We start from the raw sequence: 288,358 nt of genomic DNA on the forward strand, positions 1-288,358 counted from the left end.
AAAGAGGAAAAAAGAGAATGGCAAAGGGCATAGGAAGAGTTCCAGACGAGTTTAGGAAGGACACATCAAAACCCTTCAGCTGAATGGGGGCTTCATGAGAACTTTGCGTCCAGTAGAACTTCACAGAAGGCCAAGCACTGGCCAGATGGAGGGGGCAGGGAGCCTCTCAGACCTAGGGCTCAGGGGTGGGAGCATGGGGAGGCAGAGGTGGACTAGGGAGTGGGGTTTTTTGGCCAGCAGGCCTGCCTTCTTTTTCTACTGTGATGCTTAATACTTCAAACTAGGCAACTGATAAAGAACAGGATTTAATTAGCTCAAAGGTCGGCCAGGAAATGCAATGCCAAGGTCCTGGCACCTGGTACAGGCCTCTTGCTGTACAACACAGTGACAAGACAGAGCTGGTCTGTCAGCACTTACCTCCTTCATTATGGGGACCCCATCTTCCTGATCCATAAAATCCAAATGACCTCTAAAGACTAAGTGTCATTAATGTGACTTTGGGAATTAAGAGTTCAATCTGTGAGTACCTAGGGAGCCGCTCAACACAGTAGGGGTGATAAACCAACCTACCCTCCCTCTCCAACCTATAAAATAATTCACATGTAACTCCCAGCTAGGCTAAATTATGGTGAAACTATCTTTTAAAGATCTATATGTGGATTTCTGCTTTTCTATTTGTTGTGATTAAATCCCTGACCAGAAACAACTGGAAGGAGCATTTTTTTGGCTTAAGGCTCAAAGAGACAAAGTCCATTGGGGCAGGTAGAACAGCAGCAAGGTGTGAGCCAGACTGCAGCCATCATGAGGGTGGGAACAGAGGACAAGAGTTAGGGCCAGGTTATTCAGACTCAAGGCTTGCCCCAGTAACCCACTTCAACCTCCTAATGATTCCAAAACCTCTCAAAACAGGACCTATTGAGGGAGAACTTTGTAATATGAGGGCCTGCTCTTGGGGTTTCTGTCCCGCCCCGTCCCCCAGCCCTTTAGTCCCAGAGAAAATCACACAGAGATCTCCATAAGTTATAAAACTGATTGGCCCATTAACTCAGTCTTCTTATTAGCTCTTATAACTTATATTAACCCATTATTCTTATCTATGTTAGCCACATGGCTCGCGGTACCTTTCAGCTTGGCAGGTACATCTTGCTTCTCTGTGGTCTGGGCTGGAATTGAAGGGAGCTTTCTGCTTCCCAGAATACTCCTGTTCTCTTTTCTCCACCTCTACTTCCTGTCTGGTTTTGCTGCCTATACTTCCTGCCTGGCCAATCAGCGTTTATTCAAAACATAATTGGCAGAATACAGACAATTCTCTCACACCATTTTTTTGTTAAAAAAAAAAAAGAGGGGAAGTGGTGCGGGAGAATTATCTGTATTGTCAATCATGTTTTAAATAAATGCTGATTGGCCAGGCAGGAAGTATAGGTGGGTCAACCAGACAGGAAGAAGAGGCGGGGAGATGAGAACAGGAGAATGCCTGAAAGGAGGAAGTTTATTCCTCCCATTCCTGCCCAGACCACTGAGAAGCAAGATGTAACCTGCCCGGCTGAAAGGTACTAAGCCATGTGGCTAACATAAATAAGAATAATGGGTTAATATAAGCTACAAGAGCTAATAAGAAGACTGAACTAATGGGCTAATAAGTTTATAATTAAATAAAAGAATTGTCTGTATTCTGTCTATCATGTTTTAAATAAATGCTGATTGGCCAGGTGGGAAGTATAGGCGGGTCAACCAGACAGGAAGTAGAGGCGGGGCAATGAAGCAGAATTCTAGGAAGGAGGAAGCCCATTCCTCCCAGTCCAGCCCAGACCACTGAAGAGGCAACATGTGACCTGCCCTGCTGAGAAAGGTACTGAGCCACATGGCCAACATAGATAAGAATAATGGGTTAATATAAGCTACAAGAGCTAATAAGAAGACTGAGCTAATGGGCCAATCAGTTTATAATTAATGCAGACTCTCTGTGTGATTTTGGGGCTTGCCAGCTGTGGGGTACCGGGCAGGACGGAAACCCCAACAAGCTGGTCCTCATGTTACAGAACTTTTACCTTCAAATGATTACATTCTACCCATGGCTCCGATATGATCATGGTCATTTTATGGCACAACATGCATTCATTTCAAAGTCTCCTTGTCCTTTTATAGTTTATGAGATTTTATTTGTTTTTATTTTATGTGTAGGAGCATTTTGCCTGCGTTTGTCTGTTACCATGTGCATGTAGTGCCCATGAAGGCCAGAAGAGGCCTCAGATCTGGAACTGGAGTCAACAGATGGTTGTCAGTCACTATGTGGGTGCTGGGAACTAAACCCAGGTCCTCTAGAAAAGCAGCCTGTGCTCTTAACCACTGAACCATCTCTCCTCCAGCCTCCTGTTAGCTTTAATAGTCCAAACATTGAGCAAAAGTCCAAGTCTTAGACTAAGGAAGTAGCCTCTCTTCTAAAGCTGCTTTTTTGTGGGGAGGGGGTGTTATTTAATCATAATGATGAAAAACTTAAAATACACTCAGATATAATTTCTCTAGACTAGTTCCACTTACTCTCAACATGTTTCAGATTTGTTGATAACTCAATATTTAGAGCATAATATTATAAAAACAAAGTCTGTTGTTGTCAAAATGATTGATCCTAAGGCATTAGTTATTTTATCTGTAACTTTGCATAGATATGTTCATAGATAGACTCCCTTAGTAAGAGTGAAAAGAAAACTCAGTTCTTACATTTACTTTATGATACTAAATTATTTTGTTTTATTATTTTGTTTAATTATACAAATGTTTTATTGGTAGAATGCTGAAGACCCTTCTGCTCCTATATTTGTTATTGTACCATCTGCTCTTTTGAAACATCCTAAGGACACAGGCATAACATTACAGTTTGTATTTTTGTTATTTAGTTGGTAAATAGTTACAGACTTATTCATTTTCCATGTACTTCCAAAACCTTTAGTGGAGTTTCTGAGTTTAGTGCAATCTTTCAATATGTCTATTTTATGGTAAAACAATTTAACAGTAAATGACCTTATTTATTTTGTATAAATTATTTTCAATAGAAACACTCCCCCTTAATAAATTACTATAATTGATAAGTCTGGAAAATTCCATTTCCCTCGGCTGTACTGTCTATCTAAACACAACTTTAGCACAGTGTCGTCTAAGGCATTTCATGCTGTTTTGGTCACCAACTGCAAGCAAGCCAAAGCTTTGGCTAGTCATGTCCAAGTTACTAGCTGGCCAAGGGTCCAGTGTTCAAGGCCATGGTGCTATGTTTAGGACACGAGGGCTTTATAGCCTGTTGCGCTTTAAATTGCAGGATATCACAAATCTCTGATAAATAGTCCCAAGGCTTCAAATAGAAATGTTTCAATAGACAGGGTGAGGTGGGGTGGGGGGGTAGGGGAACAGGAATGGAGATGGGGTGATGGGGGTGGGGGGGATGTGATTGGGAGTGGGGCAGAAATGCTAAGCTAGAAAGGAGATAATGGACCTAAAATTAGAGAAAGACTGACAGTAAGATGAATGCATAGACAAGATGATAAATCAAGCCGCTTTTATTGTTATTGGTACCATGGTAAAATGGCTTTTAATTTATCCCTGCCTGTCATCGACTTATCATCCCACTGTCACAAGCAGAGTGCAGATTAGTCATCCTGTCAGAGTGGAAGTCGAGGCGTACGGTTCCAGTACACACGACGCCACCATGATTCACGCAGAGAAGGAAGGACAGGGACTGAGCAGGAAAGCGGTTGAGGGGTCTGCTCTGGGGCATCCTGGGTGGAGCAGCACCTGCAGGTTGCAGAGTCTGTGTGTGAGTCAAGATGCACATGACTTTGAGTGGCAGCACACGCGGGCTGGCAAGGGCCTGTCGGAGTAATTCTGGCAGCTTGTTCTCTAAGACCTGTGGGGTTCTATGGAAGACGGACAAGAACCGACTCAGTAGGTGTAAGAAGGAGAGGAAGGTAGAGTACAGACAAATCTGTAAGGGAGATGTTCAAGTGCATCCAGGAAGTCAGCATGAGCTTTCCCTTGTGTGTGTGTGTGTGTGTGTGTGTGTGTGTGTGTGTGTGTGAGAGAGAGAGAGAGAGAGAGAGAGAGAGGCTTTCCCCCTAGATGGCTTGACTCTCAAACCTTGTACTTGTTGCTCGTGATCATGCTATTTACTGAGCTAAATCCCCAACCACAAAGTTTTTGCTGTTTTCTGTCCGAGACAAAGTCTTACATATCCTAGATTAGTCTTAAACCGCTATATAGCAGAGGTTGGCCTTGATCCTCCTGTCTGTGCCTCCCAAGAACTGGGATCACAGGCTAAGACTGACCCACCTGGTGTCTGTGGTGCTGAGGACTGGGGGTTCTTGCTTTCTAAGGAAGCTCACTGTCAATTGAGCCAAAAACCCAGCCCCAGGAAACCACTCTTGAAAAGAAAGGATTCTATCAGCTCCTATGTATGGGAATTGATAGCTTGGGGTGTAGAAGGATCATGCTCTTATGTAGTAGAGGCAGTCCCAAATCAGACAGTGATCTTGGAGTTGCTAGCTCTGCTTGCAAATTTGCATTATAACCTGGAGTAAGACACCCTGTCTTGAAAAACTAAAAAACCAAAAACATGTATGAGTTATTTGGACATGGTAGTTTGAATGAGAAATGGGCCCAAGTTCAGGGATTTGGACACTTGGTCCCCAGTTGGTGGCACTGTTTTGAGGGACGTTTAGGAGGCGTGATCTTGCTGGCAGAAGTTTGTTACTAGAGGTAGGCTTTGGGAGTTTAAAAGGCTGCACACGTCCCAGTTCACAGTTTCACACCTGCAGTTAAGGTGTGCACTCTCAGCTGCCTGTTCCTGCTGCCATGCCTGCCACCTGATGCCATGCCTAATCACGATGATGGATTCGTCTTCCTCTGGAACCATAAGCCAGAATAAACTCTTCCCTAAGTTGCTGTGGTAGTTGAAATGTCATTGCCTCCATAAGTGTAACACCCAATTTTTGTGTTACACCCTCGGTACAGTTTGCGCACCACTGTACGGTACGCGAGTCAGGCAAGGGCCTGGAGATTGAAAGAACACACAAAGAGACCTGGGTCATTCGTAAGGAGATCAGCTGAATGCCATTTATTCAACCTTGGGGAAATCCTTATATACCTAGCTGCCACACAAGGATTTCTGCCCAGGCAGGTGGGAAATTACCATGCCAAACATGGAGTCAATGCCCTACAGCTAATCACCAGGCAGGGCAGGGGGAGCACAGGAACAAACAGAATGCTTTACTTAGCTGACCAGAAACTGTCCTCAAGATGAACCCCAGGAACAAGGGTAGACCCGGGCCCTACACATAAGCTCATAGGAAGTGGCACTATTGGGAGGTATGTCTTTGTTGGAGTAGGTATGGTCTTGTTGGAGGAAGTATGTCACCGTGGAGGTAGGCTTTGAGGTCTCATATTTGCTCAAGCCACACCCAGTATCTCAGCTCAATTCCTGTTGCCTGTGGGATTAATATGTAGCTCCTTCTCCAGCACCAGGTCGGCCTGCATGCCACCATGTCCCGTCATGATGATAATGGACTGAACCTCTGAACTGTAAGCCTCCTGAGTAAATGTTTTCCTTTATAAGAGTTGCCATGGTCATGGTGTCTCTTTACAGCAAAGGAAACCCTTAAGGCAGTTGCTTTTGGTCGTTGGTGTTTTATCATAGCAACAGAAAAAACAAAAATGAAAACCTGGCTCTAACAGGCATGGTGTGTATCTCCTAGGCTGTTTATCTAGCTGCAGCTACTGGCTGTGGTCAGGAATGTTAGTTTTGTGTTCCCTCCGAGCACCTCTCTTTCCCTGATTGATCTGCCACACCTGGAGCTGCTTCTCTGTAAAATCTGACAGATTACTTTCAGGACAGTGGTTTTTGTTGTTGTTTTTAGCACCCTGCTCTTCATTCCATGCTTACAGCAGTTTCTCTCTTTGGATTCTGTGGTTAGATTTTTTTCAATCCTCTCTGACTGGTTTCCTGGGTGCCAGAGGTCATTTCTGTCTTTGATGACTTTAGGGAGCAGACCTCAGTACATAAAGTGTCTTCTGTCCTCCGGCCTGTTCATCTGGAAACCTCACAAAAGACCCGACTGGGACTTGCCTGGTAGACCTTTTCCCATTAGATAAGGCTCTTCAAAACAAGATCTTGATCCTATTTGTCATGCTACTCGGTAGGAGGTTTATTAAACACTCGATAAGCATATCTTATATAAATGAATGCCTAACAAGCAGACAGGTAGTTCTTTAATCACAGGTCAGGTAACTGCTTTTCCTCCCTTCTCCAGACTACCTAGGGCCCAGTAATTACTGGCACTTTGCCAATTGGACATCTCATTAACCATATTTATTCTGGTAATGGTACTCGTGGTGACCATCTCCAGGCTGTGAAACATCTTTAGTTTCTAGCTCAGTCATTTAAACATGATCATGTTAGAATATTTACTTCATTTTAACAGATCATCATGAACTACAGCTTTTTTTTGAGAATTAAAATACAATTAAAATCACCATAGCAACACACTGACCTTAATTAGTTCATTCAGCAAATGATTAGCACCTAATTGCTGTGTGCCTACCTTAGCTAATTTGGATGTATCTGAAAAGCTTTGATCATCAGCAGATAAAGGTTTGCTGTAATTAATACGCAGTGGGATAGTTGGTCATCTCAGCAGACATTCATTTAATTCCTAGCACCCACATGGTAGTTCACTCCCACCTGGATGCCCAGTTCCAGGGAATCTGATGACCTCGGGGCACCATGGGCACCAGGTGCACACTTGGTACACAGTCGTGCATACAGGCAAAATACTTATAAACAAAATAAAAACAGTAATACAATAAAACAGTGATGTACTGGATAGCTTTTTATCACGTAGGCTAGAGTCATCTGGGAGGCGGGAACCTCAGTAGAGAAAATGTCTCCCTCAGACTGGTCTTTTGGTGTAGGAGGTCCTTCTGTCTATGTGTTGCTTTTATTGGTTAATGAATAAAGAAACTGGCTTGGCCTGATAGGGCAGAACTTAGGTGGGTGGGGCAAACTAAGTTGAATGCCAGACAGAGATGGTAAAGATCCTTTAGTGTGTTGGCTACCCACTCTACTGTGGGGACACAGACAGATGTGAGCCTGTTCCACCTGGTCTTGTAGTGGTAGGAGCAGCGGGCTATGTCCCCAGCACCCGGCTGCCCCCACGGCTAGCTTTACCCGAAATAATTACACGGACACTGTAGTCTTTTAAACACTGCTTGGCCCATTTCTATCTAGCCTCTTCTAGGCTAATTCTCACATATTAATTTAGCCCATTTCTAATCATCTGTGTTGCACCCCAAGGTGCGCTTACCAGGAAGATTCTAGCCTACGTCCATCCTGGGTCGGAGCTGAATCGCGTCTGTCTGGGAGAGTGGAGCATGGCGTCTCTGTCTGAGGCGTCTTACCTCACTTCCTCTTCCTCCCAGCATTTTTGTTCTGTTTACTCCACCCACCTATGTTCCAAGCTATGAGCCCAAGCAGTTTGTTTATTACTTAACCAATGAAATCAACAGATTGATATATGACACTCCCACATCATGGTCTGAAGGTCAGAGAGTTTGAGCTAATTTTTGCTCTTTCAAAGTTGTTGACAACAAGTCCAAGTACAAGATATCCTGACCTAGGGTGTGGTTACTTGGTGTTTTGGACATTAAGATGGCTGATAGAGGTGGATCTGCTCCATCCTGACCAAAGGTCAGAGAATTCAAGCATACTCCTGTGCTCCTTCATTTAAAACAGGAAGTTTGACATAGGGAGTGACTGCCCACAGGGTACTTGGTCTAGGGTATATTCACTGCATATCCTGTCCCAAGCATCAAATACCTTTACTCAGGATATGGTTGATGTCTCAAGTATTCAAGCAAGTAATTGTTCTGATTGTCCTTTGTGTCATGTTAAAACAGTCTTTTGCCTTCTTCTCCAGGCTTTTGTATTGGGGTATAAAAGTGTATGGAAAATAAACGCAGGTGAATCCAGCATTTAGCATTCACTAATCTGTCCTCCTGGTACTATCCTATGTCTCCGCATTTCTTTCATATCTCTGTTCCTTCTACCTAATGTTTCTAATCTTCACACCCCTACCCTGGAATATATAAACTCACTGTGGCTAGGACTGTGGCAGAAGTCACCCCGGAAGGTGATTTAGGAGGCTCTACCAGCACCTTTGGGCTCTCTTTGTCACCAAAACCCACAAAAAAAGTAAAAAAAAAAAAAAAAAAAAGAATACATAGGAATACATGTGATATTTATATCAGCATTATTCATAGTTGAATAATAGTCCCCATAGAGAAATAATTCAATCAATTTTTATCACACAGTATCTTCAGCCATTAAAAAAAATTAATCACAATCAAACCAGTTAGTCAGGAATTCTTTTTTTTTTTTTTTTTTTTTTTTTTCGAGACAGGGTTTCTCTGTGGTTTTGGAGCCTGTCCTGGAACTAGCTCTTGTAGACTAGTCAGGAATTCTTTGGAGCATTATTGCCATGTGGGTGCTGGGAATTGAACCAGGGTCCTCTGGAAGAGCAGTCAGTGCCCTTGACCATTGAGCTACTTTTCTAGCCCTAATAAAGATTAAGACTGGAGAAACGGCTCGGCCATTTTTTTTTTAGCATACTGTAAGAAGAAAGAGAAGTTGGCAGAAAAGAAGGAAGGAGATAGGGGATAGAGACAGAGAGAAAGGAGGTGCTGTATCTGAACCTTGTTCCAGATGAATTATTCCCTAGCAGGTGGTACCCTGTTGGGAGGCTATGGGACCCAGCTGGTAGAGTGTCTCGAGGACGGGACCTCTGAAGGTTGTACTGAGTCCCATTGGCTCCGACTCCACTCGCTGTTCAGTTTGCTCGCCTGTTGTCATGGGCACAGTCTTCACCATGTCCTCCTGCCATCGTGTTCTTTCTCAGACCTGCAGTTCTGATAAAGTGATACGGGTCTGATACAGCGACTGTCTTACTAGGTATTACTATTGCTGTGGTGAAGCGCCGTGGCCAAAATAACTTGGGGAGAAAAGGGTTTATTTGGCTTACATATCCCAAGTCACAGTCTGTTGAGGGAAATCAGGACGGGCATGGCAAGAACCTGGAGGCAGGTGCTGACGTAGAGGTCATGGAGGGTACAGGAGCTGATCTAGAGGTTAGGGAGGGGAGCCGCTTACCCGCCTGCTTCCTATGGTTTGTTCACTGTTTTCCTACAGAACCCAGGACCACCAGGACCGCCAGCCCAGGGGTGGTCCCACCACAGTGGGTTGGGCCCTCCCCCATTGGTCACTAATTAAGAAAATTCCCTCCATGTTTGTCTGCTTCAGCCTGGTCTCACGGAGGCATTTTCTCAGTTGAGGTTCCCTCCTTCTCTCCTCTCAGATGACTATAGCAGATGTCATGTTGATGCAAAACTAGCCAGCACAGTTACAGACACACACGCACACGCACGCACGCACGCACACTCCTCAGAAGCCATAAGGTAGAGTAAATCCTTCCTGTCCTGAGTCCTCTGTCAGGTAGGTATTCTGAAAGTAACTAATTCAGAAGTGAAGGAGACAAACAGATGCTGTCCAATAGTTTTCTCCAGATTGAAATATTCCATCCTGCAGGGAACTCCTTAATCAGGATGGTAAACAACTCAAAATAGCTTCAGGAAGTCCCTGAAACTGACCAGATTCACCAGGCCCCTCCCCTCCAGAGTAAGCCGTAAAGGATGAGTATCCATCCAAGACTAGTGAAACACAACAGCCTAAAAGACTCTCAGAGAAGCCGAGCCACATAGAAGACACAGACACACAAAGCTGCAAAAAGAAAAAAGTATTCTTAGAACAGATCAACTTCCTGGAAGAAGCAGAGACCAGCAGAGCAGCTCGAAAGAGGTTTAGACCAACTGAGGCACCCAGAAAGGACACTGTCCAACCTGTTGTGTGCCTGCAGGCCGTGCAGTGTGCTCCAGGTTCCCAGCTTTTGTGAATCACCACCAATGCAGGCGTGGACCTTGGTGATGCAGCTGTCTTTGGGTCATTTCTGCTCCTGTAAGTAACCCCGCACCCATATTGCTGTAAGGAACCCCAGGAAAACTCACTGGTTCACCAAGTTGGACTTTGGTGATATCCGTACTTTGGTCTGTCATGGGTTCCCTGTCTGGGGTGAGTGGATCTGTGTTGTGTCTCCCCAGGAAGTCTTGTCACACAATAGCAGGGAAGGAGAGAGAGAGAGAGAGAGAGAGAGAGATAGAGAGAGAGAGAGGAGGGAGGGAGAGAGAGAGGGGAGGGAGGGAGAGAGAGAGAGAAACAAATTCTTGAAAGTCAGCACATGCGGTGTGGTCTTCATTTGCATTCTCTTCTTGGAATAGAAGAAGCAGAATAAAACCTCGCTGGCCAAGGCAAGCTTCCCTTCCTTTGCCTTCCTTGGCCTTTCCTTCCTCATGGTTCTGGTAGCTGTTACCTGTCAGCAATTATTTTCCACCCGGCATGCTATGCTGGGAGAGTCTGTTCGTCTGTCCGTCCTTCCTTCCCTTTCTTTTCCATTTTCCCACCCTATTAAACAAACATCGGCGCTCTGAATTTCTTTATGGCTCGTTTGTCAGGCTTCACTCTTGCCCCAGAAAGAGAAAATTATGTGATCATTTTACTGAGCTTGGCACTTTAATGCACCAGCCAACTTTTTTTTTTAACTACCTCCATATTTTAAAATATTCTAATTCCATGAAAAAAAAAAAGTGATCTTTGGTAGCCACAATTCTCTAAACTCTTTGAGGCTTGACACACTGGGAGGAGAAGCAGTACTCAATGACATGCGAAAGAGTGGGACCAAGTCTTCAAAACTCTGCTGAGTCCTGTTCCCGTGGGGGCGAAAGGGTGCCTGTGGTGGAGCCGGCCTTCTGCAAGCTGCTTCAATCAGTTTTCTAGCTACCCTCCATCCTCAGCCTTGTCTCCTGTGAGGCCATTTCCTCCCCACAAAGGGCCACTATTGGAGAGATGGTTCAGTGACTAAGCACTTTATTGCTCTTGCAGAGGGACCTGGCTTGGTTCCTAGCACACCCTACTGCCTGGAACTCTAGTTCCAGGGGATCTGATGCCCCCTTCTGCTCTCTGTGGGACCCTGCATGCATGCAGCACACATATACTCAAGCAAACACTCATATACATAAAATAAAAATAATAAATCTTTGTATTTCTTCGAGACAGGGTTTCTCTGTGTAGCCTTGGCTGACCTAGAACTCGCCCTGTAGACTAGGCTGGTTTCGAACTCACAGAGATCTGCCTGCCTCTGTCTCCTGAGTGCTGGGATTGAAGGCGTGTGCAACCACCGCCTGGCAAAATAATAAATCTTTTTTTTTTTTAAGTCTTAGGAACTTTGAAAACCCACCTAATTTTTTTTATTGGTACATCACTTCTTATCTTTGTTGATGATTTATCTTTATTGGCAAGTGCACATTTTACATTAACTAACACTTAAGGTAAGTGCCCCCTTTAAATGACTCCTTTCAAAGCTAAATGTGCCAGATGGGTCTTAGAGATCACTGCATTTGCTTCCAGGGAGAATGCTTGAGAACTAATCTTTTATAATTTGTCCTTAAAAAGAAAACGCACGCATGCGTGCGTACACACACACACACACACACACACACACACACACACACACACAGGCTTTTGTGAGGGTCCTGCCTGTTTAGAAACTGTACTTAGCATGCTGCCAAGAACAGCTCTGCTCCTACAGAGGTAGGTGATTATGGGAAAGTAATTTTTAGAATGGCCACATTAAACAACAGCGAGAAAAGACTCCCTGGTGAAATTTGTCACTTCGTGTGACCTTCCTTAATCTAAATTTCAGAGGTGTTAATGTACCAATCAGAACAGCTCTGGAGGCCTAATTTGCATAATGACGCCTGAGCGCTTTGGAGATAACTGGATTGTGAGGTCAGTTGTGTCCCAGGGATTCAGCAGGCAGCTTCTGTGCCCTTGGATGCTCACTCTTGAAGAAGACTCTACCTTCACGTAGGGTTCTTATTTTTGAACATGCGCAGTCCTGCAAACATCCGCTCTAGTTGAAAATGATTGCTGTTTATCATTATGTATGACCTTCCTGCGGTGCTGCCGACCAAGCCCTGCCTTCTAAGGGGTTTGCTCGTGACTGAGGGAAGCACCGTGGGAGGGTTGGAGGAGGCGGTGCTCTCCGGAACCCAGAAGCCCTACCTATGCGGGGAGGCCCCTTTATCGTTCATCTTTCTTTTCTATACCGCCTTCTCCCTAACTCTCTAGTCTGTGGCCCTGCCCTGAGGTGACGTGGAAACCGGTTCTGGAATGTGGACTCACACTGCCTCTCTCTGGAGGGAAGCATTCCCTGATGGTTGCTGTGAGGAACACAGACCCTATTAGGTGGGGTGTGGGGGTGCTCGATGCCTCCTGGTCCTCTGGCAGCCATTGCCGGGCTCCCTCTTTCCCTGCGTTCATCTCCGAGCTGTTCTTACCTCTGCTCTGTCCACCCTCGCTGCTTCCAGAAACAACTTCCAGCTGTCCTGACGTGGAAGTCGTTCTGCATGTTACCGTGACAGCGTCATTCTGCCTGGTCCATGTTGTACCTCTCAAGGTGTCCCGGTACCCCAGTTCTAGTCAGTTGGAGAGGAAAATGGGTTTCCGCAATTCCTCTTCCTTAATTAAGGTAGGAGCCTTAAGAGGAAGACCGCATGCAGAGAGGCCAACTCCAAGCCCAGGCAGAACCCGAGGAGCAAAAGGAGGTTGGACTCATTGTGCTTTACCCGGCACTTCTTGGTACAGCCTTGCCAGTGGCCACAGTCTCTGACCATCTGTAACAGTGAAGTGTAAAACACTTACAACGCACCCAGTGTTTTAAAAACGCACAAACACACACATGCATACTCACACAGTGTACAGACATTCGCCCAAGCATACACATCCACATCAAATAAACATTAAAAAAGGTTAAAACTGCACATGATGTTGAGGTAACAACTTGCACATGATGTTGAGGTAACAACTTGCACCCACTAACGCGGGCACCCCTCCAAAAGTGACGATGATATATGTTGCCGTTGATGAGGGCAACGAGAAACCAGAATCCTCAGGCTTAGCTGGCAGGAGCCTAAAAGAGCACCGTGACTTTGGAAATTAGCTGGGCGATTGGTTAAAAGCACCAAGCACGAATGAATTGCCTGACTTTGCAAGTCCACGGCTGAGAACCTTACCAGAAATTCAGTTCCACCAGGGCAACTCTTGTGTTTTTCTACCAGATTCTAATGTTAAATGCAAGTTAGCAGCCTGGCCTGAAGGGGGAGCATTAAATAACAGCTATTGAGTTTTGACACCATCATGCCCTTGGGTCTGGCTGATTTGAAATCATCGTGCCCTTGGGTCTGGCTGCTCATAGTCTTTGTCACCAAGAGGCCAGAGCCCTGCATGGAGGGCTCTGAAGGGGTCACAGGATGAGACCCATTCTGGGCTGATGGCTCCTCTTTCTCCAGCCAGGCGATGTGTGCCCCACCCTTCCTAACTCATCCTGAGACTGCGGGAGCCGGCACTGGGTACAGCTGTGCAGGATTGTGGCACATTTTTAAGATGGTGAGAGTCACAGCTCATACAAACCAGAAGTCCTTTGCTGCGTCTCTGCTTTCCACTGACGTGACCAGAGCTCGCCCCCCTCTTCTCTTTATCCTGTACTAAATTGTTTCTAACAATTCCATGTATTGTTTTCATGTTGTGCTGAGCCCTGTACATCAGCATAGTCTTGTCACTTTCTGCCTGGCGGCCTCCCACCGCCGCACCCTTAATGGCCACCTTTGAACTTGTGCTTGGGGTTTTTTTTTGTTACAAAGAAGCAAGAAGTGGCAGGAGACCCAGAAATACTGAATTCTCAGTTGCCTCTCCATCAGTCTCCCCCACTAGGAGTTGAGAAGTACCCAGGAGCAATTGGGAACCCAATAGCGATGCCATTGGCAGCTGTTCCAATGAGGGCTGTAGAAAAAGTCAGGGGTCCCACTCCGAGTCCCAATCTTAAGACTAGCCACGCCCAGACTTGCCACCGTGTGGAGCTTGGAGGGGGAGGGGCGGTGTCCTCCAGAATCCACTTGCTTGCAGGCTGAGGTACTTAATGATCAATTTTCTCTCAGCTGCCCACACCCCTACCGCTTCCTAAAACCTGAATTCATCAGGGAGCTGCAGTCTGCAGTGTCTCTTTATGGAGATTATGTGCACATTATACTTAGTGTTCTGTGCTGTAGGAGACTCGGGCTCCTGTCTCAGAAAGAAAACTCCGAGACGTTTACTCGGGATGGTCGCCATGGCCCCTCTGGAGAGCAGCTTGCCGTCTCCACGAGGCAGCAGAACAAAGATTCAATTGCCGGGGTTTCTGTCCTGGATGCGTAATTTTAGGAGAGGTTTTTCGGTGCCTCAATTTATTCTTTAAAACGCAATAAGAGTAGGATTGGATTAATGCATAAATTATGTGTATGCCTAAACTATACAGATGTGGAGATAGTGGGTTTAGTACGTCTGCCGTGGGCGTATACAGGCAATTGTGGTCAGTTTTCCTTCACGGGGCCAAAACTTTCAGCCCCAGGGGCGCTTCCTACTTGCAGTGCCCACAAAGTCACCTTGAACAACCTATTTTTCACTCCTTGCCTAACGACTCTGGAATGTGGGAACTGGAGACACTGTTTGTTTAATACTCCCAAATCCTAGAACCGGAATTACGGCGTGTTCTTCTGCCTTCCCTGGGAAAGCAAGGCCCCCCACCCCTTCCTAGTGAGTTCCACAGCACAGAAGCCCTGTCCAGTGAGTCGCTGTGTGTCCATGTCCCCTGCTGGGTGTCTGCTTTGCCTCAAGCTGAGCACAGAACCGTAACTAGTTTGCCAGGTGGACAGGAACGGAGCCCTGTAGACCTTGGGGAAAATCAGAACAGTTTCTCAGCCTACGGAGTCTTCGCGCCCTGCAGCTGACACCTGCGTGCCTTTGAGAGGCTCCAGAGCGGGTTGGATGTTTCTATTCCTTCAGCCAGTAGCTGGGTATAAACACCACAGGGTTTATCCCAGAACTCCTCAGAACTGACAGAAAGCTGGGAATTTGCCACTTCCAAGTTGCTGTGGGATTGAGTGTCCTGCTGGCTTGGAAATAGGCTTGCCCTTGGTCTAACTCTGGTCACAACTGGACAGAGTTCGGTTCCACAAGCCTGAGACAAAGCAGACTCACAGAGTGTTCAGCACCCTAGGCCTTCCCAGAGCAAAGAGGCACGGGAGAGGAGTGACCTTGATCTGAAGGAGAAATACCTGGGAGGTTAGGGGAACTTGCTTTCTGGGTGTGGTTCTGGCTTCTGGGTGTGGTTCTGGCTTCTGGGCGTGTTTTGGAGGCTCTAGCCCTAATGAACGATTTAACTCAGTGATGGACTCGGCGATTGGATGGACTATTGAGTATTGAGCATCAGTGGAACTGTGGAAGGTGGGTTCTGGCTGAAGTTGGGGAGTGCCCTTTGAGTTGAGTTAACCCTGACCTCCTTCGGTTACATCTCCACTCCACCCAGAGGTGAGTGGCTCAGTCACCCCAGTCTGGGCATGACAGACTGAAAACTTTTGAGCCCAAAATAAAAAAAAAAATAAAAAACCCTCCTCCCCACAGGTTATTTCTGGCAGCTCCTTAATAGGGATGATAAAATTAACACACGAAGATGGGTCAGGTGGGACTGGGCTTCCAGGAAGTGCTCTTCTGATGTCAAGGCAGACACTCTCCTGTCCTGGAGTATTCTGGAAAAGGACAGCTTCCAGGCCTCCACGGAAGGAGGAGTTCCGGGGTGTGCAGGGTAGGACCACAGAAACGGTCCTGCCCATCCCAGATAGCATTGAAGACAAGGTCGTGTTCCCTTTCAGGCTGAGGCCTTTTTATGCTTGGCCTGTGATTTCAGGTTTCTCTTCCACGTGAAAATAGCACGTAGTTACCTGCAGATGCCAGAAACCCAAGTCACAGGAGACAAAGCCTCTGATTTCCTGCGAAGGGAAAAAAGGCTTAATTATGCAAATGAGTAGTGGAGCAGCTCATTCATATTAAAATGTCATCAGTCAGCTTCCCAGCTCGACAGCTCGACCGTTGATTGACACTGACTGGGGTGGGGAAAGCATTCTAGATCAGAGGGACTGGTGGCTGGGAAGAGGGAACCTCAGAAGAACAGCCTCCACCGGACTGACCACGGTCATGTTGGTGGGGCATTTTCTTGATTGCTGATTGATATAGAGAGGGCCCAGCTCATTGTGGGAGGCCCTGTCCCTTGGCTGTCTGAGCACGCCAGAAGGAGCCAGCCAGTAAACGGAGTCCCTCTGTTCTCTGCTTCCCGCTCCTGCCTTGAGTTCCTGCCTTGGCTTACCTGGATGACGGGCTGTAAACTGTGAGGTGAATTAAACCCTTTTTTCTGAAGTAGCTTTTGATCACACTGTCCATCACGGCAACAGAGAGCCTCCAGAGACACTCCAGAGAAACCTGTCTGACCTCGCTGAAAACCCGGGATCCCATTAGTGGGCTGGCAGGCAAGCCACGCCCATGTGCACCACCCACTTCCCAGGGCCCTTGGAGGGGCTGCTGCTTTAATCACGCCTGTGGGAAACAATGCGGTGCTGTTTCCTGTGAGATAAACCAGATTTGGGGAAATGAGTCAACGCTGGCCTATTGTGTGATTATCTATGTCAGGTGAGCCACACCCCTCTGATAAATAGGTGAAACTCAGTCTTCTCCAGAACTGGTGAACACGAGGCCTCTTATTCTGAAGACAGGGTGTACTTGGGCCTGAGATCCACATGGGCTTGGGTTCCCCTGGGCTCCTTCCCTCCAACTGCTGATAACCACTCCTACCCTGAGGTCAGTGGTAAGACAGGGCAGGCTGTGAGCAGCACCCTAGGTCAGGTTTGGGGCCTCTGAGCAAATGTGAGTTCTATCCCACATGGTGTGTTTGTCTTCTCCCAGCATGTTGAGCCTTGTCACCATGTTACTGTCTTCCTTCCCCCTTAATCCAGCCGGGCTAGCCAGTTACCTGGAACAAAGCCGCTATGCCTTAAGCCTTACTCAAGTGATGGGAGGAATAATTATCCCTTCGCAGAGATAATATACTCTTCCTTCCCAGGAAGCTTGGCCTCAGTGGACTGCTTATAGAACCGCTATGTTTCTGTTATGCCTCAGCTTGTGTGAGTACTCACTCAGAAAAATGTAATCTCTCTCTCTATATATATATATACTGGGCAAACCTTGACACTTGCATTCCTCACTCTTTCTCCAAGGCTCCTTCCCTTGCCTGTGGCTTTTGCTGATCACCAGCTCTCAGTGGTGGCCTGCTCTCTCATGCCTTGCATAGGTCAAAAGGTGTGGTTTTCTTTTTCCTCAGCCTCTTTTAGGCTATGCTGAGATTTACAGCTTGATTGGGGTGTTTTTTGTTGTAATTCTAATTAAATTGTTCTTGAGCTTCCTTCTGAGTCCTTTTTAAAGCTCTTTTATAAATAAGACTAAGAACCCAAGAGGAGACCCCCATTTTCCTGGTCACTTGTGTTATCTCAGGTGGAACATCCCAATGTTTCAGGTAAGAGAAGGAAACATCGAAGCTGATCAGTGGGAAATGTGTGTTTGAACCCCCAGAGCGGCTGCAGAGTTCTGAGAGGTTTAACTTTTGAATTAAAAACAGTCAGGGCTTGTTCTTTGGTCATTAGACAGAATAATTTCCTGTTAAGGTCTGGGGGAGGCGCCTGCTGACAGCTTCATGACTTAGCTTGCTTTCTGATTGGCTGGAGGACAAGGACAGTTTTCAGGAGCAGCCATTTTCCTGAACTGCTGTATGTCTTTTGTTTTGCCCCACAGGGATGGGCACTCAGCACATTGATTAAATGCCAGCTCTCATTCATGTAATCTTAGCAATTTTAGAGCAACAAAGGATGAGTGCTGAGGTAACAGGCATGCTGAATAGGTCTTTACCACACCCCCTCCTGCCTGTCCTGTCTGTAACTGGAACTTTCCACTGCCTGTTTCTTTCCTCAGTTTTTATCTCATTAATTACTTTTATGGCTTCTTGGTCACTTCCTCATTAGACAAAGTGCTGGTTAGATTTTATTTTTGTTTCATTATAGTTTTTACTTTTTGTCAACTTGCCACAAGCTAGGGTCATCTGCGGGAGGGAACTCAATTGAGAATCTGCCTCCATCAGGCTGGCCTGTAGGCAAGTCTGTGGGGACATTTTCTTGATCAGTGATTGATGTGGGTTTGCTCATGTTATGATTTTCATCTCTTCAAGAGACAAGCCACACCCTCCCTCCCCCATCCGCTGAGGCAGGCTGATCTTCAGCTTCCGGCCTGAGCTCGCTCTCTTTCCTTCTTTCTCTCGGAGAGGCAGCTTCGCTTCTGCCTCTCTCCCCATTTCTCCCCGCCCCCTTCTCTCTCTCCTCTTTCTGCTCAGGACCCACAGGAAAAATCCTAACAGCTCAGTCCACTGTGGGTGGTGTCACTCCCCGAGTTGGTGGTCCTGGGTACTATAAAAAAGCAGGATGAGCAAGCCATGAAAAGCAGTGAGCAGTGTTTTCTTCTCCATGACCTCTGCTTCAGTTCCTGCCTAGATTCTTGCCCTGACTTCCCCTGATGATGGGCTACCATGTGGGTCTTTGAGCCAGATGAACCCTCTCTTTCCCAAGTTGTTGGTCGTGGTGTTTATCACAGTAGTGAAATTAAGTAATATAGGCAGTACATTTTTATAAGGTGTTTGGTGGGTCACATGCTTTGCATGGATAGTTCCCAGTGGATGGACTAACTCAAGGCTCCTGTTTGTTTACAGCAAGTTTCCCCATATTTGAAAATTTTAGAAACAACCACAGTTGGCTTTTTGGAATAGCAGCTAATTCTCTTTTCTTTGCACTACTGGGTTGTGTTGAAGTTGTCAAAACTCAAAAGGGGAGGAAGTTAGGAGAGCCAGGCTGCTGGCGTGGACTTTAAATGTGTAACAGGCACTTGTGATACTGAGGGAGCCTGCGGCTGATTTGGGCTTTGATACGCTCATAGGCAGCACAGGGAGCCATATGTTCCCTCTGCTCTTTGAATCTGAGGGGCGGTGACACTCTCCGTCAGAGTTTTCATTTTATGACACTTGTCGTCATTATTCGTGGTCACATACCTGATTCCTTTGGACCAACAGATGACTCACGCATCAGAACATTCTTTACACAGTGTGTGTGTGTGTGTGTGTGTGTGTGTGTGTTAGGGGTCCTTGGAGTTTGGATCAGATAGAGTTAGAGTCATTGACACATAACTAAATGTCTTATGTTTCATACAGTAGAAGGGATTTTTAAGACCTTGGGTAAAAGCACTTGAGACCCACATGGTAGAAGGAGAGAAGTGACTTGTGCAAATTAGCTTCTGACCTCCACAAGGGGTATATGTGTACGAGCATGCGTAGTAGTGAAGAAGCATACATATACACATACACACTCTCTTTCTCTCTCACTTTAAGTAAATAAATACAGGTGATTTTTAAAAAGAAGCAGATAAATAAGTGTATGTGATGGGGGATATCAGGAAAGGTCGTGGAAGGGTTGTCTGAACAGGACCTTAAGGAGTACATGGGAATGAGTGACCGTCAAGGTGCACAGGCCAACTTGAAGTCACAGAGACATGAAGGAACCATGTGGTCATGACTACAGCACTAAGTGCATGGGCAGGGAAGGAATCATTGGCACTCTGCACATGAGCCAAATGACATCTCTCCAGCCTTGCATGCTGGTCATGCTCCTGAATTTCGGACCTGTGCAGGGACAGAACCAATAAGGTGTGTGTTTCTGATATATTTCTATATGACTAAAGTAATTACATTTCATTGTCAAATTATTATGCAGGTAATATTAGCAATCAGACATTATGTAAGTATAAATTTTGGGCTTATATTATGATATGAATTCCAGGCACCATGGAGGCTGAAAAGATCCCACAATTCGTGATATGCAGGCTGGAGACATGGGTTGCCGGTGTTGGGACTCAGCCCAAGTCGGAAGTGTTGATGAAGGCTGCAACATACCTGTAACTTGAAGATAAAGGCTGTCTAGTGTTATGCCCAAATCCGTGAAGTTCCCCCAAAAGCCAACAAGGAGACCGAGTCCCGTATGTAAAAGCAAAGAGCCTTTATTTTAAGCAAGTTTGCAAACTCGGTCTCTCCACATGGAATAAATGGAGAGCCCCAAGCTCAATTAGAATAGGGTTTTATAGTAGTAAATGTGGGGGTAAGGGGTTCCTGAGGTTTTAGGACCCCTGATTGGCTGACATTTGTCTAGGGGTGGCCTGGTGAGTGTGTTCTGGCAGGTGGCCGTATCTATAGCAGTTAGAATGTTAGGCATTTCCTTTGAATGGTCTGTTCTTGGGTGGAGGTCAGGTAATCTCAGCTTGTAGTTCAGGCCTCCACTTAAATTTATCGATGGCCAGAGTCCTACGATGGTTGGAAGTAAAGAACTTCCTTTGGGTGACCTGCCCACACTTAGCTGATCATGGCTTTCTCCCACAGTTTTTTTTTTTGTTTTAGGTTTCAGAGAATTAAATGTGTTCTATTGATGTGGGAGTGTCATATATCAATCTGTTGATTTCATTGGTTAAGTAATAAACTGCTTGGGCTCATAGCTTAGAACATAGGTGGGTGGAGTAAACAGAACAGAATGCTGGGAGGAAGAGGAAGTGAGGTAAGATGCCTCAGACAGAGACAGACAGCTCTGCTCTCTGTAGCAGAGACGCCATGCTCCCGGCTCCTGGGCAGACACAGGCGATGAAGCTCCGACTCAGGATGGACGTAGGCTAGAATCTTCCCGGTAAGCGCACCTAGCTGTGCTACATAAAATATTAGAAATGGGCTAGTCCAGGTGCGAGAGTTAGCCTAGAAGAGGCTAGATAGAAATGGGCCAAGCAGTGATTAAAAGAATACAGTGTCCGTGTAATTATTTCGGGTAAAGCTAGCCATGCGGGCGGCGGGGTGCTGGGGACGCAGCCCCTCCGCTCCTATTACAATATTCTATTTAGTGCTGTTCTCCCCTGCCTCATTTTTGTGCTTTTTTGGTGGTAATATCAGTGACCAAAATATCTAAAGTGCTGTCCGGTGTTGCTATGTGCAAGGTTATAATGTGCCTTACACAGAAAGTTACACATCTGGGCTGGAGAGATGGCTCAGCAGTTAAGAGCATTGCCTGCTCTTCCAAAGGTCCTGAGTTCAATTCCCAGCAACCACATGGTGGCTCACAACTATCTATAATGAGGTCTGGTGCCCTCTTCTGGCCTTCAGGCATACACACAGAAAGAATATTGTATACATAATAAATAAATAAATAAATAAATAAATATTTTTTAAAAAAGAAAGTTACAAATCTCTACAGACTAAGGTCCCGGTGTTGCTGGCCACAAGTTCAGTATTAATAAAGCAGCACCATAACACGACAATAGAAGAGGAGGTTCGCTAACTCGTGAAGCAAGGCTGCTCCAGAATCAACAGGAAGAGGTGGAAAAGCAGCCAGATTTGTGGGTTCAGGAGATGACAGTGTATCAAGCTGAAGAAATGTCATAAGGGAAGTCTCGGGGTATGTACCTGTATCTACAGAGTTTAGGAGGTTGGGCAGGAGGATCAAGAGTTCAAGGCCAGACTGGGCTGCTATTGAGTCTGTCCTAAAAACAGCAAGACAAATCACAACAAAGCAGCCACCCAACTAAACTGTCTTAGTCAGCGTTCTGTTGCTGAGAAGAGTCACCATAACCATGGCAACTCTTATAAAGGAAAACATTTAATTGGGGATGGCTTACAGTTTCAGAGGTTTATATGGGTCAAGTATTCAAACACAGTCTATGTGGATCAAACCTATTGAAATCACCACGTAAATACAAAAGGTGCGGGAAGAAGAGCATTGTTTCTGGACCTGGGGCTGGTGGTGAGGGCAGGAGCGGAGGACTTTCCCAGCATGGTGCAGCACTGGGTTTGTTCCACTTGGGGGTTCCCATGCCATGAATTTTACAGTCCCATTAGATCATTGGTCAGGGCCAGTTTTTCTTGACTTGCTTTATAATAAAGAAATATTGCAGATAAAGTTAGTATACAGAGTGTTGGGAGCAGTGAGACCCCAGATCCTGAATTTCTTGTAATCCCCTGATCTGAGTGCCTACAGCTGCCCTGAGCATGAGACCTTCAGGAGTTCCTGATGGCAAGAGAGTGGTTTCTGGTGGGTTTGGCTGGGGTGTGGCTATCTCTATATAATCTGCCCCTGAACACAATAAAGGGGGCATTCTTGGGGAATTCAAGGATGACCCGTGTTGCTGTCTCTCTGTCTGTGTGTGTCTGTGTATTTTAACCTCCACCGCCCTTGCCCAAAGCTCTCGAACTGGGTGCCAGTGCACAGAGCGCAGACACGGGGGCGTGGTGCTTGGCAACAGAGGAAAGATTAATGTCTTTATCAGAAACACAGTCAAATAAGGTTAGCTATTGGGGGATTGGCAAATGTGACCAGAGGCTCTGAGGAACTCAGTCCCATGTCCCCTTCAGGGCAGCGAGTCAGTTACTCAGTAATGCAAGGTTTGCAGAACATTTACAAACAAAATCTCAAATAATAATGAGCACCGATGGTGCAGTCCCATCTCTATGCCATGTCTGCCTGTAAGTGTCCTGGCATGGGAAGCGTGGTGTCTTTGAGTTTGGTAGAGGCCTTTGCCCTTGACTCAGATGGGCATTAAGTCGAGAATTAGGGACCGGGTGCTTGCGTTCACAAAACTTTCTTTGAGTCAGTGGCCTTTGGGTTCTTGTCTTGCTAATGTGAAGAATAGAATTCACAGGCCACAGTTGGCGAGTTTCAGAAAGACGGTTATGATAGATCAATAGATGGGAACCAAAGGGAGAAAGAGCAGGCGGGCAGAGAGCAAGCAGGGCTACAGGGATGCAGGGGTGAGGTTCCATTGAGAGTGGGCAGAGAGCAGGGCCGCAGGGGTGAGGTTCCATTGAGAGTGGGCAGAGAGCAGAACCACAGGGGTGAGGTTCCATTGGGACTTATGGCAGAAACTGGGGAGGAGGACAAGCCAGGCAGTCCAGTTGGCCCAGCCAGGTACCTCCTCTAAGTAGGTCACCTCTTACACATGGATTCCAGGCAAGGGTAAGAGACCACAGGAAACCAGAGGACCAGAACTCTGTTCTGGGAAAGCTTTGGAATGGTCGCTTTGGGGTGCCTGCCCTACTTGGCTGGTTTTTATCTCCAGTTGTAGATGGCTCCATTCCCATTCAGTGCTGATGAGCAGAGGCTGATGGGGGAAGAGATAGCTCCTTGCAGTAAATAGAATGGAATCACTGGCCTGGTAGGGGCCTGGCATTCTGGGTAGGCGGGTCAGTCACCTGGCTAAGCCCCTCCCCTCCAAGCAGGACCACCTTAAATTAAGCCTTGCTGAACCCATAGGAGGGGTCATATTGCCGCTGAATGACATACTGTATTTTTCTTACCAAGAATTCTCAGCCCCTAGCACAGTCCTTCCAGAGCCACCATAGGGTACTCTTGGGTCTGCTCCTCTCTCAGAAAACTGTAACTTTCTCTTCTCTTACTCTTCCTAGATATGCCTTCTCTGGTACATTTTTTTTTTCTTTTTCTCTAAAAAGAAAATGTGGCTGCTTGTCTGCCAAGTGGCTGACTTCCAAGCCAGCTTTAGAAAACCATGGCTCTTTCTCTTTTTTTCCCCTCCATCTTCTCACCTTCAACCTTCACCTCCCGGGTGGGGGGCAGCTGCTGAGATTTATAGCTGCCTTCTTGGGGTTTTTCTAAAGTGTCCTCAAGTGACTACTTGAATTAATTCTTAAATTCTTTTATTATGAAGACCAAGGATCCTGGGGGGACCCAGATTTCTTCAGTCAGTGTGGTGACTCTCTTTGGAGACTACCTCGCTTTTACAGTACTGGGAAGGGAAGCATCAGCTGAGTACAGGAGCGTGGGAGCCAGAGCTGCTGAACGGCCTGGTGCCTGGGATTCTCTGATGGCAGCTGTACAGATCTGTGGGCTTTCCACCAGCACCGTGGTGACTCAATAGTAGGTTTTATTCTTCTTGGCTGCACAGCTTTTTTTTTTTTTTTTTTTTTTTTTGTGACACTCCACTTGGTCTGGGGATGGGGGGGCGGTGTTGTGCCTGTTTTCATCCTTCATGTTCCATCCCCGAGAACTCATGGCTGACAGTGATTTTTCTTTGTTTGTTTCTTTTGTGACCAAATATCAAAAGACAGTTTGATGCCTCAGGAGTTCGTGTTTAGAAAGAGGTTAGAACTCACATCGTGATCTGTGTTCCCCAGTGACTGTTTTGTACCCTAGTGGTTGTGAGAGGGAGAAGCAGTCTGTGCTGTCATTCTCCACTCTGAAGATGAAAACGGACTTTAAATTCTTCCTTTCCTGATGGAGGTAAAACCTCTAAGTAATGCATATATCTGGGGGCGGATGGCAGGGGTGGCATCCTATGTTTTTATGGGCTCTATGTCATTACACTGCTGTGACTTTTAAAAACCTGGAGTAGAGGGGTTAGAGAGATGGCCCCGTTGTTAAGAGTGCTTCCTGCTCTTGCAGTTCACTTTCCAGGCTCACAGCTCTCTGTAACTCCAGTTCTAGGGGTCCCAACGCACACAGCCCCCCACCCAGGAATTTGCACATAAATTCATGAAGGCATGCACATATGTATTAATTTAAAAATAAATATAAAGAAATCTGTAAATCAGGCTGAAGTGCATGCTTGCTTAGCTAAGAGTAATTTATTTCTTTATTGAAGGACTAGCTAGGTATAAAGTTCAGAGTCATTTGTGACTATGCATGTTTCATTTCCTGTCCACTTAACAAATGTAAAACATAACCAATAAGTTTAGTATTTGATTAAGATAAAACATTTGTTTTATAACCTTCAGATTAAGCTGGGTGGTGGTATTGCACGCTTTTAATCTCAGCACTTATAAGGCAGAGGCAGGCAGGTTCTTTGAGTTCAAGGCCAGTCTGGTCTAGGTCCAGGACAGTCAGAGCTATGCAGGGAAGCCCTATCACAAAAACAAACAGACTCTAGATTAAAGAACATTGAAATATATGTTACTTTGATGCCTTGGAACCAAGATACCTAGTCTCCAAAAAAGATTTATATTATTATTTTACTAATTTTTACATTTTTTTCATGTAATATATTTTGATATTTTCATTATACTCATTCTCCTTCCCCAGCTTTTCCCAGATCATCTCCTTTTTTAATGTGTTTGTGTCTGTCTGCGTTTATGTGCCTCTGGAAGCCAGAAGTGGGCATTGGGTCACCTGGAGGTCCAGGCAGTTGAGAGCCACCATGTGGGTGCTGGGAACTGATCCCAAGTCCTCTGGAAGAGCAGCCAGTGCTCTAACCACAGAGCCAATCTCTCCAGCCCTGACATTCAACATCTAGCCTATCAGTGAATGTCTGTTGACATCCTTGTATTTGGAGCCAAAGGAGTCAACCGCATGGAAAACCCTTCTAGAGAAGTATTCCTCGTGAAGCATGCTTTCTGCTGACAGAATGAATCATGAAAATCCACATGTAATTTATAGAAAATAGGAAATATTTAATGTATATAAATTTATCTGCCTTGGCAATTATTTACAACTGATGATTGATACCAACAATTGAGGTAAAAATATACATGAGGTATAAATATACTATTTAAATGCAAATATTTTATTTCCATCGGCAAGATAACAGTGAATAAAATACTGTGGTACTTGACAAACAAGCTCGATGCATCATTTTTCTCCCCTCCCTTTTCCTTTATTTTAAAGAGGCGCTTTGTGGTTAGCAGAGGTGATGTGATTAGCATGTGCATAAAATTCAAAAGTCAGGTTAGCTGGAAGAGAGAGGGGGTGAGAAATACAATCATATCATTTTATTCAGTTTTAAGCATTCCCTGGGTCCTTGTTTCTCAAAGTGTGTCGTTGAGACAGCAGCCTGCATCCCACGGGCTCATTAGGAATACAGAATGTCAGGCCCACCCAGACTGCCTGGATCCCAGCATTTTAACAAGGTCTTGGGTAGTTCCCAGTGCTTGCTAAGTAAGGATGTTCCCTGGGAAACAATGCCATTCATCCCGGGGTGCCCATTCTGCTTTCAAATGCATAGTACCCATCGCTGGAGCAGAAACAGTGTTGAGCTGGAGTAAGTCCCACTGACAATCTTGCCAATACATAAAAAGCCATCCAGCATGGCATGCATGATGTAATGGCAGAAGTGAATTTGTCCAATCCACAGAACATTGCCCAGACAGTGGGTGACCCTTGGTCTGGCCGACCCTTTTCCAGGTAGACATGAGAATGCAAAATCCCTGCCCTGCTTTTCCTTGTGCCACACCACATACAGAAAACATCTTTATTCCTCCCAGTCAAACAATTGCACACCACTGATAACAGAAAACACCGCATCACTGTATGTCATACAACAACCCAGAAAGCACAGATTTGTTTTTGCTTTTCTTCCAACACCAGCTGCTGAATTAGGATATCAATCTCTGCCCAGACAGCTTAAGAAAATTTCTCCTGGACGGCAGACATAATAAGTTATCTCTCTATAGATGCTGCATTACAATAAAAATAGCAAAGCCATTCTCACATGGTTCAGGAACACCGATTTGCTCAGTCTGTACAATAATAAATAAGGTTGGGGTAAAACGCACAGGCGCCGGTGCGGGATAATGGAAAAACATGGGCTTGATACATCTGCTTGTAATTTGTACAAATGACGAACGACACAGTTTTGGTCTTCTGTTAGTTTAAAACCCTGTCTTTTAGATTGCAAGATTTTTAATAGATTAGATTTTTTTAAGAGCATCATATATAGGACACTATGAATTCCCTGAAGCTGTGTTGACCCTGGACACTTGGAGCATCGTCTCTCTTTGTCTGGTGTCCAGAGTCAAGGTCAGTGCAAGAACATGTTGAATAACTGTGGCCATGTAGGCCACTGGTCAAATAGGTCACTAAACAGCATTATGAGAATTATCTGAGTCTCCAGAGGACATGGGGCTCCCTTTGGCTTTGTGGACAGGCTCTGCTGTTCGCCCCTATGGAGGGGGTGGTGGTACCAGTTCTGTTTCAGTCCCTGGTGCCAACTCTTAACGGTCACCTGACATCCCACTCAAACTTCATAGAGTGGGCCCAGAGGGCAATGAAAAAATCTAGCTTTGGATTTAGCGACAAACTCTTACCTGCTGCTTTGTGTTAAAGAGAAGCAAATATTATTTCGTTCAATTTATCTCAACACCCCCTCCAGTTTTTAAACATCAGAAATAAGAGGCCAGCGCGTGGAAGAAGCTTATAATGCTATTATTCTTTGGCTAGCTAATCTTTGGGTAAGCATGGGCAGACCGACAGAGGACACATTTCACGCTTTGGTTATTGGCAGCAGGTTCTGCTCAGCTGGCAGGACAGTAGGGACACAGGGTCTCCAGCAACCTGGGAAGTGCCATGTGAGGAGACTCACAGAGTCAGACACTTAACTACATATAAAACCAGTATTTTACATATATACAGCAAAGGGAGATATACACACACATATACAAATGCTACAGTACATTTATTTACAGCTAAAACAACGCTTCTTAGAAGCCTTTAAATAGCAAATTAGGCAATATGTAAGGAATAACCCCATTTAATTTTAAGCAACAGATAAATGTCCAAGACATTATATTAGTAAGGATTAGCCATCTCCAGGCAGGTTAGGAATATGGTCCGTGGCCACCAGTTCCCATGGGACAGTGCACTCCACACACGGTGAGCGTTCGTTCATTCCTCTTCGTGTTCCCTGAGTTTGACACCACGCTGGGGAGAGCTCAGATTTTTGTCTCTGGACCCTCAGCAATGAGGGGCTGGAAGGAGTTTCTAATTCTGGCGACTTCAGCAGCGCAGAGGTGTCCGAAGCCTTTGCTGTACCATTCTGGGGAGTGACCCCTGTGGGAAGAGAGCAGAAGGAAGTGGGAAACTTGCCAGGGGATAGACCTGCCCTCAGGCTTGGGTCATCAGTACCCTGGGAACAGCTCTGTGGCCTCAGGGGTCTGAGGATCTCAGTCCACCCCTCAGTATTCTGTCACCAAGCACTGTCTTTATAGTTCTTCAGAATGGTACCAACTTCTCAAAGGGAACCGGAAGACTCAGTTTTAATGTAGAATTCACCAAAAACCAACAAGCGGGCAGTGGCAGCGCACACCTTTAATCCCAGAACTCAATCAAGGCAGAGACAGGTGGATCCCTGTGAGTTTGAGTCCAGCCTGGTCTACAGAGTGAGTTCCAGGACAGCCAGAGCTACACAGTGAAAGTCAGTCTCAAAAAAAAAAAAAATCAACCACAAAACCCTACTGATTTCATATCTACCTCAGCACAGAATTCAGTGTTAAATGCCTTGAAGTGTTCAGCTCAAACTAGGAACAGTGGAGGGTACAGGCATAAAAGAAACACGAGAAGTCTCAGCCAATCAAGGCTCCTCAGTTGTCACCCTCAGCACTTATGAAAAAGGCAGAATTTAGAAGAAACAGTTTCTTGAGGCTCAGTGGTCAGCCAGTCTAGCCAATTAGTGAGCATCAGGTTCAGTGAGAGCATCAGGTTCACCTCCACTCCAGGTGCCCAGAGGGAGCAACTGAGGAAGACACTTAGAATTGACCTTTGCTTGACCATGTGTGTCCACATAGGCACATGTGCATATGAACATGTACACATGAATAAAAATAAACTAAAAAAAAACAGTAAAGAGTAGAATTCATATTTACTGAGCCTGAGGTACTGGCGTGTTCTGTATGTGCCCTCAAAGTCGAAAATAAGGACGCTACCAGGCGATCTAATGACCCTGCTCCTGGGTACATATCCAGAGAAAATGCAGTCAGCATCTCCACATGCGTGCTCATTGCAGAATTACTCATAAGGGCTGGGATGTGGAATTAACCAAAGGGTGCAGCGCCAAGTGGGTAGATAAAGCAAACGTGGCATATACATGTATACATATGTCCATCTGTCTGTCCATCTACCCACCTATCATCTGTCCGTCTGCCTGTCTGTCCATCCATCTATCTGTCTATCTGATGATTTTTAGTCTTGAAAAGGGAGATGCTGTCTTTGGCCATAGTGACAAAGCTGACGAACATCGCTATGTTCAATATAATAGGCTAAGCGTAGACGGCTCAGAAGCGCATGCTCTCACTTCTACATGGAGTCTAAAAAGATGGAACTCACTGAATCAGAGGGAAGGATGGTGCTGACTGGAGACTACGAGACTATAAGGCTTGGGGTTGGGGAGGTAAATGTTGATTCTATGCTGCAACATTTCAGCTGGACGGGAGGTTCTAAGCAACTGATGGCTATGGTTACTTTTCTCATCAAGCATTTAAAGATCTGTGTGCCCATGTGCTGCAATCAGTGCACGGTAGGGGTGTCTCCAGTTCTTGCACCACTAAGTTGGTTCGCTGGCACTTGTGTGCCCCTCCTGTAATTCTAAAACGCATTGGAGGCAGCTTGAACGAATAGTTGAGTCACTGTGCCAGCGAAGAAGCAGACGTGTTTTTCACTCTAACACTTGATTCCCTGACACTAATGACCGTCATTCCATCCCATTCCACACAGGTGACTCTAGGGGGAACAGCATGTTCTTGATCATTGCTGGATATTTTCATAGCTTGACTTGCTGGTTCTGCCGTATGGACATATGTCAAAACATCCTTGTGTATGCCACAAACACCACGCCATTACATGTTTGTGGAAAGGCATGAATGAATTAGAAAAAAATGAAAAGAAAGAGGAGCAAATTCTAAAGGCCAAACGTCAGCATTTTAGGAAAGGGGATGGCGAGACTAGGGCGTGTGATCCTCTGGAAGCTGGTTCATGGTGGTGAGGAAACAGACTAGCGGAGGAAGGCATCAGAATGACAAGCATGGTTTGGGTGCACATACCCTGTGAGCTGCGGCTCATGGGAACCTCCAACACCCAGTGTGGCCACTTACTTCAGGTCTATCCTGCAGATGTGGGTCAGCCTGGACTTGCCAGAACCACATGGTTCTATCAGGTACTGAGAGTCCATCACCACCGCCCGCACGCCGCCCATCAGCTGGGCTTCTTCATGCTCCACAGACAGGGATACCAGGGTGCACATTCCTTTGGGCAAGTCAGTCTTCCAGGTCCTGGAACCAAACAAGCCATGCTTCAGAGTGGTAGGAAGAGAGATGGGAGACCCCCAAGCCCACAGCTAAACTCACACTTAAGCCTCCTGCCCTAAACCTGGGCTCTATAGCTCCAGTGTGAGGATTAAGCTAATGGTTTCTGTGAGTTTGTATGAAGTTTACAAAGTGAGGTTCAAAGCACAGATCTCAGCCTCCTACTTAGAGGATGGAAGCTCCCAGATCTGGGTTTGGAACCCCAAACTGAGGCTCCATCCCCTACCCATCATCAAAAGGCTACCATTTAGAATCAGCACTCACTCAATCGTTCTATGTGCTGGGCCTGAGAAGCCATGAGGACATGAAGATGCTTACAGCCCAGGGGGAGAGACAAGCAAGTCTAAGAAGAACCCTGCAGACAGTGAAGGAAGTGCAGTGTGCTTTCATGGAGAGCTGGGGCCAGGGGATGGGGCAGAAGAGATAAGTAAGTTTGACCCAGGAGAGTAAAAAAAGGCTCTGAGGGGAGAACTGGGTTGGCAAAGGAGCATAAGCGTAAGGAACTGAGTTCAATCCCCAGCACTGACATAAAAAGTCAGGCATGATGGTGCACACTTGGAGTCTCATCACTGGGGAGGTGGAGGCAAGATGTTCCCTGGACCTGTCCGGCCAGTCAGCTTACCTACTAGCCTCGGGTCCCAAAGAGAGACCCTGTCTCAAAGATAATGAAGTAGATGCTCCCAAGGAACAATACCCAAGATTGACCTCTGGCCTAGGCACACATGTGCAGGCATGAGCACACACACATGCACACACACACACACACACACACACACACACACACGCGCACGCACACACCCTCTCTCACGCACACTCAAGCACATACTCTTGTACATATACACACACTTTCACACACACACACACACACACTTACACACACACACACACACTCAGAAGTCTAAACTCTCAGAGGAGACCATGATTGGTCAGCCGGCTGCTGCCCGCTACAGGCACCCTCAGAGGCAGAAGCTGTGACTGGCATACGGGATTTTGGGATGATCTACAGGAAGTAACAGGCTGGTGGAGTCACTGGAGATGGAAGGAGGAACGTTCTGTGCAGGGACTCCCCATCTGCACAACTCCAGTCCTGGACAGCTCGCTTTCTGCTTGTGAGTTGCAGGGTCCCATTTTAATGCCACAAGATGAGGGATGCCCTAATAACTGGCAGAGGCCACCGCAGCTAATGGTCTACGTTCTCCATCAGGACAAGGTTGCTGGGATACACACAGATGGTTAGGAGAAACGCACACTTCAAAATTAAGGTCCCAAGGATCCAAACCAAATGCACAAAGGGCCCATGACCAGTCAGCTTTGGTTTGCCCCCAGAGGTCACTTCAGAAGGCAACTATTTCAAACATGCATTTGGGGATTTCACTAGAGAATCCTCTTATACAGCTGATCCCCAAAGAAGAAATTGTTTACTCGTGTTTTTTAATAAAAAGGATATATTGCTCTAATTACATTTTGTTCGTGGTCTTAAGTCTTCCCCAGCCCCTGTTCTCGCTGGTGAAACAGTGCGTGTCTGCTGTGCAAACTTCTGGGATTGGATGAGCATCCCACTCCAAGGCAAAAGGGCAGGGTTCTGGGACTAACCCCTAAACCCACCAGAAACAATATTTCCACGGCAGACACGGCTCAGGAGGCTTGGCCAGGACTGAATTTTAATAGAAAGCCCAGTGTCTCCACACACTGGGGACTTCTGGAGCTGAGCAGGAACTGCCATACATGGCAATTAATTGTGAACGTGTGAGGTCACACACACTCCCATCTTCAAATTCTCCAAAATGAGAACCTGTTTTCCCCAAGGAGAAAGACAAAACCAGGAGAAAGGCCAATTGACTTTGATTTGCATAACTTGGCAGATAAGCCCTACGAACAGCATCTATTCTGGGGCCTCTGCTCTGAGGATGTGATAGTCATGGCCTAATAAACTGTATGTACCACAGGAGAAAGGCCATCAGAGAGCCTGGGCAGAGCTGTAAATTAGGTGAAGATTCCGGAAGTCAGAGAGGAGCTTAGAGCCCCAGAGCAGGCTGGGAGGACTGGGGGAAGTGCTTCTGTCGGCAGCTCTCATCTTGCCTTGGGAGCAGGACCTCATACACCATGGAGTCAGGCTTACCTGAGAACCACGAAGTCTCTGGAGGGATGCGGGGCCATGCTGTTCAGCACGTACTGGTAGATTTCGGTTTGTCTGTCCAAAGTTTCCACAACTTTCCACTGCACGAAGTCCTCATCCCACAGGTGGCGTTCCCTCAGCACACGATTCAACACCACAGACGGTGGTGCCTCCACCTCCACAGACGCCTTCCACAGCTTCAGCGGGTTCCCGTCCCCCACCTTGGCAAAGACATGGGCAAGGGCTGAAGAGATCACTAGGGGCCACCCAGACCTACCCTTATCCTGCTGTGCGGGCCTTCTAAACCATCGCTGGTTATATAAAGTGAGCCGGTCATGCTGCACCCGGACTTAAAATGCAAATACTTCAGTCCTCAGGCCAGACATGTTCTAATCCACTTAACTTCCATGTTTGCAGTTCTTCTGTGGCAGGCACTCTTAGAATGCTCCTCTTTGCAAGTGAAAAATGCTCGACATTGATTTTTCCCAGCATCACAGAAAAGGGGCCGAGACTGACTGGGATCCAGCAGCCCTCTGTACAGGCTGGGCTCCGATGAGAGTGCTGTTGGCGGCCTTCGAATAGAGCGGCACCTGGACCTTCGCGGTTCGCGCAGGCGCTAAGTCCCACGGTGCCACCCACATTCTGCAGCGGAAGCGAATCTTACCTTTTTGAAAGCCAGGTCTGTGTTGTCGGGGCTGGAGCATGCGACCCACCCTTTGAATTTCTCCTTAGCTTCTTTCTGGAGGCCTTGGACTAGATGCTCCAGGTACGTGTGGAAAGTTGCCCCGCTCTCTGCCACCTGCGTTCCCAAGTCTTCCAGGCTGGGTGCATGGATCTCAGCCTCCAAGTAGGAGCTCCGAGACTGGACCACCATCTCATGTGGGACCTGAGCCAGGGAATGGAGGAAGAGCAAAGCAGTGAGCTAAAGAGATTCTGAGGCTGACTGAGGAGACAGAGTCATGCCTCTCCAGTCAAGGGCGAGCATGGGCTAGGCCATCTTAGACCAGGGTCTAAGAAAGTCAGGAAACCCAAATAGGATTTGTGAGCTGATGTTTATTATCCCAAACACTGGGAAGCCTTCCTGATCACATGTTCCACTTTGCTTTTTATTCCTTTTGGCAAGCGTGGGCTCAGCCAGCGTCATTCCTCCACACACACTGATACATGGAGGGAAAGCACAGTATGACTCAGACATGCCTTCACTACTCGCCGTACAGCTCTCCCGCCGACAAAGGCCAGTGTTGCCATAGAGAGCGTGCCAGGTGTCCCCCCACTTGCCTCTTGAATGCATGGTCGGCTCCGGCTACAATCATAGGCTGTCAATTATCCTAGTGACAAGGAGTACTCAATCATACTCAAGCGCACGTGCATACGCATACACAGAGAAAGAGAGACAGGCAGACAGAGAGACAGAGGAGGACCCTAATCACGTCTTGAAGCAAAAATAAAAGGTCACGTAGCTGACCAACTGGCCTTAAGCCTGACCAAGGAAGGCAGTTCAACTGTCTGCATGAAAAATTGTCGTGATGAGCCCCAACTGCCAGTGGCTGTCAAAGCCTGGACTATACAGCTAGCTCTTCATAACTCCTGGGGGCGGAGACCAGAGCTGCAGTGCACATGGCTGTCGTCGGAAAATGGAGAGCAATCATCCCTCTCCTCGTTCCCAACCTGCTGCTAGTTCCACAGCCTCACCTCAAAGAGTCGGTTGCACTCTGTGATCATGTGGGCGAGCCCCTGGGCTGCGGCTAGATTTTCATTGAGGTCCTTCTGATCTGGCTTCCCGGTGGCGTATTTCTTTTGGATGACCCTGTAATCGAATATGAGTGTGCTAAGCAGATCCCCAGTCGGAGTATGTTGGGATACCCGGGCCGTCCCATCTGTTTGCTGTTTATCCCCAGATGCTGCCAAGATCCCAGGCTTTCTCCTTTCCAAATAAAAACCAGTGACCGCACATTTTTAGATGCTCCGAGGCAGGCTGGCAGGCTGACAACTCACAGCCAAAAGCCATGGAAAAGTACAAAGACAGGAAGAGCTGTAGGTGGAAAAATTATGTTTCTTTCTCCCTTTGAAACTGCTCCACTGCAGGTTCCTGTGCCTTGCTTTTTAAATATAGCCTTTTAAAACCAATGATTGTAAATTTCTTTTTATGTATGTTCCTTCTCCTTCCCACTCAAATAAAATAAAGCAAAACTTGGACTTTCTGGATTGCTACTGACGTCATTCAGGGCTACCTCAGTAGTGCTACGCACCTCAGCCCAGGAATGAGGGTGCCTCACCCCCCCGAAAGCCTTCTGTCTGAACTGTCCTACAACAACACTTTTGTTTAATTTTACTTCTTAAGAAAATGGGCCTTGGTGGGAGACCTGGTTTGGGAACGGCTGACAGTGATGAGGAGAACTCACCTTGGCGAGCTGTCTTTCTTCAGTAAGTTAAGGTGAAAGAGGGAGGGGGCCAGGCACACGGCCAGGTTCATGGGCGTCATCTGATTCTCTTCCACTAAGTTCACGACGTCATGGAGGAAGCACAGGAGCGTCTGCAGGGCCTCCCGGTTTTCATCCGCCAGCAGCAGGATGGCTGCCTGCACAGCCTGCAGCTGCTGTTCTTTGGGGACATCTGAAGAGAAGTGGGTGTCAGGTTGTTAGAGGAACAGAGCAGAGCCGGTGGGGGAGAAATGCATGCACTCCTCTTCCAGACAGAAGACATGCAGAGACATCATCTGTAGTTAATCTGAGAAGTCACAGTGAGGGGCAGAGCTGGAGTTCGAAGCTCATCCGGGCAAACTCCAGAACCCGTCTGAGTGTGCCAGAGGTACTTAGAGCAAAGCCACCACCCTGTGTCTCACACTCTGAGCACCAGGCTCGTCTCTCTTCATATTGCTATGTTAGTGGAAGCTGGTGATGGATTGGGGCTCTGTTAGCCTGGCTGCTCTCTTGCTCACCCTCTTTGCCAGGCAGCGCTAGGGACAGCCAAGGTTGGGTGGGACTCACTTGTGAAAGCCACTGGGTGAAAAGACAAAGACCTGGTCCTTCCCCACCACAGTAGAGCCCTAGGCCGTGTTGCTGGTGTGCTTTGGTGAACCTTGAGCAATCAATGGCTGAGCTGTTTGCCCTGGGCCACTCCTGGGGAGCCAGTGCCTCATGGATGAGTGGATCCTTCCTGTCCCTACAAGTCACCAGACCTCAACTTGAAGAAGGCACTGATCTGACTGACTTTGAATGGTCACCAAGTGTCACCTGTTTGATGAGGAACAGGAACCAGGTTCCCTACAGCTCTGGGGAGTAAATAGCATCTCTCCCTTCCTCTGAAGGGCACTCTTGTGGAGGTGGTGGGCACTGATCATATAGGCTTAAAAAGTAAATGGCTCAAAAACACAACGTGGAAAAACAAAAATCACAACAAATTGGGAACGAGGGTCTGTATTTTACTGTCCTCTTGACTGTGATTGGTTCATGATCATTTAGGTTTGATTCAGAGACACAGGCAGGAGCTCGCTGATGAATATGACTGATCTAAAAGAGCCACGCCCGGGAGCGGAAGTCTTCATAGTAAGGTGCTTGTACTCCTGAGGTACGGGGCAGTGTGCTCATGACAGTCCCTTGAGCTTTCAATTGTGCTTTATGATGTACACACTATCTCACTGTATGTCACTGTGCCTTTAATGTAACAAAGAAGCACACACTCAGATATCAATTACTGGTAGAGGTGCCCGATAGAAAAGAATCGGCCCTGGCTGCTCTAGACACGCAGTGTCTGGGATCCCTAGGCTGGAGAAGATATGTGCTTCTGTGAGTGTCTGTGCTGGGCTCCCCTGGCCCTCTCTAGCATTCTGCAGGTCAGCAAATCCAGATGTCTTGGAAAGAGTAACCACGTGTTAGGGTTCACCCTGTCGATTGCATATTGGCCAAAGGTGTGACTGGGTTTTCTGGAGAACAGCACTTGTGTCTGAGTGACAGTGAAATGGTTTTTTTTCTTCCCGGGCCTATGCGGAAACCAGTATAACTGATGATGTAAGATCACTCATAGCCATGAACTGCTTGTAAATGCGGCCAGGGAAGGTGTCCCCTGTGTGGGCGTGTTATCTAACCTCAGCCTGTCAAACTTTCCTTCCGCTCCAGCTTTTGCTCCCACGCTGTTCTTCTCGAAGTTACTGGCGATGTGCATATGCCGTCTCTGTGTCTTTTCTTTTCCTGTGCTCCTTTGTCTATCTGAAAATATGCATATTCCGGATTCTACTGGCTTTGCTCATTATACCACACTTACTGTTACTCGTGGCATTGTTGTGGTCCCTGTCTCTTTCTTGGTTCTTGGGAAATGGTTCTAGATCTGTCCGTGTTAAGTACCATAGAATCTATGACCACGTGGGTGGCGACCTGTCTCTCACACTCAGCTTTCTCTCCTGACTGCTTTGTCTCTGCTCTTGGTCCTTTCTCCTTTCCCTTTCTATGTCTCCCCTCCATGTCCCCCCCAAACTAGGCCACCAAGTCTGAAAGTCTTAGGGTGTCTCAGGTCCCTCACCGTCCTCTCTTATAGACTGGTAGGATTAAGATCTTCTCATGACCCACCCAACACTGCGCTCAAGTTAAGCCTCTGATGGCATCAAGTGAGAAGACAGAGATACTTTTTTTCTTTCTTTCTTCCTTTCTTTCTTTTCTTTTTCTTTCTTTCTTTTTTTTTTTTTTTGGTTTTTTGAGACAACATTTCTCTGTGACTTTGGAGCCTGTCCTGGAAAGAGCTCTTGTAGACCTGGCTGGCCTCAAACTCACAGAGATCTGCCAGCTTCTGCCTCCTGAGTGCTGGGATTAAAGGTGTGCGCCACCACCACCCAGCCAGACAGAGATACTTTGGAGACCAGGGAGGCAGCCGAACCTGAGTATCAGCTTGGATACCTGTTGCTAAGCCATGGAATCTATCTGTTGGAACCCCAGGAGTGTGCCAGCTCCCTAAGCTTCCATTCATGTCTACCTGGTTCCTCTTACTCACCAGGTCCTGAGTCACAGATCCAGAATCAGTTCTGATGAATTTTCACCCTTGTGACCCACTTTCCTTCCCTTCTCCACCAACAAAACACACACTCCTTTTGGTTATGGGCTGTTGGGAGGGTTGGGCCCTCCCACGGATCCAGGGATGAACCATATCAGCTCATACCAAAGGTGGTCCGTCACTCAATTCCTCTTTCCATGGACTGGGTTAGGGTCATTGTAAACCAGTTTAGGCTGATGGGACCAGTGATGACGTTAGGAGTTTCTGTGAGGTTCATGTTCTCCATGAGAAGAGACACATGTCCAAGGAGATGCTTGGCTTTCTCTTGGTGCCTCGCAGTGTGACTTTACGGAGATGTGGCAATTCTGTGAATTCTGTAGGTTCTGGCAACTGTGCTGAGACTGAACCACTCCGTAAGCACACTTCGTTGTAGTCTGACTTTGAGAGCGGCAAAGACCCTGCTGTCCTAGCAGCACTGGACTGTAGGTTTACCCAACACTGGCATGGTTTAATTTCACTTTTCTTCATGCCATGTGTACTAATAAAACATTCTACTTGTTAAATAACTATTTGTGTGTGGGAGATCGGTTCTGCTTCGGGCGTTGTAACTAAGTCTTCCAATATCTGCTGGCTCTCCAGGTTGTACCAGATCAAGTATAAACCTCTTGCCCTAGTCATTAATGCCACTTTCGTGTGACCCTGGCCTCCTAGATTCTCGGTGTCCCCTGGTGCAGTGCTGTGTATTTTGCATTCACTCAGGACTGATGGAGGAGGGAAATGATGTCTATGTGTTACTTTCATTGGTTAATAAAGAAACTGCCCTGGCCCTGATAGGACAGAAAATTAGGTAGGTGGAGTAGACAGAACAGAATTCTGGGAGAAAGAAAGCTGAGTCAATCAGTCGCCATGAATCTCCCACTCCATACAGACACAGGTTAAGATCTTTCCTGGTAAGCCACTTTGTGGTGTTACAAAGATTATTAGAAATGGGTTAATCGAGATGTGAGAATTAGCCAATAAGAGGATAGAACTAATGGGCCAAGCATAGTTTAAAAGAATACAGTTTCCATATAGTTATCTCTGGTAAAGCTAGCCGTGTGGGAGCTGGGTGGTGGGAAACGGCCGCAGCTCCTATTACACAGGACAAATCCCCTGCACACTTCTGACACAGTGATTTGCTTTGTCCACAACGTGTTCCTTCATAACGACCTCCAACCATTTCCTTCTACCAGGTTCCCATTGCTGGCCTCAACCTTCATGGATCTGTCTTTGTAACCATTCTTTTCCTTTTTGGAACGGATGCTCTCCAACTGTACTGCAGTCATTTATGCACTGGTCTCACTTCCCTCTAGTCGAAGGTCCCTAAGGACAGACATTGAGTGCCACACAGTCTAAGCTCTGCAGCGCTCAACGCAGCCCCTCTCTGTAAATGTTTGCTCCGATAAAATGGAGCCCTGCTTTAATCTGGCTTCTTGGTTGCAAGTCTAGGGAAGAGCTAAAAAGATATTTATCTCTTGGAAATAATTTAGCTTTAGCTGTAGATAGTGCCAGCTTCAACCCAAGGGCTGATTGAATGCAAATACTATATCCATAAGGAGGTTTAATTGAAAAACAGAGTGTGACCTCTTCCTGCAACACTGCCGTGAACATTTTTTGTGGGGCTCCAGGAGCATAAATTCAGCTTAACCTATTCACTTTGACAACATAAGATTTATTTAGTGTGCCACCCTTTATTCTGTTTTGATGGGTGGTACAGTCCTCCCTGAACTGTAATATTACGCACTTCTTAAACACATGTGGTACAGGGTGTCTGTGGCAGCGGTCTTCAGATTGGATCAGTTCCATCTCGGCACCCATTTGAGGAATATTTTGATGAAAAAATCGAAGTCTGTAGACCAGAGTAATTTTGCCCTAAGAAAAGATACTTGGGCCACGAAGCTCCTTGCCAATTTGTAATGATATCATTATCCTATGGAGAAAAGGCCTACCTGCTCCTTCCTAATGCCTGCCTTTGTAACTACGTTTAGCAGAATGGGCCTTTAAATCAATTGTTCTTCTCATTACTACTTTAGCTATAGTGGCTGAGTGGAGAACTACTGATTTAATGTCACTTAAACCCTTCCAAGTGAAAATGTAAGCTAGCTGAATTAAGGTATAACCTTGATTCGGTTGCTTACATATCACCAGTTAAAATACATCTGCTTCCTTGTTTGTTTCTAACTGTTATAATTCACTTGACTCTGAGTCTACTATCACATTTTATATCAAAGAGAATGCTTACCTTCCAAAAATGAAATTAGGTTTAACACGCACACGCGTGCACACACAATTCTATTAGATACTGTTTTGTTTTAAATACATTAGAAATAGATTGGAAGTTAGCTTGAGAATCTATACAAAGATGTACTGAGTAGGCATATATTGATCTTGGGAAGGTATCCTCAGACACATACAAAGAATGGCATGGAGATATACATAGCAAACCGAGCAAAGGCTATTTCTGAAGAAGTAGGATTGTAACTTTTATATGCTTCTTCACAAATTCATGAATTACTTGTATAATTAAAATTCCATCTCTTGTAGGGCTGGGGATGTGGCTCAGAAGCTGAAAGTACTGTTTTCACAGAGGAACCAGGTTTGGGTACCCACATGGTGGCTCACAGCCATCTGTTACTTCAGTTCCAGGGGATCTGATGCCCTCTCCTGGCCTCCACGGGCACTACATGCATGTGGTGCACATACACACATGCAGACACACACATACATAATAAATACATCTTTAAAATTCCACCCTTTTGACAGGTGGGCCCACTGTGCCATTGCTACTTACACTGATAGATGTGGAGGAAGGTCTCACTGAGCTTGTTGGTGAACAGGGGCTCAGGGAGGTCCCGGAAGAACTGCTTCACCATGTCTGCCACGTCATATGCAGACTGGTCTTCGTAGCTCACGTTCTCAGGGAAGCTCTCATTCATTTGACGCAGAGCATGGATTCGAGACTTCACTCCCGACTTGCGGAAAAGTCCCACCTGAAATGAGTCATAAGGACGTGTAAGCCTGGTCTCCTTTTGCCTACAACTTCTTTCTTGGGGTTGGAATTCTGGATGTAAAGAGGAGGCCCAGGGCCAGGACTGGAAGGACTGGATGAGCTAGAAAACCATCCTACCTCCACAATTCTGAGTTTCCAGTAACTCAGTAACTGAGTTTCCAGTTTAGGTAACAGTCAAGCATTGACCCCCTTCCTGTCAGATACACGGATAGTATCCCTCCCACAGAGCCCCAGCGGAGACTTAATGTCCAGACACATGTGGATGTGCTTATGTGCTTTCCAAGTTGTAAGCTCTTGTAACAGCATAGGTGTGACTTGACTCATTTTTTTTCAACAAGTATCCATACAAGGATATCTCCCAACAAGAGGTTTGGTCAAAATGATGTACTTGGAGAATGGAAACATTTCAGAGATGCAGGCATATCCCTATAGGGAATGAGTCTATGGGGAACCGACTCCTAAAACAAAACTTTGTAAGCTCACATTCTGAGTTCCTCATTTGATTTTCTTTCTTTGAAATACTTGGCACCTGTGATGTGTTTCTCACATGCCTGGAACCTGACATGATCAGCTGGGGTGTGTGTGACTGGTTCCTGGGTGGCTTTTTATAGACAGTAGCAGATGTGGGAAACGTAAAAGCAATGGACTGTTAAGCAAGAAAAGAGACCTGGTTTTAAAAAAGTAGGTAGAAGCCACTTGGTAGAAATTCCAGTTCCTCTAGGGTCAGCACTTCATGAAATCAAAATATGTGCTCAGGGTTGTACTCAATGCTCAAAATTGTGCTCCACTTATCAACTGCATTGATTTAAATCAGCCAGTTGCGTAAGAAAGTGAGGCTGAGCTGGGCGGTGGTGGCGCAAGCCTTTAATCCCAGCACTTGGGAGGCAGAGGCAGGCGGATCTCTGTGAGTTTGAGACCAGCCTGGTCTACAAGAGCTAGTTCCAGGATAGGCTCCAAAACCACAGAGAAATCCTGACTCGAAAAAGCAAAAAAGAAAAAAAAGAAAGAAAGAAAGAAAGAAAAGAAAAGAAAGGCTGAGCTGTGCACTGAGTGAGGCTGGACCACTGCTGGCTGAGCTTGCGTACTCAAGTGCAGCTGTGCACTCTTCTGTAGAATCCAATCTGTATCCTTTCTTTTCACCTTGTCTAGAGACTATGGATTATGAAGTTGTCTTTGTAAGACCCAGACCCATCTCTTACATCCCAGTGTGTAGACTTTTTCATCTTTAGACTTAGACCCCTTGGTCCCTGATAAACAGAAAGTGATAAGAATAGTTTAAAAATAATGCCCTTTAGACGTGTAAAAACATCTTAGGAACCCCACCACACCCAAGAAGACTGGACCTGATAACCAGAACCCAGTGCCATCCCTCACTCAAGATCACCAGACAGTCCTAGAACCACAGGACACCCATTGGACAGTCTCTAAGCAGAGATGAAGAGCAATGCTCTGCTCTGCACATCAGGAGAGATGCCACCTGATCTGCCCTGTGGCTGGAGAGTCTCCTGCAGGACCCTGAACTTCGAATCAGAGACTTCCGTTCGAGACTGGACCTTACCTTCAGCTAAGATACATTACACAGGTGAGCAACTTCGGGGAGATAGGCTTAGAATCATAGTTAGGAGTTTAGAGAGTGGGCCTTGTGTGATGACCCTCAGCATAATAAAATATAGCTTTTGTCATACTAACTATGCATATCTACCTTCTAGGTCACCACACACAACAATTAAAATACGAAAATGATAAGGACCTTAAGATGGGCAAGTGAGGCGATCAGAAACCTTATGGTACACTGAGAATCCTGAGAGGAACCGGGTAAGGTCCAGACGTCTCTAGGAGCCCTCTATCCCAGACTTGCCCTACCCAAATCACAGCTGAGCTTTCCTTGGTTCAGGTATATGAGCACTGAGTTCTCAACACTTAGCCTTTCAGTTTCTGCTCTCTGCTCTGAGAGCAAGGTGGAATGTTTCTGAGTGGTGGACAGGTGGGACTGGCCATTGCTCTCTCCCAGATACCTGGGGAAACACCTGTATATAGCTGTCATACTAACCCTGGCGTCTCGTGCTTGTTGCTCTAAATGAAGGCAACAGTATCACCGTCATCATTACTTACAGGAACAAGGGGGAAAAAATCCAAGCCATTAGAGAGTTTGAACATGTCAGCTGCATAGATAAGGGGGAAATTAAACGTTGCTACATTGTCTGGTCACATGAACAGAATTCTTAGGAACAGCTCTTTGCATTCCAGGGCTTATCACCAAATTCCACAGATCAAGATATTCAGGCAGATTCCTTTTTAATGTGCTGGTTACTGTGTTCCAAGTTTGCAGTGTCTAGAAAATGCCATCTTTCGCTATATTTGGATGATTCTCCACATCGAATCTAGAGAACATTTATTTTTCCTGGCCTGGCAAGTATTTCAAATTGCATCACAGAGCACAGGAAGAAAGCATTCATTGTCAGTAGGAAAAAAAAAGAAGAAATCAAGATAGGTAGCAGGTGCTTACTGAAGTGAGCTCCAGCTTCGATTTGTTGACATCCTTGAGTCTGTGTAATTCTGGAAGCAGGCTCTGAACTGTCTACACCTCACTGGGCTACACAGGCCTTCCCAAGATTGCAGTGCCCTGAGGGCACTTAAGTGTGACTCACAACAATTTATCCTCATTTAATTTTTTCCCCTCCCAGCAGAGAAGCTTCGATCAGGGTCTATAAAAGGAGTACTTGTGTTGCTTCCGCCCAACTCAGTCCTCGGGCCTCTGGGGTCCTGTGGCTCTTTGGGAGTCTGCACACAGGTACACCCCGGATGCCTTCTTTGTATTGTTTTGTTCCCAGGTTTTCTCTTTTGGCAAACACTGTGATTTCAATTATTACAAATCTGTCTGGGGCTCTCTTTCATCCCCGAGCACACAGGCTGTCTGGAGGGTGGTAGGGAACTGATTCACTCCGCTTTAGATTCCAGCAGAGACTTCCTGCTTTGTCCTCACCTTCCAGGGGATGTGGGAAATACCCCCTGGGTTCTGTGGAATTTGTTGGAAGCCTAGAAGAAAAGCTGCTTTCCTACACTTAGAGGCAAAGTGGCTTTAAAAACCCCAGATGAGATTTTAGGTACAGTAGCTAAGAATGACCCAAGAATTGCAGCCTTCAGGAAGACACCAGGCAGCTGATGAATGAACAAGCCAGGAATTCTTGTTGTCTGAGGACTGCGGTTTTTGTTAACTGCAGTCAGCAGTACTGGGACACAGTAAGAAGACTAGCCTCCTGAAGGTGTAGTTCTGAGCCAAGGGCAGGGCGTCTCCTATCTAACTGTGAAGGACAGCTAAATGCCAATAGCCTCCAATGCAAGGATAAATTTGCATTTTGGACCTAAAATGCTGTGTTCTAAGTTCTAAAAACAAAACAACAGAAAGTGGGTTTTTTTGTTTGTTTGTTTTTGTATTTTAAACATGCTCCTTATGCCTGCTATTGAGAGGCGACCCAAGACTTTCAGGTCCTTCTGAGTGAGATCCAAGAGGGCGACATGTCTTCCACTTACTTCTATGCCTGTCACGAGTGGATGGGAAATCCAGGCAGTCTTACAGGGACCCAGAGTTTGCTGAAGGCTCTGTTGTCAGTTTTGAGATTCTCAAAATATGTTAAGGAGGGGCTGGAGAGACGGCTCAGTGGTTAAGAGCACTGGCTGCTCTTGCAGAGGACCTGGGTTCAGTTCCCAGCACCCACATGGTGGCTCACAGCCATCTGTAACTCCACTTCCAGGGGTTCTGATGCCCCCTTCTGGCCCGTGTGGACATCATATGCATAGTGCACATATACAGTACACGCAGGCAAAATAGTCATATATATAAGATTAAAAACGACTAAATCTTTTTTAAAAATGAAAAAAAAAAACAGAACAAGGAATCCTATTATTTTGTACTGGGTTCCAGAGATTACACAGCAGGCTGGCTCTTTACCTGCCTTCTTCAACATCCCCAGTACCCACTTTAGGAGGTAGGTGGTGCTGCGCTGTGAAAACCCACTGCGCAAGTATCTCTTGTCTATGAGCTCCCTGCTAAATGACAGAAGGACGAGGGCTGGGTGTCCCTTTGGGTTACTTTCATTCTTTTTCTCTAAGCCCAGCAACCTAAAAGCCAGGGCTCCAGGAGTAGTTGATGTAGAAGGTCCCGGATTATCCCTTATTGCTGCTCAGGTAGTCAGCTGGTGATGTGAACAGCAGGCGGCAATGTAGAGAACACTTCCACTGAAAGCGAGGTCTCTTCCCAGAATTCAAAGGCGTTTAAATCTTGTGGCTCCATTAAAAGGAGTGGCTGGACGGTGAGTGCTGCATTAGAATTCAAATTTATCTAAATAGTCTTAAGTCTCCTCCTTGGCGTCCTGTTGATGCTAATCCTTGCAGGGCTTAATGATGTTTATCAGGACTTCCATTTCCTCTTCTTTAGAAATGGGCTCAGCTAATGAAGAAAGGTAGGCTTTATTCAAAAGTCATAAGTAGAGTATGTGACGGGCAGCGACTCTGCAGTGTTGGCTTAGCCTTTCCATGTAGGAGCCAAAGATAACCTATGCTGCAGCGGATGGGTGGTTTAGGACAGCCAGGAAAGCTCACACAATAAGGCAAGGCTGGTCCCCCAGGCCACCATGTCTGAATACAAATGGCTGACAATGGAAGGCCACCTGTATGGCTGACAATGGGTATGTTGCCCTTCCTCAAATCGAAACTGCACTGCGCTGGGGAGGGAGAGACAGAAAGTGCTGGCAATGCTTTGTGGTCCTGTGCTTTGACAGCCTTCTGATGAGTGCTGACATTCCAGGCAAATGTTTAGCTTTCTGGAAGGGACTCCACCAATTGCAGGTGGCCTCCCACTCAGTGTTCAGTGCCACAGCCTCAAGGCAGTCTCAAATGATGGTTCTCAGACTGTGGCTTACAGGAAAGATGTTTGGGGGACTTTTGGGTCTTCCACAGTCCCGGATTGAGAGTGCGAGGCCCTGTGCAGAGGTGAATCTTGTCAATTCCGATGAGACACCATTGGCGAAGAAAGAGCATCTACTTCCCCTCCCGTTCCTAGCCCTGCCGCCTGCTCTTTGGATTCCTTAACTTTCATTGCACTAGATCTCCAAGGCTATCTTCCCACTCTGCCTGATTCTCTTGGCTTCTTCCTGCTTCTCTAGCTTTCCTTGGTTCTGCTCTTCTCTTACCTCCCTGGCACATGGAGGGCACTGTCTGTGTGCTCCCCTGTAAGTGACATGCGGAGGGAAGGCCACACACAAGGCAGGGCCATTGCAGGGCTAAAGTGGATGGTGGCTCTGTCCCTTCAGACATCCTAGAGCTACTTTCTCGTGACTGACTCAAGAGAAGCATGGCCTTCCCCGGTGGGCTGCATTGCTCATCAGTGTCCATTTCCCTGACAAAGACTTTCCCCCACAAAGCTCTGTACACAGTGGGATTCTTTGAGACTGATACTGGGGAGAAGCCAGAAGTAGGGCTGAAGAGGGCTGTATCCCCGTTTTCCTTTCTTCCTACGATTTTATTTTCTCTCCACAGTTTTGGCTTCAGAAGGGAGATGGGGCCAATCACAGGGGTGATTCCAGTGCAGACATCACTAAGAATGCATGGGGCGGGGCTGGGTGAGGGGTGTTTTCTATCCAGCGGCATTACATTTTTTTATTTATTTATATCCAAACTGGTTCAAGAAAGAACATGACTGACAGTGATCGACAAAAGGTTCCTTGAAAGATATCAGAAAGGAAAAATGAAAAAGAAAAAGGGGTAACTGCAGCTGGGAAGGAGGTTGCGAGGAGTTTGTGGCCCAAAGAGAAAAGGGACCGACATTTAGGACAGACAGAATATGCTTTTGGCTCTGAGCTCTCCAGCAGGCGGTACACAGAGGAAAACACACCCAGTTAGATGAACTTGGAGTTTACAATACAAAACTCAGGCCAGTAGGCCAAAAGAAACACATGGTTCTCAAGTACTGAAGCCCGGGCGGAGGGGGCTCTTCCTCTCATTCTCACAGAGAGGGCACTAGAGGACATAATGGCCAATACAGTCAATCAAATCTTGACAATGGATTTATCAATGAGGGTTGTAGTGGGGAGCGGAGTCACACCCAAGTCCCACAGGGAAAAGCCCAATGGTGCAATGGCAGAAACAGTGAAAAGTAAAGTTAGGTTTGGGAGATGTTGGCCTCCCAGTGGAGACCTGGGTGTGGATACTGCGTCGGCTAGGTGTGGGAAAAAGAGGCAAGGAGAACAGAACTCAGTATACTTGCTGGAAACACAGGTTAGTATGGGGGACCCGACTGTGGATGACCGCATTTCCTTTAGGTGTTCCTGAGCGTATGTTGTTTGTCTTGTGAGTGGTTTTGCTGGCCATGCCTTGGACATACACAGTCTTTTAGATCTCAGGAAAGGACACAGTTAAGAACTCAGAGAGAACTATGAAAAATGTGTACACTTTTACAAAAACCGAGAGACCTGGCAAAGTGTGTTTGCACTCAAAGCCATCTACTCGCCAGAAAACAGAATCTTGGATGTGTACCAACAAACCAGCCCAATGTAACTGGGGCCATAAAGTTATATCAGAGGGCATGGCTGTAATACTTTAGCCATTGGAAAAGAGGTCCGAGTGTTTTCTTAGTAAAATGCCTATAGGAAGTTAACTCTGATTCTAAATGTGGATTCGTGGTAGAACTGCTACTGGAAAAAAATTACAGGTCAATAACCAGGTTCATGGGCTGGCTCTGCTAAGATGCAACAATACATGCTAGACACTTTACGCTGAAAACAGAAACAGCCACCCACCCAAATGTCCCAGACAGTAGCCACCTGCCCTGTACTATGACATAAAAAAATACGCAAACTGTCCATCTGCATGTTGTCTGGCTAGGTCAAGGGCGATTGCCAGGTAGGTCAACCCAAGATGCTTGCAAACTGGCATTCACTTCATCAAGATGCCATTATGATTTTCAGTTCGGTCTGTTTTGATATCGCTACAAGGGTCAGAGCCAAGATCTCTGAGTTCGTGGAGCATAGCCCCATCCCGCCCACCGAGCCCAAGGCAAGGGTAAATCAACAAAGCCTGCCCGAAGGCTGCTGTGGGTTTCCCTTCACCTTAAATGAGTGAGGCCGCTACACAGCCACCCTTGCTCAAGGGGCAGTCTGTGAAGCGCCAGGGCGGCTTTTATTTGGGGTGGAGTATGGAAAGGAGGAATGGATGGGAATTTATAAACTATGGGATGGATCTCATTCTGTGCTTGGGTAGAGCCCACCACTATGATGGTCCTCAAACTGTCCTCAGGCCGAAAACAGTCTGAGTGTCTCCTTCCTGTGACCCTTTCCCATGCCCTCTCAGGCAAGGGGCTGTTGGAGTCAGCTGAAATGGCTTTCACATTCTACTTGTGAGTTTTGAAAAAGAAAAATGTAAATAAATCTGTTTTGCTCACTGTGCTGCTTTGAGAAGTTAATAAAGGGAGACATAGACCTGTATTCTGGTTTGTTTTTTTTTCTCTTCTTTGTTCTTCCAGAAACTACATAACTGGTAAAAGAATGCTGCGGGCTGAATAATGGCTTTGGGGTAATAATTGAAAATGTAGTGTTGCCCACAGCTTGCGTCTCAATTTCAAGGGAGTAAACTAGACATTAGAGATACACGTTATTACCGTCAGCTTCCTTGCTTACACAGTAGCCAAGTAGCCAAGGAGGGACCATTGTCCAAAGCCAGATAGGGACCTAACCTGGCCGTATTAAACCGTGGCATTGGAGACATGAGTGCCGTTTACTTTTGGTGAGGTATGCCTTGTACCGGATAGGCCCCACTCAGTCCGCCATCCCCTCACCCCAAGCCCATGTTTGGGATTTACCACTCTACCTGATCCAGACAGTTGCTACGTAGATACCTCAGTGCTTGTTGAATGCTCTGAGGCAGGGGCTGTCCGGTTCTCTGGACATGGACTATGAGAGGAACACCGAAGACAGCCTTGTCTCTGTAGTCGGGAACCTTCATCCTCTTCATGAACTTTGGAACGGACCTGGAATTCACAGAAACCAGGTCATGCAAGGTCCCTGGGGCGCAGCGTGCTGAGAGGCTGTGGAAGCAAGCGAGAGGGAGGCCAAGCTCCGGTTGGAATACCTCAGAGGCAAAGGCAGACTTCAGCCTTCTCTACGTCAGTCAGAGTCTGTGGCGCTCTACACGCGGCTCTTGCCTACATGTCATTTCTGCTAAACAGTGTGATTCACATTGCCAAATCGTCTTTGTAGCTCTGTTTTCAATGCAGGGGTGATGGGCAATTTTCCAATTTAATTGTGACTGAAACAGCTCTCATGTGACGAACACTTAAAACTCCCCCAAACGGAACAAAACAAAGCGTATGTAGAGCTTACAAGAGGAAGAATACATCTGGTTGGGGTTGAAGAAACTGAAGGGGGGGAAAAAGATGAACTGTATTTTCTTGGCTATGTCTTTAAGTTTTCCAGAGCTAGCTCTATATTCTAAAGGGAATTTTAACGTGCATGCATATATATTATGTTTAACACACATGTATATTGATTTGATCACACAATTTATAACCTTTGACATTTTTATAAACACAACATTGATTCTTCTATACATATGACATGACATAGTGCTTTATGGTTTTCAAGTCCACTCATTCATTCATCATCCACAGTAAGCCTACATACACTATGGATTTTATCAGCTCCCTAATTCCAAAGGCGTACTGCAAAATCTCACTTTTACTTGCCAATGGAAGCAGACACGTACTTGAAGGATTAGTGGATCAGTGCTATAAGGGGTGGGCTCTGCACCCGGCCACGAGGACCAGTGACAGATGGCTCCCCACAAACTGCCAGCCATATTTTGTGGCAGGTTCTTCTCTAACTCCTGTGTTCACCATTTGTCACTGTTTGCTGGCCTTGCTTCTTTCTCAGGACCTGACTCCCTTCTCTGGAAACCACCCAGGAGCTACAAATAAAGCAACCTTGTTTCCCGCGTGCTTCAACGGGACTAGCCCGGCTGCCCAGAGGGCAGATGACAAGCAGAAGTCTCCATGGTTTCCAGGAAAGGGAAGTGCAGATGGTGCTCAGCTCTCCAGACACCGGCATATAAACGCTGGAGGCTTTCTGCAATGACACAGTTAGCTCTGAGCATGTGCTCGCCTGTGAACATGCTACATACCAGGTCCAGCCGTGCTTGTTAGACATGGAGTACTTCTCCATGATGGCTGTGAGACGAAGCAGCGAGAAGCGCTGGAGCAGGTTCAGCTGGGCCGCCGTCTGGCTGCTGATGTGCGGGGTGGCTGGAGATGCCTGCGGTTGGTGTGAGAGGTGGAAGCTGCTCCATCGTAGTCGCCTGGAACACAGAAGGCCAGCGCTGTCAGTCACCAGGTCGAGGGTAACTAAAAAGCTCCAGCCACCTAGCCCTTTGGTACAAATGGCTACCCAGGAGGTTCTGAGCCAAAAACATCACAGAGCAAAAGGAACAAAGACAGAGCGGTGAACTTGACAGCTTATATAAACCCAGAATAGGGTGTGTTGATTATTTCATTTAAAAGTAGGAAAGGCTGTACAACCAAATAATGTGGGATTTAAATAAGTGATATAATCCTTTTTAAAAAGCCAAAAAAAAAAAAAACCAAAAAAACTTTGCTTATTCTCAAATTCACTTCCAAAGTGTCCAGGGCAGTTAAACCAGGTACATGAGCGCACGCGCGCGCGTGTGTATGTGTGTGTGTGTGTGTGTGTGTACCTGGATGTGTGAGAAAGTGAAAGACGACAGAAAGGGACTGAGAGACAGATGGAGGCAGAGACAAAGAGATAGAAGAGATAGTGAGACAAAGAGGCAGAGACATAAAACAGAGAGGAATGGGGGGAGAATACACAGGGGAGATTCTCCAACACAGAGGCTGTAGAGCATTTTCTACTTTTTATGCGTGCCTCCTCACTGTCCTTTGTGGTGGAGCTGGCATCTGGAGGTGACAGGCACAGATGACATACCCCTGAGTCCTACAATACATCCTTGCCTCAACTGGAACCCAGGTGGCGCCCACCGATGGCAGGAGTTAGAGACCTCGGTTCGTTTCTCAGGATGCTTCTGCACACTGGTTTTGTCTGCTGTCTGAATGGTAACTGCAGCAGCACAAGGCATAAATACACCTCACCTCTCATAGAATTAAAAATAAATCTTGCGCACAGGGCCTGGGCCACAGTTGTCTGTGATCCTCCATTTACAATGCTTCTTTAGATTTCCCTTGAATAAAACTAAGTTTGAAACAAAGGTCAAACAAAGAAATGGATGTGTACTGACATGGATTTGGTCCCTCTGTCTGTAAAAACAACTCTGTTGAAATAATTCTTAACCTTGTGTGTGCTTACCTACCTCTACCTACCTCTACCTACCCAGGCATTTGCACAAACAGGCTGTCCACCTATGTTAAGGAAATAACCAAAGAGGATGAAGAAATGGCTCAGCAGCTAAAAGCACTGGCTGCTCTTGCAGAGGACCTGGGTTCGGTTCCCAGCACCCACATAGCAACTTACAGTGATCTGTAACTCCAGTTCCAGGGAATCTGGTGCCCTCTTCTGATTTCTGAGGGTACTGCACACACATGGTGTATACACACACACACACACACACACACACACACACAGTGATAAGAAACAAAACCAAAAAAACACAGCCACCATAGCAAAGAAGATTCATAACTTCATAACAACATGTGACCCACCTGTTTGGCCTGGTCAGAGAGGCCCCCACACCAGAGTCCCTTCTTTCTTTGACCCCGGCAGCTTCCAATTCATTCAGAGAAGTTCCATCCCTTTCCACGTCACTGGGTGTCGTCTGACCTTCTGAGACTGAGTTGCCTTCAAAATCTAAAGTGATCTGGTTAGGAGATGGAAACGGGGATAAGGCAGGCTCCCCCGCGAGCACATCGTGACTTTGCAGTTCGGGTAAGATATCTTTTGACCAGTCATCCACCACTTCTTGGATGCCGTTGACATGCTGCAAGATGTCATCCAGCTGTGGGAGGAGGCCATCTTTTTCCAGGTCCAAGAGATCTCCTGTGCTGGCGTACAGATGTGAGCCAGGGACATTGTCATAGATACTGACCCGACTGGCTCTGTGGCAGGACGCCATGAGTCTGGGTTCCCTTATGCCTGGGCCCTGTTGTCTGCCCAGGGAGATGCCTCCGGTCCTCCAGTTAATCCCATTGCTGTTGTCTGAGGGTGACAGGCTTTCTATAGAAAGTGCCTTGGGGAACGTTCCTGGTTTGTGATCCTTGGGAATATGGACCACCAAGTTTTCTTGGGAATGAAACCCATGCGTGTGGTTTTGGTCCCCTGTATCTGGTGGCGCTGTCCCTGCCAGCACATCCAGGTCCTCCAGGTACATCCCCCCACGCTTGTTGGCCTCATGGTGGCACTTGCGCTCCTTCGTACATGGAGTGCTCACTCGGCTGCTATTCTCCAAGGGGCTGCTCTCACCACTTGACTTACTGGAGCAGGGAAGTGCTTTCCTGCAGGCAGCTGGAGGCGAGGTCTGCACATCGCCATTGGGTATCGGGACGTACTGCATGGCCTTAAAGGACTCTGGCTCCTGCTGCAGCACAGGTCCACTGATGACCAGGCCACCTGTCCGCCCTGACCCCTTATGCCTCCCGTGTGCTCCCTTAGCTCGAAGGGTATCCATGCGTTTCAAAAACGACTTGGCTCTGGCCCTGGCGGGTTTCTCATTCTTGGGGTGGGAAGGGTAGCCGAGACTGTCTCGGGGAGACTGTGGGAGGCCGCTGCTGACCAGGGTGCCCTCTAGAACTAGCGGGCCGTCGACACAGTGTTGCCCTGAGTGGCTGCGGCTGTCGCTGCCCCCGCTGCTTTCGCTGTGAATGGAGCAGACCTCGGGTTCACTCAGATCCGTGAGCACACTCTCGCTGCTGGTCGTGTTTCTCATCCTAGGGCCTCCTGGGGACCCGTTTCTGTCTGCCCCTGGGAAGAGCGTGTGCAGGTCATCCACACGGGACCACCTGCGGCTGGTTCTCTGGAAAGTCCATTTGTTGCTGATGCAGAGATCTTCCTCATCCGAGTCGTCACCCTGCAAAAGATACGGAAACCGCTCATGTCCACAGATCATGGCCACATGGTGCTCCCATCATGTTCCCTCTGTCTTCCTATATATGTTGGCATATAAAATTTGTGTAAAATATATGACACTTCCATTCACACATATATACATACACACACATAAACACATACATAATTTTATTTTCCAGTACTTCCTTTGTTTCTAAGGCGTTTTCCTTCTGGTTACTGAGTGTGCAGGCACCATCTGACCAGACAGTGGTGCCAGCAGCAGTAGGTCAGCACCACCAACACAGGTCAGGCACTTCTTTCCTCTCCAAACACCTCTCGGCTGAGTTCAGGGGCGACTATTCATAGCTCTCCTCCAAACCTCAGCCTCACTCCATCTGGAAGGTGACATTCCTTACCTTAGTCCCTAAAATCCTCAATCCTTGTCATTCCTCTCCTAAGCGTCACCAGTGGAATCACGGGCTGTACTCTGAAAAGTAGTGAAGTCGGCACCAATTTAGGCTCACACTCGAAGAGAGTCCCACCCAGCTGCTCTGGCGACCAGGCTCCTCGCTTGAATGAACTTGGATCATAGTGCCTACGGCTGCGCACACCTTCCAGTTGCTGTGGTTGCAAAGTTTTGCATTCTGCATGCCACACACTGACCTATCTGTTTCGTGATGGAATTTGCAGCCTGTGACACACAGAAGCCTGCCTTCCCCGAGGCTAGCCGTGTCCCTGTTTGTTTTTGTCTATCCCTTGAGCCCAGAAATCATTTACTTCCCCATGTGAAGGAGACATCGGCTCCCAGCCCTCCTTACCATGGTTTTCACTAAGACCCAACTTGGAACCGTTTTTCAGATCAATTCCCAGGTTTGTCTTCACCCTCATTGTCTGACTTGGGGCCCTTAACACTGCTCTCTGGATGTACTCTAGGAAAAAAGCTGGGTAGAATCCTGATCTCTGGAATGTTTCCTGTCTCACCAGCTTCTCAGAGTGTGATCCATTTATTCAGCTCAGAAACCTCCAGTCTGAGAGCCTGCTCTCAGCTGGAAGGAACAGGGCCTGACTTTATTCACTTTGCTCGTAGTTAGATGCTCCCGGACACCATGCCCGTAAGAATCACTTAATTCTATTCTTACTGTTCATTGGACTTATTTTCCTTTGGCATCTGGTTAAAAGCCCTGGCTCCGAGTGACCATGGTACCACAAGCCTCTCACCTCCTCCGAAGGAACTTCCCATCACCTCCAGTCAGGCTGAAAATAGTCTCTGACTCACAGGCTTTCCTCGGGGAATTAAACAAGGCTGTGCATTTAGCAGTGGGGTTCTGTTCTTCCCAATGTTTGTGCCATTGCTGGTCTATCTTTTCACTCATCTGACACCCACTTTAGTTCCCTAACCTCCCGATACGTTGTTTAAGGCTAAATACAGATTCACAGTCAGTGATCAGTGGACGCTGCTCACAGTAGGCTTAACTCACGCAAAGCCAATTGGACCCAATCGCAATATTCAAGCCTAAGGCGGAAGAAGCTACAAAGTCAAAGGCACTTCTAAGAATTGTATGGCGGTTCCACCACAGTGGGAAGATTTAGCTTTGGTTTTTAAAGGACAAATTGGTGTAAAGTTTTGGTGAAATAAACTGAAAAATTAAAACTCCATGTACACACAGAGCTAGGAAAACTCGAAATGGATTTTCTGATATTTTCTAGTTCCTTTCATGATTTTTATCATAAAACAACAACAAAACAACAAGAAAATATCAGAGCTGTTGATGCATAAGTAACCACCACAGCTGAGACTAAACTTACTGGATTTCATAGCACATTTTTGGGAACTTGTGAAAAGATGACAAAATTTTAGGGCAGGCAAATGAAGGAGCCACTACCTTTAAAGAAATAAAAATGTTTAAAAATAGAAACTATATTATTTAATGTTGGTTCCAACTATTCTCTCTCTACCTCTACCTCTCTCTCTAGTTACTAACACTAGAAAACCACATACAAGTTGGATAAGATCTCATTTATTTAGGTTAAGAAAGGATGCAAAGCCAGGCTCTGAGGACTGGAGCCAGAGAGCTGGTCCCTTCTAGAGGGCTCAAATTGCTTATTAGCCCAGCCTTAGTCCACAGGAAAACAGCCATAACCCAACCAAGGCATCTGACAAAATGGCGGACTCCTTGAGAAAGAGGAACCGTAGAAGGGTATTCTGTGGCAATTAAGTTCTTTGAACCAAAGCAAACAAACAAAACCGAAGGGGTGTGGGGAAGAGCTAAGCCAAGCAAAATGAAACTGGCACCTATTATCATTAGCACCCAGGGCAGAGAACAGTCAAAGGCAGCCCCATGCTGCGTCTTTAAAACTGCTGACTAGGACTGGGGGTGAGAATGGTGTTTGCCAGCACTGCGGAGAAGATGCAGCCGTACTACACACACGCACAAAGTGTTATCCTGTCCACCTTCCTTCACTCGTTTGTTCCCAATCCAAAACAGCCAGTGCTAACATGCTCCAAAATCCAAACATTTGCAAGCACCAACACGATATTACAGATAAAAAATTTCACACCTGGACTTGTGTAATGGGTTGTAGTTTTAAAAAAAATGCAAACACATTAAAATTGTACACAATTGCCCTAAGGTCGTATGCACAAGACATTCTTTCCATGTTTACGAACTATCAATTAATTTCATGCTTAGATTTTGCTCTCATCCCCATAAGATAGATATTACATATAATACAATATACATGTCACAATACATATATAAACATATACATTACCGTGGCCATTACCGGCCTAACTAGATTACAAACACAAAGCTTAGACATATTAAACACCTTATAGATTCGGTGTTGTTCACAGTGGGCACACGGCATTTAACACAGGGAGCTAGATTCCTGCTATTAATATAGATAAAGAACAAGAAGTTACCAGCATAATAATGCATATTTATCATGCACACTTTCCATTCTATACTTCTTAATACCCAGTCTACTGTTTTTTAATTAGAAGGCAACTTTGTGCTGGTCATATCTTATACTAAAAACATTTATTCTTATATTTTCTATTTATTCCTTAAAATTCATATGTCTTGACAATTCATTTGTATTAAAATTTACAAAAATGTCAGTGTTGACTGGCAAAGGAAGTAAAACATACAGGCAGCTCATCACACAGACACTTGAGGAAATTTCTTCCAGATATGGTGTCTGTGAAACGTCAGCTATAAGTAGTTTAGGCTCACAGGACATGTGGTCTCTGTTGGAGAATCTGTTCCACTCTGCTGAGTGTGACTGTGTTCTAATAAAACTTTATTTATAAAAACAGAAGCAGCAGCTTGCCAGCCTGTGCCCTAGAAGGCAGAGCAGAGCTGTGGTGAGAAAGAAAAAGCCTTTTTCTATGCTTCTCCTGAGAAAAGCAGTAGCTTTAGGTTTACCAGCCATTTTTTTCTTTTTTATAAGAAGTCTTTTCGATTTAAAGAGTTTGCCCCGCCTAGGGAATTGTGGGGGATGCTCTCAGAAGGGGATCCTGTAGTGACTGGGTGGGAGGCTGGAAAACACCACAGAAGACCCTTCCCAACTCAGAGGATGCTAAGACATCCACATGTTATCTGCAAGTCACGTCTGTTCACATTCCGCAGCCACTGGGACGGTGGCCATTGTGTTCATTTCCTCTTCCTTGCCTCTGCTGCTTACAGCTGCCAGGAAGGGCTGATTTGGTAGGAGACATGGGGCGTGGAAGTCAATGTCCCAGGGGTGAGGGTGGAAACCGGGCCCCTTGTCACAGTTGTGGGAATTCAGTAATGCCCTTGGCATCCAGGTGGGGAGGTTCTGGCCCGAAGGTTTTACTCATGGTTTCTGCGTGGCTTTCCACCTTTGGTCAGGATTTAGAGTCTTACTAAAGTGCTAACTTTAGTGGGTGCCTTCCTCTGGAGAACTTGTTCCCTCACAGGCCACCCAGGGCCATTCAGTGTCTTTATGATGCTAGCATGGATTGGTCCGCAGTGACATTTGTCCAAGAACAGGGAACTTGGCTTTGCCTTGTTTTTAGTTTGGACGAGCCTCCTGTGTTTGGCTTTTTTTCTAAATGAGAACATTGTTTACTAAAATTACATATTCCTTAGGCATGGATGCCACTGGAAACTGAGAAATGGGTTTTTTTTTTATAAAAACAAAACAAAACAGGTTAGGGGAGCCACACACATCTGCAGCTGGGACAGGAGGATAGTTCACAGTTGTACAAACATTTAGAAGCTCAAGATGCGGCTTCCATGAACTTGGTGGGTGGGTAGGCTTAGGAACCAGTCCAACTGCTGGAGAGTCCCCATTTTAGAAACACCTCTCATTAGGGTTCTGGTGAGTCTGTAGCTCAGGTACAGTGAGGGTCAAGAGCCCGCCACATGAGGGCAGGGGTCATGTGACGTGTACATAAGCAGAACAGACACCAAGCCAAACAGGAACCCAGCTTCAGTACCGTCATTTATTTTCGGACTTCTATTTTCATCCCTTGGCTCAGCTCATTGAATCTTCAAACTTAATTTCCACAGACAGGCACAATAAACTGTGGACCTTCGTATTGACAGCAAGACACGCATCTGTGGTAAGAACAGGGCATTGCCTGTATGCCTTAGGCCAAGGGACTGACACGCATTTAGGGTCCAGAATAATTCCCAAAATCTTCGAAAAGGTGAAGAAGTGGTTGGGTTCAAATCTCATCCTGTTTTTTTATGTGTGTGTGGTTTGGGGGCAACTGACTGACCTGCTGAGTTTGTTCATCTTTAACATGGAGCACAGGACCTTCCAGAGAGGTACCATGTCAGTATTAGCTAGTCACCCTGGCTGCCATGCAAGCCCACAGAGCCTTCCCATAGGTCCAACCACCTCCAAGAGAGTAGTGTGGCCGTGGATGGCTGAGGTATGTATGGACCATACAATTCAAGTCAATGACTCTTGCAGATTGAAGATGAAGAGTCTGTTTCATAGATTTCTTGAAAAAGAGGACAGCCACGGGACACTGTTGTCTCAGCACCTTGATTCTTGTTGCCACTCACTTTCTATGTCTAAAGGTAGCTGGAGCTCCATGGGCACTAGATTCTTGAGTCTCCCTCCCCCTCTCGCCCCCCACCCCCCGCCATATCATTTGGCTTAGTCCCAGTCTCTAGTCAAAAAAGTGTTTTTGTTTGATTATAAAACAAAGGACCAGGCTACAGTTTATGTCAGGGCTGGATCTCAGAACGGGGCCCTGCCGTCCAGCATGGTAGCCAGGATTGAGACTGACAAGTGAGGGGAGACCACATGTTGGAATGTTTTTATTTGGAAACTCAGCCTATGAGTCTTTAATTTGCTATTTGATTCACATGCACGTATTTGTGAGGTTTCCGTGACTAAGCGGGGAGCGAATGGGCATGCACCACTGCGGCTCACACAAGAAATGTCCCAAGCCTGCCAGAATACCAAGGTATCGAATTGAGAGAGCGGCTTTTGTGTAGGCTGCACGGAGAGCCCGGAGAATGTCATCATGGCTATCCTGCCTGAGGGGTCTGAAAAGCAGATGACAGCAAAAATCCCATCACTTCACATTGTGGGAAACAGCGAGTGCCATTAGTTGGTGACAGTCTCTTTTGTGAGAGATTTGCACAGGCCAGCCACCAAGGACCCTTGTTTTAGACTCACGAGAAGGGCTGTGTGCGGTTTAATAAGAACCATGTGTTATAATCAAAACAACATCTGACTCGCATGCTTCAAATAGTAAGGGCACTTCTCAAGGGGTCTACTTGGCCAGGCAGCTGTCGGGAGGTCTGTTCCCACATTTCCGATTTCTCTGTGGCCTGAATAACTCCCTCATGTTTGAATATCACTCTGGATATTGTTTTCCACTCTTCTACCTCCTCAGCTGAAATCCTTGGTTCCAAACTGTTTTTAAGGTGAAGTCGAGAGTCTTTGAGGGGCGCTGCCTCTGAGTAGAAACCTGGGGGGGTTGGTTTTGAAGGGCTAGGGAACTCCAGGATAAGTTGAAATGCATTAGGGGTAATTGTTGCTCCGTGCAAGCCTGAATAAAGGACACTCTCTTTGCTTCAAAAACAACCCCAGATTCGACTGACTACACATGGAGACACAACATGAAAAAAAGTTCTCTGTGATTTAATCCTGAACTTTCAAGTTAGTGAGGTTGGAGACAGAGCAAGGCAGGGAGGCGGAGCCTTGGTTAGGGAAATAAGTTCCTCCTAAGGACACTTTTTTTTTTTTTTTTGGTTTTTCGAGACAGGGTTTCTCTGTAGTTTTGGTGCCTGTCGGCGGAACTAGCTCTTGTAGACCAGGCTGGCCTTGAACTCCCAGAGATGCACCTGCCTCTGCCTCCCGAGTGCCGGGATTAAAGGCGTGCGCCAAAGGACACTCTTGAGGTCATAAGCCAGCCGCGTGACTCTCCCGGGGGCTCTGAGCACGTGCCAGGCTTAATTTCTTTGTGCAGACCGCAGAGAAGCTCCAGGTGAATGAGATAATGTAATAAGCAGAGTCCCTAGATGTTGGTCATCAATGAAGCGCATTTTCTTACCCACAATGCTCAGGTCCAGGAGTGTTTGGCATGTTGGACTTGGGTTGTATTTGATTTTGGAATGTCCTCATTGGCTTTATTGCTTAGTCAGAAACTATGGAATCCATTCCTGCCTGAAATCCAAAACTTTTGATGGTCATAAGCCTACTTGAACAATTTAGATTTTCTAAGTATTGGTTCACATCTGTCATCTCAGCACTTGGGAAGCGAGGCAGGAGGATCAGGAATTCAAAGCCGCCTTGATTACACTGCAAGTTCAAGGCTAGCTGCATGAAACTCTGTCTCTAAAAACTTAGACAAAAAAACTCCAAAAACAAACAAACAAACAAGCAAACAAAAAACCAAAACCCAAAAAACAAAAAGGGATTTTGGACTTTATTGATTTTGAATTCCTTATGGATGCTAAATCTATCGTTCCTTTCTCCCCTTCCCTCTCCTCCTTCATCTTTCTCTTCTTTTGTTCTTTCTGTACTGCATCCAACTAAATCTTGGGCCCAGAATATTGTACACAAGTGCTCAGCTACCGAGCCACACCCCCAGCTTTGCCGCTTCATTTCCAAACTGAAATGTCCACTCTTGTACAAATGAAGAGAACAGTCTGCAAGATGTCCTGTGAGAAGCAGGGATCGTAGTAACTGTTAAAGTGGGGGAGAGTGGCCTGGAGTCTCACTGTCCCCCAACTCCTGTACCCCCACTGCCAAATGAATCTGCCAAACAACAGACACATCTTTTACGTGTACTTAAAAGAAAATGGACTAGAACCAGCTGGAAGCTACATGGTATGGGCCCATCAGCCCTTCCCTGAATCTCTTAATCCACTGATCGCTTCGGAGTACCTGGAGTCACACGTGGGCTGACAGTCACAGCTGCCACCCTTCTGAAAGGGGATGCCAAAGAACTGACATATTTATTTCTTCGCCCAAACCTTTTGATAAAAAACAACAACAACCAAACTGCTAAAGCAAGCCAAAACAGTGAAATTGCCAAATCCACCTCTCCGTATGATCTTATGACAGACTTATTCACGATAGTGGGAATAAGATGGGATATTTGGAAAGGAAACAGATGGTGGGGTGTGTTAGAATTTAATCATAACCTGGCCAGGCCCCTTAGGAACCTTGCCAGTAAGCAGGCAGTACCTTGGCCAGTTCAGGGTCCTGACAATGTCATCCTACAGTGTCCCGCTTCCCTTTGCAAAGCCAGCTTGTACATCGTGCCAAGCCCCCTTTAATAGTGGGCTCCGCCCCCTCCCTCCCTCCCTCCCTCCCTCCCTCCCTCCCTCCCTCCCTCCCTCTTCCTCTCCCCTTCCCCTCCCCCCTTCTCATGCTCCCCTACACTTTCTTTTTCTCCCCTCCCAATAAAACTCTCCATGTGAGCACTGTTTGCAGGGCGTGGGACCCTTTGGCTCAAACCTGCCAAGGTCATTCTCGGTTGTTTTTAAAATAGGTGGGCATGTCAGAATTTTTCCTTGGTTCAATGCTTGCTTTCTTTCTTTCTTTCTTTCTTTCTTTCTTTCTTTCTTTCCTGCCTTCCTGCCTCCCTCCCTTCCTTTCTTCCAAGACTTGCGTGTGTGCTGGTGTGTATGTGTACACGCATGCGTTCACACATCCACGGAGGCCAGAAGAGAGCATGAGATCCCCTGGACCTGAAGTTGCTGGCAATCGCACGTGTGCTGGGAACTAAACTCCCACATTCTGGAAGAGCAGCAAGTGCTCTTAACCACTGAGCCAGCTCTCCAAGCCCCGCATGTTTTTCCAGTCTGTGAATACAGGCTGCTCTGTTGGTGTGGTCAGGGTCTCTGAGAGGCGCACCCACCTTTTTCCTTTGGAAGTTCACATCAAGTCTCATTGAGGCGCACTTGTTCAACGTATTAAGTCGTCTAAAAAAAAAGGAAAATGTGATGATTTACTAAGGGTGCATACCTTTCTCCTAGTCTGCTAACCTTTCTTTACTTTCGGTAAACTTGAAAGCGTAGAATCAACCAGTTATGTTGCAGGGCATTGCAGCGTCTCCAGAAAGTGTGCTACTGAATGATTTAAGATCGTTTCAATGCGTTCTCTATCTTCTGATCAGAGAGCCTTCCGATCCCCAGCCCTTTCCTGCTCTAAACCCAGGCGCTTCCTGCCTCCTCCTTTTCTTAGAAACCGCGCATGCGCAGGACAATTTTAACCATCCTTTCACCTGGTCCATCCTCATTGTCCACTGCCCGCTCTGTCGAGCCTGTCCTGTTACAGATCCCCTCAGGCACGCTTTTATTTTTGTCTTCGCTCCTGCTCTGTAGCAGTGATTACACATGGGAAAACAATTCACACCACAGTGAGTGATTCACGCTCCGTCTTCCCACAAACCTGTATGTTGAAGCCATCACCCCACGTCACTGAATTCAGCGGTTAAGAGAACTGCCTGCTTTTCCAAAGGTTCTGAGTTCAATTCCCATCAACCACATGGTGGCTCACAACCATCTGTAATGAGATCTGGAGCTCTCTTGAGGAAGAGACCTGGTGAGTCATTAACAACTTAGACTATGAAACCCAAAATGGACAAGTTCAGCAGAACTGCCGTATATGGACTGCCCATTTAAAAAAAAAATGTCACCAAGGTCAAGTAAGGCCATAAGGGAGAAAAGCTGACCCCCTGGGATTAGCGTCCATGTAAGAGAAGTCACAGGGTGCCCGCATGCGCTCTCCTGCTTCAGCACGTGGGGAGACAGAGGTCTCTAGGAAGGAGGTCATCAACAACCAAATTCTTGAATTGCGAAAAGTAACCCACCGTTAAGCTGTCCAGTAGCTGGTATTCTGTGGTGGCAGCATGTGCCAACTAATAAAGTTGGTTTCCACCCTCAGCTAGACTCTCAAAACTGCTACCCAGCAGAATTTCTTCCAGCCCCCTGTTCCCGCCCGTCCCCGCTTCCCCCACGTGGCTCTAGACCACCAAAGCTTCAGTTCTACCTCCGCTGACTGGGAAGGAAAAAGTGGACGCTAGCAGGCCTGCATTCTTGTAATTTTCCTTTCCTTTGTCTTAAAATGTTTCTCCTGTTTGTTTACCTTGCTGCTCTGGCTACTCCAAGGGAAAGACGGTCCTTTTGTTTTTCAAAACGAACTCTTTGACCTTGTTTCTGCTTCAAATTCTCTCCTCTGTTTGCCTCTTGGAGCCCATTCTAATTCTGATGAACAAGCAGGGTACCAAGTCCTCCAATCCCGGCTCTCACCTTGGTTTACAGTGTCCTGGCATTCCTCACCCTTTTACTTCTTAACTGCTGAGAACAGCTTCCATCTTCATTCGTTTTTTAAGTCTTGATTCCCTGAAAACTCTTGGCCAACACTTTTATTATTTTGTGTTAATTCTTTTTTTTTTTTTTTTTTTTTAAAGTTTGCGTGGGGAGTAAGAGTCACTTGTCACTCCTGTATCTGTACCGCTCTTCTGGCAGCTCTTGTAACTCTTGCATTTGGCATTTATCTCCAAAACCATTTTCGTACCATGATTTCACGACCTCCCAGTTTGGTTAATTCTGTATTGAATTTGTTCTTTAGAAGCTGACGATTCGTTTTCTTTCCCTCTCTATACCCCCATCCCCCACCCTTTGCCTGATCCACATATAGTGTTATTGGTGTAGTAATCTGCTGGTCTGCCCTCTCACCTGTGGAAGAGACAAGCCCCGCCCACTCCCAGTCTCCCACTTCCTGCCAAGGCAGGCAAATCTCCCCCCCCCCCCCCCCCCCCCCCCGTGTGTGTCTGTACTTCACCTGAAGAGGCAGCTTCTGTCTCTCTCCCTTCTCCCCTTCTTTCTTCTCGTTCTCTCCTCTTTCTCCTCTCCACTAAATTAACTCTATACCCAAGATGGTGTTTCCACCTGCTTCTCACCCACGGTGGTCTCCCAAGGTGGTGCCAAGGTCACCCGTGTCATGATAGATAACAACAGGATCACACATTTTTGGTGAATCTATACTTGATATTTATTATGGCCATAAAACTCTATCCCCACATGTATCATACTTGAATAATTTCCCTTTCATTTTCAACTTTTCAGTGTCCCTAGAATTAATGTGCATATGGCTTGTTTACTTAATATTCTTGTGTTTATTTCAAATATCTCCAACTATCTAAACCCTGTTAGAACGTGAATCCCTTGGATAGATGTCTCTCAGTTCCAGTTATTTCTTAAAATTGGGACCCCTCTGTAGTATGTTTTCTACTGTTCTGGAGCCAAGCACTACAGAAGACCTGGAGACATTAATATTCAGAATGTAGGCAGACTTGTCATGTTGGCCCTGTTTCCAACAGATGCGTACACACTTTCAGCTGTGCGTAGGACCTTAGCTTCTTTGGGGATGAATTTACATTTTGCTGGTGGGAGGGAATACATTACCCAGGTATAGACCCAGGGGTACAGATCAAAGTATTTACCTACTTTTCCATATAATTTCAAATAACTCTCCTCCTTTAAAACCTGCCCCAACTTTGTCACCAGTTCTCGAACATCATAGAGTCTCTGTAGTGAGGACTGAGTTCTACCAGGAATTCCATTTCCTGTGCACATTGAATCTTCTACTGCAGATGTAGTCTCCTGCTCTGGAAATGTTGTCACGGGTCTCTGGGCGGACATTTGATGTTGTGAAGGAAGAGATGACTCTGAAACTCGGTGGGATGTTTTGGAAGGAAGTACATTCAGTGATTGACAAACTTTTTTGCTGTTTGTTTCTTTGTTTCTCAAGACAGGGTTTCTCTGGGTTCCTAGAGCTCACTCTATAGACCAGGTTGGCCTCAAACCCAGATATCTGCCTGCCTCTGCCTCTGCCTCCCAAGTACTGTGACTAAAGGTGTGTACCACCATTGCCCGACAACAATCTCATTTTTGATCAATAACTTTTTTGTATGCATAGATCATGCATTTTCAACTCAGTGAGCTCTGGCTGCTATAAGTAGCTTTAAGAGAGATAAAGAATATTTCTTCACACTGGAAATGTCTCCTGTGCTCCTTATTGCTGAATCTACCAATCACAACATCAACTCCCAGAGACATTTTCATTGACTTTTATCACCCATATACTAATTTTGCTTATTCTTGGCCATCATAGTTATGGAATTATATAGTATGCATCTTAAAATATATTTATATTAGTATCTAGGTGTGTACATGTGCACCATATTCACGCAGTATCTGCAGAGACCTGAAGAGGGCATTGTAACCCCTGGAACTGGAGTCACTACAGTTATGAGCCACTATATGGGTACTAGAAACCAAACATGGGTCTTTTGAAGAACAACAGATGCGCTTAACTTCTGAGCCATCTCTCCAGCCCCTAGTTATGCATTTTTAATGCATGACTTTTTGTTGTTGTAATTCAGCACGATGTTTTTAGGCTTGATCTATGCTATGAAGTACAACACTAATCATCATACTTTACATGCTGAGTATTCGTATTATGAAGCTATATAACTGTTTTATCTATTCTCTTGCTGGTGGACATTCAGGTTGTTTCTTAGTGTTTCTATTGCTGTGAAGAGACACCATCACCACAGCAACTCTTATAAAGGAAAAGATTTAATTGAGTGGCTTATGGGTTTAGTCCATTATCATCACAGTGTAACATGGTGACATGAAGGCAGACATGGTGCTGGAGAAGGAGCTGAGAGTGGAAAAGGAACTACACCTTGAACCCACAGGCAACAGGAAGTAGTCTGAGTGTCATACTGAGTGAAGCTTGAACATATGAAACATCAAAGCCCACCCCATAGTGATGCACTTCCTCTAACAAGACCACACCTACTCCAACAAAGGCACACCTCCTAATACTGCCACTTCCTGTGAGCTTATTGGGGCCAATTACATTCAAACTACCACAGGTTGTTTCTAGTTATTTTACTTTTTGTTTTTTACTAATGCCTTCCTAACTACCAAACTATATAGTTTCTTTTAAGCAAAGCCCTATTTTTAGCAATGGACAGCAATTAAGACAACAATAACATTATCTTTGGCATTTAAGACTATGAATGCTCTTATCACTTCCTATTATTACAAACAGCACAGAGCCCTTACATATTAACAAGTATGAATACAGTCTTTATAGAGCATATACAGCAATGCGTCTTTAGGATTCAAACGGAAGGCATCTTGTTTTACTGTGCATGAACATACAGAAGCATCTCCTATCATCCTGCAGTATCCCAGACTCTGATGACACACAGTCTCCTTCCAGCCCATCTCCCCTGAGCTCCAGAGCTACATTTCAAGCCACTCATTGCTCTTGCCAGTTTGTGGAGACCTTCAGGCTTTTCAGGTTCAAAGACTAAAGCTGAACTCCCTGCACTGTTTCCAAACCCATCTCTCCCATTTACTGTCTCGCCTTGACTGAGCACCAACAGACATCTTCACCAGAGAAGACTAACCCTCAGGCTCGGCAGGCACCGCACACTGGATCTGGTCAAGTAAATATGACTGTGACATTCTTAAAGTCTTGCCTCTCCTTTGGTCCTCATCCAGTCTCTTCTCCTTATCCCGGGCGGAGTCAGGCAATACTTTATTTCCAGTGCTCAGCATTGGAATTACTTCTACAGCATGGACTGAGTTATACAAGTGAGACGATTCTCTTCATTTTCCATTACTGACAGTTTACCCACTGACTGTACGTCTGATGGGGTCAAACAAAATAAGCTCTTGGTTCTGGATTAGCGGCTGCTCCGTGTGTCCACAGCTGCTTTGCTGCTTTCTTGGATTTGCTGCTACAATGGGCAGCTTGTCTTCCTGGCCAGGTCCACAGATGTTAACACGCCCACCTAAGAGCTGTCTGTTAATTAAAAGGCATTCCTGGTGCCCATTTGGCAGCTCTTCCATGGTTTGTTTAGGGAAGGACTGCATGCTGTTTATACAATACACTTCTCTAGCACACTTGGTCCTCCATTGTGGCTGGAGGCACAAACAAATCATTTGGCTCTGTGAAAAAGTTTTGATTTACTACAGGCACAAGAACATCAAAGAGCTCATCTGTCTTATACTATACATTTAAATATACTTTATATTCATGATACATGGAGACATTTTATTATTTTTGAAAGTGGAAGCTAGATATTTCTTCATAGACTGGGTCTTTTAGACACACCTAAACTCAAAATTATGTCTTCGCTTAAAATTGCTTCTCTATATGAAGAAAATATGCAGGAAACATTACATAATTCTCTATATAGTATCTGCTAAAGTACTCTGTCCACACCAAAGAACTCTTAAATTCAGTAAGCCAAACAACTTGGTTTTTTCCACAATCTAACTTTGTGAAGGTACACTTCTAAAAGATATTATACAAATGGCCAATAACCACACAAAAAGATGTTAAGCATTTGTTTGTCATGGGAGAAAAAAAATTAAAAGCAGGAAATACTATTTCATGTATGCCAGAAGGCTCACCTTAACAATACTGACAACAGGGGCTGAAGAGACAGATCAGTGGTTATAGCGCTGGCTGCTCCTACAACCCAGGTTTGAGTTCCAGCACCCACGTGGCAACTCACAACCATCTGTAACTCTAGTTCTTCAGGAACCAGTATCCTCTTCTGAACTTCAGAGGCAACAGGCATGCACACAGTGCACGGACATACATGTGGGCAAAATATCCACACAGAAAACAAATCTAAGGAAAAAAGCTACAATGAGGGAACAACACAGGACTGCCAACCCATTCTTGACAGAGAAGAGTGAAATGAAGGACGCGCACTCTCCCAGTTCAAGATTTACAATGTAAAACAACAGTGAAGTTGGAGGAGCTTTGAGAAAAGTAGACCAACAGGTCAACGGGACAGGACGCAGTGTCAACCAGATTCCAGAAATATAGTCACCTAGCCTTTACAAAGGAGAAGAGCATGGTAAGAGCTAACAGATAATCTTTTAATAAATGGTGTTGAAACAGCTAGATAATCACATGAAAAGAAGTCAACCTAGAAAGAGACTTTATACTCCTAATAAAGAATGGACCACAGTCCTAAATATATACATACAACTGTAGGATTAAAGGATGAAAACAGGAGAAAATTTAGATGGCCTTGAGTGTATGGTGACTTTTTGGATTCAACATCAAAGGGGCAGCCAAGTGATAGAATTTAAGACATCTGCTCTTACAGAAGATGAGATGGTAAAGTAGAACGAAGGAAAACATTTATGACAGTTTTCCTATGAAGTTTCTAAAGTCTACAAAGAACTCTGAAATCCACAGTAAGAAAACAAAAGGCCCAGTTTAAAAACGGGTGAATTATCTTTACCCAGAAAGAGAGACACAGTATTGAAATGTTCTCAATATTTGGGCTGGAGAGACGGCTCAGCGGCTAAGAGTCCTGTCACTTTTCCTGAAGACCTGAGTTCAGTTCCTAGCACACATACTGGGAAGTTGACAACCACTTGTACCTCCAGCTCCATAGGCTCTGACACCGTCTTCTGGCCTACAGATACTACATCACGTGCAGGTGCACACGCGTGCGCACACATACACATAGATAAAAATGAAATAAAGCACAATTTAAAGTGTTCAATATCACATGTTAATTGCAAACTAAAACTATCACGAGCTACTACAATATACACAGACAATGTGGGTGCGATGAGAGAAACTCCCAGTCATTGCTGGCGAGGATGGAAATGGCTCAGGTCCTTCAGAACACAGTTGAACAGTTTCTTGCCGCAAAACAACCTGCGATCTGGCAACCATACTACTTGGTGCCCACCCAAATAGCTTTACGATTTATTTCCATGTGTAAATTTGCACTTGGTGCTTACGGCCACATCAGTCCTCATCGGTGAACTTTGAAAGCAATCGAGATGTCAGGTGAATGGGAAGCTGAACTACGATACAACCAGGCAATGGCATGTTGATAACTAGAAATGAGTTACAAAGACACGGGGGGAGGGGCATGGAGGAAACTTGAATGAGTTGAAGGCCAATATAAAGAGCCTGTAAACTGAGATTCTAATTAGAAAGCATCGTGGAAGAGTTAGATATTGTGGCGATAGCAAAAAGACCATGGTAGCCAGAGACTAGGGAGATGAAGGGATGTCTAACAGAGGACTTTCAGGGCAGTGAGACAGGTGTGTATGCCACGGTGGCGGATGTGTGTCATTAGACCCCTGTCAAAGGCACGGAATTAGAATAGAAAGCCGAGCCGTAATGTACACTGTGTGCTTTGCACGGGAACAGATGGTCTACCCTCTGGGGGTGTTGACATGGTAGAGATGTGCGTGTATGAGGGCCAGGGGCAAATGGGGGCACCGTGCTTCCTGCTAAAGTTTCTTATGGATCTCTAAGTGCTATAAAAACCGAATTAAAAAGATATAATCTTTATTATAATTATTAATTGTACTTACTGAACTTTTAAATTATGAATATAAGTGATATGTATTTCTTTAGTTTTTTCTTTGGTTGTGTATGTGTGTGCACGTGTGTATGTATGTTCTCATGTGTGAGTGTTTTGGCCAAAAGTTAACAATGAGTGCCTTCATCGATAACACTCTATCTTAAATATGAACCCAGGACTCATCAACTCAGTCAGTTCAGATAGCCAGCTTGCTCTGGGGCTCCCCTGTGTGTGTGTCCTATGTGCTAGCATTACAGAAGGGTGATCATGCCTACCTAGAGTTCACATGGGCACTGCCTCCAGCTCAGTGGTCTGTATGTCTTTTGCCCTTCCAAAGTATACTAATTAGCTCTTATTCTAATGTCAAAATTATCATCATTGGAGGCAGTGAGAAACATTGGGTATAATCTTAATCATCTTGTCTACAGATCATCCTGCATCTTATAGATCAGTGGTTTTCAGCCTGTGGGTTGCAACCCCTCGGGGAGGTGTGTGTCAAATGATCCTTTCATAAGACCACTGGAAAACAGAGGTGTTTACATAACAATTCATAACAGCAGCAAAATCACAGTTATGAAGTAGCAAAGAAAATGATTTTGTGGCTGGGGTCACCACAACATGAGGGACTGTACTAAAGGGTCGTTGCGTCAGGAAGGTTGAGAAGCACTGGTGTAGAGCGTTATAGAGGAAAATTCTCTGAGGCAATGTGCTTCTTCATGGCGTGTCTAGCATTGGTTTGGGATTTATTTCATGGAAGGTGGAGTAAACAATGCTAACCATTCTAAGCACACAGACTGGATGAAGCATCCATTGTGGAGACAGAAGACAGCATCGCCTCTCTCAGGTTTGACTCCTGCAGGTAAGAGAATACACCACACACCAGACATATTCCAACTCTGCCCAAACTGCTGGGAAATTCAGGTGTGAGGGAAGCCAGCCTTCAGTGAGGACGAATATGTGGTTCTGGTATTTATTTCCATTTAAACTTAACCATAAGTAATAGAACAAATTCTCAAATGGTCTGGGTTGGTCTATTAGTGACTGCCTGTTGGATTGTTTCAACATGAATGAAATTTTCAATTAAAGAATACATTTTGCCTTCCATGAATAGAGTGCTCTATTGGATTGGAGCTTCTCTTGAGCTTATACCATAATTTATTATTCTTCTAGTTCCTGGACAACCTAGAAGAGTGTTCTATGTGAACATTGTTTACACGAGTCTATGGTGTCTTCGGATCACCATGGTCATCACGGTGCAGTCAGAAGAGAATCCAGTGCACTGAACATGATAGCTTACAAGCTATACCTGGTTTGCCTGCCTATGGCCAAACAGACGCAAAAGCGAAGTGAGTCTATTCATTGGGTGTGAAGAGAACGGTCTGTGCAACCCCAGGTCCATTCACACTGCCTCTTTGAGACAAGGAGAGAGGCCTCTGGGAGGACCTTTGCTCAAGGGAGTGAAACATAAGGAGCACCCAGGCTGGATGTCATCCTATCTTCTTAATTTATTGCTTCTGTCTACTGTTTACTTATTTTCATTATATCCCCGAAAACAGAGGTAAGCACCATGTTCTTGGCATTCCCTTTCCCTGCCCACTTTCCACTGAAAGAGAAAACCTCTTCACGCTTGTAGCAACCTGGGTTTAGTTATTAATGCAAACAAAACAGTCCAAGCCTTTCAGGAGAAATGGTCATGAAATCTTTTCAATCTTGCTGCTGTGGCCATAATCTTATAGATGGATAATACATCACCAAAGGGGAAGGTAGTGGTTTCATTTTAAGCATCAAACTTTGGGTTCTACTAGGGAAGTCAGTACGGAGAGAAAAGCTGATATTCATTTATCTAAGGGTGTGTGCTCTGTGCCCCAGGAAGACACTGAGAACACAGAGATGAACAGAAGATAGTTCTTATCCTTGAGGCTTTCACAGTCCCGTGTGAGCTGCGAGCACAATATATAGAAGCAGCAAGTCATTTCCTGAGTGCACCAGCCCAAGGAGATAACGTTTGAGCAAGACTGGGAAGAACTAAGAAATTTGCTGCCCAGTCTAGGGTAATTGCAAGCAAAGGAAACAGTCATCACTTAGGATGATGTGGTCTGGGAACTGCGAGTACCGAGTAGGGAATATAAGTCTGGAGAGGCAGGCATGGGCTGGACCACGGAGGATTGGAATGAAGGAATCAGGAGCAGTATATGGGCAATGGAGAGATGCTGAAGGATATTTTCCTAGGGGATATTACCATACATAGACATATACCTAAGGTGGGATGGAGAATGAATTTAACAGGGACCGCCAAGAAAAGGCTTAAGAATCTGGATGAAGTACTGGAGAGATGGCTCAGTAGTTGAGAGCAAACACTGCTCTTGCAAAGGACCCAGGCCTCTTCATTTCTTAGGTTATTTACAACTGCCTATAATTCAAGTTCTAGGGCATCCAATGTATCCTTCTGGCCTCAGTGGGCACTTGTATGCATTTGGTGCACAGAAACTCATGCAGGCACATACAAACAGATAAAAGAAAATAAATCATATTTTAAAGAATCTGGACCAGCCACTGCTGCTCTATTCGTAACAGCCAGAAACTAGAAACAGTCTAGATGTCCATCAATGGAAGAATGGATTTTAAAAAATGCTGTGCATTTACACAACGGAATATTACTCAGCTATTAAAAAATGCAACAATAAAATTCATAATAAATGAATAGTGCTAGTAAAAAATCATCTTGAGTGATGTAACCCAGACCAAAAGGACAAGTAATTAAAGGCTAATTAAGGAGAAGTAATTAAATGTTAAATGTTCAATTATATTTGGATGTTAGTTGTTAAGTCTTCGATAAGAAGACTACCATCCATATAATCACAGGGGTTGGGTTCACAGTAAGGTATTGGTGGGGAGGGGTGGATCACCCTCGGAAGGGTAAATAGAATGGATGATTATGGATGGAAGGGGTGGGGGGACTGGAATGGGAGGATCAAGTGACAAGGGGAAAAATACAGGGAGGGACAGTGAAAATGAAGAGCTATTTGAGGGGTTGTAGAGAAATCTACTATAGTAGAGGCTTCTCAAAACATGGACATATCAGAAAGGTATCTAAATGGAATCACCAAATAACGAGGGGGGCAAATCCCCCAGATCACTAAATGAAACCTCTGTTTCTGGGACTGAGTTACATCAAATTGAGTTGTTGACTAAATGGACCCCATGGAGAGTCCCAAACAACCGAGGCTATTCCCAAGGCTATTGGTTTCTCTCCACAAACTGACAGTAAGGCCCTATTGCTGAAGAAAACACCTACACAACTCACTGAACCCAGAGGGAATGAAGTGGTGCCTACCTAGAGCCTTGACCACTCTACGGACTAGTGCTCATGGTTCTGGAAGAAACTCTGTGACCACCAGAGGATAACGGTAAACACCAGCCCAGCTACAAACCCCGCCCCGTGGTGACCTGCTTGCAGGATATACGCTGCAACAGTGGCCAAAGTCTGTGAGAGAAACCAACCACTCTCTGACTGGATTTAAGGCCCACTCCATGAAATGGAACCCATTCCTGACACTTCTTGGGTGGTCAAGAACCTGAGGCTAGATGGGCCGGGGACCCAGGGGAAATCCAGATACTACTGTTTCGCTAAAGGGACGTAGCAATCAAATGACTCCTGAGGACATTCTGCTCTACTCATAGATCAGGGTCCTGCTCAGCCATCATCAGAGAAGCTTCCTCCTGCAGGAGATGAGGCAAATATAGACCACAACTGGATAATGTGCAAAGAGTTAGAGACCTTAGACACTTAGTCCTAAATGGGATGTCTCCATCAAATCCTTCCCCTCAGGGCTCAGGGAACCCTGTTGAAGAGGAGGCGGGCAGCTGTAAGAGTCAGAGGAAATGGAGAGCCCCTGGGAAACCAGACGGTCTACACACACAGTAGGACAGGTACACATACTATGGCAGCATGCATAAGGCCTGCACAGGGCTGGGCAAGATGAGCCCAGCTGAGAAGGGCGAGTGGGCCCCAGCTTCCATCTCTTACCCAGAAGCTATCTCTACTGATAACTGCTTACAAATGAGAAACCAGTTTTTTCCCAAGGTGTCTCAAGCCACACGGAAGGGCAGACCTGATGTCTAGCAGTAGATGGTCACCACAAAACAAATTCAGTATTTTTTATGGAGAGTTTTATTGACTCACAGTGCTTTGTCTGGGCCTTTTTTTTTTTTAAAAAAAAACAAACAAACCTTAAAGGTCTTTTGCTTATACATTATGGTTGTGTGTTTATATATTATGCGTTGTGTTTTTAAGTTGTGTTGGAACATGTCTGTTTCTACATTTATATGTGCTTCTTGTGTTTCTTCTTTGGCTCTTTTTCTTCTGTTAGTTTGTCTTGTTTTAATTTGGTTTGGTTTTAGTCTATTCTACTCTTATTATTTTCTAGGTGCCTGTTTGTATTCTAATGAGAGAAAGAAAGGGTGTGGATTTGGGTGGGTGGGGAGTTGGGGAAGATCTGGGAGGAATTAGGGGAGGGGAAACCATAATCACAATAGATTGTATGAAAAAAAATATCTTCAATGAAAGAAAAGAGAAATCTGAATGAGAGACAGCAAAGTGATAAAGAGCGGGCATCAGGGCGTGCAGGCTGGATGTGACAATTGGCTCATATGGGAGCCAATAAAAAGCGGGCTTGGGGGTGTCTACGTGAGGGCAGGATGTGGCGATTGGCTCAGATGGGAGCCAATAAAAAGCGGGCTTGGGGGTGTCTACGGGAGGGCAGGATGTGGCGATTGGCTCATATGAAGATAGGAAGGTAAAGAGGCTGAGCCTCAGATTTCAAGCTCTTATAAAAGTGCTATTGAGCATACAACAATAAAATATGGAAGTCAGTGGGGCGCAGGGATATAAGGAAGACAATGGGCTCTGGACTGCGTATGTTCAAATGTAGGGCCTGTGTGACGTCCAGACAGGATAGTGAGTGGAATACAGACGGTCAGTATAAAGCGCACAGAATGGCTCTGTCTTTGGGAGACTGGTTCCAGGAGTCCTCGGCAGACACCAAAGTCCTCTGGTGCTCAAGTCCCGTGTGGAACATGGCGCAGCATTTGCATTTAATCTCTCATAGCCTCTCCTAGACTTAAAACCACTCCTGTATTATTTGCATTACTTCATACTGTGTAAACACCGCGTAAGTGGCTGTTTTATGTTTGAGGTGAGGTTGGTGAATGCAGGGATGGTGACCTCATAGATATCAAGTGCTGAATAACTGAACCCAAGCAAGCTGGGGAAGCAAATTCAGAATGCTGGGGACTTCCAGTGTTTAGGACTTGGGGCTAAGGGAGGAAGCCAGCCTCAGGAAGATAAAAGTCAGGGTAGGTCAGCAAGAACCAGCTGAAGGTGGTGCCTTAGAAGCCAAAGAATTTGCACCCAGGAAAGGGGGAAGCAGTAGGTTAATTGTGTCAAGTATTTAAGAAAGAACCCGCAGTAAGAAAGCTTCACATTCCTTTGGTACCATTTAGAGGTTGGAGGGGGTGGGGTAGGGCGGGCAGAGGACTGGGTAGGGCCGGTAGAGGGCAGGATAGGGCGGGTAGAGGGCAGCCTGGAGTAGGCAGAGGGAGGAGAGCTGAGAGTGTGTGGAGCCTGAGAGTCAGAAGCTAGTGGGCACCAGACGTTCTCTTAAGAAGTTCATTAAGTAGCCCGGCGGTGGTGGCGCACGCCTTTAATCCCAGCACTCAGGAGGCAGAGGCAGGCAGAGCTCTGTAAGTTCGACGCCAGCCTGGTCTACAAGAGCTAGTTCCAGAACAGGCCCCAAAGCTACAAAGAAAACCCTGTCTTGAAAAACAACAACAACAACAACAATAATAATAATAATAATAATAATATTTGGGCAGTGGTGGCATACTTTAATCCCAGCACTTGGGAGGCAGAGGTAGGCAGAGCTCTGTGAGTTCGAGGCCAGCCTGGTCTACAAGAGCTAGTTCCATGACAGGCACCAAAGCTACAGAGAAACCCTGTCTCAAAAAAACCAAAAAAAAAAAATGCTTATAAGGGGCTGCAGAGATGGCTCAGAGGTTAAGAGCACTGGCTCCTCTTTCAGAGGATCCGGGTTCAATTCCAGCACCTACATGGCAGCTCACAACTGTTTGTAACTTCAGTCCCAGGGGATCTGACACCTTCACACCAATGCACATGAAATAAAGTTTAAAAAAAAAGTTCATGAAGTCTGGGTGTGGTGATGCTTGCCTTTAACCCTAGGAAGAGGCAGGCAGATCTCTGTTGAGTTTGAAGCTATCCTGGTCTACATGGCAAGTTCCAGGCCAGTCAGGATTGCTACTGGAAGAAAAAGGAGGAGGAAGAAGAGGAGGAGGAGAAAGAGGAGGAAGACGAAGAGGAGAGGGAGGAGAAAGCTGTTAGCAAAGGACAGCATTTTAAGCTCTTCCGAGGAGAAAACAGTTTATTACCATAATATTTTCTAACCAAAGATGCAATATAGTATTCTGCCAAACCCTGGTTCAACTTAAATATTTATTGAAGTTTTATCTGGGACAAGGCCCTGTATCCACGAGTCCATGACATGGAGCCAGACAGTCCTCCAGAGCTCAGAGGACCGGAGCAGGAGCTGGGCAGGGGTCAGGGGAAAACACACAGGAGGGGAAGGCGAGCGAACGGGTGTCTGGGGTGAAGGGAGATGGTGAGACTGTGCACTAAGGAAGGCCATGGTGCAGGCAGAGGAGCAGGGTCAGCGGGAGGGCCCAGGTGCAGGGTGTCAGGTCCTGACTCACACTGTACTCAGCCTGGGGACACTCGCAGGCCTTCTGGTACTCCCTTAGTGACCACAGGAAAACATAAGGCCCTTTCCTTCCTCATACTTTAGGCTCGTGTTTGACATTTCCATGGCCAGACCTCAGATGGATCACGAGGTCTTCTACACTGATTTAACGGCTGGTTTCCTGTGATATTTTTTATTTTCCTGCCAATAGCATGGGAGGAATAGAAAGCAGTGTTGGGCGTTCATCTCTTCCAGACCGTTCTGATTTGAGTCCAACGGCCTGACCTCCTTACCCTTGGCTCCGGTCAGGGTGGTGGATGGAGCCCTGTCAGCTAAGGAGAGTCCTGGGTGAGAACTTCAAAGACATTCAGGGACCAAAGCCAGTGAAGATGTGCTCTCAACCCAGGGTCACGGGGGCTCCTCCATGGGCTGCGGCCACAGGGCGTGGGAAAGGCCTTGGTACTGAGAGAGTCTGGCAGACACAGATTTTGGAGAGTGGGATGGATTCTCCATGCCAAATACCCAACCCTGCTACGTAATTCCCAAGGCTTAAGGGTGTTTAAGAGTCACAGGCCACGCATAGGAAGGATTTACGGTGTCTGGGGTAAGATGGGGGTGTGATGAGGACATTAGAAACACAGTCTGACGCGAGCAGATGACTGTCACGATGCCACCATGGAGACAGACAAGAAAGGCCGTGCCACCCTCTGCTTTTCCTTCTGGCTGTCCCACCAAGTGTTTGCAGCGGGAGAAATCACCCCTGTGCTAGTGCTTAAATCCAGGAACTGCCTCTAGACATCAGATGAGGTGTAGGAGGAAAGCGGGGTCAAAGGTCACCTTTGCAAAAATAAAAAAGAAAAGAAAAAGTACAAGCTGTGTTGTGAGTGTGTGTATGTATGATGTAATCAGTTTGCACAAAACAGTTCTCATCATCCTTATTTTGTTTTATGTGCATGGGTGTTTTGCATGAGCGTCTGCATCACTTGAGTGTCTGGCACCTACAGAGGTCAGGAGAGGGTGTGGGGTCCCTTGGTACTGGAGTAACAGTTGGGAGCCACCGTGTAGGTGCTGGGACTCCAAACTTGGTCCTTTGAAGAGCAGGAAACACTCTTGACCACTGAGTCATCTCTCCTCTATGATAGGTGTTTTTAAAGGGAAGAGATTTATATTATACTTCGCGGAGGCTGTCGGTATTTATCTTAACGATGTTAAGACGCGCAAATCAATCGGCATGTGCGACACTGCACTCGACCTTCCCATCCTCTCCCCTGTGTCTTCCCCTCTCGCTGGTCCTTGCTCTTTGAGACGCCTCGTCACTGCTCATCCTTCTAAGCAAACAGGGGAAAGCGGCACTGGGTAGTCATAACCAGTTCCATCACCAAACGACTGTGAACACAGCTCAGGCTCTCTTTTGTCATATACTATAATTAGTTAGCATCTATTAACAATATACATTATGCAAATGAGCTGCTATTCACATTAATTTAGGAACTCAAAGGTCACGTTTGAGCGTCTGGGCCTCTGCCCACAGCCAGCTGGAGGGAATACTGTCGCCCACCAGCGCAGACAGGGCCTCACCTCCCCAGAGCTTCGCTTGCTGATATTTGCCTCAAAACACAAACTTGGCCGGCTATTTTGAGATCTTTCGTGTCTTTAAAGTGTTCCATAGAGTTAAGTTCCAACCAACTCAGACAATCAGGTTTGCCCTGAACTTTTCGTGACACGTGGGGGAAAAGGCTAGTCAAGGAGCAGCCGCGAGCAGGAAAACAGAGTTGTAACTGTGGCTGCTGAAATGCTGGAAACTGACCAACGCTTCCAGCCTGCAGCAGGCAGGAGTCATCTCCATGGAGCCTGCCGGACACAGCCGGTTCTGCCAGCATTCCTGCAGCCACACAGAAAGGATGCTGCCGACATCCGGGAGGCTCACTTAGCAGCAGAGGCAGCGAATCTGCCTGGTTTCTGGGGACTAAACCTGGGAGGTAGACAGCTAGACATCCACCCCAATTCCTTCTGGGCAGTCTAACCTCAGCAGCATCTGGATTTTTAAGCTATGCTGCTCAACAATTCTACGGAAAATTGGGGTCTGAGACATGAACTGCTTGTCTACATGGTTGAGTAGGATGAGTAAGATCCCTGAGGTGAATACCCTTTCGTGGGTGACTCTAGCTCTGTTGCCTGCCTCAGTCTCCCCAGAGGGAGCTCCCTCCCTCCCACCATGACTCAATCCACCTTTCTGCAGGGCCTCCGCATTTCAAACAAACATGAGAACTGTACAAAGATCTAAAAAATAAAGCAGAGGGGTGGGCAAGACAGACAGATTCGCAGGGAAAGGTGCCTGCTGCCAAACCTGAGGACCAGAGTTCAATTCCCAAGACCCCTGTAGTGGCAGGAGAGAAGCGACTCCTGAAAGGTGTCCTCCTGCACACTGTGGTGCCCCTGCCACACATCAAACAAACAAACACACAAACACGTAATTTCAAAAATCAAAAAAGAATAAAAAAATTTTCTTTGTGAATACAGCGCACAAGGGGGGAGAAAAAAAAGCATTTTCAGTCCTTACTGTTCGCTTGGCATTAATCAAGACTTACCCTCTGAGTAGGCAAGCTTCTAATTAACTGTTCATTAATCTCAAAGTCTAAAAAGCACCGTCAGTCTTCGCTGGTGGGAGATCGGCTGCTTTCTGCTGTTCGCAAGGCAGGAAGTCTGGATTGTGTGGAACTCACAGTGAAGAAAAAGCAATTGCCTGCCCTTGCGGCTCTTCAGCCAGCCACCTCTGGCTGTCAACCTACCCCTCGCTTCCTTTGATCCACCCAGGGTGTGACTCTTCCTTTGGCTATTCTACCCAGAGCTCTTACGCCCTGAGAACTGAGGTTCATAGACCTTTAGCCAAATGCTTTCTCACAAGAATTAATAAAACAGCTTAGAAAGATTTTGCAGGATATATATATATCCATATATATGCTGTTTTATTAATTATCTATGTATATATAGACACACACATTCTAGTAATAAAATACCGGTTTCAAAAATAATAGCATGTACAGAACCACGAACTCTTAGGTTTTCTCAAGACCATTTCCTGTGCTCTACACTACAGTTTGCTGTTGTAAACATCAGGAGACCTAGACATACACTGATTACTAATGAACACGTGCATTTAGGACCCTGAGATGGCTCAGCGGGCAAAGGCACTTGCCTCCAAGGGGGAGCAATCTGAGTTCAATCCCCAGCCCCCAGAAGGTGGAAGAGAGGACCAACCCTTGCAAGTTGTCCTCTGACTTCAACACAAGCGCTGTGCCAAACATGTCATAGACACACATGTCACACACAAAAGTACATAGGCATGTGTCAAAGTGACTTGATGACGAGGGGGTCCAGTCCTTTCCACAGGCAGTGGTCACAACCGAACACCGAAATGCAACGCATGAATCTTGGTGCAGGCCTTGTACTTAACTGAGATAACCTCTGATTCAAATTGCAAGGGAAAACATACTTGTGACCTTATTTTAGGCAAAGACACTTTTAGATGCACTCTTAAAATGTGGACAAAGTAAACAAATTTGGCTAGAAAAGAAAAAAAAGAGCCCTGCTTGTGTGACATTGGAAAGAGGATATACAGGCTGGCAGAAAACATTTAAAGAATGCATTGTCTGAGGAACGAGGGATTAATAACAGCAGCGGCATCCTCCAAGTGCAACAATAAACGTATTCGATTAAAAAATGAGAAAAAGATCAAAAAGATATTTTGCAGGAGACGATCAGTTGTGTGACATGGAAAGATGTCTAGTTTTATTGGTCGCTAAGAAAATGCACATGGAAAGTCACAATGCAATAATTGCCAGACACCTGTTAAAATGTGCATGAACAAAACAAAAACATACTAACAAAGGGACATATAATAGCTGGAGCCCTCATATGTTGCTGGGAACACAAAACAACAGGGCCACTTGAGATGGTTACTGCCTCTTTGTCATGAGCACCCCCCCCCCGGCGCCTCATTCTTAAGATTTTAGTGAAAAGAAACATAATTTTATGCTCAAACCAAACTACATATATCCATGTTGAAATGTCTTTATAGCCTCACATTGGGATCCCGGAAGTTTGCTCGTACAATGGAAAGGCATACATTTTTGAAACGGAAAGTAACACGAATTAATCTTAAGAACATTGCACCAAGGGAAGGGAGCCAGGCAAAACAGTCATTTCTGTTCCATGCCATATCTGTGATGCCTGGATGGAACCAAAACTGTAGGCACAGAAAACCAATCTGTAGTCACCAAGGTTTGATAGTAGCGTGGACATGGAGGACAGAGAGGAAGTGGGAGCTTCAGGAGCAGCGGTTGAAACTTTTCCAAACCTTGATTAGATACTAGTACTAGTCCATTTTTAATATATACATCTGTGTATACACATGTATAAATACAATGCTGCAAATAAGTCATTTTACAGAAAACAAATTTAGAAGACTTAATGGTAAAATATAATTTTAAAAATAGGATTTTTTTTTTGAAATGCCAGCCAACAGGAACGTCCTCAACACCAAGAGGAAAAACAGCCTGAGGTACTAATTGGATTGGACTGTGTGGAATGAGCGGCCTTCAGAAGGATCTGTTCTTGCCGCAGGTGTGCCTTCTGGGAGGCGAGGAGGAAAGGCTGCTCTTCCAGGTCAAAGCCTTGGAAGAACCACGAGGAAATCTTCCGATTACCCCACAGGCTCTCACAAAGGCAGGTCACTGCGCTTACTTGTTTTCTAGCCTAGATAGCCTCCCGTTCAAATCTATGATTTTACTGTGTGTGTGTGTGTATGTGTGTGTGTGTGTGTGTAGGTGGGTGTACTCATGCCACAGTGCATGTATGGATATCAGGAGACAACTTTTGGGAGGCAGTTCTCTTCTCCAACCATGTGGGTCCCAGGAATCGAACCCAGGTAGTTATGCTTGGCTGCAAGCGTATTTAACCTATTGAGCCAGCCAGCTCTCAAGTTTATGAATCAAAGAGTTCTTTTCTCTTTTAGCCAACAGGATTGATACATCAAACTTAAGCAGATACACAGGATTGTCCTGGTGAACACAAATCTACTTTTTTTTTTTTTTTGTTTTTTGAGACAGTTTCTCTGTGGCTTTGGAGCCTGTCCTGGAACTAGCTCTGTAGACCGGGCTGGTCTCGAACTCACAGAGATCCGCCTGCCTCTGCCTCCCAAGTGCTGGGATTAAAGGCGTGCACCACCATCGCCTGGCTACAAATCTACTTTTTCGTCATATAGGAAACAGGGAATGAGCAGCTCTGAACACAAAAACAGATATTGGAGATCTGGCAGCCTAAGATCATTTATGCTCTGCTTACCATTGGCCTCCCCTTAAATAGTCATATTTATCAAATGCAGTGGGCTGAGGGTCACGAGCACAGAATCTCCAAGTCCTCTGTTTCCTGAAAAGGGACAGTGTCCTGCAACCGACACCTACCCCAGCTCTGACTCTTTCCAGAGTGTTGTCCAGGAAACCACAAGTTCTTCAGACATGGTTGACTTTTCATGTGGAATTTAATTGTCTACAAATATAGATTCCATTGGCTTTTCAAAATTATTAACCCAAGTTCAACGGTTCTGTATTTGTTCTTTGGCTCGCTTCACCTGGGCTTCTCCCACCACTCTGTGAGGTGTTTGGTGGGAGATTCTTCACGTAGACGTCTTGGGCTCTTCGTCACATAACAAAGATTTAAATATGTCACTCTGCCACTGTGTTTACTCGGCTTTACATGTTCTGACTCGAAGCTATAGCCACTTGACTTTATATATGTAAAACAAACAGGTCAAGTTGAACATACTCAAAGGGTGAAGTCTCAGCCTCTGCCCCAACAGGGCTTGTGACGGTTGACTGGCTGATTCCTCCTCCCCACCCCGCCTCATCTGTGCCGCCTCTTCCCTACCCTTATCCTTATTTGCATTTTGGAAATGGCATTTAACACACTCTGAAACATCCAAGCCCTTCTTTCTTTTCTTTCCCCTTCTGTTCTTCCCTCTCCTCCCTTTCCCCTCTCTTTTTTCTAACCTAATGTCTAAAGCCCCCTGTTAGGATTTAAATTCTACACAAACAGGAACTGAGCATGCTCAGGGTACCAGGACCTAATGTCTGAAGACAGTGGTCACAGAGGAAATGTTTACTGAATGGAGGTCTATCTAGGAAAGAAACAAACATCAAAGCTACTTCCCTCATCTGGCTTACCTGCAAAGAGGCTCTACAAGGTCCCTTTCAAGAAAATCATGGTCTTTTTGGACAGCCACAATGTTGATGGGGAACTGGGAATCTAGGAGGGAAAGGGGAGACAGAGGTTATGTCCTTTGCCGTAGGGGATTGCAGGCCACTGTACTCGGCCCATCACGTCCACACAAATCCCCGATCTTAACCACAGTTCCAGCTTATTACTGTTGCTGATGGCCTTTAAAAATAGCACACGATTTTATTTTTATCACAGAAAATGCTTTTGAGAGTACAGCTTAAGTGCGAAACACGAAAACAAGCGCCCGACCTTGGACAAGATTAAATGCTGAGTGCCCTTAGTGTCCCTGCTTATCAGAGGCTCAGGTGGGGTGGGGAAGAGTGCCAGGGTTCTTCCCATTCACCACAGCACAGCCCACAGGCCGACAGTTTCATAGAATTCTCAGTTTGATAGATTTTTTTTCCTTCACAAAGGACATTTCCCAAAATACCCCAAGTTCAATGGTCTCAGGTTTTCTTTTCCTTCCTTCCTTCCTTTCTTCTTCTCTCCCTCCTCTCCTCCCTCCCCTCCTTCTCCCCCCTCCCTCTTTTTTGATAGCAAAATTTCCAGTCATCTTGAAGTTCCCCACTGATGCCAAACCCATGACTTTTCCTCAAAAGAGGACTCATGCCAACTGGGAGGGCTACTGTGACTATCAGAATATGGCTTTAATTTTAGGAGCCTCGTTTACAGAGGAAAACCTCTGGATGTCACTTGGCATAACAGGCAAGGTCACCTTTCATGTCAGTTCACTGTGACTGTCCTGCCTTTCTATTTTACACTTTCCATACCTTCCAAGTTACAATAAAGCTAATGTTTCTAAACCTTCCTCCATGTTGGAAGCAGATACTTCCCCCATTCTGGAGACACATATTTGCCTCTTTAGAGCAAGGGCCACACAGTAAAGATTTAAACATTATCAGTTTGCTGACATTTTTATTTGGCCCAGCAAATCAAATTCCAATTTGAAGACATAAAAATTTGGTTTTATTAAAAAAAAAAAAGCCAATCAAGTTAGTTGAACTCAAAGAATTTCATGGTGACTGAATTCTTTCTGGTCCCCAAATGGATACCACCTCACCCTCCTGGCAAGTGAGTGTACGTCCCAGTGAGAAGCACAAACACAGGAGCCCAGGGACTCCAGCTTTAAGCCCTGATTACTTTTGGGTATGTTACTCTGGGCAAATAACTTTTCCTCAACTGTACAGTATCACAGTCATGATGGCCACTTTATGGCGGAGGTATGAGCATTGGCTTTTGTTTGTTTGTTTGTTTTTTGTTTTTCGAGACAGGGTTTCTCTGTAGCTTTTGGTGCCTGTCCCGGAACTAGCTCTTGTGGACCAGGCTGGCCTCGAACTCCCAGAGATCCGCCTGCCTCTGCCTCCCGAGTGCTGGGATATGAGCATTGGTTTTTGAATAATAATGGGCACAGGAAAAACTCTGTTCTTACTGTGTTTATGCAACATTTATGGATGAGACACAATCTAGCATGCGCATGTTTGTGAGCTAATAGCGCATCTTAGAGAGTTATGGACTGCTTACATTAAAGTCTCACAGTAGCGGTAGCATATGCATTATCGTGTATATATTTATATGTGTATATTCAAGAATCAAAGGGTTGGCATTTTTTCATTTCCTCCTTCCACTTCAGGACAGTGAGCTGCCTGTTGCTGTTATTTTTCTTTTGACACAAACCTAGACATGTTTGGGAAGAGGGCATCTTAATTGGAAACATTCCTCCATTGTCTTGGCCTGCAGGCAAATCTGTGGGGTATTATCTTGACTAGTGATTGATGGAGGAGAGCCTCACTCACTGTGGGTGGTGCCACCCCTGGGCTGGTGGTCCTGGGATCTATAAGAAAGCAGGCTGAGCAAGCCATGATAAGCAGGTCAGTAAGCGGCTCCCCTCCATGGCCTCTGCATGGGCTCCTGATTGCAGGTTCCTGCCCTGAGCTCCTGGCCTGACTTCCCTCAGTGATGGAGTGTGACCCGAGAGTTATAACACGAAATAAACCCTTTCCTCTTTATTTCGGTCACGGTGTTTGTCACAACAGAAACCCTAACTAGGACAGAGTCACTTAGCATTCTGGGCTCTTCCCTCCTAGTTAGTAAATTGCAGGTAGAGTAGGAGTCGAGAATAACGTAGACTTAAACTATAGGAATCTTCTCTCTCTCTCTCTCTCTCTCTCTCTCTCTCCCTCTCTTCCTCCCTCTGTCTCCCCCTTCTCTCTTTCTTTCCTTTCGTCTAAAAGGCTCTGTATGACCCTATGAAACTCTTTTTAATCAGAGATTCTGAGCTTCAAACTACATTCCAATGCTAACTTTCCTTTGTCCTCACAGAATTTATATGAACAAAGTAGCAAAAAAAAAAACCTTTTGGTTTTTAATATAAAATTGAGATTTTTGATGAAAGGACAGGAGTCATCTATAAGGAAAGATTAATCTCGCTGACTCTTCCCATCCTACACAATGTTTGTGCCATTGGGAAGAGAAGCTGCATATTTTTCCTATGCTAGGCACCCTCTCCTGAGCCCTCAGGCCCACTCCGCTGCCTCCTATTTTGGCGTTATGCTTTGACAACCCCTGGAGAGTGGACGGTGTCCAAAGAGACTCGTGCTATCCGCTTTCCTTGTGTGTTTGGCCAATGTGAAGCCATGTATGAAACACAAGGAGGCAACCCCTGGCTTTGCCCATGGCCAGCTGTGTGTTTGTTCCCTCCAGAGATATGTATGGGCTCCTTCTTTCCTGGGCCCTGGCATCATCCCCCTGTGGGAGTGGCAGCCCCATTAACTATAAACCCTCCGCTCCTTCTTTGTGCATGTCTTATCTACAGCTTTGCAATAAATACCACTAGCTATAATTCTCCACAGCTAATCTCGTGTGCCACCTGCCCACTGCTGGGACCTGACTCCTTCCTGATGTGTAAGGACCATGTATAAAACATGGAAGATTTGATGATGGTCTTAGATATCAGTAAGGTAGAGAGAAGTGAAAATTGTGGCTGAAGAAGAACATCCCTATGGGCTCGTTATGTTTCAGTGCTTGATCCCTAGTTGGTAGAACAGTTTGGCGAAGGATTGGGAGGCATGGCTTTGTTGGAGGAGGGGTGTCACTAGGGGTGGGCTTTGAGATTTCAAAAACCCATGTCATCCCCAGTATTTACCCTTTCTGTCTCTTGCTTGTGGATCAGATGCAAGCTCTCAGCTTCTGCCCCAGCACCATGCCTGCCTGCCTGCGGCCATGCTCCCCACCATGATGGTTATGGACTCTAACCCTCTGGAACTGTAAGCCCCAAATAAACTTTTTTCTTCTCTAATTTGCCTTGGTCATGCTGTTTTATCACAGCAATAGAAAAGTAACTAAGACAGCAAATTTGTTAATTAGTAATTAAAGAATCAAGAACCAGAAGTATAACGCTGGCAAGAAAAGCCACTTATCCAAAACTCAGAAGACTGACGTCTGGTCCATAACATTTTTTTTTAAAAATAACATAGGCATAAGCAAAGGCTATCCCCAAACAACTAGATAACTTAGACATCTAGGAAACTTACTAACAACACATTCATTGCAAGTTCAAGAAAACTGAACACAATGAAGTTAAAACAAGGAAGAGCATGTTAGTCTGCAAAGTGAGTCGGGGCAGACACTGGAAAGAAAGTGTGGAGCTGGGTGGGAATCTGCAGGGGGAAGCAGGAAGTGGGGTGGGAACGGGAGGGCTCTCATTTCCAGATGTGTCCAGATGAGCTTACTATTGCCAAGGCCGAGAGAAAAGGGAGCAAAGCCACAACGCATTAGAGCAACGACCCAGAAAGCAGAAGGCAGGGTCCACATGGTTTGTCCTGAGTTTAAAGAAGGACGTACCTTCATACAGCTGAGCGTACTGCGGGAACCCAGCAGCTCTCAGCCAGTCACATGCTTCCTTCGCTTCGATTTCTGAAACATACAAGAGAAAGAACATTGTGAGTCTGACAGTCACACTCCGGTTCTGCTGGTGTGCTCTGTGAGGGCCATTACGAAGCAAGCTGCTCCTGCGTAGTCGTGTGTACCCAGAAGGGAGGACATACAGAGTGTCAGGGCCACTCAAGGCTCTCCCTATGTCTGCTTGGATTATCTCCCCTGTGGAGCCATAGTTCACGGAATGAGAACCAACCACAGAAGGCAGAGCACAAAGGGAAAAACGCCTTGTTTACGCACCAAAGAACTAGGTGATGAGGGAAGAGAAGAAAGACTTATTATAATCGCAATCCTCTTTTTAATGGACCTTTTAAACCTTCCAAGATAAGCCAGAGGTTATTTATTCAACCTTGCTTTACTCTTTCACCCAAGATAAAAAAAACAAAAAAACACAACCGCCAGTCTATTTTCTCACGAATGAAGGCATTACAAAAATCCAGTTTCACCGAGGGTTTTAATTCCCAATATATCGCCTGAGAATGTTCATTGGTCAAGCCTGTTGGAATGACTTCTAACTCAAGAGTAGAGAGGGGAAAAGGATAGTGAGACCCAAGTCCCATGGAGTTGCCAGAACTGAGGGGGCCACACCCAAGAAACTGGTTGGTCCTTTGGGTGACAGTTTGTGGGGTGGATCGACCAGCTGCCCATGCAAGCAACCTCCCTGAGGGAATCTGTGGACGGAGCTGGGAGGAGCGACCGGGTAAAGCAGGCCATTCTCTGACCTTGTGGATTCTGGATTATTTCACAACCACCATGCTGTTAGATAAACATCAGCCCAGGGAAAAGAAGTTCATCTGTCAAGAGTTCAGTTTCTCCAAATAGACGTAAAAAGCCTAGGGAAATGTCCTGGCCAAAGCTCTCCTCAGCTGCTGGATGCTCAGTCAACGCATTTCCGTTTCCCCGGGTGCTTGTTTTCCTCTGTAGTCAAAACTACTAGTAAAGGCCTTTCTTGAATCGTTTACACAGAAAAACAATCTACATGAACATGGGCCATAGGCCTGAGACTGTGCCCTTTAAATAATATCTCAGCAGCTGTCTAGCACCTTTGATGTGACGAAGCCATTTAGGGTATGTTAAAACAAATCAAAGCAGATTTTAGCCTCAAAAGATGCACAGAAGCAAAACCTTCAGGGAAGCAATAGAAAACTTCCAAGTTCTGGTTTTTGTAGCAATGGGGGGGGGGGGGGGTTCTGCCAATTCTGACCAGCATGGATTTCATCTTCACGTCGAGTTTCAAGCTGCACCTTTGCTGCCTGCTTCAGGATGATAAAGAGGGCGGAGCGAGAAAACAGCCGATTTCCAGACCTGTGTGAAGCTCAGTTATGGAATCGCAGAGTCCTGCATTTTCTAGTGAATCACACCAATTATGCATTTTGCTGTTTTATTTTTGTTTCTACTATGATCAAAACGTAGTTTTTAGCAAGAAAATCCCAGAGAGCCAGGAAATGACATGAAGAGACCTAGAGGTCAGGTGCTGTAGAGCAGACGGAAACCCAGAGGGAAGGGGGAATTCAGGGCACCAAAGGACATTAAACCCCTGGAACAAAAACGATGACAAGATTTGAGGCAACTAGGGCCGCTGGAAGGAGAACTGTGGCCAGGCGGGGGTATGGGATCGAGGCTAGGCAGAACAATCCTACATGCAGTCTCTCCAGACGGCTTCATCTCCCTTCAACAGAAACACGGAGAATGAACACACAAACACAAATAATCAAAACTCGGCCACAACCTGTCTAAGTCAGTCATTCAAATAGGCTAATTTTTTAAAACCGCTTGTACCAAGTTTTTAGGTTTCAGACTCAAATCACAAATTGCGAGGAGTAAATAATAGTAAATTGGAAAATGCCACTCACCAAACCATGGTGAGTGGCTCTTCAGACCACCGCCATACTTGATGTCTTTCTATTTCCTAAATGCCTATCAAACGCAACCCTCCTTTTGCATTCTGCATAAGATTAAGTAAAATGGTTCCCTTCAAATTCCTTTTTTCAGGTGTTTGTCACCATCGAGAGAGAGAGAGAGAGAGAGAGAGAGAGAGAGAGAGAGAGAGAACAATAGAAATCAATCCATCCAGAGGACACAACACATACACACACAAACACACACACACACACACACACACACACACACACACACACACTATCGGGGCACCTTAACAGGCAAAGTGAATATTAAGATATTCACTGAAGGGGATAATGGCTGCTGGCCTAGTATCTTGACATCTCAATTGAAGAGTAAAAGGAACGTAGCAACCAGCCACAAAACGATCTTGTATAATTACCGCCATCAAATTTCATTTTGACTGTTCAGCTGAGTTGGGAAGGGGCTCACCCACAGTCCCTTCTAACCCCTGTCAGACAGATGCTGTTTTCCCCAGGGCCTTTGCAGTGGCCAAAATGCGGGAGAATTAGAAGGGAGTCCTATTGCCAGTGTCATTTCACCAAGATCTATCTAATGAGATTTAAATGACACTTGATGAGAAAAGTATGGGCATTTATTTTTTAATGTGCACTCGGTAACCATCACTGTATTATACATGAGCATTAAGAGCCATTAAAATCACATTTTGGCTATTCTATCTGTTCCCCATTTGCAGCCCTCACCTGCTCTTGTAGCGGCTGCAGGGATACATCAACCTACTGCAACTTGCTTCTGAAAACACAAGCTGGGGGTGGGGGTGGGGGGTGGAGCCCAAGAAGGCAGCGGGACAAAGGGGCCCACAGGTGTCTACTGAGGTTACCGTGCTAGAGCTGTCCCTCTTTACCTGCAGAGGTACGGCCCATGGGTCCCAATGGATGGCGAAACCCATTGCAGGCCACGTCTTCTGATTTGATGACTAAGAAGTCTCCCAAGTGCCTCTCATGCAGGTGACGCATACAGTGTGCGCATTGGAGACAAAAGGGTAATTCTCATCCCCAGTGTGATACAGTGGAACCCTGTGGGACTGTGGGGGAATCTCGTCATGCCCCCAAAACTCATGGGCTCTTTCTGGAATTTATTTAGTTATTTTCATTCAGTGTTTTCTGAGGCAGACTTCAAGTACCTGAAGTTATGGCAAGAGAAACTGAAAAAAGGTTTTTTTTTGTACTTCCCTTGGGAGAAAGTATTCCATTTGGCTGGGTATCATGACAGGGGTTCTGCAGAACTAAGGATGACATTTGTGTGTGTGGTGTGTTATATGAGTGTGTATATGTCCAAGTGTGAGTGTGTGCAGATGTTCGGGCACAGGTGTGAGCATGTGGAGGCCTAAAGTTGGCCTCCCTTTACTGCTGCCCCCCTTGTTGCTTGAGACAGTGTCTCTCTCACTGAATTAAGAACTCAACATTCATCTAGACTACCTGGCCAGTCAGCCAGCCTTGGGGAACCTTCCGCCTCTGCTGTCTCCATGTTGGGATTACACGCATGTACCAGGGAGATTGTATGTCCTAGGGATCAAATTCAGAATCAGCATCTTGCCATGGAGCCCTCTTCCCAGCCTCAATATCAGTTTATAACAAGCCCACATAATAATCAAGTCATTTGGATCATTTTGGCTGACAGTCTCTTGGTGGCTGCCCAAACCCCTAAACATACTCTGAATCCAATATACAATGATCTTCTCCATCGGGTAAGAGATGGCTGCAAAGTGAAAAAAGCCAGAGCACATAACAGCCTGGGTACAAGGGACAGAAGGATGACTCAACGTCATCCAGTTCTAACAGCAGGACCTCCTTATGGGAGGGGCCTCTTCGGACTGGTTTACAGGAGGCTGCTCATCCTGATTCCCAACTACATACTACCCATGTGTTCCTGAAAAGTCTCCTTCTCCCATAGTGTAGACTGAGGAGCCCCAGGCTCTTGGTCGGAGTTAGATGCTCTCTTTTTTGTTGTTGCTGTTTGTTTTTTAAACTAACTAACTAACTAACTAACTAACTAACTAACTAACTAACTCTATTTTATGTGTGTTGGTGTTTTGCCTGCATGTATGTCTGTGCATTGGTGTAAAGGCGTCGAGTCCCTGGAACTGGAGTGACAGACAGTTGTAAGCTATCATGTGGGTGCTGGCAATTGAACCTGGGGCCCTCTGTAAAAGCAGCCAATGCTCTTAACTGTCTCTCCAGCCTCGGGTGCGCTCTTCTGAGGCCTGTCTGTGATTTCAACCTGACAGGAAGCCACAGGCTTTGTCTCATCTTCACCTGGGTGCCAGTTTGGCTGTGCTCAGTGACTCCTCACCTGGTGGGGGTGGGGGACGGGGACCCTCTCAGTGGTGCCGGAGGGCTGTATGTTCCTATGGGTATGAGAAGAAAGGCAGCGTAGAAACAAACCCTGGCTAGTGATGTGTTTTTACAAGATCGTACCATGTTTCTTAATAACTGTACATGTTCAACTTTAAAACAGCATCGGAGAAAGTCTGAAAGGTGCAATCAAAGCGACGTTAACTCTGTCTCATTACCAACACACAATTTAATGTATGTTATCTGCCGGAGTGGCGACATCATAATAAGATCTTAGCTCAACCGCTGTTCACAAACATAATTATACGCCATGAATGTGTTCCCATATAATAATGTTATTTATAAAAAACCTGAAATTTTCTGTGTTTGGGGAATGATTTTTTTTTTTTGTGGTTTTTTGAGACAGGGTTTCTCTGTGGTTTTGGAGCCTGTCCTGGAACTAGCTCTTGTAGACCAGGCTGGTCTCGAACTCACAGAGATCCGTCTGCCTCTGCCTCCTGAGTGCTGGGATTAAAGGCGTGCGCCACCACATTTCTTAAACATGCTGATATTTGAATACTACCAAGTTGTATTTTGCTGGGGATTTTAACAATGCACGTAGGATAGAGCACTCCAGCAAATCCTCCCCAGTGCAGACCGAAGGTAGGAGGAGTCTGGAGCTCTACAGAGGCAGAGGAGATGTAAACGGTTTTGCTTAAAAGAGATATCACTAAGCGACTTAGGCATGAACAGTGCTTGTTCTAGACTCAGGATGGCGGTAGTCAAGGCAAGAGCTCTGCTGAGCTCGAAGGATACAGACTTACTGTATTTTTAAGCTGGTGCACCTATCAAAACAGAAATGCCTAGCTAAAGCGCTAAGGCTTTAAATGTACTTAAAAGTACATTTGGGTTCACATTATGTCCTGTGCAGCAAACAGTCTTCTATGGCTAACCCAAAGGCATTAAGTAGTCTTTCCAAATGGCCACAGATTTGAACCAGAGCCACGTTAGGATGAACTATCAGAAATCCGGCTGGCTGGAAGGAACCAGGGCTCCTCCGCTGTAAGTTTTACTACTGGGATAGTCACAAGCACTGACCTTACAAAACTTCCGCAAACTTCACAGATAGACTGGCCCCAGTAGGAAGCAGCTACTTCCTAAGTGCTCATGAAAACCCTCAACAGGGGTGACTCAGGAAAGTGGGCTTGGGGGATGCTAGCTTTCCTTTTTCATTGAACTAGCTAGTAGATTGTACATCTTGTTCCTAAAGAAGCTCTTACTATTAGTGAGGGACGACGACTCAGCCACCACGAGATGTCTCCTTGGATGCAATTACCAGCATTATTATCTGGAAGGTGTTAAGATTTCAACAGGTTCGTGGTTATAGGTTTGGGATAATTCATACCGATGAATTAGCCTCATGATTAATATACTACTTAAGGCAAATGACGCCTTTGCTTTCAGAGAGAACTCCTCGCCTTGCTTATTGAATGTGTATTTCTTTGGTCAGATATGAGGCAGATTCTGTTCAAATTAATGCCAGGCTATCTATTTCATATCTATACAGTCATGAGTAACACGCTCGTTAAGATTACACAGAGCACACACTTCCCCGGATCCTTCTCCCAGGAGGGCATTAGAGCCTACATCACAGGCGGAGGGCAGCATATTATAGCGTTTCTGCCTTTGCTTTAGATTCCATGGCCTCATGTCAGGATGCATTATTTTTTTTTCCTGCACTTTGTGAATCTGTATTAAGTTTGTTTTGATATTTTCAGTACCTGAATAATTCTCATGTATATATGCCAAGTATGCTTTCACTTGTATAACATTTTCTTTGTATGATATTCTAAGGAAGGATGGGGAATTAAAATACAGGTTATTTAGGGCAAATTTAAGATTACCAATCATTATGTTTTCAAAACATCAAGTCAATTGATAAGCACCTGTTTTATCTCACCATGGTTTCAAGCAACCCTTTTCTTGATGCACAGCAAAGCATATTGCTGTCAGCAAGCATTTGACCACAGGAAGGACAAACCTGGGAGTTCATAGACGCCTACAATGCTATAGCATCTAAATCCATTCCATCAAAACAGAAAGGTTTGGCTCTGAGCATGCGTATTTCTTTCTCCATAGCCAGAGTCACATGATGCTATAATATACCATCATCAATTCTTAAAAAAAATTATTTTATTTTTAAATTATGTGTATGTGTGGGGGTATGTTCTCATGAATGCCGTTTTCACAGAGGCCAGAAGGGGGCTTTGGATCTCCTGGAGAAGGAGTTACAGGTAGCTTTGAGGTACCATTGTGGTGCTGGGAACTGAACCCAGGTCCTCTGGAAGAGTAGCCAATGCCCTTAACTGCTGAGCCATCTCTCTAACCCTTCATCTTAATGTTAGCTGTATTTCTTAGTTTTGAAATATCAACTGAAAGCTGGATTGATAACAAATCTAGTCACTAAAATAATTTCTATTACAGTAAAAGGGGTAAGCATATTTTAAGAAATAGGTTTATTCCTAGTCACTGAAGAGCTGTTTTAAATACTTCTTTCTCAGTCAAATTGGCAAAAATCACATGTATGTGTATATGTGTATGACACACATCACATAATGGCACATGATAGTTATAATATATATAAAACAAAAATTAAGCACTTTAAATAAATAATCAAATATATAATTAAAGAATATACATGTTATCAGCTTTCCTTTTATGCTTCTAGTGGCTTCTACCCTTTCCAGCAGTCATGTGGCTCTCCTCTGAAGTTAGTTTGGTTATTAGATTCACTTCACCCAATGAAAGGTAAGCAGAAGCAATATATTCTAATTAAAGAACAGAAACAAAAACACTTAGGGGTTGTCACCTACCAGTTTCCCTTTCTTTTTTTTTTAAATATTTATTTATTTATTTATTTATTTATTTATTAAGTATACAATATTCTGTCTGTATGTATGCCCACAGGTCAGAGGAGGACACCAGACCCCATTACAGATGGTTGTGAGCCACCATGTGGTTGCTGGGAATTGAACTCTGGACCTTTGGAAGAATAGGCAGTGCTCTTAACCTCTGAGCCATCTCTCCAACCCCCAGTTTCCCTTTCTTGTCCCTGTCTCATGAGGCTGCATATCCTAGATAAGGACAGTCTGGGTCTCAGAATGATGACAAAGAGCCACAGCAAATCAAAGCCATGGGCATGAGTTAATTTGAGCTGCTGCCATTCCCTGTGCAAATCATACAGAAAGCACCATGACCCTTTATTTCTAGTTGAGAGTCTGCTGCTCTGACTTGGAAATGAAGACAGTTGCATCCATGCCGACTGCACCCAGCTCGTGTGAATTCAGACAGTGTAAGACGTCTCGTTTGTACCACAAAAAGGCCAGAGTCCACTTGCAGCAGAACAAGAAAGCTTTCGGGCTATAAACCCCAATCTTAATTCCTAGTCATATTTAATAAGATAAGAACGTACAGTCTCCCCATCACAATCAGTACCCAAGAGAGAGCAGAGAAGATATGCGTGTCCAGCCAAGTAATCTCTGACCTGATCGTGTCGACTCAAGTTTTCCATTCGACAGCGGAGAGCATTAGTCTCCCTTTTCATTTGGGACAGACTGTTCCCATCAGGCACTTGTGATATTTCCCAGGAAGGATGCATGTATACATAAGTGTGTGAACACCCTCAGCCTTTTGAAGTCACGGACACACTGCTTACCACTAATTCTCAAGAGACTCTTCGAGATGAAGTCAGTTCAGCAAATGAAATCGAGGTAGGGAGACAAGATTCAGTTAGAAAGACCAGAATCTGCAGGTTGTCATCTGAAGGCCATGAATGTTGACCCATCATGACAGCAGACTCTAGTAAGCCTTTTTGGAGCAACTACATGAGTGGAGACTCTCTTTCTCTTGTCTTGTCTAACTTCTTCTATCAAGGCAAAAAAAAAAAAAAAACCTATAGAAGTTGTCTTGATGTTGGTTCCCCAGCAGGAGGTCTAAAGTCTATATTGGAGGGGCTTTGATCCCCCCTCCCATTTGTAAACTTCAAGGTTGCTGGTTTCTTGCTTCCCAAGAAGCACGCTTCCATCTTACCTTGCTCTAAAAAGCATTTTTAATTTGTGTGTGTGTGCCCGTGCACACACGTGCACGCATATGCATCTGAGTACAGATGCTTCAAATAGTCAAAAGAGGGCATCAGATCCCTAGTAACTATAGATACAGAAGGTTGTGAGCTACCATGTGGGTACTGGGAAACTGAACCTGGTCCTCTGCAAGTGCAGCCAGTGCTCTTAACCGCTGAGCATCTCTCCAGCCCCTAAAACTTGTTTTTAAGTATTAAAAAGTATGCATGTTCCTAGGGCCTCAAGCTCCTCTTGCAGCTGTTTTCAGGGTAGGTGGGAATGTCTGTACTTGGAAGAGGTTATCCACTCTCTGATCAGCCTAGCTTAACTCTTGCACGACTCTGTGACTGCAAGGGCACCAGAAACATGTATGACGTTGATGAGAACTTTGTCATATGGGTAAATGAAGGAGCCCAGATATTTTTATGAGAAAGCAAAGCCAATCATCCCCCATGTTTTTTGTATGCTTTTATCCCTTTCAGGGCAGGCATGGCAAAATGCAATGCAACCAAAGCCCTGATGCCTTTCCTGAGATTTGTGATGCATGTCTCTCCAGCTGCGATGCCTGGATCAAATTAAACAGAAATGTTTGTACAACTCAGGAATAATTTTATTACATGGCTATACATAAAAACTTGATGTTGTGTATGTGTGTTTCCTTCTATTCTTTGGCATCAATTTAGACTAAATAAAATATTTGCTTTTCTAAAATATTCTTCAATGTACCTTTGGTAGCTTGTGGAAGGCTTTCTGCCTGGTTGCTGAAATCAGATGACGTTGGCTCTGGGGATGGTGTTCTAAGCACATGGCAGTCACCCCAAGAGTCATAACAGGACTCAAGAAAAGAAGTTGTCATTGGTTTTTAGCCGCTGATTTGTTTATCTGTGTTCTTCAAGGAAAAGGAGAGTACCAAGTAAAGACATTTGCTAAGTACTGCGGTTTTTATGTGGGTGTTCATTCAGTTCCTTGCAGAAGGAATTAATGAATGAGTTCAAGTAGCTGAAATATCTTTATCTGATTTGGGGTGGAGGAGTCCAGGGTTTAATTGATGAGGTGGGAAATGGAGCAGTCAACGCAAGCTGTGGTGGTTTGAGTAAGAAACCCGTGCTCATATGAGTGCTTAGTCACCAGGCGGCTCACACTCATCTGTAACTATAGTTCTAGGGGATCTGACATCTTCTTTTGGCCTCTTTTGGTATTGCATACAAACACACACACACACACACACACACACACACACACACACACACGCACACACACACACACGCATGCACACGCGCAATATAGGATTCCTCTATGTATGCTGTGGATATGTTTTACTACCATTGGTTAATAAAGAAGCTGATTTGGCCTATGACCAGGCAGAATATAGCAAGGTGGAAAATCCAAGCAGAGATAGAGGATGAAGAAAGGTGAAGTTAGGGAGAAGCCATGTAGCTGCCAATGAAGAAAGATGCCGGAACCTTACCAATAGGCCACAGTCTCGTGGTGATACACAGATTAATAGAAATGGGTTCATTTAAGATGTAAGACCTAGCTAGGAATATGACTAAACTATTGGCCAAACACAGCACTGCAATTAATATAGTTTCCATGTGGTTATTTGGGCCTGGGTGGCCAGAAAATGAGCAAGTGGTCTCAGTTTATACACACACACACACACACACACACACACACACACACACACGTACACATACACAATGGCAAATATTCATATGCATGAAATAAAATAAAATCTCAAAGAGATAACAGACTTGAGGTAGCAAAGTAACTTTGTATTCCTCCTTACGTGGAATTTGATAGAATGATAGCATGTTTGACCCAGAGATTTGAACACTCGCCCATGGACCCTCAACTAAAGCATACCAAACCAGCCATTCAAATTGCCACCAATGCTCCGTTCATCAGCGCAACACCAATCAACAAGGAAGGGACACAATGACAAGACCCGGGAGATGCTGATTTCAGGATGGCACTTAAAGCCTGGTCATTGCACAAGCTGGCAGGACTGTTAGCACCCGAGCAAGGGGCACACTGGATGTCAATGCACTTAGACAGGACAGTGACACAGCCACTTCAAAGAGGCCCAGAGCACTTTTGTGTAAAGATAAGCAATGTTCATTTTCAAATAGCAGGTAAAAATACAGCTGGATTTCCCTATCATCTGTATTCCGTCTGCACGGACTCAGCAACTTCATATTAGAGCAAATGAGTAAAAATGGCCTGTCCTGACCGGGTGTAGACCTGAGCCGTGCAGTGAGATGAGTAGTTCCACAGCATTCCCATCATCTGCGGTATCAGATGTAAGTCATCTAGAGACTCGAGAACAGACAGGAAGCTCTGTTCCTAGGGAGCATGTAAATGTGCCATTGTCAGCAAGTCAGAGACCTTATGGCTCTTGGTGTCTGTAGGAGAGGGTAGAGGCGGAGGAGCAAATCCAGGAAGAAACCCATGGGCGGGGTAATGTCAAGTTTCTCTTTTTGAATAAAGAGATACACAAAAGGTTAAAGAATGAAAGGAAAAGAATGAAATGAAAAATCACCTTAGAGATGAACATGTTTAGTTAGCATGCAATTTCTTGTCATTTATTATAAAAATGTGTACATATATCTAGGCTAAGTAAGATTTTTTTAATTTTAATTGTGTGCGTGTAAATATGCACATGAGTGCACATGCCTGTGGGGGCCAGAAGAGGGCGTCAGATCCCCTGGAATTCAACCTTTTCTGCTTTAGGAAGAAGCACTTTTACCAGTTAAGCCATTTTGTCAGCTCTTACATAATCTGCTAAAAATCTGTATTTTCAGTTGACCATGTCACCAGATATCCTTTCAAACATTGTAGGTGGCTAACTAATATTCCTGTTGCCATTAGTTTAAGACCTTCTTTTCTTAACAACCAAGGCTTCCACACTCCTGAGTTTAAAATAAGTTCATTTCTCCAGAGGCTTTTGTCCTAAGCAAGAAAATGACCAGTATGCGCTTCCTAATCAACATACTCCAGAAACTGCTTTCTGGGTCAGCATTTCCCATGTTACTTTACATTCTGGCTTAAGACACCTCTCACATGGTTCTGATTTATATTCTCAGCAGACTCCACAAAGGAGATTCTAAGGGGAAGTCTATCCACACGGCGGAGCTTTGCCTTGATGCCACAGGGACACACGCCTTCAACTAACAGGAGCCAGGAAGTTCAAGGTCAAGGGTGGACCCTGTTTCCATTTCTCTCCTCTCTGAAGTCTTGGGTGGGCAGACAGCTGATATCTCTGTAACAGCTGCTCACTTATCTTTGACCTCCTCGACATGCCTGCACACAGTTTCGGGAGTCCTGGGTTGACCTCCTCGACATGCCTGCACACAGTTTCGGGAGTCCTGGGTTGATCTCCTCAACATGCCTGCACACAGTTTCGGGAGTCCTGGGTTGATCTCCTCAACATGCCTGCACACAGTTTCGGGAGTCCTGGGTTGATCTCCTCGACAAGCCTGCACACAGTTTCGGGAGTCCTGGGTTGATCTCCTCAACATGCCTGTATACACTTTCAAGCATGCATTTCACTCTAGGTATGAAACTGATATTTCTTGAGTACTAAAATTTCAAGATTTACTTTTAAAAAAGACAACAGGTGGGCTGGAGAGATGGCTCAGAGGTTAAGAGCACTGCCTGCTCTTCCGGAGGTCCTGAGTTCAATTCCCAGCAACCACATGGTGGCTCACAACCATCTGTAATGAGATCTGGTGCCCTCTTCTGGCCTGCAGGCATGAAGGCTGAAAACTGTGTACATAATAAATCTTAAAAAAAAAAAAAAAGACAACAGACAAGGCCAAATAAAGGCAAATTCTACATCTTTTAAAAATGAACATGCTGGCAGACTACAGACACCACAAGTCATCCACATATTCAAACACACAGCGTGGTCCCCTCTTCCATGAAATTAGCAAACCTGTTCAAAGTGAACGTCAGGAACATCTGAAAAGGTACAATGATTTTATCTTTATGCAAAGTTAATGCTACGGTTTCCAGGGAAGTTACAGCAAACAACAATAACCACAACAACAGAGCAGATGCATTCTAGTTTGTTTTGGCTCAAGTTTTTCCTAGTCACCCAATATACTTTCCCCTCTCAAGACAGCCCATCAGTTTATCTAGGAAGCGGTCCAAAGACCAAGCAGACTACGAGGATACCAGGAGGGAACAGGGCTGAGCACAGTTGAAGGTGAAGGCTGAGGATGGATTCCAGCTCCAGGTCTCATGACCGCCTTGACCTTGGGGAGGCTGGATTTACAGGCCTCAGTTTTCCACCTAGAGAATAAGACTAAACAGCAGTGCCTCCCTCTGAGGGCTGTAAAGGCTTAAATGACTGCATCAGGATAAAGTGATTACACTCATTCCTGACAGCAGCCTTTGCTACTCTTGCTAAGGGGGAAATGCTGACTATTTCTCTATAATAGATGGAGCTGTTTGTTGGTTTAATATCCCGTTATCTACCCACGAAGCCCTTCATCTGGCCACAAAAAACCCGAAGACATTTGTATATTTATTTATCCTCCAGACAACTGAGAAATGAGAAGGCCTACTGTTGGGCGCCATAGGACACTGCATGGCTCCTGACACACTGAGAAGTCAGGCAGGGAAGACAAACGTGCAAATCAGGAAATCCCAGCCGCACGGGGGCTACAGTGCTCCCCAGGGCTCACAGCGAAGGGTGTGGTTTTGGATAAAGCGCCACTCGAATCCCAGCAGATGATGTGAAACGTGGGGCAAACGGTTCTGCTGTGGAGAACCCTGTTGCTGCCTGCCAAGAGCCTTGGAATCTCATGAGCTCATGCCTTTGCTGGCAGCAGGCTCTTCTGGGACTATGTGAGCGCCTGCTGGAGGACCCCGAGGCCACACGGCACCTGTCAGCCTGCATCTGTCTTCTCCTTTGACAAGGCGCTTAACACGATTCATTCTGTATCCCATGGAAGGCTCCATTACAGTCTCTCTACTACATAATAGGTGCCGAGAGTCATAAATGAGATCTGACACTTTGAAGGTGGCGGTAAAGGCTTCTCCCAAATGGCTGAGGAAAGGCGCTTCTGCAGGTACAATTTACAATGTGCACGCTAGTTAATAAGTAAAATATTAGCCTCCCTATGCCTGATATCTGGGGAACTCAAGGTCAAAAATGTCTTAGAGCCAAACACAGCAAAACCTTGGGAAAACGAACGCTATCAACATGTGGGCTTCATTATGAAGAAGACATTCAGAACGCTGATTTTCCATGTCATGAGGAAGATCTGCGCAGATGAATGCAGTATGAGCAAAGGGAAAGGGCTTCCTATGGATTAGTGACCTGGGAAAGTTGGGAGTTGACGTGCAGCCCAAGGTCACTGACCTCAACAAGAGGTCCTGATTCTCCCAGGTCGTCTTCATGCCAAGTCCATTCTTACTGTGGAAAATACTCCAGGGGTCTGTGCACAGGTTTGCTTTGTAAGGAGGTAATATGTGAACTCATTTAGATGTCGTGCAAACAAGCTGAAATTTAGTTACCTTTATACCAAAAAACTATTTTAAGCTTCTGTCTAAAAGATTATACTCAATGTTCTCTGGCTGCTCAAATTGTACCGAATGCTGAACAGAAGATTTTGAAAACAGTCCTCCATGAACCTCTGTTTTTCCAAAGTAAAGAACAAGCAAATATTCTTACATAATAAAAAATACTAGGAAATCTGTCTTGATCAGATTGATGGATCGTCAGGCCTGTTTTGCAATTATTAGTATCAGTTTTAAAACCTATTCTTTGCGACTTTTATAGATGTATGAAATAGTTGGTTCTATCCATTCCCCACCTCCAATTCCTCAGAAATCCTCCTCCTCCCAAAGTTATATCTTCCCATTAAAAAAATCCACCAAGTGCAACTACTGAGCCTAGTGATGTGCATGGGTGTGGGACCGTCCACTGTAACACAGGCAACCTACCAAGAAGAGTGACTTTACCATCTCTAGGAGCCAACAGCCACCAACGGCTCCTCAGCTAGGGGTGGGACTCCATGTGCCTTCCCATGATCTGGGGGTTCTTAGCCTAGGACTTTTAGATAGGATCCAGGGGTCTGGAAAGCTCGTGGCATGCAAATATTACATGCAAATAAATATGTGGGCATGCCCCTGTGTGTGTATATATACGTGTGTGTGTTCATGCCTGTGTGTCTATGTGTGTGCATGCCTGTGTATGTGTGTGCATACCTGTGTGTGTGTCTATGTGTGTGCATGCCTGTGTGTGTGTATGTGTGTGCATGCCTGTGTGTGTGTGTGTGTGCATGCCTGTGTGTGTGTGTGTGTGCATGCCTGTGTGTGTCTATGTGTGTGAATGCCCGTGTAAGTGTGTGCATGTCTGTGTGTATATGTGTGTGTGCATGTCTGTGTGTATGTGTATGTTTGTATGTGTATGTATGTACATGTGTGTTGCACTGAGGCTACATAGCTTACTCCACCACCACAGTGCTCACATTTAGCTCAAGAAGAAGAAAACTGTGTACCTTGGAAGAGACAAAGATGATCAGTTTTGTTCAGTTCTGTTTCATGTGGGCCATCAATTTTTGAAACTCAGAGAAATAAACAATCTCTCTCTCTCTCTCTCTCTCTCTCTCTCTCTCCACACACACACACACACACACACACACACACACACACACACCCACACACATTTGCATTCTGTGAAAGACAAAATTACAGGCATCCTTTAACAACTATGTGGGCTTTGCACCATCTTAAACTATGACATCATGGTTACACAACACCAGGCTGGAAGCTAGACTGGATCTTCACATCTGCAGCCTCCCTTTAAAAAAAACCTTTAAACATTTATCTATTTTGTGGTGTGTGTGTGTGTGGGTGGGTGTGTGCGTATGCACACACATCATGGTGCTCACCATGGTGCATGTATGAAGGCCAAAGGACAGCTTGAGAGAGCCAGTTCTCTGCTTCTACCACGTAGGTCCTGTGGCTAGAATTCAGGTGATCAGGTTTGGCAAGCACCTGTATACACTGAGCCACATCTGTATCACTAGTCCACATCTCTAGTTCTTAAGCTAAGCCTTGTGAATGGTTTGTATTCAGTGACTATTGACTGAAGGCACAGATGACTCTATTAAAAGCCAAATGCAGATATGGAGGCCACCAAACTGAAAAATACATCTCTCAGATATTCTAACCCTCCAGGTCTTTGCCAGTACGGTAGAAATGTATGATGAAGTATCCCAAGCGGGAAACCCTCTCTGAAAAGAAGGTAACAGGGGCTGGGGAGAGGATTGAGCAGTTGAGGGTACCAGTTCTTGCTGAGGACCTATGTCAGCTTGTAGCCATCCTTAATTCCAGTTCCAGGGTATCCAAAGCCCTCTTCTGACCTTGAACACATGGTATACACAAACACAGAACACACATGCATATTACATAGAAATACATCTGCAAAAGAAGAAGGCAACACTGTTCTTCTAGTTGTGAGGCTGAGTCTGGGAAGTTATGGTTATTCCTGGGGGTCAGTGTTTCTGCACATCTGGATGTTGCCCCAACAGTCCTGTGCCAACTGGGAGAATTAGCCTTGCTGACTTTGATCTCTTTTAACATTGCCCCTGCATCAAATCCTTGGGAATTCCTGCAAGGGCTGGGGTCAGGAGAGTAACTGCAAGAAAAGGAAGAGGGCAGCATGATGGGTCATGCTGTAATCCCACCGTTCTGAGAGCTGAGGCTGAGGATTGCCGAGAGTCTCATGTCAGCTTCCAGTACAGTGAATTTTAGACCAGCTTGGGATACAGTGTAAGACAGTGTCTCACCATCCCTTCCCCCCCAAAAAAAGAGGGGAAAAAGAGAAAGGAAAAGGAAATATTACCTCATTTTATCATTTTATTCTCACAGAGAATCGGTGTCCCTTTTTAAGTGACCAAACCCTAGGGGGATATAGTCATACTTGAAAAATCGTGGTTGAGTCACAACCATAGGAAAAAACAGTGTGGAACTTTCAGATGTTTGACCGCAGTCTTTACTGTAAGATAAAGCAATACAATCCATATTGTGACCAGGCACACACTTACATCTTAGTTCCAGCTGCTCCCTCTGTCTTTCCGTCCGTCCCAGTCCTGTGTCTTTCCCTCCCAACTCGCTCTCATTTAGCTTCTACCAGGACTCAATGGAGACACTGGAATTCCAGGCTGGCCTGGTTCTTGGCTATTCCAGTCCTTATGAGATGCCCCCGACATGTGCTCAGTGCACATCTGTCTCCTCCATCTGGCCACGGCTCTTTGAGGGACTTCCTCACTCTGGCACCACAAGTGCCTGGCAGGCCACATGGAAGCTAATGTGTGTTCCATAGGTGTTGAGCCGAGAGCAGCTGGGAAGGGCTTGCACAAATCTCAGGCCAGAGTGGACTGCAGACTTCTTCCCGCCAGAGGGTTCTAAGAAGTCTCTGACCATTGAACCTTCTTCTCCCTGGAAAACCTCCTCTCCTTTCCTTCTCCCTACCTGGTCTGCGTCAAGGAGGTTGGGGGAAGGGCATAAGTGGAGTGACGTAGCGTTCTGTTATACTCCCTTTGAGAAGCATGAAGATGCGCCTGCTTCTAGGGCTGAAGTTGGGCAGTGTGCCAGGCCCCAGGCTTAATCAATAACAATCAATGGTATGAAATCTCATGCCATTTAGAGGCCTTCCAGAGTTGGTTTGAGAAGCGTGCTGGGGAGACGGATGTGGTGCAGAGTTTGGTCCTAGAGAATGAAGTGATTCAACGGTCAGGGCTCCTCATGCATAGACCTGCGGCTGGATCCAGGGGACACTCCAAAACTCACTGGGTATAGCCTGGAGGAACCACAACTAATCCTGATGGCCTCATTTGTACCCCAGAGGCAATTATCCAATCGGCCACATGATGAGTGGGGAGCGAATCCTGCTCAACTATGAATCCTTGGGTTCTCAGCGTGAGGGAGAAACTGGTAAAATACTGGGGTGAGCTGACTTGGGGCCCTGAATTAGCTGTGTCTGTCTCTAGCACCATTCTTTCTAGTCTGCTTAAATAAGGCCTTTCCTTTCTCAAGGATGCAGCTCACGAGACACTTCTTCCAAGAACCTTGTTGGAACTATCTAATAGGTTGGCTATCACCAAACTGTGCCCCATGGCCACCTTGAATTACCACTTGGTCGGTTTTCTGTGACTTCCATCTCTTTATTAGACCGAGAGTGAGCATCGTGGCTATGGACACAGGAGGGCTCAGTGTAAGTTTGTGGTACTTGCGGCTAACGCCAGTAACAGAAAAAGTGAGCTGGTACATGGGCGTGGCTCAGGAGGATGACAATCACCTGGGTGACTTTTGTTAATCTCTACAAAAAGTGATGGAGCCAGGAGGAAAGAGTGAGTGTACTTACTAAATAAAATAAAAACAGAGAGCTGGAAGGAAGAGCAAGCAGAGATTAGGGACAACAACTGCAAACCAAAAACGCCACGGACAAAGAGGTGGCAGTCACACTGTAGAGCTCCCCAAGCAAAGGGCTTCCCAACCCAAGCCTTAGTGTCTTACATGCACACATGTATCTCATTATCTGCACTATCAGTGGAGCTGGGAGCAGGTGAGGAGCCCAGGGACAGGAAGGCAGTTAGCTCACCCTACCAGCCTGCCTTGGAGACAGGGGTTTGATTTCATTTTGTGTTTACAATTGCTAAACAGAATGAATTTTCTATATTGACACACATTAAAAAACCCGAAGCCTGGGCTGGAGAGAGGACTCAACAGTGAAGAGCATTGGCTGCTCTTCCAAAGGGCCCCAGGTTCAATTCCCAGCACCCACATGGCAGCTCACACCTGTCCGTAACTCCACTTCCAGGGATCTGACACTCTCACACACAGAAACAGACAGATACACAGGCAAAATACCAATGCACATAAAAAAATAGATTAATTAAAACAAACAAACAAACAAACCCGGGCAGCCGTAGCGCACGCCTTTAATCCCAGTACTTGGGAGGCAGAGGCAGGCGAATCTCTGTGAGTTCGAGACCAGCCTGGTCTATAAGAGCTAGTTCCAGGACAGGCTCCAAAGCTTCAGAGAAACCCTGTCTCGAAAACAAACAAACAAACATGAAGCCATTGTTCTTCCCTGAAGTGAATCTTGATTTTTTTTCTCCTTTCCCCACTGATTTAGTTGAATAACATTTTCTAGGTGCCGTCAATGAATTTTACATTTTCCTACACATAGTTAGAATGTAATGTGTTCGTACCTTTTTCTTTCTTATAAACACACAAAGTTCTCCTCCAAGTGTGAGGAAAATGATACTCCAGGGAGATACATGAGGCTGCAGTTTCTAAAGGCCCCTGGGCATTCTGCCTTCCGGAAGACGCTCATTTTAGAGAGATCTATTTATTCATTTTTTTAGTAACTGCTCCTCTGTGTACCCTATGAGTTCTAATGCCATAGTGAGACCCAAGCGCTCAGCTCTGAAGAATCAAGGAACCCAGAGACACAGCCAAGGGATAGCAGAGGTCAGCTAAGCCAAAGATCGCAAGATGGCTGCAGACTCTGCTCAGCAACACAAAACGCTGGCTAGCAAACAAAGACGTTGTTGAATGCCTTTCCTTGAAACAGCAGGACGTGCTCAAGAATGCAACCGACTTCATGCAAGGTGCTGACTGCAGAAATGACCTGAATCTTGTTCAGTATCCATGGTTCTCAGATCTCTTCAAAGTAACCACCACCCTCAACATCATGGAATCCCTGTGCCTCCCACTTCCAAGTCATGTATACTAGGGGTGCCGAACAAATCGGGGTTCTCTGAGCTGCCTCCAGTCCCACTCCCATTATCTTCTGGCTGTCCTTTTCCGTCCAGGATGACCTTGACCCACTACTGTCCAACCATCCAATCCTCATTCATTTTGCCTTCTCTCCCTCCTTAAGCCTCAGCTCTTAGTGCTACCTTCCTGTGCTTCTCCTGCCACCCAGAGTCCCCACTTCCCTCCCTCAGCCTCCTGTGTCCTTCCACCTCACTTACCCCAGCACTGGAATTTTTGGTTTACTCCACTTTCACACTCCCTCCACAGCTGTGCGCCTCTGTGTCAGCCCAGTGCTAAGCACCCAAAGGGGGCTTGATTCATGTTTTCAGGAAGACCGAGGAAGCTTCCCACCCGGAGGTTCTGACAGACTTAGAGCAGGGGAGAGATGAGCATTCTCTCTCCCACTTCCGGCCACCAAGAACAGAAAGGAACCTCACTGGTCCCCAGCGACCTGCGGGGCCTCTGCCGAGATTCCAATCCTCCACACTTCCTCTCCCTACTGTTTTCATTCACATTAAAAAAGAAACCTCAGTGTCTCAAGAAGGAAGATTCTGTTTGGAGCAGAAAGAGGCATGCACTATTGTCTGATGAGGGGGTTCCTCAGGGCAATGGAAGTATGAGGTGGAATATGTTCCACTGACCCCATTATCAACAGAGTGTTTTAGAAGAGGTCCGAACTGGCCATCCCTAAAGAAATAGCACACAAGTCATTCTGAATGGAAATTTCCAGATCTTTTCTTACACAGCCTTGGAGATTATAAACACACGTTGAAAATGTTCCATGTGGCCAGGGGTGCAGTTCAATGGCGGAATCCTTGCCTAGCAAGCAGGAGGCTCTGGCTGGACAAGCCAAACAGAAAACCAAAAGAACACATTCTGCCGCTGACTAAATGCAGCTAAGATGGGTTCTTTAAGAGACCTCCTCCTCCTTGGTACAAAGGTCTAATTTTAAATTTAATTTCACTTTGGTATTTTTGAAACAGGGGCTTCCTGTGCAGGCCAGACCGGCCTTGAACTCACTATGTAGCTCAGCCTTGCCTCAAACTTGCAATCCTCCTGTCTCCGCTTCCGGAATGCATACGACCTCTTAGATGTTACAAAGCTCCTCTCCTTTGGCAAGTATGATTTCTGTTTATCATCTACGTTTTATATTATTAATTATGTATTCCATAATGGTGCTTATTTCATAAAGTGATTATAGCATCATCCATCTTAGGGTACTTGACATGATTAATAGAACACATATACACTCTTAGGTTTACAACATTGTAGGTTTTTAAAATTCAGCCGCTGCATGATCGCTTCTATCAGCAAAGGTCCGAGTCCACCAAACTCCTTTGGCCAGAACCTTTTTGAGAGGGTGCTTCGCGCATCTGTACCAGTTCCCCCAGGCTGCACAGCGTGCTCCCTTGTCTTGCCGCAGCATCTGTGACAGAGATGACTGTCTTGGGAAAGTGGAGGAGTAGCCCTGGAGATGACGTCATTGTCATTGCTGACATTCCAACCCCGTTCTCTCCCCCACAGGGACGCTTTTTTCAGACCTATAGCTCACTCTCACTGCCCACACCTGACTCCTAGGCCACTGAGTCACTTCCTGTCTTCCAGACTTGCTGAAATTAAGTTAAAATTCATCGAATAGTGTGACAGAAACAGACCGGCCAGTTAACAGCAGAAGGCTAATAAACATACAGTGGACTGACTCTGAGTTCCCAGAATCCTCTGTGGTTAGGCCATGAGAGGGAATTCACCAAAGGCATGTGGGCGACTTGGCCAACCATCTCCACCTGCTCTCCTTCCCCAGATGTACCAGAGACCTCAGAAGCTACAGGCGGAGGGCAGCCACTTAGTGTGTCCAGATGTGAAGACTTTCCCACCTCCAGCCTGGGTGGGAGACATATGTGCAGCTGTTGATCATGAGCACTCTAAAAACAGAGACCTCCGCTTTATTTGATGTTGGAGCTCCAGTGGCCACTGTGCGTCTGGAAAACTGTAGGCATATAGCCAGCATCTGTGGGAATCCTGAAAGTGCATAAGTTATATAGAATATGCACATGAAAAAGAAAAATGAACAGTGCATTCTGCAGAAAATTTCTGGGCACGTTTTTCTGCTACACACACACACACACACACACACACACACACACACACACAACCTCACTCTAAATATTACTCAAAAACTCTTTTGTCTGTGTTCATTTTTTGCTTCCATGGAAGGCACCCAACTTTCCACAGGCACCACACCAAGCCAGATTGTGTAATGGCTGCTTTTGAAAAGAACCCAATTTTTTCCCTTAAACGACTATTTCAGTTGACCTAGGAGATTGACTTCAGCCTTGTTTCGTTTTAGAGAATTAAATGCATTTAAAAAGCAACTGGGGATTTTCAGGACTTGAAGGGTGAATCCCCTCTGGGGACAGCAGCCAGGTGGCTCAGGTGGCCTTGCCCTAGTCTCCTCACCAGGAAAGCTCTTCTGCCGTCAGGACCAGAAGTCCATGGGAATGACAACTGTGAGATGCCTTCCCTCAATAGAATCCCCACGAAACCCCCTGTATGTTTGCATTGATTTCCATTCTAAACTCAAGCTCTGAGCTTAAGACTTTCAGGAATACTTGGTATATCTTTTTAATTATTCCTTTTTTATTGAGACAAGCAGTGTCTGTCAGGTATGAGCCAGACATACCTTTTATGTCTTATATTCCTCTCTCTCTCTCTCTCTAAAACAGGGTTTCTCTGTGTAACCTTCACTGTCTTGTAATTCACTCTGTAGACCAGGCTGGCCTCGAACTCACAAAGATCCGCCTGTCTCTGCCCCCTGAGTGCTGGGATTAAAGGCGTGCGCCACCACTGCTGGGCTTTTCTGTTTCTCTTTTGTCATTCAAACAGGTTCCATTTCTTGACATTTTCTTTTTTAAAGAAATAACTTGGTCTTCTTATAGAACTCCTAACGGTTGATACAGGGGTTGTCTTTCTGGCTCTTTTACTGGCTTCTGGGACCCTACTCCTTATACTGGGTTGCTTTGCCTAGTCTTAATACATGGGGAGGTGTTTAGTATTACTGCAATTTGATATGCCATGGTTGTGTTTTTGTTCTTTCTCTCTCTCTTTCCTTCTTTCTTCTTCTTCTTCTTCTTCTTCTTCTTCTTCTTCTTCTTCTTCTTCTTCTTCTTCTCTTCCTCCTCCTCCTCTTCCTCCTCCTCCTCCTCCTCCTCCTCCTCTTCTTCTTCTACTTGTTCTTTTTGTTCTTGTTCTTCTTCTCCTGCTTTTTTTTTGTGGTTTTTTTTTTTTTTATCGAGACAGGGTTTCTCAGTGTAGCCTTGGCTGTCCTGGTTATATGCCATGTTTTATTGATACTCATAGGAGACCTGCCCTTTCTAAGATGGAGACAAAAGAAGAGGGAATTGGGTGGTGGGAGAGAGAGAATAGGGGAGAGGGATTGGGAAGGGAGTATGGGGGGAGGAGACTGAAGTCGGGATGTAAAATAGATGAATAAAAAAGAAAGAGAAAGAAAGAAAGAACGCTAAAGGCACATACCTTGATGTACCATAAAACTATAAGGAGGAGTTGCATACCGGAATTTTAATTCCCTTATCTTTTTCTCACGTCGACAGCAGGCACAGCGTACCTAAGCAGGAGTCTCCAATGGAAGCCCCTCCTTTAAAACTGCTACTAAGCTGGACTTGGAGGTGGACACCTTCAGTCCTAGCACGTGGAAGGCAGGCGGAGCTCTGTGAGTTCCAGGCCAGTCTGGTCTATATAGTAAGTTCTAGGCCTGTTAGGGCTACAGAGCGAGACCTTATCTAAAAATAAATAGAAATAAATAAATAAAGCTTATTTTAGCCATTTTTCTGAGCAAAAATAAACAAATGCAATAAGTATATTCTCAGTGTAGGTATTTCTGAAGTCAGAAGCCCTGATGTCTTTCTCCGGTTGATCTTCCCAGATTCTGCTTGTCCTTGTTTGTCCCAAGCTCAGTGCCCTAGGTTTTGGCAAGTGATGAGGAGGGTACCTGGCTGAAATATGACACCTGGCAGCTTTCCGCTTCAGCCCACTCTAAATCTTTAAATGCCACTGTAAAAATAACAGCCCGCAACCCGACCCTAGACATCTTGTTATTTTAGAATCTGACTTCCCATTGCTCCTTAGGACAAAACAATCTTCCCGTTGTGTAAGGCACACTATGATGGCGGAAAGTTAGAGAATTCCTATTTGGCTAAGGTCCCATACTGGGGGTAGCAAGCGTCAGCTTCGGATTATTATTATTATTGTTGTTGGTTTTATAACCTGAATGTGGTTTGCATTAAACGTATTGTAAAGAGCAACTAGAGCCAGAGTGGCAACAACGCTGCAAATGGTTCAAGTATGCAGCTCTTGGCACTGCCAGTGTGACGGAGCAGTGACTCGGGGCTCCGCCCGGGGACAACGCACCCAGCCTCCATGCGCTCAATATAAATGACACAGTCACGAGAAAGACAAGTATGTAATAAAAACCAAAAACAAAAGTAAAACCTTCAGTTTCATTCCATTTCATTGCGCTGCTCAGATTTCAATTTTACGAAAAGGTTTTGAAATTCGGTAAGCAATTTACAAGGTATAATTCTATTTGATAAGCTACATCATAAACAGCTCCTAACGTGAAGTTGAACCAAAAATTACATCCGCCTTTCTAAGTGTACTTTTCTTGGGAAACTTTTGATGATTTGGCCACTGAAGGTTGCTAGCCCATAAGCAAAGCAATTTAAAAATGATTGTAATTTACTTTTTAAAGATGCTTGCATTGGTCATAGTCTATATATATATATTATTCATAAAGTCAGAAAATGAAGGGGAAGAGTTTGCAGAGTGCAGGGGCTTTTATAGGGCAGGCTACTCTCTCAGAAGTGACTTGAGGGGGCATAATGAAGTGACTCTGCAGAGTAGCTTGCTAGCTGTGTCTGTGACTTGGGTCTAAAACTTGACCCTTCCCAACCTCGAACTTTCTTCAGGAAGAAGAAGCCTCTTTGACAGTCTTTGGGATGCACGGAGAATCTTGCGATGTGCACGATGAAACGCGACGCTGACAGTGCCTGTAATCAAGAAGCCCATGGCACTGGGGCGGTGCCACAGGACTCCAGAGAACATAAGTCTGCACTTCTGTCTTGGCTGTCTGAGGGAAGACAATGGCTACACTCATGCTAACTCTATCAAGAAAAGCCCTGTGAATGTCAGGGAATACCATGGAATGTTGAGGTTTATCTGACTCTTTCATTGCTTGGAAAGTTTTGTTGATGAGCCTTGATCCCCGTGGTTGACATGACTTCATAGTGCGGTCTCTGACATAGCAGGCTAAACCTCTCCACAAAGCCACAGGCTCAGCTGCTGCCTCTTAGTCCTGCGCGTCAGCCCCAATGCAGTCTCTCTCAATTTTGGGATCAAATGTAATGTTTCGAACCTCTCCCTGTTTTGTGCTCCAGTTCTAATAAAAGTGAAAGAGAAAGGCGGGATGGCAAAGGCAGAGCCTGAGGAAAGCCATATTTTTAAGTCATTCTGTTACCCTAAGGCAGATCTAAGACAGGAAGTCTGGGTGAGTACATGACCTCGGACTACACCAGCCTACAACCAGCTGTGCGACCCGGCCTTGGCGCCTGTGGCCCTGACTGGCTTCCTCTGAAGTGCACTCACAGGCGACTCTGAGCCACACTGACTGTCATTAGCAGTTCCCAAGGCACCTGACCAGCGTGAGGCCCACAGCACATAGTCAAACGTGGCAGCAATTCACCCAACATTGCCATGGAAAAGGAGGAAAGTCCTACAACATGCAAAGGCTTAGGTATTTTGTGGTTTGACTGGAGATAAACGCTGGCTATAATTGTAGTATTTACTAAACAGGGAATAAGCTACTTGGGAGCGAAAGATGTTTTCTGGTAACACAGTGTTCTCTACGTCTTAGTTTTTCCCCAGACATATTCTGGAATCTGCTTTAGCATAAATCATATGAGAAAGGTTTATGAAGCTCACATATAAAGGTTTATGAAAGTGTGATTTTTATTAAAACAAGAATTTCTCCCTATATACTGTTCAGCTATTCTGCTAAAGGAAACATGCATGGCTACTGTTGCTGCAAAAGGTGAAGCATGCTGTCTAATGCTTTGTGCAGAATGAACGGCTCGTTTAACCATCCCCACCATAAGGATGAAGAGACCAAGGCTCAGGGAGGTTAAATAAGGCGACCCAGGTCTTGCATTAGGATGTTGACACTTGAAACAAGCATTTTTGTTTCCAGCCCTTGCCTATAACTATGAACTGTTCCAAATCCTTCTGAAGAAGCTAGACTATAGATAAAAGCATACCTAAAGTTGTGTGTATATATATGTGTGTGTGTGTACACATATATATGTAACAATTGATCATTAAATATGCATGTCAACAATGCACCCAAAGAATAAGGAGTAGAGAAAGGCCACCTATAAAGAAGGACTTATCAAATTCTGTTAAAAATAGAACTTGCTGTTGACAAAAATGAGGAGAAAAGTGCAATCACTGAGCAACATTTTCCAAAGGTCTTGGTGGCTTTCCAGAAGGTTCTGCAGGAGAACACTGGGTTTCCTGTTGGAGTGAAATCCCTAAAAGTTTTTATGGAGGTGAGGGTGGGGGTGGGGTGGGGACATATGAAAGCCATCAGAACAGAGCATGCGATTAGCACCCAGCTAAAGCCCCTCGTGTGGCTTCTTGCCCTCATGACACCCTGAGGTTAACTTTACCAACACCACTTTGGAGAGCAGCGATCGAAGCCTCAGAGCCTTAGGAAAGTGTGTATACAGCCAACAGTCTCGAAAGTCTAACCCAAATCATCCTGAGCCCCAAAGCCTTCCCTCTTCCACAAAGCCAGGCTGCTCAAAGTTGTCTTTCTGACCACTGTAGCTGTTGTCTGGTACTCAGTATTTTCAGCAGGACAGCTCTTGTGACGTGGGGACAGGGGAGAGAGAGTACATTGGACCAGTAAAAATGACAGGCCAGTCCAGTCACCTGTATTATTGATTAAGCCTTGCTCTCTGCCAGCTAAGTCCTGCAGGGCTCCATGGCGATTATCAGGGCAGTCAGGACGTCAAAGGCGCTGATAACAGAATCTAATCGGATTATGCGTCGCCCATCCCCCAACTTGGTGGTTTAAGCAAAACCATTCTTTTAAAGTCAAGGTTTCTATGTTGTTTTTCTATTAGTTGCTATTCAGAGTGACCCTAGATATCTCAAGAATTGTCAGAGCTGGTTTTCATGGACCCATGGAAAGACGAAGAAAGAATTCTTGCTGAGTGGAAGTGAGAACTCAGACACACTAGAGTAGCCTCTTCTTGTCCCGAGTGTGGACTTAACCAGTGGCCTCCACACAGCAGAAAAACCACAGCACCGGAGCACTGGACACAGTCCGTGCCTAATAAAAACATTTTTGTTTATGATGTCTGGACCGCTGACATTTCCCTTTTAAAACCAAATATTTCCTTAAGTACTTATAGCAATTTTGCAAATAAACCTGAATTTAAATATGGAGAAATGGTTAATATTTTTTTGGAAATATTCTGCTTTTAAATCCACCTTATTAAGGTGAAGTTTTTTCATTTGTAGATTTTAGGTTTATTCATTTCTTCTCTGTGTATAGGTATTTTGCCTTCACATAATATGAGCCCTGCATTATGCAGTGTCTGAGAAGGACCGGTGAGGGCAACAGATCCCCTGAACTGGAGTTACAGACGGTTGTGAGCCCCATGTGGGTGCTGGGAACGGAACCCAGGTCCTCTGCAAGAGCAGACAGTGCTCTTAACCATCTCTATTCCCTATGGGTAGCTTTGGACTTTCAAAAAAATATCCTGAGTTTTAAAAAGTCTCTTACCATGTATCTTGTAAATGTAGACCCTCCTACAATAGGCTAATTGGCATTTAAGTTTAAAGTAGAGTCATATATAGTTATATTTTAGGATATTTGGCTTGGAGTGAAAAGTTTGCTTTCCTAGGGACTAGGTATTAAACAGCCATGTCTGTTAATACCAAACTTGGCCAGGCTCTGGGGCTCTTTCATTACCAGGGAAAATGTGGGATAGACTCAAAACAGTGAAGAATTAAAATGAAAAGGCACTTGATTCTCAATCCCCAGACGTATTTCTCAGTTTGGAGACAGTGATAATGAATTTTTTTCAACTTAAAAAATTAGCAATAAGCTGCCTTTTATAAAGGAGATTATATATGCTATTAGTCATTTTGAAAAATGACCATGGTTTCTAGAAGCCTTTATTGACACTTCTCTGCTGGGACAGTCCTCCCTTGTATAAACACACACACACACACACACACCCGTGTTTCATGTGAGTTGCAGTTCCGCAGGAACTTCAAGGAAAAACTGAAGCAAACCAAAAAAAAAAAAAAAAAACAAACAAAAAAAAAAACCCTCATTTTCTCATGCTTTTTTCTTTTTTTAACTTCTTGTGTAAGAACTTTTATGAGATCGGAGTAAACTGTTTTATTTATTTTCCTTTGTTCCTCCCGTCTTACTGGAAGCAAACATTATCTGGATGTAATCATCTTCAATGAGAATAAATTTGGACTAAGGAGATGACTCATATCAATGACTAAGAATTAACATGTTTAATTCTGCTGCCCCGCTGGATATGCCAATCGAATTTGACTGGGTCAACATGGTCACCTACTCTAATGTGACGTATGTGTTCCCTTCGAAGGAAACAATGCCATTTTTCTCAACCTTTTGCTTCACTTCCAGACTTACCCAGCCCTCTGCACCTCAGCTTTTTAAACTAACTCTGTGGCAATCAAAACAGTGAGGGCTGAGGAGGTAGCACAGTGGTTGAGCTCCTGTCTAGCAATCATGAGGTGCTGTGTTCAGTTCCCAGTATTACTGAAATTAAACAACACCCTCTGCCCCAAACAACAGGAAAACAAAACAAAGCAAAATAAACACCCAACAACCTCCGCACTCCCACACACAGTATGAACCACCTCTCCAGCCTTCTTCCTCAGAGCTTCTTACATGGGTTCTGTCTCTAAAACACGGCTTGTGTTCAGCTAGCCTGTCTGGTGTCCCAGCCACCTGGAGCAGACAAATATTTTCCTATGTGAAGGATCCCATAGCAACCAGATTGGTGTCAGGGACATAAACCAGCTGTTTCAGTGCTGCCAGCCATCAGCCGCCACAGAAGGTTCACACAGAGCGTTTGAGAGCTCCCAAGTCCTCGTCTCTCTCTCTCTCTCTCTCTCTCTCTCTCTCTCTCTCTCTCTCTCTCTCTCTCTCTCTCTCGTGTGTGTGTGTATGTGTGCGTGTGTTCAAGTGTATGGGTGCTGTGTGTGCTTGTGGCGTCAGAGGACAAGCTCAGGTGTTAGTCCTGGCTGGCCACCTTGTTGAGGCGGGGACTCTTGTTCTACGCAGGCTAGCTGGCGCACGGGCTTCTGGGAATTCTCCTGTCTCCACCTCCTATCTCCCCACCTGAGCACCAGGGTTACAGACACGTCTGACCATGGCCAGTGTTCACATAGGTTCTAGGGATTCACACCCAGGTCCTCACACTTATATGGCCAGTACTGCCCTGACGGAGCCTCTCTGCAGCCCTAGACACAGCCCTTTGGACACGAGAGTAGAGGGGAACTGAGGTAGGTAAGATTAGAAAGATCTGTTTCTAGACTATCGGTTTCTCACAAGCGACGCCATCTTGGAAAGTCAGTAAGCCTCACATAGCCTCAGTTTCTCATTTGTGGAATGTGGTCATGAGAACGCTGCTCCCCGTGCGGGGAAGTGTACTGTGGTTAGCAGACGAGAACCACGTGGTGTATCTCCTATTACTAAGTTAAGGAACACACGATCCAGACACAGCCAGTGACAACAAAGGTCTACAAAACAGGGCGCAGAGGAATGCATTAGACATGCTAGTACTTTTATTTTGTATATTTTATTTAAATATTTTTTTTTTTTTTGCAAAACCAAAACATTTTGTCAGTATTTTATATTGAAATGTTACACTAAGCTTTGTTGCTGGTTTCTGAAGGCAATTGGGAACTGTGTGGGGTAGAGGGCTGCTGTGTGGAAAAGCCCCCTCCTGTGTCCTTGCTTTCAGAATTATCAGTCATCATACCATAGGAAAATCTACCTGGACCCAGTTGAGAGCATCGTGGCAACAGTGCACACTTCATTAAGCAAACCCTTGGAAGAACCGATAATTGACTTAAGGTTCTTGTGGAGTGGTTTTGAAAAGCATGCTATCTATCAGAAAGAGTGGCCAACAAGGATGAGATAAAGCCAGTCAACAGTCACATCTCCAAGGGAAGAGCGATGAGAACGCATCTGGATGAGGCCAAAGTCGGGCTGAGCTAATTTAACATAGTCTGGGAAGACAATTTCAAGTGCGGTTTCACCTACTTTGGCCTCTATGTCTTCTGCTACTAGTGACAATGAACGTGAATATATACCAATGTGTAAAGATAAGTATGTTAGAAAGGCTGCTTGACAGGAGGGGGAGGTGTCCTCAACCCATCACCATGGGATACAGTCTACGGCTTCTGATGGATGCTTAGACACAATCTCTGGGATACCATGAGTTGATGTCCTAACTGAGACCGCTACTAAGAGGTGGGAAACATAGACCATGTGGATACCACAGATAATGGGGGGATTCACATGCCAAAGGGAATGGAGATGGGCATGGACCATGGCGGTGTGAGAGTCCAGTCTACTACTCTGGTTAGCAACCAGCTTAGAACTTAAGAGCTGCTCGTTTCTAGAATGTCCTGACTGTGACTAACGATACGTAACAGAAGACATGGATAACAAGACGTTGGCTAAGGGAATACTGTATACTCACAGCAGGGAGGTGCCCTGTGCCAAGAACCACGTGTATACAGAAGCACATTTCACGAGCTCATCTTGCGTGGCACGCTTCCAACACATTACACGATATGGTGTGCTTTGTGTTTGTGCCGAGTGGTCAGCAGATGAAGATGCTGCTACCCAAGCCCTGCTAAACCTGCCTCGTGCTGAGAGGTTAGTATCTATCGTATCCCCGGAGCCTGTTTACAGCACACACATCCCATTCGAGGTACCCTCATGGCTCAGCATACAGACAGATCTAGGTAGCGTCTACCACTGAAGAAGTACAGCTACTTGCTCCTAATGAGTCAGCTCAGCTGAGGAAGGTTTGTAGGAAACAACAAAACTAGCCAGCCCTCTTGACAATCGGCCCAGTAAAGCTTGCCTGAGGTGAGCTTGCTGTTGGAGTTAGATACATATGCTCCCCCACTCTGTCCAATCTAAGAAGCAAACTTTACATGTTAGCAAATATCCTCTCCTCCTGTCTGTGAGCACATGATGTCTCAGTACGTGTGGTGCTCACTCGGTGACACCACATACGGTCAGGGTTAACGTGTGCTTGTTGAGTGGATAAACGAGCTACCCATAAGTTAAGATACACTGCCCATCAAGTCCCACATCACAGCGCCAATATCCACACCCTCCACTTGATTTTGATGCTGTCCTCCCCACTAGCCCTAAGCTCCACGAAGGAAGGGAGTTCATGTGATTGGCTGAATTATTTCTTGTGTTATAAGAGCCTACAGTTGGCCTTGGCGCATATATTAATAATTGTCCAATGGGTTGACGGACAGAGTGTTGTAATGGGTCGGTTCACAGTATCATTGTTTCTTCTCTGGTCTGCTCTTCTCCAGAACACAAACCCTAAACTAAAAAGTGGCAGTTACTAGCCTCCCCACACATGTAGCTACTCACGATTTGTAAAATAATGTCAAGACTTACAATAATTGAGTCTTCAAGTCCCATTTCCCATGCAGTGATATTTCCAGTAACATGCGAGGGACACTCATTTATTTCTATAAAGAATTATTTCTTTTTATCTTATGTGGAAGAGTGTTTTGCCTTCACCTATGTGCACTGCCCAAGGAGGCCAGAAGAAGGCGTTGGAGCCCCTGGAACTGAAGTTACAGATGGCAGTGAGCCACATGGGTGCTGGGAACTACACCCTGGTCCTCTGGAAGAATAGCCAGTGCTTATAACTGCTAGGCCATCTCACTAGCCCAAAGGTTCTCAACCTGTGGGCCGTGACCCCCTTGGGAGTGCTAAAATCCTGCATATCAGATATTTATGTTACAATTCATAACAGTAGCAAAATTACAGTTATGAATTAGCAAGGAAAGAATTTTATGGTTGAGGAACTGTATTAAAGGGGGCGGCTTTCGGAAGGTTGAGGGCCACTGCTCTAGTCCCACCTCACTCTCTCATTTATTTCTTAATCTATCAAACATTTTAAAGTCTGAGTACTTTTCAAAGCAAATCTTTTATTTGGTAGCATCTACAGTCTCCCTTTCCCATACTAAAATGGGTTCACGCTTCTTGGTCAAGAGCCACGCCACACACCAACCTTTCCGGTTCCTTCAATCAGGTTTGAATGTGTGTATTGATTGCCTCAATCCTAGGAGTTGCACAGAATCATTCTTGAGGCCTGACCCTCTCTGACCCGGGATGGGACTGGATGCTATAGGCTTGTTTCCCTTTTCATACTTCCTTGTACACAGTAGGTGCTCAAGAAATACGGGTTGAAATAAGGTACACAATGTTACTATGCATACTCTGCAACAAGACAGAGGACTTGGTGTAAGAGTAACATCTAAACCAAATAAGATAATAGGGAGGGAACAGAAAAACAAAACAACAACAACAACAACAAAACAGCCTCTTGGCATAAACAGACCTGTGAAGCAGGGCATGTCAACAGTCAGCCCTAAAGACACAATTCTCTTCTGTTGTTTGCTCTAAAGCCTGGCACAGAAGGGTCATCTAATGTGTGTGTGTGTGTGTGTGGTTGTTGTCTCATCAGCTAAAATAAATAAATAAAATCAACTCTTTCCATTTAAACTGAGCTCTGACTCTTTTTGTGGTTGTATTCAAGTACTTGTAAAGCTTGGAGAGCACCAGTTGGGCGCCTCTGGAAAGAGCACGGGATTCTTTTGTGGAGTCATTTACAGTTAATTAAAGAAGTCGCCTCGCACCAGCTTGCTGGGGCTCTTGAGGTGTATTCCGTACAGTGCCGTCATGGGCTCAGCCCAGAGAGTGAGAGTGCAGGCCGTCTGGGATGCAGGAGAACAATGGTTTTCAAGAGATTTTCCTAAGTCATTGTTTTCAGGTAGAGATGGGGTCATTAGCCCCAAGAAGTCTTTTAGCTTCAAGGAACTTTGGTTTTGACTCTCAAGAAAGAAACGGACTGGGCTGCTTGCCCTTTGCTGTTGGGTGGAAGATGAACAGGTGTCCCGAAGGGGGCATCACACACCCTTGATCTCCTTTCTCCTCCTCTGCTTGTAGCAGCACCGTTCTTAGCATACTGGAGGCTTCCTTGGTTGAGGGACTCAGCCCACTGCTGGCTTCTAGCTCCCTAGACAGGCTCATTCAGCCCCAGCTCAGATCAGTGGCCAGCCTCTGCCCTGTGCTGCCTGTTGGTGCATGTGAAGTCCCCGGAAGGAGTGAGCTAGAACACGATGCCATGAAGGCGTCTCTTCAGACTTCTGAGGCCTTACTGAGGACAAGTGGGATTCCTTCATGAAAATGATTCTCCTGATTGTTAAGACTTAGGTTTTCAATAGGGCTAATCTCTCAGGACTCCACTCTGGCCCAGACACCTTCGAACTGTCGGCACTGCACGTTTGCCTACCTCTAGTCCACCTGGGAATTTACTTTTGTATTTATTACCATGTTTCTATGCACTTGTTAAGTGGGCGTTCTCTCATCATTTCAACAGAAACAGAGGAGTTACATCACCTACTCTGCAGTGCAAAGAACATGCATCTAATCAGAAGCATCATTGAAGATGGTCCATAATTTTCAGAACCTTTAGGGCTAGAGAGATGTACATGGGGGAAAAGCTCTGTCAATGGTCAGTTCTTCACTCTGGTATCATGGCTGAGCGCTTGGGGTGGGGGTGGCCGCAGGAAGAGTGGGGTGCAAAAGTATCAGTTGAGAACTGACAGCTGACCCCCACTTGCTGAGCACAGAGGGAGATGACATGTGTGTATGCTCGGTGCTCAAACACTGCACAGCCCTCATCTGGTGGGAGGCTAGCTCCAGCTCCCCTGTGGTTCATCCTGATCCAACATGCAGAGGCATTACCATAAAATGGATTCGCCTCTGCCGGCTATTCGGTGTTTAAAAAAAAAAAAGATTAAGTGCTTCCATAATTTACATAGTTTCCTTCAGTGTCATTTAGCAAGTATATTCAAGTTTTCCCATTTTATCCTCATTTGAGAGAGACCTTGAAGCAGTTAGACTTTCCATCTCTTGGTTGGAGAGATGGCTCAGCAGTTAAGGGCACATACTATACTTGCAGAGGACCAGAGTTCACTTTCCAGCAGCCTTTCCCAGACTCACAACCACTTGTAAGCCCAGCTCCAGGGGCTCCCGTACTCTCTTCTGCCTTCTGCAGGCACTGCACTCGTGTGGCATGCAGATATATGTGCAAAAGTGTGCACACACATAAATTAGTACAAAAAGGAAAACAAATCTAAGTGTGATTAGTAAGATTAAGGTAGGAGCAGTAGGTTAACATCTTATCCAGCAGTGAACTACTCTGAGGTCTTTCTGTTAGAATAGCTGGTTTGCAGTCTTAAAGGTGTATATGGTATTACAATGGTCAAATAGTTCCAGCCATATGATTGCCTGGACTGTGGGATTTGCAATGGCAGAATACCACAAAGAACTGGTAGGGAACACAATCTCTTCATCTATCCAACTAACATAACTTGATCATCAATAGTGTAGTTAGGAGAAACTGCAGGAAGTACCGGATAATCAAGGAACAGATGATTTATCAATAAAAAACTCCAAGTAATGGATGCTGCATAAAGAAAGAAAGAACAAGATAAAGACTTGATTCAAATGTATCCCAAGTGAGTCATGAAGAAAAAAGACTCCAGTTCTGTTGCGGGAGATCCTTCCGCTCCTTCAGCCAATAGCCGCTGAGATACCAGCCCATTGGGGCGTGGTCTCTCTCTCTTTAAAAAAGCGGCTACTTCCCTTCTTGCTGTCTTTGCTTCCTGCTACGGTTCCGGCGACTGGATTTCTTCCTGATTGCGCACAGGGCTGTTGTCTGGGACGGTTATCTGTAAGTTTTTTCCCCTTTAAATAAATACCACCCTATTAATCATAATTCCAAACTGGTGTGGCATTGTTTGTGACTTATGCCTTCACAGTTCTGTGAAGGAACCGTGTTGGAAAAAAAGGTTTCAAAGATTATTGATATTTAAAGCAGTGTTGGAATCTGAGGACAGGGCCTCTACTGTTGGTTGCCCCAAAGGTATAAGCCCCATTATTTCCTAATCAATATAATCTCTAGTTGCATTCTAAGCCCTTCTCCTTAAATTCACAGGTGAGTACAGCTTCCAGCCCTCATCAAAGAGGCTTCTTTTCGCAGCAGAAGGAAACCATTACAAAAGTCCACAACTGGTGAGCCATGCAAAGAACAAATGACCAGGGGGGGCCCGGCCGCAGGGGCTACATCCACAACACAACCTCTTCACCTAAAGGCTCTGGGAACATTCCAGAAAAGTAAGCAGAGAGACTGTGAGAGCCAGAGGTTCAGGAAATCTGCTGTGAGAGTGTCCCCATGAAATTCCAAAAAATGTAGTCACCTAAAGAAAGTGACTACACCAGCTGACATGCCAACATGGATGGGGAAATCTCACGAGGCCCTACCTCTAAAGGATCTACAGGCAATTAATGAACCTCAAGAGAGAAGAATCAGTCTTCTACAGGTACAACCCCCCTGATAGGTCATTGGATCCCAAATCGTTAGTCTTAAACTAATACAGCTGTGAGTAACACTAAATAGATTTATCAGGCTGTATTTATATGTATGCGCGTGTGTGCACATACATACGTATGTGTGCATATGGAACAATAATTAAAGAACAAGTCATGAATTTGAGAGGGTCTGAGGAAGATAAGGGCGGATTTGAAGGGGAGGGGAAGATGATGTAAATACGGAACACATGGATGATACTCTCACGATAAAATTAAAGAGATTTTTTTAAATCTAAGGGGATTAATGAGTAAGAAGGTAAAGGAGGTGGAATGTGTAAACAGGCGAAGAATCAGTAAAGCAGAGAGGACTGAGGGAAAGCACACAACAAAAAGTACAGTAGTGGAAAAGTATTAGAGACTAGCTGGAAGAGCACTTCTGAGACACAAGGCAAAAGGACAAGACAAACCTAAAACAAAACCACCAACTCATACACAGAAGGGAAGCAAAAATCAAAGCAGGAAAGAAAGAAGGATAGCAATAGTTTTTAAAAATCATAAAAGAGAAAGGGCTGGAGAGATGGCTCAGTGGTTAAGAGCACTGGCTGCTCTCCCAGAGGACCTGGGTTCAGTTCCCAGCACCCACATGGCAGCTCACAACTGTCTGTAATTCCAGTTCCAGGGGATCTGATGCCCTCTTCTGGTCTCCAGAGGTTCCTGCATGCACAGGATTTCACATAAACTCACACAAGTACACATATACACACATAAAAATAAAATAAAATAAAATAGAACCCCCAAAATATAGGAAAGAACACATTTTGTGGAACCCAGAACTGGAACACGCATGGCATGGAGGTCTGCAATGGGGCCAACGGATGGATGGGAGGGACATGGAGGACAAAGCTGGCTAGTTCTGGGAGGAGATCCAGAGTGTCGAAAGAAAGATATCTTTGAGGAGATTGGACGAATAAGAGAAGCCTTTGATCCATGGGCAGGATTTATTAAAGCAGAGGGGGAAAGCAATATTCCAGAAAGAAAGTGGTTTAACATTTCCATGCATATGCCAGCATTTGATCTTCTAGACCAACCCAGGCAGCCATTCTTATTCCTAGAGTGCAGAAGCAGAACTGTGGGCCCAAAGGACCCAGGGACAGCCTAAGGTCATGCAGTGACCTATGGGTAGCCAAGCGGTGTAGGCAGTGGGCAGAGAGGGGTCTGGGCTTTGATTTCCCCAGCACTGGGAGAGCTGCTGTCCTGTTTATCAGTCGAATGAAAATGTCTTCACACAGAGCACACGAAGGGCTGCTACCTCCAATGCTTTTTGCATTTTAGACACAGTCACTTTTACTGAAACATTTAAAGAACATACCTGAAGATGTGTGTGTGTGTGTAAAATATGCATATGTATTTTACATGGTATATATTCAGGTCTGTGAAATTTGGGACAATGACATTAGGCATCTAACGTGGCATCACTGATACTTAGTTTCTTTATATTAGAAAGTTTAAATAGATGTTGCACCAATATTAACCCAATTTCTAAAATTTCAAAGTTAACTAAAGAAATGACTCGGGTTTCGCGACGCTGGAAAGCGTGATGAGTAAGGGACAGAAAAAGTCCACACGGAGGGAAAAAGAGTGGGGCGGCTCCCTGTGCGAGCAGGCAGAGACAAACAAAGGCAATGCCACATGTGATTACTGAATTTTAGTTTTGAGTGGGTCAGCGTTTCAGCACCATGAGAAGCTCAGTTGAGGGAAATGCAGGCACATTCACCAATGGTTTGTAGACTGAGGACGAACAGTACGAGGTACTCCAGGATACCTTGCTGACACTGAAGTTCCTCTAGGAGAGACGGCTAGGATTACTCATTCTGCTTGCAAGCAACGCAATGCAATTATTAAGGGGCTTAACAACTGTATTATTAACAGTCTTTTGTGCAACACAGTGATTGTGACTAAAATCCAACGCTTTGCTTCTGAACGTTCTTGATCTTCACAACAAAATCTAAATATCCCTATGAAACCTGACGTGGGGAGAAAAATCAGCCAGGTGTTCCTCCAGGTGACACACGTGTCCGCACATGGGAATTTAGCTCAGGCCAAAGATACTGACTGCGTGGATCAGAAAGGGCCCAGGGGCTCCATCTCTACGGGAAGGAGGTTTACATATCCCCTGCTGGGTTGCTTGTGCCCCAGTGATGTTCACAGACCCACGTGTTCATGGGCAGCACTAACAGGACATGGAGTTATTAAAAACAAAGACAAAAAAGAAAGAGGACATGAAGCTGGGTGGGAGTTGGGGAGCGTGGGGGAGTTTGGAGGTGGAGGATGGATCAAACAATATACATTGAAACTTTCAAAGAATAAGAAAATTATTAAAACAAAGCAAACCATACAGGCTGGAATGAATGGCGCCCTCATATAGACATAGATATAGAAATCAATTACAGAATGGTCCAGTATTTCCCAAAGAGCATCCTCCATCTGTCCCTAACCCCCATCTTATGTCTAACTTCCCCACAGCCCTACCTTCTATCTACTGATATTTTCTTCTAATTTTTTTTTTTGTTTTTTGATCTCCACTGAGGGAAACAGACGCCACAGAGAGACAGTAAGAACAAACCTTTACTTTCTAGTTTGTCCAACAAGAACAGACATTCGTGTGCTACTCATTACCAAGTGTGTGGGAGGGAAGGATCCTGCTCAAACCGAGTGGCTTCAGCAGCGGCACCACCTCAAGGTGCTGAGGACCCTGATGGGAGCAGGGCTTGGGGGAATCAGAAGGAGACCAACACAGCCCCCTGCTCACGGAGCTGTCCCCGCCATCTGTCGCTGCACTCGCCCTCATCCCACAGAAATGAAATTAGTCAGCGAGGATTTTTGTAAAATGCATAACACAGTTGTCTTCTAGGAGCTGGCGGAAGATAAATGATTCCAGACGCTGGACTGTGGCCATTTTCCCACACACGCCACAGAGCTCCGACATCCATATTGGGCCATAACGCTGAGTGGTGTCTGCCTCTGCCAGTTTATAGCCGGTGCCTCTACCGCCGGTTTACACTAGAGAGTCAGCTCTCTCTCACACACGAGTCCCTTTCTGCCGGTGTATGTTAAAAGGGGATTGCCTTTTTACAGTAACAGACTGCCGATATTCCTCCTCTGCGCTTTTTTTTTTTGCTATTGCCCCGGAGACTCTGCTATTAAAGCCATTGTTTTAATCTCCCACTGGAATTAGAGAAATCCATGCCTAATAAAACACACGGCATCTGACACTGAATATGAACCATTAGGAGGTGACAGTCAACCATCCAGAACCACACAGCCTAGCCTAGCTCTGCTTGAGACTGAATACTCTGAAAATGTACCACACATCCACGGTAGGATTATTCTGTGAGTCGGTTCGTGCTCTGCAATAAGACCCAGAAACAGCTGCCTTCAGAAACAGTGCCACATCAACCGCACGATTTGGAAGGTCCGGCGGGAGTTTAAATAGCTGTTCATACACTGTGCAAAGCGATAGCATTTTCTGTCGGCCCTGTGAAGCTAAAAGGTGAGCCACTACCCCATGAAATTATATTTGAAAGATAAAAATCGTATTCACAGTTCCCAACAGTGAGAAAAGGCAAGAGAGGGGGAGAGAAGAAGGGAGACATGGGAAGGAGGGACAGAAGGGAAGACAGAAATCTATGCCGGTAATCTGAGATCTGAAACATAAAATAGATCATTCCGCAGCAGATGTCTTTAAAATGAATAATGGGACCACAGGCGCTGCCTCAAGTTCTTGTCAAAAGAATGCTCTCCTCAGGGTCATCTCTACCCGAGAACCAAACTTCCTATACCCGTAACAAATCTTGTAGCCCAGAAAGGAAGCGCCGCTGTCTTCCCACCACCTCTTTCTCTAAGGAACACAAACTTACTTTGTTTGAAACTGTCCTCAGGCTGCGCTGTGCCTTTGGAACAAAACCACTCTCTCTTTATTTCCTTCTCTGCCGTCTTGAGAACTGCTGCTCGGGAGCTGACAGATGGAGCCTCTGCCGCTCTCTGCTTCCTCTTCGTTATCTCTGCCAGCTAATATTTCCCCTGTGCTTAGCTGTTGTCTGTGAGACGGGCCCACATCACTGTAGCCTGATCAATGGAGCGCCTAGTTTGAGGTTAGTTTTGGCCCCGCCTTCTAGCTCTAAGAGGAAAAAAAAATGAAAACTCACAGCTGGATTTTTTATAAATCTGCTCTTTTAAAACTGGCTCCGCAGCCCTGCACATACCAACGGGAAATGCTGCCAGTCTGTCCCAAGCCAAGAGTGCGTTCCTTATCCTAAGTCTCCTGCCATCGATAGGCCAAGCAGGCGCCTCACCTAACCAACCGCATTCAAGTCTTCAAGTTAGCCTAAAACTTTACAGGAATGAAGAGAAGCATTTCAAACCAAGCTTACAGTTTCCCAAGCACAGTGAGCCTCAAAAGATGATGTGCACACACCCTCCCCCCACACCACACAGACACACACATACACACACACTACACAATGGAATAACATATGGAATGTTCATATTGTGAAAAAACAATTCCAAAGATAAAATGGAAAAGGGGGGGGGAGACTAAAATCAGACAACGCAACATTGATGTCTATCTAATTTTCCATCCAAAATCCAAGCCATTGCTCATACACGGCAATGTTTTACTCCAAGCGGAGTGTTTGCTGCTCGTATTTATAATGTCAATGAAGTTGTTGGCTCAAGAGAATACATGTCCAGGTTAATTGCTAGCAGGTATAGTTAACAGGGGTGGCCACACAGACAGCCATTCTGAGTACTAGGAAATTGAGACAAAACATTTAAATTCTATACAGTCTCCAATCAGAAGATCTGAATCTGAGTTACAGGGGTTTTGTTTGTTTGTTTGTTTGTTTGTTTTTTTTTCAAAATAAAACCAAAACCAAACCAAAACAAAATTTATGTTTCGGGATTATAATCTAATTTCCTCTTTCCCTTTTCCCCTTTACACCTCCATGGTCTCTTTCACATTCATGGTCTCTTTTTCCTTAACTGTTGTTTGTGTGTGGTGTGTATGTGTGTGTTCCTAAATACATTATTAACACAACTGCTCCGTTGGTATGATGTTACTTGTACATCTATGCTGACCATTGGTACTGGATAAGTTCCGACAGATAGCTCCATAGCATGTCCTCCTCACCCAAGGCTGAGGAGTCGTTTCGGGAGAGGGGGGCAGAAAGGTTGTAAGAGAACAGGGAGTTTCTTGTGAGAATGTGTCTCCTGGTCATGTCAGAAGCTACACCTATAAACTGCAGCTGTCTCATCTACACGGCTACCTAACCATGAGCTGAGCATGGATGAGAATGGCAGACATGTTGATGTGGCAGTGGGAGGCCTCAACCCTAGACACAGAACTAGAGGGGACCTGGGAATGCGGAGAGCAGGAGAAGTAGTCTTCCCCAGAGAAGAACGCACCGGTTGGTTATTGAGCCTCAGTTTGATTTCTCAGTGTCTGTGGGCACAAAAGGCACGAAGTCACCAGCAGTGATCACACAGGCAGCTGCACGATTAAACAATGACAATTCTACTTTCCCATCACCCCTTTTCAGTAAGAGAATATTAAATCAACATAAATATTTCATCCAGCGAAGGATGGTAGCAAACTAAATATCACAGGTAGAGACAAGGAGAGGGAAGGATCAAAGGATTTGGGGAATAATGTCAGGTTTCAATATTTAAATTCTACAGGGAGAGAACATCAGCAAAAAGAGCAGTTAACAGTGAACTTGGGATATGTACGTGTGTATGTGTGAGCGTGTGAAGGGGGAAGTCATGGGGGAGGGGGAGAAAACGTCTCTCATTAGCCTGGACTCTCCTAAGTAGTCTAGGCTAGCTGGCCAATAGGTCCCAGGGATCCACCTATCTCTGCCTCCCCAGTGCTGGGATTAAAAATGGATACCACACCCAGATAGTCTGATTAGGTTCTGGGACTTGAACTCAGGGGCTTATGCTTGCAAGGCCAGGACTTTAACAGCTGAGCCATCTCCCCGGCTCTGAGTAGTAAGATTTTGGTGCCTCAGTTTCTCTTCAGTCTCACCCAGGGAAGTCCTAGATCCACAGAGTCATTTGTCTGGCAAGCCCATGGCGGGCAGAGACACATACGGGGTGAATGGGTGGACCAAACATTGGGCCAGATAAGGGCTTCTTGCTTCAAGCGTGGGATCGTGGGCTACTGTGAGGACCTTGGCTTGAAACTGGAGCATCAGCTATGCCTCAACCTTAGGGGTGAGACAGCCTGTGGGTCCTTGCAGAGTTCTCCATGGGGGCTTTAGGCTGCAAATGCAGAATGGCTTCTTCACTGGAAGGAAGAGGACAGATTTGTCCCTGGATCCCTGATCTGACCCAGCTCTCTCCTCACCCTAACCCCTCCCCCTTTCCCACTTCCTCTTGGAGAAAGTCATCCAGCTGACAAGGGGCTGAGTCAAGAACCAGGGTGTTTGTAAACATCCCTGAATGAAAACACATGGACCTTCTGGGTGAATGTCCCTAGATGGTGGTGCAAGCCCTCGTTTGCTGTGGCTAGCAAGAAGCAAGTTTTGGAGTTAAGGGACACCTCCCACATGAGGGCTGTGTGCTGGAAGTCTGGGCAGCTGTGTACTCCGGGAGAAGACAAAGCAGAGGAGATGGGAAGGGCCTGCTGCCTACCCTGTGTGGTACCCGACTGCCTACACTGTGTTCTTGTCCAAAGACCTCGGGAAGTTCCCTGTCTATTTTTATCAGGACGTCAAATGTGTGATCTTTGGTTCCTAATCTGAAGGGCTATTCTAATCTGGGATACTTTTTACCGTTACAATGAACACAGTGCACATGCTATTCACCATAGAAGATGGGTGCCGCCAGCTCTCTATAACATCCGCTTCACACAGACATAGGCAATATGCAGTATCTGGAGTCAGTGCTATTTCAGATTTTAGAGTGTTCCTGCATGTGTGTATATGTATGTATGTATGTATGTATGTATGTATATATATTAGTATGTTTATATATTTGTATATGTATATATATCTAACAAGACATCCTGGGGATGGGACCCAAGTCTAAACGCAAGTTTCATTTATGTCTCATGTATACCTCATACACATGGACTGTATTTTTATGTAATACTTTTGATAATTTTGTGTGGGAGACAAAGTTTCATGGTATGGACACTTGGGCTATCATGGTGGCACATAAAAACCTTCAGATTTTGGACCTTTCGATTATGGATGTTAGAGTGTTGACATCCAAAAGCAAAGTATAAAAACACGGAGGGATAGAAAGAGGGCAGAGTGGACAGAGAGGAGGGGCAGCAACTCCGCTGGGGAGCAGGAGAAACCAGGAGGCATCTGTGTACTAAGCATGAAAGGCTGATCCAGAAGGAGGGACCGAGGCAAAGACACAGCAAGACACAGGAATTAAGGCAAGCCCTGTGACACCAGACAAGTGACGTGGGACCTCTCTTTGTTAGGGGATAATTACGGAGGCCTGGCAGGGCTGCTGCAATGTTAAGAGGGTTACTTGATGGAAAACGCTTGCAACGGAGCTTGGCCTACACATCCAATACCTGCTGTTCGCCACATCATTGGCAGCACCTTGGAAACTTCCCTTAGGACCAAAAGCACTGAATTTGATTCAAGCTGTAATTTTTAAAAACCCGAGAATTCTTTTCAGGAGCAGCTGATTGCAGTACTTGTCTATAATCTTTTGGTGCCTGAGCACCTGCGGGGCCATGTTATTTAGTCTCACTTAGGGCACAGAGCGCGTCTAACCGAGCATTCCGAATTTGCGACTCATTTTACAGATGGAATCTGTACTCGACTGGGGTGTTACCATCTCTCTGTCACCCTCCCACTCCCACCCCACAGGCAGAATTCTGAGCTTCAGAAATGGGTTTTGATTGGTAGAAGACCAGGCTACTGATATTGTTCTGAGCAGGATTGGAGTATTCAGAAATACTGACTGGCAAGAAGTTTGCAGTGTACAAGTCTTTCTTGGTGAAACCTTTTCCTGTCTGGTGATCACCATCATGACCTTGTCTAAATCCCTCAGTGGCCTCTGGCCAGCCCTGAGGTCCAAGGAACTCTGCTTGCCTGATGCTGTCTACCAGGGCGACAGAACCTGCCACTGAAATCATGTGTCTGCCTCCAGCTGTGGTTGAAGTATCTAAAAGAAAGCAAACAGCTGGGGCATTTTCAAGCCTGAACACAGTTCATAGGAACTGATTTGGTATGTGTTTATTTATGAATTTACCGGTGCTAGTGATCGAGTCCAGGACCTCACGGGGTCCAGTCCTGAGCGACATCCACACTCCCTGTTGCTGAAGGAATGTCTGCATCAGTTCAGCCTGGTAGCTCATGAGAAACCAAGGCAGAATTGCTGCAGGTTGCAAACCAGCAAGGGCTATAAAATGAATTAATTTCAGGCAGCCTGGGCTACAATGTGAGTTCTAGGCCAGCCTAGGATATAGAGCAAGATCCTATCTTAAACAAAGGAACAAGTCTCTGTGTCTGGGGAGTATTTGGTCCTGTTTTGTACCCGGGTGATTTTGTTTTGATGTTTGGGAGGGAACAGCTGACCTTACCATTTCTTCATGGGTAGCCGGATGTGACCAGCTCCATCACTCCAGTTCACCACAACAGACAGAAAGGGCACAGAACCCACAGGGCACTGGAAAACACCAACAAAAGTTCCAGTTGGCTTTACCAGAGAGCCCAAAGAAAGATGTCAATTTTTATCCCAATTAGATTTTTAGATGATAAGTAATTTAGTGAATTGGAAATAAAAAAAGAAAAAAAAGAAATATACTACACTTTGCTATTACAGTCTATGAATATATTCACTATAAAGACATAGTTTTCATATAGGGTAGATTTGTTCTTTTTTTTTTTTTTTTTTTTTGGTTTTTCGAGACAGGGTTTCTCTGTGGCTTTGGAGCCTGTCCTGGAACTAGCTCTTGTAGACCAGACTGATCTCGAACTCACAGAGATCCGCCTGCCTCTGCCTCCCGAGTGCTGGGATTAAAGGCGTGCGCCACCATTGCCCGGCCAGATTTGTTCATTTTTAATGAATTATTTTTATCTTCAATGAAAACTTAAAGATAATCTTTGAAAATATTAAAAATAGCCTTTGAAATATTTCTTTAAACTGTTTTAAAATAAAAATAGTACATACAATATTCAATATGTTAAAATAATGTTCACTGTAAAACCTCAGTGCTGCAGAATACATATGAAGGATGTAACAGCCCATTTTTACCATTTTCCACTACTAATTCCACTTTCCTCCCTAAAAGAGTATGATTCATCCTGAATTTGTTACACCCAGACACCCAGCTCACTCTGGATATCCCATGTAAACACACACATTTTATGTATGTAAAATATGCACATATATGCATAATCACACATATGTAGCCATGCTATATGCCCATAAGAGAATTATTTCCCACCCAAATAGAATCTGTTTTTTTTTTTTTTTTTGTACTGTTCTCAGCCTTGTTCTATTTATTTGACAACACACCTCAGCTTTTCAGATGAGCAAACAAGCAAGCTCACAGCTTGGATCCACGGATGCTGAGCACCTGGTCTGAAGTGTGGGTCTTGAGGGGCCAGGTCAAAGAGACAGTGTTGCTCCCCAGCGCCAGCAGGAGCAGCCGGTACCTCTCTGGGATGGGATCTCACCTGAAACTGGAAAATCTACCGTGCGGTTGCTCTCGTCCAGGAGAGCACATCCTGGTGGAACCGAGGACCCCCCCCCCCCCAATACGTGAGTGCTGGTCACACCATTTACTTTCCGAAGGTAACAGACGGCTCCTGCCTTGCTTCCTATCCCATTTTAGGATAAACACACCATCTTCTCCTGTCACATCCCTCTTGCTAACGGAACTGCGACAGCTGGATGCTGAGATGCACCACAGGCAAGCACTGACATGCTTGCTCCCATGGGTCCCACAGGAAGGGCAGGTGGGTGGGAATGCATAGAAGGGAGGGGGCTCAGGGACTTTCCATCATCTCCAGGGTCATGAAAACCATCTTCAGGTTGCAGCTTGTGGTTCTCAGGACCTCAAAACAAGGTGTATTCCCAGAAACACTTCAGTAGCACATCATGTGTTTCAGGGAATGTTCAGAAACAAGCAAAGCCATCTGCCAAAGAGTGCTCAGAAGGTGAGCTCCCTAGATCCCACTGCCAGTGTTTTACATTCTCCAACTCATAAAACAAACTATTCTACTATCCTTACTACTAAATTTCTTTCCTTTTTTGGGGGGAAAAAGAACACTGTCTTATAAAATTAAAAAAAAATCACTTTGCTTAAAGTGGTACTTAAGAGGGGACGCTTATTGGGCAGAGAAGTGGCCTAGTAGGAAAAACGCATGGTCTGTAATCATGGGGACCCGAGTTCGGATCCCAGCACCCACATAAAAGGTGAGTACAGCAGCACACACCTGTAACCCCAGCACTGGTCTGGGAGATGGTGCAGCCAGTCATAGGAGGATCCTGGGCCCTTACTGTGCAGTTGGGCTAGTCAAGATGGTCGGCTCCAGGATGGGTGGAGAGACCTTGTCTCAGAACGCAAGATGGAGAAAAATAAAGAAGGGTGCACATCGCCAACCTATGTCCTTGTGTGCACATGCACACGTATGCACATAGGTGAGCTCACCTCTTCCAAGACCCCTCGCACGTGTCCCTCACATACAATGGAGTTTTGTGAAACCATTCTGGATTTTACATCAAAGCCACTGTCCTCATCCCCACCCTGTTCTTATTTTGAGGTGAATCAAGGTGATGCATTCAGCTACTTGCCTTTCTGACTACGACTTCTGAATTTCCTGTTTCTGAAAAGCTTCTGTAAAGAAAATCAGAAGTGCAGGTTTGCTGCAGGAAGGTCCTGAAGTGAACCGATTGGGGGAGGAGCGACAGCCGTACATGGAGGCCATGTGGTAGACCTCATGCCAGAGCAGGCACGGCTCAGAGATGTCGGTACTGTTTTGTGTCTCTGCAGGATGCTCCATTGGACACAAAAGCTTTCTACTGTACTGTGTGTAAAATGTCACAAGCTACACAATATAAGCTGGTTTACATTAACTAAAAAGGGGGAGAAAGTAAAAATACTTTTGTCAATAAAAAGTCAATTGCCTTGCGAAATGGTTTGGTGTCTTGTTGTGGGAGGTCCTCCCACTCCTCCAGCCTATCACCGCTGAGATACCAGCCCATGGGGCGTGGTCTCTCTCCCTTTAAAAAAGCGGCCACTTCCCTCTCCTCTCTCTCTTCACTTCCTGCTCCGCCTGCGACTAGACTCCTTTCCTGGTTGCGTAGAGGGCTGTTGCCTGGGACAGTGATCTGTAAGTTTTTTCCCCTTTTAATAAATACTACCCTATTAATCATAATCCCAAATTGGTGTGGCATTGTTTGTGACTTACGCCTTCAGTGTCTTACTTAGCTTTCTATGGCTGTGATAAAATGGCACGATGAAAAGCAACTTGGGGAGGAAAGGGTTTATTTCACCTTACAGTTTTTAAGTCCATTACTGAGGGAAGACAGGGCAGGACCCTGGAGGCAGGAACTGGGACTGAAACCATGGAGAAGTGCTGCTTACTGGCTTGTTCCCATGACTTGCTCAGCGCGCTTTCTCATACAAATCAGAACTACCTACCCAGAGTTAACTCTGCCCACAGGGGGCTGGACCCTCCCACATCAGTCATTAATCAAGGAAACACGCCATAAGCTGATGCCAGGGAGGGGTGTATTTTCTCAATTGAGCTTTCTTCTCAAATGATTCTAGTTTGTGTCCACTAAACTAGCCAGTACATATGGAAAGTCAGAAATAAAATACTGTGGTACAAGAACAATTTCATGGGGCTGGAGAGATGGCTCAGCAGTTAAGAACACTGGCTGCTCTTCCCAAGGACCTGTGTTTAGCTACCAGCACTCATGTGGTGGCTCACAACCATCTGTAACTTTAGCCCCAGGAGATCTGATGCCCTCTTCTGGCCTCCACTGGCACTGCATGCACATTGTGCACATACATATGCACAGGCAAACACTCATACACATGAAATTCAAATAAACTCTTTTTTTTCCATTTCAAAAGATCCTAAATTACATATGATCGTTAAAAGAAAGAGAGACTGTCCATCAAGTCAGCATCTCTTTTACAAATCTGGTGCTCTGCAGAGCTGACTTTTTGTTTTTATTGGCTGCCTCACGGTAGGGAATGCACTTGAAGCTCTGGCATTCAGCGACCTAGACCAGGGAAAGTCCACAGTGAGACAGAAAGTGTAAATTCCATGCCTGGGCAAGCCAGTGTCATGATAGTGTTTCTGGTGATGAGACAGGATCAGCTCCTCTTGAAACCTGCACCCTTTCTTACCCCAGTTATAACCCTATCTGGTCCTCACCTTCCCTACTGTCTAGTGACCCAGGACTTGTAAGGATCAGATTTGATATTCCTTTAAGTTTTTAGTTGTGATATCTTGGGTAGATAAATTCAGAATTCCTGCTATGACACCAACCACAGGGTAGGCTTTAATTAACGTGCTAATAGACACCCCTCAACAAAGCTTCAGTTAAGAAGAAACAAAACCTCTGGTCATGAGACACAGGATGCTCCCTGTGCAAGCCAGGCTCTTTCCATTGCTGGGAACACTGACTGACTTATTGCTTCATCCAATTTCTTAAGGACCCTTGACTTTTGACTTCTGGTTCAGGGTTAGCCTTAAGCAACGGATCGTGCAAAGAAGTCTCTAGATCTTTTAAAATTCACCTTTCAATTTGGAGAAGTATGCAGAGCCCATAAAAGATTCTGAAACTTGAGCAAACATCTTTTTATTTTTTGAAGAATCTCACAAACAGAAAAGCACATTCCTCATTTGGGGGTTTATATTCGGCTGCTTTCTAACAATAGCGCTCCCTGATTTGATTGAAACCAACTTGAAAAATCAAAGTTGGAGGCAAGTACATACAGCGGATCTAGGAATCCCAGGCTCCCGAAACTTGTGTTTCTTATTTAGCTGCGAAGCGTGGGTGGCCGTGAACGTTCCTGGCAGCTAGAAAGCATTTGCTAATGTATTTGACTTTAGCATTGTTAATCACACTTATCAACACAGGCAAACTGCACTGGCCACAGAAGATTAGCTTCTCTTCTGCAATGCCCCAGCAGTTCAAAGGCAGAACATGAGCGCTGAGTGACAGAAGCATCTGCATGGTCCCACGACCCTTCCGCGACTTCAGAACTTACCGCCAGCCTTAGCTTTTCTTTTCCATACCTTTACACATGCTCCTTTCTTCTGTTACTATGGCTAAGGCTGGGAAGTTTGCAAACTTTTAGAGTGAGTTGTGTTTCTAAACACTTCAGAGGTTTTTCAGTCCCAAGGTGGCCCTTGCAGTCAGAGAGTCAGGGTCAGCGACCTGCTCTGAGAGGCAGGAACCTCCAGCAGGGCAGAGATTCATTCGCAGGGAAACAAGGCCACTGGAAATTCTTTTTGAGGCATTAAGTTTTAGCTGTAGACTCCCCTTAAGGCGCACAGATGATTGCTTCTTACATGAAAACACTTTGCCTGGCTCAGCGGTGAGTGAGACGGGAATACGGTTGCAGAATATGTGTGCTGGGAAAGAAAGGGATTCTCAGGGCTGCACCTGCTGGCCCAAGCGCCACACTCTTGCTTGCATTAAAGGATTCCCAGGCTCAAGGCACGACCTGTTTGTCACAGCCTGTTCTAGTCATATCACGGCTCCACTAGTCATGGTTTGGATCAGTGTCCCCAGAGATCTACTCTTAAAGGTTTGGTATTTGCTGGTGGCGCTACTGGGTGATGATGGGACTCTTGAGAAGTGTGGCCCAGCTGGAGGAAGTTCCATCACTGTGGACACACCTTTGAAGGAGATGCTGCGGTTTTGGTCCTCTGCTCTTTCTCGTTTGTGTCCCCCACATGGTACGAGGACAGCAGCTTGCTTCACAAACAGTAGGATCTCCCTGAAGAGAAACTTCCAAGGCTGTGAGCCCAAACCCACCCTGTTTTCTTTGTGAGTCAGTCGGTCGTCTCTGGTATTTCATGACAGAACGGAGAACTGACTGCTACAGCTAATAGCTACTTCACTGCTTCAAAACAGCAAAGATCCATCTAGTTCAGCTCTTAGCCTAGTCAAAGTAGCCACCTATGGCATCCTATATATTCCTCCACGTTGTGAATTATTTACCTGTAGAACCCAATTGGATGGCACTTTGCTTTTGAGCCATGGATACAGTCAGAGGTTAGGCCATGACCAAACAGTGCCCATCACAGTTGGGGGCAGTTTCGTTAAGGGGAAACATGGCTGGCACATACATCGGATGCGATTTAGGAGTTATCGGAGGGAACGACTATGGGAAAAAGAGACCCCCCCAAATGTCTTAAATATGAGCTAGACAATCATTTTTTTTTCTACTAAAGCATACATGTGACAGCCACCAGGGCTGGAGCACATAGCTCTTTAGGACCGAGAATGTGGCTGATCATATTTGACCACTCTCTACCTTGCCCGTGGCCTTTGAAATCTGAAATGCTCCCTCCTATAGTCTCAGCTCACTGTTTTGATGACATCCGTAAATCGGATAGTGACCTGCCACTTTGGGAGCCAGGCACAGAGAAAAACAAGCCAATTCTTGTCCCTCCAGGGTATGAGAATCTCCAATCTCCACAACAGGACTTCTTTGAAGCACATCCAAATGTTCCATGTATTAATCTAAGCAGAGAAGAGAGCCTTTACTTCCAAGCAAGAGGCCAGATGACTGCTGTGACACCTCTGTATACTTGGCACTAGACAGTGACCCTCACAAAGACCCAGGCTCACAACTTTGCAAGCTAAGAAGGACTATGTCCTCATTGCTGGTCTGGGCCACTGGGCCATCTAGCCAAGATGAATCCTCTGACAAAAAGTGAGGATGGTGCTATCTCTGGGTTGTAATGGTGAACAATCTTGTAAAAAATAAACCTGGATGCGTCAACCAATATAACTATAAACCAAACACTAATTCTTAAAAAGAAGGATTTATTTCCATTTCATGTGTCTGAGTGTTTTGCCCGTATTATGTAAGTGTGCTGGGTATATGCCATGGAGGCCAGAAGAGAGTGCTAGATCTTCTGGAACTGGAGTTATAGACCATTGTGAGCCACCATGTGGGTGCTGGGATTGGAACTCAGGTCCTCTGCAAGAACAGTCAATGCTCTTAACCACTGAGCCACCTCTCCAGTCTCATATTAAATTCCATAAGCAGTTTTGCTGAAAAAAGATATGAGCTCAGAACTGTGCTAGGAACAAAGAAGAGCAAGGTTTCTTCCATCAGCAAGGGAAACTAACTGTTCCTCAGCTTTGATCTCATCCATGCCGAGAACTATGTTCCCATCTCCTTATTTGGCTATAAATAGCAAAAACCTTCCAACCATGCTGTAACATGGAAGAGCACTTACACCAAGTACCTGTGGTCATTAACTCACAGAAAGTTAAATAGTGGTTGCCAGCAGCTCGGGAGGTTAGGAAATGGGAAGTTGTTTGATGGGCATGGAGTTCCAGTTTTGGAAGATGAAGAGTTCTGGAGAGTCTTGCACAAGCATGTGGATTTGTTTACCAGCCCTGAAAGGCAGAGTTAGAGATGCTGGAGTTGGACCTGGTGAGATGGCTCCACAGTTCAGAGAACCAGCTGCTCGTGCTGAGGACCTAGGCTCAGTTCCCAGCACCCATACGGTGGCTCATGACCTTCTGTAACTCCAGTTCCAGGGGATCTGACCCCCTCTTCTGGCCCTCATGGACACTGCCTACATATGCCGCACAGACTCACACACAATAAAATAAAATAAATCTTTACAAGAACATGGTGGAATGACTTTCTGTGATCTGTATTTTGTTGCAAATAATAAAAATTTTAAGTCGTTTCAAGATGGAAACCAAAGATCAGACTCTTCTGAGTCTCAGGTCTTAAACTCCATGCAAGGACCTCATTTGTGTAGAGGGAGCCACCCCATAATATTAGCCAATGCAGAACATTTCCAGGGCATTTTCTGTGGCCTTTTTCTAGTCCTATTTCTGTTCATTTCAATTGTGTTCCTGTTTTCCTATGTCTTCGTAGATCTGTATTAAAGATAAAGAAAGAAGAAGGCAACCATCTGTGCCGTCTCCCTACATATAAATAGCAAGGCCCTAAAAATTCTCAGTCGATTGAAATTCTTAGCAACCAGCAAAATGTTCAGTTCTCCTGTCTGGTAATGGATAACATCACAGAGAAAATGCCTTTGGTACTTGAAAGAAACACAGCCCCTCGTCAATCTGCTATCATTTGCTTTTTGTTCCCAGGCTGACTCTTCCTAAGACGGGATTAATTTCATGTTGGTCACTGGTCTGTGAAACACTGATAAATTAAATGATTGGTAAATACAATAACTTTCATAGGAAGTAGGGGATAGGAAACCATTTTTTTTTTTTACTTGGGAGTACCGGGGAATTTCATTTCTGAAAACAGATCATAGATTTAAGTTCAAATCTGATAGCTTAAAATAAAAAAAGAAAGAAAGGAAAGAAGGAAAAAAAATGCTTGGTGGAAGTCATCCAGCTCATTTTCAATTACCCAGCACTCACTGGCAGGACTGAGAGTCTGGAGCACAATATTAAGAGCTATCTGAGGACAGCAGCTCAGACAGTGCTTGGCAACACCGAGCTCTGCCTCTGCCTCCTCCACTATGATGCTTCACGTTGCTATCATAAAACAAAGGTGAAGACAACTCAGAGACATTTCAGGAGCTCATCTGTAGTGTGTGTCTTTCAATATTCTACCTAGAGAAGTCAAAAGTGTGGCTCTCAGCCTCACTGCCTGTGTTCGCTCATCTCTGGCCTTCTCTACTCTGGCTAATGTTCTCTGAGTATCCCCTAGAAAGTGGGGCTTGCAGTAACACTTATGTCATGTAAGTAGGAACGAATGAGTTCACACAGCTAAGCACTTAGAAGAGTGTCTGGGGAGATCAGTTAGTGACTAAATGTGGACCAGTATTTTCCTTAGAGTTATGAGTTTTCTAGATTTCAGATTTGCTCAGCGATGTCCATAGAGACAGCTGAGTCAAAATGCCCTGCATAGGCTTCATTGAACCCATCATAGTTTCCCACTCTAGGAAAACATAATTGTGTGATCCAAGGTACAGCTGAGTTCCTGGTCAAGAGAAAAGGTTAACACTTATGTATTATCCATATAAAGTGCTAAAGGGGAGGAAGTTGGTTGACCAGTTGTCTGAACATAATCCAGAAACTGTGAATGGAAATAGAAATAGGAAATACTATTTCTTCACGGGGTGGAGATAATGCTTTGATCTTTCTAGGTTTGCATTTCAGTTTTTAAAGTCTTCAATCATATCTTCTTTCTCCAACTTAAATCTTCGAAACAGATTGTTTTATATATATCTTCTATATTAGGGCAGGCCAAGGCATGGTTCAGTAACCAATAAGTCCCAAATTGTAGCAACCAACACAATAAGAGTACACTTCTCAGTATGTTTACTTAAGACTGGCAGTAGAGCTTGGGTTCATCTTAGTCCTTCATAGTGTCATAGTGTTATCAAACCTGAAGGGGCTGGGGGGGGGGTTTACAACCTGTGCCCAATTCAGCTTCAGCCAATTAATAGGCCAATTAAAAGAGCCAAATTAAAAGTAGATAGCAGCAAAAGGGGAGATTTATTCAATGTGGTCACATTGGGAAAAGTGACAAAGGAATTCAGAGAACCCTTCAAGTTCATTCTGGAGCAAGACGTCTGTCTCCTATGGCAGCAACATGACTTCTCCCTGACTCTGCCCTCTCTCTCTCTCTCTCTCTCTCTCTCTCTCTCTCTCTCTCTCTTTTCCAGCCTCGCTATATTCTGCTAAGTCATTGGCCAAAAGCAGCTTCTTTATTTACCAATAAAAGCAGCGCATACCCAAAAGACTTCCCACACCACAAGCACATCTGATCAGTTCCGGTCAAGGTGTAGTCCCATCCACCTCTGACCCCTCCATGTCTAGGCTCTCGTCTCATCTTGTGTGTAATCTGTTTCAGGCAGAGGCCCCTCTGGCAGAGGCCTTTTTCTTCTCCCATCAAGAGGGTCCTGGGGAAATTCCCATTTCTCTCTGGATTTCGTTGTTTTAGCAGTCAGATACTGTGAGAGCCAAAGGTGTCTCTTTAGACTGTCTTCATTTTTTCCAGGCCTGCTATGGTTGTGGAAGGAGACTTCAACTTAGTATCCTTCACAGCAGTAGGAATAAGACAGGACAGGTATACACAGGCTCTCAAACCTTCTGCCTGGAACCTGAACACACTCACTTATATTTTTAAAGGGGCAGAGAGTCACAGGGCCATCCCTCATACCAATATTTTGGTCTAAGGAAACCGGTAGTGGAGCCTGCTTGACTGTAACTCTGCTCCTTCAGAAAGTAACAGTGCCACGGACAGTCATATACTGCACGTAAATGTATAACGGCATCTAGTGTGTCTATTTCTTTTAAGCCTGTCTTTCTAAGTATAAATATGTAGCTTACTGGACCTTTGATTTTTCAGTTAGACAGCCACTTAGTCTCTCTACGATGATTCAATGTGTTCTCCAAATTCCATTCGTTTGAAATGTGGCGCCCCAGTGCAGTAGTGTTGGGAGATGGAAGGTGTGGAGGTGAAGGTGTGGATTAATCTGCCAATGAGTCCATAGCTTAGCTGGCTGTCACAGAATTGACTATTATAAAAGTGAGTCTGCCCTATGGTGCTTGCTCTGTCTAGCCATGTGTGATCCCTCAAGAGTGGCCTCACCAGGAACACACCAGCATCATGTGGGCCAGTGTCACGTGGGTCATCATGTGGGGCCATCAGAAGAGAAACCGTGAAACTTGCTCTCCCTCCCGCATGTGAGGTCACAGAGAGAGGTGAACCAGGAAGGAGACCCTCACCAGAACTCCAACATATTGGCTCCCCAGCTCAGTCTTCCAGCCATCAGGGCTATGAGAAAATACATTTAGGGGCTGGTGAGATGTCTCAATAGTTAGAGCACTGGCTGCTCTTGCAGAGGACGAGATTCGATTCCCAGCACCTACATGGCAATTCCCAATCATCTGTAATTCCAGTTTCAGGGGATGTGACACCCTCTTCTGGGCTCCTCAGACACCAGGCACACATATGGTATACACAAGCAGGCTTACGTGGAGGCAGTCATGCAAACACATAAAATAAAAATAAAAGAAAGAGGGTGGTTTTTGATGCATCTGGTACCAGCATTCTATAATCCAAATGACTTTCTCACCAGCAGAATTGCTTGAAATCCTTATTCTTGACTAATGCTAAGGAAAAACATTCCATTCTAAATTCTAGGTATGATTGAAATCCCAACTACCACAACTGTTTAAACAGTTAACCTGAAGCCCTTAAAATCATGTAAGCTTGAAATGACTGTGGAGGAAGGAGGCAACTAGAGAGGGTGAGGATGCTAGGTGCGGACATTGACCCTAAAAACAGTGCTTTTTCAGAGGACCTGAGTTCAGTTTCCAGTACCCACATGAGACAGTTGACAACTGCATGCTCCAAGCTCTCTTCCGGTCTCCAAGGGCACCGGCACACAGATCACACACACACACACACACACACACACACACACACACTTTAAAAAAGATGAGATGTGATACCTACCCCTGACTATTTTACCAAGGAAGAGTACTTTAAGGAATAGCAACCAACTTAAAAGAAACCTGCACTAAATGGCAAGGGCTCAGAGTACATAGTGAAGATAATTATTTGGGAAAGCATACTATGACAGGGCATGTGTAGTCCAAGGCCCAGGAGCTGAAAGACACAGACCCCTTATAAGCTAACTTTATCACACTTTGATTGTACACTAGTGAAACAGAATCCACTATTATAGGGTCTGTGGGGGTGGGGTGCGGCCGGTGGGCTTTAGATTTTGGAGAGGGGCGGGGCTATCTCCACAGAGTGATCCATCACAAATTTCTTGACAGGGGCCTGTGAGTTTCAGCTGTTTTGAGGCGAGGTGTTTAAACTGGCTGTTCCTTATTCAGACCACAAATTTATTAAAATAGCAGGCATTTCAAATTCTTCATGAACTTTTTTTTTTTTTGGTCAAAATGAATTAACAATACACTCGATTTGAAACTATAAATGAGGTTAAAATAAAACTGCTCTTATGAAATAAGACTCCTTGTTGATCTCTATGGATTCTCTAGAGAAAGTATCTAGTCCAATTAATAGCTGCATGGAGCCAGGAGCAGGCTCGGAGGGAAGGGGCACTGGCTGCCGAGACCGAACACTTGGCAACTTGAGTTCCGTGCTTGGGACGCACACGGTGGAAGGCGAGAACTGACACCTGCAAGTTGTCCCCGACCCTGACACGCTGCACTCTGTGACACATAGCCACCAAAACACACACCCCACAAATCAAAGCAACAATAAATAAAGAGTAGGCAGAAGTTGACAATATGAATTTGATCCCAGTCATTCCTATCTCCTTTGCCTTTAGACGCAATTACTTATCTTTAAGTTAAATACCAACGAAAGCCATGTTTCTGTGATCGTCTACTTCTCTGGGCCGTATCAAGCTCCAACACACTTGCATGTGAGATTTCAACAGTTCTGCCACATGTCCACTAGAGGCCTGTGAAGAGCTTCCCCCCTAAGCCTGAATCTCATAATCAAACAGCCTGAACAAAAACAAATAAGAAATATTGATTCAATACTGATAAGTGAGGTCGAATTTACATATAACCTCATGGTCAAGGTCAGACTCCCGAATAAAACAAGCAAAATCCAATCCTCTTTCAAAACTCCACGATACTGAATTATAAACATTACAAAATGGAGAGAAGAAAGAACGGAAAAAAAGGAGGCAGCGTTGAAAGTTAAGTTTCGGAAGGTTCAGCTACAATTTTAGAAGGCTACTCGGCTCTGGCAAACTTTGATTAAGCAGACATATGTACCAAGTGGCAAAATGGCAGGAAAAAAACATTGCTTGTAGCCTGTATGACCTTCCAGGTCCTCTAGTACATTCTGAATACAAAAGAGATTCAAAGGAGAGCAGCGGGTGGCAAAGTAAACAGCACAGTAATTTAAGACAGATGGGCTGAGAAGGGCCATCTTACATAGTGACAATATGGCAGTAAACAGAATTCACTGAGATGTGACACAGGCATTGCCAAGAAGACATGGACTGGGCAGACCATACGATGTAGACTGAAGCAATTGCAGGAGGGGACTGGGTGACTGAGACGAAGTGCGCACCACCTCTGACATGCGAGCGTGGCTGCTGGACTGTGCACACGGGGGAAATTACTAGAAGAAATGAGGTGCCCTGTGACAGTCTGCAGGCAGCCTTGTCACCCCTCTCCCCAAACAGGGGCATTCTTAGTGCCTCCGCAGACCAACAAAACAAAACCGTCAGGGCTCCCTGAAGCACATGCTCGCCCGCCCGCTGCCTCGAGTCTATTTGCAGAAGTGGCCTGCTTTCTACTCGGTTCAGTTAATTAGCAAGAGAGTTGGGCAGAGGGGAAAAGAAAGAGCCTTTTGTTTGGAGAACCTGTGAAAGCATCCCCTCAGAAGCCTGTAACTTTCCCTACAGATCACCCTGGCCCTGAGGACAGCAAGTGCCAGAAGGCGCTGCGATCCACACACAGCCCCCATTCACAAGGCAGTCTCTGTTGTCCCTAGGGAAGGAAGCCTTAATGGGTTGACAATGTGCAAGCTCTTTCAGAGAGTGGCTGGACGGCTGTTGTCTGCTGCCAGAATCAGAGCAGAGACAAACCCCAGGGACTCCCACAGCTGTTGAGGGGACTCTGCCTGTACCCTAAGAGGAGCATCGAGAAGCATGCAGGAACATGGTGAGACTTAGCAGGACCCGGAAGTGAACGTGTGACTGTTGTGAGCCCATGGTTGGTTCCATGAAGAACCAACCTGGGCCTTCATTCTTCAGTGAAGATTGTGGCAACAATTCAGAGGCCCAGAGGCCCCAGATAAGGCCCAGGTGATAAAGGCCATAGTCTCTGTTGTGATGTCACTGTAAATTGCCAAGTTAGTCTTGCTGTCAGGGTTGTGACCCCATCACCTCAAACATCAGTGCGGGCAGGAAAGAGCCAGGGCAACATACATGTTACTTTGGCAGAACGGAGGCACGCATGTAGCCCATGGGGTGGAACTGTTTGGAAGACTCATTGCTGTGATGTCACCAGCCCAAGCGCCTCCTTCAGCGTCACCCTTTCCACTTCCTCTTATTTCAGGGGAAAAAAAATCGTCATTTTAAACCAAGACACTCTGATATTTCATTCATGCTTTTGAGAGTAGAGATTTCATAATCTCCTTTTAAAGCTATGGCCACCCCCCCCCCCCCCACATCCTTCCTGTCAAGGGCTGTTCTTAGATGTACAGAATTCCCTTTTGCTGAAATCCCAGCCTGTTTCCTGTTACTCTCCTGTTGATTTGTCTGAGAGCAGCATTATTTCCTCTCAAGGCAGTTTACTTAGTCCATTAGGACGCCCAAGGTCAGGTTCTGTTCCTTCGGGTCTGAATGGTTAATTTCTTCAGTTCACGGAAAGTACTCTTAAGTACTGTCAATGTGCCCACTACGCACTGGGGAACGCGGGTTTCACTTATATCACAACTGTGTGAAGCTAGACTCTGGCAGAGGCGATCTTGGGAAAGAATTCCAGAACCCCAGAGGGCTAAGACGGGCAAGCTCTCAATTCCATGGGCATTTGAGGAAGAGGGGAAAAAAAACCAAAAAGCCCATCTATTTCCTATTGGAGAGGCTGTGGCATTGATTTGGAAACATAAGAGCAAAGTTGAGCCACGTGGAGAATGATCTACAGCTCTGAAATGGAAAGGTTCCGTCCCAAGGGCACCCTTGATGGGTCACCCTAACCATAAAAAAATGCGGGGAATTTATCTCAGGTGAAGGACAAACTCAATAGCAGAGGGCCAGGGACAGTAATGGGAGCCCAGCAGCCACCAGAGTTGTCCCCTCGGGAGGAAGGAAAATACTCGGAAGGCAGAGCCAGTCTGGTTGGCAGCACACTGCTTGTGAACAGGGGAGACAAGGCTCAGGGGTGCCACAGGGACAGTGACTGAGAGCTCTCTGTGGCTGGACATCGCAGCTTAAGATCTACAGCGCCCTCATGGGACTCCCTCTGGCTGGCTCTGCTGCCTGACGTTTGGACTCTGGAAGGCTGGCCTTTGTGAGTTAGAGACGGCAGAAAGGAAGACAAGGGGAGGAGGATGCCTTCTGGAGACTGAATGAAAGCAGTTCACCATCAAGAACTCTCACTGTGTTCTCTCTCTCTCTCTCTCTCTCTCTCTCTCTCTCTCTCCCCTCCCCCCGTGTGTGTGTGTGTGTGTGTGTGTGTGTGTGTCTGTCTGTCTGTCTGTCTCTCTCTGTCTCTTTCTCTCTTGCTTGTCACTGAACTCTATATGGGCCCATATAGAAAGACAAAGGATCTATCTATTCCTTAGAATGTCTTTGGCCTATGACCACCCGAGCTTCTATTGACAGCCAGCTTTCTGACTCCCAGCCTTAGCAGTATTTATCTGACTTTTTTTGGTGATTTCTTTATTTTATCTGAAGCAGTCACCTCACCTGGAGCTATCTCAGCACAGCAGGTCACCCAGGATGACTTCCGAGACCCTCACTGAGGATGAACTTTTGATGGGAAAAAGATTAACAACAAAAGTGTAAACTAAACCACTATAGTAAAATTACACGGCCTCTATGCTTACCTGTGACGTTTTCCCCTTTGCTATTTTCAGCCTGCAGACAGACAACCGAACCCTAGCAATTCAAACCAAGGGAAAGGGACCCACAGACAGGGGGCTCTGCTCCATCACCAGTGCATCCAAATGTATACATGGCATGGCAGGTTCCAAAGAAGCACTTGGTTAATAATTTTTAAACTTTTTTTCGGCTAGGGTCTTGCCATCATACACCAGAAGCAACAACACAGATGGAGTACTGTTCAGGGCACAAGGGGGAGTCTGGGTCGGGGCACTGTAAACAAGCTGAATTCATACACACGGGAATGTTTATGAGCAAATGTGGCTTCCAAGTACATGTATTCAGAGGAAAAAAGGGGAGGTAGCCTGGTTCCTCTGAACAGGCTCTGACCTTTGAGAGATTCACAGCCCACACCAGAACTTAAAGCAGTTTGAGAACCTCCTGACAGTCCTTTCCTTAAGGCCACACCTAATGAAGGCAGAGGCGACATGAAAATCACTACGCAACAGAAAACAAGGCCGGCAGCAGCCAATCAGCTTCCTGCCAGTGGTCCATCTCTAAATCAGGTGGATAGAGCTATTAGTAAGAAGAAACGCATCCCTGTATCTTCGTGCTTCAGTCTGCAGATTCAACCAGTCTCGGCTGGGAAACATTCGGGGGTCTGCCTGTTCTGAAGATGTACAGACATTCTTCTTGTGGTTATTTTAGTATGATAACTACTTACACAGTATTTACACTGCACTAAGTATTAAAGCCATCTAGAGACTATTTCAAGACTGTAAGACAGTGTGCATAGGTTCTAAATAAATACTACCCTAGTCAACATCAGGAACCCGGGGTCTGGGAATCTTCAAGGGAGTTCTGGAACAATCCCTTATGGCCACTAGGAGATAACTACGTTGTTTTCTTCTGACTTAAGGGTATTTTAAAGAAATCTCTAAGGCTTTAGGACATAAATACATCTTAAGGGCCTTGACTCTAACTACTCCATAGGTATTTCTTTTGGCTTCGAAATGGAGTCCCAGATAAGGTGGTGACTCTCCCTGAAAGACTGGGAAAGGGGCAGCTGAAGCACTGAGGGCACTAGGAACCAAGGCAGCTACGAACCTCCTTGGCGAGGTCCAGATGTATGCTTGGCCTCACTCCAGACTCGGTGAATCTCAAACTCGGGAGGTGACACTGGGATCCGTGTTTTAACCAGGTTTAGACTTGACTCTAATACACCTTCAAAACTAAGAGATTTAGAGACATACAGCTGTGCTTATACCTAGAGGTGTCTAGCTGGAAAACCGACAGCAAGCCTGTCTCTCAGTGGGAGTGAGAAGTGCAGAAATGACTCAAGTGGCTCAAATTAGTACACACACACACACACACACACACACACACACACACACACACATACACACACATACACACACACATACACACACACACACACACCATACACACACACACAAAACACACACACACACATACACACACACACACCATACACACACACACACACACACCACACACACAGACACACACACCACACACATACACACACCACACACACACACATACACACACACACACACACACACACACACACCCTTCCTGTCTTAGGGCTTATTCTATAGTTTTAAAATCAGAACTTGCACAGAAATTGAGAACCATCTGTGCTGTTGTATTTTCTGTCTGGCCCCCCGAGGACCAACAGCGCCCTTTGACTTGCGGACATGGGATCTTTCTCTGTACCACTTTGTCAGAAGACAAGATTTATGGTTGGTTGGGAAGACAGGATCCCACACCTCTGAGAGGAACCTGATTTGCATTCTTACCTGACATGACAATGAGCAGGACATACTTCATGCCCATTGTGTGATCACAGGCACCGTGAGATCATGCCCACTGTGGGATTCCCGCGAAGACATCCCAGAGGACGCAGGATGTGCGCATGTTTGCATGCAAGACCGCGAGGGAAAACTGGGCTGAGAGCACATCTCAGTGCTTCATTCCCACTTAATCCCCTCAACCCTTTGGCCATTTGCAGAGATTTTTAAACGTTTGAGTACTAAAGCAGATGCTTGCAGTCACCGTCTTCTTTGGGAATCTCCACACCCCAATCGTATTCCCTTAGCAACACGGTGGCTTCAGCACTGAGTGCTAGAGGCCAAGAAGGCACATCCATGCGGGTATAGGAAAAGGGCGGTCTTTATTGTCTTGAACCCTCTGACACTGGAATAATTTTGGCATTCGATTTTGGGGTGTCAGTGAGCAAAGACCCATTAGAGCTTAAGAAGTCTTGAGGAGCCAGAAACTAATGTGTCCCTAGCACTGGCTGGCCCATGACAGCAACCACTACGATCTGATGAGTTGGTCGGTTACTGAATGCTCATGTTTAGAAAACAGACTATAGTCATCTTCTGACAGTATAAATTCACCAGATTATCCCGAATGTTTCAGCCTTCTTCAGTGTCTCATACTCTATTGATTCTACTTAAAACTTTTAAAGGTCTTTGCCTCTATATGCGCATATGTGTGCACGTGTGTGTGTGTGCATGCGTGTGTGTATGTGTGTATACCAACTGTGTGCATGTAGAAGTCAGAGGACAGTCCTCACTGTCTACCATGCTTTTGCGGTCTACCATGTTTGAGACAGGGTCTCTGTGTCCTGTGTTCACTGCTCTATCCAGCAGACTAGCTGGTCCACAATTTTTCAGGACTGTCCCGTCTCCGTCCTCTAACTCTCCATAGGAGCACAGACTCACAGATGCACGCTATGGTATCTGTTTCACACAGCTTCCAGGGATCAAACACAAATCCTCACACTTGCATGATGAATGCTTTGCTCACCTAGAAATCTCGACAGCCCAATGCCCACGTCCTCCTTCTTTTGTACATACCCTTGACCGGAAGCACAAAGGTTGATTTCTGAGCTCTGATCTCTCCCATCCACTGTTCCAGATTTGTCTTTATGCTAAAGCCACACTCTATGGATTACTGTAGCCTTGCAATATATACTGAAATCAGGAAGTGTGAGGCCTCCAGCTTATCATTTTCAAGATTGTTTTGAGGACTGGAAAGGTTCCTCAGGAATTAAGATCCCTTGATGCTCAACCTAGCATCCCAGCACTCATGTTGGGCAGCTCACAACACTTGTAACTCAGCTCCAGGGGATCTGATGCCCTTTTTTTGTGTCCATGGGTATGCATGTACACACGTGTGCATGTGCATGTACACACACACATACACAGAGAGACAGAGACAGACAAACAGACGAAGATACACAAATTAATTAAGTAGATTATTTCGCCTAATGGGAAATCCTTTGAGATATTTATTAATTTACTTTTTTTTTCTACTTCTGCAAAAAATGCCATTGGAACTTTGACTGGGATTGCCCTGAACCTTTCGGCAGCTTTAAGTCGTCTCCTGTGTGACATGGGTGTCTACTTTAGATTACTGTTTGCCATTGGGAATTGAACTAGTGTCTTGAACTCCTTTCCTGGCTGTTCACCATTAGTGCATGTACACACAACCGACAGTCACACATCAGTTATACAGAACACGACTGCACCAGCTTTGCTTAGGAATCTAACTTTTTTTGGGGGGAGCAGTGTCCAGGTTTTCTGTGCATACATACAGTCAAACCTCCTTGTAAACAGAAGGTAAGCTCACATCTTTCCACATTGGACATCTTGTGTAGAGTGCTTTTATGAACATCATATTATAAATGATAAAGTTTTTTGAGTAACCTGAGTTTTCTGGCTATGAAGTTATTATAGAAGCTATTTTAAGACTAGATTTTCACAATCAATTGACCTCTTTTCCTGAAATAGATTTAAAGTATTTCTTGGCACTTGCAGAGTAAAATAAAGATCAAAACAGTGGAATGAGGTGCTGGAGAAATAGTGCAGCGATTAACAGCACTGATTGCTGTTCTAAAGGACCAGAGTTTGGGTTCCAGCTCTCCCAGGTTGGATCAGTACCACCTGTAGAGGCCTCTGTGGGGCTACAGTAAGCTATTGTAAGTTAGCAGGACTCAGCGACCTGGACTGCTGCTCCTATGAGGAAAAGCTGGAGTCAACTGATTTACACACTCACTTGCTGGGAAACTGGATTTATTTGTTGCAAAACATTGTGCTGCACTTTATAAAGTCAATCAGACAGAAAGAAGGAAAGTCGGTAGTGGGAAGACAGACAGAACAGAATCTTTATCTGCATTACATCCTCAGAGGAGCGTGGGAATAAAAAAAAAAAAAAAAACCCTGCAAATGCCAAAGACTGCAGATGGGTTTCTGGAGCCTTGTGCCCTGCGAAGACAGCAACTTTTAGCTGTAATTGAATCATCTGGGCCATAGTCTATGGGTCCCCTAAGGTGATTATGCTTGGAATGGAGGCTTTCAGAATGTCATTTATCAAGGAAAACATGGCTGGGTACAGCAGTGAACTAATGCCCTTGAGCAACTCTTTTTTTTTTTTATCAGCAGCCTAATTGAAATGTACAAATTATGGAAAGTTCCTGGCGTTGAGGGGGACAGGACTGCAGTGCAGGTGACTGATTTCCAAAATGCAGCCATTAAGATAAAGTGTCTTCTTCCACAGATAATACGCCGCCAGTCTAGTTTACGAGAAGCCAGGACTGGTAAGATCCTTTGTCCTCTGTGTGGGAGAAAGCTACGGGGATGCGATTGCCTTCCTGAAATAGACCTTTTACTTTCATTTTCTAAAAGATGTGTAATTTGATTAGTATATAAGTTGATTAGGTTAACTTTTAAACTGGAGACTGCAGCTTCCAGTTTGAACCGTATGTATGCGGTTACTCTGTCCAGCCAGGGAGCAACACTGCCTCAGGCCAGGGTTCCCATTAAGAATATTTGGAGGGTGGAGGGGAGGGTGAGGCGTGGCTTGTTATTTCAGTGTTAAGAATAAGCTCAAGAGTGGCGGTTTTTTCAAAATTGTAATTCTTTTATTGGTGTGTGGGTAGGGTAAGGAGACATTCATGCTCGCAGACATGAACGCGTTAAGTGTCTTCAGAGGGGAACGATCTTTTGCCTCGAGATGCAATCTAATCCATGAAAATCAAAGAGAAGCAAGGGACAGTGACTTCAGATGAACACGTGACTGTGTTCTTTCCCCAAGGATGGAAGTGCCATCCTGGTTGAGCGAGGACTGGGTAGAACAATACCTACCCACTCCTTCACTCTGGGTGACCACGGCATCAGGAAATACACACATGGGTTCTGTCCACGTGGTCAGGTGATTCAGGATGGAGAATGTCCTAGTTGGCTTTCTGTTGCTATGACAAACACTGTGACCGAAAGCAGCTTGGGGAAGAGAGGGTTTATTTTAGCTTACACATCCAGGAATAGGCTATCACTAAGGGAAATCAAAGCAGGACTCAGGGCAAGAGCCTAGAACACAGACTGCAGAGGAACACTACTTACTAGCTTGCTTTCGGGCTCATGTCCAGCTGCTTTTCTTACACAGCCGGGGCCCACCTGCCTAGGAATGGCACCACCCACAGTGGGCTGGCCCTTCCTTCATCAACTAGCAATCATGAAAACACCCCACAGACACGGCCGCAGGTCAGTCTGGTGGAGACAATTCTTCAGTTGAGGTTCTCTTCCTAGGTGACTCTGATGTGTGTTAAGTTGAAAATAAAAAGTGACCGGCACAGTGAGCGCCTCACGGTGGTGTCCTTGTCCATGCCTGTATGCCAGGAACAGAACAACCTTAGCCCAAACTGCCACATTTCTTTCAACAATGACATTTCTCTAAATTTTTAGTTTCTACTCTCTATCAGTTCTAGATCTCAGCCAACATCTTGTTTGACATTTATTAATTCCACTGACTAAATACTGGTTGGGCACTTTCTCTGCAGATGGCAGGCAGGCAGGCACAAAAGAGAATGAAGAGGTCTAGGAGACTCTATCTTTACCTCAGCTCTGAGGTTATCGGACAAATAAGACAAATGTGCTCATGAACATAGAAGAAATGTGGAGGAGAAAGAAGGGAGGGAGGAATAGAAGGTAAGAGTCACAGAGAATACAGATGTGTGTGCGTGTGTGTGCCTGTGTGTGTGTGTGTGTGTGTGTGTGTGAGAGAGAGAGAGAGAGAGAGAGAGAGAGAGAGAGAGAGAGAGAGAGAGCCACCTTGTAGTTGGTGTTTCAGAAAGCAAAGACTGATGGGAAAGTGGGGCCAAGCTAAACTCTCAAAGCCATGACTTCCAGCGAGACTCCACCTCCTAGCGGTTACACAACCTCCCCAAAGAGAGCCAGCCACCTACTGTGGAAACAAGTGTTGAAAACCTGAGCCTATGGGGAGCTTTGCTCATTCAACCACCACACAGTGAAAGGAGAAAACAAAGCACAACACAGAATCAGATCTGGGAAACGTGCTGGAGTGAGCAGTGGATGTCGCTAAGCATCACCAAGGGAAGCCACACAGGCGGTGATGCTGTTGGTCTCTCAGGTTCCCGCCTGTAAAGTCTGCAGCCGCCACAGGGAAGCTCACCAGGGCTGAAGGATGCATTAAGAATTTAGTGTGCATCTCTTACCTTCCACCAGGGGAATGAAGATCCCAGAGACGTATTTTATTGTGTCAGAATCACTCACTTAGAAACAGTGCTTCCCTTCAAACAAGCAAACAAACAAAACCATCAAAAACTATGAAACACCCTGTGAAGAGATCAAGATGCAGTATGAAACCGATAGCCAGACCTTTGTTTTGGAATCTCTGCAGGAAGATTTAGCCCAAGACTGACTCCTTAAATCTATTCCACACTCTCCTGGAGCTTCAAGCGTCACCTGTTAGATTATAAGACCGTGTCTTATGGATTCTGTGCAAGATGATAGTAGTGGTCGCTCCACAGAGGAAGCCAACCCACAACTCCTTTCAATGCGGTTTTTTAGAATGAGAGAGCCTCATGGCCATCATGGGGCCATGAGGTGGGAGGGAGCGCATTGGACAGAAACAATATACTATATGGAGATCTAAACACATGGGGCCTTAGAGGGAAGGGGAGGCCCCCTTTAGTGTCTGGAGAGGAGCTTCAGTCAGAGTGACGACAGGAGAGGAGAGGAAGTGGGGGCTGAAAGCCAGCACACCATTAGAGGGCTGTTAGACGGAATGGGTGGAGTGTCTTGGAACAATCTCCCAAACAAAGGAAAATTCTGACTTTATTTTTCGAGATAAGGCTTCTCTGAGTAGCTCTGGCTGTCCTGGAACTAGCTCTGTAGACCAGGTTGGCCTCAAACTCACAGAGATCCGCCTGTCTGTGGCTCCCAAGTGCTGGGATTAACGGCGCGCGCCACCACTACCCAGCGAAAATTCCGACTTTTTATAACCCGTTAGGGGTTGCAGGGATTCTCACATTCCATGATCTAGTTCAATATGACATGCGTGATGTGACAGGTAACCTGGAGAGCCAGGTACCATGAACTGAGAACTGCTGGGGCACAGCACAGACTGCATCTTAACTGTCGGAAAGAGTGCCAGGGAGGTGTGGTCTAAGAGTGTAGGCCAGCATTCTAACAATATAGTTATAAAAGTCAGTAAGAGACTTTATGCCTATTTCTACTTAATTTCAATCCATGATTTTGGCCCATTTCAGTTTCTGACGGCACGGCCAATTAACTATCCTTCCTGAAAAGTGGTCCCTCTGTGTTGGTTCTGCCCCCCGAACCCCTGATTCTATTTAAAAACACTTCTTGTTCCTGGTGGCTAGTTCCTAAGATGCACGAGGACAAGAATCTTCTCTGTCTTACTTTCCTGATTTAGTACAGTGCCTTGCACGGAGTATAAGTGCAACAGGCTCTCAATAGATAAAATAATAAAAGATTAGGGAGATTTGAGCATGGGCTTGGTGGCGCACAATTTTAATTACAGCCCTCAGAAGGCAGAGGCAGATGGATCTTTGTGGGTTCTTGGCCAGCCTTGGCTACACAGGCAATTCTAAGTTAGACTGTGCTGATAAGACCCAGGAGAGAGTAGATAAAGAGAAATGGGAGCAGGGAAACAGAGAAGAAGGGAGCAAGAGAGAACACACAGTTGTGATCTAGGATGCTGAGGCTGTCTGTTACTAACTTCAAGGAGCCTCAGATTTTCATTTGTAAAACAGAACATCACCCTCACAGGATTATCCCATGAGTTGAAAGAGAGGCTGTATGCCCAGACATCTAGTAGACAGAAGGCAGGATGGCTGGTTGGCAGGTCGCCTAGGTGTCCGTCACTCCACTACCATAGCGACAGTGTGACGAAACAAGAAGATGGGGTGGTTTTGAGTTACATCAGGGTGCTGTGCTGTCGGGAACCCGGGCACCCCGCGCTGCCTCCTTGCTCCAAATGAACCACTTCATCAAAGGGGACGATCTGCAGGAGCCAGGTTAGCATGACTCACCCACACCAGCTGCGGCCGTCATCGGAAAACCATGCACACTCCGTACAGTTAAAAAGCTTGAATAGCCGCTAATTTGCAGAGCGTTTGGGCTCTGTCATCTATTTTTGTGTTTTAAGAGAGGAAGTGCACAAGACGTTATGACATCGGCCTCCCATCAGAGGATGGTGGCCTCTTGTAAGTGGATGCATATGTCGCATTTCCAGACACTTCTCTGTTTATTAAATGCAAAGCCTATCTGTCTGACTGGCTGCCTGTGTGAAGCGCAGACATCATATGCTGTTATTCCTTCCTTTGATGGCAAGCTATAATGAAGTCCTTCTTTATGTTACATGGGAATTTGGAAGTCCGTTCTCGGGGCCTCAGATTTAGCTCCCTGCTTAGCTTGCCCGGCATGCTGCTGCGCAAACACACAGCGCTCAACCCTGAACACAGTTTCAAAAACAAACATCAAGAAACAAAATAAAATCAATAAAACTTCTTTCCTCTGAAAACAGATTAGCTAAAACAAAACTTACAAAATCCTACATCTACAAACTTCTGATATAGTTTAAAAAAAAAAATCAAAACAAGGGGAGAGGGGGTGAGACAGTTCAGCACATACTGCCAATCCCAAAGGCCTGAGTTGGATCCCTGGATCTCACCTGAGGGAGAAGAGGGGAGATGACTACAAATTATCCTTGATCTCTGAATGTACTACCACACACACACACACACACACACACACACACACACACACACACAAATGCCGATTTATTTTAATGTTTAAATGCTTTTTAAAAAATCAAAAGAAGGAGCTTGGGTTAGAGGCACATTAAATATGATGTTCCTATCCTTCAATATTTTCTGTTTCAGAAAAACTCCTGGTGCTAGGAAAGGAAGTCCCTTCATCTTCTAATCCAATTTCTTCTGCTTAAATAATATCATTTATCCAAAATTTTTGAGTAGTTTTGATGTCTCCGGAAGCTGTCCCGCCCCTTTGATAGTTCTCTGCCTTTAATCTCACAGGCCTGTGGCCACACCCCTAGTGACAAGGAGGCTTGGGGAACAGGGAGAGGTTAGCTGAAGTGGCCCCAGGGCCTCATGAGGCTGCCAAGGAAACCAAGCTAGCAGAATGCGAGACATTCCATGCGGAACTCAAATAGCCGCACAGCGGTCCTCTGTCATTGCTTTCGAACCACGTGGAGTGTCCAAGACAGTCCTTCACTTGGTGACTGAATTTAGACCCCTGTCTGTTCCAAATGGCCTTATAAATCACAGCTGCCGAGATTCCCCCCCCCCCCCCCCCCCGGGCTTCCAGCACAATGCTGAAGTCTCAGAGGAAAGCCACTGCCGTGGGTACCAGTGATTTCTTCTGGCATAGGTTTGACTTGAACTAAGGAAAGCTAAGACCAGTCCACAGCCAACCAAAGACCAAATTAGTAGAATGCTGTTTATTTTCCTAACTTTTTCATCATCAAATCATTTCTTGAGATTTGCTTTTGAAAGTATTTTTCCCCAATAAAATTGGACTCCCCGAAGGTCAAAAATGTTAATGGTCCCATTGGTGCCATGGGCGGGATGACAGGGCTGTAAAGGACAGAAACGTGTTTCCTTTGCCCCAGGGAGTTGTCTGGAGAAAAAACACAGTGAGTAACTGCCAGCCAGAGAAATTTCCCAATTGAGAACCTGGCATCCAAGATATTCTGACCCAGCCCTTTCATATTTTTAACCATTTGAGGACACAGAGAAAGATCAGTGTCAAACAAGTCTCCATGAACTCAGACCGCAGGCAGACTTATGGAATGTTAAGGTCTGAGAAGAACCTGCCTTCACATCTGGAGAACTCTGCATCTGTTTGCTCCCTGCCCATGCTCCTCACCGTCCTGCCTTTGGCGGTCTTGCAGCGGTGTCTAAGGATCAGCCTTACAGAAATCCCTCTGTGCCCTTGGTGCCGTCAATCATAATTCAATGCAGCTACACTCACTAGTCTTCCCCACTGTCCTTATGCTATTAGAAATAGATCTTAAGTGCAAACCATTTTCTAAACAAAACAAACAAAACCATTAGACAAATGAACAGGGCAAACATGCCAGGGAAGAAATGACGTCGAGAGTTTTTCATTGAAGGGAAACACCACTATTCCAAAGATCCTAAGGAACTTAGGTGAGGTGTTGAGAGGGCGCTTCAGAGCTGTACAGCATTTATTTGTAACTTTGTGGTGGAATTGTCTCCAGCTGCAGGGCTGATGGGCAAGAGAAACCTTGTGAAGTGGGGGCTGAGGCTCACGAGAAGGTGGGGGGCCTCACAAGGTGGTGGGGCTGCCTTCTTGGCCAGCTCTGTTAATAGTTTTAAAGATAAAACTCTCTCTTCTTGCCAAGGTCCCTGACCTAAGTGTGACCCTCTAACACAAAAGGCCAATTCTCAACTGATTTATGTCAGATGATTCTTTGATTTGTAGGGTCATCATCAAAACTTGGAATCATGTTTCCAAAGAGAACCAATATGACGACGATGCAAGGACTATAGGCCGAATGGGGAAAATGCAAACGCTTTCTTCCAAGTTCACCGAATGCAAACCAAAGCGAATGAGCATTTTTAATAGGCCTGTCGGAGTTCCTGGGGAGATGGTCCACTACCTCTTGTGTATGCTGCCCAGGGTTGCAATCTGTAAATTATACTAGTGCTATGTTGGAATAGACATGCTATTGAGATTACTTCTGCCATGTGTAGCATGGCCAGCCATTCTCGTTTTCCAGGGAACTCTCAGATAAAATGGGCCATTTGGTCTCTAGCAGGCAGGGCACCAGGCTTGCCAGTTGTGGACTGTGAAACTGACTGACAAGACAGCACAAGGTCATGTCGATTTACAGTGATGGCAAACTCAGACGTGAGAAGAAGTCCAGAGAGAATGGGGACACATTACAATGTGAGTGCATCACTATTTTATTGTCTCCTAGGTTAGTCTTAAATTTTATGTTTTGTAGGAGTCATATTCTAAGTTTTGAAAGTGCTCTGCGAATACAGTCACGTTAGAAAGCTCGTGTGGATGTGTAGACTGCTGTGTGCCGTCCCTCAGCCTACATAAGAAGGTTACTGAGGAGGGGAAGCCTGGCTACAATTTACTTCATAGACATGAATCTTCTTTCTTTCCCAAAGCCCATGTCTATCAAAACAGGGAGACAGGGAGATGGGGATGGGTGTGTGCAGGCGTGTGTGCGTGTACACATGTACACACTCAGCGGTGGGGGTGGTGTGTTAGATGAACCAGGAAGGCTGTACAAACAAGTGTTGCACACGAAAGACCTCCATCCTCATGTTCTGACAGCAGCCAACACACGCCCTCTGAGCTCTTCCCACGGAGCGGAAGGAGTTCTCTGTGGGCCTTATGGTAGTTTGTGTGTCATTGGCCTCCATAAGCTCCCAGGGAGTCGCACTACTAGGAGGTGTGGCTTTGTTGGAGTGGGTGTGGCCTTGTTGGAGGAAGTGTGTTACTGTGGGGGTGGGCTCTGAGGTATCCTATGCTCAAGATATTTCCGAGTATCACAGTTCATTCCCGTTGCCTTCTGATCAGGCTGTAGCCAACACCATGTCTGTCTGTACACTGCCATGCTCCCCACCATGATGATAATGAACTGAACTTCTGAAGCTGTGAGTCCCCCAATCAAATATTTTCCTTTATAAGAGTTGTCATGGTGTCTCTTCACAGCATAGAAACCTTAACTAAGACAGGCCTTCTACATACAAATGCCTAGATCGACATTTGAAATGTCTACTGATTATCCCACGCTCTTCATCATCAACAAAGGTCAATTTTTACACCAGGTACAAAGAAAATATAAATAAGCACACAATCCCACTGCCTTCCACTACCTTCTGTCTGTGTTAATTCAGTCCACCAAGATGATAAAGAAGCTGAGGATTCATGCTTAAAATAAAATTTTAAACTTGGGTTTATAGAGTCTTAAGGTTCTGAACATGCGTATCGCTAAATCTGAGTTGTGAGCATAGTTCAGATTTCCACAGGCATGCGACCTCAAATGTTCACATGATCCAAAAGGCACATCTCTGGTCCTGCCTGCTCAGCTTTCTCAGGGAAGCTCTGGTTGTCTGGGTGGCTCCCAGAACTCTCCTCCGCCTCTGAATTTAGCTCTGCTGACATGGTCGGGCTTCACTCCTCTCACTTTTGCATCTTTGCTGGGCACCCGGGTACTGAACTCTTCACTTGGTACATAATTTCCCAGGCTCCTCTAGATATTCGCAAGACTCAACCATTCGCCAATTATCAAATGTATTTGCACAAGCCCGTGAGCAGAGGATTCTCTCTTCATGGTCATCATGGGGTTCCCACCCCCTACTGTAACTTTGAACTGCTTTTGAATCGCTAACTATGGCTGCTTTTGCACTTATGAGACCTTCAAAACGATCACAAGCCCCTCCCTAGTTAAATTATATGAGCCCATCAATGAATATGGTGGCAGAATCTAAAATAATGAGCCACTGCCGTAAGTCCTGCTTGGCAGCTGGTGGGGACCAAGGAAGACTTCAACAGAGTGTAAGCTGGGCATGAATTATCTTTCTGCAGTGGAAATCAACACAGACCTCTCTATACTTAAACTACAACGTTTGAAGTAGAAAAGAAAGGACAGTTCAACCCTGATGTTGATCCCAAATACATTATGAAGAAAAACATGGTAGTCTTAAAGACTAACTAGGATATAAACCTCATCCACTTAAAACCAGAAATCAGAAGTCATGTGCTCAGTTCTGGGAACCTCAGGATGAAGGGAGGAACAGAGCTTAGAGCCATCAGTAAAACAGGCAAGGGAAGCAGAGAAATCGGAAACCAATGAGGTCAGAGAAAGGGGACAAATAGGTGGAGGTCAGTGACTTCACCTATAGTGGCATTTCAAATGTATTTTAATAAATAAAGACTGCCTGAAGATCTGAGAGTAAAACAGACCCACTGGTCAGTCTTACAGGCCAGATTATGGTAACACACACCTTTAATCCCAGTAGCTGCAATGACACACACCTTTAATCCCAGTAGGCACCCTAGTTGCCATAGAAATCGGGTGGTGCATGCCTTTAATCCCAGTGGTGCATGTTTTTGCTCCCAGTCCTAGAGAGGAATATAAGGTGGGGCAAGACAGCTCTCCGATGCAGTCTCTTTCTGAGATTCCAGGAGGCAGGATCGCCATTTCAGACTAAGGTCGAGGTAAGAGCCGGTGGCTGGCTGTTTTGCTTTTAGGATCTTCATGTTGAGCTCCAATTTCTGTCCCTGAGTTTCTATTAATCATGCTTCATTTGGCAGTAATTGTGCTTCATTCACACGCCTTCAGATCATGCAATATAACATGTAATTGGTGTCAAGTACTATATACAGAGATGTAGCTGTATTTATACCCATAAGTATAATCCTAACTCCATTCATTCATCCATCTATTATATCCATCCACCCATCCACCCACTCACCCATCCATCCATCCATCCATCCACCCTCCCATCCATCCACCCATCCATCCATCCATCCATCCATCCATCCATCCATCCACTCACCCATCCATCCATCCATCCACCCATCCATCCATCCATCCACTCATCCATCCATCCATCCACTCATCCATCCATCCATCCATCCATCCACTCATCCATCCATCCATCCATCCATCCACTCATCCATCCATTCATCCATCCACCCATCCACTCACCCATCCACTCACCCATCCATCCATCCATCCACCCATCCATCCACTCATCCATCCACCCATCCATCCATCCATCCATCCATCCACTCACCCATCCATCCACCCATCCATTCATCACAACCATCTTTCCAACCATCCATCTATGGAAGGACACAGGGAAGTGACAGATTCCATAATAACTGCCTTGAAATTCAAAATACACATGAGATGAATAAGCCTGAGAGGAGCTTAAGAAAGCGCCAGGCTGATTGAAACTAATGGATATCACCACTAAAAGTGATTTGTAGTCACTTTTCAGAAATATGATTTATGACCCTTGAAGAAGATCTTACTCTTTGTAAGAATAGTGATTACTGGCGTCATAATGAGAGTCCTAGATTATGAAGGAGGAGGCTGGTGCCCACGAGCAGATGTTCCAACCTTTGCAGTTCCACAGAAGAGGGCAACAGAAACAAAGTAGTGGGGCCCAATTGCAGTTTGAACATCTTGGGGAATTTGCATTTAACAAGAAAAGATCATTGCTGTAAATATATTTTCCAATTTGTAACAGCTGAGACTCCTAAATGGGGATCATTCCAGCCATAACAACTGACAGCTTAGAAGCATGTGCTGGCACGAGCTCCTGGCTACTAGCAGGTAATTAAAGCTCCCATTGTCTCCCAGCTGCTGCAGTCCACATTTTCATATGAATTCACACTCATATGATAGGGCTCCCATTCAAAATGGACAGCTCCCCTTTTTAAAGAGTGTCTTGAGTCCAGCAAGTTTCCTTCCAGTGAAAAACTCCCTGGAGGTGTTTTCCCCAGGCTTTGGTGTCAATGGGTCTTGGGGAGTCAAGGGCTCATCCTTTATCTTGCATAGTTAAAGCAAGCATGAAAGCGCTGGTGTCATAGGAATAAATGCTTTTGTAACCATTTCCCTAAAACACCAGATGTGCCTGAAAGCAGCTGTTCCGGCTCTCCAATTGAAGAACAAAAGGAAAGAAGCTTCGACTGAATTTGGATCGAGTTTAGAAATTATTTAATGGCTGTAAAGGCCGGCTGAACAGGAACATACTACTACACGAATATGTCGATCTGCCATTGATGGATGTACAATGAACAGTGATTGATGGATGTACAATGAACAGTGATTGATGGATGTACAATGAACAGAGCAAGAGGCCAAGATAGGGGTGGCAAAGACAGGTCTTTTTAAGGTGCATCATTTCTATTCTTTCTGCCTCAGAAGGCATTTTTGACAGTTTCTAAATGCAGAATGGCAGAACATCTCTGCAAACTGATCTTGATATTTTTCAGTTTAAAAACTCTTGATCAAGCTCTCACGTTTAGTTTTAGTTGTTTTGCATAAGGACCAAGTAGAGCTACGCCCCCTGGCCCCACTCCAGCATGACGGATGGCTCCAGTAATTGTCTCATGACTTATACGTATGGTCACTACAGCATCACTCAGCGTGACTGAGCAGGGACGTACTGAGTCTTCTGCTCCTCACAGAAAAGGCTTCACCCTGTCTTCTCTGGGTGTCAGAACATGTGAGAACTATCTCCTGCAAACATCTTCCTGCTTCTGAGTATCATCCAAATCTTCCCCTTCTAACTCTGCATGGAGACTCCCTATAAGAGTCAGATGACAATGCATCATATGCGCCTCCACTAAGCACCCGGGGAGGCTCCGCACTGCCCTTTGCACCATGTACTTACAGGCACCCTGAATGCCTACCCTGTAGCATCGTTATCTCTGTACAACCTTCTCTCCTGTCTCATTACAAGAAAACCTATTGACAATGGGGCCATATTTTGTCTTGCCCCATTTATAACAGCTACAGAATAAAACACCAATTGAATAAACAAAGGAATGGCTAACACAAGTAGAAACATCAATCAGGAGGTTATTCAGGCAAGCACAATTCATAGAAGAGAAGAGAACTTCTGTAAAATGAGACCTTTAACCCATGTTTTCCTTTTCAAACCTCACAGCTACGCTGATAACATCCACCCTGAAAGGGGATGTTTCTTGCATTGGTATTGCCATTTTTCTTCCTGTCTACATAGCACATACAAAAAGAGTATTAATGGTGGCTTAAGTGTATTCTTATAAAGTCTCAAGAGCCAAGGGCCAAGATCCTTCTTTATGGTTAATCAGGTTTCTTATCACTCCAAAGGGATACCATATATAAATCCTGCTATTTGGGCCTGGACTATCACCTGAGGCTATAGGTATGAAAGACTTGGTTCCCAGCTTGCTGTTAACTGTTGTGAGATATTTGATTATATTGTGTAAAGCTATGTCACTGTGATTGGTTTAATGAGAAACTAAACAGCGAATAGCTAGGCAGGAGGTATAGGTGGGATGTCCAAGCAGAGAGAGAGAGAGAGAGAGAGAGAGAGAGAGAGAGAGAGAGAGAGATGCTAGAGGAGATGGAGAGGAAGCAGGACATGCAGAAGGAGAGGTCAAAGCCACGAGCCATGTGTCGGCATGTAGAATAACAGAATGGGCTAATTTATGTTATGAGGGATAGTTAGATGTATGCGGTGTAATAACAATGCTAGCTTAATATGAAACAGCAAATTTTAATGAAGGGATAGCTTACAACACCAGGGATCCGGCGATGAGCAGGAGATACAAAAAAGAGAGGGCTCACGCCTTCCAGATTTATACGTAAACATTAGCCCGAGGTGAACACGCCCCCCCAATGGGCTGGGCTATCCCTACAGTGAGAAACAAGCCTAAGTTAGGCCAAGCTTTTCTAATTACTAATAAGTCTCTGTGTTGTATTTTGTGAGGTAGTGGCCCAAAGAAAAATCTGTCTACAACTATTGGGAGATGATGAAACCCTTAAGAAATGGGACGGGATCGGAGCAAGGGGGTACATGGGTGGGATTTGAGGAAAGAAAGGAATTTCATTAATAACGTAACTGAAAATATATGTAAAGAAGTGAGAGCTACTCAGAGGCCTTTGGGTCACTGCAGGTGTGTCTTCAAAGGAGATATTAGGTCTCTGACACGCTCCCCCTCTTCCTCTCTTTTCATCACATATCCAGAAGAGGTCATGTGTTTCTGTCAGGATATATTGCTTACCCAGCAACAGCCCAACAACTGGTCCACCCTGTGGACAAGGATCTCTAGAACTGTAAGCTAACAAAAGCCTTTGTCTCTGTGAACTGATTACAGTGGCGGAAAGCCGACGAACATACCACCTTTGCTCCAGTTCCAAAGTCATTAGATGTGAACGAAAACAGACTCAAGGCTTGGCTTATGTCCTCTTGTGTGGGCTTTTCCTGGACTACGAAGACATTCAGGATTCCCTCCTCTTCAAAGTTCAGCTTCTCTCACAGTTTAACATAAATTCATCAGCTCTTCAGCTGACCATCAATGAGGAAACTGTCTCACTGGTATAGCTTCTGCTAGGCTTCTCAACCTTCCTAATGCTGTGACCCTTTAATACAGCTCAACCTTCCTAACACTGTGAGCCTTTAATACGGTTCCTCACGTTGTGCTGACCCCAACCATAAAATGATTTTCTTTGCTACTTCATTGCTATAATTTTGGTACTGTTATAAATTCTAATGCAGATTCTATCTGTGTACCGCATTTTGAGCAATATCTGTGTTTTCCAATGGCCTACATGACTATCGGCAAAGGGTTGCTTGAATCCCAAAGGGGTCACACACTCCACATTGAGAACCACTGTCCTAGTGACTCCTTAGAGTCGGACAACAAGCCAATAGTTTTGATATTTGGCTTTAAGAAATGGGTTCTATGTGGGCTATGGTGCTTCCTGGTCTTGTTTCAGTCCATCTTTAAAAACCGTTTCAACCACATGCTGTGGACACGCCCGCATGTGACAGACACCAAGGGATGTGTCTGTGAGAATATTGCTGCACTGCGTCACAAGAGCAGGCACTAAGGGTGTCTTCACAGCCATCTTTTGAGGAAGGCATCATTTTTCTAATTTGACAAGATCTACAGCACAGAAGGTGGAGTCAAGAGCTAGTCGTGGTGGAGCCCAGTTCTGTCCCAAGACGTTCTGATTCCTTAGCCAGTGTCCTCAAGGATGCTATCATACTGCCGCCCACATAGCGGAACTAACGGCTTAAAGGGATGGGTAAATCTATACGGACTCAAAGCATCTCCTATAACCGCACCTTGTGACTAATTCACAATGGAGGACAAAGGAAGAATGCCTGTGGGGGTCTGGCTGAGAAACGTCCAGCAGAGGAGCAGGTGTTTGAACACTTGGTCTCCAGTTCATGGTGTTGTTTGGAGAAGTCACGGGACCTTTAAGAGGTACAGTCGTGTTGGAGGAAGCATAGCGCTAGAGTGGGCTTTGACAGTTTACAGCCTCACCCAATCCCACCCTCCCTCCCCTCTCTCTCTCTGCTTCATGCCTGTGCCTACAGAGTTATTTCTCAATTTCTCATGCCAGCCAACCTGCTGCCATGCCTCCCCCACCATCATGGGCTCTCGCTTTGGAACTGTAAGCCCAAGGTAACTTTTCTCTCTAAGTGTTTTTAGTCCTGGTGTTTTTATCCCAGGGACAGAGAAGCAGCTGATGCAGGTGTCCACCTAGTGGGCTTGCCACTGTGTGCAGGGGGCAGTCATTCCCAGTGCCGCTTTAACACTTATAGGACTTCCTCCGGGGTCCTGCTTTACCACCTTCCACATTTTAGGGGGCCCTGAGGAACGTAAACCTCTACTTTCATTTGTTATTGTGAACAAAGGTTGAGCTGTAACTTCCAGGCAAGGCCTGAGTCCCAGACTGGACACTATCCAAAGTTCAGTCAACATTTGCAAAGTCCTTTGAACAAGCAACGCTCAATCGATTTACTTGGACTCTTTCTTGTGCACAGTTCGTACAACAACCCATGTGTTGGTACTGGAGCATTTTAAAAAAATGTGTTTGGGCCAGCAAGATGGCTGGCTGAGTATGATGGGTAATGGCGCTTGCTGCAAAATCTGATAATCTGAGTTCGATTCCCAAAACTCATGTAGTGGAAGGTGAGAACCAGCAACCTCATTGTCCTCTAACTTCCACACATGTGTCACAGCATGTCACATACAAACATTTTACACACACACACAATTTCTTAAATGTACTATGATAAAAATTATAAAAACATTTGTAAATGAATGTATAAGTCTAGTTTCGAAACTTGTGTTAGTGAACTTCCCCTCTGAAAACGTAAGTACATTTTGAATTAATGGGAAGCTAGACTACCCAGCAACTCTCATAACTAAGCCTTCTCCGTTGGACTTGCAAGCGATGTCCTCACTGACTTCCTCAGAGCATTCCCTGATGTAATTATGTAGATGAAAATCAGCCAGGCCTGCAAGCTGAAAGAGGGCGATAATCACAAGCTATTCGTTCAAGGGCAAAACAAAGGAGTGAATTCCCTCGAATGCTCCCTTTTCCTAGGCAGGAGTACTCTCAGCAGAGGATGGTCCTTCTCCCTGGGGACCCTGCAGCAGAGTCAGGAGCTTCCGGTAAGGAGAGTGGGTGATTGGACACTTCTGGTGTCTGCAGAGTAGAGACACAGACCCACTAACACCTCCTGACACTCAGGACGATCCCTGCAGGCAGAAATTTCCTTGACCCCACATGTCAACAGTGGTAAGGGAGAGTCTCATCTAGGGGTAGAGATGCCCCAAGGAGGGAGACGAGAAATGGCTGAAAAGAGGCAGCTCTTTCTAGCAGGCAAATGTTGTGGTACCCACTAATGTCAATTACAGAAGGCTTTTTTTGGTCCAGGTGGTCATTTTCAACTCATAGATCATTCCGTTCTCTTGGCCTCAACTCGATAACATCTTTGGACTTTCTGAGGTCACCATTTATAGACTGACCCATAGCCCAGAATAACCCAAAGAAGGAGACTTTCATCAGTAACAGTGGTGTTATGTTTTATTGTGGGTCATGGCTCATAATACGCAATTCAGCTAGAAGGGAAAGACACAAAACATTTGAGATGACTGGCAGGCAAAAACTCTAAATATGCTCCAGCACAAAAGGGGATTAAAATGTCACAGGATTTCTTCTTCTCTTGAAAATGGAATGGGTTATGAATGCTCCATTCTTCCCAGAACAGTTAAAACACTATGCGCAGGCAGCCCGGGTTCACAAGGAAGGGCAGGCTCTTCTTTTGTTCTGTTGCTCAACCCAAGCAAGCTTTCCCTGGTGTACTTGGGCTGGGGGTGGTGAGAAGCCTGGAGGGCAGGTATTTCATTGATAGGATGAGTCTGGGTCATGGGTGTCACATCAAAGAAGTGAGGCCCACCTGAGACTGGGACACGGGAGGCGGAGCAGGCATGACTGACCCTGGCCGAAACATTTGCCTAACACTTCAGTTTCATCTAATACCTGGAAGCTCACTGTCCAAGACTCAGGGACAATGATAGGGGATGCAGGACGACGGACAGGGGTGGCTCACATGCAGTCTTCCTAAACTTCCTGGATGAGAAAACAATTACCTCTGAAATTAACAAGCAATTGTCTGCTTGTCACTGTAGGCTAAGGTCTTACTGTCCTGGCATGCCACACCCTGAACACTGTCGCTCGCTTGCTCTCACGCTCACTTGCTCGCTCTCTGATTTTTCAGGTGTAATTTATAAGTCCCATCTGGAAGGTCAGAGTCCGGTTCCCGCCCAGGCTTCAGCAGTCTTTACGACACCCGCGTAAGCATTGCACCTGTCTCCCGAAGAGCAAAGAGAACTAACTGCAGGTGCACATCCCAGGGGCTAAGGTCATTGTGGGGCAACACCACGCTGCCTGGGTTCACAGGAGAAAAACCATTTCCCTCTCCAAATGCTCACCCTGGGAGCAGACGGCACAGCCAAGGAACGCTCCATGAGGAAATCAAGTCATGTGACTGAGGACCTCAAAACAGGAGGGAGGGGTCCAAAACCCAGTTCCACTGCTTCCTAGTGGACCCTGAGGGAGTCACTCAGCTTCCTGTAGCCCCGATGCCTAGGCTTTTAATCAGGATTATACTATCCCCATAAAACAGGGTTTCTCCAGAGTGACGCTCTAGTTTGCATGATTCTTCCTGTGTGTGGTGGGGGATCGCAGAGTCTGGCACACTATAGCTCTGCACCCACTGGATAACAGTAGCACCCATTCTCCACGGCTGCACTACTAAAAAAAATACCTATAAACCCTGCCACCTATTTCCTTGAAGAGGAAATAACCTATTCTTGAGAACGCAAATGAACCCTGTATTCTTTAAAGTTTTAACGAAACATCGCCATCTTGAAACTTCACTTTTACGCTGAAACATTCAGGGAACACAGAGAAAATAGCTGTGGATGAAATGCGAGATGCCTGGGTAGAAGACAGGAACTGGGACAAACCAGCAAGCTGCTAAGTCCTTCCCTGGAGAGCCTTCTCCAGTCACGAGCCTTGTTTGGTTTAGACTTTGCTCGGGATCCTGGTCAGAGCATAGGGGCAGGGGCTTGCTCTCCTATTCTGCGTCATGGCTTGTGGGGCTTCATGAGAAAATGCCCAACAGTGCCCGGAACACCGTCTACAAGTGCTCACACAACCACAAAGAATTAGTGCCATGTAGCCAGGGACCGTGGAATGCTGCCCAGGCAGTTTCTTCATAGCTGGGGCCAAAGTCACATTGTGTGACTAGCACTCAGATGAATCAGCCAGGCACCAGTGGCATGCCAGCGGGAATGACAGGCTCCAGGGCGATGGAATGTGTCAAATGTATCTTGTAGCTGTTAGGAACTATGGTGTTGGCTCTGTCTCTGGCTTTAAAGGAATACATTGCAGGATTGCCAAGTGAATGCTGAAACCATGGTCAGCACAGACCTCTAGACATACTGCATTTGCCTTTAATAAGGTTTGATTTGTAAAATAGTTACATTAAGAGACAACAGCTAACAATAAAAATGGAATCGTTATATAGTCATACATCGTCATAAAGCTTTGTGAACTCAGGTTCTTTTTATTTGTATCTCTCAAAAATATTCCATTGACCTTACCTAGCGGAGGCACTTCATGGCGCTTTGACACATCCAAACTGCCAGCATTATGCCTTACTTTTCTCGTGTTACCAGGCTACAGGGACAGCTCATCATTGGAAGATTCTGGCCACTCTGGCAGAGGACCCAGGTTTGGTTCCCAGCACCCACATGGTAGTTTACAACCATCTGTAACTCCAGTTCCATCTGTCTGACACCCTCTTCTGGCCTCTGTGGGTACTGCGTGCGCGCGCGCGCGCGCGCGCGCGCGCGCGCGCACACACACACACACAGTACACAGACATACATGCAGGCAAATACTCAAACATATAAAATCATACGATCTCTTTTTGAAAAAGAAGAGAAAATGGTATTTGAGACTAGTGTGATAGCCAAGATACCCACTCAGTGTCTAACAGTTGGGCCCTGGAGACACTGCGCCAAGTCCTGGAGAGGAGAGAGCAAGACAGTGCAATATTTTAACATGTTCCTCTCTCTGAAATGTGTTAGGTATTTCTGGAATTTTCTGTTTAGTATTTTTGGATCACAGGTGTCTGGGGATAGCTTCAGCGGCAAAAGCAGAGCTCTGAACAAGGAAGGTCTACCATGCATCCAGAGTGTTTTTGGATCCTCTCATCACGGAGTGGGAGGTCCATGTCCTCTTCCTTCACTAAAGGCTGACATTGTTTACCATCATGTTGACAAGCAGGGCACAATGAAAATGGACCATGTAACTCCCAAGGCCAAATCATGTATTACCAAGTGGTTCCCTCCTGAAAGGCAGTCTCCAAGCAGGAAGGGGAAAAGCCTGTGCAGCCAGAGAGGGCATATGAACTTGCCAGGAGGTAGCCTCTACTGCAGTCCTGACGGACTGACAGGGGCTTTCACGGCCTATGTTGGGAGGGAGGGAGGCTTCAGAGAATCCCAGTGCCTCATCAGATCCACCTCCATGTTTTTCCAGATCAGGAAATAGATGTTACGGAGGAGAGACCAGCCATGCACCCTCTCTTCCAAACTCTTGATCCACAGAAACCACGAGCTTACTAACAAGGACATTGGGTGCAACTAAGTTCGGACTGATTTCTCTCACAGCTGGACACCTCCTAGAATCCACTGTTGCTGCCTGAAATGTGTTCCCAGGGGACCTTACTCATCTGGGATCACCTCAACCCCGGAATTTGCTCACACAGTCTACACGGGGTGTCTAGAGGTCTTTCTTCACACACAGGAGGTTCACGGGGTGTGGTTTCTTTGGAGTTTCTCAAGTCTAGAGCAATTTACAGCAGGAAAGAGAATTTCATTCGCCTTGGAGCACAGAGAAGAATGCTAAGTGTGAGCCTCGAGAGAAACACTCCCTTGGTTCAGGTGTGGGCCAGGAGCACCCTGAACTAGAGTACCACCTACAGTCTCTAGCTCTTCTTACCAAGAGAGCTAGCAGAGTTCCAACTGAATGAGCATGGATGGCTGTGACCATCTGAGGGAGCCACTGTCTGACTCAACAGAACCCCCGGCCCTCTTCTCTTCAGACAAACTTTTCTTAGAGATTAAAGACGGCCTGTGCGTGAGGAAAGTGGTGGCGGGCTGCTTTCGAAACAAGACTGAAGAGTCTGGAGTGTGTTGAGGAAATGGGAGGGTGTGCATTAAAGAGGCCAAAGTGCATCATGGGTAATTTGGCAACTTCTGTGCATTAACCGAGCTGTTCAGATCACTACTGTGCCTTCCTCTCTCTTGAAGCACACACACTCTGTACCCCTCGGGCTCTTCAGTCATTTCATTTAATTTGGATTTAACTCGCAGCTAGATTTGAAATACAAATTAAAATTCAGTTAGAGCGGTAAACTTCATATTACCAGCTCTTAGAAAAATCCTTCATGAGTATTTTTTTTTATTCTGCATCAGCAGGGCAGCTTGCCTGAGGCTAATATATGCGATTTCATACTTCATAAAGTATTTAAACATCTTGAAATGACTTCTGTAGGAGTGCACATTTGAAATTCTTTCTTCATAAAATGTTGACTGTTTTTGCGCATTAGTACATGAGAGCCTGCTATAGGGGTATTTGAGTATTAGTACATGAGAGCCCGCTACAGGGGCATTTGTGTATTAGTACATGAGAGCCTGCTACAGGGGCATTTGTTCATTCGTGTATTCACAGACCAATCTTACATTTCCCAGCCACGTCAAATAAAGGTGGACCCATTTTAACTGGTGTTCTGGTTTACTCACATCCCCTCTTCGGTTTATTTAACTTTAGTGTTTGTGTGTGTGCATGTGTGTGCACGCATACACGCATGCGTGGGAGTATTTGCCTGCATGTATGTGTGTGTGTCATATGCATGAAGTGCCAATGAAAGTCAAGAGAGGGCATCCTCAAGCTGGAGTTGTAAGCCATCATGTGGGTGATGGCAATTGATCCCAGGTCCTCTGGAAGAGCAGCCAACGCTCTTAACTGCTGAGTTATCTCTCCAGCCCCTATTTATTGCTTCTTTACTGCCACACTTAAGATCCATGTTTCTCATAATATTTGAGGGGAGTAGCAGTGGATAAACATGCGAGCCAATGACAGTGGCCATATGCAATGGAAGAACACAGGCTTTGGACAGACAGCCCAGGTCAACTCCGGGCTTTGCTGGTTGTTTAGTGTAATTTGACACATTACTTGAACCTCTTCTCCGGGGTTCAGTTTCTTAATTTCCAATGTAACTATCCATACAGCATGGTATGAGGGTTAAAGGAGATGGCTATTTGCCATGCTCAGACAGGGCTTTATGAAATGCATGCCCTGTCCATTAACTTTACCATGTCCCTTCCGTGCTCTTGACTCCACCTTTCTAAAGTCCTCCTCCTCGTGTCATCAAGCTCCTTTAGTGACTCCTCCTCGTTGACTCATTGTAGTCCACCCAGTCTCCTCATGTGTACGGCGCCGAATTTAGCTCACAGTCCACATTTTACTCAAGCCATGCATTCTGGTTCATACTGATGTCCTACTTTGGGTACTCCCTGTGACCTCTGACCATGGGCAGCACGGCTATTTCCCGCAGCTCAGCCCAGTGACCTTTCCCCTTTACCTATCCACCTTGATGACTGTGCACACTTCTACCTCAACAGTGCCTGTTGTGTGAGCCCATTCGTCACCACGAACCATGTCCTCCCCTGAACTGTCTCTGCTCGTTAGCATCCATGTCTCATCTCACTTGGTGGCAAACTCCCTGAGAGCAGTAATCCTGTTTATATGACTATTGCATCACACACAGCACCAGCCAACATCTCGCACACAGTTCACTCTGCTCAAGTGTTTTCCCAAATTCTTAGTGTTGAATACAAAATAGCCTCTGCGTGCCATGTGTGAAATGCTTGTTCTCAGGTAGTTAGGCTATTTTGAGATGTTCGAGAAACTCAAAAAGTAGTGCCTAGCTGGAAGAAATAGGTCACCGGGTGAAGGTCCCGGGGGCATGTTATCTCTGGGCCATTCCTGTCCTTCTTTGCTTCTTGTCTGTTAGGAGCTGAAAATGGCTTTCCTCAGCCACAAGCTCCAGACACCATGGCATTCTGCCTCATAAGAAGCCCTGAAACAGGGAGCCCAAGTCAATTGTGCTTCTAGTAAGTGCTTCTGTTGGTTATTTGGTTGCAGTGATGATAATGAATACATATTCCAACAGTATAAACAACATAGGAAACAATTGTGTTCATTGCTAAAAGGTAGTGAGTGCCTCTTGATTTTTGCATTAGGCACCAAAATGACTGTAGTGGATCTCATGAGAAGTTGGCCGCTGTCCCAACTCTTCCCGAAGGACTACTCATGCTAATAGAGCAGGGTCTCCACAGAGGTGCGCTCTCTCGAGAGGGTGGGCTCTGACTCTCTAAGGACACTATGATTTTCAAAGAAGTAGGGCAGTCTGCTTTTCTGGACTGAAGCCCCGTTACCTTGATTCTGAGACGTATGGCCAACGACTGGGGCACAATCTTCGGAAGTCTTAACCTGAGGATTCTCTTGGCAGCTGGGAAGAATCAACCCTTCCTGTCCTCCAGTAAGGCCAGAATGGCTGCTCTCTGCAAAGGGGCCGGCAGTGGCAGCAAAACAACAATACAGCACAGCTGCGAGAGCAGCCAGCGAGCTGAGCCTGCCATTATGCCCCCCTATCTCTCGGTGACCATCGATCGCCAACATTGCATGGAACCTGTTTTAGGCTCGCCCCCAGTGTGGACGATGTGTGGTTACATACCAAGGCACTTAGCTCGAAGTAGGCATTTCATAAACCATTTTGAGTGAGTGACTGACTATGCGATCTAGTTGAAAATGAAAAGACAATAAACACACTTCATTTCTTGGTAAGCCAGTGGAGTGGGTTACAACACAGATACTCAATGTTTTGAGTTTAGCAGAACTTGGTAAACACAGAAGACTTAAAAGGCCGCCTTTGAAAAGATGCCAAGGGGATTCTAGGCTTTGAAGATACGTTGTAGATGTTAGCCAGGCTTTCTCTCGTCTTTTAGCTGCAATCTTGAAAGCGGGGTAAGCAGGTAGGACAATGCTTCCCACCAAGCACGACTAGAGTTCTAAACTAACTAGGTAACTATTTTGAGGGGTCAATGCTGCATTTGGAGAAGTTAGGCTTGGTCTATGAACCATCATCAAATGTTAAGTATTCTTCTATTGTCTTCATGCCGGAGTTGAAGCTCAGCTCTGGACTAACATGATTTTACACGGTTTGGCCTCATTAGTTTAAGCACAAAAAATGTTGCCTAGTTTAACAATACTCTGTTAGCTATGTACTTTCAGAGTTCAAACCATTCAACTAGGAAACGCCTTGCTTAAAAGTATACTTTCTAAGTTGTTCTTGTATTTGTTTTCTTCCTCTGGCGGCATCGCACATAGGTTAATCTGAGGTCTACTATGACAGTGCTCTGAAGTTCCCCTTTATGGAGTTATGAACAGCCTGGCTTGTGATCGGCCCTGCAAGTAGCTAGCCCATAGCAGAATGAACTCTGTAGCTTATCGTTAGTGCCAGATTTTCTTTCTTTCTGCAGTGAATATCCATATGGGTGCAGAAGCCTCACTAACCATGTATGGGAACACTTCGGTCTCAAAATTGCATGGAGTGACCATAATTATCATTCTTTACAGTTAAGGTGTGGAAACAAGTTTGTGGGGGAATCAGGGGAACTGCTCGAGATCACTTAGCTAGAAAGCCTGAGACTTGGATTTCAGCTCCTGTCTGGGAAATACCAAGGCTAGTGTGTCTTTAAGCAATGCATATTGCCCACAAACTAAGAATTTTAACTTCTCTGAGATGCATGATAAATCAAGATTCTGAAGTCTTCATAGCACCCAAGTCAAGTTAGCAAAATCAAAAGCATGCTAAATTCTCTTCATAGCAGAGTCAGCTATGAAGGAGAGACGTGTTCTGCTAAGATCGAGGCTGCTGTTCCCAGAGGCATCGTGTGCATCGGTGTGGAGGTGGACGGAGGTCATCCTCATGCTTGAGAGCAGGGAAGAAGTCAGTAAACTCCTAGGCTTCATTTTTGGTGGGGTAAACAGTTTTGGCAAGCCGCGAGTTTAGGTATTCCTCCGCCAAAGAGTCCCCTTCGGTTCTCATTCGTGTTCTGTCTCCGATTCCACTTCATTCAGGATATACACCCTTTCCAGACCATGACCAGATACACTTTTCAAAGACTTTATTTGAGTTTCGCTAAGCAGATACCCCTCCTCTTCTGAAATCTAGCCAGCATAAACATGGAAATATTTAAAACCAACAAAATAAAACTGACATTAAAACTATGACAAGCAGAACACATAATGGGCTGCGTCTGTGCAGTGTGTGTTTCTGCTGCTGTACTTCCTCCCTAAGGCCTGAGCTAGGAGCGCAGCATGGAGGGATCACACCATCCGGGCATTGTGGCTCTGAGCTGAGAGCACATCTGAAGGCCTGCAGCTTAGAGGGACATGGCTGGCTATCATAATGAAAGGACTAGCTGACTGCACAAACTCTTGGCCTTGGGCAGCAAGCTAGCCTCCCATAAACCCAGAAGCCTGCCACTTCCCTCTCCTGGCCCTGTCACAGTCCCTCGAGTTATGGCGCAATATATTCCCCTCTAAAAGGTTTGCTTTGCTCATGGTTCCAGGAAATTATTCATTAAGTGTGAAACAACGCTTAGTCAAGGAAAAACACAAAACAATATTCTTGACTCTCCAGGACTCATGAAAAACGGAGAGGGGAAATTGGAGCTTTCCATGACCTTAATGAACATAGTCACTCCTCACGCATCAAGTCTATAAAACAACTTTAAAAGAAGCTGAGAATTAAGAGCCTCGGGAACTAATTTCAAACAAACCAAAGCTAGAGTGGCACATTCCCCCCAGGTCCTTGGGGAGGCCTGAGAATCATTATTTTTGGAAGAGAAGCAAGCTTGTTGCTTAACCCAGGAAAGAATGGAGCCATACTCTGCTTCAGCGTGTGGGTTAAGTCCGGTCATCGCTATAGCAGAGACCCTACCCGGGGCCACTCCAGAAGTGGAGTATTATACATCTACCTCAGTTTTCATTCATTCTTTTCTCCCTCAGTAATAACTGCTGGCGAGCAGGAGCTGCTCCTCCTGGCTAATAAACAAACAAACAAACAAACAAACAAAAAGCCCAAAGCACTGGGAGGCGAAGTGAAAGCATTTGGGACACTCGCTTCCCTAGGGCAGAGGTACCCTAGAGCCCAGCTGCCTGCCTCCCTGAGCTGGGCTCACAGGTAGGGTCTTTCTGCCTAAAACATGACCGCCCTCCTCAGGACTCTCATTGCTCCTTTGTATTCCAGGTTGGCCGTCCATTCTGTGGCTGTTTAATGGCTACAGGTGACTTGTGTAATTCCTTGGTAATGTCTGTCTCTTTAGAACCTTGACTGGTCTAGAAAAAAATCTCAAAGTGCTGCAAGTGAGCACCCCATAAGTTGACTCCCCTTCCCCGAGTGCTCCACACAGCCGGCTCAGCAGTCTCTTCACCTAAACAGCAGTTGTGCAGCAAGGAGCGGGTCTGTTGGTTATTTTTGATCCTGTTTTGCTTCTGGCAAAAATCTCACAAACAGCCAACGTTGGCAGAGCCCTCATTGTGCCTTCTGAGCTCCTGTCCTGCAGCTACAGCTGGGGCTGTTTTGGTCTGAGGTCAGAATTGTTCTGTGTGTGTGGGGGGGGGGGCATTCACACAGGACTTTCCAGAAAACAGGACCCTCTTTTAACTCACTCTTTCTCGGGATTAGAGAGCTGAGGATTTTGAGACCCAGTGTCCCCAGATCAGCCACAGGTCCCATTTAAGCCCCACGTGGCCAGCTCCTGTCTGAAAAGACCCACTGTACGGGCACAGGATCCCCAGCGCCTTGGAGCCCTGGAGGAAGTGCGGGGGAAGGCTGGGCACACCACCCAGGCACTTCCTAGGAGAAAGGCAGCCTTTTGAGGGGTTGGGAGTAGGGAAAATAGGGTGAGGGCGGAAGAAATCTGTCCTTCCCTCTTTTTGGGCCAGGGCCTACCTAACCACACTAGATTCTGGCCTCTGGCAAGACATCCTGCTGCCCTGACATTTACTTTGGACACAGAGTTCTTGATAAAGAGCAGCCAGCTTCAGGAGGGCGGCGGGAGGGCAGAGGGAGGGAGTTAGTATAGGATGATCACAAGCTTCTGCTGCTTGCTGGCTGTAGCTAGCTGAATGAGGTTCTCCAGCCATTGCTGGGGTGGGGGTGGGGGTGGAAGGAGGAGCTGGAGGGGGAAGGGGATCAACTGTGTCTATAATGACAAAGAATAAAATGCTCGAACATCTTTGGGTCCACGTAAACAATGCTCACCTATAATTTAGGAGGAGGATGCGGCTGTGCAGTGGGGAGCAACATGGGTTCCTAGCTCATCCAGACTTGAGCGCGGAGGGCAGCTCCAGTGCTCACTGACTGTGGGACTTCAGGAAAGCTCATTTAACACTCATGGGGTCTTTGTTTACTCACCTGAGAAAGGGACAGGGTAAGTCCCAAGGTGTGAGGCCTGATTACGCTTATTTTCCAGTTGAGTAAACTTAGCTCTCGGGTCTTAGTGAAAACTCGATAGGAGGACCATACCTATTCCCTGCAAACAGTAGCTGGATTATCCTGGGGCAGGCGCTAGAAAGGGAGCTGTAAAATGAATGCTGCTATGCTCAAAAACGACGAATACTCCAAAGCTTAAGAAGTATGATGTGAGGGACTGGAGAGATGGCTCAGAGGGTAAGGGCACTAGCTGCTCTTCCTGAGGTCCCGAGTTCGATTCCCAGCAACCACATGGTGGCTCACAACCATCTGTAATGTAATGAGACCTGGAGCCTTCCTTGCCAGCAGTACATTGTATGCTTAATAAATAAATCTTAAAAAAAAAAAAAAAGAAGTATGACGTGAGACATAAAGAGCACATGATTGACCAAGGCCTGAATGTCTTCCTGCATACAGATGTTAATAAACTTCACAGGCCACTTGTCTCACCATGTGGGACCCTAAGTCTTCTCACTGGGGTGACCTCATGGGAATGTGAGGCTCTGGGTACGGCCCTCGTCCCTCCGCACAGGCTCAAGCAGGCTGAGGAAGAGTGACTGATTGCTAATGAGCTGAAAAGAACTTGTCTGCACCCCACACCATTCCCAGTGTTAGGTAACACAGCAGTAAGCTTCAACTGGGAGAAGCTCCAGTGTCCAGGGCAGACTCTGAAAGGTCACCAACCATGAAGGGGACAAAACCAATAGGAAAAGGGACTCGTGTGAAGGAAACAGAAATAGAAAGCCTCATGCAAAACGTAGCTGTGAAGCAGGAGGCGAGGGAGGAGGAAAATGTGGACCCTAAAATGATTTCTCTTCCTGTAGCTGGTTAATGTTTTACCATGGCAGCTGCCTGCTGCCAGGCTTCCTTATCCTAGCAGGTGAGTTTATATTAGTTTGCCACAGAGCCAGTCACGGAAATGTGCTTTCCCATCCCACACAATTCCATTTGCCCAGCAATGGCTTGGGGAAAATGAGATTAGAAACATTTAAACCTGGACTGGGGCAACAGTGCCCCTCCTAGACACCGTCAGCGAACAAATCAAAAAAGACCCAGTGCTAGGAGTCACTTCTTTGGTGGTTGTTGCTCAGTGGGGTCCCACAGGCCCTCAAATATTACAGGCTATTGCCAATGTTATCAGTTACTCTCCAGAACTTGATGGTATGATCCTATTGCTGAAGACACCGTACTCGGAGAAAACAAGCAGGTTCAGACTCCAGCTCCTCCCTATTCCCTAGTTTTCAGAGACATTTGAAAATAGAAAAACTTATGTATGGTTTCTTAGGTCTCAGAAAAACAGATTTTTGTGAGCAAACCTTTCTAATAAATTGATGGTGAGACCAATTCACACATGTACATATCCAATTAAACAACACACGTGGAACTGCTCCCCCAGGTGTCATGCCAGTAAGAGGATGCTATGTAGCCTTCCAGGGTTCATTATAAGTCATGCACATACTTCAAATACTGCATGCTATAGAAAAAGGATAAACCGAAAAGAACTTGTCAAGGCTCAAAATTAACATTGTTATAATGCATGCAGAAGGCTTGACCTACTGATTCTCTCTTCTTAGGGACGTCTATCTGGAGGGATTAAATGCATTTATTTTCTACAAAATCAATGAAGCAGCAGCTTCCATAAGGTGTATTTGTCAAAATGTCAATACATTTACTTCTCAGAATAAATCTCAATAATTATCATATTCCTATTTCATCTTTCATAGCTGAAGGATTCAATAAATACAGAGACCATTCAATTAACCGGGACAAAGCCCTTAAGAGAAGGGAGCAATTAAAATATTTGAAGATCTCATTAGAACTAGCACAGAAACCCGAGAACTTAGTTTTTATTTTGTCAACTGGGCATAAATCTCTGCTGACTACACATTAAACAGGGGATCAATATCCGGGGTCTAGAAAGAACTGCAAAAATTAAACAGCGAAAAGCTCTAAACCACGCAATCAATAGATGAGTGGGGGAACTGAATAGCAGCTCTTAAAAGAAATGTGGTTGGCCAAAAACAACCTGAAAAATATTCAGTATCCTTAAGCACCAGGGAGAGGCAAACTAAAAGTGCTCTGAGATTCCAGCTACGTCCAATGAGAGTGGCTGTCACCAACTAAACCAGTGACAACCAATGCGTTTGGCAACGTGGGGAAAGGTAAATCCTGACTTACGACCGGCAGGAATGTAACATTGCATGGTCACTGTGTAAAACAGTCTGGAGGGGGAGCCTTGCAGAAACTACAAACAGAACTGCTGTAGGACAATACAGTCACGTGCCACTTGGGTATCTAACCAAAGGACTCAAAGTTAGTGCGCAGCTGCAGGGGCCCTTCACAGCCATGCTTACTGCTCTCCTCTTCCAAACAGCCATGGGGGAAAAATTAGCCTAGACAGTCATCCACAAACGAACGGACGGTGAAAACCTGACACACACGCGCACACACACACACACACACACACACGCGCGCGCGCACACACACACGCACGCACGCACAATGGACTTTAATTTGCCTGTAAGAAAAAATGAAATTGTGACATTTGCAAAGAAACGAATGAAACTGAAAATCACTTCCATTAAGCAAAATAAGCCAGAATCAGAAAAATATCATTTTCCTCTCACATGCGGTACTTAGATTAAAAGTGTGTGTTGGAGTGTGCGCATGTGTGCCTATGTGCTGGTTAGTTTTATGTCAACTCGACACAAGCTAAAGCCAGAAGAGAGGAGGGAGCCTTAACTGAGAAAATGCCTCCAGAAGATTCGGCTGCAGGCAAGCCTGTGGGGGCATTTTATTAATTGGTGACCAATGGGGAAGGAGGTACCACCGCTGGACCTGTGGCCCTGGGTTCTATAAGAAAGCAAGCTGAGCAAGTAAGTCATGAGGCACAAGCCAGTAGGCAGCACTCCTCCATAGCCTCTGTGTCAGCTCCTGCCTCCGTGTTCCTGCCGTGTTCCAGTTACTGTCCTGACTTCCTTCGATGATGAACTGTGGAGCGGAAGCATTGAGCTGAATAAACTCTTTCCTCCCCAAGCTGCTTTGGTCATGGTGTTTCATCACAGAGTAACCCTGGCTAAGACAGCCTGTGTACGTACGTGTGTCTGTGTGTGGGTGTTTGTGAGAGAGAAATGTACATTTGTGTACATGCATGTATGTGTGCCTGTGTGTGCGAATGTATGTATATGTGCTTACGTGTGTGTTTGTGTGTGCAAGTGCGTGCATGTATGTGCGTCTATGTGTGCATGGATGAGCATGTGTGTATGTGTATAAGTATGTGCATGTGTATTTCGGTGTATGAGACGAAACTGCAGAGCAGCCCATGGAAGGAGGGGACCAGATACTCAGGGAGGTGAGACACAGGGAGGACAATGGCATACATTTGATCAGACAGCAGAAGGGGGACCTAATTAGGAAGAGGAAGGAAAACAACTGGGCATGGGAAAGGGGCAGAGCTGAGGACGATGGGGGAGAGGGATGAGTGACAGCAAAGTATAATGATGCGTGTGTAAGAAGCTGCCATGCTGAAACTCACAGTTTATTTATTTATTTATTTACTTATTTGTAGTAATATGGGGCGGCAGGGCTGCGTCCCCCACACCCGGCCGCCCACATGGCTAGCTTATGCCCCAAAATAATTACACAGACACTGTATTCTTTTAATCACTGCTTGGCCCATTCTCTTCTAGGCTAATTCTCACATATTAATTTAACCCATTTCTAATCATCTGTGTATGGCACCCCAAGGTGTGCTTACCGGGGAGATTCTAGCCTAGTCCATCCTGGGTCGGAGCTTCATCCCAGGAGCGGGGCATGGCGTCTCTCTCTGAGGCATCTGCTCCCGAGAGAGCTGTGGAGTCTCTGAGCTCATTTCCTCTTCCTCCCAGCATTTTGTTCTGTTTACTCCTCCCACCTATCCTCTAACCAATAAAATGGGCCAGGGCAGTGCCTTTATTAGCCAATGACTGTCCTCCATCACTTATTTACTTATTTATTATGTATGCAGTATTCTGTCTGCCTGCAGGCCAGAAGAGGGCACCAGACCTCATTACAGATGGTTGTGAGCCACCATGTGGTTGCTGGGAATTGAACTCAGGACCTTTGGAAGAGCAGGCAATGTTCTTAACCACTGAGCCATCTCTGCAGCCCGAAACTCGCAGCTTTTTATGCTAGCCTTAAAATAATTAAAAAGAAATGAATTTTAAAAGCAAAGCTTATGTTCATTTTTACATGTTCCTTCCCAGGGACTTCTTTACATGAATATTCAGACTTGGAAAGTTCCTGCAAAATTAAAAACCTGAAAGTTAACGTCAGTTCAGGAAATCAAACTGCTTCGGAAGGAGAGGTTCAAGGAAGTATTTAAGACGGAGTCATTCATCCATTGTCTTTCAATTTGTGTCCATGTTCCCAGGTTCCTTGTCTGAAAACCGGGGCTACAGACTGCATGGCCTTTATCTGAAACGCGGAGGACAAGAAGTGTCTCGGATTTCCCCTTACTTTCCAGGTTCTGAAGTATTTACGTATGACCTTTGGGGATGGAGCCTCAGTTTTAGCACACAGGATTCACTTATGTATCTTACGCCAGAGGCAATCTCATCCAGTGTTTTCAGGGCATGGCTACACTGACTGCATCCTGTTCCCAGAGGTCAGGTGGGGAATTTTCCACTTGTGTTCCATGAGCTTCAGATCTGGGACCATTGCAGATTTCCAACCTTTGGGTTGGGGTGCTCAATGCACATGAAATACCTTCACGATGGCTTTGTGTGTTAAGTGATGAAAACACGGAAGCAACTAGTGACCGAGCCGGACAGATGCACGAGTGACCTTTCTTCTATTCGTTAGTAACAGATACAGTTGGGAAATGTATGCTCAGATGGTGTTAGGGTCTGAATCCTTAGATTTGTATGCTAATGTCCTCAGCCCCAAGTCCTCGGAGGATAACTATAACTGGAGACAGAAGAGATGTAGACACGAAATGAGGTAACAGCAGTAGGCTCCAATCCAATTGACTGCTGTCAGACAAGATCAGAATACACCCGGGAATGATGTTATGAAGGTCTACATCCAGACCCAAGAAGGTACCAACTTTTCCAGCACTCTGCTCACAAATTTCTAGACTCCAGGATGGTGAGAGAATAAATTTTTATTATCTAAGTGGCCCAGTCTGTGGTACTTGGGTATGGCAGGCCTTCCTGACATTGCCAAACAAATACAGCCCATTGGCAGCATCAGCATGGTCTGCAAGTTCACAGGACTCCCTTGGGCATTAATCCATAGGCTCCCCCCCAACACCAGTTATGGGGTGATCCATTTGTAGTGATCCATTGTCATATGTAGTGATCTATTGTCACGGAAGAGGAAATTTGGATCCAGAAGACTTAGGTGACTTATTCCTGCCATCCCTCGTCCAGGTTGGGTGAGCTCTCTACTTCAGACACTGTACTCTCCGGAGGGGCATCGATAGGAACGCATTAAAAGGTCTTTATTAAACGATGCAGCATTTTACCCCCAGATGTCCCATGCACAACATCTCACTGTTACTGATGAATGAAGCTTCTCCCAGGCCTTGACCTGACATTGCTTCTCCAACTGCTTGCCCCCAACCCCCAGCCCTTCACTCTATCACACCATCGTTCCTGAAGCTTCCAGTCCTCTCCCAGGCTTAGAATTTGTCACATGTGCTCTCAAGAGTCAGGGATACTTCAGATCAAGTAATGCCTCTGTTACTACCCAGGAGGGGAGGCCCATGGGCTTTGTTGCTTTCAGGCCAATTCAGAGCAGCGGAGAGAATCACTACTGACGGAAGAAAACTACAGTTGGGAGGAGTGACAGTTTTCCCTATAGTTGAAAAGAAGTGAAAAGAAAGACAGAAAGACCACAGATTTCTTGTTTTATAACTCAAAATTCGGGACAGACCCTTTTTGAGGACACCCAAAGCTATGGTGCCACAGTGAACATGGTACATCCTTCGGCCATAAGTTGATGGTTCTTATGCACATGGATGCTCCGTATCCATCTTCTTATATCAAACATCTAGTGTGCAGCAGGCACTATGTTCTGTGATTAATTAGAGTCCCTCATTTAATCCTCTCAATAACTCAGCTGCAGTTACGAGCTTCACCTTGCCCACCCCGACTTTTAAGAAACTTTATCAAGAGCACTCTGCTGGGATGGGGTAGGATGAGAGGATCAACTCAAGGTGCACAACCACAGAGGCCTCCAGGGCTTCCAAACTCTAACTTACATGTGGAAGCTTAGGGGGCTACACCAAACGGATGGGAGAGCAACAGAGGAGCTCACGTGAAAGCAAGGGCTTCATGAGCATCGTCAGGGCATCCTGTATGGCTGACTCCCCTGCTTTCTTGCCAAGGTTTTCCCCAGTCTTCTAGGAAGCCAGCCATAAAAACACATAAGCAGTTCTGTCTGCTGCAGACTGCAGACCTAGAGGTACGACAGGGGAATAAGTCTATGGAGGAAGAGGGTTCCCAGGCCCTCTGACCTAGGACATCAAAGGTAGAGACGGCGGCAGTTTGGTGACCGCGAATGGGAGGATCACAGTGAACGGTTTACAAAAGTCCTGTCCACAATGGCTTCTCAACAGGTTCACTGTCTATTCCGAGAAAAGCATTTAAAAGGCAATGTTCTGTGTCCCTCAAAGTGTCAGGTGCATTTCTTAAGTTGTTCTCTTGAGAACTCCAGTTTTGGACCCAGAGAGGCAGTTCAGTGGTCAAGAGCACTGGCTGCTCTTGCAGAGGATGGGGGTTCTCTTTTCCAGCACCCACAGGGTGGCTCACAACCATTTGTAGCTCCAGTCCAGGGGGGTCTAGCACAGTCTGCTGGCTTCCACTAGCACAGCATACACATAGTACAAATACACACATGCAGGCACCGCACCCATGCACATGAAGGAAAACAAAACAGAAAAGAACAGCAGTTTTGTGTGGCTGGGTTTATTGGAAAAACCACCGCTAGCTTCGCCATTTTTCCTTGGACTTCACAAAACTTGAGATATTGTAAATAACTTCATGATAGTAAAACTTTCTGTGAGGAAAACACAGCTCTATGGCCGTCCAAGCTTCCCCTGGCACGTTATTCTGTGGATGAATGTAGGTGAAGGGCAGCTGTTCACCTAGAGAAACTGAACACTAAGTCAAAGGCTCTTTATCATCCCGATGCATGGCTTTTCAAAATTAACCTGGTAGGGAAAAGCTGGAATGCGCCTCAAAATACTGACATGAGTCAGGTCCGTGGTGACCGGCCAGACCCTCTGGACGCTGCTTCAACCTAGTGTTTATTAGTCTGTGTGACAGACAGAGCAACACAAATCATTCCCAGCTCAGCAGCTCTGCCTCTGCGAGAATCTTTAAAATGTATTCCTCTACTTTATGAGGAATCGTCTGTCAGGATGGCCAATATTTTGGATTTATTCCCATCAATCTCCTTCATCTAACAGCAATAACAACTTCTGTAACTTTAAAATCATTTTTCACCCCCAAGTTCTTCCTTGAATTCCTTTAGATACTAAGTTGGGGGGAGAGAGGGATTTATGTCTCTTCAAACACTGACACATAAATCTTCATGGTGATGGGTCCTGCCCTAGACAGTCTTATTTTGCAATGCTTGCTGTGGTCTGCGATGACTTTATAAAGGAGCACGGAGGCCAGCTAGGAAGATACTCCATGCGTTCCTCTGTAGAGTTCTGATGTTGTGAAGATTTGTTTAAGAAGGATCATGCATCATGCAAATGTTCAAATGCCTTGTCTTTACCAGCAGAGGAAAATATCCTAAGAACGTATCTGGAAGCTTCCTGGGAATTGACAAGTTGTTTATAAACTCAGCTCAACAGATTTTACTAATCAAAATTGCCTATATTCTGCCCAGTTCACGTTCTTCTGCGTACTGAGAATAACTTCTTTCCCCTTACCCACAGGGCCTTGTGATCATGAAGGGCCCGGCACCAAGCATTCACTGCTGCCAAAGGGATGTCTGGACCATGAAGTGAGAGGTACTGCAGGGACTGGTCACCTAGAGCCAGGGAGAGAGGAGTTTGTTGCTGCCCAAGGGCCACAGCTGTTTCCCTGTGTCTGAGGATTCCACTTCCAAGCAATCCTGGACCATCTTCAGTTAGCTATGGAAATGCCAGACCCCCTCTGAACTCATCCAAGACTTTTGTTAGACGGCCGGTTAGATCGATCCAAAACCAGAGAGCAGCAGCCTTCTCACTTCCAGCGCATTGGTACTTAGGTTTTAGACGTCCCTGCCACCGGTTACCTGCTGTGCTCTGTCAATTAATAACTGCTCAAACACGCTCTCCGTTTTCTGTTTGACCCACAAGCAGGGGATGCCTACTCAGAGTGGAATCCGCATTCTGTTGTTTTGATTTAAAAAAAAAAAAAAAGAGATGGCTAGCTGGCCTCTACCGGAAAGAATTTTATTTTCTTTCTTTTCTTTAGTTTGTCTGTTTTGACTTTCTTTCCCCCCTGCTTCATTTGTTTGTTTTAAAGAGAGAAAATGAAGTCGGGTGGATGGTGAAAGGTGGGGGAGAATCTAGGAAGAGTTTAGGGAAGGCAAGGAATTTGATCAAAATATAGTACTTGAAAAAATTAATAAACAAAAATTTAAAAGATGTCAAATCACCTATTTTTTTTAAAGAAAAAACAGAATATTTGCAATGTCACCCTTAAAAAAAACCATAGAAACCTTCTAACTAGGTTCTGTAAGACCCATGCCAGGAATATGAAGAGAATCATTGGAGCAGACTGCAGGCCATGCACTGCCCTCAACCCGTTTCCCAGCCAGTCCCCGGCAGCCTTAGCTTTGGAAGACGTCACTTTCTGGAATCTGGTGGAAAGTGGTTGCCTGACAAAGATTGGCAGTTTAAACAAAGTGTTCTCTGGAGCAACCTTTCTCTGCCTTCGCTGTGTGGAAATTTTCAAGGAAGGAAGAAAGATGTGTCGCTTCCCAAATTACTTAACTGCAGAAACAGCTCCTGCAGGAATGCCTGTCTAATGGGACTCTTGTCCCACAGCACAGACCTGGGAGCACTGCTTCTGCACAGTCTCCTTGCTCTTCCTATATGAAGTCAGCAGACTGCGCTAACTTCTTCTCAGCCACTCACCCCTCTTCCGGACACTTTTATCGAGGTGTAACTTCTTGTGGTGGCCCTACGCCCGCTGACAAGTAAAAGGGAGAAATGATGAGACTGAGGAGGTGGCCCAGTGCTTAAGAGTGCTTGTTATTTTTGCAGAGGACTTGGGCTCAGTTTCCAGCACCTACAAGATGGCTCACACAGACCACAGCTATAGTTCCAGGAAATCCAGTGACCTCTCCTGACCTCCACAGATGCCAGGTACTACATGTGATGCCCAGACACACGTGCAGGTAAAACACAGGCATACAATAAAACAAATAAATCCAAAATAAAAGCTTAAAGGAAATAAATGATAGCGCTGAAGTCGCCACAGTGGTGGCTGGACACAGCCTCCACCACAGCTCCTTATGAGACTGGTGTAGGAAGTTACTCTCAGACAGTTTTTGGAGGATATTCTTCCGAACATCAAGTACCACGAGAAGCTATGTTGTGTGTTTCTACTTAATGGACCTGGCACAGTATCCCTTGGTTGTGTTTTCTCCTCTGATCCTTTATTACATACCGGAAAGCTGAAGTCCAATTTGTGGACCATTTTAAATAGCTATTTGGGGCCTTGTGTATTTTATACTTCTGTGTAATAATGCTTTTTGATTTTACCTTACAAATTAACCAGCCTTTTTTCTTTCTATCAGAGTATTTTTCTTTCTCTTATGGTTCTATTGAGTTGTATATTCTTCCACAGGCTACCACAAACTAACATCTGGTACCTTTCCCCACCCAGCTCATATTCCAACTGTCTCCAGGCAAATAGCAAATGATTTTTAACTAATCTTTATTTTATCCAAATATCCGGGGTGTGATTGATGGCTGCTCTATCTTCTTTGCTGTATTCTCGTAACTAGATGCAGAGACAGAATATATTCTGGTAAATGACATTTCTCTGCTAAGTCCCCACCTGCACATTCCCCCTTTCTCAGAGAGATACTGAAGTTTACTTGCTGTTGGCTCTTTACTAGCTTGGTTCTATTGGATCGTCCACTGACAGGCACTAGGGCTTCCAATGTGGAGCTGGCGAGTTGGGAGGGTGATCACTGCTTCTATCTTGGCCATAATTAAGTTTCCCAGAAAAAGGAGGATTCTCAGTTTGTGAGAGCCAGTAACATTGGTCATAGATTTTACTAGGAATTAAAGTGCAGTTGATGGGGGGAGGGGAGTGGAGGTGAGAAAATGAACCCCCTCTTTCTTAAAGTACTGCCACACAATCCAGATTGCGAGCTGTTTGAACGCGAGCGGTGTTTACAGAATCAGAGCAAACAAGAGCAGCAACCCGAGGCTCTGGGCTCATGGTCTTTAGGGTCATAAGCACATCTCTCTTTTCTTGATGTCTTTCTGCGGTCCACTTGCTGCTCTTCTTCCTACTTTTCTTCCTGTTAGGTAGTAAAAGCTTTAAACACTCTCTGAGATTATTTGGCTGAAGTCACTAGCCCATTTCCCTGTAACTTTGGTTAGCTGGTTCCCTTTCCACAGCAGGCCCTCCGATCGCCCCTATTCAAGAGAAACAGGCTCTGATTTAGAAAATATGACTTGTACCAATTGCCACACTCTCTTTTTCAGAAGCTTGAGCAATGCGGATGGTCACCGGCGACGGATGCCTTCCCAGCCTGCTCTCTGTGCGTCCTTTGTTCTTTTGCGTCACATTTGCCCTGTTACTCAGAGAGGATTGGGTAAGAAAGGACCAAATATTTCAGAGGAACAAATGATGGTTTAATTTAGGCTAACACTATCCAGTTAGAAGGTGGAGGGCAGTGAGGGTCCTCCACTCACCAGGGATGGGCAACGCTCACCACTTAGGTTGGGCAAATTCTTAAGATGCCATTTGACAGAGTAACGGGGGAGAAAAACTATGCCACTCATATTGCTGGAATTATTTGGGGACTGAAGCGCGTACCACTTTAGCAAAGTTCAACTCCGTCGCTGTGTCTGTTTAAAGATCATCTTAGATTAAACTTCAAGGAAAAACGAAAGCCCAGCTTCCACTACTTTCCCTAGCAGTGAGATTTTCTGAATTCTCTATTTCTTACCAAGCATAGAATCTTGCAGTGAGCACAAGGGCACACACAGGCATTCTCTACTCTCCACATTCCTGACACCAACTGGACAAAACAACAAGGTCACATCAAGGCCAGGACCCCTGGGGAAAAAGCTTCTCTATAATTATAGTAATTACAACATTGAAATAGACCACAGACTGCACATCCTTGTGGGCTTAGGACACAAATACCAAAAAAACACATGGATCAGACGTAAACAGATAGATACTGAGCAACATAATAAGGAAAGCTGGAGTAAGAATCATCCTTCCCTCAAAGGATACCTGAGAACAAGGAATTCTCCAATTTCAGACACGAAAAGAACTTTTCAGAGAGCTGAATCCAAACCCATGTTATATGAAGGAAGTTTCAGAGGAGTTGTGACTTCCCTGAAATCACACGAGAATTTAGTAGCAAGGAAAAGACAAAAACCTGAATTTGTTTTATGGCTTTCTTCAGAAAACAGAAATATCAAAAATTAGAAGCTGCTGGCTGATTACAGATGACAAAGACGCTGTGATTCTGCAGACGGCATAGATGCTGTAGCTCCACAGACGGCAGAGGTGTTGCAGCTCCACAGACGGCAGAGATGCTGCAGCTCCACAGATGGCAGAGGTGCTGCAGCTCCACAGACGGCAGAGGTGCTGCAGCTCCACAGACGGCAGAGGTGCTGCGACTTCACAGACGGCAGAGATGCTGCAGCTCCACAGACGGCAGAGATGCTGCGAGTCCACAGACGGCAGAGATGCTGCGAGTCCACAGACGGCAGAGATGCTGCGAGTCCACAGACGGCAGAGATGCTGCGAGTCCACAGACGGCAGAGATGCTGCAGCTCCACAGACGGCAGAGGTGCTGCGAGTCCACAGGTGGGCAGAGATGCTGCGACTTCACAGATGAGAGAGACGTTGCGACTCGTTATGGTTTTTCTCGTGTTGTATTTAAGTCCCTCAGTTTTCTATACACGCAGTGAAATAATTACTGATATGACTCCAGAGAATTCTAACACAAGACATAGCCTGTCCACATTACTCACTCAACAGCAAAGGCCCAGTGATACCCTGGAAACTGCCACCACAAAGATGGATGGTGTTGAAACAGTGCCTGGATCCCCGCCTCTTTTTCCTTCCGTCAGTCGATTGTACTGAAATATGGGCCATATCATGATGGTTTTTGAGAATTTCAAATAAAATGCACGATGATAGATTTCTTCAAAAACTAACCACATTTATGGACCTGCTTTGATTTAGGTTTTGCAAAGTGGAGGGAGGGAGGGAGGGAGGGAGAGAGAGAGAGAGAGAGAGAGAGAGAACATGATGTTTTTTGATATCCTAAAATAACGACATTGGAAGGCCAGTTCTCCTACAAGGCCAATTATGGTAACTGCATTTTTAAAGGGGGAAATATGATACAGACATACAATGGGATACTGTGCAGCATTCAGAGGTAAACAAATTTTGTGAAAACGCTGTAATTTAGATAAAAGCAAGACAGTGGTAGGTGGGGGCTGATGTGAGGGAGGAAATGAAGCAAGTGTAATGGGCGCATTGAGAATTTCAGTTCCAGCAGGATGTAAGTGGAGACAGGCAATAACTGGGGCCACCAACACTATGATAAAGACCATACAATACACTGACAAATGGCTCAAATGGCTGCTGTGGTGAGTTTAATATCTTGTACATATCTTACTATATTAAAATCAGAAAACAAATCCCGTCCTGTCTTACCATGACCTAACTATACCCTCACACCCACATCCTCTGCTCTCTCTCCCCACGGTGCCTCCTGGAGAAGGAAGCAACGAACGAGGTTTGAGTGAGGACCATTGTCATTGCCTTTCTATTTCCGCTGCAACACTTTCCAGATTGATTCAGGCATGAACGGCTTGCAAATGGCAGGGAGGAGAGCAACAACTTCTGGTAGGCGCTCACTCTGCTCTCCGGCACTCTCATTTAGACCTCTCTCTTCTGAGCTGGGATTAGCTACAGAGCCCTTGTATATGGCTAGAGAAGGAACATGTGCATGTTTTGGAGTATGCCCTGCCCTAAGACGAGCAAGCTTTGATTCATGCGGGTTTGGGTAACAATTCTGGTCTCAGGCATCATCAAAGGGTTCCATTATTTCTCTCCCTTGTTTTCCCTTCCCATGAGCGTTGAATCATGTCCATGCCATTCAATGATTAGCTCACTAGAATGAGGTCATCGGAGAGCAACTTGCTTCTCTCTGTACTCCCCCCACCCCCACCAGCCACAAGAAATCATGACTGTGGTACCACAAATGATATTAATAAGTGCAAAAGTTCCTTTGAAAGATCTAAGGCAAGATGCTGAAATTTTGCTGCTGTGGCTGTCACTTTAAGATGCTGGTATACAAATATAGTACTTACATTAATTTTATAGGCACTTTACTTTAATGGAATAATTAAAGATTGTTGGTAACATAACTTGGTATGTTACCTGTACTTCTGGGTGCTAACTATCCAAACAGACCCAAACTCATAGTACATTGCATGCACAACAGAAATAAAACTTAACTGGAAGTCACACTGTGAGTAGGCAACTGGAAATCTAATGGAGTCCTTGCTGTTTCTAGTTACGAGAACATTGGTGTGTCCTAGAACCCAAAACCAAACCATAGGTCCAGCATTCTATCTGACATTCATACATTCAATGTATATAAACCCAAAATATAGTGTAGTGTATTGAAGAGCATGAGCCTCAGATCTGTGTTCAAATGCCAGCTCCACCATATGCCTCTGAAGGTTATGTGCCTCTGTTTGCTCAGCTTCTCAGTGGACCTAAAAGGACACTGTACTAATAGTGCCTTTTGAGAGAGAAATAAGTTAGCATTCATAGTTCTCACATCCTGGTATGCTGCAAATGCTCCATTAATAGCCTGAGCCGTGTCTCTGATAAAAGTCACTTTGTATCTGCTCACTAAACAGTGTATGATGTTCACCCATCACAATTTCTGAATCAGTCGAGCGTGGGAATTCTGTCCTGTGTCCTAACTGTTGCTTTTAACCTTTAGGAATCCAGTCGCCTCAATCACTCCATTACCCCATGTAAAACAAAGAGGCTCCTGGGATTTTCTAATTATTCAAAAATAAAGCACAGACAGGAATACAGTGCCCATATGTAAGAATGATTCACTTTCGATGGTAATTCACGAAAAACAACCATTATCCTAGAAGAACATAAATCAATGACCATATGACGATACATATGACGAATCATATGACGATACATATGAGGAGGACTGGAAAAACACGCAATTTCTAATATGATAAGCTTCATATGCACATGGAGAGCTGAGCGCAGCCTGCAGATGACAGATGGCTTGCTAAATCCCTATGTCCAAAGGATGATAGACCCAATACGGCCCCCACGGTAAGAAGTTGCTAAGTCGAACACGGAGTCGGTTCTTATTCTCAGCTAAATATATTTTTAAATCAAGCCACAGGGAATACTTTTGTTTCTATTCAAGTGGGACTTGCACACAGAGTTCATGGAGTGACTTAATATCCTTCCTGCAATCAGAATGGTATGCGGCACCAGTATCCTTCACACATAGCCAGTTCCTGAACATTCACAAACAAATGCCCATTCCCAAGGAAACAATCTCATTAGATGCCGCCCGCTGGAATATGTATTGTTCCTCTCGGAGACATGGCAGTGAGATCTTTTAAGATTACAGACCCTGGCTTCCCCTCGAAAATTCAACCGACTCTTAAACACATGGATTTAAGTGGGAACTCCATTTTCCTAACAGCTCTTGACATTCCTGGTAGAGCCAACGGAATGATTTAGTTAGGTCTGTAGTCAGCAGGAAGGTGACTAGCTACTGACTGTGGATCTGGATGGATCTGTCTTTTAAATGATCACTAGTCAGGGACTTCCTTGACACTCTTTAGATTTGTCCCATACGGAGCATGCTTTAAGCTTTAAGTCTTTAAACGAAATAAACCATGAATTTTATTAATGTTCAGGGTACAAGGATTTTATTTTTTTTCCTTTGAGAATGAAAAAAGATCACCTAGCAGCCCGTAGTAACGTAATCAACACTACCCCCTTGCCTTAGGAAGCCACTGCTCCTAAGTGTGTGTAGTCAGAGGCTCCGTTTGAAGGTGAAGAGTCACATTTATCCTTTAGCAAGAAAACAGTATCAACAAATCAGCGGTGACTATCCACACAAACACACAGACAGGAAAAGAATGTAATTCAAGCTGTCAGCCCAGTGGCCTTCAGCATAGACTCTCGCTGTTCCCCTTCAATGAAGATGCCCTATAAACTCCAGGCAGGCTGGAGATTAGTCCTTAGCTCTCTGTTCTTTCCCCAGTCAAATAAACAAGTGTTCGCTTTTAAAATGTGACCGGAGTATAAGTTTACCTGCAGAAAATCTACCCAACACACATACACACACTGAGTAAACCTTTCTCATTCGTTCTGTTGACACACGGAGGATTTGGAATTCATGATTCACGTCCGACTGGGAAATATTCTTGTGATTTATGCGGCGCTCAGTGCTCTTACAGACTGCTTCACACTGGAGTCTAAAGTTATCTGGAAGAGTTCCACGCAGCGTGGCATAGGAATCTGTGCGGTGTACAGTGCGAACGGTAACTTTCTAAGTAGTACAAGACAGAGCCAACAGAAATGAGCGGCACCCTGGCAGTGCCGGCAACTCACCTTGCTGAATTTTAGTCACTAGGTGATGGCGTGCTAGGATCCGGCTCATCCTGTAGGGAGAGCGTCTGGCAGTCTGATCAAATCGCAAGTACATCTCCTGGCTCTCAGGTGTCATGGGATTTAGATAGTAGCAGCCTGCAGCCGGGGTCCTGGGCACCTGGCTGAACATCTCGGGAGAGTTCCCACTGCCACCTCAGCTGCCCGTGGCTGTTCGCAGCTGTCTCCAGCCTCGGCCAAAGGCACCGAGCCCCAGGAGAGAGCCACAGAGCCAGCGATTTTTAAAAAGAAAAAGGAGTGCCAAAAGCCACAAGTCAGAATTCCAACCCTCCGGGTCCCTCATGTGACCCCAGGAGCCAATCAAAGCACGAGGAGAGGGGACTGGGCGTGTTCCGTCAGCGCGGAGCCGAGGAGGAGAGGCAGAACCAGCAGATCTTTCACACAGGGCTTAAAGCAAATATTGGATTGGAAGTACCAGGGGCTGACAAAGACCCCAAACCCCAGAGCTGAGAGAGGAGAGAGGCACAGAGAATTCAGAAGGGACAAACAAGCCCTGGCACAGGAACCCGTTCAGGTTATGAAAGTTAGAGAAAGCGTTTTGGCTTTCCTAAAGTCAGCGGCAACTAGAATTTTTTTTTTTTAAGGGGTGGGGAGATGCGTTACACTTCTTAAATAAAGAGTACGGGTCAAATAAGTACGGGTCACTGGGTATAAAATTTCAGCCTTCATTACAACGGAATTAATTAAATAAAACGTTTCTAAACAAACTTTTTAATCCTATGTTGACACCAGAGGTAAATAAAGAAGTCCCGAACAACCATGCAATGGAGCATCAAGGCTCTTATAGACAAGACCTGAATAGATAACCCGTGCAGAGTTATGTACTCAGCACCCAGCCGTGCTCCTTTAATTTGTCTGCGTCCCCAGCTTTTAATCACTACGAAACAAATACAAAGTCCGGGTCCCATTGAAGCTGCCGCCAAGAACCACTACACGGGAAGCAGGTACACTGGCAGACTGTGGACAACCTGCAGAACCACAGGGAACACTTGTAAAGGCGTATAGGAAATATCTGGTCACGTGTGGAGGGGGTCTCGATTTAAAAAAGAAAAAGAGAAAGACAAACCCAATGCTAGTCGAACAATATTACATGACTGGGGTGAAGGTAGCAAGCCAGACCCAGACAGAGATATTAGATAGGCTTAAAAAAACAGCCCCAAACAACAACAGAAATTGAGTCTGGGAATTCTGACATGGGACCTGGGGAGAGCTCTCTCTGCAGGGGAGTTCTGTACCCACAGGCGGTCAGGCTGTAAACTGGGGAGCAGGGATACAGAAAACTGCTGCTCAGTTTGACCATATCTGAGGAAGCACATAAGGCAAACCAGAATCTCTCCTCCCCATTTTCTCTTCAGAAGTGTTTGATGTCAAAAGGAAAAAAAAAAAAAAGAAGGAAAAGAAAAGAAGGAAAAAGAAGAGAAGAGAAAATGAAAGAAAAGAAAAAAAAAGCCCACAGAAAACTTATTGCATTCTAAGCCCAGAGCTGATAAACAAAGTTCTTTGAGTTGCAAAGCTCATGTCCAGATTGTTCTCACTTTTGGCTGACTCAGAATGAAAAGCTGCTTACCTACCAACTAGAAACTTTCAATTAAAAGTGTAACAGGAAGCTGGAGAGAAGGTTCAGTGGTTAAAAGCACCGGCTGCTTTCCTGCGGACCTAGGTTGCATTCCTGGCACCCACATGGCAGATCTCCACTATCCACAAGCCCAGTTCCAGGGATCGCACGCCCTCTTTCTGTGTCTGTGGGTACTGCACTTGTGTGCTGCACATACATGCACTCGGGCACACAGGCGTACATATAAAATAATTCAGTCTTTAAATGTGTAACAAGACCAGTTAAGACCTTGCTTTTTGTTATTATTACTCCAAGCTGCTCATCAGCATGTAGTGTCTTTCCTTGTGGAAATTTTTGCTGGCCTAATTTTATAAGATACTGTCATGACAACAGTGAATGAGTCTCGTGCGATGACTATGCAAAAAAGAGGCAAGATAGTTTTCAGGTAGAAAAGGAGGAAATCGTGTAGAAAAGGATCAGACCATGGGCTCTGTGTTCTTATTGGGGTCTAAGATTCTTGTTCTCCTGTATCCTTTGTAGAAGGTAAGAGGTATGTAAGTAAAGCTTGGCATATTGGTAGCCTGGGTCTGAACCGTAGAAAGAATGAACTCTAACACAGTGTCAGATGGCGTTAGCTAGGCTCGCAGCATCAGCACCAACTGCTATGGGAGTGAGACATTACTGTCAACTACTTTGGGCATGTGCTTTTGGCTTGATGGTCCAACACCAAGGGCATGAAGCCAGATAGGTGACGTTATCACCTCTTCACTGGCGTGAGTGAGGGGATGGGAGAGAGTGGAGAAGAGAGAAGGAAGGGTTTGGTGTTTGGGAATACTGTATGTGGGCCAAGATGATAAGTAAAGGTAGGAAAAGGGGTGTAGCCATTTTATTATAGTCACAAATAACCTTAAAGGCGGGACATCCCAAGTACCTAGATTATGGTTCATTGCTTTCTTGGATACATTTTTTAAGTGTATGGAATGATTCTTCCTCAGAAGCATGCCAATAACTGAACAAACAATTGTGGCCTGTTGTTCTGTCTCCTTGCTTGTATGATGAGGCGTATGCTTCGAAAGAGACTAGATTACCTTACTCTGAAAACACCAAGACTGTAACTATGTATGATCTGGCATCTACGCACACTGACGTGAGAGCAGCATTGCACAGATGGGTAACAGAGAACCAAAACTGAATTTGAAGGGGGATGTTGGAGTCTTGATTGAAAGAAATGCAACTTAGAACAAAGCCATATGCCACAAACGCCAGTCTTGTTTTTGGCAAGAGCATCCAAGGAGAAGATTCCCAACTCTTCTGTGCCACACGCAACACCCCTAATTCTTATATTAGAGCCCAGGTTGCGTCTGTTAATCGAGCCAACTGCCCACAATGTTTTTGTCATTTTATATTTCTAAAGCCGTTTATTTAAAGCAGATGGGTGATACCATTGAGAACTTGTTTTGTGGTAACTTATAGGCATTGTGATGAAACCTTTGCTCATGAATTGCTTTTATCCTGCAGTCCTAGTGGGGAAAAGCGCAACAGCGGTAGGCAGTTCTGTTCTCTTTAAAGTTACTGCTGATTTCTCTGGACGTGTCCAACCTGCATATCATGGAGACAACTGACACTCCACTCTGGTGAGCAACTAAGTGGAGAACTAAGTGCTGAGGGAGGGAAGGAGAAAAAGAGAGAGAGCAAAAGATCCAAATATAAGAGCACCTTCCATGGCTTATCCTTTCTTTCATTCTAATTCCTTTAAACATGGGGAGAAATCTGTGGTATTGGAGTCTAGTTTTCACTCAGCTTTTCTTCTCTGCTGATCAAGAACAACCTTTGCAGGCACAGAACAAGCAAATGTACATTAAAACAAAGGGCAGAAGAAAAGAAGCAAAGACAACAGAGCTAACTAACCGTGTTGGGGCATCCACTGCATGCCAGGCCTCTGCCTGTTTCTAACCAATCTCCTAAGCAGCTCGTGAGGTACCACATTTTATAGAAAAGGAAATAGAGACCCATGGAGGTGAAGTATTGGCACAGGTCACAAGCAAAGGCAAGCAGAGCCACTGTGTGTCTCCAAGCCAATGACATTGTTATTATTTTTCTATTATCACTCACTTGGAACAGGAAAGACGAAGTCCCACACTGTAAAAGATGCTGGAGAAATCATTAGGTGATAGAATTTTGGGAAAGTTTGTTGGAAATCATCATAGACCTCCTTACTGGTATGCAATCCTGGGATGTGCAAATGGAGGTACAAGCACGGGATGGATCAAATCCCACTAAGACAGATCTGCACATCCTAAAACGCCAAGTCAGAGTCCAGAACACTTGACCAATGATGGACACGGGACCTCTTAGGAGTGATGGCTGAGAAGCAGACTCAGCTCTAAGGGAAGCGGTGACTGTGCCCACACGACCTGGTCCATGCGATGAAGCTGCTGTGCAGCTATCTCCACTGAATCGAAACATTTCCTTACAGAGGGAATGAGGGGACTCATAAGATCCGGAAGTAAACTACATTTTCAAGGCTCAGAAAATGGGGACGGTTCCAGATTCGCAAAGTCCAATGAAGTTATCTCAGCAGCAGCAATCACTGGGGGAGCACACCATTGCACTGGGATGAGCAGAGAATCCTGCAGACTGTGCAGGGAGCTCCAAGGGTGCAGTACTGTGAGTCACCCGAGCTGGGCCGGGCATGCAGCTGTATGCTCCTTTAGGTAACCTCTTTCCCACGTCACAGTGAGGACTTCCGTAAACTCACTGGCTTACCAAACTATTCTGGGGTGGAATGATTTCTTTTGGTGTGCCATCATGTCATTGTCCTCTGCTTTCTGCTTATTTCAAGGCCAATGGCAATTGTTGGGACTGTGCTGTGGTAGCCATTCTCAAGGTAAATACTCCAGGTACAGTCAAAGGTTTGAACACTGATCAAAAAAAAAAAAAAACCCACTTGAGATATTCAAAATGCCTGAATCTTTTGATGGATGACCCCAGATTGGTCCCCTTGGAATCCTGCACACATATAGCAGAGAGCTAGGCGTGCTTTGACAGAAGCCAGGAAGCTCTTTCATCTATCGGTTGCTCCTTCTACTCCTCCACACACATTCCAGCCTCCTCAGCAGGCCTCTGTGTGGAGGGAGCCAAGGTACTGCCGCTGCCAAGCAGGGGAATGCTTGAGATACAAGTAGCAGGCAGAAGAAATGCAGAACTGATTTAATAAGCTGCTTTTGAAATCATATGAACCCATAGGTGCAGGTGGATGTTAGAGCCTTCCTGTGGGGTGGACGCTATTTAAGATGTGTGGGCCTAGCTCTGTGCTAATGGCCTTCCCAGTCTATGAGCACTACAGGCTTAATGCTAAGTGCCTGCAAGCCCGTGGTGCCAACACTCGCAGCTATGAGCACAGCTCATATTGGATCCCATTTAGAGATCAGATGCTGCTACAGTCTTAGTACTGAGCATGGCCAGAGGTTAATTCACCCTGAATGGGCCTTGTTGAGGCCCTAGGAACCATCCGTTCTAGTTCAGATGGCCAGTGAGCTGGTCTGTCTTGGCCTGGTGCCATGAGCCGTATCCAACCCAACCAAAGCTGACTTTGCTCACTTTTTTTCACAGGTCAGAGGTCCCCTCCCCTTCCACCCATGAGGCTCATCTGTTAAAACCTACTGCCATCTGGGGCTGGAGAGCCAGTTCAGCAGTTGAGAGCACTGGTTGCTCTTCCCGAGGACTGAGTTTTGCTCCCAGCACTGGCATGGCAATTCACAATCATCATAACTCAAATTCCAGGGGATCTGACTCCCTCTTCTGACTTCCACAGGCACTGCACACACATGGTGCACATACACGCATGCAGGCAGAACACTCATGCACATAAAATAATTTTTAAAAGCACTCTACTGCCTTCAGAACATCACCATGACTATACCCTAGTTTATTACCAGTCAGACCTGCAGATAGTCATATGGTGCGTTAATTACACGAGGCTCCTACTTGCTCTGTCAAACCCATCTGTGCACGGCATCTGTTGTGAGCAGTTTGTAGGCCTGCGATTCAGGAGGGACATTAAACGCCTTCTAACCATCCAGCTGATTAGCGCCATCGCAGCTTTCCTGTGAGATCAATCTATCCTCTCCCTTCCCATACAGGTCATAGTTTCTCACAGAGAATCCCGAGCTATTCTCCTGTACAGTTTCTAGCCAGCAACCTTAATTCTGCCATGGGGAGTGCAGCAGGACCAATCTATTTCTTCTCACAAAGGACCGTCCTTCAGGTGCTACCAGACTCGTTATATGTCATTCATGGGACCCTTCTGTAGGCTAGACATTCCTTCTCCTCTCTCCTCATGATATAACTGTTCCTCGGGGTGTTTGCTTTTGTTTGTATTTACTTCAGTCTGCCGCTATCCCTTTGAAAATGTGGCACTTTACCTAAGCTCAGAAGCCCAGACACAGCTAAGCATCGCAGTATTATGGCAGCAGCGAGCAGACCGAACAGTATCAGTCTTGCCCTTCTGTAATCTAGTGTGACATTATGGGAGATTTTGTTTGTAGTAACTTCCTTTTGCTTATTTGTGAGCTCAGCTCGTGCATCACTGCGGTTGGTGTGAGACCAAGGGCACAGTCCTTGCACGTGAGTGACTTGTCAGGGATGGAAAAGAAATCACCATCACGCCACTTTTGAAGTGCTGAGTGGGAGGCTCTGTCTGTTGGCCCAGACCATTTTGTGGCTGACAGAAAACTGTGTGGTGTTTATGTGTCCTAATATCTGGACTCAACAGCTTTGAACTCAAGGGTGAGACTTTAAAGTTTCTGGAATCCTTGAGATGGCTTCCACTCGTGCTTCTTGTCTCCAGTGGTCTACTTTTACATAGCTTGTTCTGGTGAGAAACAAAAACTTCTATCATTCAAAAAGCAAAGAGCAGTGTGAATTTGGTGGGCAGCTAGGAGAGAAGAAACAAAACAAGAGAGAGAACGTCTTTTTGGAATTCCAAGCCTCACAACCCTGTGTGCTTGGTAGGTGGTAATGTGAGACTCTGTGGAGGGTCCTTAGCCTTAGGGAAAGCAGGTTATGTCTGGCCTTTGAAAAAAAAACTATACCTATTTTATGTATGTAGTATGGTAGTTTGATCTATGTATGCGCATTGTATTAATCTCCACAGCCATATTAACATATTCATCAATACCCATGGTTGCTGGGGGTGAGGACATTAAAAATCTGCTTTCTGACTATAGTCATCTCTGCACACTGATCTCCAGAATTTACCCAGCATGTGATGGGGAAGTCTCACTCTGACCAATGTCTCCTATTCCGCCCATCCCCCTTCCTCAGTCCCTAGCAAGCTCTGTTCTGCCCTCTGCTTCTATGAGCTCACTTCTCGACTGTACGTGCAGGTGGGATCACGCAGCATTTATCTTTGTACATCTGGCTTGCTCTGCTTAGTGTAGTGTCTCCAGGTTTGCCCACTGAGTGGTTCTGTAAGGCCTGGGGTGGGGTGAGGGGAGGGGATGTTTACATCTTAGCGAATATAGGTGCCTAAATATGCGGAGCTTCTCCTGAGATTTCTTATCTCAGCAGAACTTGGTGACTATCAGAGCTCACAGTGGCCTCTGAACAACCTCCCAGAGCGCCACCATAATCATATTGAGTCTCATGGCACAGACCTGTTTAAACAGCCCAAGTACTGCACGGATCGCCAGGCGTGGCCGCCTTCTCCTTAGCCTGCCCCGCCAGCATGACTCATCACTAATCAATCACAAAAGAATGCTTCTGAGCACCAAAAATGTGTTTGCTGCAAAGGACAGAACATCTCGGAGATATTCCTGCGATTTGTAATAAATATAAAATACCTTCCTTCATTTCCAGGCTTTGGGGGTCTCAGGGGCTAGCCTAGATCTTGGCTTGTTCTCAGTGTGGGTTACATGAAGAGACCTAGTTTTGGTGTTTCATTAATCAATCAACAATTTTGCAAGTAAAACATAAAGGAGGCAAGGTAGTGTGGAATGCACAAAGGTTACAATTTTTTAGAATTAGAAATATATAGTATAAAAGAATAAAGAAAATTTGCTAGAGGGTAATTATGGCTGGGGATGATGCTTCTTGAATTTCCACTTTTCAAAATTCTAACTAATTCCATCTCCTTATGATGAAAAGATAAAGCCTAACCTGTAGTTCACACTAGAGGATGTAGAGGAGAAGCCTTAGTCTTAGGGAAATTCCAGCACTCTCAGTGAAGGAAGGCAGAGAGAAAAAGATACCCATCGGCGGTGCAAAGATTGTAGACACTGTCCTTCAAGGCTTGGGCCCCTGAGTTCCAGACACAGTAAAGTAAAATTCCAGTGCTCAAACACTTAGGGAAGGGAAGACAAGAGTCTCTTCATTTCTCTTTGCGAACACTGCCATGTGCGTACATTCCTACATGACTGCTTCCACCCCCCCCACCCCCCCGGAGGACTGGGTGCCCTGCTCAGGGGACAGACAACACCGTGTCTAGTTGCCTGCACACTCATCTCCCCTGACCACGGGAGCTTTGCTTTCTCAGGCCCCACTTCAACCACGCTACTTTCGCTCATACGGCTCTGCTGTTGTAAAGACCTGAGCGTTGCCACTCCACTGCTGTTTAAGCTGTGGTCTCTCTGGTGCCTACAAATGGTTTACACGCTCAAAAGCCTAGCAGAAACGTCTACACAAATGCAGACACATGCACACACATACATGTGAATGCACACACACACTTCTGCATGCACACGAGAATCTCATGCACATACACAAGCTGGTCACACAAGCACATTCATTGACAACTGAGTGGGTGCAATAAGTGATGACAAATGAACGGATCAAAACCTAACCCAAAAGATGAAAATTAATCTCGTGTGACTTCGATGTCCAGTATGCATTCATAAAAGGCTAGGTATGGGGACAGTTTCTTGTAATCGTAGCTGTGGGGATGCGGGACATGTAGATGCCCGGAGCTCAGTGGCTGGCTACACTAGCTTACGTTTGCAAGCGCTAGGCTACTGAGAGCTCCTCTTTGGACACCACCTACGAGGAATGACATATGAAGATGTCGTCTGGATTTCACATGCTTGTACTTATGTGGTACAAGCACCACATAAATTTGAACACACACATACAAAATGATCATTAAAAAATGAAGCTTAAAAAATAAACAGCCATAATTTCCCAATGCAAGTTCTCGAAGGCACCTCAAGGTCTTTCTGCTGTCAGAAGAGAGTAGGTTTGGGGAATTTTTTGCAGCCAGTGCTTCCCATTGGTATTCTTCTGTAACTTCCACCTTGAAGGTTTTTTTTCCCCTTGGAAAACATGGGCTGGTATATTTATTTCAAGATGGTTCTCAGGGCTATAGCTCTTCCTTCCTAGTCATTTGAGCCTACGGAGAGCAGGCTTAAGAAGACTTCTCATCAGCAAGCAGAGTAGAAGTTAGTAAGGCTGACATGCAGCGAGGCAACGCTAAAGTCAAGGACCGGCACTGCTCTGCCCCGGCAGTGCACACGCTTAGAGAAGAGAGGGGGCAAATGCATGGCTATCTGGAGGAGAGAGAAGAAAACCAAGGCGCCATCAGCAAAGCCTGGCCGCGAGCACTGTCTGTGCACCAGTGCTGAACCAAGAGGCTCTGCAAGCTGAGAACTGACTGTGACATTTATTACATACACCCAGTGCAGACTCGACTCCATCACCTTTGGGGTTAGGATGCTGACGTTTTGGCAGTTCATATTCTTTGAAGACTTGTGTGACAGGCAGCATTTCAAACAGCTAACATGAGTATCTCACCTAATTCCAAAAGGATCCTAAAAGCTAGCAACTATTTTTCATCTTTGCATGTAGTGAGGAAACTACACCCTCGTCTCCTGCTCTGGCTGCCCCCATTCACAACTGTACAGTTTATCTCTTTAACTAAAGCCTCGGTATTTGCATATTCCAACTAAGTATGGAAAGAGTCTCCAACTAATAAAAAGAATGAAGTCCAAAGTCTTCTCTGTAGATAGGCAGTGGTGGCACACGCCTTTAATCCCAGCACTCAGGAGGCAGAGATAGGCAAATCTCTGAGTTTGAAGTCATCCTGGTCTACAAACAGAGTTCCAGGACAGCCAGGACTGTTACACAGAGAAATCTTGTCTCGAAAAACAAACAAAGGAACAAAAACAGTCCGGGATTGAAGTCATGAACCATTTTCAAAGGGACTTAAGAATTTGTGGATTTTTATAACAGCAAGATCTGAAAATTGTCCCCATGGATACCAAGAGATGCCTGTACTTAAGACCATATTAAGGAGATGAAGAACATAGATCAGCCCTCACCTGGGGATACCAACAAGTGATGCAGCTGCAATGCTGTGTGGTGAAAATTATGTTGTATTAACACAGAAGTGCATGGACCAGCCTGGTTAGCCTCCCTATAAGGAGACACGCACAGGGGACTCAGAGAAAGTCTTACAGGCAGTTAGTTTATAGGCCGTGTTGATCTTCTCACCAGCACTTTGGAGGCAGACCCAGTACCTAACAAAGTCCGAATTCTGCACTAAGGGATCAAATTTGATGTTACTCCTTCTGTGCACACAGGGCATCACTTCTTCATTTGGAAAGCACAGAAGGGCAGGAATCTTTTCAGTCCCAAACCTACCACATATTACGCATTTGTCAACAAATACTTTAAACAGTTACCGGTAAAGAACAATTGTGGTGTTTCCTTGCTAGTCTGCTTTTATCAAAGGGCTGCCTACTTAGAAAAGCTTCTGGGCAGAATTCCATTGTTTCATTCTACTGCTGGATTTCCTGGACCGCCACACAAAGGGGCTATATTTGGGGAAACCATAGTACTGCAGCACACGGGGCTTTAGTAGCATTTGCTCCAGGACACTCGACAAGAACACCTCATTGGTTGTCTCTGGAGGAGAACAATTAGACTGTGGCCACCTCCACGGATAGTAATCATCACCGGTTCTAGAATCAATCCATTTCCTGATTAATAATTTATAACTTTACTTGTTACTTCTTCTGACAGAAATGCTCCTGTTAGGTAAATGACAGACAGTTCATTGCTAAGGTGTGCTGCAGCCAACAGGCTTGGGAAATTTGTAATCGATTTTTTAAGTATCGAACAGCACCTGTCAACATGCATATCTGCATTTTAAGAGTGTGTGAATCTGAAAAATGACTTTTTGTCTTCTATTTTCCAGTCAAATGTCTTTTAAAACATGACTTGTCTCATGAAGAACACAAATGTTGTCTGAGGAAACGGCTCAGTTGCTTAACCACATGCTATGTAAGTATGAGGACCTAAGGATGATGGGGATTCCCATCATCCACATAAAAACCTGGGAGTTCCAGCACACTCCTGCAACCCCGGCCCCATGGAGTGGAAACAGAAAGATTCCTGGAGCTTGTGGACCAGCCAGTCCAGGTAATCAGAGAGCTTCAGCTTCAGTGAGAGACCTTGGCTTGGAAAATAATGTAGAGAGCAATAGAAGAAAAAAATCAGATGTTGACTTCTGGCTTCTACAGGAACATACATGCATAATACACACTGACACACATGTACACACACATGCACACACAGAGGTATGCACCCATGGACCCACAATATTTCCTATAAAGGAGTTTGGGAATGAAGAAATAGATGTTCTCAAGCCCTACCTAGCCTGTCCCCATATGATTTCCTTCATAAAGAATCTAATTTCTAGAAATTAACAAGGTACATAAATGATCTCCTACTGATTCATTATTTTAAGACTTCACAGTTGGTCTACTTCTCTAACGGGAAGGGGAAGGAGAGGGGAAAGAGAGGCCATTTGCTTCCTGGGTGCTGGACATTTGATTATAATGCTACTTAGTGAAGTTCGTTCCAAGTACTTCCCGCTCTCTGTGGTCCTAGGGACCAAACCCAGACCCTTTGTGTACAAGGCAAATGCTGTGCCCTGAGCCCTGCTACTGTTCTTTTCAAATGAAGGTCAGGGAGGCAGCGAGCAGCAACTCCTCGTTCAGTTCTTGGGAGACTATGTTGCCGGTTCTCTCCAATGTGTGTAGATGGTTTTAATTTTCCCTTTGCTAAACAAAAATGCTGGTGGTTCTTCTAGGCATAGATTAGTTAAGGCAAGAGCTTTATTAAGAAAGTCACTACCTACAAGGAAACAGAACTTTCTGGGCCCAGCAAGGGTGCTTGCAGTGTGAACTCAGCATTTGTCACGCATGCACAACACCTGTGCGAACTCAAGGCAGCCAAAACCCCGGCACGGCCAGTGGAGGTGGGCACAAAGTCCCATGCCTACCTACTGGTGAGAGTCATTCTCAAAGATGAGGCCCTTGGTAGGTTGGCCGTACTCCAGAAGGTCACACTCCACGAGTATATGGGCAGTTAAAAACTGTGAAAAGAGAATGAAAAGTTGGGTGACTGGGGGAGGGGTAGATGGGTCCAGGAGGAGTTTGGGGGAAGGGCGAATATAATCAAACTCCATTGTAGGAAATGCTCCAAGAATTCATTTTAGAAAGAGGAAAAAAGATTACAAGAAAGGAAATTCTGATGTGACTGCAAAAGGAAAATGGTTTTTGCAAATTATATCCTTAGATGCAGGGTGTGGGGGTGCACAACTTTGATCCCAGCATTTGGGAGGCGGAGACAGTAAGATCTCTCTGAGTTCAAGGCCAGTATGGTCTACAAAAATTAGTTCCAGGCCAGCCAGGGCTGCACAGTGAGACTCTGTCTCTAAAACAAAAAGACAAAGGTCATGTCCTTAGGATTACAAACTTTTTTTTGGTCTGTTTCCTTTAGGGGAAGTCATGCATCCCTAAGCTGTGGTTCCCTCTATCTGCACGGACTGATACACAGTGGTCATTATAACACTGAATAGGGCAGGACAGAGTGAACTACATGCTGCCGGTTCCTCTGTGATGCTAAACTCGCCCTGCTGGCTCCTCTCCTTTCATTATAACAAATAACAGAACAAATGAATGTGAGCATTCATGAGAGGCCATTAACATTCAGAGCTTGTTGAAAATGGACTGCTTTCTTACTCTGCTCGCATAAAATTTAGTAAAGTAGACGCGATACTTTCAATTCCTGTGTGTTAAAACATCCCATGGGCAGGAAGATGTAGCCCAGAGCGTAAAGGATTTAGGCAGGATCGATCTGCATATGTGGTGGTTTGAATGAAGAACATCCTGCAGAGTCTCGGGCATCCAAATGCTTGGGCCCCACTAGTGAAGCTGTTTGGGAAGGTTTGGGTGGTACAGCCTTGCTGGAGGAAGTATATCAGTGAGGGCGGGCACTGAGATTAAAAACCACTCTCGCCACTTCCGGTTCACTTTGTCTGCAGTGTGCTGTGGGAAAGGATGTGAGTTCTCGGCTTTCTGCTTCTGTCGCCATGTTCGCCGTCCGCTGCCATGTGTCCTCACCATGAGAACTCTAAGCCTCTAGAACCACAAGCCATTATAAACTCTTTCTTCTCCGAGCTGCTTGGTCACAGTGCTTTATCACAGTAAGGGAAAAGTAACCAGTACAGCATGTGTATTGAGTCTAAAGTCATGCATTTAGTCAAAAAATATTTACGACATTCCTTTGGGGCTGTGGGATAAAGCAACTGTTCATGAGCACTATGGGTAGGTTAGGGTGGGACCAAGGTCCTCTCTCAACATAAGTGGAAAGCAATTTCGTATATGAGACATTGTTTATACTATGCTTTTCTTGCATGGGAATTATCTTCATACACGAGACATTGTTTATACTGTGCTTCTCTTGTACGCAAAAAATTCCATGTTGAAAGAAAAATGGTGTTATTTCTCGAATTCCCTGAAACACACTCAATGCTCTTAGTCAAAGACAAAATGTGTTCACTAAACATATAGTTCCGATCAGAACAAATGGTTGTTTTTCTTTTTAAAGTTGCAGTTGAGCCATCACGTGAAGCATACCTGTTTTTCTTTAATATACATGCGCAGTGGTAACTTACAATCGCCAAACCATTTTTACTGGTTATCTATGGTTTCATTTATTTCTGTACTCAAACCTACTTTTTGAAAAAATTTTCACTACATTTTCTCTGTTTGTGAGTGTGTGTATATGTGTGTGAGTTCGTGTGGGTGGAGATCAGAGCAGAACTTGCGGGAGTTGTTGTCATCCACTGTGTGGGCTCTGGGAATTGAACTCAGATTGTCACGGGCGGCAGCAAGTGCCTTTACTCCCTGAGCCATCTGGCCCACTGTGTGTTCATAAAGAGCATCAACCCATTTTGGTTTAAGAAAAAAACCACTGTTCCTCTTTTCTTTCTCCCAAATGCCAGTTCTAGGTTTCAGGTGCCACCTCGCTGGGGAAGGTTGCCTCTAAATCAGAATTCCCTTGGCAGGAACACTGTGTGCCTGAACTCCTGTCCTGACACACAGAAATGCACTTGCCTGTCCCTCCCTCCTTCCTCTGGCTCTCCCCTCCATTCTGCCCCACCTTCCCCTTGTCCACGGTTCTACCTTTGTTTTGGCAGCTCCGCTTGACTCCCTGTCTTAAGTTCCAGGTCAAGAGATGGTGCCATTAAAACAAGGAGAGAATAAGAAACTGGGCGGTTCCCAGTGTGTGGTGCAGGAATCCTTTCTGACCTGTGTGATGCTCTCTGCTATGTGGACGCATGCCTCCTGGATGAGTCAGTTCAGAAGGGAATGCTAATTCATTGGAGCCGACGTGCGGCAACACGGTTTTGCGCTCCCAATCAAAACAAACGAAAACTCTGCAAGGTGAGTGTGAATACCTGCTGTTGGCTTTAGAGACGGCTTTATTTGGGAACACCTTATTCAGATCAAAGCAACAACAAAACCTGTAATAATAAACAAGACACATTCCACAAAGAATGAAGAACTGTTTACTTGCTGAGCCAGATTGAACAGATATCGACTCAAAATCTTTTTCTAAGCAATAGCATTCTTTGTAGGTGGTGGCGACATTTTTAGCCAATTTGAACTAAATTTAAAATGCTCAGATCCAAATTATTAGAAGTGAAATTCCGAGCCCAATCTTATGATTTGCTTTTAATCTCCTTGTAAAATGACCATCTTTGTTGCTGGACATTCATAAGGACACTGAAAGTAACCCAGGAACAAACATATAAAAGTCATAGGAGAGTCCAGTATAAGGAAATCTAATTGAAGATGCCAGTTTTGAGAAGTTTTTCCATGAGTGCATTGCCTGGGATATATGGTATTAGAAAAACAGGGCATTTGGAAGAAAGAGTCCCTTATCCCTGGGGGGAAATTTATGGCAGTGTAGCATGAATAAACGCTTGTTTTAGTAATAAAAAGTTATACGAACTCCCTAAGTAGAGCCAGCAACCGCACTGAATATTTCCATTTGTTCATCCTCCTGACACCCAGTCTGTGGCCAGCAGCCCGAACAGCTGGCCTCCCAGCTTGCTGCACTTTCATGTCTGGATTGCCTTGACAGAAGAGTGCCCTCCATCCAGTCCTCCAGTGGATTTATGTTTACATCTAATTGCTCTTTAGCAACTTCTCTCCTGAAGAGCATTCCACACCGACTTGTCCAAACTCTACTTTACTGCCCTGAGGTGCTTTTGTATATTCAAATGGCATGGAGTACAATTCTACTCTTTTTTTTTAAATAGTGTCTTAGCAATAAAACCAGCATTGGGAGAGATGAAATGACCGCAGTGATACTGCCAATGAGAAGGAGCCCAAGCACCCACCCACGTCTTCTTTTCTTTAAGGCAACCGGCAAACCCTTCTTACATGACTAGATTCGTAGCTGCTTGCTGCAGCTGAAGCCTTTCCCTTGAGCCTGGTGTAACAATCCAAGCACTTATCTGTCTGTGTGACACATGTACTTTTAATACTATTGTTTTGTATTTTAATCTTCTGACAGGTATCTCTTCCACAATATGTTTCTGTGGGCCACACCACCTGGAACTGTAAGTTAGTCCTGTCCTCAGCATGCAAAACCCCAGAGCAAGATGTGGCATACCCGCATTATGAAGACCTGGTATGGGCCTACTATCTGGAAAACAATCCATTTTTCGGGAATGAAGTGACGGCAAAGTGAATTATGAAATATATTAAGCCACACCCAGTCCAAGGGATAAGGCCTGTACTGACACTCATCTGTAGGCAGAGGAACCACCTAAACTCCAAAGCTGGCAAAATCTAATGAGGACTATGCTAAGGGCAACAGACAAAGCAGTCATGGGCCATCAGTTACCCCCTGGCATCAATAGCAGAATTCCAGGGCATGCTGGGTGGAATGTCGTAGGCTTGGGAGAAATGTTCAGACATATGACTTAGATAAGAACGTTAGCATAACGCACTGTGGCAAAAGGCCAGTTCTCTGAATCAAGACAGAATGAAAGGTGAAATGATTGTAACTCTGATTAAGCACAAACATCATGCCAGGCTCTTAGCCGTGTGTTTCTTTCACGCATGTTTACTCAGTACTTGCTAAGTGAATGAAAACAATATTTTGTTAACTTATCAGAACAGCCAACGATACAACCAAACACCAAGTGATACCAAGATTGTTATTCCCATGCTTCAAAGAGAAAGCCAGAAAGTTAAATAGTAGAACTAGAATTTACTCATAGGCCAGACAGAATACCAAAAGCTGGTCTACTTCCCCAATAACAACACTTCCAGTAAAATACTGGCCCTTTATGTCTACTGTGTAATTAATATGTATGGAGTTCTTTTTTTATGAATTGAAATGCACTTTATTTTTAGACAACCTACATGACATGTTTTTTCTTTAAAGAAAAAAAAAGGAAAAAAGAAAAAAACAATGTCTCCACTCCAGATAAATCATGGTCAAAATAAGAGCTCAAGGTGACATCAGTCCCATTTGTCCTAAGTCCTGGTGTTGTATGGATGGGAAGGTTATGGTGACAGGTGATAGATCCAATTTGTGAACATTTCTCCATCTCTAAGCCATCCTTGAAGAAAATCATGTATGGAGTCACACCATCTTCGCGGTAGTCCAGGAGAGCAACCATGCCATCTGGACTCATGTTCTCACCAATAAAAAACTGGTAGTTATTGAAATTAGCAAGGATGTGCTTAATTTGCTCTGCAGCCCCAGTCATAAAAGTCTTTACTCTTTCTGGTTTCTGTTCTTCAAGTTTGCCTTTGAGTGATTTCATGTAATCTTTGATGTACTTTTTGTAGGCCTCTTTTGTGAAGCTGGTTTCTTGTAAGTGGTGGTTCATGACAATGTCAACACCAGTGACTACTGTGCTTTCGGTACCTTCGCTCTCTGGGCCTTCGGCGGAAGCATTCCCACCAATGAGAGAGTCATCGATGTTACCCTCTGTTCTACTGATCATCTTGCCCTCCACCTCCAGGCACAGCCCATCCTCGATCTCCCGGATCTTGTAGATGTCGGAGAACAGCTCGCCATGGCTGATGATGTCCCGGTAGATGATCATGGTGGCGTCTGGGGACAGCGGCGCAGAGAGAGTGCGGTGCAGCCGGAGCGGCGCTGGGGGCAGGGGGGGGGGGTGGGAGCGGGCGGAAAAGCTGTATGGAGTTCTTGAGACCAAGAACCCTATCTGGTAGTGTATCAAGTAGAATGTACAATATTCGCTGAGGAGAGTACAAATGATTGAATAAGTTGTGACATCAAAAAATGAGGTAGCAGTCATATAAGTGATGAAAAAATACTCTGTTAGGTGGCAGTTTAAAACATTTATAAAAGATTTGGATGATGTGTGTGCTCTATAACATCCTTGGAAAGAGAAACAACATAAAAAATTCTGTAAAATATTCTACCAAAACCAGACATGTTCATCTCCATTGATATCAAAAAAATAATCTTATTCTAGTTCCTGTTTGATGCCTGTCTTTGTAACACAAATGTGAAGTGGAAACTACAGAAGCATGAATTAGCATATAAAAGTTCTTGGCAAGACTTCACTTTTCTCCTTCATCCAATTCATCAAATCCTTCTATAAAACTGAGAAGGATTTTCAGAAATATTCAGTGTGATGTGATCTGAGCATCTGGTCGACCTCTTTCAGTAGAGGTTGGGAGGTAAAATTAAACGGCACAGCTCTGAATTTATTTACATAAATCAGACTTCTAATTTTATATGTCAACAGAAGTTTTGGCTGTCTGATAGGACCAGAATATCCCTAAAAAGCTCTGGTTGGCAACGCCATCATCCATTCATAACAATGGTAGTTATTAACTGTCAGCAATATCTTCATGGTAAAGTGAACCAATCTTTGTAGAACTAAGAAACTGTGCTTCTAAAGATGCAGAATTTCAGACTCTGGGATTTCCATCGACTGGGAATGTTTCCAAAAGAAATTGGAATGAAACTTAAATTTAACACCTTTTGACTTTGCTAAATCAAAGTATTCAAACACCTCCATCATCTTATTAAAGCAACAGACATACTAAACATCAAAAAGGAAAGGCCAAAAATCTCATAATAATGAAAAAAATGTCAGTTGGAATTTCAAAATAACATTTTCCCTGTGGAATCCTGAGCTCCATCCAATTGCAACCCAGGAAATAGCATTGAAAAGCAGTGCTTGGTACTCCTAGATGCTGTGGATCTGTCTCTAAAATGAGTGCTGGGGCTATGGACTTGCCTTGCATGTCTGTGCTACTGCTAGCTAGTAACTGTGACTGCGTTCAAACTCAGATCTACAGAGGCTCTGAGATCTTACTTAATTAGGTGAAAAGAACTGGCACATACACATTTTTCATTTAAAATTACATGAAGACTATATAAAATCATGCTGACCTTGAGGATCTTAGCACCCTATTTTCTGTCCTCCCCAGTGAAAGGTCTCATTCCTTCAGGCAGCCTCTTGACACACTCGCTATCACTTGTTCATTGGTAGGTTGTACGCCCGTCTTTCAAATAAAGTCATAAAGAACCATCCTACAACCTACCAATGAGCAGGTAATGGTGCTTTCCAAGTGCACTCGAATCAGACGCCATTCATTATTACTGACTCGAGCCACTACCCTCTCTCTGGCAGATTTCTGGAACAGCCTTGTTTGCATTCTTGGTCACCACACTTTCTTAGTCTGGCCCACACTCTAGACGAGGGGTTCTCAACCTTCCTTATGCTGTGACCCTTTAATGCAACTAGTTCTTCACATTGTGGTGACCCCCGAACCATAATTTTTTTGTTGTTGTTGCTACTTCATAACTGTAATTTTGTTACTCTGTGAATAATAATGTAAATATCTATGTTTTCCAATGGTCTTAGGTGACCCTCTATGAGAGGGTCTTTCAATTCCCCAAAGGGGTCCTGACCCATAGGTTGAGAACTACTGCTCTCAAGGCTCATCTCCTTCCTCCCTTTATTTAGATCTCTTCCCACATAGCACCACCCTTGATGAGTCTTTCACATTCTCCATGCTCACACCTGGTTCTCTAAAATCTGTTACATTTTTCTTTACCTACACTTAATCCTATCTGCTATTATGTATATGTTTATTGATATATTACTTCATATATCCTCTAGTGCAAAGTGAGTTCCATAAGAATAAGGATTTTGTCTCTTTAATATGCTTATTCTAATAAAGATACTTGTTAAGTTTTCTTGCATAGAAGATGAATAAGTGAGTAAGTCGCATGATTTTGTTTTTAATCAACATATAATATTAATATTTATTTGTGGGTAAACACACCAGTACTTTTTTAAAAATTGAGTTAGGCCTCTGTCTTTACTAAATAGTATGTAATTTAAATGATACAGTGAGGCATTATTACCCTCATTTTGTAGATGAAACAACAGAGATATTGTTAGAGTCCAATCATTTGGAAGATAAAACAACTATCAGTCAACTCCCTCATTTTTAATTCATAAAGAATTGGCACTCATTTTATTGTAAGAATGGATGTGTTGATAGGATGCCAGAATAATTCATTTCAACAACATATTGTGTAAGACAATTGAATATTCATGTACAAAGGAATGAATTTAAACTCTTCCTTGACATCATTCTTATTATGTGATTGTGTGTATTCAAAATATATGTTCAAAAAGAATACATTCAAAATGGGCTAGAGACTCAAATATAAGAAGTAAGATTATAAAATTCTTAGAAAAAAAGTATGAAAGTACAGATTCTGGTGACCTCAGATTAGGTCTTTCTTCTTTCTTAGGAATGACAGTAAAGCAGCAAGAGATAGATAAATAGATAAACTAAACCTAGTTACAATAAGAAACCTGTGTCTATCAGTGCACTGTCAGGCAAATAAAAATATAATCCACAAAATGAAATAGTCACAAGAAATTCATCCAAATAGACTTAAGAATTCAGAAACATGAAGAACTATTACAGCATAACAAAGACAAACAACTCAAAAGAAAAAGAGTCAAAGGATTGTCAAGTACACATCCCTCAAAGAATGGATACAACACATGTGACAAGTTCCTCAGTGTCCCTCAAAGAACATACACAATGCACATGACAAGTTCGTTGGTGCCTTTCCTAAGTGAGGCATTCACACCAATCTGCTGTGGAACAATCTTTGTACACTGTAAATAGGTATCACTCTCACTGGTTGATAAAGAGCCAACTAGCCTATAGCTGGGCATGAAGAGATTGGGCAGGAGAATCAGACTAAAAGAGAATGCTGGGAAGAAGATGGGTGGAGTCTCAGGAGTTGCAAGCCAGATACAGAGGAAAAAAAGATGTGTACAAAATGTAATAACAAGTCATGAGCCATGCAGTAGAACTTAGATAAGAAATATGGGTTAATTTAAGTTGTAAGAACTAGTTAGTAATAAGCCTGAGCTATCGATTGAGCATTTATAATTAATGTAAGTCTCCATATTGGAGACTTGCAGGTGGGAGATCAAAGTTCCCCTCAGAGGATGCTACTCACAGCCTCTGTAGCATGGTTGCGTTGAAAAAGCTCAACAGGTGTTGGCTAGCCTAGTCAGAACCTTGAACGCACTGTTAGCATGGAAAGGAGAGGGGCAGAAGAGGAAAAATGTAAAATGACGTCTCCACTTCCCTAAAAAGTTAAACATGGAATGCCGCATGATCAAAAGAGTTTAAATAATCTACTTGAAGATTTATACCTATTATATCACTCTGTTTATATGAGATACCCAGAGTATACAGATTCCTCTGGTTAGGGAGCAGCTTCATGTTTTCCCAGGTTTGAGAAGGAAGAAACAGGATGTAAACCTGGGGTTTTCTTTAGGGGTGAGAAAATGTTCTCAATTAAGTAGAGGTAACTGTTACACAAACCCACAAGAGTCTGTTAAAGGGTCTCAAGAATTTATTTAAGTAAAAATGGGGACAAGGACTCACTGATACAGAAGAGATAAGAAGTCACTATCCAGTTGCTGTGTCATGCCATTCTATCCAGGGAAGCTGGGGTCCAACCAACCTGAGAAAGTGAGAGGGCGTGATCCCTCAGCCTCAGCTTTTAGACAGTCATGTGTGCAGAGAAGAACACGCCCTATGGTTTTACTGCCCCAAAGGTCATTGGCTAAATGGATTGAGATCCCACAACACTTCCCCATTTTTTCTAAATAAGAAGGTTCTAATCATAACATAAAACTATCTACAAGAAGAACAACTAGCAAGTATTGTGCAGAAGAAAGAAAGGTAACACCAAAAACAAAGATGAAACTACAACCAACAAGAACAACATCAAGCATAAAACACATTCTAAATATTCAGGCCATAGGTAACTGGCAAATAACAGAGATTATTCCAATAGCTGTCCTATCCTGGAGAGCCTAAGTCTTGTACCTTATACGCCCTAGTTAAGATATGAGAGCAGTATAATTGCAACTATCTAATCTTCAACCCCATCAAACTAATACTCTACTGACTGAGGCATCTCCCTAGCCTTTGGATACTGCACGTCCTGTACCTAAACCCCCTTGATTTCTATCATTTCCATAAATAAACAGTGATGATAACTAGAAAAGGCTAGTACTTTAAACACTTCATTTATACCATGTTGACTATCCTCTTACATATATTACCCACAAAAAGGATCATCATCTTTATTTTAAAGATGAAAACAGTGAGTTAAGTGGGGGAGCACCTTGCCTTGAACCCAAAAAGCAAAGACAGGCTTCCCTGCCTGCTGCACGTTACCCTTGAGCATGAGTCCATTGCTCACCTCCTTCTCAGCCAAGCCCAAACCCATCTCCTCTGCAATGTGTTCTGTAAACAAACCTTGCTGATAGGAGTTGTTCTTCACTGTTCTTTCAATAATCCTAAGCACAACAGGGAGAGCAGTCATTCATTATTTTTGGTCAATTTTGTTACCTTTTAAATAGTATAGGGAATGGGAATTTTGTTTTAATCAGGTAAATTTGTTTCATTACAAAGAAAAGACTTCATCTTCTAACCTTTTTTTTTTTTTAAATTCTCTGTGACGTGTGTGTAGAAGAATGTTCTGAGTAAGGCAGGCGTTTGGCAGGAGATGCATCAATTCACCACTTGTTAATCAAAGTGTCGAGATTACCATGCATGTGACTCCTAGAAAAATATCATAGCCCATTTCAGAATCCACTTCGCATACCAATTTTACATAACCACTCATGGCTGGATCTGATATCCTCATTTATATAATAATTCAAGCCAGGCGATAAGCAAGCAAAACTGGCTTATATTTCCTCACAATGAACAGCGAGTACAAATAAACAACCTGGCATCTTAGTAACCCAAGCTTTTCAAAACAATGTGCTCAGTGAGATCTTGTCCCATGGCTGGAGGAGCCTCTTGCTAGTGTTCTTACATAGTTAGGCTGAGAACCTTAAAATACCATGATACATCAAAAAAAAAATCTGATATTTTCATCTCCCAACAAATAAACCAGAAACTGTGCTTTGTTGCTCAATAAGAAGCATATTTTATTCAAATAAAACTCAGAAGCTTACACCTGCTCATAAAAATGTCAAGTATCTGAAAAGAGCAGCAAATGCCGGGACTGCCGTGGCCACTACAGCTGTCCATCTCGTAGATGGCACGCGAAAGCTGTGGACGTTCCAGCACGGCGTGCAGACGGCTCAGGAGAGCCCTCAAAGACTTGGTGCATTTTCTCTTTAGAAACCTAGCTCTTGGGCACTTGAAAAGGAAGAGATGGCTGTCTACCAAAGCACAGCATGTGCCTGGCAATCTTAAACACCTGACTAATAATCCCGTGTTTGAAAGGAGACACAACCAGAGCGAGGTCTCTCGAGATACCCCCATCTCTAGACATTGCTATTATTACAATGCAACAGTTATAATACGAGTTACAGTTGCCAGCCTATGGCGAGAGATCTGTAGTATACATTTCTTAACCCTCCAGAAGGATTCAAAGGAAACTTTGAAACACAGATGCAGACACAGGTGAGAACAACCTTCAGAAATTGGTTTTCCCCTCCCACCGTGTGTGAGCTGAGAATCGAACTCAGTTCCTCAGGCTGGCTGCAGGCATCTTCACCTGATGAACCATCTCACTTGCCCAAGTCCCATTTTTTTTTCCAAGCAGAAGATGAATACCTCTACCCAGAACTACAATGTGGAGTCCAGCAAGTAAGAAGTGTGGAGATCTACAGTTACTCATAGTGCCTGCCAATCTCATCTTACATGGGTCCTTCATGATGGAGTTCATCATCCCCAGCCCTGATCTGACCCACGTGTTTCCTTGCTGTGGGGCTTCTGCAGAGGTGTCAGCTGCTCTAGCCAGAGCTCTTTCTAGGCCTTCCTTGGAATGAACTCATCCTCAAATGCTATTCCTCAAGGATGCCTTCTGCAGGTCTGTGGATATACTGCTCTACCCCTGCACTCCGCCATAGCACCTTCCTGGTCCACAGCACTTCACAGTGCAGTTTGTCTTGTGAGGGTGATCCACCAACAGGGCACATGTGCAGTCGATGGAGATGCCTTTCCAACTACGCCAAGAACCTAGCAGAACGCCTTTCCCAACAGAGGCACACAGAATATTAATGTATGTACTTATGTTCTAATTAGATCAACTTCAAAGTCCTATTTCCAGCTGCCCGCTTTCTCAGTTTTCTACATTTTCAAGTAGATTCTCTAGCAGTCAATTTGTTTAACCCCAGAAGAAAATGATGTTTGGGGGTCACTATGAGTAGAGTATCACTGGTGTTCTCAAGAGTTTCTGGGACTCTACAGAATTACTCAGTTGGAAACTCCCTAGCTCCCTGGGTTCATCTGATTGCTGGTCCAGAACAATTCCCTTCTGGTTTAGGTCCACAGCCTTCACAGACTCCACCAAGGAAAAATGCCAAACCAGACCTTGGATTCCTCCGGGTGATTTCATAAAGCTTTTCCCACTGCTGATGAACACTCACATTGGGCAGATAAATAAACGCAACATTTCACAATGGCCAAAAGCTGGGTTTCAGATTCAGAACGTGTTTGCTGTGTGTCTCTGTCACTGTGAGGGGTCTAGAGCCTCAATGTGACCTGAGAACATAGCGCTCTATGATGCACAACCATAAGGTACCTATGTGTCCCCATCACTGTGAGGGGTCTAGAGCTGTAATGTGACCTGAGAACATAGCATTCTGTGATGCACAACCAGAACAAGCCCTTTTTACACTCTGCTAATAATAACCATTACTACTGACTCTGAAAAGAGCAAATCCATATTTGTTTTTAAATTAAGCATGTTACTTGAGAATATTCAAAAACATTTGCTAAAGAGGTGTGAACAGTGCAGACTGTCATCAGAATCCATCCGTCTGACGCTAGCAACTGGCATTGCCCTACCCGGGACATTCTTCAAGTCTACACAACAAAAGCTCCTCATGTCCAGGGTGAGAGCTCACACCTAACTTAGAAACGGGTTTTTTTTTTTTTTATCCACAATTCAGACTCTAAATAGAGTTTGTGACTATGCTATCCTTCTGAACCAACTCCAAAGTTGAATAGAGAGAGTTTGAGATTCAAAGTCAAGGTGAACATGACTGACTACTTATAGAAAAACAAAAAACAAAAAGCTAAAACTTCTTCATAAAAACAACTTTAAACTATTCAGGTAGATTCTTCAAGAAGGAGGTCTCTGGTGGTTCACACATCCTCCCCCTTAGCCAGTTTTAAGGAAAAGACACTGCACATCATTCTTACAATGCTCGGCCTTACGGAAGATTCGGATATGGCAAAAACTGGAATCTGAAAGAATTCAGCAGTCTACAGCTCTGTACCTTTCAAGCACCTTGAAGATCAGAATCAGTTTATGTCCACGTCACATTTCTCCCTAAAACCTGTTGTTCTAGATACAGGTACTTCTCTAGGCTGTGGAGTAAAGCAGCCATTTCTACCTGCCCTCTGTTCATATACCCTGAAACTGTTTCCACTGCCATTCAACTTTATTTTCCCTCCCTCCCTCCCCCTCCCTCCTTCCCTCCCCCTCCCTCCCCTCTTCCTCCCTCCCTCTCTCCCCCCTCCCTCCCTCCTTCCTCCCTCCATCCCTCCTTCTCCCTCTCTCTAAATGGAAAGGATGTTGCATCTAACTTTCGGGTTGCTTGCTTATCTCAGGCAGCTTGCTGTCTCTGCATCTCACTATGGACATGCTGCTTCCAGCTGCTGGCCTAAGTTAAGCCTCACCTAAACTTATCTTCATCCTTGACTTTGGCCACTACAGGAACTAACAGGAAAAGGGTTTGTCAGGTCTTCTGCTTCCTGCCAGCAGCCAACAGTTCTACCCCCAGAAACCGGAATATTCTACGCGAAAACAATGAAGAAATGAAATAAAGAAAATTTGAAATCAGCAGAAACTTTTAGAATGATGTGGGCTTTTGATTTTTAGAGACAGGGTTTCACTTTGTAGCCCCATTTGTTTTGGAACTGGCTCTGTAGACCAGGCTAGCCAAGATCCACCTGCCTCTGCCTCCTTCTGCCTCCCTTGCGCTGGGATTAAAGGCGGACACCACCACACTCAGCTTGGTGAGGACTTTTGAATTGATTTTTTTCAAAGTTTGTTTGGTTTTTAAATCTAAGGAACTTTATTTTATTTTAGGAGAAAGAGAACGAAGGAGAGAGGGAGGAATGGTGAGAGGGAGGAAGAAACAGAGACAGACTCATTTTGTAGCTCAGGCCAACCAGAAACTCACGATGTAGCCCAGGCTGGCCTTGAACTCTAGCAATCCTGCTAAACCTTTAGACATATCTGGCTTATCCAAGTTCTTTTAAAGAAAAAAATTAATTATCTTCCCTTTTCTTTCAATCTCCTTAACAGTAGAATTAAATTATGCAAATATTAAACATCAAAGGGAAAAATAAGGAAGTATGGGGATCCAGGGAGAGGGCTGTGAGGCCAGGTTACACGCCGGCCTCCTGGGGTAACAGCTGTCTGACACATGGTAGTTTACGAGCCTCAGAAGGCCCCAGAAGCCTAGCACTGTAACTGAGAAGCGGAAAGACGAAGCTAACAGAATTATAAACCCGCGGCTTCTGAAGAGTGTGAAGGAGATTGACGCCCCTCCCTTTCCTCAGAGAACACAAGTACTGTATTCAGTAGGGTCCAATACACGATCTCCCTTGCAGAGCAACCGTGCTGATCACAGGATACAGAAAACCAGTTTTAAATAAGTAACGCGGATAAACAGGAAACCTCCCTTGGAGCACCTGGCATGGCTCTGGCGGTTTGCCTGTGCCAGCCACGTTTGTCTGCCACACTTCCTTAGTTCAGCACTGCGCAGTCCACCAAGCTTGCCAGAGGCGTGGCCAAGGCAAGAAGCCAGATTTGAAATGAGGTTTCATCTTGGCCCGTTTTGATGAGAGTTAAGTCAACCAGACCGAAACTCTACCTGCCATGTTCCCTGGTTTCTTCCTGTGCTCACTCAATTAGGGAGGAAAAGCAGGAGGAACTCATGCTCAGAGCATCTGTTTAGGGACAGAATGGTGTTTCCCTGGAGGCACTATGGATTGACTGTCTCTTCACTTTCTGGAACACTTCTTTAAAATGTAGGCTCCTAGACCCCCACCTGGACGATTTTCCTCTCTAGTTGTGTGCGCTGTAAGGCATCTGAGAGGGCTTCTGTCCGGAACCTGGATTATCAATAAAGTGACTTTGCCTAAGTGTCCCCACATATGTGGCCTCACTATCACCGTCCTCTCCTAGCACCTGTGGGGATCTCTAACTGTCCCTGGAACGGCCTGACAACTTTTCTTTCACAAGGGCTCCACGCAGCAGTTTTCCTCATGCTTTTCAGATTTTTCTGAAATTTTTTTTCTTGGTATTTTTACTCTTTGGTTGGTAGAATCCACGGACACGAGACCCAGGAATACCGAGGGCTCATGAGAGTTTCTAGCAGCGCATCAGAGTCTGACTTACTGAGCGTTCACGGTTTATTTTGCTTACTTCACCTTAATTTAAGGAAAAATAACTCCTTGACGTGTTGCGGTTGGGAAGAAGGCAGCCATGAGCTCTTGCTCAGACTTCCCTACTTAAATGAACTTCAAACCAAACAAGCAAAAGGAATGCAATCATGACCCACAAGGATTATAAATAGTACATTTGCTGACATATGCTTGGTACACAACTGGCAAAACCAAAAAGCAGTTATTTCAATAATCCTCGTTGGGGAAATAGTATTCCTATTAAAATTGGATTATCTGTGAGTGCTTCTAGTTTAGTGCACTGCTTTATAATACAATTTGCAGCAATGCTGTATTTTTAAATATGTGTGACAGCTATCTATACATCTGTTATTTCTATCAAGTGGATTTTTCTTGAGAGGCCATACTGATGGCCTGCATGAAACGTTTTCATAATGCTCTTCTGAGTACCCTTCCCAAGTACCAGTGGTGTCTACGGCTGCCTTTTCAGCATTCATCACGTTGTTTTGATCACTGTAAGGAATGAATACGGTTTTGAAGGAAGGGGAAATTCATCCTTTAAACACACTGTGATGGGGCCACATCCCTGCACTGTGGGAGTGGACTTGCTTCAAGCTAATTATGCCTTTCCAGGTCAAGTGAGGTGAAAAGAAGGCAATTAATCTTGAGGAATCCAAAATTGAAATCATGCCGAAAGAAAGTAAGAATTATATTTCTGTAGGGTTCAAGATCTGGCACTTCCCAGAGAGGAACGCCATTCACATGTTGTTGGAATAAGGACGCGGTGGGGCATGACATCACCTGCATGGAGTATTTCAGTGAAGACAGGGATCTGTCTTATTTTGTCTGGACTTTGCATAATACACTACATGTTACTTATTTCTTTTAACATGTGGCCTCTTCAGGATTCTGCGGCAGAATTCTTTCCTACAATAAAGGATTTCTGTTTCTGGTTTTCAGATGAACCAGGAGCAGCTGAGTATAATTGCAGTACCTGGTATGTTTGAAGTTTCCCCTATACTAATGCACAGAGTTCTGAAGACTTGGGGCGGACCAGCTGGTTTAAATCTTTGTGTATAGCACAGTACTCCTCCTTTATAGCAATCATAAAGCATTATAGAGTGTAAAGGACTTCATGTAAAATGAGGGTGTTACTAGTACTGCTCCCTACAGGCCATTAGAGTAGAATAAAGGATGCAAGCCAGGCTCAGCAGGCCCTACTGCCCAAAGCGAGGACCAAGTCAGTATCTCCAGGGTACTGTTAGGTTCTCCACTGGAAAAGGAACTGTTTCAGCCAGCGAAGAAACTCATTAATCTTGTAGAGAGAAGGCTAAGAGGGATGGAGTTAGGAGATAGACAGAACTTTGTCTCAAGTCAGTTTCCCAAATTTAGCGCATGATTCCCTTGGGCTGCTATTTCTCACATTCCCAGGACAAGAGTCACACCAAGATCTCTAAGGGGAGGGCGGTCAGGGACTTAGCGGTGGAGGTGGGATCAAGCACCACACTGTTCACGGTTGTTTTCCACGACTGCTTTTCATATGCAGATAGCTCGTGATGCAATAATCCGACTCAATGCCTCTACTTCATGTGTGTCACTTTGTTGTTGCCCTGGTGACATTTGAGGAGCCCTCGGGCGACCGTGGCTGTCTGAGGACTCCAGAGAGCAATTCCATGTGAAGACAAAGGGGACGTGTTACAATGCAGCTGCTCAGCTCCGCGCGGACTCTGGGAGTTGGAGTTGGGCACCATGAATTAGGACTTGTCTTCTGGCCTCCTTCCTTTCCCCTCTACTCTTATCAGTACGTTGCAAACATTAATTCAGCTTTCTGTGGGAAGCTGAGCTAATGTATAATCAAAGGACTAAAAGAAAATCAAACCACTACTGGGAATACAGTAAAATCATAGGATTATAAAGCTTATAAATTTTTGTAAATTATAAATTTAAGAAGGCATTAATAGTTACCAATTCTTTGAGGAAAAATGTATGTTATTTTCTTTGTTTTTATTTACCCAGTACCTGGTGCACAGACTATCGATTAATGTTTACAAATGAATACATGTAGCTTCTGAGGCATTATTCAGATCTCTTTCTCAATAAGAGAACTTTAAAAGTAGCTAGAGCCAAAAAGTCTCCTGAAAAATACATCAAGACGTCACATTAAGTTCATAGTAAACTATGTACTCTACAAAGCTGCTGACATTTCAACCTGAACATAGGGTGTGAATACCTGACATTTCAAACCTGCAAGGGGTATGAATACCTGACACTTGAACCTGAGTACAGGGTGTGAATATCTGACACTTCAAACCTGCACAGGGTGTGAACACATGACACTTCAAACCTGCACAGGGTGTGAATACCTGACACTTCAAACCTGCACAGGGTGTGAATACCTGACACTTCAAACCTGCACAGGGTGTGAATACCTGACACTTCAAACCTGCACAGGGTGTGAATACCTGACACTTCAAACCTGCACAGGGTGTGAATACCTGACACTTCAAACCTGCACAGGGTGTGAATACCTGACACTTCAAACCTGCACAGGGTGTGAACACATGACACTTCACCTTGAATACAGGGTGTGAACACCTGACACTTCACCTTGAATACAGGGTGTGAATACGCGACACTGCAAACCTGCAAATCCAAGCCCCTGTACCCAGGCTTGCAGTGAAGAGGACCTGAGCATAGGGAGTGGGGAATCCCTGGGAGACCCCATGCGGATGCTAATTCAGCAAGTGCTGTTTCCATCAGCCATGGATGACCTCTTTGTAGATCTATGAAAGAACAACAGTTCTTGATCTCTGAAAGACTAGTTCTTGAACAAAATTTGTTCTTGAACAAAATTACAGAATGAAGTCATTTTAAAAGTATTGATATGAGCCCAGAGAGGTGGCCCAGTGGTTAAGAGCACTGGCTGCTTTTATAGAGGACCCAAGTTCAATTCCCAGCACCTATATTGTGGCTCAAAACCATCTGTAACTTCAGTTTCAGAGGAACTGATTCCCTTTTCTGGCCTCCTCAGGCACTAGGTATGTATTTGTTACACGGACATACATTCAAGCAAAAAAACCCATATACATTTTTCTAAAAGTATAGCTATAAAAATTAACAGAGACTTGTGATGCTTATGACAGAGTAAAAAAAATCATGTTTACATGTAGATACACTCTGACTAATCAAGATCACAGGGCTGTCCAAATGACCTATCAGGATTTGAAAATACCGTAAGTTAAAAATGTATGTAATACACCTACCCTGCCAAACATCATGTTTATATCAAGGATAGCTTAAATGTGCAGAGAACCGTTACATCAGCTTATGCTTGGGCACAGTCATCTGACACAAAGTCTGTTTTCTAACGAAGTACGGACCATTTTGTGCACACACAGAGATGGTCGTTTCAAAGAAATGGTGAATGGGAAAACACAAAGCACCAACATGCAAAGCAAACAAACAAAACCCAACAACATTGACGATATCTGTGGTCAAGGATGGGATGTTCCTACAACCACAATGGTGTGTGCCTGGAGCTCCAGGTCCTGACTGCTGCTCAGCAGCACAAGACAGGTTTGACCATACAGCTCAGGAAAAGAGCAAAATTCAAGCCTTGTAGAGTGGTTTCTATGGGTGGTGTGTCACCTTCGCACCAACAGAAAGTCAGTAAGCTGGCTATCACCCACGATCCACATTTACTTAAAACGTTGCAGGTTATCTGCGCTGGGCCCCCATGGTTTGCCTCCCTCTCCCATCGCAGCTTACTGTCCTGCTTGCGCCTTGAGTTTCTGTAGTATAGAAGGATTACTGATGAAGCTTCTTGCCTGTCTTTGCATGCACCCTCTCCTTCTGTCACAGAGTGCCATCTTAAGGATCCCCTCGGTCAAATCCACTTCATCCTCAATGGCTTTCTCATTTCATGACCACTATGCTTGTCCTTGAGGATTAGAGCAGGTGTCTTTTACATGTTTTGATGCTCAATACAAAGCACGGCAGACAATCTGACATAGAGTAACCATTCATTATTTCAGTTACTTTTGAACACAACTATTGGGGGAAAAATTTCAATTGGATATCTGAGAGACAAATTGCTTAGTTAGTTTTACTTAAGACGTTTCCAAATGAATGGGCTAAAGGAATTTCTCCTGTTGGGGTAATAGAGTCTCAGTCACCATCTTCTTCCTCCTTCATCCAATCCTAGGCCTTAAAAACAGCAACTAAACATTTTGTGTATAACTGAGATATAAAATAAAGATATTTCTCAGAAGCCCCTAATGTCTCTCGTTTACACTCTTGGCTTCTATTGTCTTCCCATCTTTATACCCAGTATATGGTTATGTTTATTCACCCAAACTGCCAAAGATACCAGGAATCTGACTATCAGAACTAGGGATCTCAACCATTAGACCCAAATCAGCAGCAACTCCCCAGTCTCCGGTTCCTTGACATTTTTTCCTTTGTGATATTTCTAACACTCACAATAATGTGTTTATTATTTTCTGACTCTACCAATCAAATGGAAGCGATATGGTTGATCAGAGAGGGAAATATAAAGGGGAAGAGACAGGAACTCATGGGAGTGTGGAGTCTGTAGATTCGAGCAGACAGGATCTCGCCCTTTTGGTCTGAAGATTTGGTAGAGGTAAAAAGTCTCTCTAGTGCCTGGCTGCTTTGCTTTTCTGATCTTCAGCCTGAACCCCAATATCTTTCTCTGGGTTTTTACTATCATGCTACAGTTTAATTAAATGTCAACTACAGCTTGTCCATTTTGTTCACCTAGACCTGATGCATAACCATTTCCTCCAAAGATAAAACCTTCCATCTTCAAGGGACAGTTCCTAAAGACACAGAATGTTCTAAAGGAAGGTGAAACATTCTTTCTGTAGAAGTAAACAACTCGAAAACTTCAGGAATCCCTGAAACTGAACAGATTTATTAAACCTTTCCACACCTAAGTTTATATAAGTAGTAAAGACTTTCAAAAGACAATCTTGGAGGAACCAAGCTACCTGGAAGTCAGAGACCAGACCGGCTGTTTGGATGTGACTCACATAACCCTAGATGCCTGGAAAATATAGTCCATTGAACTGCTCCAGATCTTATGGGCCATCACTTATGTGAGGGTGGGCTTTGGTGATGTCTTTGAGTCATGCATGCTCTGATAAGTAACTTCTCACCCATACTCCTGTAAGTAGCCTCAGTAAAACTCATTCCACCAAGTAGGACTTTAGTGATATCAGCACTTTGATCTGCAATGGCTCCTTATCTAGAGTAAGTAGATATTTGTTTGTGTCTCCACGGGAATAGCGTTGCACAACACGTACAATAGCAGCAGTCTTTGTTTCCTTTAGCTATGAGATGAGAAGCTCTGATAGCATTCTGCGAGGCTAGAAAATAAAGAAATGTTATCTTGCATAAATCGACAAAGCTGACGTATGACATAAAATATGCCAAACACTAGGGGGTGGCATCTGTGCAAGCCAGGGGTTGGGGTCACCAGGGGTCTATTCAGCATCTAGGAGGGAGGAAGAAAATGCCATTAATCCCCTTCAGCCAGTGACCTTCCCTTTAACTCCATCAGTGAATCAGAGTAAGTTTACCAACAGACCCTTGTAAAGTTAGCATCGCTGCAAAGGCTTTACTCCTGTACTCCAAAGGTACATTAGGCTGGTACCTTTCTTCCAAAGACACTGTACTCTAGTAGATAAACTCTGGAAATAAGCATTATGCTTACAAATGAGTGGTCAAGTACAAGGTCACCTGTAATCCCAAGAGTCACTTGGTGTGACGCAGAATGTGGCTGCAATGTCGGATTTGTAGATAGGTGACAGGAAGGGGTTAACTTTCCTCGGGGCTAGTTGGTTGGTCTTGATGAATGGCTCAGTCAAGATAATTTTATAAAGTTTCTGTGAATCTTAATGCTTTGTGGTTCTTTGAGGAAAGACAAGGACGAGACTTTTGTTTGTTTGTTTGGCTGGAATCACCTTGAAACAGTAAAGGGCTCATCAACTGACCTTTTAGAAGCTGGCAGGCCATGTACATAGGCATCACTATACCCCTTCGACCATTGGGTGATTTTTCCACGAGGACTATGTACATCACAAGGAAACACAAAGTGTCCCTATTGTACAACAAACTCATGACAGTAAGATACAGAGGAAAATGTGCAGCTGAGGCCAGGGTGAGGGGTGACATCCCAGGGGACCCAGGTCTGCACATTCTAGCAGTATTGTCATACCCCACCCTTTCCTCCTTCTTCAGAATGGACAGCAAAAGGACATGACACTTTGGTCTTTATTCCAGCGAAGGTCATCTGGGATGAGGGAACCTTAATTGGCCTATAGCCAAGTCTATAGGGGCATTTTTGTGGTAAGTGATGGGTGGGGGTGCCCGCTGTCAGTGTCACCACTAGGCAAGCGGTTCTGGGTTGTGAAAGAAAGCAAACAGGGCACAAACTGGTAAGCAGTGTTCCTCCATGGCAGTTTCTACCTCCAGGATCCTGTGTTGAACTCTTGTCCCGACATCCATGAGTGGCAGACTGTGATCAGGACACGGAAGTCCCATGCTGTTCCCCCAAGTTGGTTTTGGTCAGTATTTTATCACAGCAAGAAAGAAGGAACTAGGGTAAAGGATGACAAACAGAAAGCACTGAGCTGGATTGTGTTAGAACATCCTAGAGCCGGGCTTTCCAGCCTTTAACTCCACAAAAGGTACCAAGAAAAGAAGGCAGGCGACCCTCAGGAAGGGGGAGCAAACATTGGTATGAAGACACTAGTGAATCCATCAGAAACTGGGTGGTATCTGGGTAGGCACAAGGGATGCCAATCATTAGATCTTGAAGACAGCATAGGCATAGGACCTGAGGTGGCCATGACCATGGCTGTACCGTTCCAGTCACTGCCAGCGGGAGGACAGCACCAGGCAGTCTACATACAAAGAGACAGTTAAATCATCGGGAAAAGTTGCTGGAAAAAAACCACACACATATCACCTCCTTTCTGTACTCCTTCCACCCCCAAACATACAACAAATCTGGTGAGAACGTAGCCTGGATTTCATAGAGCCCTCCTGGCAGCTCTGATGTGTTGTCCAATTGGGAGCTCTGAGTTCACTAAACAGCACTGACAGACCTGCAGAGAGTGAGCCCATGTTGGCAGCGGGGAGGACCAGAAGAGCAAACATGGGGTAGAAACCTGAATTTAAATTCCCTCTGCCATCCCCTGGCCATGGGACCCTTGGGAGTCATATGCTTTTTCTTTTCTTCTACTGTGTAATTAATGTAATCAAGATCATTGTGCCCACACAGCCTCCCCGTGAGGATCTCTGTGAAACCCTGTTAATATTAAGTCACTGTTCTAGTAATGAGCAGACACAGTGCTGCAAAGCACTACACAAGTGTTCAGGGTCATCACAAATCATCGTCATTGTTACTATAGAAACCCAAAGACACCAGAGTGCCCTGGACGGCTCCCTCGGTTACCTTCTGGGCTGTCTTGAAGCAGCTGTGCTCCAGAAGCCGTCCCACCCTTGTCCCTAGGACACCCATGCAATGTCATGACTCAGTGCTGTTTGGGACTTTGTACCCTCTGAGTCTCACAAGTGTGAGCGTTGACCAAGTCACCTGACCTCTGCAGGCCTCGGTTTCTCCACTGTGAAGTGAGGAAGGCAGCAGAGCATGCAACTCCAGCCGTACCCCAGGCAGAGTGTTTACGGATGTTGTGGAGCTGAAACTGCCCAGGGTAAGATTGTATTCACTGAGCCTATGCCTAGGGTTTGCATTTTCTCAGAGGAAGTATACCTCTGTCTACGTCATTAGTCTGTGTGTGAAGAAACCTTTTTTTTTTTTAGAAGGCTGTAAAATTCTGTGTGTGTTAACAGATGCCCTGCTGGTTCCTACCAGGAGTCTAGGTATTAAATAAGAAGAGAAGGGAAGTATTTAGCATAGTGGCTGGCACTCAATAGGGCACACCGCAAGGTAGCTGTTGCTAATAGAACAACATCACCAATGTTTACCCTGGTTGGAAACAATGCATAGCTTCTATATCCCTGGTACAAAGCTAGGGCAGCTGGCATGTCTCTTGGAACAGCGTGATCCTAGAGACAGATACAGCCATGAAAGTAAGTCATTAGATCAAGCGTTAATCCAACAGCGGTCCAGTGGTTTAAATCCCCAGTTCTGACGACGGTGCTATGACTGTCTGATTCACTACAGACTTAGTGTCCCTCATCTGGAGAATAAAACTCATTAGAGGTTTCCTGTGAAACAGCCATGCACCTCATACTTCCCTTCTGATCAGAACTAGATACACAAAGCCACTGGCGCTAGCTTCTCTTCACAGATCATCACGCTGTGCCCATTCATCTGACGGTGAGGATACTGTTGCTAGGCAGGTCAGCTCTCTGGCAATGTCTACAGTCAGCTGGTTAGATCTGCCCACTTAGTCGTGTGACTATTCAGAGGCATTTAAATATGATCTTGGATGGTTCTGGGCAAGAAAAAAGAAAATGCTCTTATTTTTAAAAGATGTGTTTATTTTTTTATTTCATGTACATGTGTGTTTGGCTGCATGTGCATACACGTACCATGTGCCTAGAGATGTCAGGAAATGTCAAAGAGGGCATCAGATACCCTGGAAATGGAGTTACAGATAGCTAGGAGTCACCAAGTGGGTGCTGGGAGCTGAACCCAGGTCCTCTGCAAGAGCAGCCGGTATCTTAACCACTGAGCAGTCTCTCCAGGCCCATGCGCTTTTCTTAAGTGACTAGAAATAATTGCATTTTCTAGATAGGCAGACAAGGAGTTCTAGGTAGATCTGCTGTTGGCAAAGGAAGATCTGACCTACGCCACGAGGGAGACGAGACTCCATCAGCACTGACACTCCTTCCAGACGGATGGGTATTACGACAAAATGCAGTGTTGGCAGAGGGGTCCAGAAAACCCCGGTGATAAATGAGAGGCTCGTAACTGCTGCTAATTTCCTTCGCTGGGGGAGCACTCCAGGTGAAAGCTGCACAGGAAATAGCGGGAATGGTTTAAATAGAAGCGATCTCATGAGTTGATCTGTTATGGGCATTGTAAAATGAGCAAATATTTAATTAAGCAACAGCTTAATTAAGAAGTTGCAAAACACACATCTAAAAGCGTAGCATGACAAGTATGGTGCCTTGTCCCAATTTTCTTACATACTTTAAGTCACATACTTTAAAAATAGAAATTAAAATATTTGCTTCAATGTATGTAGTAAATCATAGTCCTTATAACTGTGAAAACCAAGGGCAACATAGTGTCTCATTTCATCACGATGGTGTTCAACTCATCAAACAATAAAATGGCACAAACAAGGCAAACTTACAAAGCAAAGCCTGATTCAGAAAGGGCCTGTTTTCCACCACACACATGACTGTTCATCATAGAAGGCCCCATGCAAAATTAAAATGAGACTTCAGTTAATTTTAAGTTTTTAAAGGTTAATACCAGAACACTGGCCCAAGTGGTGGTGATTGGTGTGTGTGTGTTAGGGGTGGGGTGGGACTACAGGTTTCTGTATAGGAGGCATGCCCCCGAAGGTACGTAGCCCGGCACAACTGCAGTGCAGGGCCTATGGGTTCATGCGTGCAGGAGTCAGAGGATAATTTTCAGGAGTGGGTTCTCTCCTTCTACCGTGAAGGTTCTGGGGATTGAACACAGGTCCTCAGCCTTGGCAGCAGGTGCCTTGGCCCGCTGAACTCTGTTGCTGCTTGCTGCACAGACTTTAGGAGTGCTAGCAGGCTCAAGGCTCTGGCACTTTCTCTCCTTTGATTCTGGCAGATGTAGTTCCTGTTCTAGAAGGGACCTACTGTGAGATGCTTTGCTGTGTGCTGAGAGCAAAACTGCGTGGGGGAGATAGTCATGGGTGCCCTCTAGGGCTCCTCCCTCTTCATCCACTGGACCACCCCACAGAATTCCTACAGAAGGGGGACTTAACTCTGTGACGCTTACTTAATTCTTCAGTCTAGTTATATGGCTTCATTGAAGAGCTAAATGCAATCCCAGAGATTAGCTAGTTCATCATCTCTCTCATTTTCATCATATTTCCATCAAATTCCAGTTAGGCTAAGGGTGCGTGAATGACTCTTGGCTGCATGATTCCAAAGTTGATGGTAATTTTTTATGAAGAAATCATATAATTTTAGCATAATCAATAAACATCTTAAAATATAAATGGATTTGATTACGATGCTGCCATCCATGCTAACAATATGTCCAGTATTTGACTGCTTGCATCTCTGTCAGAATAAGGAAAACAAGGCTAAGATCCTAACCCTTGGAAACTCCTAGTGGGGTCCAAACATATAGGGACAAGCAGTTGAATCCAGAATTGAAAGGAATAGGTGGTTTCCAGTTAGGGCTAAAAGGATCCTCTTATCTCATGTATCCGGCATCGCATACCTCAGATAAATCTTTCCTAAATTAACACTTATGTAGTGTTTACTGGAGGCAGATATGAACTGACTGTAGAAAACTCACCCAGTTCTCATAACAGCATAGATGTATGTACTATGCTTGGCCACCCTTTTGAACACAAGGAAACAAGACACCGAGGTAAATTTGGACCCCAAACCTGCAGCAAAGTTAAGATATAAACTCAGGTAGGTCTTAATCCCACCATCTGCTAGATCATGGTGGCGTGCACACGATCTTCCATCACACACCAGTACCCCTGAGTTATGTGGTTTTATGAGTCAAGAGTCCAAGAACACACACACTGGGGACACCAAGCAATCAATGCGTTCAATACTGTAGTCACAGCAATGACAAATATTGCTCTCCTCTCACAACTGAAGAGCGCTGGTTTCGCATGTTGACTACCCACCGTATAGCTGTGAGTTTACACAGCTCCCAGCCCTCTTCCATATCTACGATTCTGCTGTGGAGAGTTCTAAGAGTCAGAGTCTCACATCACTATGGCTTTCAATTTAAGAGCTATGGAAATGTTATGGAATGGCCCTCCACACTGTGTGAAGATGTGTCATTGTGACTGGTGTTTAATAAAGAGCTGAATGGCCAATAGCTAGGCAGGAGGAGGTTGGGTGGAACTTCTGGGGACATAGAGGGCTCTGTGAAGAGGAAGGCAGAGTTGCCAGCCAGCCTTAGAGAAAGCAGCATGAGCAGTACTGAGAGATGAGGCCACAGGCCACGCCACAGATCGTGGATTAAAACAAACAGGTTAACTTAAGTTCTAAGAGCAGGCGGGACAAGCCTAAGCTAAGGCCGGGCCTTCATGATTAATAGTCATTCTCAGTGTCATTATTTGTGAGCTGAGAGCCTGCAGAAAAGCCGACTACAAGGAAGCCTCTCTTTTTCCTTTCAGAAAGAATAAAGCAGCCTGTAAGACCTACTTGGAATATTCCGATGCTCCCCTTTAAAAGTGTCTTCACTCCACTCCTCACTTTCTAGTGCCTAAGCAACGTTTTCCTGCCTCCGACCAAGAGATGACAACTCTCTGGCTAGGATTGTGCCATGTCTGTCAGTGTTTCCGAAGGCATCCTCCATATCCGGGAAGGGCGGGGGGAGCATTATCGCCCCTTCATCATGGTGTTATTATGATGACCCATACGTCTGAGTGAAGGGATAATAGTATAACTTAGTCTTGCTACATTTTCCAGGGGAGATCTGTATTTTGAGGTTGTTCTAATAGAGAAAACAGAATTTTAATAAAGAAAAAAAAACATTTTCAAGGCATCTGAAATGTTTTGACTTTTTCTAGAGGGAGGCTGAGCCATATCAACACTTTCCAATGTAATAACACTGTTAGTAAAGGTGCTTGTTTCTTTTGGGGTCTTCGAGTTCATTGGTTCTCAACCTTCCTAATGTTGCGACCCTTCAACACAGTTTCTCATGTTGTGGTGACCCCCAATCATAAAATTATTTTCTTTGCTACCTCATAACTGTAACTTTGCTACTGCTCTGAATCATAATGTAAGCATCCGTGTTCCCAGTGGTCTTCAGCGACCCCCGGGAAGATCAGCAAGGGGTGGCAACTCCCAGGTGAGACCCACTGCTCTAGTTGTGCTTATTCATTTAATGTCACGCAGAAGGAGAAAGGAACGTTCAGAAAGTCCCATATGCTATGATGTAATATAAATAATATAGTCTACTATGAAAAATAATCGCAGCACAGGGCCATGCTGTTCTCAAGTTTCTTTGTCATGGCTGAAGATGTGACCAAGAGAAGATCTGGCCCGAAAGCCTGGGCCAGTTTAGCACAGTGTAAAGATACTGTGCAGTTGCCACGTGGTTCGTACTTGTCCTTCGCAGTTTCTGGACGCTCACTCCGTTTTGGGCCAAAAACTTGGGGTAAGTGATTTGAGCAGCATGACAACATTGATGCGCGTTGCCAGGAGACAACCATAGAATGGGGTTCATATTCTGTAAGTCTGTCCCCACAGGCTTTGATGAGGATGTTACTTCGTGGCTCAATACTTATTGACCGACTGCAAAAGTGACGCCAAATGTTTGCCCTTCAGCTTCACTGACTGAATCAGCCTCGAGACTGTTGACACTTTCCCAACCACTTTTATTTTCACTTTGTAATATCATAAACTTGCACAAGGGCATATAGAGAAATATCCTCATGGCTGAATCCCCAGAACACCGCAAGGTCACCAGGCTTTTTTTTTTTTCTTTATAAGAGCTGTGTTTGACCTAAAAATGCAAAAAGGCTTCATGATGGTGGGCAGCTGACACATGTGTGCACCGCAGGGCATGTCGGATGGTCTTCTGGAGCAGCCTCAGACAGTTAGCTGGGCCCTGTTTTTTCTTCAGGGGAACCACACAATTAACATGGTTTTTCTCTGTGTCAGCTACAGGAAGACTCTGTTCCCTCAGCTTTGCGATCAGGCTAGCCCGAGTTTAAGCTAAGCTCCTTGCAAACAATAAGCCGTAGGCTGGTGGCAACCTGTTTTCCTTTGAGAAATTTCATCTCAGCCAACATATTTGTGGGGAAAGTATAACGGATGATGTCCGTTACTGGTTGCGGTACTGAGAAAGTCAACGAGGGAAAGCTTCCCTCCTGGACTTTGCTGGATTAGACTGTTCCTATCCAGCCGAAAACTCCTACCTGTTTTATATAGGAACCCAACAAGTTGCAGTAACCACAACCGACACTACGCTAAGATCACTTGTTATTCCCATGTTTTTCTTTTTGTAGTGTAGGGTGAAGGTGACCTTGAAAATGTATTCTCATGATATTCTTTAAAATACTGATTAAATTTTTATTTTTATTATATAATATAAACTTGAAATAAAAAGGCACTTTAGTAATAAAGAATTTATTATTATTATTAAATTTATCAACAATTTTAGTGCCAAATGCGTATGTCTCTCATAAAGGAGTATTCAATATAGCATGAATATCTTGCTGAGGAATGAAGAGTTTGGGACAATATTGCTAATGATCCTGTGCCCCTAAGACCGTACAGCTCACGTATATTCAAGTCTAGCTGTTCTGTTCTAAATAAGGAAAGTCTTAGAACATTCTCTCCCTGTAGCAGGCTTTTTCTTTTGGGCTATCAACCAGCTCCCAAATCATGACACAGAGACCTAATATTAGTTATGAATGCCCCATCTTAGCAACGCTTGTTCCTTGCTAGCTCTATAACTAAACCTGTTTATCTGTGTTTTGCCCTGAGGCTTTTTACCTTTCTTTTCTTCCCACGTCTGGCTGGAGGCTGCCTGACTTCTGGCCCTGGGAGTGTCCCTCTCTTTTTCCCTCCTTCTCTCTCCAGCCTAGATTTCTCCTCCCACTTATTCTCCCTGCTTGTCAGCCCTGCCTGCTTCTCTCCTGCCTAGCTATTGGCCATTCAGGTTTCCCTTAGACCAATCAGGCACCTTAGGAAGGCAAGATGAAACAAATGTAACACATCTTTACATAAGTAAACAAACGCAGCACAAACAAATGTAACACACCTTTACACAAAATGATATTTCCCAGCATAAACAAACGTAACACACATTTGCTAGTTAAAGTAATATTCCACAAGACATACCTTATTTATATTCTCTTCCTAAGCAACCCCACCCCGTCCACAGTTTTATGGAGTAGTTAGATGTTGACAACTCTAACCCCTATTTCTTTAGCTCTGCTTTTCATCTCAGAGCTGTGTTTGGAACCCAGCTCTTTGACTTTTTGACTATTCCATATTAGGCCGCACATGACAGAGAGCTCTTCATTCTCCTTCCCTCCACACAGACCCACCCGTGGTCCCGTCTTAGCCAACAGCGTCTCCCTCTATTACCTGTTCTCATCCAACCCTACAAGTCTCCAACAACGAGCTGATCCAGGTGTTGTCTCCACATCATGGCACCCCACAGGTGCCCCTTTCTGTCACCTACTTCCATCCATCCGTCCATTTCCACCACCATTACCCTCATTCAAGCCTAGTTTGTGCCTCGGCTGCGCCACTGTTGGTGGCAACTTGTTTGGTCTTACCCCTTTCTCTTTGTGAAGTTCATTTCAGACTCAAAGTTAAAAGTCTTTCCCTGGTAGCAAGCCTACCTAAGCCTTTAACGCCATCCTGGCCGTGTGTCTGCCATCACTTTCTTTCACTGACTTGCTTTTCCATCTTTTTCATTATTTTCCAGGCCCTGCTGACTTTCTGTTTGTTTTGTTTTGTTCTTGCCCTTCAAAAGATAAACTCCCTCTCACCCCACTTTGCTTAGGTACTCACAATTGAGTTTGAGAATGTCTCACACAAAATGCTCAGGACCCGCAGTGTTTTGGGTCTTTGTTTATTTGGTGTTTTTTTTTTTCCTTCAGATTTTGAAATATATGCACATATACACCGTGAGATGTCTTAGGGATGGGACTCGAGTCTAAACAAAATTCATTCATGCTTCATATATATCGTATACACATAATAGAATTTTTGCAATATGTTTAATAATTTCACGATGGATAAAAGTCTGTATATCACAGACGAAAGGGCACCAGAATCTTCCATCCCTAAGGGTGCAGAGAAAGCTGGGCAGTACACACATGTGACCGTGGTGCATCTGAGTGGACAGAGTGGCATGTTCCACCTGTGGCCTCCTGTCACCTTGGTTTTTTTTTTTTTAAATCAGAATTTGGAGCAATTCAGATTTTGAGTAGTCCTGTATTGGGCTTCACATTTCATGAGTATGACAGGGAATTTAATGTAAATCAGTTCTTCCCCCTCCCCCAGCTGCACACTGCCTGATGTCTGAAGGAGTGAGGGTGTCAGGGAGGAGCTTGGTTCCTGGCACTCTGAAGGCTGAGGTGAACCTGAGGTTAGAGAAGGTAGAGAACGCTGATACAAGTGATAGGCCCTCTTAGATTTTGTCATTTGACTTAGATGTTTTTGTTCCTGTAAATATCAAGCACATTTCAGTGCTGTCCCGGCGGGAGCAGCAATGACAAACCCCTGTGGGAGCAGCAATGACAAACCCCTGTGGGAGCAGCAATGACAAACCCCTGTGGGAGCGGTACAGCCAGTCTTCAGGCTGAAGTGGTAGTAAGAAAAGATAGCAGACACATGAGAAGGATCCGCTAGGGCCATCCGGTCCTTGTGATGTCACAAGGGCCATCCGGTCCTTGTGATGTCACGGCACACAGTTAGATTTTAATAAGGAACATTTAATGGACCATGCTTTATTCTACATCCTGCTTGGCATTGAAGTCCCAATCTGTGTTTACATCGTGAGACAGAACGCCACTCTTGACTTTGAGAATTGAGGGACCTGTCTTAACAGGAACCCGTGGGGACTTGATGGAACTACAGTTCCTAAAGCAACTGAAACTTTTTAGGGTTTTAGGTTAGTATATTCTTGGTGACGGTTTAACTTCCTGGGTCTCAGAGAAATAATTTAGCAGAAGACTATTGAAAAAAAAAAAGAACAAAAGACATGGTATCAATTAGCATACACATTACCTAAATATTGTTATGCGAGTCTAAGGGAATCAAACGCTGCTGGACTTCCAGTATGAAGGAGAAGGAAGCCTTTCAGAAGTCCTTGGGATCTTCCTCAGTCATCAACATTTGAAAAGTAGCTCAAAGTGCTGAGGAACGCCAGAGCGCACAGGGTGTGCTTTGGCTAAAAGAATTTAATGACCTTGTAGGCACAGAATTGTCACTGGCAGCGGCTGACTGGAGAACTGGGCGAGCTGAAGGGCCTGTCACTCACCTACCTGGAAGAAATGGTAGTTCATTTGGAGTTTACAACTGACTGCCCTTGCTCCCACGATGGGTGGGGTGAATGCCTACAGGCTACAACAAGCAAGATGTCTGACTATCGATTTGTCTCAAACCTCCACAAGCTCACAGGCTAACCATCGCAGTGGAATGATTTGGAGACGAGCTTGATTAGATGCAGAGGGTTTTCCTTGCCAGCCCAGGACAGAAGAAGCAGATTTTCAGGTTCTTTTGTTATGGTTTTTAAGTCCCACTGTGGTAACAGAATATCTCAACCAGTCTGTATTTTCTCAAAGCTCAGGACGTGGACACAGGCGGCATGTCCTCTAGCATCTGATGACCTGAATTTGAATAAACCAGCTTTGTCCTCTGGGAAATAAACAATTGCTGCCACTAGTGTGGAATATGGAGGTGACAGATGAGGAAAACTCTTGCTAGCCCCATGGGAATTAGAATCCTGGGGGAGACGAAGCACACTCTGGTAAACTCACCTGTCTAGTGGGAGCTCATTCAGCTGTTAGTGCCCACAGAACCGGGGAGCCCCAGGAGGGTGCCTGCTGTCTCTTTGACAAGAACTTTCTGGTCTTTCATTACCTGTCTCATTTATGTCATTGTGACCTATGTGTTTTTCTCATTGTGTATGCTCACAGGGCAAGGAAATCCACAGACTTTGCTATGTGCATGCTTAGTTGTGTTAGCTCAGACTCAGGACAGATGGGGAAGGTGCTATTAACATATCAAAGCGGACTCTGGCCACCAGGTTCTCCCAGCATCCTTCAGTCCCCACCTGTGACAGGGTCTTCCTGGCTGGCACATCCCATCCTCTACCCTAAACCCCAGCCCAGGGACTGGCTGGGTTTCCCTTCCCCTAGCTTCTCTGACTGCTAGGAAACCCAGGCATTTTGGGTACATGGGTTCTTTTTTCCCTTGGTCTCCTGGTCTCTTGGCTTCTGACTCTCCCCTCTCTCCTCTCCCCACATGGCCCTGTTCAGCTGGCTGGTCATGCCCACTTTGGACTCTTCCAGATGCCTCTGCCTGTGTTCTCCCTTACATCCATAATGAAAACCTCAACCCTTAGGAGCAGTCACGTGCCACTTTCACTTTGTCTTTTCATTCAGTTGTATTTCTTCTTTGCTTTTCATGAAGACTGCAATGTTAGAACATGGGTTTCCTTACATTCAGTGCGTTCAGGGCGCTCTGGTTAGCCAACACAAGTGTGCTCAACAGTACTCTCAGCCCTGGTCAGTCCACTAGGCTCAAGGGGAGAAGCCTAACAAGCGGAAGACAAGCAGGCACAGAGCTTTTATTTGATAGGAAAAGAAAATAAAGGAAACAAAATAAAACCCCAAACAAACAAGACAGGGTGCCTCTCAGAGCACATGCTCTCTGGGGACATGGTCAGGTTGCTGATACTGTGACCTGAGTCTTATAAAGATGACTTTCACCAACAGAGAGCACTTTCCGCTGGAAGTGATGCCAACATTAATAACTTAAGCATTTCAGTGTCTGGTGGCCAAAGTTCCATATTTTAGCTACTTTAGCAAGAAAAGCAATTTGCATCTAAAAGCTCCTCCATGGGGTTGGCTTGGTTTTGTGGCATGCAGCCCAGCAGCTTAGAGAGGCAGAAACTGAAGTCCACTTTGCAGAGAATTGTCTGGTCCTAGTCGAATAACCTCCTGGTATTTGCTGTTAGCAGGGTGGTGAGAAGATTATCGGGAGGCAGTTATTAATATTCTGATTAAATATTTTAAAACCTCATACCACTATTTCAAAAATTAATTGAGTTCCTCTGAGTGAACTCTTAAGCTCAACATTCTGAAGCTGCATCAGCCTTCATATCTAACTTCATATTTGTGGTCTTAAAATATGTTTATTATTTACCTACAGTTTTTAGCCCCTGCTGCCACTGCCTTAACAGCAATGTCTAAGACGCCCATGAACATAGTCTTTGAAGCCTTTACAGCACTCTATTCCTTCCAAGCTCTGTTTGGAGGAGAGGTTACAGTCACCTTTGGTCTCAGCACTAAAAACCTAGCACAGTCTTGGCAACCCTCCTGGAGAGCCTTCTTGCTTCCTGAGGATGCACTGACATAACCAACTCCACAGAATTAAACAACAGACACTATCAAAGAGTCCTTTACAGTAAGAATTCCGGAGTTAAGAAGCAGCAAACTCACTGGTCCACAGAAGGTTCCTGACAGGACCCATCCCAGAGACGATACAATCTAACACAATACGACCTAACGTAATAGGAAAGCAAGGCACAGGAGGGTCGGGTGGGGTGGGTTATTAACTGTTACTCTCCAGGGTCTACCATATGCTTACAGGTCTTTAAAAGTCAACAGCCAAAACTACTGAGTGACCCCAATTTGTTTCTGGGTCCAGGTAGAAAAGTCTGTTTATTTGTTGGGTGCCTACTAAACGGAGCCACCATGCTGAAAAGAAAATATGGTTAAACATGTATTGCTTACTACACTGAGTGTCAGAATCATTCACAATGCCTTCTTCTGAGTTAGTTTGATAAGGGCACATTCTGATCAAAGTGACCTGGGCTGGGGTGTCTGAATCCAGAAAGCTGTCAGGCTGATGGGGCGGGGGGTGGGGGTGGGGTTGTTCTGCAGGTTAAATAGGAGAAATGGGGAGTCCAAAGGTCAAGGTTATTTCACCTGTGGCATCCTTTCCTTCTGCCAAGCTTTATACCTTCCTTTCTAGAATTCTCTTCCACACCAACAAATGCCTACTTCTGAACAAGACAAGGTCTGAAGACAAGTCAAGATCATCTCAGAAGCATTCCCATCAATCACACTTCCCATAACTCCCGAAGCATCTTTCAGAAGCTTCGGCCAGGCATTACCACTGCACTACCCTTGAACCTGGTGGAGAGGGCGGCTTATCTTCCTGAGCATATGCAAAGCAGTGACTGCAGGCATGGAGGACCCAGAACACTCACTGTGCTTGTGGTCCCACCAGGAGATGGTGGTTCCTACAGCGCTGAGAAACACTTGACATAACGCACAAGCTGGGTGTCGGTGAAGAAGGGGGACCCCTTTCGACCTAAGCAAAAGTTCTTAAAACCTCTTGGCTAGGAATAACCACAGCCTCTCCTTCAATCCGGGGGGGAAATGGATTCCTAAATCTTTCACTGGCAGCTCCCAGAATGGGCACATCGGATGCCAGCGGCACCAGGGTGGTGGGCAGCTGTTGGCTTTCACCAACTAACTGTTCACCTGTTTCCCTCCAAACTTCTGGTCTCCGCCACTACGGTAAGCTCTTACAGGATCGCGCCGCCCTCGCCAGCGCTCAGGGGATGAGCCACGTGGAAACGCCAATCTGGGACGCAGCCACCGGCTTTACCTTTGCGCCCCAGTGACGGAGGACCCTGCGGTCCGCGCGCAGCCCAGCTGTCAGGCACCATGCTGGAACCCGCACCCAGGGCCCCGGGACACCGACCTGCCAGCCGCCTCTCGCGAACGTTCCTCCAAAGCAGATCCCAGGCTCTGGCGGTGGAGTCCCGCAGCTGCTCGCTCAGCGACCTCCGGAGCGGAGCGTGGACTGCTCCGCTTGGGCTGCTCATCTCAGATGTGTCCTCATAGCGCGGGGAAGCCTGGCCGCCGCCTCGGGCGCGGGGACGCTCGGCCACGCAGGACCCGGTGCGCCCGCCTGGCGCCCTGCGAGGCGGCCTCTGCGCTCCTCCACCAGCCCCTCTCCCTTCTCCCGCTGCGTCCTCCCTCTCTCCTTCCCTCCCTCCCCGGCTCCTCCCTGCACCCTCGCCCAGCCTGACAGCCCGCCCCAGGTCTTTCCATCTCACCCCAAAGTTAGGGGCTGTGCTATAGCCCTCCTATTTCCTGGTTCTCTCCATCGCTCCCCATCCCCACTCTGACACCAGAGCTTTGATATTTCAGCAGCTAATGCCCAAGACTCTCAAGAGTTCCGGATTTAGACCACTCAGCCAGGCTGACCTTCTGGGTTCCTACACCGTGTTTTTGAGTTATTCTGTACCCTCTTGGTTCCATGAACATGAAATAATTTTCAAAGTACAATCTATCTACAGTTGACAGTGAAGTGGACCTGGGGGAGTCAACATATCTGTATGCAGAATTCTAAGGAGGAAATAGGAATTCTAAGGAGGAAAATGGGAAATGACCTTCAGTATCCTTATCAAAAGTATTCAGTATACATAACAGAAATTAAAACTGATTCCTGAACGGAAGTGAAAGTGAATGGATTGTGCTGCTTTTAAACAAATGCACCATGGTCTTGATTTAAACAACTGGATCATGGTTTTTAAGAAAATGATCACGTCTTCACTTCATGAGGTGATGAATGGCCAAGTTTCCTGGGCTTCAAACTTTTCATTCAAGAAGGCAAAGACAAGCCAGCCCATGGCTCACATCTGTAATTCCGACATTTAGGGGGCTGAGGCTGGAGAATTCCCTGGAGTGAGAGAGGCCAACCTGGGCTGTAGAGTGAGATTCTATTTCAGAAGAAGACAACCACAAACAAACAAACAAACAAGCAAACAAATAAATAAAATCAAAGGCAAGAACCAGATTACCTCAGCCCCTATCCCTCAGGGGGTGTCTTGCAATTTACAAGGCTTTATTTGCAAAGTGTTTTAAGGGTGTCAGAGAAGTCAGGACACTGTTTGATGTAATACAATGACGTGATCATTGCCTCACACATAAAATTTGGTGTAAAGCCGGGCGGTGGTGGCGCACGCCTTTAATCCCAGCACTTGGGAGGCAGAGGCAGGCGGATCTTTGTGAGTTCGAGACCAGCCTGGTCTAGAAGAGCTAGTTCCAGGACAGGCTCCAAAACCACAGAGAAACCCTGTCTCGAAAAACCAAGAAAAAAAAATTTGGTGTAACCCAAAGAATTTCAAAAGAGAATTTCTAATTTTGCTTGTTTTTGAGAGGGTCTCACACGTAGCCCAGGTTGGCCTGAAACTTGCACCATGAATGCCCCTTATATTCCCAGTAGTCCCACCTCACCCTCGCTAGCGGCCGAATGACTGTGCCCACCACCACACCTTGCCAGAGAATGTCTGAATTCTTGCAATTGTTCGTTTCTCCCCTTTCTTCTTAAATGTCTTTCTGCCTGATTGACAGTGGTTTTTTTTTTTCACTTTAGATGCCCCATGTGAAGTTTAAAAATTCAAGAAAATGGTCCGATTCTACTGTTTTATAAATTACTAATGACTTAGGGTGGAAATTAGAGCTTCCCACGTACCCTCTACTGGGGTCTACATGCTCAGTAAGAATGCCTTCCGTCAGTTTATACTGTCCTAGAGAAACCGGGAGACGGACCATTGCAAAGATAGTCGTGATCACCAAACTTTGTTGTCAGCTGAACCACATCTCAGAACAGCTAGAACGCATTGAGGAGCGTTTTTTGCATGGCCTTGGTAAAACCTTTGGCACTGTCAGTTATGATGCAATAAGACCCGGCCTAGAAGTGGACTTGAACTTACGCAGCCAGTTACAGACTAATTGGCTCCAGTTCCAAATGCCCTGATTGCATCTTCTGTGTTGTACGCTTAGAGGAGCAGCAAACTGCACATCTTACACATCCCTGCCATAAGATGTAACAACAGAGTTATCATGCCAGAGAAGCTGTGTGTTTGGCTTTTAAGGGATCCCCGTTGAATGGGAGGCAGTACGACACATCACAATACAGAGTAGAGTAGAACAGCATTAGAAAAAGCGGAGTGATTTCAGTCATCGGCAAGCTTCGAAAAGTTTGGACCTCAATTGTTATTCGTCCTAATAAGCATTTGATGCTGCTTTTCCTAAACAACGGACTCGAAGACAGGTCTGGCAGTGCAGTTTTGGCTAGTTCTGGCTGCTGCACGGTTGCGAGCTGGGGACAGTCGCAGAGAAGCTGGATGATCTGCTCAGACAGGTGCTGCCTGAGCAGCTTGTGCCATACTGCATGCCTAGCCCTCTGCAGGAGCCAGCTGCCAGCGCAGCTGGAGAAAGTCCGCAGCTCAGAGTGGCTCAGTTTTACCCAGGTCCACACTCATTCTCCATCAAATCTGTTTCCAAGTCCTAGTCTCTCTTAGGGCCTCCTCTCTGTTGCAAGTCCGTGAAAATAAATCGGCACCTACTTAGAGAGCAGAAATCCCCCACTGCCCACCATCCCATTTCCTCTCTTGTCTCCCATCACATTAGAAGAGAGGTTACTCTTCCCATTCAGGACCCAGTCCCCGCTCTGTGCTCTGCTCTCTGCCCCTTCTTATGCCCCGGGAAATGTGTGGGTTCTGTTATTTCTTGCATCTCTCTTTCTCAGCAACCCCAAATCCCACCCTTCTTTAACCCCAAAACCCAACAACAGCACCCATAGAAAAGAATGGTAACTCAGCTTCTTTGGAACGCGGGTCTCCCTTATCAGCACTGAACTCTTGTCTGCTCCTGAGCTCACTAAAGCATTCCATCCATGTCACCTCTAACCACTGACGTGGTCATTCTAACAGTTGCTGTCCTTTCAGGAGCATGCGAGCTATTGGATGTTGAATATCCCATTCCTCCCGGCATGATCTCGTCGTGTTCCTGTAGGCCCTACCTTCTCATATAAGGTCCCCCATGGCTAATCACAAGGCTCAAGTTGGTACAGAAATAAAATGTATGAATTCAAGATGTGGTTGTAGGCAGAGTCCTATTGACTCATGTTACTGTCCCTTGACATTAACTCTGTTGAGAATGGGGTTGTGGGTGAAATGACATAAGTCACTTGTCACGTAGAAAGCACTCAATGCTGCCAACCATAATACCATATTATTACATCACTGTCCTGGCCCAAATCTTTCCTGGGTCCCTCCACCTTAGTTCAATCTGGCCCGCAGTAAAATTAACCCCATCAGCCTCTCTCATGATCCAGGAAGACGTGACCCTGTCGTCTCATTCACCTGAGCATCCTCCTACTCCCTCTCGGAGCAACCCCTGACAGTAATGCTCAATTGACACCTGCAAAGCAAATGTCTGGCTATCCTTTGAGGTCTTATGCTACAAACTTTCCTAACAGATCTATCAGGTTGCACCCTCCAGATCTGATCTTTTATCTGTGTCTCCTGTGCTAACCAACTGAAGCTGCCAGTGTTCCAGAGAAATCTAGCAAGCATGCTGATCCCCTCCCCCAAGTCTTTAGGTTAGTCTTTCCCCGACTCTCCATCCCTCTAGTAAACGTGTCTAGTTTAAGGTTTTCTTTTTTTGCCTCAAAATTTCAGAATAATGGGAATCCCATTTGGCGGGTAATTGCTCTCATCCCACTGAGCACTCTGAGGGTTAGCCCTAGTTGGATGCTTTTAATCCAATTGCTTTCCGGCACTGTTTTTATGTTTTTGAGACAAAGTCTTATGTACATGGTGACCTTGAACTTACTGTGTATCTGAAGATGACCTTGACTCCTGATCCTTCTCCCTGTGCCCTCTGGGTGCTAGGTCACACATATGCAGCACCTACCTGGCTGACACAGTGCTGGCCATTGAACCCAGGACCTTATGCATATGAGGCAAACACTCCACCAACTGAGCTACATCTTTAGCCCCCTTTCTATATCTTTCTTGTGTGCTTTTGGGGATGAACATTATCAAATGGCAGATACTGAGTTAGTGTTATTAGGAAGACGCCAGCAACGTCGGTTTGCAGACAACCCCGCGACATTCTTCAGGCTGTCCATTTCATAAAGGTTGAGTAAAGTTAGCTTAGCGACCAGCTTGTTTTATTATGTTGATGCAAGGAAACTGCCCCCTTGATATTCATCTATTCTGCTATGATAGCCCTAATTTAGAGCAGTTTCAGGATTCAGTACTTTTGGGGATATTCAAATAGAGAAATATATACCAATGGGGCTAAGCTGTGGAAGCCAGTCCTACCCAGGGATGCAGGATCTAAGGGTACACCAGTGATGCTAAGCTGTGAAGGCCAGTCCTACCCAGGGATGCAGGATTTGAGGGTACTTGCAAAGGAGACAGTCTATTGGGCTCATATGCTGGCAGCACAAGCTATGGGATCTGCAATCTTGACAAATTACCTCTCTTTCCTGTTGCCCAACCTTAGCACCTACAAAACGAGGAGGGCAATGTTGTCTCTTTCATGGAGTTTTTGACAAGGATCAAATGCAGCAGCATATGCAAATTCTAATGGGGCCGCTCAAATACTTGACATTTATTGACTGCGAGTTTCTATCATCACATCTCCATTATCTTTTCACCTAAGCCAGTTCTGCATTCTTAGGAGAGCTTGGTTCAGCTAAGTTTAAAGAACATTCTGCTTACTAGCACAAAGTGACTAAACAGTAGCAGAAAACAGCACAGGTCTAGGAGGTCTCAGGTTCAAACTTCGGCTGCAAGTGACATGTCAGGACGTTAGGAGCCACATAGCCTCCCTAACCTAGATTGCTTATGGGTCACCTTTAGAGGCGAGCAGAATCCCATTGATGAGAGGGAACCTACAAGGGAGAGTGTTTTATAAATCCCAAGTGCCACCCAGGGAAAAAGTGCTTGTCAGTGAGAGAATTCAGAGGTTCCGCCTCTGAAGCATTTGAATGTTTAGAAATATTCAGTGGCTGTCTCTGTCCTCAAATGACATAGGGTTCCTTCCATGGCCTTCTGTTCCCACCGCTGACAGGATTTAAGGCCAGGTGTTTATGAGTACCGGCAGAAAAGGCTGAGATAACCACCTTCTTCCACAAAGTGACCCATAATATTTTACTTATGTATTGACTCCATAATATTTACAGCCATCTTTAAAGGCAGGCAGCACCTATTTCATTTTCTAGAGAAAAACCTTCAGAGCCATCTCTGCAGAAAATCCCACCTCAGTACTTAATCATCTGATCATCATCAGCCTCAATCACAGCAGTGTATGTATGACTTTTTCTTCAGGGGTTCTGTCATTAGCAAGCCCTTCCATAAGTCACCACTATCCAGGACAAAGCAGTTTCTATACAATATTTATGTAACAAACACACACTAGGCATTGCCTCTTTTTTTTTTTTAAGATTCTAATTCATAAAGACATGAAACTGGCAAGGAAAGTGGCTCAGAGACGCTTGCCTTCCTCAAGTCCATCGGAGGACTCCTCAGCTTCGTTGCACTGCTTCAGAGGTCGTCATGTGACAGTCATAACTTCCAGAGGTCTAGTCCCTCTAACTGAGCAGACATGTTTCCTCTCTAGTCTTCTGTACAATTCAGACGTTGGTGGGCAATGCATTAGAACCATTAAAGAAATGTTATCCTTATCACAATGAGAGTAAACACATTCCATTCTTTAATCTAGATTTGAATTGTATTGATGTCTGTCAGTAAGCCCTTAGAAAAACAATAGTTACCTAAAATTACGTCTTGAGCAGGGATATCTCAATGGAAGGATTACTTTAGAGTGACTCTAGGTCCGCTAGTCCTTAATGTTTTACAGACACAATGGAGACCAGAAAGGACCAAGACTGGGTTCTATCAACACACTATGACATTAGTTACTAGCAGAACTTGAAGAGTATATATAATATCACAAAATATATTCAATTTATAATGTCTTAAAAACTCGATTCTTTGGTCAAGGGCCATTTAGGTTGTTTCCAGTTTCCGGCTATGACAAATGATGCTGCTGTGAATATAGTTGAGCACATGGCCTTGTGGTATGACTGAGCATCCTTTGACCAAAGAATGGATAAAGAAATGATACATTTACACAGTGGAGTACTACACAGCAAGAAAAATAATGACATCTTAAAATTTGCAGGCAAATGGATGGATCTAGAAAACATCACACTGAGTAAGATAATTCAGACCCAGAAAGACAAATATAATATGTACTCACTCATGAGTTGTTTTTAGACACACAAAAAAAGAAAAACCAGCCAACAATTCACAATCCCAGAGAACCTAGACAACAAAGAGGACCCTAAGAGAGATATACATGGATCCAATCTACACGGGAAGTAGAAAAAGACAAGATCTCCTGAGTAAATCAAGGGCATGGGGATCATGGGAGAGGGCAGAAGGGAAGAGGAAGGAAAGGGGGTGGGGAGAAAGATATATAGCTCAGTAAAATCAATTAAAAAAAAAACCCATGATTCTCAATCTGGAGGTCCCAATCTTTTCTTTAGCAAAACTAGTTCGAAAATAGTTTTTGGTTATTGTTTTTTTTTTAATGATAAGTTCTTTCTGGTGCCTTAAGAAAGCATGTCAAGTACAAAGGGAACTATCATGTTTGTTTCTGGAGCAGCAGAAGTTACTCCTGTCATTTAACATATATTTTTCTTCTCTGCCTTCATGAATATTTTCCTTCCATGTAAGAAAACAGACTATCGCTGTATTATTATATTTTTTGAGACAGGGTTGCTCTGTAGCTTTGGAGCCTGTCCTGGAACTAGCTCTTGTAGACCAGGCTAGTCTCGAACTCACAGAGATCCTCCTGCCTCTGCCTCCCGAGCGCTGGGGTTAAAGGTGTGCGACACTGCCGCCCGGCAGCATTTGCTTCTTTACAAATTATTTTGCAGTTATCATTTAGGATAAAAAAAAAACCTGGTATTGACTACAGAAAAATGATAAAAGCCAAATTCACTTTTGGCATCCCGGGAAATCATTCTGGAATGTTTTTTTATTGATACCTCTGTTTATTGTGCAACAGGGTCCTACTGCCTTTACATTTCCAATGCCTGTGCAACAACAACAACAACACAACAACAAAAGGTTGTTGAATCCAATTTTTTCAGTTTTCCCATCTCCATCTTTTCCAAGGAGTTTCTTCCCATCACCAAGCTAAGAGCCATTCCTTTGCACTTCATGATCAAAGTCACTAACTCTGAAGTGACACACGCCCGTGGACCACCCCATCATGTTTGGTTCCTTGCTCTTCCCCAAATTACTGCTTCACTCTATCAAAGTTCTGAAGAGTAGAGATTTTTAATCTAGAACAGAGTTTGGTGTAAAACAGGTGCCCAATAAATCCATCTGATGGCCAAGTGACTAAGGCACCATTTCCCCAGAGGGCACACACCATGGCTGGGCATCCTCAATGCTGCCTAATTCCACTCCGTGTCTTCTGATATGAGGTCCTTCCACTCAACTCTGATAACTCTGTTTCCACTTCACCACACCCTAGGCTAGTTCACCACCCAATCTGCTATGTTCTTGATATCTTTTTTTTTGTTGTTGTTGTTCTTGAGATCTTGAACCTTTATTTCAGCCTCTGTGTGGCTCTTGTGTCCTTCTCCCATTCCTTGTCTTGTCCTGTGATCTCCATTCTGACTCTGCAAACTGAACTTTGTAATACCACCTTCTCTCTGCACACAGAATGTGTTTCTTGGTGCAACTACATAAGATATTAGTTTTTACTGAGGTACCAAGCATTCCTGCTTAAGAGAATTTCTACTGTTTGTTTTCCTGTTTTCTCTTCTGTGGTTCTGTTTTAGTTCATTTTTTTTTAGCATCATCTCTGTTTATTTTTAATCATCTTTTTTACAATATTGTCTACCGCTGCTTGATTTCAAGCAGGTTTTGGACATTCTTAGCTGGAAGTTTCCATCACAGGCCTATAGTTGTATCTCCATTTCCAGGTACTTGTGGTCAACTAAGTTCCAAAATATGGTCTAATTTACAAATTCAATTTTATCAGAGGAACGTGGGTATAGGTCAACACACATTTATAGGATCTGAATATCTGCCTGCAGTTTTAGGAATCCACTGTCTATAGAAGAAAACACCACCACGGACAAGGGGAGGCAGGGCAAGTATATTTGGTCCTAGGTGATGTGTGACAAGCACACCAGGGCTCAGTGAGTAAATTGTTATATAATTACATGTTTATACCATGGCTACACCAGCCAAAAGCGCTTCCATATAATAATTCCTAAGGGAATCTGGCAGGCACCTTAAGAAACGGGATAGAATGCCATAGATCTTGGAGGCATTTATAAATGTTTCTAAGGCTGATAGCAGAAGTTTGCTTTAGATGACATGATTTTCTCATGCTTATTCTGGACATAATGGGCTCTCAAAGCACGACTGTATTCAACAACTTCACCATATTCTGTTAATACCTGCTTAGAAGAGCTTCTCCTTCTGGGACTAACAGGAAGTTACAGGTCTTATTCTAGTGGGGCCATAAGCACCTGCCTTGTCAGCTAGCCCTGTCTGCTTCCTGGTCACCATCCACTCCTGCTGGATGATGCTAAAGTTTCTCCGGCTAGTGTGTTTAGCCTTTTAAACACCTGTGGCTCAGTAACAAGGATGGCATTGTCTGGCAGTTTTGCTCAGCAATAAATTGACTTACCCGTCAAGATAAACCCCACTGTTCGTATTACTGGATCCTGGATTAATGTCGTGTAACAAAGGACTCTCCCACTGTAGTGTGTATTTCATAAGCCGACAACACAGATTCCTTTCTGTATTATATCAACATGTCACAGAAGGGGCTTACTGCTGCGGGTCTAAAGCTTGAACACACTGTTATGAAAGCTAACCTTTGGAATGCAAGCTGAGAGTTTATTTAATCCTTTAAATGTAAAGATTTATTCATTTTTGTTTTATGCATCTGAGTGTTTTACCGGTGTTTATGTATGTGTAACACATGCATGCAGTTCCATGTCACCCAGAAGAGGGAGACGGATCCCCTGGAACTGGAGTTACAGATGGTTGTGAGCCACCATGTTAGTGCTGGAAATTGAACCTAGGTCCTCTTCAAGAGCAGCCAGTGCTCATACCATGGAGTCATCTCTCCAGCCCCTGAAAGTCTATGTTCCATGAAGGACTTGTAGTAAACCATAAAAGGATTGCTGGTATCTGGTACAAGGATATTATTTAAGTTTCTGGCCATCTAAGTCTGCTCTAAGAGTACATTGGAGCTGCCATCTAGCTGTCTGATTAATGATAGCAGTAACAGCAGGCACATTTGCCCCTCTCCTGTCACCATGACGATAATACATCAAGACTGAGAGAAAAAGCACACTTTTCATCGGGTCAGAGGTGATCTACATCACAGTTCAAAGGACTCAATTTCCGACCATTTTTCTTTTATAAAGCATATGCTATACATAAAAAAAAGAAATGATTCCAACTCTCTCTGGTTCTTCTTAAAATTTATATCCAATAAAGCATATGCATTGGTAAAGACGTCAAGCTGTGTTTAAAGCCTGCAGACAGCCCTCGGCCTTAAACAATTAATCAGTGCCACACAGAAGCTGATTTCCATTCAATTCAGCCTAAGAGAGAGGTATTCCAGTAAGCTGATAAAGAGATTCAAACAGGCACTTCCCAAAGATGGGCAGTATTTAAAAGGGCTGGAAGAACTCAGGGAGGAAACCAGTGGTGTTTGCCTCAGGCGTGAAGACCCTTCCTTCGCCCTTTAGCTGTCTGCAGAGTTTTACTGAGACATTTCCTCTCATAGGCTCAATTCTGCTCTTGTCCAAGGTCAGCTGCCAGCTGGTCACCTGTCTACCAAGCTTTACCTTGTGATATAATGTAAATCAATTAGAGAGGGTTTGAGGGCACGCTGTTCTAACTGACGGTGATTTCCCCCAGTCCGTAGTCATTACTTCAGTGAAGTGTGGGAACTATTTCCCGTTGGTTGTTGTCAGTGAATTTAAGACTAATGTAATCTCTTGAACAGCATTAGTGACCCTGTCACTTCCAGATAGATGGCCATTAGGAAAGGAGCCCAAAGCAGCTGTGAGAAACCACCTCCCCTTCCTGATAACAAGGTCTGAAGTTTCCTTCCTCTTCCTCCTCCTGTTTGGTCCTGCAGGTGTCTCTCTACTTCAAACACTTCCATCTTAGGTGAGTAAGTCACATCGCTAATATCCACTACTATTTCCTCCTAGGACTCCCTGACAACTCCTTTCGTGCGTCTTCCAGCTGCGTGGCATGGAAGGAGCCTTCCTCCCCTGTCCCAAGACAACTCCTATAACATAAGAGAGGTTCATTGAAAAGGCATTTGAGAACTACAAATACATCTTGAATATGCCACTATTCACTTCTGTGTACCTTGTACGTACCTGACACCATGGTAGGCATGTAACCCAGTGACATCGTCTGTAACTCTGCCTTTCTCCCTGGGAGTCTATAGATTAAAAGAAATATTGAAGACTAGGAGGGAACACATTTATCCTGTTTCCTCTTTACTGTTATTAGAAGGAAGCGACAGCTAAAACAACAGACAGCAAAGCCTGCGGGAGCCTAAGGCACAGTAAACAGTATTAGACATTCAAGATATTCTGGGTGCTTGGAGCCATTCTGGGGACAACAAGAGAAATATTAAGGAACCTGTGTCATGAAAGGTCTTAAGAGAAGAATAAAAAAGTAATAACAAGAGCCATTCTGTACAGGAATTGGGTCAGGCTGTGGACATGACAACAGGCCTAGCAGCCCCACAGGAGGAGTGTTCCATTCCAGCACTGACTGTCTTCCTATTGGTTACCAGATAAGAGTCTCCAATCTCCAATAGGAGGGCCTTCGGGTCCACTTTCTATTGCTATATTGGTACCACAGGCAGGGGGGTCTATAAATGATTTTTTTAACAGTCTCGTGGTTAGAAAAGCAAGGGCAGGAGGCTCTGTCTGTGGACCTTCTTGCTGACTATGCTCTTTGCAGAGTCTCGAGCTGGCTGAAGGCATCACATGGTGAAAGGGTCCAGAATGAGGTAAACTGGTCTTTGTAGCAGGGTTACTTTGGAGGTAACCCATTAGTCCTTGAACAACAAAGCTGTCATGACCTGGAGACCTCTTAAAAGGCCAGGGTGGCCCCAGCTCTTCCTGCCTTACAATAGGGATGGACTTGAGCGTGAATTTGGTGGCAATCTTTAAATCATAGGAGAAGCCCCCTGAAGGTTCTCTGCTAGGGATGTTATCATGTCATCAATTCCATCCCAACAAAGACAGACACATTGACAGCTAGATACACACCCCCACACACGCAAAGACATACACACCAACAGTCAGATACCTACACGTGCAAAGAGACACACACAGACACAGAGAGACAGATAGATAGACACACCAACAGATACACAGACACATACAGACACACTGACAGACAGACACACACACAGTCACCAAAGCAAATGGTAAGTGGGGATGCCAGGCACAGGATGCCCGATTTTACGGTGGTCTCCAGCAAATAAATAATTGCTCACTCTAAGTAAGCACACTTGTGTTTGTTTGTCTACTCTGAGCTTTGGCCTGACAGTGCAAAGTGGAGGACACCTTTGCTTCCATTTAACTGCACAGGGCTCGGCAGGCTGCAGTCTCCAAGGACACCTTTGGAAGCGCCAGGACTTTAAAACCAGAGCGCCGTTGTTTTCCTTGCTATGGACACAGGCGCCTTTCTACCCACTTGATTTGGGAAGCTAAAACAAAAAACAAATTTAGTCCTTGGCATGAAGCACATTTCTCACTCCAATTTTCTTCTTTCAAATACCTTGAAAAAAAAATCACCATTTTTGCTCTGTTCCAGTGCACTTGACATCACACACACACACACAGAGGCCTACTCCAAAAACCGGCTGCATGGACAACACAGTTTTCTAAGTGGGTAGGTATTCATCTCTCCTGGGCAGTTAATGCTCTGGAAACAAGTCCAATGGTTCAAAGCAAATGGACACAACTTGTGAACGTGATTTGACCTCCAGCGAGCTGTCACCTGTTCATCAGCTTTAATCTTCTCACGGAGAAGAAACCGAAGGCTCACATTGCTTTTTCATTTTTTATTATTTATTTATTTATTAAAGATTTCTGTCTCTTCCTCGCCACCGCCTCCCATTTCCCTCCCCCTCCCCCAATCAAGTCCCCCTCCCTCGTCAGCCCAAAAAGCAATCAGGGTTCCCTGCCCTGTGGGAAGTCCAAGGACCACCCACCTCCATCCAGGTCTAGTAAGGTGAGCATCCAAACTGCCTAGGCTCCCACAAAGCCAGTATGTACAGTAGGATCAAAAACCCATTGCCATTGTTCTTGAGTTCTCAGTAGTCCTCATTGTCCACTATGTTCAGCGAGTCCGGTTTTATCCCAGGGTTTTTCAGACCCAGGCCAGCTGGCCTTGGTGAGTTCCTGATAGAACATCCCCATTGTCTCAGTGTGTGGGTGCACCCCTCGCGGTCCTGAGTTCCTTGCTCGTGCTCTCTCTCCTTCTGCTCCTGATTTGGACCTTGAGATTTCTGTCTGGAGCTCCAATGTGGGTCTCTGTCTCCTTTCATCGCCTGATGAAGGTTAATATTCAGGAGGATGCCTATATGTTTTTCTTTGGGTTCTCCTTATTTAGCTTCTCTAGGATCACTAATTATAGGCTCAATGTCCTTTATTTATGGTTAGAAACCAAATATGAGTGAGTACATCCCATGTTCCTCTTTTTGGGTCTGGCTTACCTCACTCAGGATAGTGTTTTCTATTTCCATCCATTTGCATGCAAAGTTCAAGAAGTCCTTGTTTTTTAATGCTGAGTAGTACTCTAATATGTATATATTCCATACTTTCTTCATCCATTCTTCCATTGAAGGGCATCTAGGTTGTTTCCAGGTTCTGGCTATTACAAACAATGCTGCTATGAACATAGTTGAGCATATACTTTTGTTGTACGATAGGGCATCTCTTGGGTATATTCCCAAGAGTGAGTGGTATTGCTGGGTCCAGGGGTAGGCTGATCCCAAATTTCCTGAGAAACTGCCACACTGCTTTCCAAAGTGGTTGCACAGAGAATTCTCAACAGAAGAAGTTCAAATGGCCAAAAGACACTTAAGGTCATGCTCAACTTCCTTAGCGATCAGGGAAATGCAAATCAAGACAACTTTAAGATACCATCTTACACCTGTCAGAATAGTTAAAATCAAAAACACCAATGATAGCCTTTGCTGGAGAGGTTGTGGAGAAAGGGGTACACTCATCCATTGCTGGTGGGAATGCAAACTTGTGCAATCACATTGCTTTTGTAAAGTGTGTATACGTCCATAAATGCATAATGTGCAATGTATGTGTTCTATTTAAATTTTCCTATGAGGGCAGACAGCAAAGTCTTATCTTTTGATGTCCCTTGTCATTAATGGAGCAGAGAATTCCTATGCTTGACACATAGCTGCCACTCAGTAAATATTTGTTAAATGATCCAAGAGCTATTGAAAGACTCATAATTTTAAATTTCTCCAAATATTTCCAGTTTGATATTGAAAAGATGAACCGCCATGATACATGATGCCGTGCCCAGTGTCTCTGTTCTTGCTCAGCTGAACTCTACCAGGTTGGAGCTGTCTCCTGAGTTGCTTCCAAGTGGTTGTTTCCTGAGAGTTTTGGTTCTCCCCTGTAAAAACAGGGGTGATACTCTTCCCCCACCTCCCAAGACTGTTAGACTAGATAAGTGTATATTCTCAAGGTGCCTGGAGCAGTGCCTGGCACATGAGCTGTCAACCAAGCCGGCTCTTTTGTGTTAATCTAATACTAATACCTGTGCTCACCACTTCAGATTGCCCTGGAAGGGGGAATGAGTTTGACTATTATGGGATGCCTTTTCTGGACTTTCAGTGACAATGCCATGTCACGGTTTGAATAACCAGGAATGATATATTTTTGTGTGTTTGTTTATAGTGCAGTTAGTCTCAGAAAAGCGGCAAGAATTAAATACAGCATGGAAATTTGCTAATACCATTTTAGCTGAATTTGAATTTCACCTGGTTACTGATTCTGAACTCTATTTGGGAAGAAGGCCAGAACGGTGTGCAGCATGTAATTTATATCAGAAAGGTGACAAGACACTCGCGCAGAGTAAAAACTTTTAAATATTTTAACTGCTAATTATTCAATTATTGTTACATATTTAATAATATTTTAAAATTTAGCTGTGGTGGTTTGAATGAAAACGGCCCTCTTAGGCACCTAGGGAGTGGCACTATTAGGAGGTATGGCCTTGGAGGAAGAGTGGAGGGGGCTCCACCTCAGCCTTTCTTCTTTCTGCCTGTGGATTCACGTAGAACTCTCAGCTATCGCTCCTGCACCATGTCTGCCAGCATGCTGTCATGCTTCCCACCATGATGAGCATGAACTGAATCTTTGAACTGTAAGCCAGCCCCAATTAAATGCTTTCCTTTCTAAGAGTTGTGGTCATGGTGTCTCTTCACAGCAATAGAAACCCTGAATAAGACAGGAGGTGGTCCCAGGAGTAGGGTAATGCTGTGCTAGGCCTGACCATGCTTTTCTTGGGCAGAATGTGGACTTTGGGACTTTGGACTAGAAAAGCAGCTAAATGCTTCAAGCAGAACTTAATGGTCCATATTAGTAGGAACATGGAAGACAGTGATGTTAAGGGTGATTTGAACTCTCAGAGCTTGGCTCAAGAAGTTTCCGATAAGAATATTATTATGTGGTCTAGGGATCCTTCTTGCCATATTTTAGCAAAGAATGTGCTGCTTTCTGCCCTCATCCAAAAAATGTGCCAGAGGCTAAATTGAAGAATTATGGATTAACAGCTTTGACAGACATTCCAAACAACCTAGCACTGACTATGTTGTGTGGCTATTAGTGGCCAGTCTTTTGCAAATCTATAATGAAAAGGAGCAAGATGAACATGGGAAAATACAAAATGTACAGTTGGAGGAGAAAAGGGGGCACCAAGGAAGGGTAAAAAGATGAAAGAAAAACCTGATGCTTAATAGAATAAAGGGAATGGTGACCTCGGAGCAAGACCTCACCCAGCTAGGCTTCCAATTTATGACAAGGAATGAAAGCAGAGCAGAGGGCCAGGCACAGTGACACACACCTGTGATCCCAGCACTCAAGAGACACTGCAGGCAGATCTCTGAGTTCAGGGCCAGCCTGGTCTACAGAGTGAGTTCCAGGACAGCCAGACTTAGGCAGTGAAGGAAACCATTGACAGCAGAAAGCTGGTGAAGATGTAACTGAAGAAGAAGGCCAGTCCCAGCAAGCAGAAGAACTTGACAGCTTTGCCACATGGTGCTGGCTTTAGAGTAAAAGATAGGAGGAAAGGGGCAACAGCTTTCCCTCTAAGATGAAAGAAAACCACTGAGGCCAGGCATGTGTCAGGCATGTCCCTGAATGGAGACCCGGAGAGGACATTCTGTCAAGCTGTGGAGGAGAAGCCTGGATTGCCTTGAGACCACAAGATGTTAGAGATGCCAGAGCCATGGGATACCCGCCTAGGAAGGCTGCTGACAGGGAGTGGAACCAGTCCAAGAGAAAGAAGTATCTTGCAATCAATAAAACTGGAAGGAATTGGAGCTATGAAGAGGATTTTGGCATCAGACATGGAGATGTAGTTTGGAGTTTGTCCAGCTGACTTTTGATCTTGCTTTGGTTCAATATTTCCTCAATATGCTCCCTTTCCTTATTTTTGGAATGGTAATGCATATATCATGCCATTATATGTGGGAAGTATGTGATCTTTTTCACTTTGTTTTTATAGGGGTTAGAGTTATCAGATTGCCATGTGTTTCTGAGGAGACTTTGGATTTTGGACTTTTAAAAAGCGTTGAGATGATTATAGACTATGGGGACTTGTGAAGCTGCTAAATATATTTTGCATTATGATATGGCTACAAGCCTATGGTGGAATGTGGTGGTTTGGATGAAAATGGCTCACATAGGCTCAAAGGGGGTGGCACTGTTAGGAGGTATAGCCTTATTAAAGTAGGTGTGGCATTGTTGGAAGAAGTGTGTCACTGAGAGTGAGTGGGTTTTGACGTTTCAGAAATTCAGCTGAGGCCCAGCGGCTCACTCTTCCTTCCTGCTGTCTGAGGATACAGATGTAGAACTCTCAGCCCATCTCCAACACCATGTCTGCTTGGTCTGCCCCACCACGCTTCCAGCCATGATGATAATAGACTTAACCTCTGAACTCTAAGCTAGCCCCAATTACATGCTTTCCTTTATAAGAGTTGCCATGCTCATGGCTTCTCTTCACAGCAATAAACACCCGTGTTTGCTTATAATCTACTAGATCCACTGGTCTTCTCATTTTGTTGTCAGAGGCAGACCAAAATTTTCTTGAATGTCTTTCAGTTCTTGCTTGATATCTTAAACTATAATGAAAATAATTCCAAAGAAACAGTTTCATATAAATATCTGTCCAAAAATACAGGATAGCTTCCCTCCATGCCTAGATGAACTGGTCATGAAATATGTAACCACTTTTAGATGGCTTTTCACCAGGAGGGGTTCTGACATCTCCCTTTCCCAAGCAATGGCAGTCACCTGCTGTCTGAGCAAAGGGGTTCTGCAGTGCTGTCAAAGTCTGTCTAAGAACTCCCTCGGGCACCTGACTGTGCCAGCATCTGAGTGTGCACTATGGAGAAAGAAGGCTTCTTCCATTCAAGAAAATTTTGGTCTGCCTTTGACAACAATTCTGGAATTGTTAAGGATGGCGTGCAAATGCTTTATGATCTTTTTGAAAGGTTTGCTACTTCAAACGCTCTTTTCCATCACAAAGTCTGAGGTGACGAGAACGTCAATATTTGGTAGAGAAGCAAAATGTTACATCCACAGTTGCACTTGATGATCTATGGGATTTTTTATCTTGAAGGAAACTAAACATTAATAGAAATCTAAGGTGCATGTATGTGTTGTCCTCAACTTTTGGACGATTGAGCATTGAATATAAAATGTGTCAGATTTTTCTGAGACAGTGACTTTTCTTTTATGTTTCTTTGAATTTTAATTGGAATTTGAACAGAAATAAACCTTTTGGGACTACAACAGCCCAATTTTCAGCTTGTAAACAGAAAATATCAGCAAACATACAAATTTAAGTTAAAAATGGGACCTGTACAGCAAACATAGATTTGAAACCATACATTTTCTCTTTGAAAAGGAGGGAACAATGGAAGGATAATGACTTTAAGGGACTAACCTGACATCATAGTTCCCAGTGCCAGTCAAGAATGGGAACTCGCAGCCGGGCGGTGGTGGCTCATGCCTTTAATCCCAGCACTCGGGAGGCACAGGCAGGCGGATCTCTGGGAGTTCAAGGCCAGTCTGGTCTACAAGAGCTAGTTCCGGGACAGGCACCAAAGCTACAGAGAAACCCTGTCTCGAAAAAAAAAACAACAAAAAAAAAAAAATGGGAACTCGGGCCAGGGACCATTCTCCCTCAGCATTTGATGAGGCATTGCAAGCTGTCTTCTCCCAGAAACCTTCTTTTAATATAAACCATCGGATAAATCACTCAAAACAAAAGCCACTGAGTGATTCTACAAAAGCTTAGGCAGGGGGTAAAGCATCAGGTGACAACAATCGGGGAAACCTGTAAGTCTTGTGTCGGAAACACCACCAAGAGTTCATTCCAAATGGATCATTCATCAACAGTCAGAGACTGAGCATGCAGAGAGTCATAGCAAGAGTCTAGATGTGACTGTGGCTAATATACCCACGCATCCCCTTTAAGGCCACCTACATATGCGTATGAATGAATCATTATTAATACCCACTCTTGTTAACCCAGGGGGCAGGCTATCATTGAGCTACAGTCACTAAGTAATGCTTTGCACTAAAATTTCTGATTGACTCATGGCTTTGAAGTTATTTCATAATTCAGAATAAAAGTGATAGCAAGATAGCAATCTCATACGCCTTCTAAGTGACTTTCTCTTGTCTGAACCTTTATTGTCAAAAAAAAAAAAAAGCATAAACTAACCCTTTGTTAGGATGCTGTGGCAATGACTCAACAGAGTCTTAGTGTAATCCTTTCAAATGGAACCATCTATGCTAACCAGAGTTTCCATTAAACTCATGTACAGAGGACAGACACATGGTGACAGCACAACACAACCCGTATGACTCCATGACCTAATGATAACGCGTGGGAGAAAGTTCTAGAACTAAAAACAAATCACAGGGCTCAAAGGGCTAGAGGCAAAGATACGAGGAGTCAAAGACAGACAAAAGTGCACAGGCAATCTTCCCGAGTTTCCCCGGACTGTTCTAGAACAGACAGACAAAACTGCTCGAGCAATCTTCCCGAGTTACCCCAGACTGTTCAATAGCCAAAGGACACAATTTAGAGATGCTGTAAAGCCACGAGTTCTTCCTTGGAAGACCTCGCAAGGGCTCGGGAGCTTTTCTCTCTCACTGCTGCTGCCTAAGTGATGTCTCTGACGGCAGCGAGACCAGCTGGACCCAGCGCCGTCCCGGGTGCACCCTGCATTCCTATGAACACTCTTCCTGACCTTCTTTCAGACCCACTTTCTCTCATCCCTCTCATTTCGGTCGTGGAACAGCTCCTAGCTAAACCCAGGAATAGAAACATTCATAGGATTGCCCCACAAGTAATTCCTTTCATCCCTGTCTGGCTGAAAAATGCCAATATTCTAAGGCTTCGCAGAAGTACCACGATTCTAACTCCAGGGGCAATGGCGGGCAGTTGCAGGCCTTTGCAGCTCCCTCTGTCTCCTCTGACGAAACCTGAGCATGGGAGTATTCACAGTTGCGTCTGGAATTCTTCAGTTCTGGACTTTGAGACTGACGACTTGAAAGAAAACTTAATTTATATGTCATCAGCTTAAGCACAGTGATGAATTAGAATTGTTTCTGAATTAAAATAAAAACATAAATATTGAGCTGGAGACTCGCCTCAGTAGTTAGGGGGTGTGTGTTGCTCTTACAGAGAACCAAAGTTCACTTGCCAGCAGCCACATACATTGGGTGATTCAAAACCACTGATAACTCCAGCTCCAGGTGGATTTTACACCTCCTTCTGGCCTTGGAAGGCACTGCACTCATATGCATATACCACACATTCTATGCACGAACATGTTTAAGATGAAATCATATGTATGTGGAGAGATACTAATAGCATTGCAAGTTCTATATCTGCCAGAAAATAAACTAGTTATTGTATCAAAGAATACTGGTAGAGCTACCTAGAAGCCTATATCATGACTGGAAAAGCTCATAAAGTGTTTCTGACACATGAAGAACCCCTTTGACTCAACAACAAATTATACTCAACAAAAAGAACAAAGGATTTGATAAACAGTCACCTACAACAGAGGTTCTCAACCTTCCCAACGCTGTGATGCTTTAATATAGTTCCTCATGGTTGTGGTGACCCCAACCATAAAATTACCTTTGTTGCTACTTCATAACTGTAATTTTGCTACTGTTATGAATTATAGTATAAATATCTGTGTTTTTTGATGGTCTTCAGCAACCTCTGAGAAAGAGACATTCAACCACAAGGCTGCAGCTTACAGGTTGAGAAAATCTGATCCAGAGAAATGTAACTGGCCAATTAAAACTTAAACAGGTGTTTATCATCCTTAATCAATACACACATGCAGATCAAAACCATAATGGCATCCCACCCCATGAGCACAACCTCAAGACTGACATTACTAACAACAGAAAACGGTAAGTGTTTGCGACGGTGTGAGCAAACCAGAAATCCCTCCTTGCAGAGAAACAATATAAAATGGTGTAGTCACTATGGGGAGCAGTGAAGATCCTCCCCCTCCCATAAAAAGTAGATTCACAGCACACATGATCTAGCAATTCCACCTCTGATCATGTACCTAACTTAACTCTGCCATGGCAGTCTTGTCATGAGCAGAAGACAGCACAAAGATCTGGAAAAGGCTTCATTTGAACAGCATTTATTGGTATGTAGTGCCAGGCTCTATGCTAAGGGCAAAGAATGGAAAAAGAATCCGATAAGGTCCTCACACCGAAGGACATGATTCCTGAAGGCACATCATCTTAATAGTCTATGACAAATGCAATGATAAGTCTGTGCAAGGCAAAGGAGTCAAGCTTTATTGTGTGTGTATGAAGGTTTGGCTATTCTCTCTCTCTCTCTCTCTCTCTCTCTCTCTCTCTCTCTGAGTGTGTGTGTGTGTGTGTGTGTGTATGTGTGTGTTACAGTTTAACTCATTTATGTAAAATGTAGAATGTGCTTCTATCATCAGTGGCACACAATTTCAAGTTCCAACATCAACATGGACTTAACTTACTTAGTCAGGGCCTTACTCTATACCCCAGCTACCCTGGAACTTACTATGAAGATCAAGCTGGTCTTGAGCTTTCAGTGAGCCTGCTTCCTGCCTTTAGTATTAAAAGGCATGTGCCCCCATGCACATCTATCACATGCATTTTCTTTATGCATTGTGCTCTATTAGATAAGAGTCTATGTAAATATGAGAAGAGTTTCTTCCTACTCTGAAGCAAAAGAAGTGCGGTCTGAGACAGAGGCAAGAAAGGGTCGGGGAAGTAGGCAATGACAGCCTGATGCGGCAATGCTGTCATAGAAAATGAATTTTCACAGAGACGGGACTAAATTCGAAAGAATGAAAAGATTAGTGGCAAGCACAAGTTGAAGCCAGGGTAAAGGGGTGGGGGTGGGGGACAAAGAGGGACCAGTGTTTTTCAGGTAGATGGTGAATAGGCAGGGTTCAGGCTGGTGGAAGAGTAGCAAGTTCAAGATGAAGTGATGTGCACTGTGGCCTGAGCATAGAGTGCCCTAAAGAGGATTCTAGGACACTAATGTTAGAAAATCACAGATAAAAGAACAATAAGGCTTCAGAACGCAAGAGAGGGAGGAGAGGGAGACTTCAGAAATGGGTTTGAAATATGAGAGAAAGGCCATCTATTTTGTGTTTGTTACTTTTCTGCAGCTATGATAAAACACCTTGATGGAAAGCAACTTATAGAAGAGAGATTTCATTTGGCTTGTGGTTCCGAGTCTACCATGGTGGGCAAGCATGCTAGCAAGTGGTAGGCACGGTGATGGAGACCTGAGGCTGAAAGATCACACCTCAATTGGAAGCAGGAAGCAGAAAGCAAACTGCAAGTGGGAGGAGACTTTAAAGAAGTCCTCAGAGCCCACCTCCAGTGACACATCCTTCAGCAAGGCCGCACCTCCTGAACCTCCAGAAGTAACAGCAGCTGGAGACCAAGCGCTAAAATGCCTCAAACTAGGGGACATTTCTCATTCAAATTGCCACCCATTGGTGATACAAATGCCATTCCGTTGATTTCCTTATCTTATGGGTAGCTAACATTAACTATTATTACTACTAGTGGAATTAATAACCTATTTTTACTTGCTGCTAATTTATTTCTGGATGTTTAGATTCCAGGCACCACTTCCTTTACAGGGTCTCACAATTCTTCATGGCATTCATACTCCTTAAAGGTCTCTTATCCACTCCCACTTGACTACTCTCTGCAGGCTTTGTTTCTTTAATCTGTCCTGTAACCCACTCCCCTCTGTTCCTTTATTATTCCCGTGGGTCATTCAGATTCCATCCAATTGAGTCCATATTTTGTACCTGAAACTTTACGCCCAATAGAGCATTCTGCCTGTTTAGAGCCCAGGGGGTCCAGGTGGGTTTAGACTCACGTGTTGAAGAAATATTAAAACTACAAGCGCCGTGCTCTGACAAGACACCCACTGTGCTGTACTGCAGGGCCTCTGTTTGTCTCACAGGCAGGCCACGAGAGCCGCTGGAAGCTGTGTTCACCCTGGAACACTACACATGGAAGGAACATGGGGAAGAACGACACTGATGGCCAATTTTAATTGACCCACTAAGACAACACAGGCTGCCGCTCAAACTCCAATGTGTGGTTCTACTTAACGTGTCACCTGGGAGATAAATTCCCCTCTGGGAGAAAGCTAGCTGGCCTGCCCAGCTCTAAAGCAAAGACAATGAAAATCTCAAGCCCTGTGTCTTGCACTGAGTTCTGATCATAGACCATACACTTTTTAATCTGCCAAGAAATGCTATCAGCCACATGGCCGCCTTTCCACTTACTCTCTTGTCTGTCACTTTTTCAATTAGAGGAAGCAAATATTCTACTGGTTTTTTTCTAACTTTTTTTTTATTTTAGATTTTGCACAAGAATATATTACATGTTGATATTCGCCCTTCTTCTTTTCACCCCTACTCCTCCATTAATCCCCCTTGTCCCCTAGACATTTTCACTTCTGCCTTCATATCATCTATATGTATAGGATTTTGTTATAAAACCCAGGAAACACCAACAAGAGAAAAAATATGCCGTCTTCCTGAGACTTGATTCTCTATGAATCCCCAGCTGCATCCATATTCCTACAAGTGGCATAAATTTGTTCTTTCTTTATGGATGAAAATTTCATTTTATTTACCTATTCCTCTGTTGTTGAACACGAGCTTGGTTCCATAATTTACCCATGATACATATTGCAGTAAATACTGACTTGCAAGCACCTCTGTCGTATGTTGGCCTGGAGCCCCGTGGGTAAATTACCCAGGCACTACTGGGTTGCATGGATCATCCACTTTCAGATTTTTAAGCAGTCTCCATACTGACCTCCACATAGGGGCTGGACTAGTTTACATCACCACCACAGAGTCTCCCCTGCAGCCCCTGCCCAGCACCTGTTGTGGCTTGTTTATCAGTGACTGCCATTCTGACTGGGGTGGAACCTCAATGTCATTTTGATGTCTATTTCTTTGATGGCTACTGAAATTGAATATGTCTTCATATATTTATTGGTTATTCATAAACCTATCTATTGATTGCAATGTTAACCTCTACACTGCACATATTGCAAAACAGAGAGTATGACATTTCTAGGAGCTAGACGACAGAGTGAGAGTTTCAAAATGTCAATCTCTAGAGTCTGTTAAAACACCATGATCATTAATTCCTCGTATCTGTGGTTACCTGCACTGGTTCCACACAAGACTGGCTCTATAGGAAAGAAAGTTAGTTATCCAAGCACATGGGAAGCTGAGACAGGAGGGTCGGGAGTTCAAAGCCATCCTCAGCTCCTCGGGGACATAGTGAATGCAAGGCCAAACAAACAGCAGAAGGGCTCAACATGAGAAGTGTACCTCTCCCTATCTCTTTAATCTTCCCCATTCACCTCTACCCACCTCCCTAGGAGTCTGCGTGCTGGACAAGAGAGATGGGCAAATGTGTCCAGAGCTCAGTGGGAAGACTGGGGAAGGTGAATGACAGCAGAGGGCAGCTGTGTTAGCTGCTTTCCTCATCACCATGGCGAAACAGATGGCAGAGACAACTTAAAAGGAGGAATTACGTATTTGAGCTCATGGTTTCAGATCGGCTGGTCTGTTACATTGAGGATGGTAGAGCAAAGCAGTTCACATTATGGTGCCTGGGAGTTACAGAACAGGCGAGAGGAAGGAACCAAGATTCAGTACCTCTAAGAATAAGACACCAGCCAGTGACTTGCATCTCTCAGCTTGGACCTTCTAAAATTTTATTCCCTGGGGACTCTCCATGTTGGTGTGTAGCCAAGGCCCCCATAGCTCTTTGATTCTGGTCTCTGCAGACTTACTTTTGTCCAGAAGCAGCCTGCCTATAGAAGCCCCTCTAGAGGGGCTCCCTCCCTCTCTCCCTCCTTCCCTCTTTCCCTCCTTCCCTCCCTCTCTCCCTCCACTTCCTGAGCACTCCACCTGGCCTCCCTAGCTCTCTTCCTCCTTCCACTCTCAGCCTTTCTTTCTAGCCCATATCCATATCCATTACCTGCCTCCTAGGGACCCCACAGCCACTACACTTGCCCAGCAGCCAGAGTGGGCAACAGCAATCAAAGAATGGAGTGCCCACCCAACAAAGACAAGACCAGATACCTGCACCAAGAGGCACCTCAAACATCATAACTTCCAGATACTTAGATCCCAATGCAAAAACACAGCCAAGAGAATATGCCTCCTCCAGAAGTCAGTAGTCCTATCGCAATAGGCCCTGAGAGATGTAGTTGAGCTGAATAAGACAAAGGCTTCAAACAGCAATCGTGAATATGTTTAAAGACCTTAGAGAGGATATGAACCAAGACCTCAGTGAAGACTGGGAAAAACATTCAAGATATAAAAGTAGAAGTAGATTCTCTAGAGAAAATCCGGATTGAAACAAAACTGGAAATGAAAAACTTAGGATGTCAAATAAAGGCATCAGTGATAAGTCTCACCAACAGATTACAAGTCATGGGAGAGAGAGAATTTCAGGTCTTGAAGACAGGTAGAAGAAATGGATAGCTCAGTCAAAGACTAAGTTAAATCACCCTCCTGTGCCAACACATAGGCCTGCTGGGTTCTTGGTTTGGAGTTGGGGCATGGGTGGAGGCACTTGGCAGCAGATGTCTTGATCTCAACAGTTGGGAATCTCGGCTGAAACTGACGGGAATAGTTGTGTTTCATTTGGGCTTTGTGGATAACAAAAACAGCCACTATGCTCCCTCTTGGTGTTAGGCCCTCTTCTGGGTGCTGGGGTTAAAAATCCAAAAGAAAAATACCAAACACACCAAAACAATGAAGAAAACATGGTGGTTGACTTCAAGGACATTGGAGAGGGTGAACTCCCTGCCCCACCCTGCTCTGCTCAAGTGGGCTTTGTGCACCCGACCGAATGAGTGCTGGGGTGTGAGGCTAGGAAAGAAAAAGGGACATGTGCGACAGCCTACGGGAGCCCATTTATAAAGTGGCGGATGTGTCTCTGAGTCTCTAATCCCTAACCATGGAAAATGATGGTCAGAGTCATCAGGAAATAGATGGGATGGCAGCATTCAAGAAGCTGCAGATGGCTGTCTGACATCTGTCAAAGAACCAGTGCTGGAAACCAAGGCTGAAGCTGGGCAGTAAGGGTACAACTTCCCGGAAAAGCCATCCTGTGCAGCTTGCTCTCCCTTGGCCGCAGAGGCCTGGTGCTGGAGCTGGTTTGCAGGGGTAGGGTCAGTGCTGCAGCTGGGGGTGGTGTGACCACAGGGCTGTGTGACCTGCAGAAGATCTGCAGATATACAAGACCTCCCAGCTGCTGTGGCATTCCTTAAGTCCTACAGAGATGGGCCTAGGCTGAGCTGCCCCAATGATGGAAACTGTTTAGGAAGATCCAGAGACAAGTGGTGAGGCTTCTGCTTTCCTCCTGGGTTATTTTATTTAAGCTCGGCCTGTCTCCGGAGCACAGCTAAGTTCTATCTTTTTAAGGACCTCGTGGCATCTGTAGGCTCTCCACTTAACACAGGGCTGTGGAAGTCACTAAGAATGCACTGCCCTGCATTATTAATACCCCTTGTGGACACACCCTACTCTGACTTGCCCAAGCACATGGACCTGAAATAACCTACTTGGTACTCTGCCCTGCAGCCTGGCAGGCTGAGATCTGCCCTTGAGTCAGAGATCAGTCCTCACATCAGTACCCTGTGGCAGACAGGAACATGTCACTTTTGTTGCTGTGGCCGATGGGACCACACAGCCTCTGTCTTTGCACACCACACTAACCCTCCTAAGGAAACCTGACCCATGCAGCATTCGCAGCTGCGAGCTGAGGAAGATGAAGTGGTACAGAGAGCAAGGAGAACGGTTCCGTGTCTCCTGAGAGTGTGGCGGTGGAAGAATATGGCAGAGAGGGCTGGCAAGTTCAGGTGACAGTGGCAAGGAGATGGCTAAGCCAGTACTTCTAACCACCATATCTCCCTGGTTCCGGTTTATTTGCTAACTTTGGCTAGTAGACTATACTAAAAGGGGGTTTCAAGTATTTTCCCCATCGTAAACTATAGAGAACCTGAAAAGGATAAATTCAGTGAAGTCATTTGAGAAATGGAATTGTTCTCTGACGTTCAAACTGTATGTGCATATTTAATCACACGTCATTAATAAAACATAGAATTTACTGCCACTGAATCTGTATTTGTGATTATTTACTTTAATAATGATCTCAGTTGCAATTAAAATGAATCGGCCGTATTAGTCGCAGTTAATTATTTTCATTCATTGGCTTTAAGCATGTGGGTCTGACTTGGGTGTTTAGGAAGCAAAGTCGTCCTCTAAGTTTTTTCTTTGTTTGTTTTGTTGTTGTTTTACCCCAGTACCTTCTCAAGTCTGTAAGGCTCACGAAACTCTTACGTCCACCTCTATCGATATGACTTACTTCTTAGTACAATTTTTAAATATCAGTTGAAGAAATAGAAGAGTGAGTCTCCCTTCTTCCTCACAAAGATAAAATAAAGATGTATAAGTTGAGTTCAATAGTAGACAGTTTGCGAAATGTTAAACAGAAGGAAATAGAGGAAACCAGGCCTAGAGAAGACAAACCACTCAGAGAATTCAATAGCACGCAAGTCTTTCTTGATGTCATTACGAGGAGAGTATAGAAGCTCAAAAAAGGCATCATAACTACTAAACTTCAATTTACTCCTGAGGTCAGAACCAAAAGGTGTCCCTCAGAATATGCCTGCTTCCCAGATGTTATGTAGCTGTTTCCTCTGAATTGGGAGGGAATAGGCAGTCTTATAAGAGCAAGAAGTTGAGAAAACCTGCAGGAGGACCAGGAAGCAGGGGAAGTTAGATTTGCAGTCCCACCCCATGGTCATAAAAGCAGTAATAGTAGCTAGGGACAGCTCACTCCAATAAACTCCCTGGTTCACCAATATAAATGTGTGTGGAACCATTTCTTCGGTTTGCCCTGGGGAAAATAGGTATCTGTTCATGATTTCCACAAGGAAAAGTGACAGAATACCAGCATTATCATCAAAGAATGACAAGATCAATTCTGTAAGATGCCTTCATTGACCCTGAGTTTCCGGGGAGCTTGACACTTGCCTCCCGAGGCCCTTGACCACCTGACTCAGTCAGAACAAGTTGTCAGGGACCCGGGATGTTACCCTATGGCTTTTTGAAGCATATGCCCCATTCTTGGGAAACACACTGTTTATAAATGTATAACTCTTTATAAATGTCTAACTCATTGCAGAGCAGAAACAAGGGCAGGAAAATGAATCAGTGCGCATCTGTCAGGAGCACTGGAAGGGGAACTCAAAGTCCGCATTTGCAGCATCAGGAATGTGAGGCACACGGAAAGGAATTGTCAATCCTGACCAAGGAGAGGGGAAGCTTTCACTCTGCCTTCTCTGGAGAACAAGACAGGCTTAAGCCTCCAGGTTTTAGCTCTGGCAGCTAAGTGAATTGAAGGCCCGTCTCCAGCTAAGAAGCAAAGTACTCTTCATCTCGGACATTAAGCCAGAAGGAAAACAATATTAGAGAAACCTCTATGCTCTGTTCCGATCTCTGGATGGGTTTGCACACTGCACTCTTACGAGGACTTCTGTACATCGGCTGCTGCTTCAGTAGTTCACTTCCACGATGCTAGTCAGGCAGGCCAAACTTGGGTGTTCTTAACCGTCGTGCAGCTTACTCTGTGTGTGTGTGTGTGTGTGTGTGTGTGTGTGTGCGTGTGCGCGTGTGTGCTGTGTGCATGTGTGTATGTTTGTGAGGCAGAAAGAATTTCCCCTTCTTTTCTTCTAAAAAGCATCAGTCTGTATTATAATTAAAATATAAGAAGTCTTCACTAAATTATTAAGAAAATCAGTATGCTTTATATTAAAAAATGAATGACTATATCTTATGAAACGGAACAACATCTAAAGTATAATATTTTTATTGTGTGCTCTGGGTAAGGAAAAGGCAGAGCACACTGACAATTAGCTAAGTAAAAACCACAACTTTAAATCCTCAACAATAAGACTGTCGGGTAGCACAAGTTTGTTCGTGTAGTGTTTACGATATTTACCCAAATCATCGCTGACTGGGATCTGTGCAACTTACTTTTTAAGTCAACTCAGTGTGTTCTTTTAGAAGCAGAAGCATGGGAGAAGTGGATGGAGAAGCCAAACTGCCCATAATCATACAGACATGCCTATAGGTCAGTAGTAAGATCTCCTATGCCAGATATTCGCTCCCAAGCAAAAGAGCCCACAGAATGGACGCACATCTAATTTGCATGTGACAAACGCCATATCCATTTGGCTGTATTCTAGTTAGTCTGATGAGGGGGAATGAGTGCTGTCAGACAGCTTTGCCATTATTTAACCACACACCCATATTCCAGCTAATTAAGAAGAAAACTGCTTCACAATACCACCACACATGCATTGGCAGGAAGACTTTCTTGAGTACAGATTCAGAATCTAATCTTCCAAACCTCACATGGGCTCCCAACTATCTTCCATTTACTGGCTTTAAGACTATGGGCTAGAGTCCCGAGGAAATGGAATGTAGAAACTGTGCTTTGTTTAATTATTCCAAAGCCCTTTGTCTCTTACTTGTAAGGTACAATGTGGGAAAGGCTTCTGGCTCATGCCTAAGAGCTTTTATAACAATGTCGGGATCCTCAGGAACAAAGACACGTTTGTTGGGTTCTAGAGGCAGACGCTGGCCAGGCTTGGCAGAGGTGAACCGCAAGTGTTTGCACTTGAGCACGGAGAAGAGCTGCCTGGAAAATTGACTTGCCAATGCATAGCTACAATGACAAGCTACTACTGCAAAGCACAAAGCACTGCTCGCCCAGTGCGTTAGAAACAAACTCAAAACAAGAGCTGTATGGGCCTGTGAAAGGGGCAGCCTTAGGTAGCACATCTCTAGAAAGCAGGGGTGTTTGTAAAGCCCAGGTTAGACGACCCAATCAGAAGATGAAGAAAGGGATTCCTAAAAATGCAGGAAGGTGATTACAGTGGCAACATGGCATAGTGGGCAAAACACAGGGGCATCCAATCTGAAGGCAGCTTCTTTCTGCCTGCTAGTTTTTGGGCTACTTGGTAAAGCGCTCAACCTCCAATTACTCTTAACGAGTGGGAAGAAAGCATCTGCCTGATTATGTTTTTGAGCATGTCTTGTCAACTAAAATTCTATATAACAGAGAATAGTAATACACGCACAATACAATAGTCATCACAGTTACAATGTCAACTGACATTAAATACTCATCTGTGCCAGACACTAAGGGAGGCTTAATATGAATCCACTCACTGTGTGTCATAGCAGCATCAACTCCAGTTTACAAAACAGGATATTGTGCAACTTGGATCGAGTATCCTGGCCCAGGTCTACCTGACATCGCTTCCCTGTCATAAGCATAGGAGATGACAATTCACCCAGCGGTGAGTTCTGTGTGGGTGAGAGAGTAGGGCCAGGAAGTCACAGCCAGCCTGAGGCACTTAGTAAGACCTTATTTCAGGACAACATAGATCCCGATGAGATGGACTGTTAGTACAATCTGGACATTTCAGTCACTTATCAAATAAATAACAAAGATTTTAAAGGCAATTCGAATCCGGTTTAGATGAAAATACTCATTTACAACACTACTTATTGGTTTCCTAATACCCAAAGTACTTAATATATAATTATCACAACGGGAATAAAATGTAAAGAGACATATGATGCCACATGTAAGAAAGGCAGCGAGTGAGCCAGGGCATCACTACTGTGCTAGTGTTTGGTTCATTTTAGGAAAGATCTGGCAAAACACGGGAGAGGCTCATCTCTCAATTCCCTCATGGCAGTAAGTCAGTCCCAAGTTATTGTTAAAATCCGTGAGGGCTTGTAGCAGGAAATCCCTTCCCACCTGCGTGAAGCCTTTGCCCATAACCTGTGATTTCTGTATTGCAAGCCATTTTCTATAAGAAAGATTGATTATGGAATATGAAGAAATACAGAAGTCAGCCATGGATGAATTGTCGCCATTCCCCAGTAAAAGACGGGAAGCTCTGACCTGAGGGAAATCACATTCCTGTCATTCATGGATTCAACCAACCCAAGATTGAAAATGCCTGAAAAAATATTTCTTAAACAAACTGGGAATAACTTTTAATGTATGTTTTACTTTAGACTGTATATTATACATAATGGAGAGATTCTATGAGATATGCAGGGGGATTGTACGTGGGTAAATGCAAGTACCCCATGTATTATTTAAGGGACTTGGCATAGACTGGCATCCATGGGGTCTGGTGACCAATTCCCTGTGACATCTTTTAAGCCAACAGCACCCGCTCTCAAGTAAAGGAAGGACTTCGGTAACAATCAGGCATTTCCCAAAGGTTTTGCTGGTGGGCAATGCTTTCTTCAAGTCTTCTTCTAATGATGCTCCCCTTCTGGCCTCCCTGCTGCAGACAGGCTCCATCAGCCTCCCCCAGAAGCCTAAGGCTGTAGTTTCCACTCCTAGGAAGCACAAAACAAAAGAAGAGGAGTGCCTTTGGGCTCGGGGCACCTGGCACAACATTCTGTCCCGCCTTAGGTAGGAAACTGGAGTTAATTTTGAGTCTCTACAATTTAAATACTAATAATTGCAATAACTGTTCTAGGAGTTGTTGGAAGATAAACAAACACAAAGACACCCGCCTCTGCCCTATTGGAGAGTTGCAATTGGAAACTGGTACCTGCAATGTAATAATGTGAATAGTTGGACCCAAATTATAAAATATAGGTTTTAGACATTCCAAAGGAGAAAGAGGGAGAGAGAGGGAGAGGGAGAGGAGGAGGAAGAGGGAGGGGGGAAGAGAGAGAGAGAAGAAGAAGGAGGAGGAGGAGGAGAAGGAAAAGGAAGAGGAGGAGGAGCAGAGAGAGAGGAAGAAACAGGGGAGGCCTGCAGTCACCCCAGCTTTCCATCACGGAGCCTGGTCTGAATTGAGGCATGGGGAATGGTGGTTCCTGCTGGAGCGCACAGCACATTGACTAGAGAAGATAGAGACTAAAAACTCAGGAAGCAGAAATGATGCAATCTATGGATCAGAAAGTCAGAGGCTACAGAGCCACATAGACAGAGGCCTGTGGAGGTCCACTCATGGTCTTCTTGGGACTTCTGCTGAGGACAAGCAGGCAGAGACAAACTCATGACACCCAGCGAGAGCAGCTGGGGAGTGGCCAGTGTTGAGCGATGGCTCCCTGATATTCTTTCACATTGTGTGTGGTCTAAAGCACACACTGACTATGCTTGTCACTGGACTCTTTCTTAACCCCAACAAAGCTGTTTGTAATAAGCGGCATTGGGAGACAGCCTGTCTCTCAAACAGAAGCAAAGGACAGTCATGCTTACTTATATAAAGTTACATAAGTTAGTTATATAACTTTAGGCTCATTAAATGTCGGTTCCCTTTCACCACAGCAGCCCTTGGCCATGTGGACCGGAGCTCTGGAGAGAGTGCAGATACTCAGCTGCCTCGCGATTACCATGTGAACAAAGCTCATTATCTCCGACCAAGGATGCGCCCGAGTCTTTATCTACATCCTTAAGGCTGTAGCAACTCTGTTAACTTGTAAGAAGAACATGCTTTTAGAATCTCCAGATTTCAGCAGTGAGTATTAGATACTGACAAGCGTGTGACTTTCTGAGAAATAAAAGATAAGGGGATCAAGATCAAACACGGGATTTGAGATGTGCACCTAACAATCGTTTGGAATATTACAACAAAATAGGTAAGTCATAGCAGTTGATACTCTGTGGAAACATTTCTACCAGTCTGGAGGCTGGGATGGTAGGTGTGGTGCCCGGTAAGAGCCCACTTCCCTAGAGACTGCCTCTAATCCAGTGCTTCTCAACCTTCCTCACACTGCGACCCATTAATATAGTTAGTTCCTCCTGTTACAGTGACCTCCAACCATAAAATTATTTTCACTGCTACTTCTTAACTGTAGTTTTGCTACTGTTATGAATTGTGATGTAAATATCTGGTATGTGACCCCTGTGAAAGGGTCACTTGACCCCCAAAGAGGTCATGACTCACAGGTTGAGAACCACTGCTCTGACCTCAGTGGTGGAAGAAGCCAGCTCTGTATAAGGTCATTGATCTCATTCTTGAGGGCCCTGCTGTCATGACCTAATCACCAGCTAATCCCAAAATTCCCAGTGCCGAATACCGTCTCCATGGCTGTGGTTATTCCTATACATAAACTTGGGCAGAACATACTAAGACAAAATTGCATTTTTAAGATCTTGGGTTTATTTGCTTCGAATTTATAAACCATTTTATAAACCATTTTCATAGTAAAACTAGAGTGGAGTTTTGAACAGACAAATTACATATGTTCTGTCTCAATAACTGTCCATTGTGGGCAGTGATTTGATTCTGAGGTGTCCCCATGGGCTCATGTGTTTGCATACTTGATTGCCAGATGGTGATACTGTTTTGGGAGGCTGTGAAGCCTGACTGGTGGGCATGGGTCCCTGGTCTCCAGTCTTTGGAGGTTGTGCCCTTACTCAGCTTCCAGCTGTGGTCTCCTGCTCCTTATTCTGCTAAGATGAGAGCAAGCCATGCTGCAAGTTTCTGCTACCATGCAGCTAGGTGTGTGGTTGACTCGCCTTCCCTGCCGTGATGAACTCAGCTCCTGAACCAGGTGCCTGAATCAACCTTTTCTACCTCAAGTTATTTCAGCCAGGCATTTGGCTCCAGCAAGGAGCTTCACTGACCCTAGGCCCAGCTACATGTTCTGAGATGCCTTTGCTTCATTTGAGTTGGGCGAGGTCTGTAGGTTATGGCTAGCCAGTCTTAGAACACAGCAGCCTTGCAAAGGAGTCCATCACTGAGATCCATGGGAGCTCATGCCCTTGTCCCCACTGACACCCCTGCGGCTGTGTAGATTTTCATTAGATTGAATGGAAGTCAACAATGCTCTTTTTCAACATTTCCTTTCTTCTCTTGCACTGAGGTTCAGATTTGTGTCATGATTAGATGGCTCTCATAACCTCCCCAATTCCTTATCAGTTCCCATGGGTAAACCGTTGCAAGGTTAAGCTCATCCTGGCTTTAAATTACCAGAAGACTTGAACATTTGAAACAGCCTTCAGATGGCTCTGCTGTGCTTCATTTTTTTCTAATTTAATTTTGTCACGTGGGTACGGGGCCTATGGTTTCAATACAGCAGAATATTTTTATGTTATTCTGTCATCTTTCTTATGTCCATCATTTTTCCATCCTTATAATATTTAAAATTGATGTGTAGTTATTGCACATTACCTCCAAGTTGAGGACAACAAATCAAAACTGAAATGCAAATGGAACTGGAGGTCACTGCGTTAAGTAAAAGAATCTAGTCGCAGAAAGACAAATACAACACAACATCACTTACATGTCCTCTATATTTTATTGTTGAGCTCACAGAAACTGAGAGAAGAATGGCGGTTACTATTGGCCATGGAGAATGAGGGAGGGAAGAATGGCAGACAGCTGATAGACAAGGAATAGAGCTTCTGGTGTTTGATGGGAATGAGGATGATGAAGATGAGGATGATGGTGATGATGAGGAGGATAAGGATGATGATGATTGAAAGAAGTCATACACGTTTGCATCATCAAGAAGTGATCATCATTTGAGGCAATAGCTGTGTTTACCCCAACTTGAAGTTTACAAAATGTCACCTATATATCTATCAAAGCATTGTATGATACCCTCATAAATATTCAACAATTGCACACAAATTAAAAATAAGCAAAGTACTAAAGTGTAGGCACAAAACATCAGGTAATGCAATCAAGGCTTAGGCCAATACAAAAGCCAGAGAGTACAAAAATACGTGTTCATACTTTGAATACATGTATAAGTATGAGAATATTTACATGTGAGAGTTGATGGGTAGCATCTTTAGACTCAAGTTGTATGTTTCCCACGCTTGGAGACAGAATGTGTCTCTAACTGCTGCTATCACTACAGGCTTGATGCCTGAAAGGGGAAGAAAATAATATTTGAAAGGAATGACCTTTTAAAGCTGGTTTGGGAAACCAGCCATGTCGCTCTTTCCTTCTGGATAAAGTCAGGCTGACAATCATAGCTCAGTCTTTGGAGCAGCAAGAACTACCCAGTAAATGCAGTACGTTAAAAAGAAAACATAAGCATCTGCTGGAGAGATGGTTCAGCAGTTAAGAGCACAAACTGCACATGCAGAGGACCTGAGTTCCCAGCAGCCATAAAGGAGGGCTCACAAGTGCCTGTAACTCCAGCTCCAGATGCTCTATATCTGGCCCCTATGGGCATTTGCACATATATGTACATACATCCACATCCCCTTACACATATACATATAGTTAAAACAAATTCTAAGAAATTTAAAATAAAATAAAAATGTAAGCATATTCTTCTAAATAAGGATCTAGTGGTTTGCATCATTGTGGACTATCACAGCCAAGATAACAGGCTGGTAGGATAGGAATGAGGTGTGTGTGCATGCATGTGTGTATCTGTGTCTATGTACGTGTGTACATGTGTAGACTTCAAAATGCTTGCCTAGGAATTACGATATTTCAAAACGAATCACTTTTAGGATAATTCTGGCAGAAGTCAAGGGCTAAGAGAATGCCTGGCAGATGAGAAGTATGCAAATGGTGCTGAAAACGTTGAGATTATGGATGCACATGCTAATATTAAAATAGTATTGACACAACAAACTTTACATTTAATTACTGTAGATGCTATGACACTCTTTTTGAAAAGAAAGATAATAATCTATAAATAAATATTTTATGATTCTCATGTCACTAATGCAGCAGAACCCAGACATGAATTCCAGAATGTGTCCTAACATGGCATCATCACATAGCGCCACCACTGTGTAAGAAGCCTGAGGTTACGCTCCTTCAGTAGAGTACAGTCCATCTGGGTACCAAGCCATAGGAATCCCACTATTATTTTTAATTTTACAGCACTATAAAACTCAGACATATCAAGCTTCCACTTGCTGTATGTATAAAAGAATCAATTCCAGATTCACTGAATTCTTATCAAGGTTTTATTGCTTCTGTTCCCTTGTATTTTCTTTCTCTATGTGCTGTGAACAGGACTGTTTGGTTACAGGTTCTGCTCCAGTCCTCTTGAGGTGTGCACAAACCTCCATCTTTACTTAGTTTAATAACTGGTGTGAATGATGTCCAGTTGTTCACAGACGAGCCTGAAATAGATGGTGATTATTCAAGCTGATCATGGGCACTGAAGAGAGTATCCCCCCCTGTGGCTCCCAGAATACAGATGAAAACACCCGGGAACCACAGAGCATGCTGTGGGAAGCAGCGGACTCAAATGGGAAAACACACACATAAATCAGGCCCCAGAAAAAGGAAGAGAAGCAACAGGATGTTTGCTGGTGCAAGTCGTTTCCAGGTGTATTTCCTTTGAGGTCTTTTTCTGTAAAAGCAAGAGACCCAAAAGGATGTTCTTCAGCAAAGAGGAAGGATCAAAGTAAAGTTCTCTTTCGCTGCTTGAGGGGGCAGAGTCAGGGGTGGCATGATGTTTGGAACAGGAGTGTGTTTGGAATGCATGGGTGGCGGCTTGGAATCAGCAGTGTTCCAGCAAGAGAATCTCAGATATGCCCTTTAACCTGCAGGTGTGACTAAGAATAAGTCACAATAGCTAAGGGCCATGACAAGGGGCTGTCACCAGGCTGCTTTCAAAATCTGTTTGCCTCCAGGAAGTGCAGACAGCATTCTCTTCCCCTCCCACCACCCAGGCCACTGCACACTGCGAAGAATGAGTGTCCATATGAGTCCCTGGGTTGGGAGGAGAGGTCCTGCTTTAGGTGACCTATGGTGTTTATTTCTCTCTATGCTTCTTGTAAACCCCTGTATAGGGAGGGCACATGGCCTGTCGGGAGGAGGGTGGGGCTGTGGGTGTTTGCTGCCGTAAGTTCCACTTGCTTCCCACTCCCCATCCCCTCTGCCTGACTCTGATGTGCATGTGTGAAGATACACACACAGACACACATGACACACACAGGTACACATACACACATACAGACAGATATACACACAACACACATAGAAACACACAGATACACACACGCACGCACACACACAGGCACAAATACACACATAGAGAGACAGATATATACACACACAACACACATAGAAACACACAGACAGTCACGCTCTCACACAGATACATACACACAGACACACACACAGACACGCACACATACACACACTGCCTGGATGAGCCAGAGAACTTTCATTTTATGTACACCACACAGACTACTGCAGAAGTCTAAGGCCATAGAACAGGGTGCCAAGGTCTTGAAAAATCAAGAGCTCTGTCCTACCTTGCTTCTGACTCTGATGTCATCAGCACTGTGGGTTCTCCATTACTCAGATATTCCAACTACAAACGTGATATGGGACAGTTCAGAAACAAGTTTTTTCCTTTTCTCTTTAAATCTTGCTTTGTCTGTGACTCAGAAAACATTAATATTGATAGATACTGAGCACTGCCATGCAAAGAAGTACTCTTACATCAGACGCACCCAACTTACGAGGGCTGCATCCCTCCCACCCACACCCACGGAAGATCTGAGCTCCGGGTGAGCTGCTCGACTTGTCAAGTAAACAGTATGAATATCACAAAGCTAGTGAGAAAAATCTTAATTTTTTCTGTGGCCATTAAGAGTGAGACCCTGAGCCTAGCCAGTGAACATCCTGTGTTGCTAACTATCCTTCCATGTTGCTTTGCCTGCAGTCTGTTGGCAGATTCAAAATAATGCTCAAGTCCCAAGGCCTTCTAGTCTGTGGCTTACATATCTGTTTGAACGTGTGTGTGTGTGTGTGTGTGTGTGTGTGTGTGTGTGTGCTGGTACAGGCAGTTGTGAGTCACCTGATGTGGGTGCTGGGAATTTAACTTGGGTCCTCTGCAAGAGCAGTACCCATGCTCCACTGTTAATCTCTCTCTCCAGCCCAACTTACAATGTTCTACAGGAAAGCAAAGCAAACAGACAGACAAACAAAAACTATTGTTCTGGATATCAAACTCATTTTCCTAATTAAATGGCACAATTCTTTTTCTCAGAGAGAATTTTCAAAACATTATTCTGTCCTTTCCTTTCCTTAAACCTCTGCTCAAGTGTTTTTTTAGTGAAGAGGCCTTCTACCCTGGCCATCCCTACAGACAGCACCAGACCCTCGCCACGTTTCCACTCTCTCTCCGGGTATTTCCGCGATAGCCCGATGGCTAATCCTCCCCGGAAGAGGGAAGCTCAGCTGAAAACCGGCCTCCATCAGACTGGCTTGTGAGCATGTCTGTGGAGCATTTTTCTCATTGCTAGTTGATGTAGGAGGGCCCAGCCCACCCTGGGTACCACCGGTGGGCACATAGCCTGAGCTGTCTAAGACAGGTAAGCTGAGAGCCACGCCGGCAAGCCAGTCTCGGCATTCCTCTACGGTTCCCGAATCTGCTCAGGATGAGTTCTGGCCCTGACTTTGCTCGCTGATCATGGTGCTCATCACAGCAACGAAAAGCCAACCAGGACTCGCTGCCACATTAACTCAGAGGCTGTTTCCTTATTCTGTCACCTTTCCCCAGGCTAGCAAGTAGGCTTTACGAAACGTCAGGTCACCGTCATATGACCACTACTCAGAACTGCGCGTGGGAATAGATATAGTGGGGACATTTAGTATCCTCTGCTATACACCAGAGACTGTTTAAGGACTTTACACATGGGACTTATTTCATCCTTATGGCGGTTCCGAGAGGTGTTGTGACTGCCCTTATTCATTAGATAGGAAACTGAGCACGTCCAGGTTATCAAGCTTTTTTTTTCTTTTCTTTATTTTTTCTTTTTTTTGATGTGTTTTATTTATTTATTTATTTATTTATTTATGATTTCTGTCTCTTCCCCGTCACCGCCTCCCATTTCCCTCCCCCTCCCCCAATCAAGTCCCCCTCCCTCATCAGCCCAAAGAGCAATCAGGGTTCCCTGCCCTGTGGGAAGTCCAAGGACCACCCACCTCCATCCAGGTCTAGTAAGGTGAGCATCCAAACTGCCTAGGCTCCCACAAAGCCAGTACGTGCAGTAGGATCAAAAACCCATTGCCATTGTTCTTGAGTTCTCAGTCGTCCTCATTGTCCGCTATGTTCAACAAGTCCAGTTTTATCCCAGGCTTTTTCAGACCCAGGCCAGCTAGCCTGGGTGAGTTCCCGATAGAACATCCGCATTATCATCAAGCTTTTTACGCGGGTTGCCCGGCTGGTGCGCGATGGAGTCTGGCCCCAGAGTCTGTACTTGGGACTACACACTAAGGGAAGACATGAAGGACCTGTACTCCGCCCAGTGAGAGGGGCTCTAACTTTCTCCTTTCCAACATGCTTCCCCTGGCCTCCTAGTAATGAGACGTAATCATCTGTATTGACCTATCTGCACCAGAACTGCAAATACCTTCCCAAGAGAGGAAGCTTCGCTGGGATTTTGTACTGTTACGTTAAACACGTTCATCTCCACAGCCACAGCCTGTGCTTTTACAGCTCAACCGCCTGAGCCTTATGGGACATGATTTCCCTCCCTTTCGCCAGTATTCAGGGCATGTCTAGCTCAGAATCTCCGAATCCTCCACAGTGACTCTAGCATTGAGCGTACACACTGAGGGGACGGCTAATAGAATCTATCACTGTCTGTCGCTAAGTGCTTAATGAAAGGTTAGCGAAAAATCAATACTAGTGTTTGCATGGTGGAATTATGCTTCCAACACACGGCTGTTAGGTCTTTCTCTGTACGGTGATTTATTGAGGATCTTCTGGGACAATCTCGTGCCTCCTTTTTACTGCAGTCACGCAAGATGTTAATGGTGAGATAAACGGAACCAGGAGCAGGGAGCAGAGAAGGGCGGGTGCCACGCCACTTTTCCTTCAAAGAGCCAAAGGGACACGAGTCTGCTCAGAGCATCCCAATAGAATCACAGCTAAGAGGCCAAGGGGCAGGGCCGTCCCAAAGCCACCAGGCTCTATCTTCTACCTCCAAATTCACTTACAGTAACAGAAGGTTTCGTTATCTCCAGTCCCACCCGCAGATCCTATAGGAGATGCCTAACTCCTGCAGCTCTGTGCTGGAGAGCCTTTTCCCTGAAAGGGGGTTCAGTGACAGACAGCTACCGTCACCCACCTGCGCTAAGCGCCGGACTATTTCAACCCTACATTTTAAATTCCTTTCATAAATAGAGAGTAATGGAGCTACAAACCACCCCAAGCTCAACCTATCCTCAACCCACACAAACAGCATCCGTTCTCTGACATGAATCTCAGCCCAGCTTCCGACTGAGAGGGTGGCATCCACCAGCACCACTAATCCCAAAGTTCAAGGCACTTGGGGATCAAATAGGGGAAGAATGTGGTTCTTTTTTTTTTAATAACTTGGATGAATTTTACATTTCTTATGAAGCACACCCCTCCAGGCCCAGCTAGTCTTATCAAAATTCCCTTGCAAACTTCTAACCCTTAGTGGTGGTTTCTCCGAAGATGCTCTCCTATGTGTTGATCCCACAACTCTGTGTCTGTGGCTCCATCTGTCTCCTGGCAGCATTTCTGACTTGAAATATTTGAATTCTTCAGACTATCAGACAATGGCCAGATTCATTCTCTTTGTTTATTTGATTAGAACTACCTTATCTAAATAGATACAATGTTACAATGTTAATGACATTTAGAAAACTCTCCAGCAGAGTGTATGCTGGGTAATGACACTAAAGCCTCCTGTGAAGGGAAAGCAAGAACAGTGCAGAGCGAGCGCACCTTTTGTTGCCCTGGATGTTAGAATTCCCCCATTTTCTTATTCCAGAAAAGACAGAAACTATTGCACTTCATTGTTGTTGGAAATGGCCTTTGTGGCTTTCTCATTTCGTTCTTTTCTGTCATCAGTTTGAATATTTTTCAGACTTTAATGTTAGACAATTGCATACTATGTTGACTTTAGAAACACCTTCAAAAACAGTTTTCTTTATAAATGGACTGTAGAATATATACATTCTAACTGACTGTGGGTTTGCAAGTTACCCCCCCCCCCCGTATCCATTAAATATACTACGAGGACTAAGTGAGGGACGGCCTTTAACAAGATGGATTTTAAAGGCATTTTTAGCAATGCAGTCTCCAGTGACGCTAGGTGAGTGCATTTACCCCACAGCATCGTCCCAGCCTGAAGCATTTGCCTGGCTCTGTCCTTAAGAGTGCTAAAGCAATGGTAAAGCCACAGGACATTTCTCAGAAAAATTGAAATATAATTGTATCTATCCATGGGCTGCAGTTCTCATTCAGATTAAATTTCTTCTTTAATAAATGCTTGATTTCTTTTGGGTCTCCATAGACTGCTTAGAGCACTTACAATTCTGAGCCCAGAACATTGCCACTAATTTAATACCGCAGATTCATATCTGTATGTTTTATTTATTTATTTATTTATTTATTTATTTATTTATTTATTTTTAAGTTTTGTGTTGCCCTGGCTGTCCTGGAACTAGATCTGTAGACCAGACTGGCCTCAAACTCAAAAATCCACCTCCCTCTGCCTCCAAAGTGCTGGAATTAAAGGTGTATGCCACCACTGCCTGGCCATATCCACAGTACTATCCATATGCTAATACACAGCAGAAAGAGTACAATGAAGAAAAATTTAAAAAGCAGAGGAATGATCTTGTGAGAAAAACAAACTGTCCAGAAGATTATATGATGTATTGATGAGAAAGCCTCAAGGATCAGACATAGCAGATTTCACTGGGTCAGGCTTAAGGATGACAAGGAATTTGGAAGACAAAGGAGATAAAGACTCTCCAGACAGACCAGGAGCATGCAACAAAATGCCCACGGCATGTGTGGTTGAGAAAGAGAATGCAGCCTACGAGTGTGAAGGCATCTGAGGGAAGCAGGATGGCTCTGTTTTAACCAGGTTATCAGTTTTCTCAGGAGGGGAAACTGAGCGTTAAAATGTGTCTTTTAATACACAGTGCATGAGAGGCTGGGTTTCATTTTCACACGCTCGTACACACAAATCATTGTACTTTGCATGTTCACTCACCCCCAGTTTCTATCTCTTGCCTCCTTTTCCCACTTGAAACCCTGCTTCCCTCCAGCGTGCACCCACCCCATCCCAGCTGCTCCACTCCTGGGTATGTGTCGAAAGGATTCTCAGTATGCATACCATAGATGCTTGCACACCCATGTCTTCTAGGTCACTAGCCACAGCAGCCAAGAGAGGGACCACTGAGATGCCCATGAGCAGGTGAAGGGATCGAGAAAAGCCCCAACCAAGCTTTCTTCAGTCATGAAGAATGAAATTATGCCTTTTTCTTTCAGAGAATTGGATGAATCTGAAGATTGTCTTTAAGTGAAATGAGACAAGCTCATAAAAACAAGTATTGCATATGCCTATCAAATGGAGAACACACACACACACACACACACACACACACACACCATGGAAACCATGGGGGAGGAAGAGGTCTAAAGGAAGAGGAGCAAGAAAGGGTAATGAAAGAAAAGAAAGACAGATATTTCATATCTTCTAACAAGTGGGATCACCTAGACTTAACTTTATATTTAAATATATACATGTATGAATGCAATTACCAACTTAATGGGGAAAGGACAATTTCCAATAAGTAGCTATCCAAATGAAAGAGAACCACAGATCAGAAGGGAGTGTTAAAGCCACAGAACTCTAAGAAGAAAGCCAAAGCCTTCTCAGACATAATCCCGGGAGCTCGAGCTGCAGCTTCATTAGTGGAGTGCTAAAGCAGCATGCATGAAGCCCCAAGTCTGAAACCCAGTACCACGTAAAACAGGATATAGTGGCCTGAAACTCGGGGAGGGGCAGGAAGACCAAGAGCATAAGACCGGCCATCCTTGGCCGTAGAGTGAATTTAAAGACAGGATAAATCATATTCTCACTCAAAAATAAACAAATAGCAACAAGACATAATTAGAGGTAACAGAATAAAAAGATAAACTGAAATTTGTTAAAAAAAATAATAATAAATTTGTACTTCAGAAGGCTGTCACCTAGAAAGCACAGCCCGAAGGCCGGGAGGCAACATTTGTTTATAAGTCCCAAATCCCGAGGGAATTACATGCAAGAATATTTAACACCGCTATACTACTCAATATTTTAGAAAGATAACCAAACTTAAAATGTCCTTTGTTTCTGTTTATTTGTTTATTATTTATTTTTGAGTTAGGGTCTCTCTACATAACCCTGACTGTCCTGAAATAAGATCTGGGCAGACGTTTTAAGAAGAAATATAGTGGCCCAAAGACATGTGTGGGGGGGGAGGTTTTATGTCATTAGTCATCAGAAAAATGTACATAAGAACTTATTGTTTCATCTGCACTGAAATGGTAGTAATAAAAACATAGTAAGTTTTTTACTGGTGAACATGTAGAAAAGAAGCCCCCACAAGCCAACTCTGAGGTTTTCAAATGGCTCAGTCACTTTGGAAAGTGGTCTGGTTCTTCCTTGAAAAGTTGAACACAGACTCAGAAGACCAATTTCTTGTAAAACACACAAGAAATTGAAAAAAAAAGGCTCCCCCCACCACACATACACACACAAAACAAGTGGGTATTATTTACAATAGTCAAAAGGGGGAACAATCCAAGTATCCATAGGCTGAAAAACCAGCTCACTATGGTAAACAAACAATTATCTAGAAAGAAAAATCCAGACACAGCCTGCACAGGGTGATTCCATTTATACAAAACATTCAGAACAGGCAAACCCGAAGAGATAGCATGGCCCGGGGGATGGATATGAAGATTGATGGCTAATGTGAGAAGTTTCTCTCTGTAGTATGAAAACCTTCTTAAGTTGATTATGGCGATGCTTGTACGATTCTGCGGGTCGAGTAAGATCACTGGCTTGCGTAGTGTAAATGGGTGAATTACACCTTAACAAAGCTATTTTGTAAAAATGTTTCACCCAAACCAGACTCTGGCACCCTGTCCATGCTGTCTGGTTTACCAGCTATGGCTGCTCCTGTCTGTCTAGACAGTTGCTCCATTGGAGTTGGCTCTTCTGAACTGCTCTTGAGGACAGTGTTTTTTCCAGACCATGAGATGGTAACCAGAAGAGAATAGAAAAGAATCAATACGGTAAACACTTGTGCATACCAGGGTCTATGTAAGGCCTTCTGAGAGCAGCACCCCGCTTGATCTCTTCTGCTTTGAGCTTGTGAAACCCGGTCCTGACAGTGAAGTGTTTTTGTTTGTTTGTTTGGTTGGTTGGTTGGTTGGTTGATTGGTTGGGTGAGTAGGTGGGTGGCTGGTGTTTTTGTTTGTTTGTTTTTGAGACAGGGTTTCTCTGTGTACCAGCCTTGGCTACTACAGCGTGCCATCACCACCAAGCTTTGAAGTAAAGTGGTTTTAACATTGGGAATCCCTGCATCTCTCAAGTCTTGTCTGACTGACATCTGTCAGACTGATGAGCAGTGGGCAGACCCCTCAGCATCTTTCACAGTTTCTGGGTGTTTGTTTTGCTGAAGCAGGGCCTGAATTCAAGGCCTTGAGCCTTCTCAGCAGGTGTTCTACCATTGAGCTACATCCCAAGCCTTGTTGGCTGGAGGTTCTGGATTTCATCTATCAGTGATGGGGAGCTGTAGAGTTTTTCCTCAAAAATGAAAAAAAAAGTCCATATGATACAGCTGTATCTTTACACACAGAAGTTAACATCATTGTGTCTAATTGGAAGGCTCAGCTGTACACTGAGAAATCCACAGTGTTACAATAGGCATGGTCCAACAAGCCCCTCCAGTGAATTTTCTGCCCGAGATTGACGGGGCTTGCCACCGAGCTGGAAGATGACTCTTCAAGGTGAACTATAACCCCATCCAGGGTCTGCTGGTCTGGGATGTGGTTACCAAGTGATTTTCATGTGACTCCTAGAACTAATAATAGCTACCTGGAGGCTGTCGGCTTCATCAAAACTCTCCAAGGAAGAGGAAAATTTGTGAGGTCACTGCGAAGAGCTTGGTAAAAACAAGCCACACGGTTGTTTCTCCTCATCTGAGATCTCACTGGCTTCAGTTTCAAACACCCACAGTCAGCTCTCAAATACGAACATTTGTTGGAGGCCCTTTGCAAGAGAGGCCACAGTCTCTTAACTTCTATCATGCTGTGTTATTATTATCACCATATTTTATGGCTGGTAATTGTTCTAAATCTCTGCACTTAGTTTATCCCTCAAAGTTTATTGTAAGTATGTATAATAGGAGAAAACATGGTCTATAGGGGAATCAGTGTTAGGTGCTATCTCAGGCCCCCACAGATGGTCTTGGAAGCGGAGGGTGTTGCTATATATGTACTTATCGTCAGAATTGGAGCCTCAAGTTAGGCAGCACACAACTGAAGGAACAGGAAGGAAGTTTGTGTGCAGACCAATTCCAGGAGTGACCTCACCTCAAGCCACACTGTCTCAGGGGAACAAGTGTGGAAAGCCGTGAGTGGCCGGGGTACCATTCCCTCTCAATCAACCGTTCCCACTGGAGAGCCTCCTGAATGAGCCAATGAGGGGGCTCTCAGTGCACACTGACTAGGACTACTAGAACTTGTGGCTGGAGTCTACCCTGACTGGAAACCTCGGGACTTTGCAGTGAACAACCGTATGCTGTGTATGATCTCCAAAGTTCCTGCTTTGTAAGCTGTCGTTTGAGTCCCTCCCCCCCACCCCGCCCCAAGCACTACATTCTAGTTCAGCTCTGCATACAGAGGGGGCATTTCCATGGTTTTAATACAATTTTCAGCAACAGTGTTTTCCTCTAGATTGTAGAAAGTCTGTAAAGTCTTCTTTGCCACTTTGTGCAGTGACGTCCGGTCACTGAAGACCATGTCACCAAGGATGATGGTGCTTTTGGTATTAGACCGCTTGTTTAGCATGTCAGTATCAACCTGCATTCACTATTTTGCAATTGCTATTTTTATTGTGTTTAAATGTCCATATTCTTGTTCTGCCACTAGTCTTTTTACTAACTGTTGGATACGATAATCTATGTTTAAACCATTTATTGATATTTGGGTTATCTGGTGGTCCTGAACTGTTCCCAATGATCAATTATCAATTGCACTGTACTTTCTGGTAGTAGAGCTTCCTTTTGAGCTCAGCTCAATTTTTTTGTTACTCTTAGAAGGTAACGATGGCTGGTGTCCTCTTCCTGACTTCATCTCATTAGAATTCATTCATCCTCATTCCCATCCCTCTCACAGAGCACTTCTTATAGTCATATTTCTCCTGAATGCCAACTCATCATCCTATGCACCAGTTCACTTCATTCTATCTCCTTAAGTGGAGACTATATCCTAAATGTGTGCTCATTTAATTATAAACCCTCGTTTCTGTTTTATGTCACTTATTATATTAGAGGTAATCTCTTGTGATGTCTTCACCGATCATGAACTTGTTTTCAACAGTCAGTGACTGTGCCATCTGACATGAACGGTGTCACCTGAAGGAGTCACAGCACCTCTGTCACCACAATGAAGCGCTTTCACCTTTTATGTCTGAGAATACAGAATGGGATTTACCCAACAATCCCTAGAGAACGAACTTTGATGTCTTCCCTTTACTCTCTATGTATTCACCCTGAAAATGCTTTATTGTGCACGATCCCCACCCAGTCAATAAAGCTGTACAGGAGACAGAGATGAGAGCTTTAGCTAGAGTTAATGACAATAATGAGTGATGGCTCCATATGCCAACCACGCGCAGATACCATCTTAGAATTTCCCAACTGTGGCCTCGTTTAAACCATGTAGTAAATACTCCAACGGAAGCCTTCACAACAAGGAATGAGGGGGAAGCATACTGATGGCTCGTCTTTGATCACAAGACTTCAGCAGAAGTGGCATGAGCCAGGACTCAAATGCAAGCTCTGCCTCTGCTGTCTGTGTGGTCTGCTTCTGTTTCGTATTTGCAAATGCAAAGTACCAAGATAACACTTTGGATTACAGAGAAAGGCTGCCAGTAAGTCCTGCTGCCTCCCAGCTGAAAGACACATGGTGAAAATGCGGTGCAATGGGAGCATTACTCGACTATAAATGATAAAGAAAGCTGCAGGTAAATGGATGGAGCTGCAGATTATTATCTGAGCAGGGTCACCCAGACTCGGAGAGGCAAACATTGTATGTTCTCTCTCAGGCACGGGTCCTAGCTCCATATCGTTTGTTCTGTGTGTTTAACTTGGAGCACATGCAGAAGGGAACAAATAGAAATGGGCCATTTGGGGGAAGGGTGCATTAAAGGTGTGGGGTGGAAGATGAGGAAACTAGGGGACAGAGGAAGTGTCGGCTAAAATGAAGGGTGTGTATAAAAAGGGAAGCCCATGGTAAGGCGCTCCTGAGGCCCTACTGCTAGTTGACACACTACTGGCAGTTGAGAGCTACTGCTGGTGAGAGAGCAAGGGGGCAGGAGTTGAATGGCCACTGGAGGTTGCTGATTCACCAGTGGATGGCTCCACATCGTGTCCATATGGGTAGCACTGATTTTACTGACACACACACATACATACATGTGTGTGATTATATATGTGTTTATACACATGTATGTATATATACATATATATGTGTTGTGTACATATGAGTTTGCATGTATGTGTCTTTAAAATGATATACATTCATACACATATAACAAAGTTAGGAGAGGATATGTTTTGATGGGCATATAGGGAGTTAGGGGGACGGGGACGTGATCAGCGGATGTAAAGAAGATACATTGTATAAATGTTTGAAGTTTTTCAGATGATAGATAAAATATCAATAAAAATAAATGCTTTAAGGAAGTCACTAAGCCATGCGAGTGTTTTAAATCAAAGCTCGGGGAAAGAGCCTGGAAGCCACATTCTTGACATGTTGACTTCTGCTGGCCATGTTGCGATGTTGTTCCAGAGTCGTCCCCCCCCCCGCCCCAAGCAGCAGTTCACTGGCTGAAATGAGAGCATTTGAAATGTGGCTGGCCTGCAAGTGTACAAATACACCTGTATTTCAAGTGCTTATGTTGAAGAAACGGCTAAGAAATACCTCAGACATTTTTATTTTGATTATATAGTGGGGTGGTATTTAATATATATGACCAAAAATAAAATGCAATTAAAATTAATTGGTATCAGATTTTTTTTTGTCTGTCAGTTGACCCATTTGTGAAATTTGGCAAACAACTGAAGTCTATTAATCTCAGCTTTTGTTATTTTGTTGTTTACTTTTCCCTCGGAGCCGAGGACTAAACCCAGGGCCTTGGGCTTGCTAGGCAAGGGCTTTACCACAGAACTAAATCCCCAACCCCTCTTCTTTGTTATTTTGTCTTTTGTAATCTCAGTTTTTTGAAAATCAAGATAACAGTTATAGTTCTCATATGGCAGACTTGCTATACATATTAAGTGAAAAACTTTTAGTCATTCATAAAAAGTATATGAATGGGGGGAAAAGAGCTTTAGAAAAAAAAGAAAAAAGTATATGAAGGGCTAACAAGATGGTTCAGCACGTAAAGGTGCTGGCCTGCTTGCCATTGTACAAGACTTGTGACGTGAGATTGAGCCCCAAAACTCACATAAAAGTAGAAGAAAACCAACACCACAAGGTTGTCCTCTAGTTTCATAACCTACATGCCCCCCATCATGCAAATATCATAATAACAATAACAATTTTTTAAAAGTGTACCAAGGATCAAATTATGAGGTATTTGTCCTGGGGGAGCTCTCTTATAAATGACAGACAGCTATAAAGCCAATGACAGAAACCATTACAGAACTGACTAGCTAACCTACCCAGGAACAGAAATTCAACAAGGGAACTGGCCTCTTATCTAGCTTCTGGATCCTTAGGAGTATACTAGCTGCTTCAGGGTTGAACACCTTGCCTTCGGTGGCGCACGCCTTTAATCCCAGCACTCGGGAGTCAGAGGCAGGCAGATCTCTGTGAGTTCGAGGCCAGTCTGCTCTACAAGAGCCAGTTCCAGGACAGGAACCAAAAACTACGGAGAAAATAAAAAAAAAAAAGTCTTTGAAGGATGAAGAGCAGGGTGTGCTCAGAGAGCAGTGACGGTAAGGTCCTGGCTGATACATGCGACGAGACGCAGCTTCACTTTAGTGTTTGGAAGACATTGACAAAAGATATAAAGCAGAGTAGCTTAATTTAATAGCAATAGCATTCAGTGATCAGTGTCTGAAAAAAATGTGGAGGGGGCAATTTTTCTCTCTCCCCTTCCCTTCCTTCCACCTTCCTTACCCTCCTCTTCTCTCTCCACTTTCCCTTCTTTCGGTATGCTTAGCTCCTAAAAGGATCTGCATTTTCAGCAGGATGATTGCAAAGACACCAGGTAAGGCTCAACTTCACACAACAGACTGAGACTACAAGAAGTTGGGTCTACCGGAGTTTCTATAGACGGCATTCACCTCTAGAGACAACACCTGTGCATGCCACTCCCCCGTAGAGCTGCCAGCACTATGGTGGGTGATTACAGCTTTTCTGTGGGGCTACAGATCTATGTTAAGAGCACGGTGACTCACAAATGGCGCTTTCAAGCTGTGTGCCTGACTACAACACACTTACGAAGGCAATTTCAAAAGCCAAAGTTATGGCTGCTTTTTAGCCTTTACTCTCTCTAATACAGAGATTTCCGTTGAAGACCAGCAATACAAATGTTGGCTAATTTCAAGTCTAGTTACAAGCTGTTAAAATACTACAGAACCTAAGCATGAAATACTTTATTGTAAACACTGTTTATAATTTGTAAATAAATACACTAGGATAAAAGTAAAGCTCTTTTTTTCCCCTTTGATATCTGCAAGATAAAATAATGGTGTTGGGTAGAAAATTGTTATTTTCTCCTCCAGGTTACAAATGGACAAGGAGTCTGGAAAGATCTTTCTCTGTTGAGGTCTGCTCCCGCATCAAGTGTCTCTGAGCCCCAGTTCTCTGCTGAGGTATGCTCCTTGCAGTAAGCAGCGTTGAACCACAGAACACATTGGTCCTGTGTTTCACTGAAGGAATGAATGATTGTTTAAAGAATCTTGTAGCAAAATAGTATTCTTCCCTTGTTGCCGACAAATGCCCTTCCAAACACAGTGATTACTTTCTGCTTTTCTGCTGTCTGGCGATGATGCTGTCCTTCAGGTTCCCTTGCTTTCAGGAAAACTGGTGTCTACCCTCAGGACAGCACCAGAGAGGGGAGGAGTCAAGTGAAAATTATCTGCACTGTTTGCTCGGCCCTAGTGGTCTTCTAAAATACACTGGAGTAAGTGCAAACCTCTTCCATTGATTTGATTTTAGTGTCCAGAATAACGTGTGTGTGTGTGTGTGTGTGTGTTCATGTGTGCGTGCATGCATGTTTGCATGTAAATGCTCATGTGGAAGCCAGAGGTTCATGACAGGTGTTTTCCTCAATCACTTTCCACTTTATGTATTGGGGTGGGTGTTTTGTTTTGTTTTTTCTTTTAAGTTGTACTGTTTGGATAATTTTGTGCATCTATATAATGCCTTCTGGTTACTCTGCCCCCCTCCTTTCTTCTCTTCTTTCCATCCTGATCAACCCCTCCTCTTTCTTAGTCATCTATTCCCAGATGCACGACCTCTGGCTTGGTTTTGTGACCACTTAGTTTAACCAGAGTCATCTGTGTGATCACAGGACTCAGACTCTCTGCTGGTGCTGGGTGGGGTCACTAATAGGTCCACAACTGGAGGTAAGGACGCCTCCATTTCTCTGCATCTATCAGCAAGAAAGAGTTCAATAGCGTGAAGCAGAGCCTCTGCGCCCCAGCTTCATGCCTGGTTGCTGGTAGGACCACTCCTGTGCAGACCCAGTCGACTCCTCTACAGCTGCTGAGAGCTCCCGGCTGCAATGGCGTGCTATGTTGTGCCCTGAAGGTGGCATTTTGTAGCTCTTCCTGCTACCTTCCAACTCTTACATTCTTCTGCCCCTTCTTTTGCAGTGCCCCATGAGCTTGTGATGTGTTGGTATAGATGCCTGCGTTGGGGGGCGGGGGGAGTACTCAACCGTCACTTAGTCTCAGTACCATCCTACCTTATTTTTTGAGGCAGGGTGTCTCACTGGGACTGGAGCTCACTTGTGCCGTTGGGATGGCTCGCCAGCAAGTCCCTATGATCCTCCTGTCTCTGTCTTCCAGAGCTGGGATTATAACGGCACCTCTAGGCCTGGACTTTTTTCTGCATAGGTGTTGGGGACCTAAGCACTTTGCCTGTAAGCTGTCTCCCTGGCCCCAGAACTCTTTCCTTTATTAACAGTTACTATTGAAAGGGAACAAGTAGGTAAGAGTTCATTAACCATCATCACAGCCACAATGTGTTGTTGACTCTAAGAAGTCTGTGCTCTTATCAAGGTCACATTCTAAATAGCAGCAGAAATATGGTGGAAAGTTGTGTGTGCTTAATCCCTCTGTGTGTCAGCATTCTATAGTCTCTTTCTTCATTAACTATGAATCTCTTAAGGGAAACATGGCTCTCTTTATAATATACAACCTGAAGTAGTATAGCATTGACTCTATAAGTTTATCAATACAGATGGCACTGTTGAAAACACCTTTCTTTCTTTTCTTTCTTTCTTTCTTTCTTTCTTTTTTGAACACACTTTTCTTGAGGCCAAAAAATGTATTAATATGAAAAAAAGCAGCAAATGTTTTTGAGACCCTGCTGTGTAGCAGCTGTCTGATGGGCTTAAGGGATAAAATAGCAAATATACGGACATTCTAGTCTGGTACAAAGAAAAGGAGGAATGGAGGGAGGGAGGGAGGGAGGGAGGGGAAGAGGAACAGGGAAGAAAGGCATAGCAGAGACAGAGGGGAAGGGAGATACAATTTCAACTTCTGACAAGTACTCTGAAGGAGAATAAGAGATTGCTGCAAGAGAATTCAGCTGAGGAGCCCGCCCCAGCTAGAACTGGCAGATGAGGTGTTTTAAAACCCATAGCATTTGGATTTTCTGGGAAGGAGGCAGCCATTCTGTTGGAAGAGTAGGGGACAAAGATGTGAAGCAGAAGTGCAGAAGTCACTTGAGATCTTAAGGTACCGTGTACATGTCATCTTTGCTGAACGTCTCCCTTCCGCTCCCTCTCCCTCTCCCTGCTCCGGGGACTCCCAGGAGGCTTGAGGAATTCTGTTCAGAAGGTTGGACCACAGCAGATAGCAATGGTTCCTTTAAGTTGGAACCTTCCCAGGGCAACAGCTGAGCACTCAGAACAACCTGGTACAACTCAAAATTTGAGAAAGTCATATTATAACTTGACCCAGTAAGCTCTGACGCCTCTTGTGGTACTCAAATTTCAGGGCAGATTTACACTCTTTCTAATCGGATACAGCAAGACTCCTCCAGGCACAACCTGGTACTGTCTTTGCTGTGGCCCGTTTGGATACACTGCCACAGAACCGTGATAGTCTCTCTTTGTGTAGTCACAAGAAAAATCCGAAGTTTAGAATCTCACTACATTATGATAAATTTCAGTAAAAAGTCACAGCGCTACTGTAAATGTCCGGTTTCACTGACAAAATCTCTGGGGAAGACTGACGGTAGGCAAGCTTGAGGGAAGGATGGCTTTACCTTAGATTGTTGATGTACTGCATAGGACTGGGGGCGCAGTAGATGCTCAACAAACACTTAAAGGTCTATGGTGGAGTCACAGTTACAGGTTCGAGTGCAAAGAGATAGGGAGACGTTTTGGCTCAGGGGCTTGTTACAAATTCTAGTGGAACAGAAACAAAGTACAATCCATAGGACATGCTTTTGTCCATATTAATTGGACCATTTGTCACTAGCTTTTCTCCGACAAGGAGACCATTGTATGACACACAGTCGCTACAGCACAGCTCGGTTCCATCACGAGGCTGAGGTCTTTCTGTTCTGAGGATGACCTTTAGTGGTGTCATCTTGCGCCCTGTGGTACACGATTGGCTTACAGACCACTCTCTTACCTGTGCTTTCTGCTTGAGATCGCGCTCACATTTGGTTCTACTTTCACCCCAGTCAGAGAATGAGACCAGAG

At 45.0% G+C, this 288,358-nt stretch overlaps 2 protein-coding genes across 5 annotated transcripts; both read right to left on the reverse strand.

Moving 5' to 3' along the window:
* Positions 1-25,568: 25,568 nt before the first annotated feature.
* Positions 25,569-236,614, reverse strand: Stard13 (StAR related lipid transfer domain containing 13). Of its 4 annotated transcripts, none has more exons than XM_041677811.1 (14): positions 236,342-236,614; positions 85,159-85,230; positions 81,264-81,345; positions 60,773-60,836; positions 51,075-52,435; positions 49,526-49,699; positions 48,218-48,377; positions 40,139-40,337; positions 34,731-34,941; positions 34,021-34,135; positions 32,993-33,214; positions 32,332-32,549; positions 30,003-30,179; positions 25,569-27,966 (listed from the first exon to the last, which is right to left on the reverse strand). In XM_041677811.1, exons 1-14 carry the CDS (start codon positions 236,463-236,465, stop codon positions 27,849-27,851), a joined length of 3,297 nt encoding a protein of 1,098 aa, XP_041533745.1. In that variant the 5' UTR covers positions 236,466-236,614; the 3' UTR covers positions 25,569-27,848. The 4 variants fall into 4 exon arrangements, with proteins under 4 accessions (XP_041533745.1, XP_041533744.1, XP_041533746.1 ...); XM_041677810.1 differs by lacking the exon at positions 236,342-236,614 and adding an exon at positions 189,806-190,053; XM_041677812.1 differs by lacking the exon at positions 236,342-236,614 and adding an exon at positions 124,031-124,166.
* Positions 190,163-206,832, reverse strand: LOC121464624 (translationally-controlled tumor protein-like). The gene is made up of 4 exons (XM_041677653.1): positions 206,200-206,832; positions 201,701-201,789; positions 197,909-198,053; positions 190,163-190,249 (listed from the first exon to the last, which is right to left on the reverse strand). Exons 1-4 carry the CDS (start codon positions 206,830-206,832, stop codon positions 190,163-190,165), a joined length of 954 nt encoding a protein of 317 aa, XP_041533587.1.
* Positions 236,615-288,358: the final 51,744 nt, after the last annotated feature.

This window comes from Microtus oregoni, unplaced genomic scaffold (genome assembly GCF_018167655.1).
Source record: "Microtus oregoni isolate MIOR12 unplaced genomic scaffold, Mior012 000029F_ref0000214, whole genome shotgun sequence".
In the NCBI taxonomy this organism is placed as follows: domain Eukaryota; kingdom Metazoa; phylum Chordata; class Mammalia; order Rodentia; family Cricetidae; genus Microtus; species Microtus oregoni.

What these genes read in the sequence shown, in the direction of transcription:
- LOC121464624 (XM_041677653.1), bottom strand. Translation starts at nt 206,832, where the DNA reads ATGATCATCTACCGGGACATCATCAGCCATGGCGAGCTGTTCTCCGAC. An exon ending in TTTGAGAATGACTCTCACCA is followed by an intron (nt 198,054 to 201,700) that starts GTAGGTAGGCAT and finishes AACCATTTGTAG; the next exon opens with GCACCAGAGAGACCACAGCT. An exon ending in CAGGGGAGATGAGTGTGCAG is followed by an intron (nt 190,250 to 197,908) that starts GCAACTAGACAC and finishes ATTTGCTTTAAG; the next exon opens with CCCTGTGTGAAAGATCTGCT.
- Stard13 (XM_041677810.1), bottom strand. Translation starts at nt 189,974, where the DNA reads ATGTTCAGCCAGGTGCCCAGGACCCCGGCTGCAGGCTGCTACTATCTA. An exon ending in AACAAGCACGGCTGGACCTG is followed by an intron (nt 48,378 to 49,525) that starts GTATGTAGCATG and finishes TGTGAATTCCAG; the next exon opens with GTCCGTTCCAAAGTTCATGA. An exon ending in AGTGCAACCGACTCTTTGAG is followed by an intron (nt 33,215 to 34,020) that starts GTGAGGCTGTGG and finishes TCCCTGGCTCAG; the next exon opens with GTCCCACATGAGATGGTGGT.